The 204,128-nt window shown below is 40.1% G+C and overlaps 3 protein-coding genes across 4 annotated transcripts; 2 read left to right on the top strand and 1 right to left on the bottom strand.

Moving 5' to 3' along the window:
* Positions 1-12,305: 12,305 nt before the first annotated feature.
* On the top strand, positions 12,306-72,453 carry Tnks2 (tankyrase 2). 2 transcript variants are annotated; one of them, XM_038328292.2, is made up of 27 exons: positions 12,310-12,737; positions 24,017-24,241; positions 25,717-25,812; positions 26,386-26,422; positions 27,357-27,432; positions 27,966-28,060; positions 30,248-30,314; positions 33,912-34,098; positions 35,398-35,519; positions 38,220-38,311; positions 38,397-38,475; positions 41,769-41,940; positions 43,265-43,344; positions 44,935-45,080; positions 45,719-45,884; positions 46,939-47,158; positions 50,578-50,687; positions 51,458-51,646; positions 54,410-54,662; positions 55,537-55,619; positions 56,940-57,060; positions 59,776-59,873; positions 61,124-61,198; positions 62,796-62,901; positions 65,769-65,955; positions 69,033-69,189; positions 69,696-72,453. In XM_038328292.2, the coding sequence occupies exons 1-27, from the start codon at positions 12,539-12,541 to the stop codon at positions 69,756-69,758; spliced, it is 3,501 nt and encodes a 1,166-aa protein (XP_038184220.1). In that variant the 5' UTR covers positions 12,310-12,538; the 3' UTR covers positions 69,759-72,453. The 2 variants fall into 2 exon arrangements, with proteins under 2 accessions (XP_038184228.1, XP_038184220.1); XM_038328300.2 differs by lacking the exon at positions 51,458-51,646 and having other exon boundaries at positions 12,306-12,737.
* An 18,771-nt stretch (positions 72,454-91,224) lies between these two features.
* Fgfbp3 (fibroblast growth factor binding protein 3) lies at positions 91,225-91,983 on the bottom strand. The gene has a single exon (XM_038318459.1). It carries the CDS (start codon positions 91,981-91,983, stop codon positions 91,225-91,227), a length of 759 nt encoding a protein of 252 aa, XP_038174387.1.
* An 18,274-nt stretch (positions 91,984-110,257) lies between these two features.
* Positions 110,258-200,594, top strand: Btaf1 (B-TFIID TATA-box binding protein associated factor 1). Its single transcript, XM_038332091.2, has 38 exons — positions 110,258-110,530; positions 127,745-127,868; positions 130,929-131,043; positions 132,947-133,090; positions 137,544-137,707; positions 140,304-140,440; positions 144,099-144,228; positions 144,696-144,764; positions 146,995-147,084; positions 148,582-148,677; positions 148,766-148,942; positions 149,985-150,125; positions 150,852-150,976; positions 153,870-153,990; positions 156,008-156,112; positions 158,099-158,248; positions 158,877-159,019; positions 159,678-159,852; positions 161,265-161,468; positions 166,235-166,661; positions 167,497-167,687; positions 170,289-170,442; positions 170,812-170,921; positions 171,915-172,116; positions 174,759-174,907; positions 176,917-177,069; positions 177,247-177,368; positions 177,455-177,622; positions 179,090-179,167; positions 179,645-179,774; positions 182,769-182,910; positions 182,989-183,119; positions 184,831-184,956; positions 185,798-185,950; positions 186,862-187,073; positions 196,306-196,465; positions 196,765-196,935; positions 199,094-200,594. Exons 1-38 carry the CDS (start codon positions 110,517-110,519, stop codon positions 199,235-199,237), a joined length of 5,547 nt encoding a protein of 1,848 aa, XP_038188019.1. The 5' UTR covers positions 110,258-110,516; the 3' UTR covers positions 199,238-200,594.
* Positions 200,595-204,128: the final 3,534 nt, after the last annotated feature.

The following is a 204,128-nucleotide window of genomic DNA, read 5'->3' on the forward strand; positions in this document are numbered from 1 at the left end:
TCCAGGAGATCCAATGCCCTCTTCTGATCTCTGCAGGCACCTGCACATATATGGTGTACATGTGTACTCAAGTGCCACACATACACATAAGATAAAACTTTTAAAAGATAGATAAATAGATAGATAGATAGATATAGATAGATAGATAAATAGATTTGCTGTAATTTTTGAAAATTGTATATCTCATATATATATATATATAAACATTATTGAAATAAAATTATAAAAACACCTTAGAACTAGATTAAGGTAGTCACTCAGACAAACACTTCAATACAGTTAGAATAAAATCATAGAGTGTAACTTAGTTTTACACTTTCACTATTAATTATATTTTTATACACTTATCCACCCCAAAATAGAAAGAAAGAAAGGAAGAAAGAAAGAAAGAAAGAAAGAAAGAAAGAAAGAAAGAAAGACACATAGGCTCTGAGGCACTGGGCACTGGCTGCTCCTCCAGAGGTCCTGGGTTTGATTTCCAGCACTCACGATAGTCTGTAACGCCAATATCTGGTCTCCATGGGCACTGCATGCACATGGTGCACAAACATACATGCTATCAAAACACCCATACACATAAAGTGAAAATAACTTTAAAAGAAAGCAATGACAGTTGATTAGCTTACTCTTTCATTACTCATGTACCTTTTGCCAGCATCCCATCTTTCCTCATCACCCTCTACTTCCCTTTCTTGGTCTTCTTCCTCAATGTTATATGATGCCCACACTTACAGCTATCATATGTACATATTCATTATAAGCTAGGGTCTGCATAGGAGGAAGAGCATATGGGCTGTGGCTGCTTCTTCTTCCTCTTCCTCTTCCTCTTCCTCTTCTTCTTTCTTTTTTTCTTTCTAAGTCTGGGTGACCTCATTTAATATTATATCTTTTTTTTTGGTTTTTTGAGTCGGGGTTTCTCTGTGTAGCTGAGAACTCCCTGGCTGTCCTGGAACACATTCTGTAGACCAGGCTGGCCTCAAACTCAAAGAGATCCATCTACTCTGCCTCTTGAGTACTGAGACTAAAGGCATGTACCACCATATCCAGCTAATATTATACTTTCTAAAACCATCCATTTTCCTGCAAGTTTGGAGATTTAATTTTTCTTTAGAGCTAAATAATATTCCACTTTTTTTCTTTTTTGGTTTTTCAAGACAGGGTTTCTCCATATAACAGCAGTGTCCTGGAACTCCCTTTGTAAACCAGGCTGGCCTCGACCTCACAGAGATCCGTCTGCCTCTACCTCCCGAGTGCTGGGATTAAAGGTGTGTGCCGCCACCACCACCGCTTGGCTGTTGTCTTTTTTTTAATATTCTACTTTATATATGTACCAGATTTTCATTACTCATTCATCTGTTGCTGGGTATATATGTTAGTTCCATTTCCTCACGGTAGTAAATAGAACAGCAATAAACAGGGTGTGCAAAAAGAGCTCTTTTTCATTTATAAAAACTGTTTGAATACATAGAAGAGATTGGCTTCTGCCTCTTGTAGCTGGTATTTTGTCTATATCTTATCTCCAATGACGAAAGAATGTAAAGCTAATATCTAGTGAATAGAATTTACTAGACAATACCATTGCTTCTTCCCGGTGTTAAGTTTTATTACTTAATTAGAGTCTAATGTTTTGATCTTTGGCTAGAAAAAAAAAGCATCTCATTTAGTGATTACTTGCTTATTTTTCAGTAAACTTTTACATTTTTAATTTTTATCATTGTTACACGTCTACTAAGGATTAGTGATCAGGGACAGCTATTAAATATTAAGTCGATATGGTATTGACAGAGGGAAATACAGATCAATCGATGGAGTCAGTCTAGAGAAGAGTTATGCATTTAAGGAGACTTGAGGAGGCACTGTGTGGCTCTTCTTAAGATGGGAGCACCTAGGAAGTGGTGCTGGAGATTTCCTTATTATTGTGGGGGAAAAAAGAAAGAAAATGAAGACTTATTTCATATTATACTCCAAAATCAAGGCCATAAGGATTAGTAATTTAAGTATAAAGGAATTTTTTAACTTTTTATGGGAAAAATATAGTTTTTAACAATATTTTTAAAACCCTTTGAAACATTCGTTTGTTTGTTTGTTTGTTTGTTTGAGAGGCAAGGGTTGCATTCGTACCACAGTAGAAGTATAGAGGTCAAAGGACAATTTATGGGAGTTGGTTCTTTCCTACTTGGGGATTAAACTCAAGTTGTCAGGCTTGGCTCAAAGAGCATTTACCACTGAGCCATTTTGCCTGTCCATAGGGAAATGATACCTTTACAACTTTAGAGTGACAGTCCATAAGAAAATTTTATCTTTATGACCGTGGAGTAATGAGGAATCCTTAAGAGAGGCACAAACTCCACAAGCAAATATTGTAAATTCAACTACATTAGAACCAAAGCATCTTCTCACTGAGAAAGTGAAAAAAAAAAAAAAAAAGACAAATTGGGAAAAGATCTTTTCCATAAATGTAACTGATGAAGGGCTAGTTACCAAAATATGTAAAAAAATTCCTGCAAACAACAAAAGGCAAACAATGAAAAATGGACAAAAGACAAATAGGCATTTTACTAAAGAATAACTCTAAAGAGATTATAAGTATATGAAGAGATAGTTTTGTGAGCTGAGTGATAACGTCACCTCCAAAGTTGGAACTTAACCTTCAACGCAACATTAATAAAATGAGTGGTTGGGGAAAAGCAACTAAGTCCTGAGGGTTCTTTAGTTACTTTTCTCTCAATATCTGACAAGAAGCATTGTAAGGGGATGTCCCAGAGACCCCCTGTCTTAGTGAGGGTCTCTACTGCTGTGATAAAACACCATGACCAAAACGCAAGTTGGGGAGGAAAGTGTTTATTTGGCTTACACTTCAGCATTGCTGTTTATCACTGAAGGAAATCAGGACAGGAACTCAAACAGGGCAGGATCCAGAGTCAGGAGCTGATGCAGGGGTCATGGAGGGGAGCTGCTTACTGGCTTGCTTTCCTGGCTTCTTATAGAACACAGGACCAGCAGCCCAGGGATGACACCACCCACCATGGGCTGGGAGCCCTCCCCCATTGATCACTAAATGAGAAAATGCCTACAGCTGGATCTCAAGGAGGCATTTCCTCAGCTGAGGCTCCTTCCTCTGATGACCCTAGCTTGTGTCAATTTAACACACAAAAACATGGTCATTTCATGGTTCAAACTGCATTCATTGCTACCTAAAAAGTCCTTACAAGGGACTTTAATAGTCCTAACACTACTCAAAGTTCTAAATCCAGTCTCTTCTGAGACTCTACAACATCTTAACTCTCAGCCCCTATAACACCAATATATACATTGCAGAGCCGGGAGGTGGTGGCACACACTTTTAATCCCAGCACTCAGGAAGCAGAGACAGGCAGATTTCTGTGAGTTCAAGGCCTGCCTGGTCTACAGAGCGAGTTCCAGGACAGGCTCCAAAAGCTTCACATACAATGCCATAGAGTAAACATCCCTGTTCTAAAATGGAGAAATGTGACATAACAAGGAAAAGTTAGGGGGAAAAACAAGAACAAAACCCAGCAGGACAAACACCAACTTCTATAGCTCTACATCCGACATCTTGGGTTTGTGATAGAATTACCTGAGTTCTAAAGGGCTGGGTGGCTTCTGCCCTCCATCTCTGCCATCCCCCGCTCTTTCTCAGGAAAACTGCACTCTGTACCTACAGCTTTCCTTGACAGGAGACCCATGCTTCGCATCTGTATCATCCTGGCAACACTGTTGCAGCCTCAACTTGTGGCTCTCTCCCTCCCCACCGCCTATTTCTCTTCCTGTCTTCTCTCCTTCCCTTTCTTCCTCCCCCACACTGGAGTGTCTGTATCATAAATGGACTTACATATTCAACTTTATTGCCCCCCCATCTTCACCATTTTCAAGCATATACTGTAACAGTGTTGTTATATAATCTGTTGAGCTCCATAACTTCTCATTTTATAAAACTGAAACTCTACGACCATTAAATTCTCCCACCTCATCCCTTCCCTAGTGCCTAACAATTATTCTGTCATTTGACCTCTTTATATATCTCATATTATGAATTAAATCATGTTCCTTCCTCATCTCTAGTGTTGAAGCCCTAATTTCTAGTGCTTCAGACTATATTTAGAGAAAGGGCTTTAAAGAGATAAAGTTATTTCTTTGTTGTTTTTAGATGTCATATCATACATCCCAGGCTGGCACCCAACTTGTGGAGCTTCTGGAAAATCTTGAACTTCTGAACGTCTTGTCTCTACCTCCTGAGTGCTGAAATTTTGGGCAGGTACGATCACACTCTATTTATTTTAGTGCTGGACTTTGAACACAGGACTCCAGGCCTGCTAGGCAAACACTCTAAAAATGGAGCTATTGTGGTGTGACACCTTTCCTGGTGAGAAGTGAACACACAGACCAAAATAAGGGTACTACCAAAATCTAACTTAGCAAGCCAACAAGGGAGGGTGGTTTACAGGAGTTTGGGTGAGAGATAACTTACAGGAGCAACAACAACTCAAAGATGGTTACACCCCAGCATGGGTGACACCCCATAAAAACTGGAAATCTGACACTCATGATAAATGTGCCAGCAGGTCAACATGTTGGAAAGTATCTTTCAGACAACCTCAGAGGCCTGAGCCTCTCCTAGGCAACTTATTGATCTTAGTCAGGGTTCTCTTGCTGTGAAGAGACACCATGACTACAGCAACTTTTACAAAAGGAAGCATCTAATTGGGGCTGGCTTATAGTTTCAGAGGTTTAGTCCACATTCATCATGGTGGGGGAATAGGGTAGCTCCTAGGTAGACATGGTGCTAGAGAAGTAGCTGAGAGTTCTACATCCAAATGCACAGGCAGCAGGAAGAGAATGATAGTGGGACCGGTGTGGGATCTTGGAAGTTCAAAGTTTACCCCGAGTGACACACTTCCTCCATCTTCCTCATATCTACTCCCGCAAGGTCACACCTCCTCATTGTTCATGAGGCTGCTTGTTCATTCCCAGCTGCCCAGACTCGAAATAACCGCACAGAAACTGTATTATTTAATATTTAATATCATTGCTTGGCCAATCACTATAGCATATTCCTAGCAAGCACTTACATATTAAATTAACCCATTTCTATTATTTTATATTTTACCACAAGGCTCCTGGCCTACGGGCAAGGTACAGACTAACAGCTGGCGTCTTTCTCCTCTGGACGCTCCATGGCATCTCCTCACTCTGCCTTCTTTCTCCCAGCATTCAGTTTAGTTTTCCCCTGCCTAGACCTACTCTACCCTATCACAGGCCAAGGTACTTAGTTACTTTATTCATTAACCAATAAAAGCAACACATATACAGAAGGACTTCCAAAACCTTCCCTTTTATTTAAACAGAAAAGGGGAGGTAATGTGGGATTTCCCTCTGCATGCTGTGAATGCCATTAGTTAATAAAAACAACAACAACTGCCTGTTAATAGGACAGAGTAGAACTAGGCAGGAAAACAAAACTAAATGGTAGGAGAAAGGAGGCGGAGTCAGGAGAAGCCATGTAGCCGGAGACAGACACTGGAACTTTACCCGGTAAGCCACAGCCTCATGGCAATACACAGATTAATGGAGATGGGTTAATTTAAGATATAAATTAACGAGAAACATGCTTAAGCTATTGGCCAAACAGTATTGCAAATAACATGGTTTTGTGTGATTATTTTGGGGCTTAGCAGCGCCAAACAAGTGGGCTCCTAGAACACCCTGTGAAGACATGTTGCTCCTCATTGTTTATATATATATATATATATATATATACACACATACACACACACACATGCTGGAGAGAGAAAAGAGAAAGGGTAGAGACAGTCATAGATTACAAAATAGTTTAAAAACAATAAAGTCCTTTAAAAAGGAATAGAGGAAGAAAAGTAAATAAGCTTCATAAAGATGGGAAATACAGAATCTGGATTCTGCATATTATTCTGTTGTCTTTAGATTTTTTGATGGCTAATAAAAGAATGACAGCTGCTAAGATTATGGGTTATGAAAACTACTAGATTAAACCAACCTATATATTTTAAAAAGTGTCTTCACTTCAAAATGGAAGTCAAAAATAAATGTTACTTTGGGAAGAGGTTATGCTTTTATTCCTACAAGGGCTGAGAGGCTGTAGATTTGTTCCAGGTTGATACAGATCAGGTTTGATCAGGGAAGACTCTCTTAAAATCCTGACTATGAACATGAAGAAATAAACCTAGAAGAACTACAAGACGTGGCATGTATATTTTATTTGCTCAAACATAAAACAAAAAAATCATCTTTGTCTGTGAGTTTGAAGCCAGACTGGTCTAAAAGAGCTAATTCCAAGACAGGCTCCAAAGCTACAGAGAAACCCTGTCTAAAAAAAAAAAAAAAACTTTGGCTGACTGCTGTACAATACACAGTCTGTACTTGCAATAATGCAGATATGTATGCTACCTTTAAAGGTTTATGTATTTTCAGAACAAGGAGACCAGACACCAATGAAAATAGATGGCCCAGGTGATCCAGCATCTCAAAATTCCTGTTACAATCTTTTCAAAATTCTGCATCTAAAACAGCTTCAGGACTGCTGGCTGAGATGGTCCAGCCTCACAAACTACTCCAGCCAGGACCTAACAATTATCCTGATTTTCTCAACGTTCCCCCAAAGATACTAATGCCCAACAAACAACAGGAAGTAGTTTAAAGAATGACACCCACATTCCCAGGAGATGGGTATGGGTGGATTTGGATTATTTGATGGATTATAAATGTTTGTCATTGTTCAGGGGAGTTGGTTACAAGTTGTTATTGGTCATAGTCAGAAAAAAGCTAAACAAATGGTTAAATGCAAAAATCTCTTTCTAAAGGAAAAAAGGGGGATATGATATAGAAATTATGAGATAAAAGGATCAATTATTGCTTTAACCCAAAAGCAACTATTAATCTCAAAATATTTTATATTGGTATGGATTTTAGTTTACTGAAACACATTTTAAGTTAATTTTGTTATACCAGATGTGTGTTTTTACTCTTATTGGGGGTATTGTGTTTATACAGCTCATTTAAAATGTATAATTAAAAAATATAGGTTAGTAGTTTCCTCTAATAATCAAATTTGTCATATTAGGTAAGTTTTCAAGGTTAAACAGATATATTTAGATAGAAAGATGGTCTCCAAACACTTTAAAGAATATGGCTTTTAATATGCTTAATAATCTAAGACTGTTCATGACAGTGAGACATGTCTGCTCCTGACAGCACCAATACACTTCAAGAGAAGACGATGGGCACTGAAGAACCTCCATATGGAATTTGCTTTCTTTATGGCAAAAACTAGTCACTTGAGCAAAAAACTGTCCTTGCCTCAAACTGGGCCAGCATGATGCAAAAAAAGCAACTGCCCAAAACTCTGGGTTTTTATTATTAAGACTAATTAGGATTGTATATCAGCCAAACTTTGCCAAGACAAGGTAGGAAGTCCTTCAAAGATCCCTGCTTCTCAGAAACATCTGTCAGATATGCTAGGCCTTTGGATGATTGCCCAGACAGCCAGATATCCCAGTCACTAAGTAACATTACACCCTTCTGGGGTCTTTGATGGAGTTAAAGACTCAATAATTAGACTTAAAGTTTTCTTTAGTTATCATAAAAGGTAAATTAGGTATAAAACTTAAGACTCACAAAGATAAGATAAATAGTAGAATATTTTCCCTAAATTTGCCAAATATGAATGTTGTTAACTGTAATTCTTACATGATAACTGTTCTGCTGGAAATATCCAGCTCACTCCAGCTTGATCCAGAAGACCCCATTTCTTTCTCTCCAAACCCAGTCTTCTCAGAAAATCTCCAACAAATAAAAGGCACCAAAAGCCCAGTTAAACATTCTTGGCGGATGCAGAGGCCAAGATTTCACCTAAAGTGTACTGTAGTTAGGCACAAACCCTACTTATGGAGGACACATCGTTACCCCTCGCCTACAGGGTATATCCCTGCTTTAGTTTTGGCATGTGACTTCTCCTGCCTCAGTCCTGGGACTGGAGAACTCACTTGGGAATTGCTTTGCTCAAAACAAATCTGTTCTTTTACTTTTTCAACTCAGCTTGATCTGGCTTACTGTATCTGAGGAGAAACCTACTATCCAGGAACAGAAAACCTATTAATAACTATTTTTGTTGTATATAATTTTACTATGTTAAAGTTAAAAATTTCCTTTTTAATTAGACATAAAGGGGGAAACACTGTGGAATAATTCTTCTGTACACTGTGAAGATGTGTTATTCTCATTGTTAATGAAAAGCTGATTGGCCAATAGCTAGGCAGGATTTGGGGGGCAGAGAGAATGCTGGGAAGAAGGGCAGTGTCTGAGGAGTCTCCAGCCAGATGCAGAAGAAGCATCATGGGAAGTTCATAGATGAGGTAAAGGAACCTCAGGGCAGAACATAGATGAATAGCAATGTATTAATTTAAGTTGTAAGAGCTGGCGGGAGACAAGCCTAAGATATCAGTCAAGCATTAATAACATTTCTCCGTGTGGATATTTGGGGAGACTGCTGGGACACATGTGCATGTAGAGGAAAGATCACTTGAGGTTACAGTGAGGAGGTAGCCATCTATAAGCCAAGGAAAAAAGGATTTGAAGAAATCAAACCAAACCAATGAACATCTTGTCCTAACTAAAAAAAAATAAAAATAAAATAAAAAGTAAAAAACTGTGGTAATTTGCTAATGCTGTTTGTAGTGAGGAGGTGATGGGCTGCATTCCCACCCAGCTCCCAGCCGCCTGGCTAGCTTATGCCCCGAAATAACAACACACCAATTGTATTCTTTTAAACACTGCCTGGCCCATTAGTTTCTAGCCTCCTTACTGGCTAGCTTTCACATTTTGATTAACCCATTTCTAATAATCTGTGTAGAACCACAAGAGGTGGCTTACCGGGAAGATTCTAGCCTGCATCCATCTTGGAGAGGAGAGTCATGGCGATTGCCTGAAGCAGCTGACTAACTTCCCTTCTTCCCAGCATCCTGCTAGGTCTGAACCACCCATCTAAATCCTGCCCTATCAAAAAGCCAAGGCAGTTTCTTTATTAACCAATGAGAGTCCTCCACCAGCTGTTCTCTGAATGAATACAAGTAAAACTACTTTGTGTCTTTGCTAACTGGCTTACCTTACTTACCATTACATCCTCAGAAATCACCTATGTTGGGGCCCGTGATAGGATTCATTTTTTTCTGGAGGTTGAGAGTCAGACCATGATATGCATTTATCACATTTCATACTCATCCACTCATGGAACAACTGGATTGCTTGTATCGCTTTGCTGTTATGAGCAATCATATAATGAATGATTGTGGAAATATTTGAGATCCTACGTTCAAATTGTTTGACTATACCCAGAAGTAGATCGGATGGTAGCTTTATGTTAAATTCTTTAAATAAATTTGTTTGTTTGTTTTGCATCCCAACTGCAGTTTCCCCTTTCTCCTCTCCTCCAGTTCCTTTCAGTACCCCTCTATTCCCATTCACCAATCCACTCCTCCTCCATTTCTGTTTAGGAAAAGATGGGTCTCCCTTGAGACAAAACAAAACATGGTTTATCAAGCGGCAGTAATGGTAAGCACTTCCCCATGTATTAAGGCTGGGCAATATGAGGAGTAAGCAAAAGTCAGCAAAAGAGTCAGAGACAGCCACTGCTCTCATTGTTAGGAGCCCCACAAGAGGATCAAGCTACACAACTGTCGCATATATGCAGTGCCTGGGTCAGTCCCATGCAGGCTCCCTAGCTGTCGGTTCGTCTCTATAGCCCCTGTGAGCCCAGGTTAGTTGATTCTGTGAGTTTTCTTGTGGTGTCCTTGATCCCTTTGGCTCCTACAATCCTTTCTCCCCCTCTTCTGTGGGATTCCCTAAACTCCACCTGCATCTGTTTCTAGATGAAGACTCTGATGACATTTGGACTAGGCACTAATCTGGTCACAGGAGAAGGCGAGTTTAGGCTGCATATTCACTATTGCTAGGAGTCAATTAATTAGAGTCAATTCCTGGGAGATTCCCTTGTGCCAGGTTTTCATCTGACCCTCAAATGCCCCCTCTTTCAGTACTCTCTCCTTCCGTGTCTCCCTCCCCAACATGATGGCTCATGTTTCCATCCCCAGCCACCTTCAACCCACCCACAAAATCTCTTCTATTTTCCCTTCCAGGGAGATCTGGTGTACCCCTATGAACCCTCGTTACCCAGTCTCTCTGTGTCTAGATTTTAGTATAGTTATCTTTTTACAGCTAATACCCACTTATGAGTGAGTTCATAACATATTTATCTTTCTTAGTCTGGGTTACCTCACTCAGGATGACTTTTTTTCTAGTTCCATCCGTTTGCCTTAAAATTTCCTGGTGTCCTTGTTTTTAACAGCTGAGTAATACTTCATTGCATAAACGTACATTTTCTTCATCCATTTTTCGTTTGAGTGACATCTAGGTTGTTTCCACATTCTGGATATTAAAAGTAAAGCTGTTACAAACATAGTTGAGCAAGTGTCCTTGTGGTGTGATTGAGCATCCTTTGGGAATACGCTCAAGAGTAGCTGGGTTTTGTGGTTGATTCCTGGTTTTCTGAGAAACCACCACACTAACTTCTAAAATGGCTTAATCAATTAATTTTATGTTTTGGTATTTTGTCTGCACCACATGGGTGCCTGCTGTCTGGGGAGGCCAGAAGAGGGCAAGAGATCCAGAGATCCTGAGAGTGGAGCTATGGTTGTGCATCACCATATGGGTACCAGGAATCAAACCCAAGTCCTAGGAAAAGCCAATAGTGCTCATAACCACTGAGCCATCTCTCCAGACCCAATAAGTTAAGTTTTGTGAGGAGCTGCCAAATTGTTTTCTATAATGACTACACTACTTATTTGTGATGCCATCAAGAGTGAGAAATGATTCTAGTTTGTCCTAGCTCACCAGCATTGGCTATTTTCTGTTTGTTTGCTTTAGAGCAGCCAACCTGATGTGGTTTTCAACTGCACTTCTCCAGAAATCATGCTCTTTTTTTAAATGTTAGGGACGGGAGACAGATTGATCAGTAGGTAGTGTTTGCTGTCTCAGCCTGATGTTGTTTAAGATACACATATTAGAAGGAAATACACAAGCAAAAAATTCCTAAATTAAAAAATAATTGGGAATATATTTGGCAAGTGGATGAAATAAAGAAAAATAAGACATGAGTAGTGTTCTAATCCTTGGTGTGTTCGTGAGTTTAAATTTACACTAAATAGCCTAAAAGCATGATTGTAGAATAAATATATATAACAATGCTCTCATTTACTAAAATGTTCAAAAAAGTGTACCCTGCTTTTCTCCCACAGCAGTGAGTCATCACTCCCAAACAAAAACTGGATTTCCTGAAAAACAGGTTAAGTCAATTCACGGGGGAAATGCTTGTCAGCGTGACAAAGGCCAGCACTTTCATGAGAGCAAAATCTATATATACCTTTCTTTTGGGCTCCTGAAACAAGATCTTACACAAAAATGTTACTACTACCTTAAACACAAAAATGAACTGTGGCTTATATTTCTTGATCACAGGGAGAAAAAAAAAAAAAAACTTTAGAAAACTTTCTTAATGTGCATTCTCAGTTTACCGGCCCCTCGGCCACGTCCGGTAACAATACTGATTTATATAGAGATTCTCCAGTTAGCACTGAGCTAATAATTTACGATGGGAAGTGCAGCTAAGCAGAGTCAACTCCCACCCCCAATTGTTGCTTTAGAGTTGAGATTAACTTTCATCGCTTGCTTGATTTAGGGACGTTCATCCAAACTTCTTAAAAAGAGCAACGGGTCCATTTCTGGGAAAAGGCTTATATGAAAAACAAAAGCGGATTCAGAGGGTTTAGTGAAGAGACACGGCAAAGAAAACGGGCGAGGGAGGAGCAGGAATCTCCCAGGGGACGGTACGGAGGCAAAAATAAAGAACCACCCTAAAACTTCCAAGAGAAAATGCATGCCCGGAACAAAACTTGCAAAGGTTCATTTTCAGTATATGAGCAATGAAACCTCATTCTGGGAGGTCTATGCTTTAAGGAAAAGACAAGGCAGCCCTCCAGTTTTCAGCAGTGGCTCCCTAAAGATGGCGGTGGGCCGGAGCCCCTTCTCTCCCCGCAACCAAAGGCTCTCGCTGTACATTTCCCACAAACCACTCCGCGCGGCCAGGCCGGGGCGCAGCCAGTGCGCACGCGCGGGTTGACGTCACGCGCGCTCCCAGGACCCGAGCGAGCTGGCAGGAGTGGTCTCGGCTGCTTCCGCCGCCGCGTCGCTCCAGGGCTCGGCGGGTGGGTTCGCTCTGCGTCCGCCGCGGTGGGGCAGCCGGGGGTCACGGAGTCGTGGCGGGGGCGCGCGGCGACGCGGCCATGGGCCTGCGGCGGCTCTGGTGACAGCGGGGAGCCGAGCGACCCGGGCCCTGAGCGCGTCTCCTGCGGGGGGCCTCGCCCTCCTGCTCGCGGGGCCAGGGCTCCTGCTGCCTTTGCTGGCGCTGCTGCTGGCGGCGGCGGCCAGGATCATGTCTGGTCGCCGCTGCGCCGGCGGGGGCGCGGCCTGCGCGAGCGCCGTGGCCGAGGCCGTCGAGCCGTCCGCCCGCGAGCTGTTCGAGGCTTGCCGCAACGGGGACGTGGAGCGGGTGAAGAGGCTGGTGACGCCCGAGAAGGTGAACAGCCGCGACACGGCGGGCAGGAAGTCCACCCCGCTCCACTTCGCCGCAGGTAAACGCCGGCCCCGCGTCGCCTCCCGCACGCCCCACCTGCAAGCAGGCTCGGGCTTGCAGGCCGCGAGCCACACCGCCCTGCCCCGGCGCCGACCTTTCCTGGGGACTCTCGCCCGGACCGTCTCGCTCTTTTCTCTCGGGGCTCGTGATGAGGGGTGGGGTGAGCGGGCTCTCGGGAAGTTGTTTTGGTGGTAGGGTTTTTGCTTGTTTGTTTGCGTGGATTGATGGGGGGGGGGAGGTGCTTTGTTTTGTTTTACTGAATCAACAATACCTGCACCGACTTCCGGTCTTGCTACCCTGAAGGGCCTCTTGCACACAGAAAGGCTTCGTAGACCTTGTGATTTGAAAAAGTAATTATCTCGACAATTCACTCTTTGCAAGTTCCACGGTAACTCTTCCCAATCCCTTAAGTTCTAGCGGCCTTCGTAAACTGAAAATGTAATTTAGGAGTTGTTTTATTGGCTATTGACTCATTAGAGTTAATTGTTTTAGGTTTCTGGAGAGACTAAAACCGGAAACAGGCAGCTTTGGGAGACCTGAGATCTACTTCGGCTGAGTGGGTGGCCCCTGCCACACACACGCACAAGTTGGGGTGGAAAGAGAGCGAGAGACAAGATGGAACACGCACTGGAGCTTAGATCTAGGATTTTGAGACTCGTTTTGAGTCATCCTGAGATTTATTTTAAATAGTTTGAAATTAGTTTTAACCGCTGGGTTCTCTATGATACCAGAGTGCTAAGGTTTGTTGAGCTATTTAAAATAGCCAGGGATGGGGCCAGCTTTTTGACTGAACCTTTTATGCTTCTCCTATGAAGGACAGATTGTAACTTTTTAACCTTTTTTAATCGAAAAAGGTCATCATGGCTTGGTAACATTTGCTATAGTGTGCGTCAAGATTGTTTAGCAGTTCTTTTTAAAAAGAAACATTTTAAGTTACTCTTGTTCCTTTGGGGGCAGGGATGATGGACAGAAGAGCATGAGAAAGATTTCTTGCTCGCAGGCATTGCTTTTACAGTTAGACTGATTGTGGGTCTGGTTGCTTTGACCTGTCCCCATTTTAAAATGTACGTGCTGTCATGAATCATGCTTGCTTAATTGAGAGCCTCTCTAAGAGGGAAAAGCTTGGGAAAACCTCAGGGAGGTGAGCTGAAAACGCCTGTAGACACTGGGGAGAAAAGAGAGCACTGAGGCCAAATCTCTGTTATCAGTGTTGCCTTTCTTCGGCTCATTTGAATTGTCCTGCTTGACCATTTAGCCAACCTATTTGGCAAATGGTCACAACCAACTGCTACATAATCCAGAGGGGTAATGTTACTTAGATTATGTTCACTTGATAAAAATAGCCAAGGACGATCTTAGTTGCCACCTTTCAAGAATTTGGTGTATTAGTGAGTTCATGTCTGAAAATAGTAGTATTTAGAGATGTGGGTTTATGGTGTGACTTTATTGCTCCTACTCCATCCCATCCTCAGTTCTTCCCCAACATACTCCTCTCCCACCCCGTGGATGGAATCTAAGGCCTTGCACATGCTAGACAAGTGTTCTACAACTGAATGGAGTATACCCAGCCCCATGTATTTTATTTTGTTTGTCCAGATTGAAATGGAAATTTAAATAGCATAGGGACCAACTCACCACTCATAATTTACTTAGAGACAGTTTTAGGTTGTAAAATTAAGAAGTTAGGATATAAAAGGCAAATCATAAAATAATTACTAAGGAGGCTAGGGAGATGGCTCAGTGGATAAGGTGCTTACCTTGAAAACCTGAGGACTTGAGTTCAGATCCCCACCACATTAAAAAAAAAAAAAAAAAAACAGTTGTATTGATACATGGCTATAATTCCAGCTCTAGAAGGTGAAAACAGAAGGATCCTTGGGGCTTATTAGCCAGCCCATCAATGAGCCCCAGGGTCAATGCAAGACCCTGCTTAAAAAAAAATAGAGAACCATAGATAACAATACCTAACCTGGCACCTGTACACACTCACACATACAATTATAAAAAATAATTGCTGAAGAATTGATACTCAATCACACTTTTGAAAGTCCTACATTTCAACCCTAGAAAATAAGGAGGTTTTTTAAAGATGGCTTTGTAATTTGGGGGTTTGCTTATTTGGTTTTTCAAGACAGGATTTCTCTATGTAACAGCCCTGACTGTCCTGGAACTCACTTTGTAGACCAGGCTGGCCTCAAACTACAGAGAGCCACCTGCCTCTGCCTCCCTATTGCTGGGATTAAAGGTGTGCACTGCTGCTGCCATCACACACACGCACGCACGCACACACACACACACACACACAAAACACCTATACCTGACTGGCTTGTAAATTTTAAAATCCAAATTATTAGACTAATGGAACACTTACTAATTCTGTTTTCCTGTGCCGGGTATGGCACCCAGTAAGTACCTTGACCCTACTAAACGCATTTGCTATTGCTGAGCTACATTCTCAGCCCTATTTATTTTTAAGAAGTCTGCCCACCCACATTTTCTCTGTGGGTAGTGAGTTAGCATTTGTGCTTATGTAGGCGTACTGTTGGGTGCTCGGTCTGTGGTCTCTGGTGATACTTGGTAATTGCCTGACCACGCAGTTATTTGTGTTTGTATTTTGTGGGGTTGGAGATGCAAACACATTTTAAAAAATTTAAAATAGCCAATTAAAGTTTAAAGGTTTAATTGAGCAGGAAAGGTGTGCTTTGTCATTAAGAATGAGAGGTGTGAATGCTAGAGAAAATGAAAAATGGTTTTGTCTTTCCACACATACACACCTCTCAAAAACAAACAAAAAAAAAACCCTTAGTTCAATTAATCAGATGTCAGCCCCTTATAGGAATTAAGTTCTTTTTATGATTGAGATAATTACATAAACAGATATTTTTTCTTCTGTTAGCTGCTTTTTATTATTGAACTAGGTAATATACTTCTAGGTAATACAATTTTTAGAAAGTCATTCCTAAGGAAAAATACACAGAAAATGATTTTCTTTCCCTTCTATTCTTTCTCTGCCCTCAACTATATAGATATAGGATATGAATTGATTTTTTTCTTTTTTAAAATTTTGGGTGACAACACAGAATGTATACAAACAAGTGGGTTTGGGCTCTAATTTTACTAAGTATAAAATTTTTGGCACTATTAATAAAAAAATGAGAAAAAATTTTTGGCACTAAAATTCTTTATAATCAACATTTTATGTATGTGGTTGTTTGGCCTGCGAGTGTGTGCACTGTGTGCATGCAGTACCTTTGGAAGCCAGAAGACAGTATCAGATTCCCTTGGAACTGGAGTTACAGATTGTTCTGAGCTGCTATGTGTGTGGTGGGAACTGAACTCTGGACCTCTGGAAGAGGAGCCAGTGCTCTTACCCACTGAGCCATCTCTCCAGCTCCTTTTTTTTTTTTTAGAATGCTTTTTATGGTCTGAGCATTTTGTGCATGCAGACAGTATGTGTTTTTTGTGTGTATGCATGTCTGTGTGAGGGTGTCAGATCTTGGAGTTGCAGATAATTGTTAGCTGCCATGTGGGTGCTGGGAATTGAACCCCAGTTCTCTGGAAAGCAGTAAGTGCTTTTAACCACTGAGCCATTCCAGCCCCCCTGAAATACTTTTGGAGTTTTCAGAAAAGTGTCCGTCAGTACAGGAAAATGTACAAAGACTGTGGTTTAAGAAATCCAAGTATGGCCTGGAAAGATGGCTCAGCAATTAAGAGCACTGATTTCTCTTCCAGAGGTCCCTGGTTCAATCCCCAGCACTCATGGCAGCTAACAGCTGTCCATAACTCCAAGATCTCACACCCTCACACAGACATACATACATGCAGACAAAATACCAATGCAAATCAAATAAAAATTAATTTTAAAAAGAAATCCAGGTATATAGACAGTGGATAGAAAGACAATACATGTGCTATGCTGTGAAGAATGAAAAGTTGAAAATGAATGTGTATTATATAGTTGTAGCCAAGAGATGTAGCACTGTTTTGATTTATAGTATGTTATTGGTACCCATTTTGAGCTGATTAGATTCAATTAGAATCATCCACTATGTGAACTGCTTAGAAGAAGTTTCTTCCGTAGGAAGAAAGTGGTATAAGAGCATCTAGAATTCATTATACAGCCAGTAGATAAAAAACTGGATTTCTAAAGATGAAAGAAGACTGGATGGACCATGTTCACATATATGCAACTCTTGAAGAGTGAATGGATGTGGCTGGTATACTGTAGTGATGAGCTGTGGGCTAGCTTTCCGCCGCCCAGCTCCCAGCCACAGGCTAGCTTTATCCGAAATAATTACACGGAAACTGTATTCTTTTAAACACTGCCTGGCCCATTATTTTCAGGCTCTTACTCACATCTTGACTAACCCATATCTAATAATCTGTGTAGCACCACAAAGTGGTGCCTTACCAGGTAGATTCTAGCGTGCGTCCATCTTGGGCTGGAGCTTCATCGCATCTGGCTTCTCTCTGAGGAGAGGCACGGCAGTCTGTCTAACTTAGGAGAGGCGTAGCATCTGCCTGAGCCATCTACCTCACTTCCTTCTTCCTGTTCTGTCTACTCCGCCCACCTAAAGGCTGGCCAATCAAATGGGCCAGGCAGTTTCTTTATTAGCCAATGGGAGTCCTCCATCAGTATACAGTAGGAGAAAGGTTACAAGAAGCTGAATAGCCTTTTCTATTCAAGTATGGATCTAGTTGGAAGTATCAGAACATGGGGTTCCTTGGCATCTTTCAGAGGCATATAGGATTTCTGTAATTTGACAGGGCGTTCATTCTTTGGTATAGAAGAGTAGAATAGTAGTTGTCTCAATTCAAGTCTTTGACAGGTCATCTACAAACAATATGATGATTTCTGTCATTTTTATTGTTTACTAAAACAATCCTACTAAAAATCTCAAAAACCAGGTTGGAGAGATAGCTCAGCAGTTAAGAACACTGAGTATTCTTCCAGAGGACCTGGTTCAATTCCCAGTAGCCACAGGGCTGCTCATAACTGTTTGTAACTCCAGTTCCAGGGGACCTGACATCCTCACACAGATATACATGCAGGTAAAACACCAATGCACATAAAATAAAAATAAATTATTAAAAATCTCAAGAACCAGCCAGGCATGGTGGCAAATGCCTTTAATCCCAGCACTCAGGAGGCAGAAATAAAGTGGATCTCTGTTAGTTTCAAGGCCAGCCTGGTCTACAGAGTGAGTTCAAGGATAGCCAGGACTTAAACAGAGAAACCCTATCTTGAAAAAACAAAAATCTCAAAAACCTTTAATACCATTTCTCTTTTAAAAAAATATTTTTATTATTATTTATTTGTGTGCATGTACCTAAGAGGACCATCCCCTGGAGCTGGAGTTACAAACAATTGTGTGCTGCCTCATGTGGGTGTTGGGGATTGAATTTGGGTCCTCTGCAAGAACAGTACATGTTCTTAACCACTAAGCTATCTCTCCAGACTTTTTAATACCATTTCTAACATCGTATTTATGATGTAGCCGCACAAATCCACAAAATATATCCACATTTTTTGCCTGGGACTGCAATTGTACATTATTATTTTCAGGATGGGGTTTTGATTCAGGAATTAAATATTACAACAGAAACCCCAATACTGATTAGTTTGCTCAACAATTCAGGCTTTGATTCACTGTGTCTTGTAATGTAAGATCTTGGCTAAGCATTTGCCTTGGCTCTTCCTAAACTTAGAGAGCTGGCTTCAGTAACTTCTTCCTTGGAGTACTCTTCTGGGTGCTCCCTCATTCAGAATGTCAGGGTTTTATCATTGCTAGTCTGGCTGGATAGTAGACCTGCTCCAAGTCAAAGTGGACAAAACCCTCTTCCTTTTATTACTATTCTAAAGAAATTTAAGATGGAGGTTGGCATTGACTCTTAGGGTATATCTGCTCATGTTCTGCCTTGCCAGTGAGAACAGATTGAAATGGAGCTGTAAAGCATTCCCCTTCTTCCAAGAAATTGTTACTTTGTCAGAAGTGCTGTGTATCATTCTTGAGAATCTAAGAATGAGGATTTCATCAGAGATTATTCCCTGAGAATTTGGAAAACATCTTTTTATTGTTTATTTTTGGTTTTTGTTTGTTTTTTGAGGCTGCATTACATGTTATCTGGTTGATTTTTATTCATCTCTTGATTCCTTTGCCTCTGAAATGCTAGGGTTAGAGGTATGAGGTACCATGCCTGACTGTGATGCATGTCAGATGGATGTGTTTTCCCAGCAGTGGAAAGTTTATTGACAACACCTGAGGCTCTCTAAGTAAAATCCTCCAGTGCAGTGGTTCTCAACCTGTGGGTTGTGTTTGGGGTCAGACAACACTTTTACAGGGGTTGCGTATCCAATGTTTACAGTTCATAACAGTGGCAAAACTACACTTAAGATGCAGCAATGAAAATAATTTTATGGTTGGGATCACCACAGCATGGGGAACTAACTATATTAAAGGTCATAGCATTAGGAAGGATGAGAACCACTGCTTTAGTGTTAGGATGTGGCTTCAGTTGTTCAAAATTTCAGGCTCTTGATCTTGAACAGTATAGCAAATTCAACTACCTGTAGTCAGTGTCCCTTTAATTTTGGCTTCAAGCAACCCCCTTTTCATAATATTTTGTCAGGTAGTTACAACTTGACCTTCAGCTAGGTCCAGCACATTGGAACAGGAATCTTCCTACTGGACACTATTTCTTGAAACAGTAACAACTAAACACTTACTTTAGCTTTTTGCCATACTCACCAAGTTCTTCTTTTAGTGAAAGTTGGCCTTTATTTATGTCACCATTTTTATTAATAATTATTACCAGGGAAGAAGTAGGGATCCTTCTTCTAAAGGTGGATATATTATGTGACTTTGCAGCTGAGAGGGATACTTAACTAATTTCTGCTTATTCTCATTATTTTCTTTTACTTTCCAATTTAGGAAGCCGTTTCTAAAAGCCTTTCCTCCAGATGGATATTGAATGGAAGGGAGAGGGGCAATAGTAGAGTTAAGGTAGTGGTAACAGAGTAACATGAAAGCAGTAAATTTACAGTCTCCTTGAAATTTTCCTTCTTTGCTTCCCAGTACCATTAATACCCTGGTGTATTAAGCAAACATCAACAAACTACTAAACAACTCATCCTCTGAAGAACTCCAGGAAAATAAAGATGACTAAGACATTCACAGCTCTCGAGACTTATGGAATTAAGCATCCAGGAGCTGGGTTTGGTTATACATGCTCATAATCTCAGCCCTAGGAAGCTGAGGTAGGAGGATCTTGAATTTGAAACTAGCAGATACTGAGCCACAGTCTATACAGAGAAAGACAGATGATACAGACTAGATCAGTGAACAACAAAGATCCAATCCCTGCTCTTTGCGAACTTTCAGCCAGCCCGTGTTAGGTGATAACAGTTGGACAGAGTGGAGACTGGTCAGAGGTCGCCTTGTTTGGGTGGTGACTTTTAAATAGACAACAAAACTGAGGGTTGACGTTCAAAGGAAGAGCTTTCTGGGTGGAAATACAGCATTTACTGAATCCCAACAAACTTGACAAACTCAAAAGAAGCTGAATCACAATTAGGAGAGGGAGGAGGGCATGAAACAGTGCCAAAGGCCAGTTCATCCAAGATTCTTGGTAATTCACTGTGGTGATGTGGGATTCCCCTCTGTATGCTATGAATATGTTTTATTGCCATTGGTTAGCATAGAAGCTGTTTTAGCCAATGGCTTAGCAGAGCAAAGCCAAATGGGAAATCTGAACACAGAGACAGAGAGAGAAGGCAGAGTCAGAGAGATGCCATGTAGCTGCCAAAGAGGACACATTGGAACCTTACCGGTAGGCCACAGCCTCGTGGCAATACACAGATTGATAAAAAATGAGTTAATTCAAGATGTGAGAGCTAGCTAGAAATATGCCTGAGCTGTTGACCAAGCAGTGTTGTAATTAATATAGTTTCTGTGTGATTATTCGGGTCTGAGCTGCCGAGGAACAAAAGAGCAGTCTCTGCCTGCACTGTGGCGCATTGGAGTGTTTAGTCTGAGTGCCCCATGGAAAGCAAGTGAACTATTTTAAACAGTAACGTTATACGGTGGAGTTAAGTTTTGTTGGTTTGGTTTGTTTCTGTGGGTGCTTGTGTTTGTGCTGTGGGGTTGTGGTTTGCAGACTCACTGAGCACAGGCTACTTTTATATTTGTAAACTTTGTGTCTTAGCCTTCTGAGCAAAGAGACCACTGACATGTGACACAGAACTGAGGTCCTGGACTCTTAATTCTATGAAGTGAAAGAGTCATGAATATCTTTGTTGACCATTTCCCCAGTATTCTAGTTTGCTTCCTACTGTTGTGGTAAAACACCACGACCAAAAGCAACTTTGGGAGGAAAGAATTTATTTGACTTATACTTCTACATCACAGTTGCTCAAGAAGGACTTGAGGGCAGGAACTAAAACAGAAGCTGTGGAGGAATGGTGTACTCTCTTGCTCTACGCAGCTCCTTCAACTAGCTTTCTTATACAGTCCAGCATCGCCTGCCCAGGGGTGGCCCTATCCAATCAATCATTAATCAAGAAAGTGCCCTATAGACTCTACAGGCCAGTCTGATGGAAGCATTTTCTCAGTTGATTCCCTAATACTCTTATCTAGCTTGTGTCAAGTTGACAAAAACCTAACCTACATACTAAATGTCCTTCACAGTATGAAGTATCTAACAGTTTGTTGATATTTGCTGGATTGTTATATCATAGTATTAGAAAATAGACAAAGAAGAAAAGCTATAAAAGAACAGCTCTGTTCTGGTGTGTGCGGCCATAAAGGCTGTTGGAAATAGAAATGAAAGGGCCACTTCTGAAAAAGACTGTTGAAGGCCGGAAGTTCGGGTGGCTGAAATAAGGCAGTGTCAGTGGAAGTATAGAAAAGCTGAGACCATGTTGAGCTAGAGAGAGATGCTTTTGAAAGGATCAAGATGAAACATTCTAGAACTTAGATGACAAGTGTAGACTGGAGATATACCACCAGATTCAAGTTTGCAGTCTTCTCCCACATACATACTTTCAGCACTGCTCATCCTGCTCTTTTTTCATCACCTCTTAACATACTTATTTATGTTTATTGCCTTCCCCCATGCCAATAAAAAAAGAAGTTCCTCAAAAGTAGAAATTTGGTGAGCTAGAGAAATGGTTTTGAAGTTAAGAGCACTTGGTTCCCTTGCAGAGGACCCAGGTTCATTACCAGCACCAATGGATGGCTCTCGGCCATCTATAACTACAGTTTCAGGGGATCCAAAGCACTCTTCCATTTCCCAAAGTCCCCTCTATATACATAAACACATATTCGTGCGCACGCGCCACTCACACAAACAGACACAAATTTTTTTAAGGCAGAGATTTAGTTTACTAATTGGTTTGTCATATACACAGAAAAGTATCTGGCACATAGTAAATGTTTTCTTATGATTTGTTAAATGAATGAGTGATCAGAGGAAGACCTGAATCATGACATGACTCTTTGGAGAACATATTTCAAGCAGGAAAGAATAGTGAGCTGTTGAATATTGCTGGTGTATCTAGTCAAATGCAGACAAAAACCTTTGGATTTAGGAATATGGCTATTGGAAGTGACCCTGTTCAAAGCAACTGTGAGAAAGAAGCAGAAACTGGCTGAATTTGAGAAAAGAAAGGGAGATAAACCTTACTGATTGGGTTATACAGGAGCAGAGCTGAGAATGTGCGTTCAGGAAGAAGACTTTCCATGAGAGGAAGAAAGGAGTGTGTTGATGGGCTCTGGGGAATGACCTAGTAGAGTGTCGAGATTGAGGGAGCACAGGGAGAGCAAAGATCTTGAGAAAGTGAGGAAGGACTGTAGGTTTTTATAAGCTTCCCACTTTATAACAAAATATCAGTGTTCTCTAGTTAGCTTCATTAATAGTCATGCCCGGCTTTATGGCCAGAACTCCAAAATGACTGTCTCCAGCTTGGACAAGTTTCCTGAGTTTAGGATCCACAGAACCTATTACTCACTGGACATTTGTCCCATGAGCTTATCTAACTAAGCATTTCCAGAACCAAATCTTACCTACTGTTCCAGTTAGCGTTTTTATTACTGCAGTAAAACACCATGCATGACCTGTTACACAGAGAAACCCTGTCTCAGAAAACCACCATGACCAAAAGCAACTTGGAAGGGAAAGGGTTTATTATTTATTACACTTCCACATCACAGTTCATCACTACAGGTAGTCAGGGCAGAAATTCAAACAGGGCAGGAACTGATGCAGAGACCATGAAGAAGTACGCTTATTGGCTTGCTCAGCTTGCTTTGTTATAGCACTGGAGCTCAGGGGTGTGGCACTACATAAATGGACTGGACCCTCCCTTATCAACCACTAAGAAAATGCCCTACAGGTGCCTACACCCAGATCTTACAGGGGCAATTTCTCAATTGAAGTTTCCTCCTTTCAGATGATTCCTAGCTTATGTCAAGTTGACAAAAAGCTAACCAGCATACTCACAAATCCTGTTTTATTCTATATCTTGGTTAAGATTCTGTTTACCATATTAACCACTGGAGTTTATGTTTTCTTTTCTTTCTCTTTTTAGTTACTGATAGTGTCATGTGCAGTAGTAAAAAGATTGGGAAATCACCAATTATCTAGATCAGGATGGAACTAGTTAAATTCTCATATTTCAGTAAAATAGAAGTTAATTTCTAGCCTATTTTAAATTTTAAAAAATTGGATATGCAAATAGCATCTTTTAAAAATATTGGTGGGGCTATAAGTGGAATGGCGCTTCACATGGATTGGAACAGTAACCGCATCAAATTTTGACTTAGCTATCTCCTGTCTCTATATTCCTTTTATTTATCTACCCCACTGGATCAGAAAGATCCTGAGACTTTAAGTCTGCTACTTCTTTATTAGGTACTCATTTATATACTTAAGTTACATACATGGAGTGTATGAAAATGTGTGCACACTAAATATGCAGAACTTGGTATTTACAATTGGAAATGTCATTATATAGTTGGAGCCACTTGGGGTTTGAGCTTTTGGCCCCCTTGGAATCATCTCTGAATAGTAGCAATAGCAACTAGGGTGTTGTAGGCTACTTAGCAGAGGGAGAGACCTTGGGTTTAAACATTAAGGTTAGTTGTATGTATTTCAGGTCATCTTTTCAACAGTTCTTAAATCCTTGATCATGGTATTTTTTTTTATCCTAAAACGTTTTAGCATAGCTTGTCATTTTCCTTGGTTAACTTAAATGTGGACAATTTGTATTCTTTCTAGGTTTTGGACGGAAGGATGTAGTTGAATATCTGCTTCAGAATGGTGCAAACGTGCAAGCACGTGATGACGGGGGTCTTATTCCTCTTCATAATGCATGTTCTTTTGGTCATGCTGAAGTAGTCAATCTCCTTTTGCAACATGGTGCAGACCCAAATGCTCGAGATAATTGGAATTATACTCCTCTCCATGAAGCTGCAATTAAAGGAAAAATTGATGTTTGCATTGGTAAGCCAGTATTTCTTTTTCAGAATTTTCTAGAAATTGTTAACTATTCTGAATCTAATGTCTCTAGTGTTGTCTTTCTACCAGGCTGAACTTAAGATTTAAATCTGTTCATGATTTAATTATCCTTTTTTTCTCTCCAGCCCTCAAACCATTCGTTATTGCATGTCTTTTCTTAAAAATCTTAAAATTCTGTGGGGAAATAGGAAAAAAAATCATTCTCTAGAAAATTGTGTTCTCTTGAGAGATAAGATGCATAAAGAACCAAATAAAGGCAGCTGAACATGATAGCTTTTAGTCCCAGTGCTTGGGAGGCAGAGGCAAGTGATCTCTGAGTTCAGGGACAGCGGGGAGACTACACAGAGAAACCCTATCTCTAAAAATCAAACAAAACAAAAGAACAAATAAAGGCATGGTGGAAATGAACATTGCATATTAGAAGATAATGGCTAATGGTATAAATTAGTATGCTGGTTAAGTTTATCACCTAGACACAAGTAGAATCACCTGGCAAGACCGAACCCCAATTGAAGATTGCCTCTAGTAATTTTCTTAGTTCTTAGTTGATGTAAGCAGGCTCAGCCCACTGTGGGCAGTGCCCTCCAAGGCAGGTGAGCCAGAGTTGTGTTTCTTTATTTTCTTAAGTAGCTAAACAAGACAATGAGCAGTGTTCCTTCATTGTCTCTGCTTCAATTCCTGCCTCAGCTTCTCTTAATGATAAGATGTAAATCAAATAAACCCTTTTTCCCCTGGTTTCTTTTGGTCGTGGTTTTATCACAGTAACAAACCCATTAACTGGGACAGTTAGCCAGAGTCAGGTCTTAAGGCTCAACTTTCTGGCATCTTTGTACTGGAGAAATGTAAGGAAACAGAAAGGGACTTTGTAAAGAACTCTGGTTATGGTTTGAGGGTCTTGTTGTAATATAGGCACCATTCACTGAGTTGCCCAGATAAGCCTTGAACTTTCCATTCTTCAAAAAACTTTTATTTTTTGTTTCTGTGTGTGCAAGTGCACACAAATGCATGCTTGTATTCACATAGGTTTTAAATCCTACAGCTCTCTGCCTGGTCTGTGTACAACTTTGGGCATTTCATGATAGAAGAGTCTTTCTGTCATAGACAGTACTCCTTTGCAACAAGAAAAACTTTGACCAGTGTTCCATTTTCCCCTGCACACTTCTTACCACCCTTTATCACCTGTCACCAGGGGAAAAATAGCCAAAAAAAAAATCTTATATTGAACACAGAAAACTTTCCATGTCCTTAGTGTATTAAATAATTGAATATGTTATATTTTCTTAAATTTAAGGATTTACCATATTATCAGTATACCAAAAGTATTTAAATAATTTTGAGAATTCTGTACTGGGACTTTTATAATTTTGAGAATGGAAGAAAGGAGGGAAGGAAAGAAACTGATGATTAGCTCAGGCTGCCATGACGGCCATTTTGAAAAGTAGTGTTGCTGTTTTTTGCAGTGCTTTTACAGCACGGAGCTGAGCCAACCATCCGAAATACAGATGGGAGGACAGCATTGGATTTAGCAGACCCATCCGCCAAAGCTGTTCTGACTGGTAAGTCTGTGTGCACTTTGGTTGTTTTAGGAAGAATAAAAATACTTAATGGGCTAGGTATAGGCACTCCCTCATACAGGTAATGACCTCAAGTAGAGTTTGAACATAATGTAGTTTACTTACTATTTTGCTCTCTGTCAACAGTTGAATTTGATTCTTGTCTAAAAACAATAAAGCCTTTTTTTCTTTCAAATTTGTGTTTAAATTTGTCATTGTATTGGTAGAAGATATGATAAACATGTGTTGCTTCAGGTATTCAGTATATTTTTTAAAATCCCCAAGTTTTTCAGACAATTAATTATTTCTTTATATACTATTATGTTTTTGGTATAATGATTATTTTTAAGGAATTCTTTAAAAATAACTTTATTCTAGTTATTTCAAAAGTATGGCTGTTTGAACTAGAATTCATTTCCTTGGAATCTTTTGACATTAGTACAGCTCTAGTTTAAGTTAGCAGGGTTGGTTTGAGCTATATCTACTTAATGTATTTTTGCCTTTACCTAGTATGATGTCCATGTAAGTAACTGCCATTATTTCTGATAATCTCCCTCGCATCCCCCCAATTCACAGGTGACTATAAGAAAGATGAACTCTTGGAAAGTGCCAGGTATGTACTACTCTTAAGTATATGTGCCATAAAAACTTCACAGTGGCAGGGGTGGAGGTGGAGCGATGACTCAGTGATTAGGAGCACTTGATACTCTTGCAGAAGACTCAGGTTTGGTTCCCAGCACCCACAAGACAGCTCACAACCATCTGTAACTCTAGTTCCAGAGGTTCCTATACCCACTCCTCATCTCCTTGGGCTCCAGAGTTTTTCTGTATAGCCCTGGCTGTCATAGAATTTACTCTGTAGACCAGGCTGACCTCAAACTCATAGGGATCCACCTGCCTCTGCCTCTTGAGTGTTAGAATCAAAGGCATACACTACCACTGCCCAACTAAAAATAAATCTTTAAAAGGCAAATTCTTGCTAGACACCTTTAATTTCGGCATTCAGAGGCAAAGGCAGATAAATCTCTATGAGGGGATAGAGACATAACTCAGGGGTTAGGAGCATTTGATGCTCTTGCAAAGGACCCAAGTTCAGTTCCTGGTACCCTCATCAAAGGACATAAAACTGCCCTTAACTTCAGCCCCAGGAGTATCTGGTGCCTCTGACCTCTATAGGCAGCGCACAAAACATGTATGTGTTGTATTGTGTACACACACATATTTATGTAAAACACATTTACAAAGAACAAAAATAAGATATTTTAAAAGAAAACAGATTTCACTGTGAATCTCTGGTTCTTCACCCCCAACCTCCAAATGTGGTAATCTCCATCCATGGGAGACAGAGTCAGTAAGCCTACAATGAGTTCAGGATAGCTCGAGCGACAGAGAGAGTTTCAGGACAATCTGTGCTACAGAATATGACAGACCTCATCTTAAAAAAAATTGTCTAATGCCATAAGCATGCTTTAAGAGAAGACTTTGTTTTTAATGGTTACAATACATAGTATAAGCTACTAATGCATTTTTTTAATGTGTGTTTCTAGGAGTGGCAATGAGGAAAAAATGATGGCTCTGCTTACACCATTGAATGTCAACTGCCATGCAAGTGATGGCAGGAAGGTACTTGCTTTGATGGATTTTTTTTTTAAGATTTTTTTCATCGTCTGGTGATAGGAATGTATATTTATTTTAAAGTCCTAGTAATTTTGTTTTGATTTTAGATAGTAATTGAGATTCTTAATAAAACTCATTGATAATAAACATTTATTTCTATGCAATAATGAATTTTAAGCTTTTATGCTATGCTTTCTATATATGTTAATTTCCTATAACCAAATTGAGTTGGGCGATGGTGGCATATGATTTGAATCCCAGCACTCAGGAGGTAGAGGCAGATAGATCTCTGAAATTGAGGCCAGCCTGGTCTACAGAGCAAGTACCAGGACAGCTAGGACTGTTAAATAGAGAAACCCTGTCTCAAAACACCTCCCTCCCCCTTGAAAAAAACAAAAAAAAAGAAAAATAGGTGTATTGTTTATTAGCAATGATTAATCATAGTTAGATTTTCTTGTTTTATGTTTGGTTTTTGTATTTTCAAACATTTTATGCAGCCATTATGTGAATTTCATTAGTTTATTTGGTTGCTGTTTCAGTCAACTCCATTGCATTTGGCAGCAGGATACAACAGAGTAAAGATTGTACAACTGTTACTGCAACATGGAGCTGATGTCCATGCTAAAGATAAAGGGTAAGCTTTGAACAAAGGTGAGGCCTTCTTGTTAGCGTCCTTTAACACACTATCTCCTTAATGAAAACATTTTCATGTTGCTGTTTAAGGAAATTGTGATCTTTTGTAAGATGTAAGTTGTTCTGAGCACCATAGGGATTTTAAAGCATTAAACTACCACTCAGCTTGTGAAGATGCCCCATAAATTTGAGTGATAAGTAGAGACTGATGAATAGAGTTATTAGGAGATCCTTTAGAAGATGCATGCTCTGCCCAGATCTTCGAGGCAGGGTGTGATGCCACGTACCTATAACCCTTTAAGTTGGAAGAGTATAGTCAGAAGACTCAGGAGTTCAGGACATCTTTGGCTGTATAACAGTTCCAGGCTAGCCTGGGTTATTTGGAACTGAGACTCAAAAATAAATGAATAAACAAATAGAAAGCATACTTTAGGTAAAGAATATGATTCTATAAGAAAATACAGCCGGGCGGTGGTGGCGCACACCTTTAATCCCAGCACTCGGGAGGCAGAGGCAGGCGGATCTCTGAGTTCGAGGCCAGTCTGATCTACAAGAGCTAGTTCCAGGATAGGCTCTAGAAACTACAGGAAAACCCTGTCTCGGAAAAAAAAAAAAAAAATACAGATAGTACATTTAAGAAGTGGTAAGCAAGCCAACTTTGATGACACATGTTTATAATTCGAGCTCCTTGGGAGGATGAGGGAGGAAGATCATAAATTGAGGCAAGCCTGGGGCAATTTAGTAAGATATTTGTACCATCCCACGCCCAGTGAAAGGGAGGGGATGTAGCTCAGTGGTAGGACTCATGTTTTAGCAACAGCACACACCCCAAGCTAACTTGGGTAAAGCAGAGGGTCATGATTCACATTGGACAAATATCAGAATTGGAGAAGCTAGTTAAAAAACAAACAAGTTTTAGAAAAGTTTTATTTTTATTACTATAAGGAGCTCAACTTTTTTCTGCAGTCATAAGCATTTTATGATCTGAAATGAGGAGCTTGTTTTATTCTCAAAGGAGCTTAAGGAGAGATGTATTGTGGGATAATACTTGTTGGATACTTGAAAGGTGGAGATTAGAAGTGAGGACAGCAGTATCTAAGAGTGAGCACTGTGGAGTGAGCTTCTACACAGCTAGGATTTCTAACAGCGGTTGCCACTGCAGTGGAAAAGTCAAGATAGTGAAGATCTGGATGTAAAATGAGAGGAGCAGAGAAAACTTTAACATCCTGAAACTGAGAGTTAGACCCACAGCACACATATTGAAGTATAGGAGGAGAAATGGTTTGGCAGGAAACATTGTGCTAACTTTTAGAGCTCTTGGTTTTATGAGAATGTGGAAATTTAAGCAGAAATATTTAGTGAGTGGCAGTGAAATTGGTATTCAGGCAAGGAAAGAGCTGTGTATTACCAGAAACTGCTCTAGCAGTGCTTGTGCCAGTTAGTGATGCTGATCCCCAAGAAGAGGGAGAGAGGCTTAAAGGTAGAAGCCAGGATGTTAAGGTTATACAGTGTAAGTGCTCTTCCATACAAAGGAATTTGGCTTCAGTTTACTGAGGACTGTAGCATTTGCTACAGAATTTCAAAAGATGTTTCAAAGAATCTATTTATTCAGAATAAATCTGAAAAGGATATGTGAGCCAGAACAACAGAAGGAAGGAGATCTATACCTAGGAAAAGTGCATGTGCAGATACACAAAGAATTATAAAGCCAGAGAAAAGCTCAGAACCTTGTGTGTGTCGTGTTAGTTTAGAACAGAATCAGGCGCACGCCTTTATTTCCAGCACTTGGAAGGCAGAAGCAGGTGGATGTCTGTGAGTTCAAGACCAGCCTGGTCTACATAGTGAGTTCCAAGCAAGCCTAAGCTATATAGTGAGACCTCATATAAGGGAAAATTTAAAAGTTAGAACCATCTCTTCAAAGAAAGCAAGGAAGAACAATGATATTAAAACAAGAATGCCTATAAGAGATTTACCCTTATAAAAAAAATCTGGCCAGAGTTTAGAGAATATATTGGTTTAGAGGTTGTTTATTTAGTTTGTAACTCTGTAAGCCCAAACTAGTTACAAGTAGTAGTGGTGGGGAGAAAAGGAATATGGATTTGAAAGAGACTCGGGAATTACAATTTGAAGATTGCCCTAGACTTAGGGACTCAGAAATAAATGGCTTTTTCCCTCCCTTTCATTGCAGTGATTTGGTACCATTACACAATGCCTGTTCTTATGGTCATTATGAAGTAACTGAACTTCTGGTCAAGGTTAGTTCTTTTGGGCCTTATTATTTTCTATAATTACATAAAATGATCTGAAATGAATAGTGTTTCTGACTTATTCTTTGTTCTGGGTGCTTGGTAGAAAGTGGGAATAATTATAATCATAGCATGCAGATTATTGATTAAAATAGCATTTGACTGCCTTCAGATTTTTGAGATACCATGCAATGTTAAATATATAGTTGTCGTGGGTGGGGGTAAGTGGAGGGAATGGGAGGAAGGGAGTGGGAACTGGGATTGGTATGTAAAATGAAAAAGATAATTTGTTTTCTTTAAAAAATTAAAAATAAATAAAAAGTGGCACTAAAAAGGTCACACTAAAGTGTTAATTGAGATGAAGGATCAGGGACTTAACCAAAATAAGATTGAAAATACATACAGAGGTCCTGAGCAAATACCAGGTTGACAACCCTTGCTAAAGAGTCTGGTTAACAGAAGACATTAATTCAATGACTACATTACATGACCAGAACACTCATTATACCTAGGAACAGGGGGTACCAAGTCATATCCTTGAGTTAAATAATGAAATATTGCACCAGCAAATACAAAAATAGCAACAAGGGCTAGTAAGATGTCTTAGTGGGTAAAGCCTTTTACTGCCAAGCCTAATGACCTCAGTTCAGTCCCTGGGTTCCATGGTAGTAGAAAACCAAATTCTTCAAGTGGTCTTCTGACCTCTGTGTGTGTACTGTGGCACATGCGTGTGTGTGTGTGTGTGTGTGTGTGTGTGTGTGTGTGTGTGTGTGTGTGTGTGTGTGTGTGCGCGCACATAGTAATTCAATGTGACAATATACTTTTTTACCAGGTGTTGGGGATTGTTTGGTTGGCTGGTTGGTTTGGTGTGTGCCACTACCACCCGACTGATAGTAAATGTACTTTCTTTGTTTTTTGAGACAGGGTTTCTCTGTAGCCTTGGAGCCTGTCCTAGAACTAGCTCTTACAGACCAGGCTGGCCTCGAGCTCATAGAGATCTGCCTGTCTCTGCATCCCAAGTGCTGCCACTTGGGAGTATTTTTATTGTATATTATATCATTATATTATATTGTATTGTATTGTATTGTATGTATATTATACTACTGCCTGGCAATAAATATACTTTTTAAAAAATTTTTAAAGCATAACAGTGTTGGCGCTTGCCTTTAATCCCAACACTCTGGAGGCAGAAGCAGGGGCATCTTCTGTGAGTCTGAGGTCAGTCTGGTCTGCAGAGTGAGTTCTAACCCAGCCAGGTTTACATAGTGAGACCCTGTATCAAAGTATCACAAATAAGTAAATAAATGTTTTTTAAAGGATAGCAAGGCATTTTCTCAACTTTCATCTTCAAAGCCTCTAAGTGCAAAAAAGCAAGTAGTCTGATCTGAAGAGGGGAAATTCTGTCAGATTCAGAACTAAACAGCTCTGCCAAGAGTTGACTGTTATTCTTCACTCGAGAGGAATGTCAGAAGCTCTAATAGACTGCCTTAGGGTTCTGTCTAACTGGTTTTGTTTGTTTGTTTTTCAAGACAGGGTTTCTCAGTAGCTTTGGAGCTTGTCCCGAAACTAGCTCTTGTAGACCAGGCTGGCCTTGAATTCACAAAGTTCTGCCTGCCTCTGCCTCCTGAGTGCTGGGATTAAAGGTGTGTGCCACCACATGGTCATCTATCTGTAACTTTATTGTGATCCAGGTTTTAATGTTGGTTTGATACAAAATTAGAGAATATAAAGCTAATTGTTTCTGGCTTAAACTCTTGAATTTAGTTTACTTTATGTGTGGAGGAGGCAGTTAAGTGTGTAAAGATGTAATTGAAAATACAGTCCAGGGCAAAGCTCCCTAGCTTCAGGATGCGTGCTCGAGATGTACCCATTCACCGAGATTGTGTGGCTTTGGGTCTGGCTAATCTCACTGGGTAATATTTTATTTGTGACTTATTTACAATAAAGGTTTGACTATTAAAAAATTTAGGAAGACTTAATAGTGGTGATGCACAGCTTTAATCCCAGCACTCAGGAGGCAGAGGCAGATGGATCTCTAAGTTTGAGGCCAGTCTGGTCTACAGAGTGAGTTCCAGGACAGCCAGAGCTACACAGAGAGAAGCCCTGTCTCGAAAAACAAAACAAAACAAAAAAAAATAAATAAAAAAAATAAAACAAAAAAAAATTAGAAAGGATATATAAAAATTGGCAGGCTGTTGACATGAAGTATGTAAGAATAAATGAGAACAAGCTTCGGTTGAAGCCACTATAAATCATATTTAATAAGAGTCAGCAGAAAGACCTAAGTTCACAAAAATAGCACAAAAGATATGATGTCTACTTCATGTTTTAAACCTTCTAGAGTTTTGGGTCAGGAGAGGTGATTGGGGTTAAGAGCATACATGATTTTACAGAGGACTGGAGTTTGGATGTACCCATGTTATGTACCTTGGGCAGCCTGTTAACTCCAGCTCCAGGAGATCTGACTACCTCCTCTGGCCTCCAGAGACCTTGCAGTGATACATGTACCACCACACGCTGACACGTGCAGACACATGTAATTAAAATTTAAAAAGAAAAATCTTCACCTGGAAAAAAAAAAGCTAGAACTTTTAAGTTGCACAAGTATAATATGTGATGTTAGCTATTTAAAAGACTATCTTAACCCTGTGCTAATGGAAGCATAGTATCAGAGTCAAACCACATTTAGGAATCTTGTTATTTCAGGCTGCTCCTCCTGCTGCTGCCTTACTCTTCTTGTTTCCATCCAGTTGTCCAGTAACAGGCTAATAAGTAAACCACAATGTAATAAAAAAGCTCCTCAGCAATTCAAACTAGTGATGCAGCCCAAGTGTCAGGAACGTTACTGTGTGAAAGAACTAAACATGCACAGTCTATTGTGCTTCATTTTTTATGAAATCCAGGAATACGTAAATATGATACTAAAAAACCAGGGCAGGGCTGGAGAGGTGGCTCAGAGGTTAAGAGCACTGATTGTTTTTCCAGGGGTCCTGAGTTCAATTCCAAGCAACCACATGGTGGCTCACAACCACCTGTAATGAGATCTGGTGCCCTGCACAAGTTAATATGTGCAGGCATACATGCAGACAGAACACTGTAAACAAAATGAATGAATGAATGAATCAGTAAGTAAATAAATAAATAAATGTAAAAAATAAAATAAAAAACCAGGGCAAAAAATTGCCAATGAAAGAAGCATAGAAAACATCCTGTGGCAGTGGTGGTGCACACCTTTCATCCCAGCACATGGGAGGCAGAGGCAGGCGGATCTCTGAGTTCGCAGCCAGCCTGTTCTATTGAGTGAGTTCTAGGACAGCCAGGGCTGTTACACAGAAAATCTCCATCTCAAAAAACAAAAACAAAAAAAAATCAAAACAACGACAAAAAAAGAATCTTGTTTCTTGTGGTGGAATGGATCTGTATCTTTCAAAATTCACTAAACTATACGCATTAAGAGTTCTGCTTCCCTGCATGTAAATTATACCTGCAAAAGGAAAGGGAGATTCCTGCAGAAGACCTTTTACTAAACTTGAATGTTAAGTTACACAGGGTTAGTCTGAATTCTCTTAAGAATTGAACATTAACTCTACACCTTTTCTTCCCCAGCATGGTGCCTGTGTAAATGCAATGGACTTGTGGCAGTTTACTCCTCTCCATGAGGCAGCTTCTAAGAACAGGGTTGAAGTGTGTTCTCTTCTCCTGAGTTACGGGGCAGATCCAACACTGCTGAATTGTCACAATAAAAGTGCCATAGACTTGGCTCCCACTCCACAACTGAAGGAAAGATTATCATGTGAGTATATGTTCAACATGGGTGCAATGGCACATACCTTCAATCCCGGCACTTAGGAAGCAGGTGTAGACGGGTCTTTTTAGTTCAACCAGGGCTACATAGTGAGACCCTGTCTTGGGAAAACATGCACATGCATACACAAACAAAAAAGCCATATGATACTTAGCAAAATACATGACCTAAATAAATGACCTTTTTAACAATTCTTTTCTTTTGGGAATGTATAAATGGTAAAAATCTTTTCTTTATAGAAGGCAGTCCTGTTTCTTTTTAGCATAGCTAATTTAAATATTGTGTAAAAATATATTTGGGCTAGTTTTTCAATTTAAGAAATATAAATTATAGTTGGATTTTACCCATATCTTTGGGTCTTCCTAGTTCGTTTTACAAAAAGTTGTTTGTTGTCTTAAAAATACAGTCCCTGAGTTATGACATATAATGCTCTTTACTACCTGGGCCAAATTCTATGGTTTCCTGTGTAGCTAAAGAAAATATAGTAAGAAATAAGCCCTTGATTTAGATATAGTATTACTACATAGAAATGAACTATGTGAACTGAACTTACATTATTCTAACAGTAAATGATAGTGATTTCACAATTTTTCAGATCTAATAAGTAAAAGAAACTTTGAGGAAATGCTTTCTTTAATGTTGTTCATCCTGAGGAGCAACTGATGAGCCAATGTGTTTGATCCACAGTTACCTGAAAGGCATGAGCAAGACTATCTTCTACCACTGGAATGCTAGCGTAGGGGTCATGGTCACCCTTTGTAAATTCTCAGAACACTCTGTGCAATAGTGTAGATAATCTCTAATCCAGTTAGAGAATAGCAGCAGACCATGGATTTTCCTTGGCCTAAATTTATGTATAGACTTGGGAATGAACTGAGCCATGACTAAAGGGAACTAGTCTGCCATTGTTAATAATAATAATAATAATAATAATAACAACATCTGTGCTGTTTTCCTTTCATTACCTGAGACCACTATGATCTGATATTACACAGAAAAGCTCCAGAAATGCACATACCTTTAATCCCAGCACTTAGGAAGCAGGTGTAGACGGATCTTTTTAGTTCAGCCAGGGCTACATAGTGAGACCCTGTCTTGGGAAAACAAGCACATGCATACACAAACAAAAAGGTCATATGATACTAATCGCTATTAGTCTTATCTATGGAACCTTAATCTGGCTATTTTGGAGATTGTTTTTAAAATCCAAAAAAAATACTATTATTGTGTTAGGTAAGCCTCGTTACTATGATAATTTCATGTGGATGCAAATGCTTCCTCTTTTAGATGAATTCAAAGGCCACTCGTTGCTGCAGGCTGCACGGGAAGCTGATGTTACAAGAATCAAAAAACATCTTTCTCTGGAAATGGTGAATTTTAAACATCCTCAAACACATGAAACAGCATTGGTAACGTTTCAGACTTAAGCTTTTAAAATAACCAAAACTAATCATAATGTCTGATATTAGTGATGACATTGTTTTTAAAATACTTGTCTGTTTCTTTGTTGGCTGGTTGATGTTTTTGTTGTTGTTTTGGTTTTGTGAGTCTAATATCTTACTATGTAGCCCAGATTAGCCTTGTATGTGTGGTAGCCCTACCTCAGCCTTTCATGTTGAAATAGGTATTTGCTGCCCTGCTGAAGTAAATTCAGTTACCCATGTATACATAAAGGAAAAAAAATCTAAGTAGTGTAGAAAGATGGACAACCTCATCCTGCAAAACATAATACTAGTAGTTTAAGAACCTATCTTAAAAAAAATTCCCATGTTCTTGCATGTTGTATGTAATTTTTTATTATATATATACACCATACAATTGGTCATTTGTGGGTTTTCACAAATTGAATTAAGTATCTTAGAGTTACGTCCATTAACAAACTGGGCATGATACTATGTACCTGGAATCCAGGAGGCTAAGGTAGGAGGGCTGCAAGTTTAAGGCTAGTCTGAGCCACACTAGCATGATTATCTTAAATAATCAAGTGGAGGCAGGGCATGGAGTGAGAGAAGTGACCTTTATGGAACTATGATAAAGTAATTGTGGGTAGTGAACTCCAGGAGCTACCAGATGATTGGAGAAATACAGAAGCATGGTCTACCTTCAAAGTAGAAATTCCAAAAGAAAATAGGACCCTCCGTAATATAAGCTTCACGATGGTCCTTAGGTAGAAGGAAGTGAGTGCAGTAGGTTGCCTGGTAGATGATATGTTTTCTTCCTTATGCCTTAATATAAACTATGAAATTTACCACATAACGTTCTTTAAATTTACTTACTTTGTGTGCATTGGGGTTCTTGCCTGCATGTACGTGTGAGAGTGTCAGATCTTGGAGTTGCAGTTAGCTGATGTGGGTGCCAGGAATTTAACCTGGGTCATCTAGATGAGCAGCCAGTGCTCTTCACTGCTGAGCCATCTCTCCAGCCCCTGCCATATCGTAATTGCCAGCAAAACTACCCCCGCACTTTAGGGCCAGTAAATAAAAGACAGCTGTGAACATACTAATGCGCAGGCAGCATATGCAGCCTGTATACTCTGAACAAAGACAGTGGTTCCCATCCCAGTGCAAAGGACAGGATTTCATCACACTTCTCAGAAGCATGCATTTCTGGAGCTTTTCTGTGTAATATCAGATCATAGCAGTCTCAGGTAATGAAAGGAAAACAGCACAGATGAAAGAATGTACTGTGTGTGTGTGTGTGCGCGCGCGCGCGTGCCTCTAAGTATCCTGCTGTAAGCATCATGTTTTTAACTTTAAAACATGCTAGGACTTAAATGTTCATATGTAGTTGTAGTGCAGGGGCAGTTTCTTGTTTCCAGAGATTGCAGGCCTTTCCCTACCCTAAAAGGGTAGGCTCTAAATTGTGATGGGTATAATAAAAACTTCTTGGAAATAAACAGTCTCCATTTTTTTTTTTTTGTATTCAGAATAAATGTCCTAGAGTATTACCCTTAGTGTGTTAAAAGAACTGTGTACCTATTAAATTTCACTCTAATGAGGATGAAGGAATTATTTTGGTGACTGCAACAATACCAAAAAATGAATAAAGATCATAATTGTGAGGAACTGACAAAATTTATGACTAATAACAGAACAGGGACTGGAGAAATGGCTCAGCTGTTAAGAGTAGTGGCTGCTCTTCAAGAGATCCTGAGTTCATTTAACATAATCCTCATGGTGGCTCACAACCCTCTATAGTGAGATCTGATGCCCTCTTCTGGCAAAAAGGCGTACATGCAGATAGAGCACTCATACATAAAATAAATACATAAATCTTAAAAAAAACAGATTTCATAATCACTGTATGTAGATGTATAGAGCAACTTTGCTTTAAAATTTTAATCAGAATTTTTTGCCCACAATTTTCAGATTTGGATTTTGACAAATATTTACATTGATTTGGTCGATTATTAGTCAGATACTGAGTACTGGTAATACCCAAGTATTATCCGGATGTTGATATTGTAAAGATTTGTACCATAACCATAGATAATGTTTATAAAAGGCAAATCCCTCCCTCCTTTCTCTTTCTAAACTTAATACTCAGAAATGCTGCAGCCACAGATAATACAGGTTGTGCCAAACAGGTAATTCAGCTCCTTTTCCTGCTGCAGCAACCAGTTAAGGAAGAGACACAACTTAGCAGCTAGCTCATCAGTGCTGTTAAACCAGCAGAATTCAGAATAGAACAGATGGGGTAACAACCCAAACCCAGGACTGAGGACAGATAGTTCAGTGGTGGAGCTACCATTAATGAAGCTGTGGATTCAATCTTTAGCACTGCAAGAAGAAATACCAAGTCTTAAGTCTTTACTTAACCTTTAAATGTAGCATTATTCATCCTATTAGTAGTGGCATTTTAAAAAAATGAGGACAAAGTTTAACCAGAATATTTAATAACACATAGTATTTGATCTGCGGAATTTTCCAGCATATCAGAATTTGTAATTACTACACATTCTCTCCAGTAGAAAGTCTTTTAAGAGCAAAGTTGAGTAAAAATAAGAGAAATTATACTGTATTTATTATCCTTGATTGGAAACACAAGTGTTCTTAAGTGAAAATGGTTCTGTATGGTCCTTGATTAATGCTGCAATTTGAATTATTTAGCATTGTGCTGCTGCATCTCCATATCCCAAAAGAAAGCAAATATGTGAACTGCTGCTAAGAAAGGGAGCAAACACCAACGAAAAGACTAAAGAGTAAGTATACCTTTAACCAGTAGATGTTGTTGATATTCTTTTGTATGGAAAATATACTTATTGTGACTGGCTTTTTCTCTTTAAGATTCTTGACTCCTCTACACGTGGCATCTGAGAAAGCTCACAATGACGTTGTTGAAGTAGTGGTGAAGCATGAAGCAAAGGTATAATCCATCATTTCTGGTAATCTTAGTAATCCAGCCAGCTACTTTCTGTTTAGTGCCAAGCTAGCTCCTTCAGCTAGTCACTCTTAGTTTACAATTCAAAACAGCCCAGGCTGGGGAATAAAGTACTTGCCACGCAGTTGTGTGGACCTGAGTTCAGATCCCCAGAACCCATGAAGCAGGAGGTAGTAGTGCTCCTGTGGCTAAATGGGAGGCAAAGGTGAGAGTGCGTAAGTACTTGCAGGCCAGCTAGCCTGGCCTGTGCAGTTCCCAGTCTGTACAGCCAAGGCAGAGGGTGAGGAGCCACACCTAAGGCTGTATTCTTGACCATCGTGCATGCACACACATACACTCCTCAATACACAGATATTAGGAGGAGGTCCTATGGACAATTTCCTAAATCTTATTTTTTGTTGCTGTTCGGAAATGTATGTATCTATTTGTATGTACATATTCCTGTATGTCCTTTTTGTTCCATTCCCTTTTAATTCACTGATCAAAGTTACTCTTGAGCTTTTCTTAATAGTACACAGAACGCCTCTTATCATAGCAGGAGACCAGTCCTACCCTGGTTTTCTTTTCTGACTAGCAGCTGGAATTCCTTTGTTAATATGATAGCTCCTCTTCTTTCCTAGTGCAGAGTCTGTACTTTCAACCATTTCTGTAACTAAGACAAAGAACTTGAATACAAGTAAAGAAATAATTTGACTTAAAACAGTAGCCGGGCGGTGGTGGCGCACGCCTTTAATCCCAGCACTTGGGAGGCAGAGGCAGGCGGATCTCTAAGTTCAAGGCCAGCCTGGTCTACAAGAACTAGTTCCAGGACAGGCTCTAGAAACTACAGGGAAACCCTGTCTCGAAAGACCAAATATATATATATATAACCATATTGACAAATTAACATTCTTTAGTTGGCATTTATGCACAAAGCATTTTACCCCTTGAATAACCACTTCCATCAAAGCTGTAAATCATTTCCCAGTTACTTTAAAGTATAATCAGTAATGAGTCCAGAGACTCATTACTGTGTAAAGTAAGTGCTTGCGATTCAAGCCTAACTACCTGAATTGGATTTCCTGGTATCCATGTGAAAAGCCAGGTGTGGTGGGCACACATCTGTAATCTCAATGTTCTGATAAATAGGAGAGAGACAGGGAAATTGGCCTGTTCACCAGCCAGTGAGCAGAGTGGCAGAAACAATAAGACCCTGCCTCAACATGGTGGAAGGTGGGAACTGAGTCCCAGATGTCCTCTGACTTCCTCATGCTTATACACACACACACACACACGGACAATAAATATCAAAATTTTAATTTAAAAAATGCTTGGTAAAAGATGTACATAGCAGAAATGACAGTCGGTAGTTTCCAGTTTTTAATCCAAAGATTTTACCTTCTTCAAAGAAAAATTTTAGTGAAGATTTAGCATGTGGTACAGAGATGGAGCTGCTGTGAGTGGAGGGGAAACGGGCCCTGAGTGGCCTGAGACCCCGTCCTCACTGGGTTTGCAGGTCAGTTTTTCTTACTTTTCCTTCCTTGGATATTTTGGTTTCTTTTTCTGTTATCTTTAATGTCCTAATCTCTGGTTTTGGGAAGTTCTTGATAATGTATAAGCGTGATTTTTTCCTACTGTAAATTACTAAATAAAATAAAGTTTGTTTCTGCTTGACTGCTTGGCATCCTCATTTGTCTCTGCTCTGTGCCTTCCTGGATCGCTTTTTCCTTACATGTGGCACATTACTTGAAGAGTGCAGGTGCATGTTGAATTTGAGTTGTGAGACTTAGTGGGACTATTGTGACTGGAGACCACTCATTTGCTTCTGTCCAGGACTTGTAGTTTCTAAAAACCCGTATTATAGTGCGAAGACTAAAGAAGTCTCAGGCAAACCAGCGAAAGTTGGTCACTTTAATATATATCACTCAAAGCTTTCAGGGGATGGTTTCCAAAAAATATGATTTAGTATATGAGTAAACATTGCCCTGAACATTTTAAATAAGTTTTCAGTTCTGTAATCATTGGCACTCATATTCTAATTTTATGCTCATTGAGATCTTACTATGTCCATCTTGAAATATTCTCTGATGACATGAATTATTAATTGAACAATGTCTCAAGAGACACTGGTGGACATAGGATTAATTAGTTATACATTGAATTATTTCCATGGTAAGGAGGCAGAATGGAAATGAGGTGGTCTTAGAGGTAGTCTTTAAAAGACACAGCCAAATTGAAAGAATTCTACAAAAGAATAGTTCTGTACCCACTACTTTGATACTGTCACCAGCTATAGTATCTTACCTATTCATCAACCTGTCATATTTTTGACACATTTTCAGATTATTGTTCACATACTAAATATTCTGTGTATGCACATCAACTAAAGTTGGATGGTTAAATACAGTTTTTCTGTAGGTGCAAAATTTTTATGGGATTAAATGTGCAAATCTTCAACGTTTATTTGCTGAGTTTTAACAAATCTATACATATATATATATATATATATATATATATATATATATATATATATATATATCTGTACAACCAAAATCTATTAAAGAACACAGGCTAAGTGGGTAGTAGATAATGCAATGGTACATTGTCTCAATGTGTAAGACCCTGAATTCAATCCGTAGAAGTCCTTCATCTCAGGCAATCTTTACCAAGAGCAGTAACAGCTGTTCTGAGGCATATCTATTACAAATGCTTACTCTTAAGTCTAAGATTTTCCCATTTAGTATAATATTTTGGTGATAAAGCAGCATGTCAACAGTGCCTTTGTATTACTGGTGAGTGTTCTATTGTAGGTGTATCTTATGTTTATTCACATAATATTCTACATGATACATGGTATAAAAGATTAATTAAGTAGGAATGAGAATTTCAATACTAGCTCACCTCTGGACTTGTCCCTAACTGTAGTATATTTTGGAGTCAATCATAAAAATTATGTATCTCAAAGACCTGTAAAATTTCAATGAACACAGCTTTTTCAATCAATGTCTGGTTCTAAATAGGGTGAATTCATAAATGCTTTAAAACCAAACATAACTTTTTAAAATGTTTAATTTACTGTACTTGGCAACCCACATATTTAACCCAAACTTGGATCTTTATTCTGATACCAGTTTTCATGGATTGGGAAATTTGGATTCTAGTATTGAGGTGGGGGAAATGCCTAATTTGGAATTGGACAGTTGGTTTCTTTTAAAAAGAAAAGAAACGAAACTTTGAGTATTGGATGACTTTAGATGGTGCTCCACAGTGCTCATTTCAGTGTTTTCTGTGTTATTAAGGTTAATGCTTTGGACAGTCTTGGACAGACGTCATTACACAGAGCTGCACACTGTGGCCATCTACAGACCTGCCGCCTGCTCCTGAGCTATGGGTGTGATCCGAACATCATATCTCTCCAGGGTTTCACCGCCTTGCAGATGGGAAATGAAAATGTGCAGCAGCTGCTTCAAGGTATCGGGTGCCTCCCTGGCATTCTTTTTAAAGGGTAACCTTTAAGGGTTTCACATGTCAGGTGTTAGGTGTAGGAGTTGGTAATAAACAGAAAAATTTTGAGAAATGTTGGCCTTCCTAATTTAAAATTCTTAGCTCATTATATTTGATACTTAAATGTCATTAAATTATAATTAGCACTTATTCAGTAGCAAATTCCACCCAGTTTCTCTGAGTAAATACAGGATACTGTAGCACAAATTGTAATTGTTCTTAATAAATGAAACCTGGGGTCAGATGTTAGGCGGTGAAAGCTGAAGGATCAGAGAAGCAGTGCAGCCACTAGAGAGACCTTTTACCTCTATCAGTGCTCAGACCGTAGGAGTGATCTTGTCCTCAGACTGCCCTGAGCGCCCGTCTCCTTTCTGCCTTATAGTCCTCTCTCCGCCCAGCCATTTCGCTCCTGTCTCCACCTCCCTAGTGCTGGGATTAAAGGTGTGGGATCCCAAGTGCTGGGATCACCTTTGTGTGAGCTCTGACAGATTCAACCTTGTGTAGCCTAGGGTGGCCTTGAACTAACAGATCCCTGCCTCTGTCTCCCAAGTGCTGGAATTAAAGGTGTGTACTGCTCCCTGGCCTCTAATGTCTTAGCTATGCACTGTGGTCTTCAGGCAAGCTTTATTTGTTAAAACATAAATAAAATATCACTACAGGACACTCAAGTTACAAAGTTTATAAAGCTGATTTGTCAGGCATAATGGTGCACACCTTTAGTTCCAGTATTCAGGATGCAGAAGTAGGCACATCACTCTGAGTTCCAGGACAGACAGGGTTACATAGACCCTGTCTTTTTTCTTTTTCTTTTTCTTTTTCTTTTTCTTTTTCTTTTTCTTTTTCTTTTTCCTTCCGTTCCCCCCCCACACACACACTTTGTTTTTGTTTTCCGAGACAGGGTTTCTCTGGCTGCCCTGGAACTCACTATGTTGACCAGGTTGACCTCAAACTCACAGAGAATTATCTGGCTCTGCCTCCTGGAGTGCGGGATTAAAGGCGTGCACCATGCCTGGCCTATCTGCTGGAGTGCTCACACATGGCTTGGTTATAATGCAGGCGAGCTTTCACTTCGGTTATGTTCTTTACACCACTAAATAGCATTTTACAACTAGCGTGCTTAGACGTTTTGTTCATTGTTTATTTTCAAAAGATTTAATAGCCTTAGCTTTTTCTCCTGTGATGATTATATATAAGCCAGCAAACTCAGAAACTACTTTGTAAAATATAACTCCTTTGAATCTTGGTTTTATTTTCTGTGTGGAAATTAAACACTCTTCTCCCCTCTTTCTAGAGGGCATCTCACCAGGTCACTCAGAGGCAGACAGACAGCTGCTTGAAGCTGCAAAGGCTGGTGACGTAGAAACTGTAAAGGTAAGATACCATCTTAAATTTTTGTTAATCTTTGGTTTTTATTTTGGCATTGTTTAATCTATACGGTTACATCAATGAACCTTATTAAATAAGGACAAAAATACCAATTCTTCTTCAATAAGGAACACTGAGAAATGGGGTGGGGACCTTTAGTTACACATATATATTTTAGAAAATATCACATAGGCAAATTTTAGTATTCTTATAGTATAAAATGCAATTGTCTTAAAGAACACACTTGTCCCTGTAAAAGAAGAATTTTAAGGAGCTGAAGAACAGTTCAGAACTTAGAAACACTTGCAGCTCTTGCAGAGGCCCTGCATTCAGTTCCCAGCACCCAGATGGTGACTTACACTCGTGTGGAACTGACTCCAGGATGTGACACCCTTCTGACCTCCGTGTACACCAGGTGCACATGTGGAGCACAAGCTCACATCAGGCAAAACATTCAGGAGCATAATATATCTTTAAAAAAATTATTTTATGGATAAATAAGTATGAACCAGGCGTAATAGTTCACGATCAGTAGGGAGGCAGAGACAGGAAGATTAAGGCTTGAGTTGTTTAGGAAAATCCTGTCTAAAAGCAGTACCAAGAAAAAGGAGTTTTATGTTGTTATAAATGACACATAAAACATGCAGGTGTCTGCACAGATTCCTTCTTGTTCACTCATTTTCCCTTCTGCCTATGGATCCATTGTTCCTGTGTGAGCATAGTGTTGCCATTGCTCAGAGCCATTAGGTCTCTTTCTCAGCTGGACTGAACATTTCTCTTCTCCTACAGAGCACCAGATTGCTTGTCTATCCCATCCGGGCAGCAGTCTCCCCAGAGTCACCTTCCCTCAGACTCTGTTTTGACTTCTGCTCTACACACATCGTTGTCTTACTGCGTGTGTTGTGTGTCCTGTTAGGTACAGAAATGTGTATCTAGGTAAATAGCCCGAAAATCTGATGTTTTGAAGGAGCAAGACTTACAATTCAAGTAATATAAATCAGAATTTGACTTATCTATTTTGTGAAGTAATAATCTGTAGATACAGATTTAGGACTCTGACATTTTCCTCAGTGCTGCTATGATCTAGTATGCTATTGTGTTTACCACCAAATGGAAGTTACAGTGATATTCTTTGAATTTACATTATCAATATGTACATAGTAAATTGTACTGCCTTTCAAAAAAGTAGAAGAAAGTAGAAGATAAAAGCATATATGAAAGAACCAGAAGAATTTTCAATAAATGACAAGCTAAAATAAAAATAGTTTCTGAAATAATTTTTCTTTTTTTAAAAAAGATTTATTTATTTATTATGTATACAATATTCTCAGTACTCTGCCTGCAGGCCAGAAGAGGGCACAGATCTCATTACAGATAGTTGTAAGCCACCATGTGGTTGCTGGGAATTGAACTCAGGATTTTGGAAGAGCAGGCAGCGAGTGCTCTTAACCACTGAGCCATCTCTCCAGCCCCCATGAAATAATTTCTTTAATGAAATAAGAAAATAAGGCGGGCATTTGAAATTTCTATTAAATTGTGTTAGAAGAAGACATGAGAAGATGTAGCATCATGTTTGTGGTGTGTTCAACCCTACAGAAACTGTGTACTGTTCAGAGTGTCAACTGTAGAGACATAGAAGGACGTCAGTCAACGCCACTCCACTTTGCAGCTGGGTACAACAGGGTGTCTGTGGTGGAATACCTGCTGCAGCATGGCGCTGACGTGCATGCTAAAGACAAAGGGTAAGAGCAGCTGCCGGTCTCTCCACTTCACTGTTACATGTTAGATGTTTATGATAAGTGGTAAAAATACTTCTGTTTTTTAAATGCATAATTTGTTTTCTGACATTGGTACAATAACTAATTACCTTCAGTTAAAGTTTTGTGCCGAGCATGGTGGTGCGCACCTGGACTCCAGGCACAGGCAGATCACAAGCTTGAGGCTAATAAGGTCTACATTATGAAACATTTTCTTTAAATAAATAAATAAACAGCTCAAAATTATATTAACTTACATAATAGCTTGCTTGTCATTTTATAATTGCTAGAGATATCGTTTTGTGATGTTGATACTGATATTGTACTAAAGTTTTAGTGTTCGTTGAGGCAAATTTTTTTATTACTCTTGAAATTGTTTTTGTTAAAAATACACAATGCTAGATGTTGAGTCTGTATGTGAATATTTATCATATTCTCTTCATTTAAGATATACTGAAATTCTTCCCCCAAAAAAGTCTTTTTCTGCTTTTCATAGGTTTAAGTTGTACAAAGTATGAACAGTGTACTCCCTTAGGCAGTTCAAGAAATGTCTTTGATTATCTATGTATAATTACTGAGATTAAACCATGTTTTCCGCCATTATTGCTTATTTAACTTTTCAGAGGCCTTGTGCCTTTGCACAATGCATGTTCTTATGGACACTATGAAGTTGCAGAACTTCTTGTCAAGCATGGAGCAGTAGTTAACGTAGCTGACTTGTGGAAGTTCACACCTTTACATGAAGCTGCAGCCAAAGGGAAGTATGAAATATGCAAGCTTCTGCTCCAGGTATGCTTAAATACTTGCTGTGGACAGTGTGAATTACCTAAAATACTCAGATTATCTTTCAAGTAACACTAATATAAAACGGTACCTAATGCTGAAACTAGATTTCAGAGGAAAATGTCAAGAATCTATTATTTTTAAATCTACGTATATATTTGCCAGCATGTGGTAGTTCTGGTTGCCCTCAGACTTTCCTGTTTGGTGATCTAACCTCAAATTTCCTAACTCATTATGTGGTTTATAAGCCTAGTTTAACAGCTCTATATAATTCATGGTGCTGGTCTAATATAGATACAGATACTTTACTGTAAAATATCACATCATAGATTCATTCATAGCGGTGGTGCTCGCTTTTTAATCCCAGCACTCAGGAAATAGAGGCAGGCAGATCTCTGAGTTTAACGCCAGTCTGGTCAACAAAGCAAGTTCCAGGACAGCCAGGGCTGTTACACAGAGAAATTGTCCCAACAACAACAACCAAAAAAAAAAAGACAAGAAAGAAAGGAAAAGTGCAGCTAGGTGTGGTGTGTACTCCTTAGAAAAGCTAGCGCCTGGGAGTCAGGCAGTTTTAAAGAATGGGAAAATGCGATCATGTGGTAATTCAATCAGTGATGGGCTACATTTTTGACAGTGGTCTCATAAAATTATAATATAAGGACTACAGATGTATCTCAGTTGGTAGAGTACTTGTGATTTATTCCCAGCACCGCATGGACAGGCTCAGTGGTCCATATCTGTATTCTTAGTTTATAGGAGGTAGAGACAGGAATATCAGTGGGTCAGAGTCAGCTTCAACTACAGGATAGATTTCAGAAGACCAGTCTATGCTGCATAAGACTGTCTGAAATAATAATTTTTAAATTATATAGTTGAAAACTTTTACTGTGGTTCTTCTGTTTTAGATACATACTTACTAATGTGTTATAATTGCCTGTGATATTTAAGCATTAATAAGAATCGGGTTAGATTTAGTATGAAATGGTTTTCTTTGCTCTGACAATTTTCTCAGTGACAAGATAGACACTAATTCCCCCTCCCCCTTTCTCCTCACGCCTAGCATGGTGCGGACCCGACAAAGAAAAATCGAGATGGTAATACTCCTCTGGATCTTGTTAAAGATGGAGACACAGATATTCAAGATCTACTTAGAGGTGATGCAGCTTTGCTAGATGCTGCCAAGAAGGGTTGTTTAGCCAGAGTGAAGAAATTGTCTTCACCTGATAATGTAAACTGCCGTGATACCCAAGGTCGACATTCTACGCCTTTGCACTTGGCAGGTAAGTAAGTGAAAATAGATTTAGACGGGTGACAGTTAAGATTTTATTTGTTTGATTTTGGTGGTGAATGGTATGGGGTTTGAGATCAGAGAACAGCTTGCTAAGAGTCTGATCTTTGATCAAACTCAGGTTGTCGGGCTTGGCGATAGGGGCATTTGCTTGCTGGGCCATCTTACTAGCCCTAAGATTTATTTTTACTCTTAAGTAAAATATTTACTCTAAGTAAACTTGAAAGATACAAGTCAAATTATCTACCAAAGCTTTCATTCTATCCTAGTATATGTGTTTGTACAGAGCATTGTATTTATACATGAAGCTGTAGCTGAATTTCACTTTCCTTTGGCACTGATTACAGTCAGAACAATTGCTAGATGTAGTGATACTCATTTTTAATCCCAGCTGAGGCAGGCAGATCTGTGAGTTTGAAGCGAGCCTGGTGTATATAGTGAGTTCCAGGACAGCCTGTTTAGAGGAAAGGGGGGAGGGGGAAGGAGTAAGAAAAGCTGAAGTAGGCTCTGCCAATCACTCTGAACTTTGGATGAGGGTTATAAAAAAATTTGCCTACATAAACCAGCCTTCTTCATAGAAAACTGATGTTTTCATTTTCTAATGATAGCTTAAGTATTAGCTGCAAAAATGAATGTCTTCAAAGACTTCCCTTCAACCATGTAGGTTCTGGGAATCAAACTTAAATTATCAGTGCTGGAAGCAACTACCCTTACCCCACTGAGCAATCTCATCAGCCCCAACTTTTTTTTTAATTTATTTATTATGTATACAATATTCTGTCTGTGTGTATGACTGAAGGCCAGAAGAGGGTGCCAGACCTCTTTACAGATGGTTGTGAGCCAACATGTGGTTGCTGGGAATTGAACTCAGGACCTTTGGAAGAGCAGGCAGTGCTCTTAACCACTGAGCCATCTCTCCAGCCCCCAGTCCCAACTTTTATAAGATTTTTCGTGCTATATATATTTTATATTTATGTGTATGGGTGTATAGTCAGTGTTTCTTTGGACTGCGAGCTCTTAAATAATGACCCAGAGACTTATTAATTAATTATGAAGCTTGGCCTTAGCTTAGGCTTGTTCCTAACTAGCTCCTATATCTTAAATTAACCTCTTTATATTAATCTAGTCTGCCACATGACTCATTTCCTGTCCTCCATACTGTATGTCCAGTTCTCACCCCCACTCCACACCCACACCCCTGCTACCTCTCATTTGTGAATCTCTGCCTGAGTTCCTACCTCTGCCTGAAAGTTCCACCTATCCTCTCCTGCCTAGCTATTGGCCATTCAGCTCTTTATTAAACCAATCAGAAGGTGCCTTGACACATCTTTACAGTGTACCATGAGTTTTTTGCCAGGATGGATGTCTGTGTGTCGCATGTGTGCCTGGTACCTGTAGAGGTCATTAGATCCCCTAGAACTGGAGTTACAAATGATTGTAAGCTGCCCTGTTGATGCTGGGGACCAAATCTAGATCCTCTGCAAGAACAAGTGTTCTTAATCACTGAGCCATCTTTCCAGCCCTTGACATTACTATTTTAAGTCTACATTGTCTTTCTAAGTTGCAAATTACATTGTTTGGTTTGTTTTTTGAGACAGGGTTTCTCTGTGTAGGTGGCTGTCCTAGAACTAGCTCTATAGACCTTGAACTCAGAGAACCCACCTGCCTCTGCCAGAGAACCCACCTGCCTCTGCCTTGTGAGTGCTGGGATTAAAGGTGTGCACCACCACCACCTGGAGTTGCAGATACATTTTATATACAAAATGTGTCTACCCCCTTCTAATAGTGTTAATATTTGGGCCGTGAAGAAACTCAGCATAAACTGTATGAAAACTTGAGTTCACATGGCCAGCACTGAGGGGCAAAGATAGAACATTTTTGCAGCTTGCTGACTACCTGACTAGCTGAATGAGTGGGCTCCAAGTTAGGTGAAGAGACCTTGCCTCAAATAATCAGGTGGGGGATCTGTGAGATGCCTCAGTGGGTAAAGGTACTCCTCACAGGAGCCTGATAAATTGCATTCAATATCCAGAACCCACATAATGAAAGGAGAGAGTCAACTCAAACAAGTTTTCTGACTTGTATACATCACAAGCGTGTATAGACAGTAAATAATACACAATTTTTTTAAAAGTGTAAGGGTGCTAGGTCTCATGGTGCACACCTTTAATCCCAGCACTTGGGAGGCAGAAGGAAGTGCATCTGAGTTGGAGGCCAACCTGATCTAAAGAGTTCCTGTACAACCAGGACTACACCAAGAAGCCGTATTGCAGGGGGTGGGGGTGGAAGGGGAGAGCAGTAGGGAAAAGACTATGTTTACCCCTGGCTTCCCACATTCACCCACATAATACACACAAATACTACACCTTGTGACACTTTCAATGTTTTAAATCCTTAAAACAGATGACATGTGCTTTAAGATAGACATGATAAAACATTTAAAACCATTATCATTGTTTTTATATTGGGGAAAATGACAAATTCATCTGTGATTGTGTGTCTAGAGATACTTTGCTGTAAGAGAACTCTGAGACAGCTGACAAGATACAGGTTATGCCATGTTTCAGAGTTCTGAGCTTTCCTCTTGGTCTTCATAGTGCTAAGGTTGCTCTGCCAATTGTCTCCTAAGTGCTTTCCTTAGGCTGAAGTCTTTTTCCACAACCTTCCAAGAGAGATGTCTCCTGTTTTGCAGCTAGATGATTAGGTGCCTGTGGTTTTTAGCCCTTAGAATCATACACCTGAGCTTAAGACATTATATGTAACAACATGAAGTCAGGGCCTTTGGTAGGGAAGTTTTATTTTATTTTTTAATTTGTTTTTGATTCTTTGTGCTTTCACATCATGCATTCCAATACCACTTATCATCCTGCCCCTCATGCCCTCCTTCTGCAAACCTCCCAAACAAAGCCAAATTTAAAAGAACAAAACAAGGAAGAATCTGATCATGTAAACTATGGTTTGGCCCAGTGAGACAGACACACAGTTTACCTACCCTTTGTCCATTTATCTTTACTTGCAAGTGTTCCTTGCCACAGGTCATTCATATGGTTCAAGGCCTCTGGTTTCTGGTACACCACCAATAAAGGGCACTCACTGGGGCTCCTCTTGGATATCCTGTTGTTGTCCTGTGTCATGCAGATCCTCCTGATTTGGAGGTAGAGAACTTTTAAATAGAGGAAAGTCTTTCTATAATTTGATAGATCTCCAAGACCAATGACTAACAAATAATACCAAAAGCTTCTGATGTTTTAGGCCAGTGTGGTTTTTTTTTCCCACAAGATAAAGTACTTATAATTTGAGATTTACATAAAAATTTAGTAATACCTATTTAAAAATATGTTAGCTGTATGGGTAATGCATGGTTTTCTGCATTTGTAAGTGAAAGTGGTGCTACTTCTTTCCTGAATTCAGCTGGCTACAATAATTTGGAAGTTGCAGAGTATTTGTTGCAACATGGAGCTGATGTGAATGCCCAAGACAAAGGAGGACTCATTCCTTTACATAATGCAGCATCATATGGGGTAAGTTCTTCTGTGTTACCTTTAAAAATCTATGTGATTTTTCAAAGAGGATGTCAGTATCACAGTTTAAATGGAATTTGGTGTGACTTGTTTCACAAAGAACTGAATAAGTTAAATTACATAGAAGTTTTAGTTCTTAATCTGTTATATATTTGTCATTTGTTATAGTATCCTTGGCACCTGTCTCCTTATTTTTGATGAAATCCTGATTTGTGTCTGTGTGTCCAGAAAACCCATAGGTTTTATAGGAATCTTTAGAGATTCAGATACATTTTTACAGACTCCCTACAACCCTGAAGGTTCTGGTTAACACTGACCACTGTCAGTGGTCTAGTTTGACTAACTGGGGAAGGTTACTAGTTTGTACATTTATATTCACAAGAATTAGTTAGAAATCATGGAAGTTGTATTAGTTTATTTTCCTATATTAGATTTCGAACTGTAATTCTTAAGCAACTGTCCATAAGTCACAATGCTGAGAAGAAATAGCTTTACTTTTTATTTCCAAAATAAGTTTGAAAATAAGAAGGTAGGTAGATACAGAGCCAGGGTTTGTTTTGTTTTGAGACAGATCCTCTCTACATAGCTCTGGTTGTCCTGGAACTCACTGTGTAGACCAGGCTGGCCTCAAACTCACAGAGCTCTGCCTACTTCTGCCTCCCGAGTGCTGGGATCAAAGGTGTGGACTTCCATGCCCAGCTCAGAACCAGTTTCTTAAGTAAAGTGCCATAAAACATTTCCAACTGTAACAGGAATGTTTTCTTTTACAGCATGTAGACGTAGCAGCTTTACTGATAAAGTACAATGCGTGTGTCAATGCCACGGACAAATGGGCTTTCACACCGTTACATGAAGCAGCCCAAAAGGGACGGACACAGCTTTGTGCTTTATTGTTGGCCCATGGAGCTGATCCTACTCTTAAAAATCAAGAAGGACAAACACCTTTAGATTTAGTTTCAGTAAGTGATGGGCTCTTTGAAACTCAGAAAGTTCAAATGACATGCATAAAATGTCTGCATGGTTTTAGCCCAAATTTAAATTTAGGAGTCCTTTGGTGTTGTGATAAGTAGATAAATTATTAGTCAGTTATTGTATACTTTGGATATGGGAAAAAGAACAGCAGTTGGGAAACAAAACAGGCCCTGGTCCTCTGTAATTTTGTTGCAGTGCGTAATACTATAAATTGAATATTGTACCAACTTACCCAGTTAGGTTCACCTCAAGGTATAGATGCAAAGCCTGCTATTAGCAGAGATTCTCTGTCCTTCCTTGCTGCTTCTTCCTATTGTTACTGTTGACCCTATAAAAGCTATCTATGTGAGAGCCAGCTAGATGGCTCAGCTGGTACAGGTGCTTGCTGTCAGAGCTAACAGCCTGAGTTTAATCCCAGGACCCACCTGGTAGAAGAGAGAGCTGCCTCCCACAAGTTGTTGACCTCCACATGTGTACCTTGGCACACATGCATCCACACATACACATGCACACAAAATAAATAAAATTAATGTTTAAAAGTATATTTTAAGGTTTATAAAATAAAGTGAGGATTTTTTCCTTCTCTTTTCATGGCCACTCATATAGGAGCCTCCTTTGTAACTCCCAAATCTCTGTCAGTCACCAGTCCTTGCCTTTGCCACCAGAACAGTAAAGTAGAAGGAAGGAAAGTTTTGTCCTACCTGGATCTTTGAAACAGAATCTGTTATATATAGTCCTGGCTAACCTGGAACTTGCTGTTTATCAGGCTGGCCTGGAGTTAGTTGTTGGGGTTTTTTGTTTTTTTAAGATTTATTTTTATACATATATGTGCATCTATATGTGTTTATGTGCACCACTTGTATGCTGATGCCAGAAGAGGCCAGAGAATGTCAGATTCTCTGGAACTAGAGTTACAGGCTGTAAACCACTTGATGTGGGTGCCTGGAAACTGAATCTGAGTCCTCTGGAAGAAAAGGAAGGGTTCTTCACTGCTGAGCCATCTCCAGCCCTTTCACCCATCTCTTACCTGCCCCTCAGTGTGTTGGGGTTACAGGCATGTGCCACCACACCTTGTAAGAGACATTTTGAAATGAGAAATATAATGTCTTCTATGGAGAGAATATTCTAACCAGTTGGCCAACTAATTGTTTTAATTTGGCTGCATTTAAAGAGATGTTCCCCCAACAGGCTAATTACCAAACCATATTTGCACAAGGATTTCTTGGAAATGTCTCTTTGGTTCCAAACTGATTAAGAAGGAAGCATTTAGAGTTTATTCCTCCCAAACATTGATTCACCAAATATAATTAGTGGCAAGAAAAATAAATAGAGAATGCCTAGAGCCTATGGAGATGGCCAACTGAGTAAACTACTCATTACACATGTGAGAACCTGAGTTTGAATTCCCAGAACCCACATAAGATCTGGATGCATAGTATGAGCATATGTGAAAGATAGGAGTTCCCTAGAACTACCCAGCTTCACAGTAGTGATGAGACCATCTCAAACATGGTCAAAAGTGAGGACATCACCTAAGACTCCTAACCTCCACATGCACACATTTATACACTCATACACACATACAAATTATACACATACCCACAAAGTAAAATTGTGAAGATGGTTTTTAGGAGAGTGAAAGCATGCATGAGCTTTAGAGCTTTAGGCCTGGCCTGCTGCTCCAGCCCTACTACTTACAGTTGCAGTCTTGCTAGCTGCCTAGTCTGTAACGTTCAGACGCATCATCTATAAGAGATAAGATATATCTGGTTAATGAGATTAAGCATTGTAATAATATCTAAAGCCTTTAGATTCAGGTACAAAAATGTACCCAATAAATGGTCTTTTTTATAGATAAATACTATATACAAACTGTAAGGTCAAGAGATGCACAAATTGAAGAGGAAGAGAAAGGTAAGGGTGTGGACATTATAAATGACTAACCAAGAAAGCATCCCTGTTGATTATGACTTAGTATCTTTTTATGTTATTTTTTAATTGTTTATTGGAGAGAGGAGGCTTGAATATGCTTCGGTATACCTGTAGAAGTCAGAGAATAACTTGTGGGAGTCCATTCTCTCATTATATCATGTGGGAACCAGGGATCAAACTCAAGTCATGAGGCTTACTGGCAGTTACCTTCCCTCTGGGCCATCTCTCCAGCCTGTTCCTTAGTTTATTATTTCAACATGGTAAATAATTGTATATCATTAGTGACGCAGGTCTAGCACTGAATTTAGAGACTGTTCTTTCCTAGCAGTTTGAATAAAATTACCTTTTACAAAAAAAAAAAAAAAAAAAAAACAGGGTTTTCTCAGTTTTGAGTAACAAATCACCGTTTTCTGAAACCTACAAATGGTTCTGTTTTCTAAAGTTTTGTATAGATTGAATTGCTAATGTAAGAGTTATTGTAATAGGGTTAAAGCTCTTTTTCAGTTAGTAGTTCCGTAATTAATCTCATCGCCTTTCGACTGTGGTGTCAAAATTAGCATGTTGTTCATGGAACGTTGCATCATTTAGCAGTTTGCTTTGACCTGGAGAGGCGCTGAGTCACATTTATATTGGAAACAACTCAGCTGGCTGGGTAGCAGCCTGTCTGTTTCACTCTAAATTTCCCAGTGTCCTCAGTGTCACATAACAGACCCAGTGTGGATGTGCTAGGTTGTCCTGTTTTCACTGCATCTTATTAGGCACAGAAGAATCAGAAACCTTGTTTGTGACAGACTTCATCTCCTTGTAATGTGCCCCAGGCAGACGATGTCAGCGCTCTCTTGACAGCAGCCATGCCCCCCTCTGCTCTACCTTCATGCTATAAACCTCAAGTGCTCAGTGGTGTGAGGAGCCCCGGAGCTACCACAGATGCTCTGTCTTCAGGTCCATCCAGCCCTTCAAGCCTTTCTGCAGCTAGCAGTCTTGACAACTTATCGGGGAGTTTTTCTGAACTGTCCTCAGTAGTTGGTTCAAGTACAACAGAAGGTGCTGCCAGTTTGGAAAGAAAAGAAGGTGAGAAATTCTGTAAAAATAACTATAGCTCATATAGTAGCTCCATGTTTGCCATTTAGAATGGTAGGAAATTGTCCTTTAAATCTTAAATACAACTCTTTATATGAAATAAATAACCTAGCCTGAGCATAGTCACATTTTATTTTCTTCTATTAATGATGTAAATAGAATTCCTGTAGAAACTCAGTTCAAGTTGAAAGTTGGTGAACGTGGTACTGTGACCTATTATATGTGTGTGCGTGCATGTGTGCAAACTTGTGCCATGGTGTTTGGAGGTCAGAGGGTAGCTTTGAAAAGTGGGGTCTTTCCTACCCCCCTTTGAGTGGGTTCCAGGGATTGAACTTGGGTTGCCAGGTTTGCAAAGCAGGTCCCTTTTAATCCACTAAGCTGTCTCCCAGCCCTCCCCATTCTTTAGATGTCAATTTTTACCGGCCAGATTCATCTTACTCGGTGCAACATTTAAAACTTTTTCATTGGTTTTGTCATAAAGGAACCTGAAGGCTGATTTTTTTTCTTTTTAAAGATAAGGCTAAAAGGAAATTTTTAAATGAAAATAAAATAAATATTTAAACTTGAGAAAACCCACTGCTTAACTGCTTAAGCCGAGCATGATGACACACACCCAGATATGTGGATTTCTGAGTTTGAGGCCAGCCTGGTCTACAGAGGACTTTCCAGGCTAGCTAAGGCTGTGTAGTGAGAACAGGTTTATAGGATTCTTGTTAGTGTTTAGTATAGCATAAGTGGCTATTAGTATTTTTGTTTCCTTGATACATTCTTCACATATATAGTAACGCAGCAAAGCTTTTAATATTTACAGTGTTGTTGTACATTATTCTTATGTGAAAATTTGTTCTGGACTTTTTCCTCCCAGATCCAGGAGTAGATTTCAGTATAACTCAGTTCATAAGGAATCTTGGGCTTGAGCACTTAATGGATATATTTGAGCGAGAACAGGTGAGTAATAAGTTGTTTTGTTTGATTTAGTGTTTCATAGAAACTCAAAATCTGGAAAGTGTTTGAAATTACTTAAACCTTATAAGCTATTGGGGAATGTTTTAATAGCGTGTCTGCTGTGTTTAGTGCTAGGTACTGAACCCTGTGCCTCCTCCATGCTGAGTGTACTATGTACTAGTGTTCTGTCAGCTGCAGCTCTGAGAGTGTTAAGACACAGGAAATCAGTCACTTCCTGATTTGGCTTGACTTTGGGGTCTCACTTAGTTCAGTATGTCTGAAAATTGACAGATGTAGTAATGGAACATCCTCTTTGATAACATGGTTGCCTGATTCAGTCCTTGAATTAAGTTATCTTTGAGCCTTTCCTTCAGTTCTGTTATTTCAGTCACTGCCCACTCTAAGCCTGACATCTGCTATCTACAGTTGACAGGAATTTGAATGTGCCCGTTCTACATTCAAGCTTTCTGAGTAGCCAGTTTACGTATACCTATCCTACATGGTTACTAGGAACCAAACCCCAGTCCTCTGAGAGAGCAGTGAGCTGTGTGTTAACCAGTGAGCTGTCTCTCGTCCTCCATGTACTTGTTTGATGTCATTGCTTTTCTGACTGTTCAGAAATTATAATTACTGTAGACTTGAACCCGCAGTGAACTGCAGTCTAGTTAGGGAGGTGGAGCAGAAACATGAAAATTTACAGTCTGACAAAGATTTTAGTAAATTTAAAGAAGAAAAAGATTACTGTTAACTGGACTTACTAGGGGTGGCTTTATAGAAGTTGTAGAAATGAAACAAAATTAATGGCTTCAGTTTCATGAAGAAGGAATGATTTATTTTTGGTAGGCGTTTCAACAGTGATGCAGAGGCACTGCTAGCATAGTCCTCACCTGGAGGAGCCGTGCAGGTGCTGTGTAAAGGCTTAGATGGGGAGCAGTGGTGAGAGAGTACGGTGGAAGGGTGGAATCTGAAAGGACATTTATGACTGAATATATTTTGCTTCAACTTTTTGAGTTTAACAGATGATTTATTTTCCTATCAAAGCTATTCAAAATAGTCAGAATAATAAGAAATGGAGCTGTAGAGGTGGCCAAGGTTTGATTCCTAACAGTTGTTTGTAACTCTAGTTTTAGGGGATAGGGAGGTTGTGAGAGCCTTTTGTAGCTCCCAAGGGCAGTGCATGCATGAACATACAGACAATAAATACATTCATATACATAAAATATATTTTAATAAAAAATGTGAAATAAAGATGAGTATTATGAGAATATAAATCTATATGTCTACCAAATAAGCATTCTGAATAATTTTATTTTCTTTTCTAAGATCACCTTGGACGTGCTAGTTGAGATGGGGCACAAGGAGCTGAAAGAGATTGGAATCAATGCTTATGGACATCGACACAAGCTGATTAAAGGGGTTGAAAGGCTAATCTCTGGACAACAAGGTATTTCATTTTGATAACTGGTTGACAGTTTAAGTGTTCTATAAAGATAGCCTCAGTGTAACGCTTTATAAGTCTGTGACAGGCTCTTTTTAGTAGGGTTTTTGAGCAAAGATAAGGCCTCTATTGATATTTAAGACTTCCTAATGCTACTGTTAAATATATGACCCAAAGGAAAATTCCTTGGCTCATGCAGAAATTTTAAGATTATTTTAGCTCCTGGAAAATGGGAAGATATAATTAATGAAGTTACACTAGCTCTAAGGTGTTAAAATTTTAAAAGATCTGGAACATGATTGTCTTTCTTATATTAACATGCTAGTTAACAATTATATTAGACAATCGGTATATGTAGTGTTTTAGGGGCTGAAGAGATGGCTCAGCGGTTAAGAGCTCTGGCTGCTCTTCCAGAAGACCCAGGTTCAATTCCCAGCACCCATATGGCAGGTCACAACTGTCTATAACTCCGGTTTCAGGGGATCTGATACCTTCACACAGGTAGACATGCATGCAGACAAACACCAATGCACATAAAATAAAAGTCTTTTAAAAAAAAAGAATTTTCATAACTTGTTAGCTGAAGGAAAATGCAAATTACATTCACTCAACAGATGTTAGCACCCGTGTGTACCAGAGCTAAGTAAAAAAATGTGAATTAGCCGGGCAGTGGTGGCGCACGCCTTTAATCCCAGGACTCGGAAGGCAGAGGCAGGCGGATCTCTGTGAGTTCGAGGCCGGCCTGGTCTACAAGAGCTAGTTCTAGGACAGGCTCTAAAGCTTTAGAGAAACCCTGTTTCGGGGGGGGGGGGGGGTGAATTATTTTAAGGGCCAAAAATCACATTTTTTACTTTCCATTAAACTGAAATGGTGATTTACCCTGATGCTCTCATACCAGTGATAGGAACATAAACTAGTACAGCCACAATAGATAATAGTAAAACTAAATATATAATTATGGTTCCATATTACCACCTCTGGGTGTATACTTAAAAAACTCTAAACCAGCACATCCCAGAGATAGTTGCATATTTATGTCTAATAACTGCACAGTTCACAAGAACTAGGAAATGGAATCAGCTTAGATGTCCATCAGATGAATGTATATTTAAAAATGTGGTACATATACACAATTCTATTTAGCTGTAGTGGAAGAAATTACGACATTTGTAGCAAACTAGCGCTCCCTGAAGGTCATTATGTTAAACAAAAATAAGCCAGACTTGAGTCAATGCCATTTGTTTTCTCTGAGGTGGAGTCCAGATTTAAATCCGTGGGTGGCATAGAAGTAGAAAGATGATGAGAATGGGAGGATCAAGAGATAATAGGGGGATATGTGTTACAGAAAAACAAAAAGGGAGCTGAGAGGTGGTGGACACACCTTTAATCGCAGCACTTGGGGGACAGATGAGTCTGTCGGATCTCTTGAGTTTGAGGCTATCCTGGTTTAGGAAAGTCGGGACTACATAGAAAAACCCTATCTTGAAAAACAAAAAGAAAAAAGGGTGTAAGATAGGAAAATAGAGAGGGTGGGGGGACAGCAGAGCTTGGTGATTTTGTAGGTATTGAAAGACAAAAGCTATATTACAGATATGACAAATAAATTAGAAGGATTTTGTTTGAAACTCTATTAAAGAATTTGTTATCAGTAATCAGGCAGCAAACTTTATGGACTTATAGGATGGTTTTTAATTGCCTGGTGCTGTTCAAGTCTCCATCATAACTCTTCCTCATAGTTACAGAAAGTGAAAGGATTACTTTATTAAAATAAAAGACTGAACAGTTACTAAAAGAAGTAATTTGAAGAGTTTATAAACTCATTAGCAATAAGGGAAAGGGAATTTTCATAAATAGTCCCTAAAACCGCTATAACCTGTTAGGTTAAAAAATAATTACTTGAGGGACTGAAGAGATGGTCTAGCAGAAATGGTGTTCTGATTCAGCAGAAGACCCAGGTTCACATGGGCTACTTGCAGCTCTCTATTCCAGCTCCAGGTGTCCTCTTCTGGCCTCTGAAGGCATTGCAACATACATACATGCAAACAAATACATATAATGAGTCTTTAAAAGTTAGTGTGCAGAGGTAGAAGTTACAAGAAATGGCTTAGTGGTTAAGAGTACCTGATGCCCGATTATGAGAACCAGAGTTCAGATCTCAGAACTCACATAGCAATAACAAGCTGGGCAACTGCCTCTAACTCAGCTGAGGAATCTGATGCTGGCTTCTGAACTCTGTATACATAGGCACATGCGCGCGTGCACGCACACACACTCACACACTCTAGTAGTCTGAATATAATGTGCTATCATGGTTTTGATCCTGTAAGAGAAAGAGGATATGAATTTATAAACATTACTTTCTTCTTCAAATTACTTCCTTTAGTAACTGTTCAGTCTTTTATTTTAATAAAGTAATCCTTTCACATTCTGTAACTCTGAGAAAAAGTTATGATGGAGACTTGGTAGAAAGAATTTATGCAGTGCAAATGAAGCCTGTGTTAGTAAGTTTTGACAACTGTAATATGTTAACATAAGGTTCTATATAACCCTGGGGAAAGTTGGGTGAAGTGTGTACCTATATGCACTTTCTGCATTTTTATAAGTCTAAATTATTATGAAATTAAGATTTGGGGGAATTGGTAGTAGTGGGTAAATCATGTGATTGTTTTGGGTTGGTGCTGTTTTAATGTCAGTTTTTTACTTCTAAATTTTATTTCATAGGTCTTAATCCATATTTAACTCTAAACAACTCTGGTAGTGGAACAATTCTCATAGATCTGTCTCCTGATGATAAAGAATTTCAGTCTGTGGAGGAAGAGGTATGTTCATCATGCTTAAGAAAATGGTCATATTGTTGACTCAGTTGTGCTTCCTAGACATTTCCAGATCTATTTGGATGTGGGATTTTTGTTTGATTTTTGTTGTTGTTGTTGTTTTGTTTGTTCCTCTTTTCACCACCTAGAGAATCTGGAAGTGTTTACAGTGCATTTCTCCCCTACACACACACTCCTTTTAACTTCATTTATATTTTCTATTGGTGTTTTGCCTGCATGCGTGTCTGTGTGAGCGTGTTGGTTCCCCTAGAACTGAAGTTACAGTTATCAGCTGCCATGTGGATGCTGAGAATTGAACCTTGGTCCTCTGGAAAAGCAGTTAGTACTCCTAACCACCGAGTCATCTCTCCAGCCCCCTACAATGAATTTCTTAATTAGCCTTAATTTTAGGTACTTGGATTACTACTTCAGTTACTGTGGAACCAGAATTCTGTTGGAGAGGACTCTCATTTGAAAAAATAGTGCTGGTGTTCACTCCCTTTATAAAGTGAGGAAGCTCAGGCAGTTCTCAGCATGTATTTAGTTAGATAGTTAACACACATACACACCCCTTTGTGATTTTTTTTTTTTCTTTTTCTTTTTTTGAAACAAGGTCTCAATATGTAGCCCTGGGTGTTCTGGAGTTCACTCTCTGACTCCCCAGTGTGCTGAGATTAAAAGTGTGTGCCATCACATCCTGCTGGAGAGTCCTCTTTACACTCTGATGTACATATGCTTCATCTGTTTGAATTAAGCACAGATATAAAATTGAGTGAGATTTACTTCTAAAGCTCATACTCTAAAGAAAATATATATTATGCTTTATTTAGGCTAATATCAGCACAGATAAACCATTGTTTTGCTTTTATGTTTAACATTTTTTATTCTCTTTTATCTTAGTTTTCATTATGTAACTTTTCACCTATAAATATGTTTTTAGGATGCTCAGTAGTCATCTCTAGATGATAAGCTCATGATAATCCCAGTCCTTGAGGCAGAAGCAGGCAGATTTCTGAGTTCAAGGCCAGCCTGGCCTATAGAGCAAGTTCCACAACATGCAGAGCTACACAGAGGAAAAGCCCAGTCTTGAAAGAAGAAAAAAATAATACTCATGAGTTTATAGAATTTTTGTTCTTTCAAGAAAACTATTAAAACTTATCTTGGATTCTCAAAAATAGGAACAAATGAATCAAAACCATGTTCCCCAAGTCAGAATGGCAAAACTGATGTCTATGTTTTCGATTCTTTTCCGTCAGATGCAAAGTACTGTTCGAGAGCACAGAGATGGAGGTCATGCAGGTGGCATCTTCAACAGATACAATATTCTCAAGGTAACAGTAAAGTTTCCCGAGACCATTACTTTTCATAGCCCCAGCTTTAAGTGACTGTGATAAGAACATAATGACCTGTCCAGCAGAGTGCTCTCTGACATGGTTTCAAGGACTGCTGAGGGGGAAGACTGTGTCCTCCGAGACTTAAAATTCTCAAAAGCTCTCTTCATTTTTTCTTTTCAGACAGGGTTACACTATCTACTTAGGCAAGTCTAGAATTTGAGTCTCCTGCACTAACCTCCCTAGTGCTGGTGCTAAGATCAGATTTCTGGGCTACCATGCATAGCTTTTTTTTTCTAAGATTCATTTATTTTTGAACTGGAAAGATGGCTCAGAGATTAAGAGCACTGGCTGTTCTTCTAGATGTCCTGAGTTCAATTCCCATCAACCACATGGCTGTTCTCAACCATCTATAGTGAGATCTGATGCCCTCTTCTGGCATGGAGGCAGACATGCAAAAAGAACATTGTATACATAATAAATAAATCTTTTTTAAAAAAAAAGTCATTTATTTTAGGTTAGAAGGCGCATGCCTTCTAATGCTAGCACTTAGGAGGTAGAGACAGTCAGATCTCTGAGTTTAAGGCCAGCCTGGTCTACAGAGCAAGTTCCATTACAGCCAGGTTTACACAGAGAAATCCTGTCTTGAAAAAAACGAATAAAAAAACTTATTGAACAGTGTCAGTATGCCTTGAAGTGGATACATCCTTTAGGTTAGTCAGCATTAAAGCTTACTTAGTTGGCTTGATTGTATCTGCTATAGTCAGATCATTCAGGCAAAGGGGAGCACTTATCTAAGGAGGTGTGTGAACTGTGAAACCAGGAGAGGAACTATGTTCAGTTTGAAAAAGCTGTATTTCCTCCTCCTCAAAGGTATTTCAGTACAATATTTAATTGTGTGTGTGCGTGTGCTAAAATGGCTTTATTTTTGTTCTATTTTATACATAAATTAGGTCAGTTTGTGCCATGTATGGTCCTTGATTACATCTGTTACCAGTATTTTGGATTTTTTCTTTCCTTTTTTTATTTTTTATTTGTTTATTTTTTTGAGCCAATACTAAACTGTAGCTCTGGTATGTGCTCTTAGGGACCACAGGTCCTGTAGCACTTAGTGTTGGAATTGTCCATTTGACCATAGAGATAACTCCAGTAGGAACTGGAGGAAAAAGGGATTAATAGGAAGAAGGTGGGGTAACGTGTGGTGGGTAGCTAGTTTAAATCATGTTTATGGTATTTTGAGTCTGATCAAGTCAGAAAAGCAGAGTGCTTTGCTCTTTTTCTTCTCTACAAAGTTTAGCATATCTCAGGTATTTCAGTGATGATTTTTATTTGTAATACTTGCTATTTTGAGTAATTTTAAAATTGAAGTATTTTGTGCAACTTTCAAATATTCTTGGCCTCTTCATGGTCATGTGTAGTCTTTTTGTCCTTTGGAAAAAGCTGTTATCTGCATGTATACTCACGGATACACACTGTATATACACAACCACATACATGTGAAGGTCTGAGGACAGCTTATGGGAATTGATTCTTTTCTAGTTGTGTGGTATTTTTTGGTAAGATAAGAAGAATTATTTAATTTCTCTGGTTTTTAAAGATTCAAAAGGTTTGTAACAAGAAATTGTGGGAAAGGTATACACACCGGAGGAAAGAAGTTTCCGAAGAAAACCACAACCATGCGAATGAAAGGATGTTATTTCATGGTACGTTCTCACCCTGTCCTCCCTGTGATTGTATGTCGTTACTGCTATGGTTGTCATTGTTGCCCTCTTTTCTTTCCTTTTGAGACAGCATTTCTCTGTGTAGCCCTGGCTGTCCTAGAATTTATTCTGTAGACCAGACTGGCCTCAAATTCACAGAGCTCTACCTCCCAAGTACTAAGATTAAAGTCATGTGTCACCACTGCTCAGCAACTTGCATCTTTTTTTTTTCCTTTTTTTTAAAAAAAATATTTATTTACTATGTATACAATATTCTGTCTGTGTGTATGACTTCAGGCCAGAAGAGGGCACCAGACCTCATTACAGATGGTTGTGAGCCACCATGTGGTTGCTGGGAATTGAACTCAGGACCTTTGGAAGAGCAGGCAATGCTCTTAACCTCTGAGCCATCTCTCCAGCCCAACTTACATCTTCTTAATTAAGATATTGTTTCTATAACTTTTACATTTGTGTTTATATTGTGAAAATGTACCTTATAATGAACATTTTTATAAATTAAGATTATCCCGTTTGGAGCCAGCAAGATGGCTCATTAGGTAAAAACCTTGTCACAGAAGCCTAATGACCTGAGTTTAGTCCCCAAAATCTGAAAGAAGGAGAGAAGTTCTGAAGTGTGTGTTGGCAGGCAGGCAGACACACACAATGAAAGAGAGGGAGAGGAGTGTGCTGGCCTGTTGGTGGTGGTGCACGCCTTTGATCCCAGCACAGAGGCAGGCGGATCTATCTCAGTGAGTTCCAGGACTGTTGCACAGTGAAACCCTGTCTTGAAAAACACAAAAAAAAAAAAGAGTGCTGACCATTCCTTTCTTTTTTTTCTTTACAGAGGCTTGAAGTTTCAAGCACTCTGAAAAGTTGCATTTTACTTATAGCTAGTTAGTTAGATAAAGACCTGAAAATCATCTTTGTAGATTGAATACATCCTATTCTATTGTTGTTTTGTTTTGAGAAAAGTTCTCACTACCAGTGCACAGGCTAGCCTAAAATTGACAAAAATCCACCTGCCTTTGGCCCTCATATTTTGTTTAATGTGTCAAAACCACATTTAACTTCCTTCTAATCTTAAAAAAAAAATTGTCTTTGAACCCAGAAAGGTTACTGGAAATGCTTCTGGGACTGGAAGCACCATGATTTGTCATGCTTAAAAAGATGGTTTTATTTCCTGAGTTGGCAGGTGTTGTTCTTTTCAGGTTTATAGCAGAGCTAAATATAGGTTTTCACATTGTTTGTCAAAGCCTTTGGGTATCTCACCCGTGGGCCCTTCAGAAGCTATAAAGATAAAAGTGTTAAGCTTCACAGTCTCCTATTAGAATAGTTATAACGGGACAGGTTCTTATACTCATTCTAACGCTAGAAAAGGTCATAACAATATATGACACTTATTAACTTGGTCTTATTACTTATTAACTTGATGTTATAATGAATGGATTACCTTGTTTTGGATAGCATCTCTCAGTAGCCAAAGCCAGCGTCAAACTGTGTGTAGTAGAGGATGACCATAAACTTCTGATACTTCTGTCTCTATACCCAAGTGCTGGAGTTACAGGCATATTCCACCAAGTCTGCTGTTGAATGATTTTTGTTGTTTCTTGTTTGTGTGTGTATGTGTGTGTTTGAGTGTTTTAAACTAAATAAATGGTGAGTTTGCTTGTTTTATTTTTTGGATTAATTCAAAAATATAGCTCTATTTTCAATATTTCTGTAAAGTAAAATAGTATATTTTCTTTTCTCTTAGTGAATAGACTACTGGTTTTGTTTTTAAAGATTTATTTATTATGTATACAGTATTCTGCCTGCATGTATGCCTGCAGGCCAGAAGGCACCAGATCTCAATCATAGAATGGTTGTGAGCCACCTTGTGATTGCTGGGAATTGCAAGACCTGATTGTATTTGTTTAGCTTTGCTATATGAAGTGAACTGTGACACTCTCAGTCCTAGATTTGTTTATGTTTGACTCTGGAATTTGATAACTTGTACATCAGTTATTTTGAATAATACGTTGGGGTTTTGGTGTTGTTTTTTTCCTGATTGAATCTGTCCTTTAGCATCTTAACTACAACCCTATTAGAATTTCTGTCACTACTAGGAATCCTTCTCTAATAACAAGCCAGGGTCTAAAGAGATGGCTTAGCAGTAATGAGCCCATACTGTTGTGCAGAAGAATGGAGTTAGGTTCCCAGCACTCACTTTGAGTGGCTCAAATCAACTGTACCTCCAGCTTCAGAGACTACAGCCTCTCTGGCCTCTGCAGACACCTGCACTTATGTACACATACCCACACAGACATACACATAATTGAAAATAAAGTATTTTTTAAAAATTTAAAGATGGCACCAGGTGGTAGGGCAGACATTTTTAATCCCAGCACTCAGAAGGCAGAGACAGGTGGATTTCTGTGAGTTTGAGGCCAGCCTGGTCTACAGAGTGAGTCCCAGGACAGGCAGAGCTGTTACACAGAAAAACCCTGTCTCAACAAAAACAAAAAAAAATAAAAAATGGCAAGACAGCTGATAATGTTTTCAGTAGTGGTTCGTGTTCAAGAATTAATATTCAGGGGCCGGGTGTGGTGACAGACACCTTTAGCTCAGCACTAGGAGTTAGAAGCAGGTGAATATCTGAGTTCAAGGCCAGTCTGGTCAGCATAGTGAGTTCCAGGACAGCCAGGGCTGTGTAGAAACACACTGTCTCAAAAACAAACAAGAATTTAATGTTCAGGGCAGGGTGTGTGACTCGGTGCTTGACTGGCATACCCAAAGCCCTGAGTTTAATCCTAGTTTCTTAGAAAAGTTATCTTACCAAAAGCTTTGGTTTTGCTTTCTAAGTTGTTTTTTCCCACCTATTTGTATTTTAGGGTCTCCTTTTGTGAATGCAATTATCCATAAGGGCTTTGATGAAAGGCATGCATACATAGGTGGCATGTTTGGAGCTGGAATTTATTTTGCTGAAAACTCTTCTAAAAGCAATCAGTATGTATATGGAATTGGAGGTGGCACTGGATGTCCAGTTCACAAAGACAGATCTTGTTACATTTGCCACAGGTGAGTTTTTTATTACTTGTTTTGGTAATAGATGAAAACTGATTACATATTTGAGGAACTTGAAGGGCAAGGCATATCTGACAATGTGAAGGATCCAGATAAAACTTTGTGTCCTCACAAGTTATAAAATAATAGCTAATATTTACTGGAGGATCTGAATGGGCCAGCATGATTCTAAGCATGTGTTCAATTTCTCATTTGAATGCTTGGTACTTCATAAAGAATGCTGAGGTGAGGTGGGTGGTGGTGGTGCATACTTTTAATCCCAGCATGGGGGAGGCAGAGGTAAGCGGATCTCTGTGAATCCTAGGCCAACTTGGTCTACAGAGTGAGTTCCAGGACAGGTTCCAAAGCTACACAGAGAAACCCTGTCTCAAAAACAAACAAAAAATATAATTACATTTATTGGGACTAGAGATGGTTCAGCGGTTAAGAGCACTGACTATTCTTCCAGAGGACCTGGGTTCAATTCCCAGCACCTCACAACTGTAACTCCAGTTTCAAAGGACCTGATACCGTCACACAGACATACATGCAAGCAAAGCAGCAATGCACTGATGATGATGATGATGATGATGATGATGATGATGATGAATTATTTGAGCCAGGCGGTGGTGGCTCATGCCTTTAATCCCAGCACTTGGGAGGCAGAGGCAGGCGGAATAGGAAACTTTGGGGGGCTGGAGAGATGGCTCAGTGGTTAAGAGCACTGGGCTCCTCTTCCAGAGGTCCTGAGTTCAGTCCCCAGCAACCACATGGTGGCTCAAAACCATCTGTAATGAGATCTGGCGTCCTCTTCTGGCCAGCAAGCATACAGACAGACAGAACACTGTATACATAATAAATAAATTTAGGGGGGTGGTGCTGAGGTGAGCCAGCAAGGTAGTGCACACCTACTGTCCAGCTGTGTTGACAGATGGGATGGGATGTTAGGAGTTCAAGGCTACCTAGGCAAACAGAGCTAACCCAATCTCACACAGGAAAAAATAGCCAGACATGGTGGAACATGCTTTGCCAGAGGCAGGTGAATGTCTGTGTCAAAAGAGAGGCGGGGGGGGGGGGAAATCCACAAATGCTGAGTAGAAGGTAACATTGAGCACTAAAGAGACTTATTAAAGCCTTTGAATATTGCAGAAATCTTGTTATCGGTCTAGGGATAGGCGTGGGGTTTTGGGTTTAGTGCCCATCAAATACACTCACATAAACACACAATTGGTTGTCTAGTTACTGATCTTATGATAATTCCTGTAGGAGTTTCTTTTTCATTATAGTATCCTAATCCTAAATTTCTAACTTTACATCCATAAAATGCTTTAATTCTCTATAGAATGTAGTTGTTAAATGACTCTGCTTCCCCTCTTTTAGTTAGTTGCCTATTCTCAGTTCTTTAAATCAGTTAGGTAACTTAACCCTAATTTACAAAACCTTTGTAGGCACATAAAGTTTCTTTTGCCATTTGAGAGATCAAATAACATTAGTTACTAAGATTTGTTCCACAGTTAGGGCCCTGATTTTTCAGGCCTGGGCAATACTTTTCAAGCCTTAGGATATGTCAGAATTACCTTGAAAGTTTGTTAAAATGCAGACTGCTGAGTGTAGAGAAGAGGCACAACAGTGGAAAGAACTTGCTCCTACAGAAGACCAAGGCTTTAGTTCTTTTTGCCCATGTGGTTCACAACCACCTGTAATTCCCAATGCCAGGAGATCTGACACCTCTTCTGTCCTCCTTGAGCAGGCATACACATAATATATACATACATATATACAGATGTGGTGTGCGATGTTTTACTTTTTTGGCTTTTTGAGGGACCCACCACCCCGCTCCCAAATAAATCACATACAGAAGTTTATTCCTAGTTATGAATGCCCAGCCTTAGCTTGACTTATTTCTTGCCAGCTTCTCTTAAATTATCCCAACTACCTTTTGCCTCTGGGCTTTTATTTTTCTCTATTTCTCTATACCTTTCTTTACTTCTTTCTCCATGGTAGCTGGGTGACTGGCCCCTGGTTTCTTCCTCCTCCACTCTGATTTCTCCTTCTGTTTATACTCTCTGCCTGCTAGCCCTGCCTGTTCTTGCTCGGCCTCGTTATTGGCCATTCTGCTCTTTATTAGGACCATCAGGTGTTTTAGACAGGCACAGTAACACAGCTTCACAGAGTTAAACATGTACTGCATAAACAAAAGTCACACACCTCAAAATAATATTCCCAACACAAATAATTACCCATACACATAATATAAAAATCTTGAAAAACAACAAAACAAGCATGCAGACCTCTAGGCCCCACCTCTTGCATGGCTGGGATGAGACTATAGCACTGGATTTTCCACCAAGTTCCTAGGTGAAGCATTGGTAGAGCAATACTTCTGTCTAGGCACCATGTTTAATCCCTGGCCTGGGAGGCAGTGACAGGCAGATCTCTGTGAGTTCAAGGCTAGTTTGGTCTACAGAAGAAGTTTCAGGACAGCCAGGGCTACACAGAGAAACCTTGTCTACAAAAACAGAAACAAAAAATAAGAATTAATACTCCTCTCCCCACATACCCATACATAGAAAGTCTCACTTTACTGGTTTCCTGTCTGTCTGCCTCCCTCTTTCTCCCCCACCCCACTCTCTTGCTATCCCCCCCCCCCTCACACACACATTGTGTGTGTGATGAGGGTTGGGGAAGACAACACAAGTCTCACTCTATTCCAGGCTGTCCTCAAACCTCCTGCCTCGGCCTCCTGAGTGCTAGTATTCACTAGGCCCAGCTTTTTATTCTTACTGCCATTATTTCCCCTACGTTTAGGCTTAGGTTTTATATCAGGAAGTACCTTCTGGGTATGAATTACCACCATTTCTGTTTTGGGTCACAAATCTGTACTGTTTAGGGGCTACAGAATTTGAAATTCTGTAAGTTGAATGCTTGAGTTTGACTTGTCTTCTGTGCAGTGTTCTCTGGCTCCCCTAAGCTGTTGTTGGAACACAATACTTACTGGTTGTCTGGAAATAGTTATTGACATAAAACTTCACTGTTCTGGGTTTGTGTGTTCAATCTGTTTTCAGGGTGAATTTTTCCTTTTCATGTTTTAGGCAGCTGCTCTTTTGCCGAGTGACCTTAGGAAAGTCTTTCCTGCAGTTCAGTGCAATGAAAATGGCACATTCTCCTCCCGGCCATCACTCGGTCACTGGGCGGCCCAGTGTAAACGGCCTGGCGCTAGCCGAGTATGTCATCTACAGGGGAGAACAGGTACTTCATTTCTGTTTGTCTTCAGCAGTGTGTGGCTCTTACATGTTGCCTTAACTGGATTTGGGTGTGGGGAGGATAATTTCAGGCTTGGAAATTTACAAATAAAATATTTGGCATAGATTTTCAAAATCAGAAAAAAACCATTGATAAACCTATCTAACCTGTTCAGAGTTTGTCAGTCATTACTGGATCTTTTCCCCTTTTTTCTATAAAATATAGCAATGATGTTTAATTCTTGCTGTCAGTGACAAAACCCTATTGAAGTGCTGGTCTAGAGCAGCATCCTAAGTCAGGGTTGGTGGCAGAATTCCCTCAGATACTGACAGCAGCAAACATGTACTTCATACTCACCCTTGACCTGCCTACTGAGAGGACCTAAAGGAGCAGAGTCGGGGTGGGAATAGTTAAGAGAAATAGCCTCAGGTGGTTCTGGTCTACAGACTCTTCAAGTTTTGGGAGGCTTATGCAAGGACACCTTAACACTTGAACTAATCTTTCTCTTCCAGGCTTATCCTGAATATTTAATTACTTACCAGATTGTAAGGCCTGAAGGTATGGTAGACGGCTGAAACCAATTCCACCAAATGTCCCGAAGCAGCTGATGGCCTCTTAAGGTTCACTCCTTGGCTGGAAAAAAAATACATCCTGGCTACAAGCCTGTGGCAAAAACGATAAAAATGTGAAAGAAGCTTAACATTCTGACTTGATAAAGCTTTAATAATGTACAGTGTTTCTAAGTATTTCCTGTTTCTCAGCACTTTAACAGATGCCATTCCAGGTTCAACTGGGTTTATCTGTACTAAATTATAAACAGTTAACTTGAATCTTTTATACATTGTGTATTGATTCTAACAAAAATGGTAATGCCCTCAACAGAACTCATTTTACTAATCAGTCCTGTGTTCTTTAAAACACAGCATTTACACTGAATACAATTTCATTTGTAAAATGTAAATAAGAGCTTTTGTACTAGCCCGATATTTATTTACATTGCTTTGTACTATAAACTGTTCTAGAGCTGCAGCGGTTTACAGAGTATTTTCATATGTGTTGCTCATCTGTGTTTTCATCTGTCATCGCCTGAGTGATCGCTACATTTGATTCCAGAGGCTGCTCGGTTGCTGGTGGAGACTTAGTGGGAAAACATTGATTTATCAAATTTAATTTGCCTGATGGAAGCATTTCTCTCACAAGAAATACTTTCTCATTTAAGACTACTCTGGGAATTTCATTTGTGATGCCTTTGTATCTACAAGGCACACATTCCAGAGAGCTCTGGTGGGGACTGGTAGGGACTGATGGCTCAGGAAGCCTTTCCGATGGCCTCAGACTCAAATTCTTGCTTCAGAGCTTTCTGATGCTCTGAACATCAGGGCAAGCTCCCGCGAGGTTTCAGGAGCCTAAGCCTTGGCTCTGATCTTGGAATGTAAGTAGAAGTTCAGTTTTAGTTAAGGGGAAGGCAATCCTGAGCAATTTCCCAATCAGTTCTAATGACCTTCAGTCTAAAAGGGAGAAATAGCAAGTGGGAGTGGGTATTTTCTTTTCTCTCTTTCTTTCTTTCTTTCTTTCTTTCTTTCTTTCTTTTTCTTTTTTCTTTTGTTTTTCTTGATCTTTTGGTTGTATTTATAGCCAAGTCTACTTATGAGTAAACACAACCCAGAACCATGAATGTGAGTATATCATCTGTGGGTAGCCTCTGGAATGGGCAAACCCAGTGCTTCCTACTCCTGCCAAGGCATTCTGCCCAGTTGGAAATACGCCGTCACAGGCTTGTGTTCAGCATGGCAGCTGTGGGAGAAATTACTTTCCATGAAAGGCCACTCTAGACTGTTCTAATGTAAGCCCTATAATCATCATCTTGCACAGAGGCCTACCTTCCCGCAGTACACTCAAAAATCAAGGAGAGATTTTACCCACCTAAGTCTTTGTAAATGAGGATGTCCTCTTTCCTCTCTGCAACACTGTATCTTTGTTTCACGTTTACTTGTCTCTTAACTAACTGCTCCTTTATAGAAACTTGTACATATAGTTGCTCCGAAGTCAAATTTATTGTCTATGAGTTAAGAGAAATGTATTTCTGGACTTATTCCTCTTACGTAAATTGTGGTTAAGGATTAAGTGGTTAAAACCTCACCTGGAAGTGCTTTTATACAGCTCTCTATTAATTACAAATGTGATCCTAAAATCATTTCTTGGAACATAAAAAGAATATGCCAAATTTTATAAAATTTTCAGGTTCTGTAAACTTTCGGGTTTTATAGTTAAAAGATAGTGAAATTAATTAATGGGGTTTATATTTACATACTTCTCAAGTTTGGCCTATACTATACTCTGCGTGGATCTGGAATTGTTTCTCATGTAAAATCATGGTCTTGTTATGAGCTGTGTCACCTCCTCTGACCACTGCTTACCTGTGTTGTTTCCACTGCGGTTAATGCGCTAGCATGGCAATGTTTATTGGGAGCTGGGAGTTTGGGGGTGTGGTTTAGTGCTTTGCATGAAATATCTTACTTTATAATGATGGAATTGTTTTTTCTTTTGCCTTGTGATTTTTTGAAGTGAATTTAGTGTGTGTGTGGTGCTCTTCTGCCCATGTGTGTCACTTGTATCACATTCCATGCCCTCACTTAATTCTTAATAAACTGTTTACTTGTTTTCTGGGTAGCATGATAATTACTGGAGTAGTATAAATGTGTTGAATGGTCCTTGAGAAATTCATTGAGATTATAGTAAATCATAATTTCAAGAAAACAGTGTATTTTGAGTCTGATAGTGTCAGGGTGCAGCATAAATGTAACATGTTGACTGCTGTGGCTGTGCTCACTCAGATCTTATGATATACATGAGTTGGATGCGTTTGGACGTCTACACCATCCAGGATGACGTAATTCAGTCTGCTTAGCTGATAAAGAGAAATATATTTTTGTTTCCTATGTCAAAAACATTCTTGATAAGTTTCCGAATCTCAGTCATATTTTTTCTCTAGAAGGAAAAAAAGTGGTGTATTTTATATTTCCGTGTGCTAACGACCTGTATGTAATCAGTCCTCAGTGTTCCATAAGAAGAGAGTGCTGCTGGTGGTACAGGTATCCCCGAGTCTCACTTTGAAGTCTATTTAAGCTGCTTTATCTTCCTGCTTCATTTAAGATGATACTGAAGTGTTTGCTTGCTGTTTCCTGAGCGTGCATGCCCACGTATGATGTGATCCAGTTGTTTGCAGGTTGAGGAAAGAAAACTTGCAAATAAATTTCCCAAAGCTTTTAACAATTAGTCCTCGCCTGTGCCTTTACCTCCTGTCCTGTCCAGTTAGCAGACTCCAGGGACAGAAAGTGTGCCGTGGTCCCTGGAGAATGCTGCCTTTCACCGTCCCCTAAGTCCCCGGACACACCCTGTGTTTCCTGGCCTAAACGTGTCCTCTCCACTTAGGCACTCACTCACAGTTGCTAATCCCGTAACACGGATAGCCGGGAGCCCTAGAATGATGTGCCAGCATACATGGGGGAATCTACACAAGTGCGCTCTGCTAATGGGCTCTGTCTGCACACTCTGCTCCATCCAGTGGAAAGGGGGGAAAAGAAGTGAGGATGCCACTCAGTGGTAGAGCAGTTACCAAGAAATAAGCAAGCCTACCCAGCACTATCAAAAAATGATAATAATGCAGATTTTTAATTTTTCTTTATAAAATTATTGATCTGCAAAAGACTAGAAATTATAATTAAGGTCAGGTGTGGTGGCACATACCTCTATTACCAGCACTTGGGAGGCAGAGACAGGCTGATCTCTGAGTTCTAGGACAGCTAGGATTACACAGAAACCCTTTGTGGGAATTGGGGTAATTTGAAAAGTTTTAGAACCAGGTGGTGGTGCACACCTTTAACCCCAGCACTAGGGAAGCAGAGACAGGTGGACAGCCAGGCTTGAATTAATGAATGAATGCAGCCAGTGTCCAGATGAGCAGATAAAGGCTGATCCCTGGGATCCACGCGATGGAAAAGAAAAACTGACTCTGAGTTGCCTTCCTTCATGTATGCTTGTGCACATTACCCATCCCCACATCTCATGTTCACACAAAATAAAATTATTTTATTTGTTTAGGTTTTTTGAAACAAGCCTTCTTAGTCCAGGATGCTCTCAAACTCAGTTCTGTCTCAGCCTCCTTGGTACTAGGATTACAGACCTATGCCAAGCAGGTGGTGTATAAGCATACATGCAGGCAGTATACCCATACATATAAAAAAAAAGCACTGAGAAACTAAAAGGCAACTCAGAAAAAGTAGAGGTCTGCCACCTGAACCTTTCATTGCCCCCAGAACAGAGGGGAACACAGCCACAAATATACGTGTGCCACTCCAGTTGTAACAGTAGCCATTGACATCCTAACCTTAAGAGGAACCCCAAGGTTATTAACAGGCTTTAAACCCAGTGTGGAGGGATTGGTCTGAATGGTTAGCTTTTTGCAAGAAATCCGTTGATAGTGCTCGTCGTGTACTCTACCAGAGTTATATGGACAAGGCATGGCTGCTGCTGGGAACTGATGTAGTTTGGGAATAAGAAAAGCCAGGAGACAGTTCTGGTCACACAATAGGATGTTATTTTGTTGCACATTACTGCACACAACCAGCTTTGTAAATAGGTGCTGAGGATTTGAACTTAGTTCTCATGTTTGTGCAGCCAGCACCCACTGAGCCATCTCCCCTGCCCATCCTCCCTTCCAGTCTGCACACCATTGCATAGAGGGAGCAAGCTAGTAAAGAGACTGTAATAGAAGTAAGTCAAAGTTTTCTAAGAGGTTGACTGCCAAGAGGTGAAGAATAGAGACTGTGGAGTTCTCAACTCTAAAATGAGTATCTGTGTTACAGCCCCCCCGGTGCTCTGGGGTCATCACAGAAAAGGGGGCCAAGATCTAAAGAGCTACACATCTGCCTGCACCAGAACTGTTTACTGGATGTGACAGGGCTGTTGCACACAAAACTAAAATCGAGCCAACAGAAATCTAGGCGTAGATGGAAGAGGGGCTTATGAAGTCCTTTCACTGTGGCGCTATTTGGCAAATGATGGTTGCTGAAAAAGGAAGTACCTTTTTCCAGGAATACAGATGAAGCTCCAGTAGATGGCTCCACACCCATGCCCATCTGATCAAACACTAAGTGGACTCTGGGTGTTACTACATGCCATTGAGAAGGGGTTGGGGAGTCACTGGAGGAGGGAGGAATAATGGTGGGATTGGAACCAAGCGTGTGTATAAATACTAACTTTTTAAAAATAATACCAGTCAGTTATTCTCAAATCTACCACCAGTTATAGCAATAATACGTATCACCCAACTCCCTATACACTGAGCCAAATAATCCCGTATTAGAGATTCAGTCCATCTTCAGATGAGAGCAGGAGCACTCAGAAATGAAACTCAAAGCCCATGACTGGTAAGTGGAGTCCTTCCTGACACCCCTGTTTTCAGAAACTCGCCCTAAATGTGCTATGTTCCTGGCATCTGGGAAAAAGCCCCAGACATGCACACCATTGAGATGCAAGATAGGTAGCTAGAAGCCGGGCGGTGGTGGCGCGCGCCTTTAATCCCAGCACTCGGGAGGCAGAGGCAGGCGGATCTCTGAGTTCAAGGCCAGCCTGGTCTACAAGAGCTAGTTCCAGGACAGGCTCTAGAAACTACAGGGAAACCCTGTCTCAAAAAACCAAAAAAAAAAAAAAAAAAAAAAAAAAAATAGCTAGCTGTAGTTCTCAGTCTCAGCTCACTCTAGGACTCTAAAGGAACCCCATTTCCTCCTTATCCCAGCCAATTCACCACTTTACCGGAAGAGCTCTTATCTTGAGGCAAAAAACTACTTGAGCTTACCTTCCAAGGAGGCTAACCGAACATTGAACATTGAACCTAGGTCAGCTAGTGCTCTTAGCTGCCCAGCCATCTCTCTAGGCACCCCCTCCTCATCCAACTCCCCACAACACACACAAGCATCTATTTTAAACTGACCCAGGTAAGTCAGGATGAAGCTGTAATGGAAAGGCTTATTATAGCGGCTCCAAGTGACAGTTTCAACCCTACGTATTTGTTCCGCAGTGATCTCTCTGTTGAAGGAGAGAGTTTCTGTTCTGACCACTGAACAAAAGAATGAATCTGGGCAGAAGGGACCTGGCTGCAGGTTAATAGATTTTCATATAAAAGGCTAGCAGGTTCCAGTGGAAGTTTATATAGTCTATTTGTTATTTATAGACAAGGAGTATAAAAGCTAATCCGATGGGAGTTTGTGCTGTCCATTGGGAATACGATGTGTGAAGAATCGTTAATGAGCAAGGATCCATGGCTCAGTGGGCAGGAAGGGCACCGGGGAGACCACCCGTCTGGATAATCAGACATTCACATTGCCCACTGTTTTGCTCCATTGTATCCAAATGTGAGAAGCTGCTCTCCAGTTCTCCCGTACAAAGCTCTTTATTGGACTTTACTGAGGCATGATCCCAGCTGCTGCGCTCCAACTGCCAGCTACTGAAGGGGCTTGGCTTGATGGTGTCGGGCAGCTTTGCCCCCAAGGAGATTTATGATCTGTGAAAGATAGTCAAATTAACACCCTGAGCATTCCTGATAGGATTAGAGGCCCGCATTTGCATGCTTCTCTGACGTACCACACAATCTTTTCTCAGTCTTGCTGAGTGGGGTTTGTGGAGGTAATTAGAAGGAGCTGGCCACACACCCCTCTCCCATCTGGCCCAGCAAAGGGTCACTATGCATTTCCAGAGGTGGTGTTTGGGTTTCAGCACCTCATTGCTGCACCATTTCGGGAAGACTGAAGAGATCCTCTGTTTGGGTCTCACCTTCCATGTTAGAGATAGGATTTCTGTTGTTTCTGTGCTGCAGAAACCAGACTCACCAGCCCTTCAGTGCCTCACACTGTGCCTCCAGCTTTTATATTAGGTCTAGTATTTTGAACTCAGATCCTCAAATGTATGTGGGGGATGCTTTTATCCATTAAACCATCTCCCCAGCCTGTTAATATCTTTTTGCCTTGGGAGGCAGGACCACTAACAGAAGAATCCTATCAAGTAACACTCCTGTGAACAGCAAGTAATGTCTGCCATGGCAGAAGGATGTATGTGCATGTGCGCGTCGTGTGTGTGTGTGTGTGTGTGTGTGTGTGTGTGTGTGTGTGTGTGAAATCTCCAGAATTTCCAAGAACCTCTAGAACTAACGAAAGTGAAGCCAGAGCTCAGTGTGTTTGTTCTGATGTTACAATGCCTTCCAGCTTCTCCAGGGCTGTGTCGACAAGGCGGATCGTCCTTGGCCAGCACAAGCTCCAGTCACTTAGTTGCATATCTGCTGGATTTTTTTAAAGGACGTACTTGCTTTTTATTTTCAGGGTTAGACTGTTTCTGGTATGAAATCTATTTCAATATACTTGAGCTATGTGCCTAATCTGTATTCAGAAATGAATTTAATTTTTCTGATTTAATTGAAGACTATGACCCAGGAATCAGTGGTAGAACACTTGCTTGGCATGCACTGTGTTCTAATTCCAACATCCCCAAAACTTAATTCTCCTTTGACTAACATTAGACTGATGTAGAGTAGATATGTATGGAGATGTATTGTTGAGAAGAAAAATACAAGATGTCTTTCAGATTACTCTTTGTGTTTTGAAAGAAGAGGAAAAAAAGAAGCTCACATGCATCATAAATAGACCCTCCAAATTTGATCCCTAGCAAAACACACATGCCATACACATGTGTGTGCGAGCACACACACATTAATATTTAATATGGGGAAACTAGAAGAATGGGGAATAGGGGTAGGAGAGAAACCTTCTTGTATACCTTTTAGTTTAATATTTTTGAGCTGTATAAATGTAAAACATATTCAAAAATTAACTGCTATTTAAAAACAAACATGAAACTCATTCTTCTTTCTTCTCCAACCATTCTGTAGTATTCAAGTGCATGCCCATGCATGTGTATATAACGCAACATGAAGTGTAACGTGTGGTCTGAGAGTTAATATTTGCAATTAAGACTAGAGTAAAGGGGGCTGGCAGGAGGGCTCAATGGGTAAAAGTGCTTGCTATTTGCTATGGCATATGACACCTAGTAAATACATTAACAAGTAAAATATAATTAAAAAAAGTCGTGCAGTGGTGACACACACTTTTAATCCCAGCACTTGGGAGACAGAGACAGGCAGATCTCTGTGAGTTTGAGACCAGCCTGGTCTACAGAGTGAGTCCAGGACAAGCTCCAAAGCTACAAAGAAACCCTGTTTCCAAAAACCAAAACCAAAACCAACAACAACAAAGATCCGGTTGGGGTCATCTAGTTATACACGTTGCTGTCTCTGGGCAGTGGCACAGGAGGAAGAAAGAAGTTCAGGAAACTCAGAAATTGAATTGGAGCCTCATCTGTGCTGTGATGAAGGACCTGTCCTTTAGGCGCTTGCAAGTCTCCTGTATCAGTGTGTGTGTGTGTGTGTGTGCGTGTGTGTGTGTGTGTGCGTGCGTGTTCATTTGAGTCTGTTCGAATATGTATGCGTGTGTGTGGAAGCCAGAAATGTCCTCCTCTTACCTTATTTTTTTTTTAGACAAAGTCTCTTCAGTGAATCTGGAGCCCACAGATTGGCTAAATTGGCTGGCCAGGAAACCTGAGGAGTCCTCCTGTCTCCACCAGGCAGCACTGAAGTTGCAAACCCTCGCTGCCTTATCCAGTTCTCTGAGTACTTTGCCCTTTTTATGAGTTCTGGTGAGCTGAACTCAAGTCCTACTGCTTGTATAGCAAGCACTTTACCTTCTCCGGCATCTTCCTGTGATCTTTTTCTTTGCCTTAGTTACGCCCCCCCTCTCCTTTTGAGACAAAGTTCATTCCATAGCTCCGACTGACTTGAATCCTAACCACTGAGCCATCTCTCCAGCCCCAACTTGCATGCTTTTGTAAGGAACTTCGCAGGATTTAATTTCCCTTAACACCAGTTCCACACACCAAGACCTTGAGTCTTTGAGTTGTCTGTGCCCAGGGCACCCACCTACAGCACCTGCAGTTCATCCTTTATAACATTGGTTTCCTCGGGGGTTCTAGGAGGGCAGGACCATGTCCCTAGTCACCCTAAAACATCACCAACTCCCTAAGTGCTAATCGAAGTGATCGATTTATCTTGTGTTTGCGTGCACAACATTCTGTTAATGCCTTCATGCTAATTTATTTTCTCTAGTTAAATAAATGGAGTCAGTCTCACTTTCTCTGCTGTGATCGGATGCCAAAGGGTGGTTAGTCTATGGCCAACTCCACAGCACTAAAAAGGAAACAGATAGGGAAGCGTTTACACTATTTTATGAAATGTCTTGGGGGAACATTGCCAGCTCAGGCCTATCAAAAGATCCCAAAGTGGGTTTGTCAGAGAGTAGGCTCAGTGATTCGGCCTTGGTTCTGGATTGTTATTTTCATTTAAGTTGCCATAGCTTAAAAACTGATTTTCTCATATACGTTCATTATTTCCCAAAACATACTTTATAAAATTAAACAACGTCGAATCCTTCCCCCACCCCCCACGCCACTAACATGGACTCCGTGAAAGGACAGGCAACAATCTTTAGTAGCTGTGCCACGCTTTATTTCCAAAACGCAGACAAAGAAACATTCGTGAACACCAGCGAGTTACACTACAGAAGCGGTCAGAATGCAAGACGGGGCGACCCGGCCTAAAGTGCCACGGTAGCTGCCCCGATCCTGGCCCCACGTTTCTAATTGCAGCGACGCCCGCAGACTTCTTAATGTCCGGGCTTTGTAAACCCACAGGGTCGCCTGAACGGCTGCGAAGGTAACGTGACCGCGCGGCGCCGGGGCGGCCAGGGAGGGGCGCGGGCTCGGCCAGTGGGAGGGTAGGACGTGAAGAGGCGAAATCACCCCACCGGCATCAGACCACCCGTCCCTTTGAGCGACGGAATGTGGGCGGGCAGAGGCCCCTCGCCCCGGGTTAACCCAGTGTGCGCCGGGGAGGGCTGGGGGTGGGATGCTCCCCAGACCACCTGGTGCCCGCAGTGGAGCGTTCACCTTCCCTGGCTCGTGCTCAGGACTTTGTTGGTATAGCTGCTTCTAGAACCTCACTTTTTGTTGGCCTTATTTTTATTCCTAGAACCACGAATTCTCACCTCACTTCAAATAATTTAGGAAACCCTTTCAGGAGGCCTTGGAACTAGCTGAGTTTTATTTAACTCACTGGAAAATATGGCCCAACCAGGCACCTAAAACTGCCCTTTGGTGGCCCACGCTTGTGATCTCAACACCTGGAGAGGCGGAGGCAGGAGGATTGTGATGCTAGCGAGATAACTAGGAACCGTTCCCATTCAGAAGCCTTTGAGAGACCAAGTAAAGTCGCTCAGTGAAACAGATTGCCCCCAAGATAACCTACAGATGTATGCTAAAGGCTAGTCAGTCCATGGCCTCCTGGCGGGTTAGTTCTTCAGCGTTAAGAGGACTTTGGTTCAGCGTCAGCGCTCTTCTCTGGAGAAATCACTGAATGACTGAACCTGATTCCTCACCCATGAAATCCATCTCATACCAGGCCTTGTGTCACATGCCTGTAATCCCAACCCGAGGGAGATGGAGGTAGGAAGAATCGGAGTTTAAAACCGGCCTCAGCTATAGAGTGAATTTGATGCCATACTGGGCTGCATGACACGTTTTGTCCCTTGAGAATTTCCTTTCCAAGAATGTGGGGAGAACACAGTCCTCTTTATGTTAAATAGGGGTGGTTTCCAGTCTCTCTAATCCTCTACCACAAGGGTTAACTAACTCCTGCAAAGAGAGTGCAGTACAAAGGTTGGGCATCCCTGAATCCCAGATCCCAGGAGGGTTTGCTAAGCTCCTAAGAGGAGAGGCGCCTCAAGGGAAGACCAGATGGAAAGGCCTCTACCTGAACTTGCTCTGGAGAAAGCCCTGGGTGTCACAGGCACCGTCTCAAAAACAAAAAACAAAAAACCCTGCTGCTGTGTTTATGTTAGACAAGACAGCCTAGGTGCTCATAAAGAAAATACAAGATAAACACACTGTGGTTTTATTCAGCAATTAAAAAATAAAGGAATAGACAGATGGACAGAAGCAGAGGCAGTGTGGAAGTGGAAAAAGCCAGACACGGGGAAAACGCTACGTGTTTCCATTTACATGCCAAAACTAAAAGTTGGTACAATCGATATAAAAAGTACAGCCTGGTCCATATGACGAGCTCCAGGCCAACCAGAGCTACACAGTGAAACTCTGTCTTAAAAAAAAAAAAGTAGAGCATAGTCCAGTAGGAAAGCCTGGGACCAGGGTGTGGGGGATGGGCAGTGGCAGGCCCCTGGAAGTGGATGTAGAGGTGCAGCTGGGTAAAAGGACTAAGTGCCAACACTTCCCAGCACAGCAAGCTAACTATGGTTGGTAACGACATTACATATCTAAACCCAGCTCATGGACAGGGTTTTGAATATTCCCAACACCAAGAAGGAATAAATGCCCAAGAAAGTATATATACCAATAACAATTTCATCATTATACATTATACATGTATGAAAATGTGCCCCATAAACATGTACAATTACTGAGTATCAACTAAAACAATAAAAATACATTTTTAAAAAGATGTATTCATTTCGTTTTCCGTGTGTTTTGCCTGCATGCATGCATGTGACCACTTGTACCTTCTCAGTCATCTTCCTACCCGTGTGTTGTAGATCTTAACAGGGTTTTCCAAGAGCATTAAGACCTGTCTAAGCAAACCTTTATCCAACCTAACCAAAATAACAGAGAGAATATCTTAACAAAATCAGAAATGAAAAGGGGGATATAACAACAGACATGGAGGAAATCCAGAGAATCATCAGGTCATATTTCAAAAACCTGTATGCCACAAAATTGAAAAACTTAAAGGAAATGGACAAATTTTCTGGATAAATATTACTACCAAAATTAAATCAAGACCAGATAAGCAAATTAAACAGACCTATAACTGCTGAAGAAATAGAAACAGTCATCAACAGTCTTCCAACCAAAAAAAGTCCAGGACCAGATGGTTTCAGCACAGAATTGTACAAGATTTTCAAAGAACTAACACCAATATTCCTCAAATTGTTCCACACAATAGAAACAGAAGGAACACTACCAAACTCTTCTTATGAAGCTACAATTACCCTGATACTCAAACCACACAAAGATATTCCTAAGAAAGAGAATTACAGACCAATCTTACTCATGAACATTGATGCAAAAATACTCAATAAAATACTGGCAAACTGAATCCAAGAACACATCAGAAAAGTCATCCACCATGATCAAGTCGGCTTCATCCCAGAGATACAGGGATGGTTCAATCTACGAAAATCTGTCAATGTAATCCACCATATAAACAAACTGTAAAAAAACAACAAAAAAAAAAAACCACACACATGCATGATCATCTCATTAGAGCTGAAAAAGACTTTGACAAAATACAACATCCCTTTATGATAAAGGTCTTGGGGAGAGCAGGGATGCAAGGAACATACCTAAACATAATAAAGGCAATATACAGCAAGCCAACAGCTAACATCAAACTAAATGGAGAGAAACTCACAGTGATCCCACTGAAATCAGGAACAAAACAAAGCTGTCCACTCTCTCTGTATCTATTCAATATAGTTCTTGAAGTCCTAGCTAAAGGAATAAGACAACAAAAGGAGATCAAGGGGACACAAATCAGAAAAGAAGTCAAACTCTCACTATTTGCTGATATAATAGTTTACACAGCGACCCCAAAAATTCTACCAGCGAACTTCTACAACTCATAAACACTTTCAGTAATGTAGCAGGATCCAAGATTAACTCAAAAAAATCAGGAGCCCTCCTGTACACAGATGATAAAAGGGTTGGGGAAGAAATCAAAGAAGCATCATCCTTCACAATAGCCACAAATAGCATAAAATATCTCAGAGTAACTCTAACCAAACAAGTGAAAGACTTGTATGACAAGAACTTTAAATCATTGAAGAAAGAAATTGAAGAAGATGCCAGAAAATGGAAAGATCCCCCATGCTCTTGGGTAGGTATAATTAACATTGTAAAAATGGCAATCATAACAAAAGCAATCTACAGATTCAATGCAATGCCCATCACAATCCCAGCAAAATTCTTCACAGACCTCGAAAAAACAATACTCAACTTCATATGGAAAAGCAAAAACTCAGGAGATCCAAACCAATCCTGTACAATAAAGGAACTTCTGGAGGGATCAAAATCTCTGACTTCAAACTCTACTACAGAGCTACAGTACTGAAAACAGCCTGGTATTGGCATAAAAACAGACAGAAGGACCAATGGAACCAAAGCAAAGATCCAGATATCAATCCGCATACCTACGAACACCTGATTTTTGAAAGAAGCAAAAAATATAAAAGGGAAAAAGGAAAGCATATTCAACAAATGGTGCTGACATAATTGGATATCAACATGTAGAAGAATGAAAATAGATCCACATCTATCACCATGCACAAAACTCAAGTCCAAATGAATCAAAAACCTTAACATAAAACCAACCACACTGAACCTCATAGAAGATAAAGTGGGAAGAACACTTGAACACATTGGCACAGGAGACCACTTCCTAAATAAAACCCCAGCAGCACAGACACTGAGAGAAACAATAAATGAGACCTCCTGAAACTGAGAAACTTCTGTAAAGCAAAGGACATGGTCAATAAGACAAAACAACAGCCTACAGAATGGGAAAAGATATTCATCAACCCCACATCGGGCAGAGGGCTGATCTCCAAACTCAAGAAATTGCTCATCAAAAGGACAAAGAATCCAATTTTTAAAATGAGGTACAGTTGGGCGGTGGTGGCGCACATCTTTAATCCCAGCACTCAGGAGGCAGAGGCAGGTGGGTCTTTGTGAGTTTGAGGCCAGCCTGGTCTACAAGAGCTAATTCCAGGACAGGCTACAGAGAAACCCAGTCTCGAAAAACCAAAAACCAAAACAAAACAAAAATGGGGTACAGACCTAAACAGAGAACTCTCAACAGAGTAATCTAAAATAGCTGAAAGACACTTAAGGAAATACTCAACATCCTTAGCCATCAGAGAAATGCAAATCAGAACAACTTTAAGATTCCATCTTATTACCTGTAAGAATGGCCAAGATCAAAAAACACTGATAAGGACTTATACTGGAGAGGTTGTGGGGTAAAGGGAACACTCCTCCATTGCTGGTGGGAGTGCAAACTGGTACAGCCCTTTTGGATATCAGTATGGCAATTTCTCAGAAAATTAGGAAACAACCTTCCTCAAGACCCAGTAATACCACTTTTGGGTATATATCTAAAGGATGCTCAATCGTGCTACAAGGACATGACTATGTTCATAGCAGCATTGTTTGTCATAGTCAGAACCTGGAAACAACCTAAATGCCCCTCGACCGAAGAATGGATAAGGAAAATGAGGTACATCTTGAATTTTGCAGGCAAATTGATGGAACTAGAAAACATCATATTGAGTGAGGTAACCCAGACCCAGAAAGACAAATATAATATGTACTCACTCATAAGTGGCTTTTAGACATAAAGCAGTGAAAACCAGCTCACAAATCACAATCCCAGAGAACCTAGACAACAATGAGGACCCTAAGAGAGACTTACATGGATCTAATCTACATGGGAAGTAGAAAAAGACAAGATCTCCTGAGTAATTGGGAACACGGGGACCATGGGAAAGGGTAGAAGGGGGGGAGAAGAAGGGGAGCAGAGAAAAATGTAGAGTTCAATAAAAAACAATAATAAAAAAAAAGACTTGTCTAAGACAAGCATTTAATCCCAGCACTTGAGAGTCAAAGGTCGGTTGATCTCTGTGAGTTCCAGGTCAGCCTGGTTCTACAAAGCAAGTTCCAGTACAGCCCAGGAGTTGTTATACAGAGAAACTCTGTCTCAAAAAACAAAACAAAACAAACAAAAAAAGTCTAAGAGGCTGGTTGCACATCCACATACTGGCCTTGGTTTCAGGAGCCAAAACTGTGGTTCTAAACCTGTGGTCTAGACCCCTTTAAGGGGTCCTATATCAGATACCTTGTATATTAGACATTTACATTATGATTCATAACAGTAGCAAAATTATGGTTCTGAAGTAGCAACGAAACAATTCTATGGTTGGGGTCACTACAACACAAGGAACTGCAGTAAAGGGTCGGAGCATTAGGAAGGTTGAGGATTGTTGAGCTAGAGGATTAAAGAGAAGATGATTCCTGTCTCTGCCTCTGGAGTGCTGGGATTAAAGGCAACACCGAGGTGAATCTCTGTGAGATCGAGGCCAGCCTGGTCTACAGAGCGAGTTCCAGGACAGGTTTCAAAGCTACAGAGAAACGCTGTCTGGAAACACTAAAAACCCCACCAGAGAGAAGGCGATCCTAAGCATCCTCTTCCTCTAGATACTATTGCTGCCGGCCAATTTCAGGACGTTCCGGTCCCCCCATCTTGTTTTGTTCCCCCTCTCACCCATGTTTTTAATTGAGAGCATTCAGAGCGTTGAGTTTCATAGGAAGAGATATTTAGAGGAGAGGAGGGGAAATAGATGCCTCTGCGTTCCGTTTGCTTTTTCACCCTGCGCTCGGCCTAGGAACACTTCCGTGGCACAGGACCAAGCGCTAATTTTGACATCTCACCCTCCTGGGATTTCTGGGATCTCCCAGGACCAGTTTTCCCTTCACCTCGCTCCCCACATCTTTACAATCGATAAGCAGGCTATCCCTGTTTTGACTTAGAGAAGAATCATCCTCATTGTAACCATTGTCCCTGAGAACAAAAGAATATATGGATCAAAGCCTAAGGGTCTTCAGCCCCACCACCGTCACATGACCACCCAGCTCAAAGGCAGCTACTGTTCTGTCAACTGAAGCCCTGGTCCGATCTGGAGCTTCTGGTCTTTTTAAAGGAATCCCTGTGGTTACCTAGAAACAACACCCCCACCACAACGTCGCATTGTGTGAGGCTGTGTTGCCAGCATTCCCTCCGCGGCGAGACTGTATTTAGCCACTTCAAACTGCGTGCTCGGTAAAGGCATCTTTCTCCTCTTTGAGTCACAGAACTTTTCCTCTCCCCTCCCTGCTGCTCGCTTACTTCATTTTGGTTTGCCACAGGAATGGAAGACTCAGCTTATCTAACTAATCAGGCCCGAAAAATCCTACTGGTGTTTAAATGTAATCGCATTTAAATGCGTACATTAGTCTAGGGAGACCTTTTTTTTAATGTTAATTTATTTTATGTAATAATGATAAACCCATATGTTTTCATTTGAGTCTTTGTTTTCGATCCCCAAAGGAGTTCTGCGTTTTTCATAGAACTTTCCTTTATCTCCTGTTGAATTCAGTCTCCTTTTACCGTGCGTTCTACTGCTAACAGACATTTCTATTGTGTTTCTTAATTTCTTGCTGTCCCTATATGATGACCACCTCTCTCCACCTCTTCCCACCCCTCCCCCCGACGGTGATGAGGCTGAAACCCAGAGCATTATGCATGCAAATTTGCTTTACCTCTGAACTACATCCTAAGCACGGATGGTTTTAATATGATTGAAGTGGGCTTCTTGGTTTTTTTGTTCTGTTCGGTTTTGTTTTGTTTTGTTTTACAGGACAGGAGGAGTTTATAGATGCTTTTATATTTCGAAAAGGAGAGAATGTTGAATGTGATGAGCCAGAGGTCACAGGGGGGACAGAATTCAGCGTAAGTTCATCAAAGCCGAGCAGCTGTAAGCGCTGGTCAAGAACTAAAGAAGCTTTTCTTTGAAGTTATAGGAAAGCTGAGGAGCTGGGAGGTCAGCTGTGGTCCCCTAGGCTCTAAGGCCTCTCTCCTCCCCTTTCAAGTCCTCCACGTGAAGATTTCCCAAACCACCCCCATCCAACCCCGGTGCTTAGGCGGCCCGTATGTGAGTGCTAAGTGCCAGCCAGCTCACATCACTCCTCTCTTCTCCCCGCCCCTCTTTTTTCCCTCTCTTTTCTTTTTCAGTTTCTGGTGCTGGAAAAGTGAAACTCAGTATTCGCATGTCCAAGTATACACTGGCCCTGAACCACACCCCAATCTTCTTTTTGTTTGTTGTTTGTTTATTGCTGTTCCAAACTGAGATGGAGAGTTGCTGATGATTATCATGGAGACGGAGATCCCCCTTTTGATGTGCGCGTTGGTATACAAAAGAAAATAGGCTTTAACAATATACCAACTACACACTTGGACTAGTCAGGAGCTGAGTTCTACCGTGAGCAACACTTTTGAGCCTAACCACGCCTTTCTGGTTAAAGTACTATATGACCACCCCTATTTTCTTTTCTTTTTTTTCTTTTCTTTTTTTTTCTTTTTTTTTTTTTTTTTTTGGTTTTTCGAGACAAGGTTTCTTCTGCAGCTTTGGAGCCTGTCCTGGAACTAGCTCTTGTAGACCAGGCTGGTCTCGAACTCACAGAGATCCGCCTGCCTCTGCCTCCCAAGTGCTGGGATTAAAGGCGTGCGCCACCACCGCCCGGCCACCCCTATTTTCCAAATGGCAAAACTGAGGCTCAGAGAGGGGGAGTGAACTGCCCAAGGTTACAGGGCTGCAAGAAAGACCTCACGTTTGTTGCCTACTATCGCATACGTTGCTACTTAGAGTTTCCTATAATATTTTATGGCTATGGGAGGGGAAAATGCCAAAATTTTGTTTGTTTTGTAAAAGAGAGAGGCAGGTATGAAAATGAAATTCTGAAAAACATAAAGATAGAATCAGTGAATGAGATGTTGCCAGCTTCAAAGTTGGAAGAAGCCTGTGGGCCAGAGATGTGGGTGGCTTTTGACGGCTGGAAGCCTGTGGGCCAGGGAACGTGGGCGTCTTCTGTCAGTTGGAAAAGGTAACAAAACTGGTTCCCCAACCCCCAAAAGATTCCATTATTTATTTCCTTTGCAACTGGTTGAGTGCCCTTCTACGGTGACCTTTTCAAGGACTCTGTTTAGCCTTGAACTTTGTGCTGAATATCAAAATGGGAAGACTATCCCCAGGATGTAAAGATTAAAACACATCTTCTGGTGGCTGGAGAGATGGCTCTGAGGTTAAGGGCACTGGTTGTTCTTCCAGAGGTCCTGAGTTCAATTACAGCCATCTGTAATGAGATCAGGTGCCCTCTTCTGGTGTGCAGGCATACACGGAGGCAGAATGTTGTATGCATAATAAAGAAATCTTTTTAAAAAATGATAAAACACATCTTCCAGTTGATAATTATCCTTAGGCAATGAGATATGATAGAAAGTTAGCATTTTTATGAATCTAATAATATTCTTGTACAAATTTGCATTCTGGGCTAAAAATGTAGGGCAGATTGTCAGTGTACCAAGACACTGTGACTAGTCATTTTCCATTTCCTATGTCTGCCGAGCAAATTTATAAATTGGACCAGTATCTTAAGGCAGATATCTTTTTTCTTTTCTTTTCTTTTTTTGTGAGACAGAGTCTACCATGTAGACTGGCCCAGAAGTAACTGTGTAAACCATGGTAACCTTGAACTTAGAGAGCTCTGCCTGCCTTTGCCTCCTGAGTGCTAAATAATTTTTTCAAATATTTATTTATTTATTTATTTATTTATTTATTTATTATGTATACAATATTCTTTCTGTGTGTATGCCTGAAGGCCAGAAGAGGGCACCAGACCCCATTACAGATGGTTGTGAGCCACCATGTGGTGGCTGGGAATTGAACTCAGGACCTTTGGAAGAGCAGGCAATGCTCTTAACGGCTGAGCCATCTCTCCAGCCCCAGTGCCAAATAATTTTGAACACAGAACCAGAACTAGATGGCTTTATGTCTATGATAACTCTCTTTCTCCCATAGACAGAGGCCCGTGCCTTCCTCTTTGATACCTTCCGATCTCAGCACTGACTGTAAATGTCAATGTGTCCCGGCAACTCCCCCTCCACTCTGGTTGGTGCCCCGTAAGTCCTCTTCCAGCTGCTAGTGTGCTCTTCCAAACCTTTGCCCCAGACACAGAGGTTTTTCTCTCTTTCCCTGGTCATCTCAGGTGCCTTTCTCCAGCTCTTTGAAGTCCACCATCTTTCTTGGGTTACAGCATGTACTCTACATGTTATACATCTTGATATGCACGTTGTTATCTCTGTGGAGGCTACATGTATAATTCCTCAAGGCGATGGCTTTAAAGTCCCAGACTTAACCAAACCCAGTCTTCATACAGCCCTGGAGACCCTGGGACTTAGCCAGTGTCATTCAAAAGACAGATGGGCCGGGCGGTGGTGGCGCATGCCTTTAATCCCAGCACTCGGGAGGCAGAGGCAAGCGGATCTCTGTGAGTTCGAGACCAGCCTGGTCTACAAGAGCTAGTTCCAGGACAGGCTCCAAAGCCACAGAGAAACCCTGTCTCGAAAAACAAAACAAAACAAAACAAAACAAAAAAAAAAGACAGATGGGAGGATCTGATCCCTTCCCGCCCCACTGAAAGTAGCTGACTCCTGTCCCTCTACTGTGTTTCCGGGGCGGAGTCCTGGCACAGCTCTTCCCCAAGAGTAAGGGAGCGGGGATGCTGGCTGCCTGCTTGCTGGGCACACAGAGCGTGGTGCCCTTTTCCTCTTTCTTAGAAAGAAGTTTGTCAGTCCATCAGGGGGATTGGCAGTCCTCTTTCCCGGAGAGCTGGAAGCACGATCCTAGCCGTGTGTCTTTCCATCACTTCTTTCTCGGGAAGCATGCCTTTCGCTCGTTTTTTTCAGATACCTCGTACATTGGGTTATACTTCTGGAGAATGGTCTCCAGATACACTGAGTCTCCTTTCCTTGACCAGGACGAATTTTAATCTAAGGATCAGTGTTACTCAACATGAGACCACATAAGCCTACCCAAACACTTTGTTCAATGGGCATGCTTTGACAATTGTGTGAGTACAAAAAAAAAAAAAAAAAAAAAAAAAAACATACAAAAGGAGCACAAAATAGCTTCTATTTCCCAGAGGCAGATCAAAAAAGGGAAAGTCGGACAGGCTCTAGAAACTACAGGGAAACCCTGTCTCGAAAAACAAAACAAAACAAAAAAAGGGGGGGAAAGTCGGGAATTTGTTATCCTTACTGATATTTTTAAAGGGAGGGAGTAAAAATAGAAGGGGTCAACAGAAATGTATTATACCTGGGGAGTGGACCTCGCATTGGCATCGGACTCAGGCTGGTATGTAAGTTAATAAAAGATAACTGGGCATGGTGGGACATGCCTTTCATCTCAGCTATATGGGAGCTGAGTCAGGAAGATTTCAGGGTTCATGTGGTTGCAGAGCATGACCCTGTTTCAAACTAAAATTTAAAAACAAGTTTAGGGGCTCAGCAAGATGCCTCAGTTGGTGTAAGAGCTTCCTATCAAGGCTGGACACTCTGAGCTCAGTCCCCAGGACCCACACAGTGGAAGGTGAGAACTAACTCCAGCACGCAAGTTGTCCCTTGACTGTCATGTGTGCACACCCACAGACAAGCACACATACAAACACATATACACACCAAAAGCCCAGCTTGGATGTAGCTCAGTGATCAAGTGCTTGCCTAATATGCGCAAGGCCCTGGGCTCAATCCCCAATTACACACACACACACACACACACACACACACCACATTAATAAAATTGATTGATAAATTGGAATAAGCAAGAACTCTAGAAAACACACCTAATCCAAACAGAGGCAGCTGACAGTCAGTCAGTCAGTCAGTCAGTTACCATGTGGGAAGACAGGCCTGGTGTCAACAGATCTGCTTTTGCTTCAAGAAAACCCAAACTTTGGGGGTTTATGTAAAATTATTTCATCTTAAAATGCTGACAGTTAGTCCAAATTGGAGGAAAGAGGGAAGGAAGAGGAGAAGGAAACAGGGGGCAGGAGAGAAACTAGCAGGGAATGAGAAAGGGATGGGGGGAGAGAGAAAGAATGCCCTGTGAAGTTCAAGCAGAGCAATGCATACCTCAGAAGCTGCCTATTAACGGCCCTTGCTTTATACACATTTTTGTTTCTTTTCACAACAATTCACATTGTGTTTAAGAACTTAATTCAAGTTGGTCATGGTGGAGCACCTGGAAGTCTGAGGCATCAAGGTCTTGAGAAAATGACAGTCTCAAACACACACACACACAAACAGATGTGGGCTTTAATAAAGGTATATTTAGAAATAGATAAATGACAAAAGCAGCATTTCCATCATTTTATAACTCTTTGAGTATTTTTTTATGAAAGATGATCGTTACATCATATTTTAAAAGAAAAAAATTAATTTAATTATACAGGCGATAAGGGGCCCAAACAACTAAGATACATGTCTACATTTTATCTGAGTTTCAAAAGAGCGATCAAATGTAAAGACTTGAGGATTTTTGTTTATATTTGGAGATCTAGAGAGCACTGAACTCACTGAATTTAGGTACTTAATGACCTTTCAGGACAGTATGTTCAAAATTCAGTTTCACAGTAGCAATGCTAAAGAAACTGAAAAGCAATTGTCCTAATAATCCATTCCTGGATTTATTTTGTACCTATAAGGCTTCAATCCACATAGAAAATGTGATGTTGTCACACCCAGAGTTCATAACAATCCAGAAAAGGGGGTGGGGAGAAAAACTAATCAGTCAGCTGAATAGCCAAGAAGACTTTGAACAATTCAACCTGGCTCAGGTTCTTACTCACAATTACATTTTAATAATAATGTGTTAATATACATCATCTCCTGCTTCACAGGAGAGATTCGCACCTCTCTAGTGACTTCATTCCCCCTCTTCTCAGCTTCTCTCCCTAGTCTACAGTTTTTGCAAACAATATAAACCTATTCGTTTCCACTATTCTTCTGCTCTTAAATCAAAATTGAGATACTTCAAGAACGTTTCTTCCTCTGCTGTCTCAGATTCTCCCTACCCTGACCCCTGCACTATTTTGGAATCCGGACTCCCGCCTACTCTCCGTCCCGGTTCCCACTGTCTAAGACGCCCCGAGCCTCCCGTCCCGGCTGTACTGCCCTCTGCTCTGCAGCACCTGGCCCTGGTGCCCCCCTCTAAGACCGCAGTATCAGCCATTCCAGAAATTGACGAAGAAGTTGCAGAGGGAGTGCCACTTCTCGGTGCAGTAGGTCTCAGTGAGCTGGGCATTCTGATCCAGCCCGTCTGGCGGGAGCCCGGCCACTACGGGAGGCTCTGGGACCGGGTCCGAGCCCACCTTCCTCCTGCTCACTCTGGTCTTCGTCCTCGAGGGCTTCTTCTCCTTGGGAGGCGGCGAGCTCGGGGACAACACTGGTTGTCGCTGCCGGGCCCGGCTCCGCGCCCTGGCCCGGGTCTGCTCGACGGAACGCGCGGACAGGGTGGGGCGCGCGGGCGGGTGCAGCTCGGCGCCTACCTTCTTGCGGGCGCACAGGCGCGGTGGCAGCGGCTCGGGGTCCAGGCAGGGTCGCGGTTTCCTGCGCAGGGCGCCCAGCAGCCGCTTCCAGTAGTGCGAGCGCCGGGCGCCCGAGGTCGCGCAGCGCTCGGGATGCCCGCGGTAGGCGCAGTGAAGGCGAGCCCCGCCCGGGGCCTGGCAGCTCAGGGCCAGCTCGCCGCCCGTCGGTGTCCCCGGAGCCGGCACCAAGAGCTGCCAGCTGCACGCGTGCTGCTCTGAGCTCACGAAGCGACCCGAGGAACCGCCCGTGGGGCCCGAGACCGGGCCCGCCTCCCTACCAGCCGCCCCCTTGTCCTTCTGGGCGGCCGCGAGGACACAGCATTCCAGCAGCAGCAGCAGCCTCAGCGGAGAGAGCAACGCCCGCGGCCTCGGAGGACTCCTGCTCGCGGTGGCCATCCCACTCTTCTAGGGTCCCTGTGGCTTCAAAGCAGGCAGCACGCAGCGAGGAGCATCCTCGGATCTGTGGATGAAGGCTACGGATGAGTCCCATACAACCCTCACCCTGGGCACAGGAACCTGCCAACTCCCCTGACCGTACTTTGTGGAAACTAATGTTATCAGTTAGCTGCAGGGAGCCCCTCTAAAGAGTTGTCCTAGGAGAACAACTTACTGTTTAAGAAATCGTTTTTGAAACGCTTGTTGAGATAGGAAAATGACGTTTAATAACCGCATAACCGACCCCCCTCCCCACGCCAAAGTGTCTACAAAATCATTTCAGGTTAGTCTTAGGACACATGCACTTTTAGCTTACCGAATTCTAGAAGAGGTGGAGGGGCCCTATTAGAGTAGAGGGAATGACTGCATAAGGGATTAGTCTGTTTTAAAGGGTTCTCTGAATGAACCTGTTATCAATGGGACAGAAGGGGCCTCCCTCTCTATGCCCCTCCCAGATTTCTCTCACACTGGATTTCCCACACCACACGGACAGAAGAAACACCCTCGTGCAGACCCACACACCACAGAAGTATGGTAGAAGCAGTTGTGTGATGTGAAGCACAAATGCTGTATTTTGCTTCCATTGCTGAAAATAACACAAATGTTAACAAATCTTTCTTTTCTTTTGTAACTTTTACTTATTTATCTGAAGAATAAATGTTAGACATGAAGACCTAAGTTTTAAGATAAAAAAGATAAAATGAAACAAAATTGTTCAGAACCAGATATTATTTGACTGTTTGCACAGTTTCCTTTTTCTTTTTACATTACATGTATTGTGTGTATGTGTGCGTGTGTGTGTGTGTGTGTGTGTGTGTGTGCGCGCGCGCGCGCGCGCGCGCGTAGGTCAGAGAAAAGCCTGCGGGAACCAGTTCTCCTCTCTCTCTCTCTCTCTCTCTCTCTCTCTCTCTCTCTCTCTCTCTCTCTCTCTCTCTCTCTCTCTCTCTCTGTGTGTGTGTGTGTGTGTGTATGTGTCTGTCTCTCTACCTCGTGGATCCCAGGGATCCGACTCAGTTTGTGGGGTGTGGAGGCAAGCTCCTTTACCTCCTGAGTCATCTTGAAGGCCTCATTATTTTTGGTTTTTCATATCACTCAGTTCTATATTTTTGTCAGTGCATCTAGGGATAGGTATTTGGTTTTTAACTGTTTAGGGGCATGACAAATTAGTTCTAAATCTCTTTCAAAACTTACAGGTTCTAAAACAGAACTATTTGCTTCGTAGTCAGAAAGTAATAGAAACTAAAACAGTGTAATACTTAAGTATTAACCTGTAGTGGAGGGATAGACTTTGGGTCTGGTTAATTTGCTGTGTGATTTTTTTTTTAACTTACAAGTGTTTTTTTTTTTATGATAACATGTATAAGGTGAAAGAGAGTTTTACATTTATTATGTATTTGCTTGCTGTATATGTGCTCAAATGCTATAGCACACTTGTGGAGGTCAGAAGACAAGTTTCAGAAGTCTATCCTCTCCTCCCACTGTGTGGTTCTCAAGGATTGAAAACTCAGACTCCTATGATGAGGCTTGGCAGCTCAACCCTTGCTGAGCCATCTCTTTAGCCCCCTCCCTTTTGAAACAGGATCTCGCGTACCCAATCCTGGCTTGAGTTCACTCTGTATCTGAATGTGACCTTGTATTTTAAGCAAAGTTATTTAAGGTTTGGGATTTTGTATTTACCCCCTTTTGCCCCAAAATATATGTGACCTCTCTTCTCTCTCTGTCTCTCTCTCTTTAAGAGTTTAGTGCCAAGGGGCTGGTGAGACCCATGTAAAGGCAGAAAAAGAAAACTGACTCCACAAAATTGCCCTGCAATCTCCATTCAGGCACAGTGACACATGCCCCTCCCATCCACACACTAATAATAAAAGAAAGCATTTTTGACTTTGTTTTGTTAAAGCACTTATTCCTACAGGCCATGGGGGGATGTTGCTCACTAGAAGAGACTTGCTTAGTGTGTCCAAGGCACTGTGTTTACACCTCAGTACTGAAAAATATTTATTTCCTAATCTAATTTTGGTATTAACTATACTAGTTAAATTGTTAGTAAAAACAAATTGGTATCTACAGCTACAGCATTAAGAAACACTAATAACATTAAAACAGGAATATGCTAACAAAAGTTTTGTAATTACCAGTAGATAATTAATCAATTTTACAGATAGAAATCCTTTCTCAATTTCTCTCAGAAAAAAAATATTCTCACAGGAAAAACACCAAAATTGGTCGCAGACTTTTTTTTTCTGTAGCTCTCGTATCAAGAGCTGAATAACATTTGGAATAGATTTTTTTCAGCTAAAGAGTGACATCTTGTGGCTTTATTGTCTAATTACATTAAGATTATCTAACTAATGAGCTAGATCCACAGATTGAGCGTCCCTGTCAGAGGCACTGCTCCAAGAAGAAAAGGAAGGGCTCACAGATGTGCTATCAAGCCAGAAAAGGAAAGATAAGTTCAAAACTACGGTAAGTGAAGCCAAACACGAGTAGCCTGGTGGCTCCTGCCTGCAATTCCAACACCATAAATGCTGAGGCAGGTGAATCAGATACTCAGGGCTGGACTGGACCGCACAGTGAGGCTCAGGTCAGCCTGAGAGACAAGAGCCTGTCTCAAAAACAAAGAGAAAGAAAGAAGTCATAGCATAAGACTTCGCAGTTTAGGGGCTGGAGTGAGAAAGGTTTACTGCTCTTGCAGAGATCTGGAATTTGGTTCCCAGAGCCCGTGTCAGGTAGCTCATCGTCTCCTGCTACTTCAGCTCTAGGTGATCCATCGCCCCCTCTGTCCATCGTGGGAAACCTGCACTCCCATGAACACACTGCCACAGAGATACATACACATGATTAAAAATAAAAATAATCTTTCCAAGGGAGGTCCAATCTCAGCAGCCCTGGGCTCTCCTTCCTCCAGGACTTAGATGCTCCAGGTCCCTCTTGGCTGAGCCCGCTGCTGGGGGGGTGTATCAGGGTAAGGCCTATGTTAATTGTGAGTGGTTTGTAAATTTTCTCTTGTCATGCTTTTCTATCTGGAGCTCTCCCAGAGTATGTTCTTGAGCTTTTGGCTTTCACGTGTGAGCACAGGGGTTTTCAACACTCTCCTCGGTTAAGGTCATTCCGCCATCTCATCTCGCTGCTTCCTTCCTAGGCCTGATCTTCCTCCCTCTCCTCCCAACTGCATTCTAGCTGCCTTTTAGATGAAAGAGGTTACAGGATTGGAGAGGGTGGAATGGCGCCTTTGAGTCCTTTCTAGAAACCTGTCTCCAGTCCAGCAGTACCCAGCTTGCTGAAGTCCATCCTAACATCTGATGGCATGGGTTAGAGGTGTTGGATCAGGCCTGGCCCTGGTCCCTGTACCTTAGCTCCTGGTGGCCAAGTGGAGAGGCATCCATACCCCTCAATAAACATAAGCATCTTAGTTGTAAAGCCTCAGCTCCCCCCCCCCCATCACAGATCCCAAAGCACAGTCTCCTGGTAACTTGGCAAGCAGCTGAGCCTGGCCGAGGTGAGGGCTTTGTCAAGTAGCAGCTCCCAGGTACTCAGAGGTCTTGCAGCACAAAGCCCATTGGTTCCAAGAATCTCAAGAAGTGGCTCTGGCTCCTGGGACTGAAGGGAACCAGTGTCAAGTCAGGAGAGCAAACTACTCAGCAGGAGAGTCAAAGGCAGGGTTGTGTCTTATCCCAGGAGCCAGCCTGTGGTCTCCCTGTGCCCCTCCTTTGGTGGTCTGCTGCTTGTCCTGTCCTGACCTCATGAGCTGCACAGTTCCCCTCCCCTCCAGGCATCCAGGAGAGTATGGAAAAATAACCTAGCAGGGAAGACGACTAGGGAAAAAACTCAGTGGCTACCCTCACATCCAACATGACTTCCAAGGGCTCATGTAAAGATTCAATTCCACTTCTGTCCCCCCTCCCTCACCGGCCCAGAGCCAAGCTCACCTCCCTAGGGCCCACAAAGGAGACTGCACACTGACTACTGCATGAAGAGGGGCAGTGAAGAGAAATGGGAACCCTGGGAGTAAGAGATGCTGAAAAAAATACACCCTTTAATCCCAGCACTCGGGAGGCAGAGGCAGGCGGATCTCTGTGAGTTCGAGACCAGCCTGGTCTACAAGAGCTAGCTCCAGGACAGGCTCTAAAGCTGCAGAGAAACCCTGTCTCGAAAAAAAAAAAACAAAAAAAAAATACACAAGAAGCCTTTATAACAGGAAAATCAATAATTACCGTCTTAGCCATTTAAAAGTATATAGTTCAGCAGCAGTGAGAACATCCATGCTTGTGGAGACATCGTCACATCCATCTCCAGAATTTTCTTCACTTGTCCAAATAAAAGTTTGTCTCTCTGGGGTTGGAGGCATCGATGCCTCAGAGGCTAAGGGTTCTTACTGTTCCTCCAGCGTACATCTCCCGACACCCACATCAGGTGCTTTAACAACCACCTGTAACCCCATCTTTAGGGCATCCAGCACCCTCTTCTGGCCTCCCCTGCATCCACATACATAGCATACTCACACAGACAAACAGACACTAAATAAAAACAATAAAAATAAATAGTAAAAGTTTGTTTCTATTAAACAATAACTCCCTATTCTTCTCCTTCCCTGTCCCCTGACAACCATAATTCTATTTTCTGACTCTGAATATAGCCATCTACTATAAAGTAAAATCATATGGCATTTATCCATTTAGGACAGGCTTACTCCATCTAAAATGATATCCTCCGGATTCAGTCATATTGTAGCACGTCTCTAAATTCCTTTTATTTTCAAGGTTAAATAATACGCCATTGTATTTATATGCCACATTTTGCTTATTCATTCATCTGTTGGTAGATACATAAATGCTTATAGCTTTCAGCTATTATCAATAATGCTTCTATAACAGTGGCTTGCAAATATCTGACCAAGTTTCTGCTTTTAATTAAAAGGTTCTGTTGTATGATGTTTTACTATTTTGGCTTTTTTGGGGGCCTGCCATCCAGCTCCCAAATAAATCACACACAGAGGCTTATTCTTACTTACGAATGTCTGATCTTAGCTTAGCTTGCTTCTTGACAGTTTTTCTTAAATTATCCTGACTACCCTTTGCCTCTGGACTTTTATCTTTCTCTATTTCTGTATGCCATTCTTTGTTTCTTTCTCCATGGCTTGCTGTGTAGCTGAGTAGCTGGCCCCTGAGGTCATCTTCTTCTTGTTCTCTTGCTCCTCTTCTTCCTTGTTTCTCTTTCTGTTTATACTCTCTGCCTGCCAGCCCTGCATTTGGTTAATTTTGAAGCTGTGATTCTTTGCCTTTCTAAAATACCTGATTGGGGGGCGGGGGCTGGATAGATGGCTCAGCGGTTAAGAGCATTGCCTGCTGTTCTTCTAAAGGTCCTGAGTTCAATTCCCAGCAACCACATGGTGGCTCACAACCATCTGTAATGAGGTCTGGTGCCCTCTTCTGGCCTTCAGGCATATATTCAGACAGAATATTGTATACATATTAAATAAATATTTAAAAAAAATACCTGATGGTCTAATAAAGAGCTGAATGGCCAGTAGCATCAGGTATTTTAGAAAGGCAAAGAATCACAGCTTTAAAATTAACCAAATGCAGCATAAACAAAGTCACACACTTTAAAATAATATTCCCCCATGAAGTTTCATTTATATTTTCTCCAATTTATTTTTATTTTTTATGTGCATTGGTGTTTTTGCCATGGGTATTGGGTCCCCTGGAACTGGAATTACAGACATTTGTGAGCTGCCATGTGGGTCTGGGAACTGAACCCAGGTACTCTGGAAGAGCAGCCAGTATTCTTAACCCCTGCGCCATTTCTCCAGCCCTCATTTATAATTTTTTGAGGACATTCACACTACTTTCCACAGTGGATGCATCATGTTACATTCCCATTAGCAGGGTACACATGTCCTAATTAGAACTCAGGAACTTTGGAAGAGCAAGCAATGCTCTTAACTGCTGAGCCATCTCTCCAGCCCCTTATCATTGACTTTTTAAAAAATATTTTATGTGAATGACTATTTTGTCTCCATGTATTTATGTGCACTATTTGTGTCTGGTACCCTTGCAGGCCGGAAGAGGGTGTGAGATCTCCTGGAGCTTGAGTTACAATGGTGTTCTTAACAACTGGACCATCTCTCCAGTCCCTAAGGTCACTTAAAAAAAATTCATATGGGCTGAAGCGATGGCTCAGCAGTTAAGAGCACTGGCTGCTCTTCCAGAGGACCCAGGTTCAATTCCCAGCACCTGCATGGCAGCTCACAATTGTCTGTAACTCCAGTTCCAGGGAGTTACTGATACTTTTTGAAATGTTGACAACAATGTACATAAAATAAAATATTAAAAATAATTTATTCATTTCTATTTTATGTGTATATGCTGGCTAGTTTTATGTCGACTTACACAAGCTATAGTCATCTGAGAGCAAACCTTGATTGAGAAAATGCCCCCATAAGATCAGGCTGTAGGCAAGGTTATGGAACAGTTTCTTAATTACTGGTTTATGAGGGGAGGACCCAGACCACTGTAGGTGATGTCACCTCTAGGCTGATGGTCCTTAGTTCAATAAGAAAACAGAAAAAGAAAGTCACAAAGAGCAAGCCGGTAAGCCGTGCCCGCCATGGCTTTTGCATCAGGGTCCTATCCTAGTTGAGTTTCTGTCCTGGCTTTCTTCAATGATGGACTATGGTATGGAAGTGTGAGCCAAATAAACCCTGTCCTCCCAGCTTGTTTTGGTCATGGTGTTTTACCAAAGCAACAGAAACCCCAAGACAGTATATTCGTGTTTCACTTGCACGTATGTGTTGTTGGTTTTTACTCTTGGGCTCTTTGATGGGGAACTTCAGCCAATCACATTCCGTTTAGGGGCCACAGAGAAACAGATAAAACATCCAGGTGCGCTTGCCTCTGCCCTTTTGTTCCCTGTGCTCCTGGATAGCTGGAACCCTGATTTTATAAGTTTTCCTTTCTTCCGTTTATTAAAGCTGAATATTTTATATTAAGCTAGTCTGGTTAATTCTAAATACCGATCGACCACGCCCCTTCAGCTCTTTGAAGGGCCCATTACCCAGCTCCCAAATAAATACACAGAGGCCTTTTCTTACTTATGAATGCCTGGCCTTAGCTTGGCTTGTTTCTAGCCAGTTTTTTTGTTTTGGTTTGTTTGTTTCTCTGTAGCTTTGGAGCCTGTCCTGAAACTCACTTAGTAGATCAAACTGGCCTTGATCTCGTGCAGATCTATCTACCTGTCTCTGCCTCCTAAGTGATGGGATTAAAGGCACGCACAGTCACCACCTGGCCCTAGCTGGCTTTTCTTATTTTAAATTATCCTGTCTATCTTTTGCCTCTGGGACTTTATCTTTATTTTACTTCTGTGATTTTACTTTCTCTCTTATTCCGTGACTGGCTATGTAGTTGGGTGGCTGACCATGGAGTTTTCTTTTCCTTCTTTTCTCATTCCTTGACCTTCCTCTTCCCAGTTTTCTCCTTCTATTTATTCTCTGTCTCCAACCCCGTCTATTCTGTCTTGCTATTGGCCATTCAGCTATTTATTAGACCAATCAGGTGTTTTACACAGGCAAAGTATCATAACTTCACAGAGTTAAACAAATGCAACATATCTTTGCATCATTAAATGTTCTAAAGCATAAACAAATGTAACACATCTTAAATTAATATTACACAACATGTATGTATTTGCACCATGTGTGTGTCTGGTACCCAAGGAAGCCAGCAGAGAGGGTTTCATCCCCTGGCACTTGAGTTACAGATGGTTGTGAGTTGCCATGTGGGTGGGAACCAGACCCAGGTCTTCTACAAGATTGATAAGTGCTTTTAAGCACTATCTCTTTGGCACCCAAACATTACATCTTAATTAATTAAAAAAATAAATTTGTCTGGAGATGGAACTTGAGAGATGGGTCAGAGGTTAACTGTTTACTACCTTTGCAGAAGACCTAAGTTTGATTCCCAACACCCACATCAGACTGTTCAAAACCACTTGTACCTATAGATATAAAGGATTTCACACTCTCTTCTGACCTCTGCAGGTACCTACACTTACACATATACACTTACATGCACACATGTAGAAGACTGTACTTTCGTTTCCTGGCCACCCAGATCCAAATACTCACACAGAAACTATAATTATATAATTATAATTAATTATAAAACTGTTTGGCCTAGTAGCTCAGGCTTACTATTAACTAGCTCTTACAACTTAAATTAGCCCATAATTTTTTTTTTTTGACAGGGTTTCTCTGTAGCTTTGGAGCCTGTCCTGGAACTAGCTCTTGTAGACCAGACTGGCCTCAAACTCACAGAGATCCGCCTGCCTCTGCCTCCCGAGTGCTGGGATTAAGGGCGTGCGCCACCACCACCTGACTCAATACTATTTCACTCTTTTTTAAAAAAAAAAAAAGATTTATTTATTATGTATACAGTGTTCTGTCTGCATGTATGCCTGCAGGCCAGAAGAGGGTGCCAGATCTCATTACAGATGGTTGTGAGTCACCATGTGGGTACTTGGAATTGAACTCAGGACCTCTGGAAGAGCAGCCAGAGCTCTTAACCGCTGAGCCATCTCTCCAGCCCCTCAATACTATTTCTTATTCAACCCCACTTCCATGTGTATTCCTCCCTGGCTGGCTACAGACAGAGTCAGCTGTCGATGCTGGCAGTACCACTGCCAGGCTGAGCCCATAATTCTTGCATGTGTTTAGCCACCTGGCTTGGTATCTTTTCTCAGTGAGGCATTCTCATCTTGATTCCTCTGCATCTGGCTGATGACTGCATCTCTGCCTTTCTTCTTCCCAGAATTCTCCTAGTCTGGTGACTTCACCTTTACTTCCTGTCTGGCTACTGGCTAAGCAGCATTTTATTAAACCAATATGAGTGACAAATCTTTACAGTGTACAAGAAGAGTGTTACCCCACACCAATTTCCTTTTTTTCTTTTCAAAACAAAAAAATCCTGAATCTCCTTTGTTTAGCTTTTTTCCTGATTGTTATCTATAACAATTTGTAACCAACACTCTAAACAAAGACAAACATTCATAATCCATTTTTTTTGGAATGTGGGCATACTTTTCTAGGCTACTTCCTGCTGATTTGTGAGCACTAGTAATCTTATAGGAACCCAAAGAAAATTTAGGATTATGATCAAGTCCTGACTGGAGTATTCTGTGAGGCTTGATCATCTCAGACAGCAGTCTTGAAGCTATGCTGGATGCAAAACTCAGAGGAAACTGCAACAGAGGTGCTCTGAAATGTTGGATCATCTGGGCCATCCATTCCCATTGGAGATTTCTCAGGGGGTCTTCCTTGATCAAACCTTATTTTTCTTAATCAAGAATGAATCCACAGCCTCACATTTCCTGCGGAAACAAAAGCAAAACCTTTTCTACAAAGTAACATATCTTTTGACTTAAATTTTGAAGTCAAGGCATTTTCAAAATATATATGTTGGATTAGCCCAGCATCATTTATAATCAAATATCTTTAGCAGCTGTTGTTCCTTCCTCAGCAGTCAAACAATTCAATGACAATACAATAACATACAGTATCCAGATTCTCCGTGTATTTTCTTTACATGGCCTTTTTTTAACTCTATTTCTTTTATTCTTAATTTTGTTTTTGTTTTTTTGTTTTTTTCGAGACAGGGTTTCCCTGTAGTTTCTAGAGCCTGTCCTGGAACTAGCTCTTGTAGACCAGGCTGGCCTCGAACTCAGAGATCCATCTGCCTCTGCCTCCCGAGTGCTGGGATTAAAGGCGTGCACCACCACCCCCCAGCTAATTTTTGTTCTTTTGAGATGAGGTTTCTCTATGTGTTTTTAACTGTACTGGATCTCACTCGGTAGACCAGGCTGGTCTCAAAGTCACAGAGATCTGCCCACCTCTGCCTCCCAAGTGCTGGGATTAAAGGTTTGTGCCACCTCATCCGGCTACTCTATTTCTTTCTTTTTTTTTTAAGGGCTTTATCATTTTTCTTTTTTTCCCCAAGACTACATATATTTTAAAACACACTTTAAACCATTCAGAGTTTTATTTTTCCCATCTGAATCTGTCTTTATTTTATATATATATATATATATATATATATATATATATCACATGAGTCTTTAATCTGCTAAATGGCATGGCTAGGATGCTGTGGTTTTGGTGATTGGCTCAGTCCCATTCCTTAGCTTCCTGAGAGTCTAGCTTCATGGTAGAGGTACAGGCAGGAGTCATGTTTATTGCCACAACTCTGTGGAGTTTCTAGGTCCATGCCATCATCAAGAACCATGCCACCAGCTGCTCATAAAAACTATTTAAGTGTTTGGTGGCAGGGACTTTTAAAAGAGCTGCAAGGTTTTTGCCACTAACCTTGAATCAGGAAGCCTTTTTTTTTTTTTTTTTTTTGGTTTTTCGAGACAGGGTTTCCCTGTAGTTTCTAGAGCCTGTCCTGGAACTAGCTCTTGTAGACCAGGCTGGCCTCGAACTCAGAGATCCGCCTGCCTCTGCCTCCCGAGTGCTGGGATTAAAGGCGTGCGCCACCACCGCCCGGCCAGGAAGCCTTTTTTAAATATTTATTTACGCCGGGCGGTGGTGGCGCACGCCTTTAATCCCAGCACTCGGGAGGCAGAGGCAGGCGGATCTCTGTGAGTTCGAGGCCAGCCTGGTCTACAAGAGCTAGCTCCAGGACAGGCTCTAAAGCTGCAGAGAAACCCTGCCTCGAAAAACAAAACAAAAAAATAATAAATAAATATTTATTTATTATGCATACAACATTCTGTCTGTGTGTATGCCTGCAGGCCAGAAGAGGGCAGCAGACCTCATTTACAGATGGTTGTGAGCCACCATGTGGTTGCCAGGAATTGAACTCAGGACCTTTGGAAGAGCAGGCAATGCTCTTAACCACTGAGCCATCTCTCCAGCCCCCAGGAAGCCTTTCTTAAAGGAGTCACACCTTTGTTTTCAAATGGAGCCTACTGGAGAAAAGACAGTTACCAAGAAGCTGTGTTTGACTCTGTTCTTGTGTGTCTGGGATTTTTTTTTTAAGGTTTCTTAGGCTTTATGTGGAAGTTCTTGCCCCATGATGGGTGCTGCTTTTAGACTGAGACTGCACTTTTGTTTCCTGGCTGCCCAGACCCAAATAATCACACTGAAACTATATTAATTACAATACTGTTTGGCCTATTAACTCGGGATTATTATTAATTAGCTGCTACAACTTAAATTAGCTCCTAATTCTTATGTATGTTTAGCCAGGTGGCTTGGTGCCTTTTCTCAATGAGGCATTCTCATTTTGTTTCCTCTGCATCTGGCTGATGACTGCATCTCTGCCTTTCCTCTTCCCAGAATTCACCTAGTCTGGTGACCCCACCTATACTTTCTGCCTGGCTACTGACCTATCAGTGTTTTATTAAAACAATACAAGTGGCAAATCTTTACGAGATCATTATCTCACAGCATACAAACACATACATACCCAAAAATCAAAACAACCTGAAAAGTTTGGCTGGTGAGATGGCTCAACAAGCAGAGTGCTTGCTGTACACGCTAGTAATAAGTAAGATGAGTCCTCTTCTATTTTTATGTGGGTTCTGGGGATTAAACAGCTGAGTCATCTTGCTGGCCCAGTTACCGTTTTCCTCAGTGACTGAAAAGTCTTTTGTTGCTGCTGTTTTTTTTGAGACAGGGTTTCTCTGTGTAGCTCTGGCTGTCCTGAAATGCACTGTGTATGTAGACCAGGCTGGCTTTGAATTTACAGAGATCCACCTGCCTCTGCCTCCCGAGTGCTGGTATTAAAGGTGTGAACCACCACCACCCCGACCCAAAAGTCTTAACAGTCTAAAAGAAGGCAAAGTTTGTTGATGACGTCAGTGATTAAGCCAGGAGTGGTTGTGCATGCCTAGAAGTTGAGGAGGCTGGGGCAGGATAGCTACCAGTTTGAGGTAAGCCAGGAATATATTTTTGGTTGGTCTTTGTGTTTTTTTTTTTGGGGGGGGGGATTCGAGACAGGGTTTCTCTGTAGCTTTGGAGCCTGTCCTGGAACTAGCTCTTGTAGACCAGGCTGGTCTCGAACTCACAGAGGTCCGCCTGCCTCTGCCTCCCGAGTGCTGGGATTAAAGGCATGAGCCACCACTGCCCGTCATGAATTTTTTTTTTAAGATTTATGTATTTATTTTGTTTACAGTCTTCTGTCTCCATGTATGCCCACACGCCAGAAGAGGGCACCAGATTTCATTACAGATGGTTGTGAGCCACCATGTGGTTGCTGGGAATTGAACTCAGGACCTCTGGAAGAATAATCAGTGCTCTTAACCTTTGAGCCATCTCTCCAGCCCCTGGCTTGAATTCTTTTAATCCACTTGCAATAATTCTATACTTGCTTATTCCTATTTATGTAAAAACTCAGATCAAGTATAGGTACTGTATCTTTATGGATATTAATTCAAATTGGGAAAGCCTAAATATTAAGTGTTCTGAATTTTTATGTACTGGAAATATTAGTTAAGCAAATTTATGCAAAACACTGTGGATTGCAAGTTCAAAGACAGTCTGTGCTACATTGAGACTCAAAGATAAATGGGGGATGGAGAGACAGGTCAGTTGGGAAGGTGTTTGACAGGCAAGTATGAAGATTTGAGCTTAGATCCCTGAACCCATATAAAGCCTGACTTGGTACCACATCTGTAACCCCAGCTCTCCTATGGCAAGAGGAGAGGCTGAGAAGGAGAATTCCCAGAAGCTGGTAGACCAGCTAGCCTGGCATATACAGTAGCAAACAGGTTCAAACAAGATGATAGTCGAGGACTGATACCCAGGGCTGTTCTTTGACATATGTGTGTGTGGGGAAGACACACATTGGTTTAAAAAAAAAGGAATGACAGTGAAACCCTGTCTCAAAAAAAAAAAAAACCCAAAAAAGAATGAACAAACAATTTATACCATGGTGGTGGTGGCACACGCATTTAATCCCAGCACTCAGGAGGAAGAGGCAGGCAGATCTCTAAATGGAGGCTAGCCTGGTCTACAAAGTGAGTTCCAGGACAGCTAGGGCTACACAGAGAAACCCTCTTTCAAAGAAGAAAAAACTTGCAAAATTGTATTCTGGATACATTATATTCAATGTATATTTATACAAACTCAAACTTCATAGAGACAGTTATTTCTGGAATGGTACAGAGGAGGATAGATGGGATTAGAGAGGAGTAAACGATAAGTTTAACTATAATTTTGTAGAAATTTATCTAAAGCAACTACAGTAGAAATATTAAAATACTTTGAATTTTTCTTAATTTATAATTTGTCCACAAATCCTGTTTATTCACTTTACTCCCTTTGGGATTCTATTATAAAATTAGAGGTAGATATTTATTTAGATGGATATAAAACCATGGATTCAGGTCACATCCAGGTTTTCTATGTAGTAACAGTGTTCCAGTGAATTCTTTTTTTTTTTTTTTTTTTTTTTGAGATACGGCTTCGCTATGCAGCCTTTGCTGGCCTGGAACCTGCTATGTAGACCAGGCTAGTCTTGAACTCAGACTACCTTCTGCCTCAAGTGCTGGGATTAAAGCACTTTAAATGTTCTTTCTTTTTTTTTTTTTTTTTTTGGTTTTTCGAGACAGGGTTTCTCTGTGGCTTTGGAGCCTGTCCTGGAACTAGCTCTTGTAGACTAGGCTGGTCTCGAACTCACAGAGATCTGCCTGCCTCTGCCTCCCGAGTGCTGGGATTAAAGGCGTGCGCCACCACCGCCCGGCTAAATGTTCTTTCTTAAAAACACATTTATATGTTTGTGTGTAGGTGTGTGAGTACCATGGCACATGAGTGATGTTCAGAGGACAACCTGCAGGAGTTGGTGTTCTATTTCCACTGTATGGGTCCCAGGGGTTGAACTCAGGCTAAGCTTGGTGGCAAGTGCCCTTACTCACCAAGCCAGCTTTCCAGCCCTCAGTTAACATTCCTGTAGGGATCATCTCCAGTAAAAGAGTGTGTTTCTACAGCCATTATCTTTAAATTGGGGGTGCATGGATCCTCAAGAAATGAGGTCTATTAGTACCATGCTTTTAAAAGTCAGTGTACCACAAAACTATAAATATATTTGATTAAAGAGCATTGTCTTCGAAGCTGCTGGGGTGTGGCATCATAAAAAGTTATGTGTACTAGATTACTTTTCAATCAGCAAATCTATAACTGAGACAACCATACTGCCAAAATTGTTAAGATACAGAAATAAAGCCGGGCGGTGGTGGCGCACGCCTTTAATCCCAGCACTCGGGAGGCAGAGGCAGGCGGATCTCTGTGAGTTCGAGACCAGCCTGGTCTACAAGAGCTAGCTCCAGGACAGGCTCTAAAGCTGCAGAGAAACCCTGTCTCAAAAAACCAAAAAAAAAAAAAAAAGATCCAGAAATAAAGTAAGCAGCTCAGGGTCATGTTATTAACAAAAGGAATAATCAGGGATAGGGGTTTAGCTCAGTGCCACAGAATGTGCCCAGCCCTGAGTTCCACCATCACCACTGCACAAAGCACCAAAGGTCAACGTGTTAACAGTTCTGAGTGCTCAGTATGTAGTCATTTGGGTAAATGTTTGTGCATTCTCATTTGGTCTCCACCAAGTCTGAGCCACTGCTGTCTTCACTTCCCAGATGTAGAGCTGAAGCTCAGTGAGGCTGTAAGACTTCTCTGGACACGTAACGGTCAAGTGTGATGAGAGAAGACTTGGCCAGCCTCATCTACACAGCGATACAGGACAGCCAGGGCTACACAGGCCTGTCTTGAAAAAAATCAAAACCAAGGGCTGGAGGGATGGCTCAGAGGCTAAGAGCTCTGATTGCTTTTCCTGTGGTCCTGAATTCAATTCCCAGCAACCACATGGTGGCTTACAACCATCTGTAATGAGATCTGGTGGCCTCTTCTGTCATGCAGGTATACACATAGGCAGAAAACGGTGTACATAATAAATAAAAATAACTTTAAAAAATCTAAACCAAAGCCAAAAAATAAAGAAGTCAGTCCTGGGGGCTAGAGAGATGGCTCAGTGGTTAAGAGCATTGCCTGCTCTTCCAAAGGTCCTGAGTTCAATTCCCGGCAACTACATGGTGGCTCACAACCACCTGTAATGAGATCCGGTGCCCTCTTCTGGCCTGCAGGCATACACACAGAAAGAATACTGTATACATCATAAATAAATAAAAATAAAAAAGTCAGTCCTATGAAAATATTTGACCATTTGACGATTATATTATCCTTACATGTTGAAGGGGCTGGAAACATTACTCAGTAGTTAAGAGTACACACTACTCTTCCAGAGGACCTGAGTTCAATTCTCAGGAGGCTCCCAACCATCTGTAATTTCAGCTCCAGGAGAATCAGATACTATGGCCTCTGTAGGCATCTGCCACACAAACATAATTGACAAAAAAAACCCAATAGTCCTTTCCTCTCTTTGAAGCTTAATTTACACTGCAGAGCTGTGCATCTTTGATATTAAAGATTCTTAAAAATGTAAATCAGGAGTTGGGGATTTAGCTCAGTGGTAGAGCAATTGCCTAGCAAGCACAAGGCCCTGGGTTCAGTCCTCAGCTCTGGGGGCAAAAATAACCAGAGTAAATAAAGTTGTTACCTAGCTGTGACGCATATGAAAAAAGAATGTAAATCAGGGCAAGGCGGTGGTGGTGCACACCTTTAATCCCAGCACTTGGGAGGCAGAGGTAGATGGATCTCTGTGAGTTAGAGGCCAGTCTGGTCTACAGAGGGAGTTCCAGAACAGCCAGGGTTTTTGCTGTCACACAGAGAAACTCTGTATCAAAAAACCAGAAGAAAAAGAAAAAGAAAAAAAAAAAAAAAGAAACCAATCTTCTTTTACAGGCTGAGGGTTAAAGTTAGTGATAAAGCAGTGGCCAAGCTCTTGTGAGGTTTCTAATTTCTAGCCCCAGCACCATCAAACAACAAACTGGAAAAACATCACATTATATACAGCCTTGCCTTGTAATTCTAAGAGATGATGTGTGCCACCTGCACCTTCAGCGGGTGCTTTATTTCTTCCCATTCGTACCTACATACTGTGTAGTTCACCAAGTTCTTGTGAGTTTTTCTAGATACACGACCTCATTTTATTTTCACAGCCTTCTAGAGTGCTTCTCATCTCACAGAGGACAAGCAGACTCAGGGATTGAGACATAACTTCTAACAAGGTGATGAGAAGCCGATGGGCATGTTTTATAAGCGGAGGGCTGACACAACAGGTGCCTTTTGAAGATTAATCTGTCAGTGGCCCATAAACTGGGCTTGCCGAAACTAGAGAAATACTGGTTTGACTGCCAGCATAAAACGTACATTTTGTTGTTGTTATTTTAAAAAAGGAATTTAAACTGGCTCCGAAGAGCCCTCCTACAGGGTTTCTGAGATTATTTTTCTTTGTGTAACAATTCCTATTTTTCCCTTTTATACATAGCAATCGTATGACTGAGGTTTTCGAGGCAGGGGAATTATGAGTCGCAGGGAAGCCTGGGCTACATAATGAGTCCTAGGCCAGCTCGATTTGAAAAGGGGAAACTGCCTCAAGCAAGCAAATAAACCAAATCTATCTTTTATACAAACAGAAGCCTTTGCATATCCTAATAGTGCTCCAGAAGCAGAAGCAGGTGAATACAAAGTCAGTCTGGTTTAAACACTGAGTTCCAGGCCAGATGGAGCTATGTAGGGAGACCCTGTCTCAAAACAACAAACAAAAGCCTGGGGCAGTGGCCCAGGCCTTTAACCCTAGCATTGGGAGGCAGAGGCTGGTGGATCTCTGTGAATTCTAGGTCAGCCTGGTCTACAGAGCTAGTTACAGGATGGCCAGGACTACCCAGAGACCCTGTCTAGAAAAAAAAACAACCAATCAAACAACAAACAAAAACACGACAAAAATGTTAAGGTCTTAATAAATTTTAAGTGTAAAGAAATCCAAGATGCTGGGCATGGTGATCCACGCCCTTAATTCCAGCATTTGGGAGGCAGAGACAAAGGAATCTGAGTTCAAGGCCAACCTGGTCTTTCTAGAGTTCCAGGACAGTCAGGGCTATGTAGTGAAAGAAACCTTGTCTTAAAAAAAAGGAGGGAGGAAGGAAGGAAAGAAAAAAAAAAAACTCTTCCAAAGGGCATGAGTTCAATTCCCAGCAACCATATGGTGGCTCACAACCATCTGTAATGAGGTCTGGTGCCCTCTTCTGGCCTGCAGACATACACACAGAGAGAATATTGTAAGCATAATAAGTAAGTAAATAAATAAATAAATATTTTTTAAAAATCCAAGACTCCCATCCTCAAATTGAAACCCACTTAACTAGATTCCTGGATCTCTAGCCTTCAACACGTCAGGCGTCCTAAGGCCAGGCGTTTTGTAAGATACAGAGGTTACAGCGAAGAAGAGACTTCTCTCCCTACTCTGATAGTTTACATTTGGATGAGACGAAAACTGAAACAAGGTGATTTCTGAGAGCTCTGGGTTTAATAAAGGAAGAGGCAGGGCGGTGCTCGCTCTGTTACCCGCTCTCTCTGCAGTAAAGGCCGGCGGCCCCTATATAAACAGTACATTTTAAGGTGGCAAGAGGCCATAGGAGGCAACAGAGGAGGAAAGAAGGGAGAGCGGGAGGAAAAGAGGGGAAGCAGGGAGGTAGGTCTGGTAAAAAATCCTAGGCAGTCCCTTCGGCAGTTATGCGGAGCTTTGGCAAACAATGGTACACACTTGAGCCTCCTTCCTCGCAGAACCACTGCAGATTCTTGGCCTGGAAATCGCTAAGTAGCCCAGACTGACCTCCAGTTTCACAATCTGCTGCCTCAGCCTCCCCGGTACTAGGATTATAGGCGTGCACCACCCCACCCAGCCCTGTGCAGGTGCTCCTTGACTTCACCGCGCCCACAGCATCGCCACCCGGGCCGGAGTCGCAAATTCCTCCCGAGTTCGTTCCCGTTTGGAATCGGCCTAGAGGGGTAGGGTCAAGAGGGAAAGCACTCAGGAAGCGACGTTTTTAGCTTCCAGAGCGCTAGCTGGACAATCTTCTTCCTTCACTGGGAAACACAGGCCTCTTTCTACGTCTCTCCCTAACCTCAGGACAAAGAGTCCCGTCCGGATCCGCGCTGCGAACCAGCTCCAGCAACAACCGGCCCCAGAGCCGCTCCGAGGGCAGCCCACAGCGCGCCGCCCCACGTGTCGCTGACGTCACTTCCGGCGCCCTGACGCCGGGTCCGGCGTTCCGACGTTGGCGTCAGCAGAGAGCGGGGCTGGGGGCACCGGGTTTGAAGTGGTGCGGGTCAGAGCGGCGCCGCCTCCGCCCGTGTGTAGGACCCCGGTGGCGTTGGGAGACAAGCTCGGGTGGGCGGCCCATGCCCGAAGGCCCGTGCCGGTCGCTACACGCCGCGCCGCCTGCTGCCCTGCGCCCGACGGCCTGGGCCTGCGCCGCTCTGCCCGGGAAACGAGTGCCCCAGCGGCGCGGCGTGTAGCTTCCCCGGGAGTTCCGAACCGCCGGCGCCGGCCATGGCGGTCTCCAGGTGGGTGTCGCCGCCGGCCAGCTAACGGGGAGCGCGCGTGGGCAAGGCTGTCTGCTCCCGGTGCCTCAGCGCGGCCCGGGAGCGCGGCTTCTCCCTCGTCCGGACTTCCGAGTTCGTCCCACGGCCGGCCGGCCGGCGCTTGGGGCTCGGGTTACTCGGAGAAATCGGCTCAAGAAGGGCTTTTTCCTCGTTAAATGTGACTCCTTGGCGCGTTCCAACTGGCTTTTTCTTTCCTTTTTTCTCTTCACCATGTTTTTCTTCTCTGGTTTCTCTTCCCTCTTTGAATTGTAGGCGAGTCTCTTTTCTTTCTTGGTATCTAAGTCTGATCCCTAACCACCATTTCACGGCAAAACTTGGTGGTAAACTGTCGAAGGAGGCGGAGGTTGAAATACTGTTATCTAAGAGACCATCTGGTTATACTAAATTAAAAAAAAATTACAGCGTTAAGGGTATAGCCTTGCTCATTTTTTTCTTAAGATATGATTCCTTCTTTTGTTCGGCAATAAGCATTCCGTCATCAGCGTGTAGTCTTAAACAGATGACTGTTTTAGCATTTACCCCCCCAAGAGATATCATAGATCTTAAATTATTGTACAATTTTGCCTACTGTGGGAAAGTCTAAGAAAATGATAGAAAAACTTACAAGCATTTGACTTGTATAGCTTCTGATGATAGAACAGGTTGGAAAACTTGGAAATGATTTTGATGTCCCGATGACATCTCGGTGTTTAGTCAGAAAGAGTTGCCAAGTTCTTTAGTCGGGGTGATGAGGTAATACTGAGAATTGAGTTCTTTCGCCATATGGATTCAAGGAGAGAAATGATGAAAAGAAACAGCTTTCCCTCATTTTTCGCAGTTAGTTGAACACATTCCTCTGAGTACAGTATGTATGTGCTGAAGTTTTCTAACAAAAGACTAACCCATCCATCCCTCACATCTCCCTACGGAACTGATGAAATAGTGTGTGGGAGCTGAATGAAGCGGGTTGCTAGGTACCAGTAGTACGGGACATCTAATTTTTATTTCATAAGCAGACTCATCCACTCAAGTGTTAGGTTTTTATTTCAGCATCTATAAAACTGCTTTGAGAGAATTCAAGTGGCATTTCTTTTTTCCCCTGCAAGTACGGGATAATTTTTATCTTAAAATTTACCTCCAATGTAAATGCATTAATATGTGCGCAAGAAATATGTTGCTACATAAACAATCCTCTCTCTCTCTCTCTCTCTCTCTCTCTCTCTCTCTCTCTCTCTCTCTCTCTCTCTTTTTCTCTTTTTCTCTTTCCAGACAAGGGTCTCATGTAGCCTCGAACTCTGGTTCTGGGATTAGAGGTGTGGTGTCACCTTGCAGGCCTTTCTAGTTTAAAAGAATTGGTACTTTTTTTCTTAAAGTAGATGTCTATTTGTACAATGTTGGAAAGCTTTATAGAGACAAAATGACAGTGCTCGTGCTCAAAAAGACTCATCTTCTTTGATTAACACTAATCTATTAACCCAAGTTTAGTACACCCAGTTTTTGAAAGAAATTAAAGTCACATTTTATAAAAACTGTTTCTGTGCTTAGCTTAGTAATACAAGTTCAAGCGAATATTTTTGGAATACTTTGTTGTTTGTGGGAGATGGAGGGTACTGGACTTTTAAAAATATTTTTGGATTCAATTTTAAAATCAAACTTTGTGGTTTCAGCTGTGATAGGATCTCATGCACTCAGTATATGTCTGTGCTAAATAAGCTTCATTTTTTTCTTGCTGGTATTGTGGAGGCTCATTTCAGCACTTTTAGGTAAAATAGGCAGAAGAAAGTTTGAGAAATGGAAATCATATGCCAGAATCAAATTCAAAATATTTTTGTTCAGTTTGTATCAGTGTGCATAGCTGTAGAGAAACCTTATAATCTTAAGATTTTATCTAAACATTTCTAACAGGCAATAAATTTGTACTATTGTTCCTTCCTCTGTCTGGAGATCTGGAATAATCTTTGACTTTTGATTCTTTTCTGTTCCCTCTGTCCTGCCAGTCATTAAATCCAATTCTGCCGTACCTTTCTACACTTCCTGCAGCCAGTCCTTTCTTCTATAATTGTCACAGTCATCTATGCTCTGTCATCTAGTCCAAGACATCTGCAGTAGTAGCCCCCCTCTTTTTTTTAGAATGGGTTTTCTTTGGGCTCATTTTGAGGGTAAAGTTGATCATGATGGGGAAGGCAGGCATGTAGGATCATGAGACAGCTGGCCACACTGCATCCAGTTAGGAAGCAGAAAGGAATGCATCTCTCTGTTTTCTTTCTCTCTTTTCTTTTTTTGAAATGCATTTTTAAAAGATTTATTTATTTATTATATATACCATGGTCTGCCTGCCTGTGTCCTTGCAGACAGAAGTTGGCACCAGCTCTTGTTACCAGTGGTTGTGAGCCACCATATGGTTGCTGGGAATTGAACTCAGGACCTCTAGAAGAGCAGCCAATGCTCTTAACCACTGAGCCATATCTCCAGCCCCTGAAATGCATTTCTTTAAAAAATATTTTTGTGTGAGTGTACATGTGGCGGGCAGAGAACAACTTTTGTGAGTCAGTTTTCTCCTTTCTACCTTGACTTCCAGGGATAGAACTCAGCTTGTGAGGCCCACTTGTTCCATGCCCTCACCTGCAGCAACAGGTGAGGCCGCAGATTGAGCTGGTCAGCTCACAACAGCCTTTTTCCTTGTACTTGTTCCCCCCCCATCTCTAATTTATTCATCCCTTCAGGTGTGTTATTTGCTAATATGCAAATGTTAATGCTGTTATTTTTCTACTTAAAACTTGCTAGTTTTCTGTTGTTTTAGGATAATGTCCAAATCCCCCCAGATCTTGTAGATCTCTTGGTTCTTGCTTCATGTTGCATCAAGCTCTGTTCACTTACTTCCCTCCCTCATGTTTATCTTCTTCCTCAGAATGTTTTTACCTCCCATTCTTTATTTCTGGAACACTTATCTTCCCATCTCAGGTCTCTCTCCTTATAGTCTTAGCTTTGCCCTAATGCCTACAGATCACTGTGTTCAGGAAGTCTTCTTCCTGAGTTTTACTTTACTTAATGCTATTTAGGGTTTATTTTTTTATTATTTTTTTCTTTTTGGAGACAGGGTCTCAATATAGTTAGTGCCCAAGATATCCTTACTTCAGTTTTTCATAACAGACCACAGGAATGTGCCACTTTCCCAGTGAGTGTTTCCTAGTTCCGCTCAGCTACAGGTTTTTGTTTGGTCATACTGGGGAGCGAACTCAAGAGACTTGTGAATGCCAGGCAAACACTTTACCACTGAAATACAACTCTAACTTTGGTTTTGTGTTATAGACTCAGGATATGTACCGAGGGCTGACCAGCAACTAGCTATCAGTCTGTTTCTACCTCTGGAAAGCTAGGTTTATAGGTACACTAACAAGTCAGACACCCAACTGCTTTTCTGTTGTTGGTGGGAAGAAAAACATTTACTTTAGTTTTGCATATTGCGTGTTTATAAGTGTATTGTATTATATGTTTCTAAAAGGATACAGTTATAGTTAAAATATTTATTAGTTTTAATTATGTTTGTGCCTGTATGTGGGGTATGTGGATGTGAATGCAGGTGACCTTGGAGGCCAGAGAGATCAAATTCCTTGGACCTGCAGTTACAGTTTATTGTGAGTGTACTGATATGGGTGCTGTGAATATAACTCAGGTCCTCTGGAAGAACAGGAAAGTGCTTTAAAAAAAAGATTTATTTATTTTATGTATGAGTGCTTTATATGTACAGCTGCTTGTCAAAAGAGGGTATCAGATCCCATTATAGATGGCTGTGAGTCACCTTGTGATTGCTGGAAATTGAACTCGGGACCTTTGGAAGAGCAGCCAGTGATCTAAACTGCAGAGCCCAGTATCATGTTAAAAAATAAATCATCAAGCTGGGTGGTGGTGGTGCATGCCTTTATTCCCTGCACTTCCGAGGCAGAGGCAGGCCATCCTGGTCTACAGAATGAGTTTCAGGGCAGGACTACACAGGGAAACCTTGTCTCAAAAGTAACAAACAAGAAGCAGGTGGATCTCCGTGAGTTCGAGGCCAGCCTAGTCTACAAGAGCTAGTTCCAGGACAGACAGCAAAACTACAGAGAAACCCTGTCTCAAAAATCAAAAAAAAAAAACCCAAAAAACCAAAACAAAAACCAAACAAACAAGCAAAAAAAAATCCATCATAATAGTTTTTTAAATAAGTTCTGTTATAACATGGCTTTTTATGATGTAAAGTGTATATAAAGTGCATATAATCTGGTTTTTCGAGACAGGGTTCCTTTATAGCTTTGGAGTCTGTCCTGAAACTCACTCTGTAGACCAGGCTGGCCTCGAACTCACATAGATCCTCCACATTTAAGGATCTTTAATCCCACCGAGTACTGGGATTAAAGGTGTGTGCCACCACCACCTGGTTTAACCCTACATTTTGTATGGTCAAAAATTTTGATTCTGCTTACATTGTTATAAGGATTGACTTTATTGTACTTAGAATGTGGCAAGTTATAAGCTTTTGATCTGTGGATGAGGATATAAATAATTTTTTAAAAATACTTATTTTTTTATTTACATAACGTTTTGTCTGCATGTTTGCCTGCATGTCAGAAGAGGGTGCCAGATCTCATTTCAGATGGTTGTGAGCCACCATGTGGGTGCTGGGAATTGAACTCAGGACCTCTGGAAGAGCAGTCATTGCTCTTAACCTCTGAGCCATCTCTCCAGCCCCAAGGACATAAATCTTGCATAAATAACTGAGTCTTGAAGATTGCAAATGCAAGTAGAATTTGAAATTTTTTATAAAATTCAGCAAAATATCATTGGAAGAAAAATTCAGCAAAATATCATTGGAAGATAGTGTCTCCTTTAGGTGCTTGAAAGAGAATCTATATGTCAGAATTTTAAATAATTTAACTGTTTAACTGCTGTTATAATGTGGAGGCTAGAAAGTCAGCTAAACTTACTATGTGACTTGTGACTGTCCCATAAATTTTACCCTCCCCCCAGACCAACTCAGTACTTGTTAAGAGCTTGGGGTGTTGCTTGGAAACAGTCATACTTGCTAAATCTTTGAATTCCATCTTCTTGCTTTGTGGAAGTCTCTTCTGCTATCTATTTTACTTAGCAGGAATTGGAACAGAAAAGGCAACCTTAGTGGGTTTGTTAAGGCTTATTCACTGGTAGTGACTCTGTAACTGTTAGGTTCTAAGTTTAACATAGATTTGCTTTTCTTTGAGAGTGGGTCTTGCTTGTGTAGCCCAGGCTAAACTCCAGTTGGTTGCCCTCTTCTCTCATCCTCCTGACTGCTGGGTTTACAGGTATGTACCACCATGTTCCGCTTAATGTGGATTAGAAAATACTGGGTGTGATACACACTTGCTTAAAATGCAGTTTGAGGGAGTCGGTTTCTTTTACCATGTGAGTCTGGGGATTTGAACTCAGGTTATTAGGGTTAACAGTGTCTTTAGTAGATGAGATATATTGACAGTCCTGGTACAGGTTTTTTTTAAAAGATTGTTTTTGGTGTGGTTGCCTCTTTATTCCATAACTGACTGAGTTGACTGTTGTACATTAATATTTTCCTGTTAGCCAGGCAAGTTTTTTTCTTTATTATGTCATTTCAGAAATGTATTTTATATTATTTTTCTCAAATTTATGCATAAAAGGTAATGTCTAAAGTATTTCGACAACGTTGAGGATTTATTTTAGAAGCTCTCCTCCCTACCCCACAAATACATGAATTGTAGGTAATATAACCAGAAAAGATTCAGGGAGGAAAAAGGAAATATGTCTCTTAAATTGTTATATAGGAACTGAACTTTTGTTCTCACTACACTGCTGATACTTAAGAGAAACATTGTTTTTACAGGCCTGCTCTACAAGTAAGAGGAAGTGGTACTGCCCACCCCCACCCCCATGATTTTGTAGCCTTCTGAGTCTGCTTTCTCAGTACTGAGCTTATATGCTGACAAAAGGAAGTTCCTTGATGTGGGAAAGTGCTAAGGACAGGGGAAATAACTACTTATATGGGTCAATTCAAGTATGCTGTGCTTGGTATTCCGCCTCCCCTGCCATTAATTTTAGCCTTTATAAGATTGACAGGGAGCTGGGCGGTACTGGTACACTTATTTAATCCCAGCACTTGGGAGGCAGGCAGATCTCTTGAGTTTGAAGCCAGCCTGGTGTACAGAATGAGTTCCAGGACAGTTGGGGCTACAGGACTATACAGAGAAACCCTGTCTTGAAAAACCAATTAAAAAAAAAGAAAGAAAAAAGAGTGACAGGAAGTATTACTGTAAATTACATTTTTAAAAATATTTAATTCTTTAGAAAATTCAGAGACAATCAGGAAAAAGTAGAGGAGGCATTATAGAAGACTTTCCATTTCACTGTGGTAAATTTCAACCTGTTGATTTGGTTTCTCAAAGTACACTTACAAAGTTTGCTTTAATTTATTGTTGGATATTAAATTATGCACAGTAGGCAAGTCCCCTACCACTAACCTACACTCCCAGCTATGTTTTTGTTTTTAAATGTGGTACTACAGCAAAATGCACTTCAGCCATTTAAAAGGATGTAGTTTCATATAATTTGAAATCACATGTATTATGCCAAATAGCTTCAACTATTTTTGATCTTTAAGATAAAGTCATGAAAGACTTTAAGTTGTTGGATGGGGTGGAGTATAGGAAAATGGCTCACCCATTTAGCCCTATTTATGGACTGCTTCTGTGTCTTCTGTGTTCTAGGGACTAGAATTAGAACAGAATCAAAGCATTCTCCGCCTGTGCTTGCACCTGACTGTGGTTTCTCATCTTCCTGCTCATTATGAGTGTGCTACATGGCATCTTAAAGTTAATCTGCTTTCTTGTTTAGGAAGAAACATCAACATGGTTTTATGTTGCTCTCAGTAGGAATTAGAAGATAATCCATTTTAAAACAATAGAGAACTTGGAAAATAACTTAATACAAGGTACTTGGTGTAGCAGACCAGCCTTCCTCCACCCCACTCCCACCCCGGGTTTCTCTGTGTAACAGTACTAGCTGTCCAGGCTGGCCTTGAACTCCCAAAGATCTGCCTGCCTCTGCCTTCCAAGTGCTGAGATTAAAGGCAAACGACACCACTGCCTGGCTTACTCTCTTTATTTCTTAAATAGCACAGGCAATCACTACTTTAAATTTTACTGTATTTATTTAATTACATGTGAAAAAAATAGCATAATGGCCAGGAGGTGATGGCATATGCCCTTAATCCTAGCACTCAGGAGGCAGAAGCAGGTGGATCTCTGTGAGTTCAAGGCCAGGCTGGTCCACAGAGCTAGTTCCAGTACAGCCAGGGTTACACAGTGAAATCCTGTCTCCAAAAAAAAAAAAACCAAAACAACAACAGAAACCCAAAACCCACAAAAGCACTCAATTGGGCAAACTTGACTGACCATTGCTTCTTTTTAAAAAAGATTTATTTTGCTAATGTGTAGTCCTCTCTCTGTCTTTGTCTCTGTGCAGTGGCTGTAGAGACTAGATGAAGGGCATCAGATCCCTGGAATGGTGTTACAGGTGGTTGTGATCTGCCCACTGTGTGGGAGCTGTCAGATGGTTGCTGGAGCCAAACCCAGGTCCGCTGCGAAAGCAGCCAGTGCTCTTAATTGCTGAGCCAGCTTTCCAACACCGTTGCTGGAGCAATGTGTTTTATTTTATGGCTTTTTGTGTCCTGGGATAACCTATAGTTCTGCTAGTGCTAGTCACTCTTAACTGAGTTTACATCACCACTTTTGTGAGCTGTTTTGTCAGTTGTCATTCTCCAATTTTTCAGAGATTAAAGTCTTAAGAATTCCAGTGAGATTTTTTTTCTTTTCTTTTCAGGTAGGCATAGAGTAGAAAATGTAGCTTTTGTTATTGTTGTTAAAAGTTGTAATCTGGTGCATGTTATAGTTTAAAAATGTACAAGATTTCTTTGTATTTTTAATAGTTTAACTGTTGTAATTTATATTGCCAACATCTAGAGAGGAGAGAGGTTATATTGCAGTTACTTGCAGAACTTCCACAAATATACATATACCCTTTCCTCTTTTAAGGCAATTTTTAGGACATTTGTTTGAAATCAGTTTGGTGAAACAAACATGAATTATGTCTTTTGTATTACTTTTTCTGAATTGAAAGCAGGCTAGATTTCATAGCATCAGTAGATTTCACAACCAGTGAATATTGTCAAATATAATTACCTTATTTTAAAAAAGATTTGTTACTTTTTACATGTATATGTGTATGCCTGAGTATAGAAGTTAACTCTCATGTGTGCAGTGTCCATGGAGGCCAGAGAGTTTCAGTTAGTTGGCTACTTAATATGTGTGCTGAGAACTGAACTTAGAATCTCTGTCAGTGCGGGAAATGTTCTCAAGCACTGAGCCGTCTTAATAGCCTGAAATACCTTAAGTTTTATCTAAATTTCTCTGTAGTCTCTGTTACCTTCTATTCAGCTTGGCATTTGTTATCTGCTTCTTCCTGTTACCCTTTTGAGAATTAGGATAGATAAGATTTTACTACTAGCTCTTGCTGACCTAGAACTCACTGTGTAAATGAGGTAGGTCTTTAGCTCACAGAGATCTGCCTGCTTCTGCCTCCTTCTTGAGTGCTGGGATTAAAGGTGTGTGCCACCATACCTGGCCAAAGTTTTGTGGTAACCCAGCATGGCAAGTACCTGTGATCCTAGTACTCTGGAGGCCGAGACAGGATGATGTCAAGTTCTAAGCCAACTTGAACCATATATTGAGACCTTGCCTTAAAAACAAACAATGGAGCCGGGAGATGGTTGTGCATCCCTTTAATCCTAGCATTTGGGAGGTAGAGACAGGTGGATCTGCAAGTTCAAGGCCAGCCTGGTCTACAGAGCAAGGCCAGCCGGGACTCACAGAAAAACCCTGTCTTGAAACCCCCTTCTCCAAAAATGACAAGAAAGACAGTGGTGGAGATGCCCAGGAGTTAAAAGTTAGGTGCTCTTACTTGAGTTGGATTCCTAGTACTCCCATGGGGGCACTCAACCATCTGTAAACTCCAGTTCTAGGGGAACTAACATCCTTTTCTTGCTTCCACTGGCACCACACACACATGATGCATAGACTTATAAAAGCAAAACACCTATACATATAAATTAACAATATAACGAACATCACCTCTTATTTGGGGGAGGTATGCTTGGAGAGGAAGGAAGGGGGAAGGGAAGAAAAGTACTACATTTCAAACTCTCTTGTCCTTCTTTACTTTCTCTTTTCTCTTGATATCTAGCTTCCCTCATCAAGGGTTGTGCGTACCATCTAACATAATACTGATTTTATCTCTGGTGTTTCCCCTATCACCTCTACCAGTTTGCACTCATCACTGTGGTCTGACCCTGATGAGTACCCTACTTGTCTCATACCTGGCTACCCTAGATTAACAGGTCAGACTGCCCTGTTGTTAGATCCTTGTCTGTTCATTCCTTTGTTTTTCCTTTTTGTGCTCTCTAATTTACTGTCTGAAATGAGGGATAGTAGCATGAATAATAAAAATCCAGAGATAGATATTGGGGTTCAAGCTGAAGATTGGAGATGCAAAGCAGCCAACTACTAGAGAGACCTTTTACTTCTACCAAACCTTCAGGTCAAAAGATCCAGTCTACACGAATCCTCAGACTCCCCACTCCAGTGAGTTCCTGTCTCTTCCCCTTTATGTTTCTCTCTGCCCAGCTATATCATTCCTGTCTTTATCTCCCTAGTGCTGGGATTAAAGGTGTGAGCTGTCACCACCTGGATCTGTTTCTGGATCAGCTCTTGTGTAGCTCAGGGTAGCCTTGAATTCACAGAGACTCATTGTCTCTTGTCTCTATCTTCTGAGTGCTGGGATTAAACATGTGTGCCACTACTGCCTGCCTGGCCTGTATGGCTGACTAGTATGGCTGTTTTGCCCTCTGATCTTGAGGCAAGCTTTATTTATTAAAACACAAATAATATACCACTATAAGAAATTGAGAACTCAAAAATGCTTTGATCAAGAAGATTAGAGAAGCATTCTTGTGTGTTATTCCTCTAGTCAAGGACACAATTTTGGTTATTACTACAGTGGAAGAAATAAGAGTAAAGCTGGAATGGAAGGAGACAGTGATCCCAAAGCAGTTGTCTGATAGATGAGCAGAGATGTGACTTGGCATTGGGATAAAGGCTCCGCAGGAAGGAGGGGCAGGACCTTTGTGGGATAGATAGGGTCAGCATTGCATTAGAGAGGTATCAAAAGATGTTTTTGTAGGAGAATGGTGAACAGAGGACAATCCCTCAGGTTAGTACTTGCTTCTACCCTTTTTATTATTATTATTTTTGATTTTTCGAGACAAAGTTTCTCTATAGCAGCCCTGGCTATCTGGAATTCAGACCAGGCTGATCTCAGACTCACAGACATATGCCTGCTTCTGCCTCCTGAGTACTTGGATTAAAGGAGTGAGCCACCACTACCAGGCACCTCTACCTTTTTTGGAGGCAGGGTCTCTTGTCATCATCTCCACCCCTGTTTTGTAAACCAGGGTGACTGGCCTGTGAACTTCCCAGGATATGTACTGCTACATCTATCTGGTCGCGGTGTTTTATGACAACAATAAAAGCAAGCTAATATAGAAGTCTATTGGTGAACCAAGACACTATTGGTTATGTAACACAGGTTGGGTTTGAACTCAAGATTATAGTCTCCAAACCCAGTTTAGAAGACATGGTTAATACTGTGGGAATAGCTCAGTTGGTAGAGTGCTTGAATGCATAAAGTCTCACAAAGGCATGGTGGCACACACCTGTAATCTACCCAGCCCTTGGGAGGTGGAGGTAGAACAATCAGGATTTAATGGCCAGCCTTAGCTGCATCAAGAGTTCAAGGCAAATCTAGGCTACGTGAGGAACCTTGTAGCATGAATTCTAATTGGTCTTAAGAAGTAAAGCCTGGAGTCAGATATTACGTGGTGAAAGCTGAAGTATCAGGGAAGCAGAGCTGCCAGCCACTAAAGAGACCTTTTACCTCTACTATTGCTCAGACTGAAGGGGAGATCTGGTCCTCAGACTGCCCTGAACTCTTGTCTCCTTCTGCCTTATATTCCTCTCTCCAACCAGCCACATCACTCCTGTCTCCATCTCCGTAGTTTTGGGGTTAAAGGTGTGGGACCACATCTTTGTGTGAGCTGTGTTTCTCTCTTATACAGATTCAGTCTTGTGTAGTCCCGGGTGGCCTTCAACTCACAGAGATCCGTCTGTCTCTGTCTCCGAAGTCCTGGGATTAAAGGTGTGTGCCACTACCCCCTGGCCTCCATGGCTAACTAGTGGCTTAACTCTGCACTCTGATCTTCAGGCAAGCTTTTTTTGTTAGATTACAAACAAAATATCACTACTTTGTTTGTACTGGTTGTAAACAAACAATAGTGTGGAGTTTCCTGAAAGAGAAACTGGTGAAATGAGCAACCAAAGATTGTGTGGGTTCTGAAGGTTCGTAGAAAGAGTGGTATGAATATTAGATGAGGTAAAGAAGTACTTGGTGACTACAAGGTAATCCAAACTTGAGAAGGAAAGGATTCAAGAATGAATACTTGCTGGTATCAAAAGCCATAGAAGAGTCAAGAAAATTTGAATTTATAAGAATGCTATTATATTTGGAGCTTAAGGGTTCCTTGGTGACCTACACGTGTGATACTTCTGTCTTTTATAATTCAGGTTATCCAGAATTAAATTTCACATGTTCAGAAAAAAAAATGGTGTGTATACAGGTGTGTGCACATTTGTTTGGAGGCCTAATTACAGTCTTTGGTGACATCCCTAATAGCCATCTAGGTTTTGGAGACAAAACTGGCCTGAAACTCCCTGATTAGAATAGGGTTGGCTGGTCATCGAGCCTCAGGGACCCACCTGAGTCTCTCCCATCCCAGAACTAGGATTGCAAGTGTGCTCTACAATGCTTGCCTTTTTAAATGTGGTGTGCAGGGTGTACATTCAGGTCCTCAAGCTTGGGCAAGCACTTCCAGCCCCAGGAATAAATGTATTTGATATTTAAGCACTTGCTGAAGATGTTTGTTCCCAAAGGAACATATTATAGAAAATAGAGATCAAAAGATCTTTGCATAGTTAGTGGGAGGTAGAGAAAAAGGACTAATGAGACAAATATTGGGGAAATGGTGGTTGAGGTTAGAAAAGTAATGGTATTGAGACATGGTCTTATACATAGGCTTGTAGTAGGCATTCCTTAGAGTGTATTTTGCTGTATATGGACTTACAAATAGATTGGTAATGGCTCTTTAGAGTGTTTACTTTGCAGCTAGCCTTGCTTTTGGTCATATAAAAAAACTGCAGAAAATAACTTGTAGGGTAGTTGAAGTTTTTCCAGAGGCACAATTTAACAAACTGGCATCACATAAATGAAAGATATCACAAACATATCAGTGGTTAAAAAATATAAAAAACTTTTATAAGAATGTTAGACTGTCAAATATATACACAATCTAGTTCTATACTCCCAAATAAGAGGAGCCTAAGTAAAATTTTAGGTGAGTCTGGCAGTCTTCCAACAAATGGACAGAAGCTGGGTAGTGGTGGCACACCTTTAATCTCAGCACTCAGGAGGCAGAGGCAGGCAGATCTGTGAGTTTGAGGCCAGCCTGGTCTACAGAGTGAGTTCTAGGACAGCCAGGGCTATGCAGAGAAACCCTGCCTAGGGAGTAGAGTGAGGGAGTGAGGGGAGGGGGGCGTGGGGATCACCACCAACAACAAAACCAACAAATGACAGTAAGATTTTGAATTTTGAAAGGTCTTTTAACTTCAGTCTATTTCTTTTTGGGGGTGGGGGTATTTTTCAAAATGAGTCCTCAGTGGATGCGAATTACACACATTGTATGAGAGAGCATCTGTGATATTTTAAAGAATACAAATATAGCCAGGTGTTGGTGGCACACACTTAATCCCGATAGCAAACCTCAGCAACCCAGCCTGTCACTGACTCCCACAGCCCTGGAATTACAGGGGGCATGCATGGCCATGCCCAGCTTTTTACAAATGTGGGCACTAGAGATTTGAGTCAGCCTTCATGTTTGTCCAACAGCATGCTATCTCCCAGCCCTTTTAACTATTTCTTTATAATAAAAATTATTTTTAATAATTAACTTTTGGCTATTATGCCTTCTATAAAATTCAAGATTTAAAATGCATATCTGGCCCAAGTGAATTGCAGTTTGTTAAATACTTTAAGTAGAAGGTTAAATTTAGTTGAGGCAGGGCGGTGGTGGCACACGCCTTTAATCCCAGCACTTGGGGAGGCAGAGGCAAGTGAATCCCTATGAGATTGAGGCCAGCCTGGTCTACAAGAGCTAGTTCCAGGACAGCTAGGACTGTTACACAGGGAAACCCTGTCTCGAAAAGCCAAAATAATAAAATAAAAATAAAATAAAAAGAAAGAAAAGAAAAAGTTAAGTTTAGTTGAATTTAACAAGAGAACTTAAAAAATATACTTCTCATGATGTCTATTGCATGCTTAAAATTTCTTTTTAAAAACATTTATTTTGGGGGTGGCAGGGTGTACATGTGTCATGGTATGTATATAGAGATTTAATTCTTTTCTTCAACTAAGTGGGTTCTAGAGATTGAGCCCAGTTCACCAGGCTTGGTGGCAGACCCTTTTACCTGCTCAGTAAACCATCTGGTTGGTCTCCTCAAATTTTGTTAATTTTTTTTGTCATTGAGTTTGAGGCATTCTGGATAGCAATATGCAGATGCTTGTCCTCTTCAAGGATGTTTGTTGTGAAGATTCACAGAGGGTGCTCGTGAGCTCTGACATGGAGTCTCACGGAAACAAGTCAAAGGGCTCAAACCTGTGAACCACAAGTAAAATGGATTAAGGGAATCAGTTTATAGTGAAAGGATTTTAAGTTTAATCTCACCTTAGGCCGGGCGGTGGTGGCGCACGCCTTTAATCCCAGCACTCGGGAGGCAGAGGCAGGCGGATCTCTGAGTTCGAGGCCAGCCTGGTCTACAAGAGCTAGTTCCAGGACAGGCTCTAAAAATGCTGCAGAGAAACCCTGTCTCAAAAAAAAAAAAAAAAAAAAAACTCACCTTAGAACTTTTTAAAATACTAATGGTCCTAAACAGTTTTCCTTTTTTGGTCTCAGTCCAAACCTTTCCACCAATCCTTTAGCAAAAACCAGTGAATGAAAGGTGTGCCAGTCAATGTTTTGTCATTGTGCCGGGTATCCGAGGGTAGCCTTTGAGGCCAGCCTGGGCTACAGAGCTTACTGTTTCCGAAGTTACGGTCCCTGGTTGACCTTGAGTAAAGGGTATGGTTGTGCTGGACTGCCTTACTCCAGGCAGAGAAAGGGAGAAGGGAGAAAGAGGCAGATGCACCCTTTGAAAGACATCCCCAGTGATCTGCTTCCTATGCTGGGGATTCAAACTGCCAACACATTAGTCTGTGGAGATGTTTTATATTCCACAGAGGGGTAAAGGCAAGCGTTTAGGTAGCTATGAATGAGCAAAAAGAAATACAATCTACATGCACTGTATATTTGAAAATTAATTTTTGCATTTCTTTGGACTTTAACTGTGTTTTTGTCAGCTTTAATTGCCTAAACGAATTTTCTTGAACCATATCTTCCTTACAATACCCTTAAACTATAAAATATAAATCATGTCTCATTTCAGTTCTGAAATGCTGAACATTTTAATATTATTAATATTGACTGAAAAAGATACTTTAGTTATGTTTCTAACCATATATAACGATTTTGTGTTTAATATGACTTTTTTCTGGGCTTTTTTTTTTTTTTTGAGACAGGGTTTTGCTCTATAACAGCTCTGGCTGTCCTGGAACTCACTTTGTAGACCCCGCTGGCCTCAAACTAATAGATATCAGCCCGCCTCTGCCTCCTGAGTGCTGGGATTAAAGGCATGTGCTACCACCACCTGACTTTTCTTGGTTTTTCTAGGCAGGGTTTCTTTTTCTATGTAGCCCTGGCTGTCCTGGAACTAGCTCTTTAGGTCAGACTGGCCTGGAACTCAACAGAGATCCTTCTGCCTCTGCCTCATGAGTGCTGGGGTAAGAATGCACCAACGCTGCCGGCAATATGAATAATATTAAAATACCATGTTTCTGTCTTACTATGTAGCCCTGGCTGGCTTTGAACTCAAAGATCCACCAGCCTCTGTCTCCCTTCTGAGTGTTGGGATTAAAGGCGTGTAGTGTGAAAGAAATTCATCTATTTCATTTGTTCTCTAATAGCCTTTATTTCTTCAGCCTTTTCTCCTTCTCTTCCTTTTTTCTTAAATAAAAGGCTTCCAGAGCTTTGTGACATTTTGATTCTGTGAAACAGAGTCCTAGAAGTATTATAAACCTCTTAGTTTATTGATGCTTAAAGCTCATGTCTACCTTTGAGACTTTGTTCTCTCTTGCTCATAGACAAAATGTAAAGTTATATCCACTAGCTCTCGCCTCATGTCAGATGGGCAGTTATAACCTTGCTCATTGTTCCTGTCCATTTTGTTGAAAGTGTCCATTTATCTCAAATATGAAGCCACCTTTCATAAACATGGCATTAACTTTACTTCAGTGGGTTGGTGTAGTGGCAAGGGGACTGTGTGACGTAGGTCAGCTGTGTAGTTGACTTTGTCCACCTTCACTTCTTACTCTAGGCGCAATGTATTGTGGTTTTATTGCACACCTTGTTTATAAGTAGCAGAACTAGGGTTTGGATTTGCATCATATCCATACGAGTTACAAACTCAGGAATATATTAATTGCCATGTTTATCACCTCTGCGCAGGTGAGTCTTACCAACTCTCATCTGACATCAGCTCTCTATTCCAACTGTCGTTCTGAGTTCTCCTAGCTATTCTTTCCCTGCCCCCAGCGAGCTTGCCATCTTCTCTTGTGTTTCACCTGCCCTTTCTAATTTCTTTCAGTGATATCTTTTTTCTTTTTAGGGAGTAGGATGGGATGGGGAGTTGTGGCAAAGTCTTAATATGTAGCCCAACCTGGTCTTGAACTCAGTTGTAACCCAGGCTGGTCTCGCCCAAACTGGGATTATAAGCATGTGCTACAAAGCCTTACTTGATATCTTTATTTCTAAGATTCAAAATCTCATAGTTCTTCCCACACCCATGATGTTTTGCTTAATTACCACACTATGTTTTGTTACTATGTATGTTTTTCTTCTGTATCATGACTATTAGCTTCTTTGTGTTTTTGTTTGGATTACGGTTTAGTTGTCTACAAAGCGTCCCACAACTGCCAGATCATTCTTTCTAATGCATAACTCCAGTTACACTTGGTGCGCCCTATCTACTCTCTTCTGCTTGTCTCCTTTCCCCTTTCTTTTTATGTAGTCCAAGCTGGCTTTAAACCCACAGTCACCCTATTCCAGCCTCTGAGTACTGAGATAATTGTGTACCACTATGCCCTGCTGGGCCCAGCCCTCCCCTCCTTCCCCCTCCCTCCCCTCTCTCCTCCCTCCCCTCTCCCCCTCCCATCATTGCCTGCCTTCCCCTCTCTTCCTTCCTCTCTTTTCATTAGTTTATTATTTAGACAAGGTCTTCCTACGAAGTCCTGGCTGGTGGGAACACTTTATGTATACTAGGCTGGCCTCAAACTTATAACCTGCCTCTACCTTCCTCCTGAGCTAGGAGTTGTGCCTGATCATCCTGTTTTCTTTTTACCCTGAATTATAACCAAGCCATATTATTTGCTTTGCAAGTTGCATTCCTTTTTTTTCTGGCTCTTCTTAAATTTCATTTATTTATGTATTATTTGTGTATTTTTGAGACAGGGTCTTCTCTGTTGCCCAGACTGGACTAGAACTCACTATATAGCCTAGGTTGGCCTTGAATTTGTGACAGTCTTGCCTCAGCCTTCCTAAGGCTGGGATTATGTGAGCCACCACCCCCAGTTTATTGCTGGCTCCTGTTCCTTCTTCCTTATAGCTATGGCTATAAGATCTTTTATTTCTATTTTTATTTATCTTTTAATTTTTGAGACAAGGTTTTGCGTAGCCCAGGTTGGCCTTGAATTTGCTCTGTAGCTGTGGCTGTCCTTGAATTTTTAATATTTCTGCTTCTTCTCAGGTAATGGGATTATAGGTACATGCCACCATGCCTGGCTCCCAGCATAGCACTTTGTTCAGGGGTCAGATTAACTGTTATCTTTTTGATCTTGTTATAGACTCGATCGTCTTTTTATCCTACTGGATACTGGTACTACTCCAGTTACAAGAAAAGCTGCTGCACAGCAGCTTGGAGAAGTAGTGAAGCTTCACCCTCATGAACTAAATAATTTGTTATCTAAGGTAAGAACTTAACTGTTTTCTTAATGTAATGTAAGTATCAAGACTTGTCCATGGGTAGAGAAACAACAGAAAAGGTAAAATCACCCTAAGTAACCTGGTGTTCTCTGAATTCCACTAAATATCTTTAGTTCTTCAAATAGTTTTTCAAAGTTGTTATTTGTTTGAAAGATAAAAAGTATTTAAATCAATTTTAATTCTTTAAGAGATCTGTCAATATTGAACCTTTTGCTTGAGTAACAAATTTGAATCTGACCCAATTTGGTAATGAACTAAGTTGTTACTCTGGTTTGTTAGCAGTATAACTTGTTCTTAATGGTGAATAATTATATGATAGTTGGTAGTTTTCAAAAGCTTATGGCAATGCTTGAATATGTAAGACGCTAGTTGAGCTGTTTGGGATGGGACATTTTTGCTTTGATGGGTCAGTGTTTCTGTAATCCTAACGCATGTCTTTTCCTATGTATTTTTGCTTAACTGTGGATATGTTGACAAATGGCATTCAGAGTAAAGTAGTAATACTTTGGGATGGTGGAAGCAGGGAAGTGGCAGGAATTAGAATAGTGTTTTTTTTTTTGTTGTTGTTTTTGTTTTTTGTTTTGTTTTGTTTTTTTTTTTTTTTTTTTTTTTGCTTTTTGAGACAGGGTTTCTCTGTAGCTTTGGTGCCTGTCCTGGAACTAGCTCTTGTAGACCAGGCTGGCCTCGAACTCACAAAGATCCACCTGCCTCTGCCTCCCGAGTGCTGGGATTAAAGGCGTGCGCCGCCACCACCTGGCTAGAGTAGTGGTTTTTAACCTGTGGATCGTGACCCTGTCAGGGGTTCACATATCAGATTATCCTGCGTATCACATATTTGCAATTCATAAACAGTAGCAAAATTACAGTTAGAAAGTAGCAATGAAATAATTTTATGGCTGGGGGTGGTCACTACAACATGAGGAACTGTATTATAGGGCTACAGCGTTAGGAAGGTCAAGAACCACTGATATAGAGGACAGGGTGAGGGCATATTGATTACCTAGACATTGGAAGCCCTGAGATAGTCTAGTGACTAATAGACTCTAGTCTAACCCTCTCCTTTCATTCTGATGCATAGGAGTCAGTTATGTCTCCTTTCAACACACACACACACACACACACAGTATGTGTGATTGGTGCCATAATTGCTAATATCTGGAATTCTTAACCAAGGTGCAGATGGAGAGACAGATTTGATACCTATAGGTCCCACATTCTCAGAATGGAAAAGGTTACATATTAGGCATTATTATACTCATCTGTAAGTTGAGTGGAGAGGCATATGTATTTCTTATTATTATAAGAGAAGAAATGGAAAACTGTCTTCCAAGGTCTTTTTCTCCTTTTTGGTTTTTTTGAAACAGGGTTTCACTGGTGTAGCTCTGGTTGTTCTGGAACTTGCTCTGTAGATCAGGCTGGCCTTGAAGTTACAGGGGTCGGCCTGCCTCTGCCTCCAGAGTGCTGGGATTAAAGATGTTTGCCACCACTGCCCCAGCAACTTAATTTTAAAATGTTTTTATCATGACAGAAGGACATCATAGCCCTTTTAGCAGTTGCTGTAACACATACTCAATATTTAGTCACATGCTCAGCTGTAGCAGCCATTAAACTAACTTTGTAGATTTGTCTGTTTGAATATTTTTTTTTTTTTTTTTTTTTTGGTTTTTCGAGACAGGGTTTCTCTGCAGCTTTAGAGCCTGTCCTGGAGCTAGCTCTTGTAGACCAGGCTGGTCTCGAACTCACAGAGATCCGCCTGCCTCTGCCTCCCAAGTGCTGGGATTAAAGGCGTGCGCCACCACCGCCCGGCTCTGTTTGAATATTTTGTGCAAAACAAATTGTGCTGTGTGATGTAGAATAGGTGTTTATATTGTAGCGTGCTTTATTCATTCTTCTCTATTGCGAAGTGTTAGTTAATTCTGTGGCCATGAATGGACAATACACAGTGTGCTGCCTCCTGCTGCTCATCAGTCAGGGGCATTTGTGTTGTGAAAAATACTGCCGTGAAAACTTACTTACAATTTTTTTATTTTTTATTGTGTGGGAATGTGTTTCTTGGTGTGTTCTGTTTCTCCCCTCTCTCCCCCCTTAAACAGGATTTCTCTGTGTAATAGGCTGTTCTGGAACTTGCTATGTAGACCAGGCTGGCCTCGAACTCACAGAGATCCACATGTCTCTGCCTCCTCAGTGCTGGGATTAAAGGTGTGGACCACCATGCCAGGTTTGACACTTGCTTTTCCTGTGTGGGGTGTGTGTGTGTGTGTGTGTGTGTGTGTTTTGATTTGGAGCCATGTTGGGATGTTTTGAGACAGAACCGCAGAGGCTTGGAGATCATTGAATAGGGAGATCTAGGATTATAAATGCTAGCCACCATTCCTGGTTTATTTCTTGGGTTCTAGGGATTATTGGATTTATATCTTCATGCTTGCCTGGCTAGGAGCTTACTTATTAACTGAGCTATCTTGCTAGCCCAAATTTGTTTTTCAGTGTGTTAAATAGCTATGTTATTCCTAAAATGCCTTTAAATATTTTATCCCGCCCCCTCTTTGTTTCTTTGAGATGGGGTTTCTCTGTGTAATAGCTCTAACTGTCCTGGAACTTCCTTTGTAGATCAGGCTGACCTCAAACTCACAGAGATCCACCTGCCTCTGCCTCCCTAGTGCTGGGTTTAAAGGTGTGCACCACCACGCCTGGCTTCTCTTTCCACTTTTTAAGATGCTAGTGAAGGCAAGAGAAATGGCTCAGTGGGTAAAGGAGGATGCTGCCAAACCTGATAGCCTGAGTTCAGTTCCTGGAATGCTGATAGTGGAAGGAGAGTACTGACTTCTGCAAGTTGACCTTTGACCTCCACACATGCACACACAATAAATGTAAAAAAAAGGATAATATTTTCTTTGAATGATCAAACTTTATGAATTAGTTTAATAATTATAAATGTTTTATATGTATTTGAAGGATTCCAGATTATAAATTAATGGCAAATTAATATTTTTCTGGTTACCTGGGACAAATTATTGATATGTAATTATTTTATTTTATAATTTTAAGGTATTAATATATTTAAGGAGTGCAAATTGGGATACTCGGATTGCTGCAGGACAAGCTGTTGAAGCTATAGTGAAAAACGTGCCCGAGTGGAATCCAGTGCCAAGAACCAAACAAGGTGCCTTTAAAGTGCAAAAGTAGTTTGAAATCAGACATAACTGTAGAATTAACTACAGTGTGAAGTATTAATAATTTCAATTTTGATTTAAAGACTTAATTTACACATTTTCAGGTTCACTTTCCTGGGAAAGAATATTGAATAATGTTTTTTGCCACTAAACTTAAAAAAAGAAACTTCTGGGTAAACTATTTTCATATGTATTTCCAAATATATTTAATCCTATAGGGTACTAAATTTATTACCTCCCTCACAGGGATGAATACATTGTTTGGAAGTTCATATGATGTGATATTTTCTAAACTTCAGCATAATTATGTATGAATATTTGGTAAACTAACTCTTTAGTAATGTCCTTCTCAGTGTAGGGGTTTTGTCTTCTGGTTTGTTGTTTGATTTTGTGGTATTGAGGGTTGAACCCTTGTGGATGCTGGGCAGGAATTCTACTACTGAGTTATACTGCTCTCCCACATTAGTGTTTGTTGTTGTTCTCTTTGAATGTTGTATAGAGGTAAAAGGTTGTAGTACTTATTTTATGATTGCCTCTACTGATAATTTAAAGCAAATCATGTCTTTGAGTCAATATAAGGCATACAGTTATTTCTTGTTTTTTGTTTTTTCAAGATGGTATCTCATTGTAGCCTTGACTGTTCTGGAACTTACTCTGTAGACCAGGCTAGCCTCAAACTCACAGATTCATCTGCCTCTGCTTCCTGAGTGTTGGGATTAAAGGCATGAATTACTACTGCCCAAGGCAAACAATTTAATTAAGTGATTTTATTTTAATTAATTTATTTTTTGAGATAGGGTTTCTCTGTGTAACAGATATGGCTGTGCTGGAACTTGCTTTTGTAGACCAGGCTGTTCTAGAACACAGAGAGATTTGCCTGCCTCTGCCTCCTGAGTGCTGGTTGAGTTTGTTTTCTTATTCTAGCATTGTACAGTACTTCATAAGATATAATAAATATTCCCTAAGTGAGAATCCAGTAACAAGCAGCTAGATTCATTTTAGTCTTTTTGCATAATAAATCTTGTCTTTCTTAAAGTTTTTGTTTTTATTTTCTGATGTTATTTTGAATTTTTGTGTTAATTTGTCTTTTATCAAATGTAAAACCAAAACCTTTTCAATTACAGCTCCTTTTCCCTGGTTATCTTGTTAGATGGACACGGAGCAACTTATTTTATTGAATTAGTTACACTAGCATTAAAATTTATAGTGAGACTGCTTATCATTACTAGAAAACATTCAGAGTTTTATTTATTAAGTTAACATATTTATAGTTTAGTTTACAGTAAATGACTGAAAATGCCAGATTAACTGTTGTCTTAGTAAGCAGGTATAGTTTAGCGTTTACAGCTAACCTGTTTTTGGAAAGAATGGAGAACACTTTGAAGATATTCTTGGGTCTCAAATGGATGTAGAATTTTTCAATAGTTCGTCATGAGTTTACAATTAGAGTGTGGAAAATAAGTTCTGTTTCTATCTTAGCTATTCCTTCGACATAGGGAGGGATGATGTTAACTTATTTGTGAATACATTTTATACATGTTGTCTTCTGATTTAGCAGTATAATAAACTCATACTGTAACTGGAGATTTTAAACCCTTAAACAGTAAATTAAAGTATGATATTTAACACATATGTCAACACGGAAATGCTTTACTTTATATAACATGCTTTCACAGTTGGGAACTCACATCCACTTACCATCTGATGATTCGTAGAAGAGGAGTCACCAAGTTAATTGTTTCACAGATAACTAAGAGTAATTGTAGATAAATCATAGTGGTTTTTCTATTTCTTCACTTTTCTTATTAGCCGATACTGCAAGTAATGCTATGCCATGTTCTTTGATTCTGCACTTTTGACTTTATGGTCAAATTGATATTTTTAAACTTCTAGAACCTACAGAAAGTTCTATGGAAGATTCATCTACTACAGATCGATTAAATTTTGACAGATTTGATATATGCAGATTGTTACAGCATGGTGCATCCCTTTTGGGGTCTGCTGGTGCAGAATTTGAAGTCCAAGATGAAAAATCAGGTTAGTAATAGTCCTGAAAAAGTCTGAAATTTTGCTGTCAAGCTGATTTATAATTTGGTGTGCTGTTTAATATATAAGGAATCATGAAACATAAATTGTATGAAGCTTTTATGTGTAGGGGAGTTATGGGTAGACAAAGTAACCAACAGTGCTTGTTCTAAAGCTGGAATAATCAGAACCAATATAGAATGTGGCAATGCTTTTATAATTCTGGGAATTTGAAGGTTATTATATTGTTATCTTATATTTCAAGTAGTATTGTATCTTGTGCCTATGTGCAAAGTGAAAAATTCAAACCAGACCTTGGCAAGGTACATGGCTTATCTTTAAGCTAAGAGAACGTATCAGACAAAGGTGACTAGATGCCTGAAGTGCGGTGGCTACCATGCCAGCAGCTCCTTGCGAGGCTGAAACAGGATCATTTGAGTCTTGGAATTCGGGATTAGACTGCAACAAAGGGAGGCTCTGCCTCAAAAAACCAAAAAACAGTGGTCACAGGAAAATAAATGTTTTCTTACTCAAGATTGTGACTTTTGAGTAGAAAAACATCTAAAGTTTTTAATGGATTTCTGTAAAGAGGTTGTTTCTTCAAATGGGGTCAGGGTGTGGTATCACACACTTTATTCTTTTTTAAAAATATTTATTTATTTGTTTGTTTATTATGTATACAATATTCTGTCAGTGTGTATGCCTGAACGCCAGAAGAGGGCACCAGACCCCATTACAGATGGTTGTGAGCCACCATGTGGTTGCTGGGAATTGAACTCAGGATCTTTGGAAGAGCTGGCAATGCTCTTAACCTCTGAGCCATCTCTCCAGCCCCCCTCCCCCACTCTTTATTCTTAAGCCAGCCTGGTCTACATAGTGAGTTCTAGGCCAGACAAAGCAACACAATGAGATTTAAAAAAAAAAAAAAACAATAGATGTTATCAATATGATTTTGATTATGGTCTGTGTCTTGTGGCCATTTATTTATTTTATTTTGTTTTTGTTTTTTTTTCGAGAAAAGGTCTCTCTGTAGCTTTGGTGCCTGTCCTGACCAGGCTGGCCTGAACTCACAGAGATCCACCTGCCTCTGCCTCCCAAGTGCTGGGATTAAAGGCATGGGCCACTACCGCCTGGCATGGCCTTTTATTTATTTATTGTGTATGTATGTAGGGTGAAGGGCTTGTGTGTTATGGTGCTCATGTAGAGGTCAGAGGAAGTATTTGGTTCTTGCTGTCTGATATGAGTTCTAGGGATTGAACTCAAATTATCAGGTTTGATGGCAAGCACCTTTATTATGTATTTTATGTATGAGTGCTCTGCCTGCATGTATGTCTGCATGCCAGAAAAGGAATTGGATCTTACCCAGCAAGCACCTTTATTGACTTGCCTAGAGCAGCAACCTTCTGCTTTGTTTTCTGTATTACCATGAAGTGAATTGCTGATCAGGTGGTATTTCTAAGTTTTCTGTAGCTCCTGCACTATTTCATATTACCACTAACAGTGAACGGGGATTTCAGTTCTTTCGTGCTCTAGCCAGAACCTTCTTTTTTTGGCATGCTAGGGACTGAACTTAAAGGCATAATTCATTCTATAAGATTCAACAGTGAGTTACACTCCAGCCTTTTTTATTTTTCTTTTTCCCCTTTGGTTTGATTGTGTGTTTGTGGGGTATGTGCACACATGCATGCCTGAGGGCCAGAAGTTAGCTTCATGTTCTTAGTGGTTTTTGAGACAAGGTCTCAGTTTTTCCTCAAACTCACTGATGTGACTGGGCTGGGTGGCCAATGAGCTCCAGAGTCCCATCTCTACCTCTTTATCACTGGGGTTATAAGTGTGTGCTGTCAGACCAGGGTTCTGGAGGCTTGAAATCAGGTGCTACCTCTCTAGCCCCCATTTTCATTATTTTGATAGTAGTCTTTTTGTTTGTTTTTACTTTAGGTTTTTTTTTTTTTTGTTTTTTTTTTGTTTTTTTAAGACAGTTTCTCTGTAGCTTTGGAGCCTGTCCTGGAGCTAGCTCTTTTAGACCAGGCTGGCCTCAAACTCACAGAGATCTGCCTGTCTCTGCCTCCCAAGTGCTGGGATTAAAGGAGTGTGCCACCACCGCCTGGCTTGCTAGTAGTTATCTTAAGGATATGAGAGAGTCATATTTTATGGCTAAATGATATTTCATTTTGTGGACACCATATTTTATTTATTCTTTCCTCCTTTGGGTTGTTTCCACTTTCTGGCTATTAAGAATAAGCTTCTCTCAGGTCTGGGAATATGGTTTACTGGTTAAAGTTTTACTGCTCTTGTAGAGGATCCGTATTTGCTTCTGAGCCAGCATGTCAGGTGATCAGGCCACCTGTAACTCTAGCTCCAGATCCAGTGCCTCTGTCCTGTGCGCATATCCCCCCATACACATGATTAAAAATAAAAATAAATGTTGAAAAGAATAAGTTACTATAAATCATTCATTTACAAGTTTCAGTATGAGCAAATATTTTTATTTCTCCTAGGAGTAGAATGCTGGGTCATACTAGCCATGTTTTTCTGTTAGAGAAACTACCAATTTTTAAACAGTTAGCTCCTCCATTTTATCCCCACCAGCAGTGTATGAGAGCACGGCCTCTTCACAGCCTTACCAGCGCTTCACTCTCTCCACACCGTGGCTGTGAGCGCCAGCCTGTGGCTGCCATTGTGATCTCCAACTGACTAGTGACAGTGAATATCCTCCGTCTTATATTGTGGTTGTTGTCCATTTTAATCTACTCTTTGGAAAGTTTCTTTATAGAAATGCCTGTTTAGGGTCTTTTCTCATTTTAAAATTTGTTATTTATTATGAATTGGAAGCATTCTTTGTATGTTCTAGATACAATGCCTTATTAGATATATGACTTGCATATTTTCATTTATTCTGTGGGTTGCCTTTTTATTTTCTTGGCCATATTTTTTTTCTTTTTTAATGGTGAGCTGTGGATCAAATCCAAAGCCTGGCACATATTTTGCTAATGCTCTATCACTGAATTAAGTCCTTTTTTAAAATTTTTATTATTATTATTATTTTTTAAGAGGGATTTCTGTCCTGGAACTAGCTCTGTAGACTAGGCTGGCCAAAAACCCACAGAAATCCACTCGTCTTTGCCTCCTGAATGCTGGAATTAAAAGCATGGGACACCACCACCTGGCTGTTTTAATTTTCTTAATGGTGTTCTTTGAAGCATAAGATACAATTTTGTTAAGTCCAATTTATGTATTTTTCAATTTTGTGTGTGTGTCATATGTAAGAAACTTCCTCCAAAGAATTTTCCAATATGAATTGTTCTAGTTTTTCTTTTTCTTTTTTCTTTTTTTTAACTTTGGCTTTTGCCATATGTAAGATTGATTAATGTTCGATTTTAACAAGATTTTTGTTTTTGTTTTTTTAGACAGGGTTTCTGTGTGGAACCCTGGCTGTCCTAGAACATACTGTAGACCAGGCTGACCTAGAACTCAGAGATCCTCCTGCCTCTGCCTCCTCCCAAGTGCTGGGATTAAAGGTGTGCACCCTCACTGCCCAGCCCAGCTCTAGTGGTGTTTTAGAATAAAAGTATTTTTTTAATAGAACTTAATAAAATAGCTGTTTTAAGGCCAACTTTTAAAATTTTTTTGGTTTTTTCGAGACCAACTTTTAATTTTTAAAGATTTATTTATTTTTATGTATATGAGTGCTCTATTGATTTTATGCCAGAAGAGGGCATTGCATTCCGCTGTAGATGGTTGTGAGACACTGGTTGCTGGGGATTGAATTCAGGACCTTTGGAAGAGCAGCCAGTGCTCTTAACCACTTGCCATTTCTCCAGCCCCCAAGTTTCAATTTTTTAAACAGTCTATTTACTTAGAGTCTCACTATGTAGCCCCTCTAGCTGGCCTGGAAAGTAGAGGTTTGCTTCCCTCCTGGACTCTGAGATTAAAGATAGACGCTGCCACACCTGGCTCTTATTTATTTAATTAAAAAATATATCTTATTTTATATGTGTATGGGTGTACACCCACCTTTGTGACTGGTGCCTGAAAAGGCCCCAAGAGGACATCAGATCTCCTAGAACTGCTTTTATAACCTTTTTAAAACTGCTGTTTGGCTCTAAAAATCAAGTGTAAGTCCTCTGGATGAGCAGCCAGTGCTTTAGCCCTAAAACCATCTCTCCAGCCTGCTCAGTTTTTATTTTTGAAATGACACTTTTTTGGTATAATTTTGTTTTACTGTTTTTCATTGAAAGATATGATATTTTGCTTGTGACATTTCAAAACTTAAATCAACTTTGTATCCTAGACTTACCCCTACTGCTGCCTCAGCTTTCTGAGTGCTGGAATTACAAGCACGTGGTACCACTCGCAATTAACCAAGCAAATGTCAGTATGTGTTTTTTAATGTGGTGGGAGTCTGATCTGCACATAAGAAAGTTCTAACTAATTTAGAGAGAATGTATTTCTTTTCTGTTTACAGGTGAAGTGGATCCTAAAGAGAGAATAACACGTCAACGGAAATTATTACAGAAGAAACTTGGACTTAATATGGGAGAAGCAATTGGAATGAGTACTGAAGAACTCTTCAACGATGAAGATTTGGATTACACCCCAACTTCAGCAGCTCTTGTAAACAAACAATCTGTAGGTAAAACATTGGGTTGATTGCAAGTAACAGCACAAACGTTTACTACACAACTGAACCAAGAAATTTCTGTAGACCAAGTATTGTGTGTATGTCCATTTAGGCCATATTGACCATTCACTACTAAGTATAGCTTAGTATATCAGTATATGTAGATTAAACACATTTATGTGCGTAGTATATGTATGTGTTCATGTGGGTGTATGCATGAGTTTTTCCAGGTACATTTGTATGTGTGTGTTCTTATGTGTAGAAGTAAGGTCAAATTTAGTATCTTCTTTCTTGATAAGTTGCCTCAGTTTTAGAGACAGGGTCTCCTTTGAACCTGGAGCTCTCCATTCACTAGGTTGTCTGGACAGTGAGCTCTAGGGACTGGTCAGTCAGTCTCCACCTGGCATGCCTGACTTTGACATGAGCTCAAGTCCTCATGCTTACACAGTGGACACTTGATTGACACTCTTTTATGACAGTCTCATTCCAATTTGTGACTGAGTCATAGTTTTACTTTGTCCTATTTTTTTCCTTTATTCTTTCAATTCTCAGTGGACGCATATGAACTTTTAAAAATTAAATGTTTTTATTATTTTAGAATTTTATAGAATGTATTTTGATCATAGTCACCCTTAAGTCATCCCAGATCACTCACACCTCCTTCCCCATTTCCCCCAGTGCAAGCTAACTTTATTTTGGACACTGTCTTTTGAAGTGCGAAAGACTGTGACTCTGTTTCACATAGAAGTGCAGTGATAGAAGTGCAGTGTTATGTTTCAAGAGGTTCATTACTCATTCTCCTATCCTCTAAAACCTGTAAAGGGCCCTTTTGCTCCATTAATATTTCCTGCTTCTGGTCAGGTACAGTGGCACATGTCTATAATTCCATGACTCTGGAGGCAGAAACCAGCCTGGGGTACAGAAAGAATTCTAGGCTAGCTTGAGCTCAGGGCAAGACTTGTCTTATCAGAGAGGCTTTGGTCCTAACAGGTTGGTCTTGCATGTTGAGGTCCCTTAAGGGAAGTTTCTTAAAGGTTTGTGTTATTGGGCTGGAGAGATTGCTCAGAGGTTAAGAGCATTGCCTGCTCTTCAAAGGTCCTGAGTTCAATTCCTGGCAACCACATGGTGGCTCACAACCATCTGTAATGAGGTCTGGTGCTCTCTTCTGGTCTGCAGGCATACACACAGAATATTGCATACATAATAAATAAATAAATATTTTAAAAAAGTTTGTGTTATTATCTGCTGTTATAGCTGCACTGTCACATGCCAATGGTTCCTGGTTCCAAGACAACATCACCACATCCACATTAATATTCCTTACTAGTTGTGAATTATATAATTTCAGTTAATTCTTAGGATAGATACAGAAAGGAATTTCTTTTCTTTGTCCCCTCCTCCTCTTCCCCCGAGGCAGTGTTTCTCTGTGTAGCCCTGGCAGTTCTGTAGACAGGCTGGCTTCTAACTCACAGAGGTCCACCTGTCTCTACCTCCTGAGTGCTGGGATTAAAGGAGTGCACCACCACTGCCCAGCTTCAGAAAGGAATTTTTAAGATAATTTTTATTATATAAACACAGTATATCTTTCTATCTCTGTGTGTCTCTCCCTCTTCTGTCTATGATACTTCTGCCTCTGCCTACAGAGGGCTAGGATTCTTACTTACTATGTTGCTTAGGCCCAAATTCCTGGACTCAAGTTTTATCCTCTTGCATCAGCCTCCTGAGTAGACAAGCACCTTAATATTTGCTTTTTATGCAGTTTTTATAGTGTTTCCAATGTATAGAAAAAGATCAAAAGAAGCAGGAAGTAGTTAAGATGAAAGGATCATGTGACTAAGTTGATGACAGCATGCTGGACCAGCAAGTCACTTAAGGTTATACTTTTTTTTAAGACATGATAAGCATTGGTTTCTTTTATTGAAAATTTTATTTTCAAAACTTGATTGTATAATTGTTTTGAAGACTCAGCTCTTCAGAAACCCTCTTTTTGTTAGGATTATTTATGCCACACTTGTAGTATAAAAAAGTTATGAAACAAGACTTAGTCTATTGGGAATTAGATAATTAAGAAGGAATTTTTTTGAAAGTTTTAGTTATTTTTTGAGACAGGGTCTTTCTATGTGTTTCCGACTGTCCAGGAACTCAATAGACCAGACTTACCTCGAACTCACATATATCATCTGTTGGGATTAAAGATGTGCTTTTTGTTGTTGTTGTTACTATTTCAAACAATTTTTATTACTGGTTTTGCTTGTAAGTTTGCTTGTTTTGATTTCTGTTTTGGACTTCTTCCTTTTTTTATTTTTTATTTTATTATTTAAAAGCCATTTTTGGTTTTGAGACAAAGTCTTACTAGGTAGCCCTGGCTTTCTCATCCTCCTCCAGCCTTCTAAGTGTTGGAATTTTAAGTGTTCTAGTACACAGGGCTTGAGGGTAAAATCATAATACAGCCATACAACACAGTAGTGTAATATTATTAAAAAGAATGTTCACCTCTATATTAATTTCTACATTAGGTGTGCTGCTATACACCTATTTCTCTCATAAGATTGAAATTATAGATATTTTAATTTCTGACAGTTTAAACTTGTTTTATTTTTTTAGACTCTTCAGGCAGCTGAATTGATAGATTCAGAATTCCGAGCAGGAATGAGTAATAGACAGAAGAACAAAGCTAAAAGAATGGCCAAGTTATTTGCCAAACAGAGATCCAGGGATGCAGTAGAAACAAATGAGAAAAGGTAGTAATCTCTTTATTTACTTGAAACAGAAATTGTGCTTGATTTACAGATAAAGATTTTGATGATTTTTATTCTGCTGAATGGTACTGTGCTTGTATTGTTTTTCTCAAGACATAGAGTTTGCTGTTGCTGCGAAATGAGATTTCTACAAATCTATAGGAGTAGAATTTTTTTGTTTTGTTTTTATTAATTTTCCTCAGTGATTTTCAGCATCACATAAAGACTGAAGACCGACAAGGGAAGAGAATTCCAGCCACAGGGAGTATTAGCGCCTTCACTGTGGAGTATTTAGGATGGAGATCATTAGAGAAGGAATTCAGAATGCTGGTCTAAGGATGATCAGTCAAGATGATAGGCTTCTTAAGATAACGTACTGTCATGGTGTTTTCCCTTGTTCTTTAGTTTGGGGCTGTGCTAATAGCTGGTGATAATCCAGACTTGCTCGGTTAATCTTTTTGTGGAAAAGAATTCTGAAGTAGAGTAATTGTCTTATTGACTTGAATTAATAAAAGTGATATCTATCCTCAAAGGGTAGCTAGTTCAGAATTACATCTTTAAGATTGGTCTCTGAAAGTGCTTATTATAGATTCTTGGGCCCCTTGTATCTTTTATTTATTTATTTGTTTGTTTGTTTGTTTATTGTTTTTCGAGACAGGGTCTCTCTGTAGCCTTGGAGCCTGTCCTGGAACTAGCTCTCGTAGGCCAAGCTGGCCTCGAACTAAGAGATCCGCCTGCCTCTGCCTATTGAGTACTGGGATTAAAGGCATGTGCTGCCACCGCCTGCCTGCCCCTTATATCTATTAAACCTGAGTCTAATGGTGTTCAATAAATGTTTGAGCAAGTTGTGAATTAGTAAGTATTGCAAAGTATAAAAGTAGGTCTTTGTAGATGGTGATACTTCTCTTTTTTAAATTCAATTAAAGTTGAAAAATGTTTACAGTGTTTAAGAGCTAAGCAAAAACAGATGTGTAATAAACTTATTTGTTAGAAATCCATGCTTGAGCCAGACAGTAGTGGCTCATGCATTTAATCCCAGTGCTTGAGGCTAGCCTGGTCTCCAGAGGGAGTTCCAGGACAGCCAGAGATAAACAGAGAAGTCCCGTTTGGGGGGGGGGGGGAATAAATAAATAAACCACCCCCCCCAAAAAAAAGAAGAAATCTATGCTTGGGATTTGTTGATGTTTTTGTTTTGTTTTTTTAGATTTATTCATGTATTTTATATATGTTTTGAGCCACCATATAGTTGCTGGGAATTGAAATTCAAGACCTCTGGAAGAACAACCAGTGCTCTTAACCACTAAGCCATCTTTCTAGCCCCCAAGTTCTAATTTTTTAAAAAAATTATTCATTCAGAGAGAGTCTCATTATGTTGCCCTGTCTGAGTCATCCCTCCAGCTCCAGTTACTTGTTTTTTTAAAGTGTAAACTTTAGTGAATTTGTTAACTATGGGATTTTTAAAAGTGAACAACTGGTTAAGGTCATAGACATTGAATATCCCTAAGCCAAAATGTTCAAAAATCTAAAACTTTGAGCATAAGTTTCTGATTCCAGAGGATTTTAGATTTTTGGTATTAAAGAGACTCATCTAATAAAGCCTATGCAAATGTTTTCAAATTCAGTAAAGTTTAAGAGCAGAATGTTTCTGGTCCCAACTAGAAATATTTTGTATATACCTATATGTGTGATGCATCATATTAATGATAATAGTTAAAAGGGGGGGACGACATAATAAGGAAAGTGTCTTAGTCACTGTTCTATTGCTGTCAAGAGACACCAGGACTAAGGAAACTCTTATAAAAGAAAGCATTTCTCCAAAGGCTTGCTTCCAGTTTCAGCGATTTAATCAATTATGGTGGGTATCATGGCAGCATGCATGGCACTGGAGCAGGAGAGATACATTTTAATCCACAGGCTGAGGAGAGGGCGGTTGGCATGGGCGTTTAAAACCTCAAACCCCACCTACCAGTGATATACTTCTTCTAACAAGGCTACACCTCCAAACCCTTTTAAATAATACCATTCACTGGTGGCTAAGCGTTAAAATATCTGAGCCTATGTGGGTCATTCTTACTCAAACCACCACAGAAGAGGAAATAAGGGAAAAGAGTTTGAAAGATTTGATTGGATGGTCTAGAAGGCCTTCACAGAAGTTAGAATAAAGATCTAAAAGAAGGCTCTTAACTGTCTAGGAAGAGACACTCCAAATGCAATTTTAAAGTCAATATCTAGAAGTAGAATTATGCAGTCTTTAAAGATGTAAGATGATGTACCAGTATAACATGATAGGAGAGAATTAAGGAAAGAGCAGAGGGTGAGGTGACAGAGTCTTCAACCTCTTGATGATTTTATAGAACAAGTACCTGTCCAAAAGTTTACACAATTAAGATGCAGAGACCGAGCCCTGGGCATGGTGCTGCACACACACCTTTAATTCTAGCATTGGGATCTGAGTTTGAGGTCAGCATGATCTACAGAGCTAGTTCCAGGACAGCAGAGAAGTCTTGTCTCTAAAAACAAAACAAAAGATGTAGCAAGAGGGAGATATTCAGAGAAAGTAAGTCTGTCTATACTTTTGATTTTTCAAGACAGGATTTTTTTGTGTAACAGTCCTGACTGTCTTAGATCCCTCTTTTGTGGACCAGGTTGGCCTCAAACTCTGAAAGATCTGCCTGCTTTTGCCTCCTGAGTGTTGGGATTAAAGACCTGCACCACCAATTCTTTTAACGATGTATAGAGGTAGTTTGTGTTTTGTTGGTCTATTGGCTAAGATGACCTTGAGTTCATCATGTTTTTACCTCTCCTTGGTGCAGGGGTAAAAGGTGTGTGCTACCACAGATTAAATAAAAGTAATATTACTTACCTTTTCATTTTTAATATTTATTAGGCTAGCCTTTGTTTTTTTTTTCAAGTTACAAAGCAGTACTTTTCTCAAATGTTCTGCATACTTTTTATCAGTGGTCAGATTCTGAATATTTTTAAAATTATTGCTAATTTTTCCATACAGTATATTTTAATCATATTCTTTCAACAAATAAGCATAATTATATTACTTCGCATATTAGTTTTCTCTAGGTTGCAAAAGCTTAAAAATGTTAATGCCATGCGTGGCTAGACTTAAGTTGTTGAGTTAAAAGAATTTAAAATTAAAAGAAAGGGAACTAACTGGTTATAGAGATGAAAGAATGTTAGTCTTGAGATTCAATTTCAAAGAAAAGATTTACCAACTTAAAGACTAGTGGGTTTTTTTTTTTTATACTTTATTGTTTTTAATTGAGCTATACATTTTTTCCTGCTCCCCCTCCCAATTTACTCAGTAGGTCTTGTCTTTCTGTCCTTCCTAAGCAAATCCATATATTTCTCTGTTAGGGACGTCTTTGTTTAGGTAATAGGGTATATTTTGTTCAAAAATATTAATGAGTTCATTTTAGTTGATTTTTCTAAAAGTAAGCTACGTAAGCAAAATTGATACATCTGTGAAGATGATGGATTTTTCTTTTTCTTTTTTTTTTTTTTTTTGGTTTTTTCGAGACAGGGTTTCTCTGTGGCTTTGGAGCCTGTCCTGGAACTAGCTCTTGTAGACCAGGCTTGGATTTTTCTTATATGCATTGTGTATCGTATTTTCCTTCATTTACTTTAAATTTGGTAACTTCTTTTTTAGCAATGACAGCACTGATGGAGAGCCAGAAGAAAAGAGACGGAAAGTAGCAAATGTTGTTATTAATCAAACTACTACTGATTCCAAAGTCTTGGTTGATAATGTTCCAGAAAGTTCTTCCTTAATTGAAGAGGTATATTGAAATTGTTTATAACTTTTAACTATTATTATTACTATTATTATTTGTATGGATGTTTTGCTGCATGTAAGTTTGTTTACTACTTGTATGACTGGTGTCCTTGGAGGCCAGAAAAGGGTATCAGATGCCCTGAAACTGGAGTTATAGATGGCTGTCACATGGGTGCTGGAAATAGAACCTGGGTTCTCTGGAAAAGCAGCCAGTGTCTTTAACCACTGAGCCATCTCTCCAACTCCTCTTTATCTGTTTCTTAACTGTGTATATTAAGAATATTCTATAATTTGTCAACCAAGAGAAATTTTATTTGTGAATGTCTTAACACTTCATTAGTAAAATGTTTATTTTAAAAATTTAAAACTTTGTACTATTGCTAATGCTACAAATAAATGCACTTCATTAACTTTCTTAAATTATTAGTATAAAGCTTTGATGTAGTTGTTAATTATATTTTTCTTATTTAGACAAACGAATGGCCTTTGGAAAGTTTCTGTGAAGAACTTTGCAATGATCTTTTTAATCCCTCCTGGGAGGTAAAGTATCTTCTTAGCTCCATTTGGTGTAAAGTAAGGAAACGATGCCAAGGATAGAAAACGTGCTGAGATTCTTATTTTCCCCTTGGGTGTCTCTTAGGACTTAGGGCATATTATATTTATTGTCTCTCTCTCTCCTTTATGTGCGTATGTTGGAGTGGGGGTGGGGTTGAGGCGGCGTCTCATCATGTAACTAGCTTTCTTTGAACTCATAGAGATTCCTCTGTCTCTGCCTTCTGGGTGCTGGGATTAAAAGTATAGTCTACCATACCAGGCTTGACTTCTAAGTAGAAATTTTTAGATTTTTTTTTTTTAAAAATCATTTTATCCTTTATATTTTGAAACAAACTGTCATTTCTTTTTATTCTTTTGGCTACTATAAAAACTTGTATTTTCCTTATAGACAGTAAAATATGTTATTTTTCATTGAAAATAGACAGTTTTGGGGAATAGGATGGCAGTCTCATTGTAGTTAAGGATGGTTTTGAACATGTGATATCTTGACTCAACCTCCTGAGTTCTGGGTTTACAAGTATTCATTGTATCATGTCTACAGTGGGCAGTTTTGATTTGCTAAAATGAGTAATTTCAGTGCCTGGGTGTTTATTCTGTGTGTACAGAAGCATGTGTGTACCATACTCAAGGCTCTAGACTCACACCTCAAGATCACTCCACCACCAAAACAAAACAAAATAGTTTTGAGTTGAGATTAGGTACATCCAGGGTGGTAAGGCCATATACAGGGTGGAAGTTTTCCAACCAGTTTCAGAAGTAATTTAGACTCCAAAGTATTACTTTAATGAAAACTTCAAACTTTTCCCAATATGTAGAAAAAGTGAAAATGAAGCCTTAGGATGAATTGCTAATTGGTCATCTCAGACCTTTGGTTATCTCTTGAATTAACAAACAAGACTTTGGGGCCAAGGGATGTAGCTCATTGATATAGCACTTGTATGAGATCCTGCCTGGGTGTTATTGTCAACATGAAAAGAAAAAGGAAAAGAAAAGGAGGGAAATAAATCCTACTGTTGAGTACTTTTTGAAGTTAAGTAAGTCTTCGCTCAGATAACATTTTAAATGAACGAATATAGTGTCAGTGGCTCCCCCCCCCCCCCCCCCCCCCCCCGGCAGATAACACGTAAGAGTATCCTCATCTATGAGAATGGTGCTTTATCCATGGGCTTTAAGGAAGCACTATATTATTATATTAGACAACTTGGGAAAATTCTTTACTTTTGAACTTGACCTCACTTTCTTAAAAAAAAATTTTTTTTATTTATTTATTATGTGTACAATATTCTGTCTGTGTGTATGTCTGCAGGCCAGAAGAGGGCACCAGACCTCATTACAGATGGTTGTGAGCCACCATGTGGTTTCCGGGAATTGAACTCAGAACCTTTGGAAGAGCAGGCAATGCTCTTAACCACTGAGCCATCTCTCCAGCCCCCTTGACCTCACTTTTTAATGCGTGTACTTCTAAAATATTTAGTGTTTGGGCTATACAGAACAATATATGAAAATTTCTTTCTCGTGCTGTTTAATTCTAGAGTGCAGGTGGAGGCTGGGGATGGGTATAAGAGCCTGGCTAGAGTTAGAATAACCATTTTCTTGCTTAGCTTTTTTTATTTCTCTTTTCTTGAGACAGGGTTTCTCTGTGTAGTACTACTGGCTGTTCTGGAACTCACTATGTAGACCAGGCTGGCCACGAACTCACTGAGATCCACCTACCTCTGCCTCCCAGGTTCTGGGATTAAAAGTGTGCACCACCACTGCCTGGCTTTGCTCCACTTTTAAAACCTTCCACGTAACCAAAAACGTTGTGAAATAAATATATGTAATTTGTCTCAGTTGAAAAACTTAGTCCTATAAGGTAACGCTTATTTTACTTCCTTTGTATCCCAGTACACAATGCATGTTCGTAAAAGCATGATTGTAGGCCAGATGTGGTGTCACATGCCTTTAATCTCAACATTTGGGAAGTAGAGACTGGCCAATCTTTGTAGGTTCTTGGCCAGCCTTGTGTACTGAGCAGCTTTCAGATCCTCTAGGGTTAACAAAGTAAAACACTGTATTAAAATGAAAGAAGGAAGGAAGGAAGGAAGACATAATTAGTTTTAATAGATGTTTCTGTAACATCAGCACTGACTGAAAAACATTTTCATATTAAAGAAAAGTTGAACTTCTTTAAACATTTGACCTCTGATATTTCCTTCCTGGGTTTTTTTTTTAGATTCGACATGGGGCAGGTACTGGACTTAGAGAAATTCTTAAAGCTCATGGGAAAAGTGGTGGTAAAATGGGAGACAGCACTTTAGAAGAGGTAAGTATATCTCTATCAGTATATATCAGTATATCAAAATTATGATTTAGTTATTAGTAGTCAGTCTCTCTTTCCAATTTAGGGGAAGTAACAAATGTTACGTATCATTAGAGTGGACATGCAAGGGGAGAGGAAGCACTGTTAAAAGGTTAAAAAAACAAAACAAAACCAAGCTGGTAGTCATAGAATACATCTAGGGATCAGAGAAATTCAGAAGGACGAGTGCAAAAATTATAGAAAGAAGAGCATTTGAGCAGGATATAATGCAGTAGAGAATAGTTAGGTAGAGGAAATGGTGATGCCGCAGAGCAACAGTTAGGTAGTGAGAAACACTGGAAACAGCATAGCTGAAGTGACTTTCTTTTGTATTGTTGGAGGTTGGGGGTGCTTTGAGACAGTATCATTGTTTAGTCCTGGATGACCTGTAACACCTGTTTACCTTTCTAACCTGGAACTCACAGAGACCTGTTTGCCTCTGGGTCCTGAATGCCTATAACCAGTTTTTTTGAGACAGGGTTCTCTACAGAGAACCTTTTTTTTTTGTTTTGTTTTTTTTTTTTTTTTTTTTTGTTTTTTGTTTTTTGTTTTTCGAGACAGAGTTTCTCTGTAGCTTTGGAGCCTGTCCTGGAACTAGCTCTTGTAGACCAGGCTGGTCTCGAACTCACAGAGATCCGCCTGCCTCTGCCTCCCGAGTGCTGGGATTAAAGGCGTGCGCCACCGCCGCCCGGCTTACAGAGAACCTTTGGAGCCTGTCCTGGAACTCGCTCTGTAGACGGCTGGTCTCAAACTCACAGAGATCCTTCTGCCTCTGCTTCCCAAGTGCTGGGATTAAAGGCATGTGCCACCACCAGTTGGCATAATTAGTTTTCTTAAGAGTACAGGTAACTTAATAGAACCATGAATAGAAGAATTTTGATATAGTGTTTCTGAATATAATTATCAAAGAAGACATGTTTACATTTAAAGATGGTGTGAGGAACTCTTCTTCTCTTAAGATAAATCTGTTCCAGTATTGTATTTTTTCTTTTTTGGCCTAAAAGCTGTATTTTTATTTACTTTTAAATTAATTTATTTATTTAATCTATCTATCTATCTATCTATCTATCTATCTATCTATCTATCTATCTATCGTTTTTCTTTTTTTTTTTTTTGGTTTTTCGAGACAGGGTTTCTCTGTGGCTTTGGAGCCTGTCCTGGAACTAGCTCTTGTAGACCAGGCTGGTCTCGAACTCACAGAGATCCGCCTGCCTCTGCCTCCCGAGTGCTGGGATTAAAGGCGTGCGCCACCGCCGCCCGGCCTATCGTTTTTCAAGACAAGGTTTCTCTGTAGCTTTGGTGCTTTCCTAGAAGTAGCTCTTGTAGACCATGCTGGCCTCGAACTCAAAGAGGTCTGCCTGCCTCCACGTGTGCCACCACTGCCTGGCTCTACCACTTCTATTATCCGCCTAATACAGAGTTGATTTTTACCTGTTATTAAAAATGATTGTATCTTAATAGATGATTCAACAGCATCAAGAGTGGTTGGAGGACTTAGTCATTAGACTCCTTTGTGTTTTTGCCTTGGACAGATTTGGAGACTTTGTTTCTGATGAAGTAAGTATCACCTGAGTGAAGCTTTGCCCAGATTGTAAACTCTACATAAGTACATTTTCTGCATATGTAACTTCTTTCTGTTTTCTAGGTTGTAGCACCAGTTCGTGAAACTTGTGCTCAAACATTGGGTGTGGTTTTAAAGCACATGAACGAAACAGGAGTTCATAAGACAGTAGATGTGCTACTGAAATTACTGACCCAAGAACAATGGGAAGTTAGACATGGTGGTTTGCTGGGAATAAAATATGCTTTGGCAGTTCGTCAGGTAAATAACTCAGTTTGGAAAGTGCATGTGAGATTTTTTAGTCATGGGTGTTTTGTTTGTTGTGATGAGTATCCTTGATCGCTTGATTGTTCCTTTGTTTTATGATCTAGGTATATAGCTCCACCTGGCCTGGACCTTGCTATATAGACCCAGGCAGGCCTCATAGAGTTGCAGAGGTAGTTCTGCTTCTGCCTCTTGGGTTCAGAGATTATAGGTGTGTGTTGTCATGCCTTCTTGACAAAGTGTCGCAGAAAAAAAGATGTCTATCAGAGTCGGACTTAGTTTGCTCAATATAGTGGTTTCCAAGTCTCTTTCTGCAGTTCTCTCTTTTATCCTTTCTTTTCTTTTCCTCCTTCCCTCCTTCCTTCCTCCTTCCTTTTTCCTTCTTTCTTTTCTTCTTTGGCTGGGTTTCTCTGTGTAGCCCAGACTGGTCTCGAACTCACAGAGATCTGCTTCCTCTGCCTTCTGAGTGCTGGGATTAAAGGCATGCACCAGCATCATGTAGCTAATAATCTTTTTTTTAAATATGGTCTTATTATATAGTCCTGGCTGGTGTAGAACTCACAGATATTGGGATTATAGGTGTGTGCCATCATGACCAGCCTTTAGTGCTTTATAGCTTTTTTAAAAATTAATTTATTTTTTATTTTATGTGGATTGGTGTTTTGCCTACGTGTGTGCCTGTGTGAGGAGAGGATGTTGGATTCCTGGAACTGGAGTTCCAGACAGTTGTGAGCTGCCATGTATGTGCTGGGAATTGAAGCCGGGTCCTCTGGAAGAGCAGTCAGTGCTCTTACCCACTGAGCCATCTCTCCAGTCCCAGTACTTGATAGCTTTAATGAAGTATTTAATAAAGCTTTTAATAAAGTATTGGAATCTTCTCTAGTGGGATTATTTATGTAAGCTTCTGCTAACTTATCTTTTTTGTTTGTTTCTTTCCAAATACAAAAATATTGGAATATATGTTCAAAGTTAATAGAGATGTTTGAACACAGTAATTATTCCGTAGAAAATTAGCCTGTTTTGGTGTACTATTTTGCAGGATGTAATTAATACTTTATTGCCTAAAGTTTTAACTCGAATAATTGAAGGACTCCAGGACCTTGATGACGATGTCAGAGCTGTTGCAGCAGCATCCTTAGTGCCTGTAGTAGAAAACCTTGTCTACCTTCAGACACAAAAGGTAAAAAAAGATTTTTCAGCATTTTCCTCCTATAGTGCATGTTTACATTTGGGTATGGAATAGTAGGAAAAACATTAAGTTCTTATTATTTTATCTCCTACACCTTTTATAGAAATTCTCTTGTTTCTAACAAGATACATGCACGCTTGATTATGTGTTGTCTTTGGGAACAGTGAGTTGTGTACTATCTAATTTCCTTTATGTACACAATAAACAGAAGTTCCTTGAAAAAGAAACAGCTATTTCTTCTTAAATTTACCCTTTATGTTTAGAGATACCAAGTTTTAATTTTTATTTTGTTTTTTAACATTTTAACTTGATCTCATTTTTAAGAGACTGTTAAATTTTAGCTACAGTTCTATTTCATCAAATCCAGAATATGAAGTTAAAAGTGCAGCCAGCATTATTTATGAGCTCAAAAACTAAACATGTATTTTCATGATTGTTTATATCACTTAAAATTCCCTGAAGCTATCCTGCCCAGTAAACCTCTGGGTGGGGAGGAAGTGAGAAAAGTAGAGCCTAATGACATTAAAAAGAGGTAGAGAATTGTTAATGGCAAATAGTGTCTTCTCCTTGATACTACTTAAAACTGACATTGTCCAAAGTCATTGAAGTTATATATATATCCTATTGACTCATTAATTACCCTTTGGATATAATTTGGCATGATTTATGAATTTGTTGTGTGAAGTCAATAACTTTTCTTAAAAACTGATCTTACAGGTACCCTCCATTATAAATACCTTATGGGATTCTCTCCTGGAATTAGATGATCTAACAGCTTCAACAAATAGTATTATGACTCTTCTTTCATCAATGTTAACTTACCCTCAGGTCCAGCAATGCAGGTAATTATTTCTTAGTAGTGTGATAGAATAATAAGCCTTTCTGTCTTTCTAGATGATTAAACCTAGACTTCTAGCAGCTTTAAGAAAAGTGCTGTATATTGAGGACACCACTTGTTCTCAGGAAGTTCTTTTCCTTCTTTATTCTAACTACTAGAACATTTGGGACAAGGTTATTTTAGAGGCTAGGATCAGACCTTAGTGGGAGATTGCCTCATGTACAAAGCCCTGTGTTCTAGCACTGCATACACACAAATAAACTTTTTAAGTAGTTGTTTGCTTTACCTTGGGTATTAGTTTTATAGTTCATTATCTTGTGGATTTAAAATAGATACCTCAAAATAGTTTATTTTAAAAATGTCATTTTGCTGGGTGGTTGTGGCTCATGTCTTTCATTCCAACACTTGGGAGACAGAGGCAAGTGAATCTGTTCGAGGCCAGCCTGATCTACAAAGCGAGTTCCAGGACAGCCAGAGCTGTTACACAGAGGAAACCCTGTCTCGAAAACAAACAAACAAAAAAACAACAAAAATTCAAACAAATAATCAGTCATTTTAGAGCCTTTAATCCCAGCATGCAGAGGCAGGCAGATCTCTGTGAGTTCCAGACTAAACTGGTTATCTAAGTGAGTTCCAGAACAGATAGGGCTGTTACAGAGAAATCCTGTCTTGAAAAACCAAAAATTAATCATCTAAACAAAAAAACAGTCAGTTTATATTATCTCCAGTGGTGGTCCAAAATACAGATTTTTAAAAATTTAACATGCAGGAATACTGTTATTGTTTCTAATAATAGTATCCACAAAAATGCAGAAGAAATTTATACAGCTTTTTAAAAATTCACAAATGGGGAAATTGCTCTTCTTAGCCTAGTGAGTTTATTCGGTGAATGTTTATACGATAATGATTTTAAAGCAGCTGTGGCTGTATGAATATTTCTTGAAATTCAAACATATTTGAAAAACATGTTCTTCGTATATTATCAGCTAATAAGTAGTATTTAGTGCAGAATTTAGTAGGCTATCAAGTGAGTTCCCACAGATCTTATAGAAGATAGCAACTGAAGCGGTAGTGCATATGTGGGGCTTCCCACTTTTGATAGCTTCTGATACTAATGCAACACAAAGGGATTGAGTGTGTTCAAGTTACAGCTCTACCAAAGCTGAATAGTCACAGGGGTTTTAAATTTCTTTAAACTAGAGGTTAAGTAAATCTCTTTGAAGGCCTAAATTCTAAACATTTTTGATTGTGAATCAGTCTTAGCTGAAACTATTCCAGTATTTTACTATACAGAAAACTGCCAGTATACAGTACATAGGGGATATGTTCCAGTAAAACTTTCACTAAGAAAGAAAGAAAGAAAGAAAGAAAGAAAGAAAGAAAGAAAGAAAGAAAAAGTCTATATAGGTTTAGCCTGTGGACCTTAATAGGTGGTACTTTGAGAACTAAATTATATAGAACTGGAGAGATCTTAGCAGTTAGGAGCACTGGTTGTTCTTCCAGAGAACCCAGGTCCAATTTCTTGGAGCCACATGATGATGTGAGGGCTCCCAGCCATCTGTAACTCTAGCTCCAGGGCTTCCAGTGCTTCCTTCTGGTCTCTGTGGATACCGAATGCATGTTATGTACAGATATACATGCAGGCAGGGCACCCATACCTATAAAATAATGAAATAATTAAAAAACCATAGGTAATGTAAGAATGCTATGCAATGAAATAAAATTTCTGATAATCCAATGTGGAATAATGTAGTTTTATGCCCTTTTTTAATTTCAAAATTGGCCTTATTAGATAACTTGTATCCTATGTTGTGATAATTGGCAGATACTTTCCAGCTTATACAAGAAGAAATGTAGCATGTCATGTGGAGCTTGAACAATTACACTATTAGCAAGTCTTTGTTATGATGCTTGTATGTATTCTAAATTACTCATGTCTGCATGTGTGTGTGTTTAATTAAATTTACTGAGTGCAAAAGTAAAGTTTATGTATACTTGCAAGTAAAGAAAATATTACTGTGAAGGGATCCTCTGAGGGACAGAATGGTAGTGTTGATATTGGCGTGTCCTTCTGTTGTTTGTTTTTTCAAGACAGAGTTTCTCTGCATAACAGTCTTGGTTGTCCTCTTGTAGACCAGGCTGGCGTCATACTCAGTGAGATCCACCTGACTCTCCTCCCAAATGCTAGGATTGAAAACATGTGCCACCACCACCCAGCTGAGATATCCTTTTTTGTTCCTACCTTTTTCCTATTCAGGGATATAGTTCAAATGCTACTGAAGAAGAACTTCCTAATTTGAAGCACCTTTTAGAAATGACTCCTAAATGTGGCAGAAGAGCTATGATTCAAGTTAGCTTAGGTTTGACTTTTCGTTTCTCCATTTAAAATTTTATCTGAGAAGGAAGAAATGAGAGTCTTCCTAATTGAGAAAATGCTAAACCAGGATAAGAAATTTTAGAACTCTATTATCTCTTAATCTCTTGCTTAAGGCCTGAAAGATGAATAGAAATAATGATAGCTACCCATTGAGATTAGTCCTTGGGATGCAAAAGCGTTATGTGAGCCCACTTTTGTAGCTAGGATACCTTTTTCATTTTTTTTTTGGGAGGAACAAAGTTACAATTGCAGATATATTGGAAAGTTCTAACTTAATGAGGTTAATTAAGGCATTAGTGACATTGAGAAACCTATTATTAAAACTGTACTGTATTTCCTGTCTTTTAGTTTTACAATAACATTTTTGAGTGTTAAGTGAATGAATACTCATGAAAATTGGATCATCTTTTATTTATTAAAAAACCATATCATCATCACCAGGTTCATACACCATTGATACTAGATAACTTATTTATGGAATTTAACTGAGAATGAATGGGATTTGTGTTTTCCTTCGTAGTATTCAGCAGTCACTCACAGTTCTAGTTCCACGTGTCTGGCCATTTCTGCATCACACTATATCTTCAGTCCGAAGAGCAGCACTGGAAACTCTCTATACATTGTTATCAACACAGGACCAGGTAAGGACTGATAGCTGTAAATACAAAACTTTTGTAACTTAAAACTCAAAACTTTTGTAAATTAATTTTATAAAACAGAGCAGATCATTGCCTCCTCATTGCTAGCTATCAAAAAGTCAGAATGCTTGGGCATGGTAGGTTTATAGTAACCAGGTAAACCTGAGAACATCGCCAGTATGAGAGTAGAAGTGTTTTAGAACTTTGTTTCAGTTTTATATTCAGAACATGGAGAAATGCTTAATAAATAGGAGATAATGAATATTTGTTACGTGAGTTAGGGATTGAATAATTCCTTCCTATAGGAGGCATGTTGGTCTTTATTTATGGTTGGTAGGTGATTAGCAGAAACCATCCCAGGTTATAAAGGCTGCATTTGAAGCACTGAAGTAAAATTCCTTAAAGACTGACTGCGGAGTCCCAACTCGCCTTTACTTAAAAATTGCTGTCACAAGAGCGTGCATTTTCAAGGATTGTATAATTTATTAGTCATATACTGAGATTCCCACAGCATTCCTTCAGGTCCTGTTAGTGTGAGCTGACGAGTCCTGTTTCCATTCCTATTTTTGAAATAATTCTGGAGATATGTCAGGAAAAAAAATACCAATAAGATGTTATTGTTTGAGCCAGTCGTTTATTTATATATTTATATATAATTATATTTGTTTGTATGTGTATGTATGTATGCATGCACATACTTCTCCCACCCCCAGACAGGTTTTTACTGTATTGGCTTGGCTGCCCTGGAACTCATTATGTTAACTAGGCTGGGCACCAGCTGAAAGATATTTGTCTGCCTCTGCCTCCTGAGTACTAGAATTGAAATTTGGGTCAGTCGAATTTGGATCTCAGTAAGTTTGAGGCTAGCCTGGTTTACAAAGCGAGTTCCAGGACAGTCAGGGTTGTTACACAGATAAACCCTGTCTCAAAAACAAAAACTTAAAAAAAAAAAGTAACAATACTTTGAAATATTATTGGGATTCATTTTATGCTTGGAACTGACTAGCACTTTACAGGAGACAGCTACTACTTTTTATATTTTGCAAATACGAGAACTAATGATAAAAAATTAAGAAACTTTCCCAAATTTACATCTATTCCGTAGCTCTTTCAGCTTTAACCTAAATTTGACATAAAAAGAAAATGAATTGTGTACCTACTGAATTGCTTTCAACTTCTGGATGTGAAATGAGCTTAAGTACAGAGTGAGAAAAGGAACCTGGTGTCTGAGTTCTTGATCACTGTGTTCCTTTGTCAGTTTCGCACGTAGCTGTCACTGAGTGATTGCTCAGTAACTTGGTGGGTAAGGTAGCACAGTGTATCACCCTGTTAGATCTCTTCTGTTTACTCAAAAATTTTTTTTTATTATTGTTGTTTTGCCCATAAAATTGGGAGATTCTAGAAGATACATTATTGTCAACTGTCTAAAGACATGTGCCCACCATTCTCAGTATCGTAGACAGCTGTTTTCATTGCCCTCAAAGTCGCCTTTGTTCTTATTTCCCAGCCTCTCAGAATCACGTGTTTTTCACTGTCTCCAGAGTTTTGCATAAGTCATGTATTTGGAGTCATCAGTTTGGAACCTTATTATTATTGAGATGAGAGTAAGGGAAGAAAGTCAGACTGTTCTAGGTACCTTGTGTTATTGATGAATATGTAGAATTTATGTTCTGATCTTTTTGCCCAGCAGCAGTAACTGAGCATTTCCCAGTTTCCAAAAAAGCAGTGACGTGTGCTGCTGACCTGCGGCTTACACTTGGTTCATTTCATGTTAGGGTCAATCAGGGTCTTCCCACCATTTCTCTGTGATTGTAGGATTGTGGAATTTTTAAGCCATTGCAATAATGATGTGGTACTTGTTGCCTCTTAAGTCTTATAAAAATTTATCACCAGTTGACTCTTTCTGATAAAGCCATTTGGTTTTTTTTCATGATAACGTTTGTGTTATCTGACTTTTTGTTCATGTAAATTAATGTCCAGGAACTACATGTCATAAATTTTATTATGTTTTTGTTTTCAGAATTCTTCATCTTGGCTTATACCCATCCTGTCTGATATGCTGCGACACATTTTTCAGTTTTGTGTTTTAGAAAGCAGCCAGGAAATTCTGGATCTTATTCATAAGGTACGTGATGAATCTGTATTTCTTGTCCTAATAAATTTGCAAATATAAATAAAAAATAATTAATATGCTATTGGTGAGGGATTTTAATGAATTAAGCCAACTAAGATATTTGAAGAGTCCAGTAATCTACCAGATAGTCCAAAAACTAGGCTCCTTATAGAATGTAACGTAAATTCTGGTTAGTTATGCTTCTTTGATTCTTCTTTATTTATTTATTTATTTTGTTTTTTTTTTTAAATAATTTTTATGGTTTATTTAACTTTATTTAATGTGCATTGGTGTGGTGTCAGATCCCCTGCAACTGGATCTTCAGACAATTGTGAGCTGCCATGTGGGTGCTGGGAAGAGCAGTCAGTGCTCTTAACCACTGAGCCCCTTGTTTTTTGTTTTTTGAGACAGGGTTTTGCTGTAGTTTTGGAGCCTGTAGGCTGGCTTCGAACTCACAGAAATTGCCTGCCTCTGTCTAGAGTCCTGGTATTAAAGGCATGAGCCACTACCACCCTGCCCAATTCTTCTTTTTATATGTCCTATTAAGCTAATATTTTACTTTTTAAAAAGAGCTTATTTTCTTTTTAATAGTGGAGGAGGTGGGGGGAGAGGGAGAAGAGGAGAGAGTATTTCTGTGGAGGTCAGAGGTATCCAGTTTGTTTTGTGTGGGGAGTTTATTGGAATATCTGAGACAGGGTCTCACATAACTTAAGGCTGGGCTTAGTTTGATATGTAGCTAGGGTTGGCTTCAAACTCCTGGTCCTCTTGCTTTCGTCTCTCAATCCTGGGCTTGCAGATATTTTGAGTATCCATGGATTACCATATTTAATTTATAAAGTCTTTCATAAACTATCAAATATTCTCTCGGTTTTTGTTCGTTATTTGTTCAGTAGATCCATGTACCTCAGGCTAACCCTGAACCCGAATCCTTCTGCTTCAGTCCTCCTGCGGGCTTCATAGATGTGTACCACCATGCCCAACTCCTATATTCCTTTTTTGTTTTTGTTCTTTTAGGTTTTTTGAGACAAGAGTTTCTCTTTTTTCTTTTTTTTTTTTTTTTTTTTTGGTTTTTCGAGACAGGGTTTCTCTGCAGCTTTTTTAGAGCCTGTCCTGGAACTAGCTCTTGTAGACCAGGCTGGCCTGAAACTCACAGAGATCCGCCTGCCTCTGCCTCCCGAGTGCTGGGATTAAAGGCGTGCGCCACCACCGCCCGGCTTTTCAAGAGTTTCTCCTTGTAACAGCTCTGACAGTCTTTGAACCTCCTCTATAGACCAGGCTGGCCTTGAACTCTCAGAGACACACCTGCCTCTCCCTTCTGAGTGCTGGGATTAAAGGCCTGCACCACCTCTGCCTGGCTCTTACATTCCTTTTTTTAAAACCTTTTTTACTGGAATGGAGATTGGCTCAGTGGTTGAGAGCACTTGTTGCAGAAGATCAGATTTGATTCCCAGCAACAGCATGGCAGCTCATAATCATCTGTCACATCAGTTCTAGGAGATATGCTAACTTTCTTCTGACCTTCATGGCTCCTGGTCACACATGTGGTGCAAATGCATATATGCAGACAAACACACATAAAATACACACATAAAAATCAATTTAGTCTTAAAAAAACACAACTTATATTTTTGGGTGTGGTGTGTAGGACAGGGGACAGCTTTTTAGGAGCTGGTTCTCTCCTTTCATCATGTAGGTTCTGGAAACTGAACTCAGATTGTTAAGTGTGGTGGCATGTGACCTTACTCATTGAGTCATCTTTGTGGCCCCCATGATATTAAAAAACAACAAAGCCAAAAACTTTTCTTTGCATTATTTCATGTAGTGTAGAAACCTATCAACCAAATCAGTATTTCAAAGGTGAATCTCTTACGTTGACTTTTCAGATGAATCTCGTGCTATATTGTATTCCCTCTAGTTCATTTTCCCTAAAAGTGTGTTTTAGATTTTGTTAGCACTTAATAGAAAAATTTGTTTTCTATTCTCCTTTTCACTTCATAGGTTTGGATGGAACTGTTGAGCAAGGCTTCAGTTCAGTATGTGGTAGCAGCTGCTTGCCCATGGATGGGTGCTTGGCTTTGCTTAATGATGCAGCCTTCTCATTTACCTATTGATTTAAATATGTTGCTAGAAGTAAAAGCTAAAGCCAAGGTAAGTATAGCGAGACCTAAGGGATTTCTTTGTTCACCTCATTACTACCAATGTAGTAGCTGTTGGAGAAATTTGTATTTATTGCTTAATTCTAAGGGTGCCTTCATTAACATTAGGCAGGTTCAATTCTTTATTCAGACCAACAAACTGAATAGTAATTATTAGTCCTTAGATTTTTGTTGTTGTTGTTGTTGTTGTTTTTGTTTTTGTTTTTTGTTTTTCGAGACCGGGTTTCTCTTTAGTTTTGGAGCCTGTCCTGGAACTAGCTCTTGTAGACCAGGCTGGTCTCAAATTCAGAGATCCGCCTGCCTCTGCCTCCCGAGTGCTGGGATGAAAGGAGTGTACCGCCACCTCCTGGCACTCTTAGAGTTTGTTTTGTTTTGTTTTTCTGAGACAGGGTTTCTCTGTGTAGCTCTGAAACCTGTCCTGGAACTAACTCTTGTAGACCAGGCTGGCTTCGAACTCATGGAGATTCGCCTGCCTCTGCCTCCTGAGTGCTGGTATTAAAGGTGTGTGCTGGCCCTTAGAATTTTATGAAAAGAACTACATTTTACTGGCTTCGCTGTTTCCAATAAAATTTTATTGATTAATCTTTAATTATTGCTTTTCCTTCCTGCTTTTCCTCTAGGAGAAAACAGGTGGTAAGGTGCGGCAAGGCCAAGCCCAGAGTAAAGAAGTGCTTCAGGAGTATATTGCCGGTGCAGACACCGTCATGGAAGACCCGGCCACGAGGGATTTTGTAGTTATGAGGGCCAGGATGATGGCAGCTAAGTGAGTGTTCATCAAGTGTCAAGTATTATAGTTGGCTAATAGCTGTGACATTTAACCAGAAGATTGTTTTTCATGTTTGTCACTTGTTCTTCCTTTATACTAGTTATCTAAGAAAAATTAAAGCAAATAAACATTTTTAAGTTTTTGAAGTTTTAAAAATGGTTGGGTGGTGGTAGCCCATGCCTTTAATCCCAGCACTTGAGAGGCAAGTGGATTTCTGTGAGTACAAGGCCAGCCTGGTCTGCAAAGAGAGTTCCAGGACAGCCAGGGCTGTTACACAGAGAAACCTGTTTAAAAAAAGGCGGCGGGGGGGGGGGATTGGGGTGTAGTTTTGTTAGTAGAATGTTTGCTTAGCATGTCCCAGTCTCTGGATTTGACCCCAGATAGCACCCAAACAGTGTGGTAGTGCACACCCACATTGTCCCTTCAGAGGTGAAGGGAAGGGGAGCAGGGATTCGAAGTTATCCTCAGTGATGTAGAGAGTAGAGGACCAACCTGAATTATGTTAGACCTGTATCAAAAACAAAAACGAACTATCTCCTGTCTTCATGAAAATAAGCTAGAAGATAAGTTATAGTTTTATGGGGAAATTTATAACTTTAGTAAGAGAAATTTTTGTACAAGTAATTTTATAGTATGGCCTTTCCTTCTCTTTTAGGTTGTTAGGAGCACTTTGTTGCTGTATTTGTGATCCAGGTGTAAATATGGTAAACCAAGAAATTAAACCAGCAGAATCCCTTGGCCAGTTACTTCTATTCCATTTGAACTCCAAATCTGCTTTACAGAGAATTAGTGTTTCATTAGTAATATGTGAATGGGCTGCTTTACAAAAGGTAAGGTATATTCCTAAAGTAATAAAGGCAAATTTAGTAAAACCAATTTCCATTAGCATTTAGGACTATTTATAACTTACAATATAAAAGTAGAAGCAATTTCTTTATGAAAATCTAGCAGTTATGGGAAAGTATTCCATATCAAACTGAACATTAATTGTCATCTGTTTAAACTTTTTTTTAGCACCCCATTCATACCTGACTACTAAGCTGTGTTCATATAGTATCTGTCCATCCCTACAGTCTGTTACAAAGCTCCCTGTTAAGACTTCTGTGTGTATAAAAAGAAGCAAGCCAGCATCTGACTGTGTAATCCAGTTGGCCATTACTTTCAGGCACCACATTTTCAGTGTGTTGTGTTTTTGGAGCTTTATCTATATGGATAGTAACAGGCAGAAGTTTTGGTCACAAGAAAAAAAGATCTCTACATTTAAACTCAAATCTTCATTTCTAGATGAGCCAACTTCCCTTCTAGTCTCTTTAACTTTAAACTTCTATAAGATGTATGATTTTATGTAAGATTTATTTCTGGAAATTTAACTGTCTGCACTTGCTGTGAGAGTTGCTTGTTACTGCCTCTTAGCAGTTTGTCAAAGCTATGTCTAAAAGTAATTGAACCATGCTTTATTGCAACTGAGACCCTACTTTGCCTCTTGAAAGAAGCAAAGCTTATCTGTTTTGTTGTCAGGACTCCATGTGCTGGAGAGGCAGTGATGCTGTGTTTTTGTGCCTCTCAGACTCAGCAGCAAGTGTTGACAGTTCGGTTTCTGGACCCTCACAGAGCTTCTCTGGATTTACTCTGTGAAGCCCAGGCTGATCACCCAGATCTCACAGAACCCCTCATGGCTCACCACTGAGGCCATTCCCCCTCTTGTTGGGGCAGGCAACAACCAGAGAAAGTGGGAAGGGTTAGTTAAATTTGGGGGCAGGTAAGTAGCTTTTAAATTATATCCATTTTTACAATACAGCATGTGAAGCTGTGGTTGAACCTTTAAAGATATCTAATATCAAATTTTGAATAATATTTTTAGTGCATGCCAGATTGTTTTCTGACTCATGTTTATAGTAATATACTTCTAAATGTCTGCTCTATTTATTTGTTTGTTTGTTTATTTGCTCATTTATTTTATATGCATATTTTGAATAAATTCAGAGTACACTAAGAATAATTAGGTTGAAAATTAAATGCAATTATAGTGGCTACATGTGCATGTCCTCTAGTCATATTAAATTTTCAGAGCAGTTTTGATGTAATGTTTTTTCTTTGTGTAAATAACTGTTCTGAAAAGTAACAGACTATAGATTCAAAATCAGTGGCAATGTAGTCTTTGGTTGTCTAAAGTCAAGATTTAAATGTCTCTACCATTATATTCCTATATTTTCCCTGAATCTTGTTATCTGTTGTATTTTAGGAGTGTAAAGCTGTTACCCTAGCTGTGCAGCCACGTTTACTTGATATCCTTTCAGAACATTTGTATTATGATGAAATTGCTGTTCCGTTCACACGAATGCAGAATGAATGTAAACAGTTTATATCATCATTAGCTGATGCACATATTGAAGTTGGTAATAGAATAAACAACAATGTTTTAACAATAGATCAAGCTAATGACCTGGTGAGTAAAGAAGTACCTTTTTTAAAATTTTATTTATTGTTTTTTTTTTTTCCAGACAGGGTTTCTCTGTCACTTTGGAGCCTGTCCTGGAACTAGCTCTTGTAGACCAGGCTGGCCTCAAACTCACAGAGATCCGTCTGCCTCTGCCTTCTGGGTGCTGGGGTTAAAGGCTGGCTCGAAGTGATTTTCTTAAATTTTATGCCATGAAATAAAGATTAGAAATGTGCCGTGCTGTGTCACCACAGAAGCGTACTAATATATATGTTGGATCTGTTTGTGAAATGGTATCTTGTCATCCTGTTCTTTAGAAAGGTTATTTCATTGTACTCAATTTCTTGAAATTATAGGACAGAGAACTATTTAATCCATCTTACTGGAAAACCTGCCAAGTTTTGTCACTTGTTGGTGTATCCTGAGATTTTGGTGGTGGGAAAACTGCCTCTACAGTTTATTTAATCCATCTTACCAGGAAATTTGGGAAGTTTTGTCATTTTTGAGTACATCATAAAATTTTGGTACAAGGGGGAAACTACTTCTATGATTTCTTGCGTATTTTTCTTTTTGGTGTAAGATGAAAATATTCGAACATATAGAAGCAAAAGTGTTACATAAAACTGCTCGTGTACTTAGCATTTAGAATAACAACACCCATACCTAGTGGTTAGATTTTGCAGTTTAACATTTTACCAAATTCATTATATTATACATGTACTTAAAAATAGCTCCATTTTTCCAATCACCAGTTCATCTGATAATTTCCTAACATTTCTAAGTAAATACAGATATTTGTACATGTTAGATGAAGGCACAGATGTAAAGTGGACCAATATGGATTTCTCATAGATACATACCAGAGAAACACAAATGCAGTCAAGATAGAGAACAGCGCTGTGCCGCTGTTCCTGTTTCCAAGCCTATCCTTTCTTCTCCTTGCTCCCAATTACAATTATTCTGACCCGTCTGTTACTAATTTATTTGTGCATTCTATAATTCTGTATAAATGATACCATATATTATGCAGTTTGGTATAAGGATTTTGGGCCATGAAATTTTTGAGTTTATTGTGTTTTGCATATTATTTTTGTTGCTGAGTTTACCACAGATAGTGCCAGCCATTTGCCTCTTTATAAAACATGCCCTGTTCCTAGCTTTTGGTTATCGTGGATAAAGATGCTATAAATATTTTTTCAATCATTATTATATAAATCTTTAATATATAGTTAGATTTTTCTTAGATAAATATGGTAGAATTGCTGAGCTAAAAGAGATGTTTGGCTTTATTTATATATGTATTTAAATTAATTTCATTTTATATGCATTGGTGGTTTTGCCTTCATGTATACCTATGTGAGTGTCATCCCCTGGAACTGGAGTCACAGTGGGTATGAACCTTCATGAGGGTGCTAGAAATTGAACCTGGTTCTTCTGCAAGAGCAACAAATTCTCTTAACCACTGAGCCAACTTTTCAGTCTTTTATATTTAGGCATTTCTACTTTGATTTTTTTGCTGCCATTTTTATATTAGTTGACCTGAGGTTTTTAATAGAAAATGATTTTTATCCCTATTTGGAGAGTTGTCAGCATTTTCTTTTACAAAGACTCGTGTCTTTACCCTTTATCCCTTTTTTTCTTTTTTATTATTACAGCTCAATCAAAGACTTTCTTACATTATGCCTAGTTCCAGATTATTTTCTAAGTCTTTAGGCATTTCCTTGTTCATATAGCTAGCCTGTGTGATTGTGCTAGGTTTATATAGTCTTTTAGGGCCTCTCTGTCACACACCTCCTCTACTTAAACATTATTTCTAGCCAGAAGTGTTGGTATCAATCTAGTCCCAGCTTTGGGGGAGTAAAGCAGGAGAATCTCAAGTTCAAGGCCAGTCTGAGCTGTGTAATGAGACTATCTCAAAACAAACAAATGAACACGGACTTGTTCCTTCCTCTACAGTTTTTTTCTTACTTTCGTTACCTTGTGTATGTTTCTCATTTCTCTGAGTTCCTCTTCTTCCTTGGGTTAGCTTTTTGAATCCTTTTCAGTTCTTTGGAAAACAGCCTGCTTTCTACTTCCTCACATTTTCTTAAAGCAAAGACATACCAATAATGCATGAACCATTCTTTTAAAACTAGGCTCCAAACTACAGAGAAAACCTTATCTCAAAAAACAAACAAAAAACTAGGCAGGCTGTCAGGTGTCTGTGGTCCCAGCTACTTGAGAGACTTGGTAAACTGAGGTTGGGAGAACCCTTGGAGTTTGAGGTCATCTGGGACAGTTTGGTAAGACCCGTCTCCCAAAAAAGAACAATGCTGGGCACACAGTGTTAATCTCAGCACTTGGGAGGCAAAGGCAAGTGAATCTCTGTGTGTTAAAGTTCAGCCTGGTCTACATAGCAAGTTCCAGGTTCCCTAGGGCTCCATAACCAAACCCCCAGTGTCAAAACAGAAAGCAAAAGCTTAAACTGCCAATGCCGAGTCTTCACTGATGTCTTCCATTATAAAGAGTAAAGCAATTCTGTGGCCACAGGACTTGTCTTTCCTTAGATTTAGATTGAGTCAGTTCCTTCCTTGTGTCTCTCCCACATTTGTTTCCACTTTGAGGGGGTAAAGGGGTTTAGGACATTAGTTCAGTCTTAGGGGTTAAGACATTAGGGTTTACTCATCTGTTAGATTAGTTAAATGACAGCAGTAATTTGGGGTTGTTTGAAAATTTATCCTCAATTGTCAATAGTCAATGAAAATTGGTAGAATAGTACTTTAGACAGTGTTTCAAATTTTTAAGCCTAACAGTTTCTTATAAATCTTGAGCATAACAATACCAAATGGACAAGACAAAGTGGAAAGTATAAGTTAAACATAGTGATTTCTGTTCCTTTGTAATGAGCAAATAGGCACGATCATGTAGCTATAATTTAAAACCTCTTTTTTAAACCTTTTATATTTTTTATTGATAAAGAATAAGATCTCATGTAACTTTAGTTTTTTTTTTTATAATAAATATAGAATTAGCCGTTTTGTCTATTATGGAATCATTTATTTATAGGTCTTAAAAGATAGGTTCTTGGGGAATGGCTCAGTGGTTAAGAGCACTGACTGCTCTTCCAGAGGATCCGGGGTCAATTCCCAGCACCCACATGGCAGCTCACAACTGTCTGAAGATCCAGTTCCAGGGGATCTGACACTTCACACCAATGCATATAAAATATAAACCATAAAAAATATTTAAAGAAAAAAAATAGGTTCTTGGCCCAGTAGTGGTGGTGCATGCCTTTAATCCCAGCAGAGATTTGGTGGAGGCAGAGACAGGCGGATCTCTGAGTTCAAGGCTAGCCTAGTCTATAAGAACAAGTTCTAGGACAGGCTCCAAAGATATAGAGAAACCCTATCATGAAAAACAAACAAACAAGCAAACAAAAGATAGATTCTTTGTAGGAATGGTGGCAATACCTACAGTCCCAGCATGCAGGAGGGTGACGTGCTACTTGGTGAAACTGTTCCTGTAACCAAAATAGAAGCAAAACCTCAATACCCATGAAAAGTTTTGCTTTTCAATGTTTACTTGTTTTGTGATCAGTAATTATCAGGCTATTACTTATTTATGAAAGCTCTCAAATGTACTTACCCAGCAAAGATGACCAACCCACTTACTTGTTTATTTGTTTATGGGTTTGTTTTGTTTTGTTTTGTTTGAGACAGCATTTCTCTCCGTAATCTTGGCTTTGTGCGACCATACTGGTCTTGAACTCCACCTGTTTTTGCCTCTTGAGTGCTGGGGTTAAAGGTGTGAGCTCCCACTGCCTGGACTATTTTTGTTATAAAAGCCTTTACACAATCTTTATGTACATAAAATTTCAGAGCAACATTACTTATAATATTCAGAAGATAGGAAGAACCCAAATATTAATCAACTGAATGGATAAATGAAATGTAGAATAGAAAAGTCATATATGAAAGTTAAATATCATTACATAGATGGACCTGAAGAACATTATTTATATTGAGATCTCATACATATGGAATAGCCAAAATAAAACTATTTTTATAAGAGGGAAATAGGTTCCAGAACACTGGGGAAATGAGGAGTAATTGCTAATAGGTAAGAGTTTTCTTTTGGGATTGATAAAAATGTTTTCATTGTAGTGAGCCATAGTTCTTAAAAACCACTGGATTATTTACTTCACATGAGTTAACTTATGGTACAGGAATTATATCCTTTTTTTTTTTGTTGTTTTTTGTTTTTTGTTTTTTCGAGACAGGGTTTCCCTGTAGTTTCTAGAGCCTGTCCTGGAACTAGCTCTTGTAGACCAGGCTGGCCTCGAACTCAGAGATCCGCCTGCCTCTGCCTCCCGAGTGCTGGGATTAAAGGCGTGCGCCACCACCGCCCGGCTTCAGGAATTATATCTTAATAAAGTTAAAATGATGAAGAACAGTCTTTTAATGTACTCTGTCACAATGGTATTGGGCCTTCTGCAGTGGTCACTGCATCTGTTCTCTGTTGTTTCTGGAGTAGAGAAGTAGTTTGTCAATTTTGATATTCCTCAAACTAACAGCTTGTATTTGCCTGTAGCTTTCATATTTTACCAGTTAGGGGAAATTTGATATAGTAATTTTATTTCTCTTGAGACTGCTCCTTTTCTTAAGCTTACTGAGTATTACAGCAAATCTTGATACTGTGTGAGACGAGTGAAAGAGGAACCGCCGCTTAGGGTTCCGAGTCTGCCTGGAGTTGTTGTAATTAATGATTTTTCGTTTTTTCTTCTTTTTTTTTATTAGGTAACTACTGTCTTTAATGAAGTCACATCAACTTTTGATCTAAATCCTCAAGTGTTACAGCAGTTAGATAGTAAACGACATCAGGTCCAAATGACAGTTGCAGAGACGAACCAAGAGTGGCAAGTGTTGCAGTTGAGAGTGCATACTTTTGCTGCATGTGCAGTTGTGAGCCTGCAGCAGCTTCCGGAGAAGTTAAATCCGATCATAAAACCACTAATGGAAACAATTAAAAAAGAAGAGAATACGCTAGTACAGAACTATGCTGCTCAGTGCATAGCTAAGCTTCTTCAGCAGTGTACAACAAGGACACCATGTCCTAATTCAAAAATTATTAAAAACCTCTGTAGCTCTCTTTGTGTGGACCCATATCTCACTCCCTGTGTAACATGTCCAGTACCAACACAGAGTGGCCAGGAAAATTCTAAAGGTATATATCTAAACCTTTATTTGCGCAGAGAAGGAATTGACCATTTAAGTTTGTTTTTACCATTAAATTATAGGTATTTAAGCATAAATCAAGTTTCTTTTAGAGCCTTCTCCCCATTTTCTATTCTCCATGAACAAAGTTGTCTTATCAGTTTGTGTATTTGCCAATCAGCCTTCTTACATGCAAATTAGCTGTACATATAAGAAGCGATGTAAGTCAGCTGAAGCCTGTGTTCACCCTTCCTTAATCTTTAAAGTCATTGTATGGCTTCTTATAAGTAGGCTAGAAAACTAGTTAAATGTTAATAATTTGATTCCTTAATTTAGTGCCATGGTTTGATGTAAGTGAAGTCTATTTAAGCAAGTTTTCTCATGTAGAAAATTTATATTAGCTGTTTCATTAAAATGATTTCAGAAATAAGACTAACACTGGTCTAGTCATATGACTGAGTTTTATATGATTTTTTAATAAGATTTTAGAAAACCTGAATTATACAAAATGTAATAGACTTACAACTTTAAAAAACAAATTAGAAGGGAGAAAGTTCTGTACTTGTCCTGGAACTCGCTCTGTAGACCAGGATGACCTCAAACTCACAGAGATCCGCCTGCCTCTTGTATCCTGATTGCTGGGATTAAAGGCATGCGCCACCACCGCCCAGCTTCGATATAAATTTTAATTCAAGTAGACAATTTTGTTACCATTTCATTGTCTAATGACAACATCCTCTATAAAAATTGAGGTCTTGCTCAGTTTAAAATTTCATTATGTCTCTTTAGGAGCAGGAAGCATTTTCTCATCTATATTTTGATTAAATCGCTATTTTCTTTATTAGGATCCAACTCCGAAAAAGATGGGATGCACCATACTGTCACCAAACACAGAGGCATCATTACACTCTACCGGCACCAGAAAGCAGCTTTTGCTATCACAAGCAGGCGAGGTCCTATCCCCAAAGCAATCAAAGCTCAGATCGCAGAGCTGCCTGCCGGGAGTAGTGGGAATGTCCTGGTCGAACTTGATGAGGTAAATAGTTTTTTCTCCCTTTCTGAATGCTTATACTCTTAAAATATTTTGTTTCTAGATGAAGAACCAAGTTGTCTTAATTAGCTTTCAGAATTGTATTTTTTTGCTTACAAGTGAATTAATAGCTTTTGAAGCACGATTAAAAAAAACTCAGAGTTAGAAACTGGGGTTCAACTTGAAGATGTGAAAAGCAAAGCAGTTAGCCACTGGCTCTCACCACAACCTCAGTCCAAAATGGCTCTCCTGCCTTCAGGAATCTCAGAATGAGACTGAGACTGAGAGCTGTCTTCTCCCGGTTTATAATCCTCTCTAGGGCTGGGATTAAAGGCGTGCACCACCCGGTTTCTATGGCAATTAGTGTGGCTACTAGGATTAAAGGTGCATGTTGTGGGTACTGGGATTAAAAGGTGTGTGTCATTGCTGGCTGGTCTGTAAATCTGGCTAGTATGGCTGTTTTACTTTCCTGATCTCCAGGAAAGCTTTGCTTATTAAAATACAAGTGAAATACCACTACATCTTTTTAAAGTATTTTAGCAATATTACCAGAAAATTTTAATTTAATTTTAAAATTTCTTATTTCTCTTCTAATTTATATTAACTTAGCTTGCTTGGTAGCTATCCTTTTTTTATTGTAGGTACATAAGCTATTCATAAATGTAAACCAACTCACACTCAGAGCATTGGCTGCAAAGATCATATTAAATGGCAGTGGCGACTAATCTTTCTTTATCTTATCAGTGCCAAGAATGTCTAGTGATATTCTGAGAAAATTTTTATATTAACACCTACCGTTAGTCAACCAGGTATTATATTAGATGTGTTTTCCCAGGGTAAGGAACTAAATCTAATTTTCCTATGAACAGCTAGTCGCTTCACTATGAAATACTTTACTCTCTGATTATAATGGCATGTCAGTATAATGACATCTACTCTAAAGATGCTTCCTATTTGTAATGATTTATATGAATTTTCCATCCTATTCTGTTATAAACTACTGAAAATTATCCTCTATGTGTGTTTATGCATCTATCTCATGTATTTCAGGCTGACTGAAAACATAATGATATAGCCAGGGATGACCTTGAACATCTGATCCTCCTGCATTTATTTCCCAAGTGCAACCACACTTGATCTATTTGTCTAGTCAGTACTGGAGATGAAGCTCAGGGCCTTAGCATGCTGGGCAAGCACTATGCTGACCGAACAACATCCCTGGCCTATAACCAGTGTTTCAGAAAGGTCTTTAGGCTGGGTGTGGTGGTGAATACCTGTCATGAAAGAACAAGAGTGCAGGTAGTAGTGCAGGGCAGGGAGTCATAGCCATGGCCCTTACAGTAGCGTATTAGCAGTGGGGTGACTGTCCCTGGTCTTTTGATTGTAAGACATGGACACCACAGTAAACTGTTAGTGCTGAAAAGGTTGTTTTCATAAAGTAGGGGCCGTGGATAAGTTTCTGATTGAAATCAGTAGCCTACTGTTTCTTCTGAAATATTTTATAAATCTGTTTCACTGATTATCTCTCTCCATTATTTTCATGATTTGATACGTAATTACAGCTCTTTATTTTTCTTTTTGGTTTTTCTGAGATAGAATTTCTCTTTATAATAGCTCTGGTTGTCCTTGAAGTCCCTTTGTAAATCATCCAGACTTAGAGCTCTCAGAGATCCACCTGCCTCTGCCTTCTGAATGCTGGCATTAAAGGTGTGCGGCACCACCACCTGGCTTCTTTTTGTCCTTTTTGGTGTGGTCCAGGCCAGCCTCCAGCTCCTAGTTTACCTCAGCCTCCTGAGTGTGCTACCGCATATCTTTTCCACTTTAATTTAAAACTCTGTATTCTTTGAGAGAAGCCAATTTTATGACTCTACTAATAAATAAAAAAGTATAACCCTTGGGATTAGCAAAAACATGTCCATCTCCCTAGATGATTTTAAATAAGAAGCTGGGCAGTGGTGGCGCACGCTTCGGGAGGCAGAGGCAGGTGGATCTCTGTGAGTTTGAGGCCATCCTGGTCTACAGAGTGAGTTCCAGAACAGGCACCAAAGCTACACAGAAAAACCCTGTCTCAGAAAATTTAAAAAAAAAAAAAAAAAAAAAAATAGATGGTTTCAGCTTGGGTGGGCACATACCTGTAATCCCAACACTCAGGAGGCAGAGATGGGTGGATCTCTTGAGTTTGAGGTCATCCTGGTCTACACATGAGTTCCAGGACAGCCAGGGGCCACACAAACCCTGTTTGGGGTGGGGTGGGAGGAGGAAAATAAATGGTTTCATCTCTGAGACTGCTGTTTCTTTGGGGCAAGGAATATTAAAAAAAATGCCACTGGTGACAATCTCTCGAAGTCATGTGTGCTTTTATTTCTTATTTTATTCCTATTTTAAACAATAACAGCATCAAAAAAAAATCGAGTTATGAGTTTTAGGCCTGTGTGGAACCAATTGGAAGATGCTTGCAATGGTCCTAAGTGACATCGAGTAACTGCTCCGTTGACTAGCAGCAGCTCTCTCAGTGTTTAGATGGTGACTGTGAAATCCTTTAGATTAAAATTTTAACGCATAATGTCTTTTTCTAAAATTCTTCTTTGAACTAACATTGGGTTGTAGGGTCAGAGGCCTTTCCTTGTGCAGCGGAGAGGAGCTGAGTTTGCGTTAACAACCATAGTGAAGCATTTTGGTGCTGAAATGGCGGGGAAGTTGCCACATCTTTGGGATGCTATGGTTGGTCCATTGAAGGCTATGATTGACCTAAATAATTTCGGTATGTGTCCATTTTAATCAGTTCTGGTTTTTCAGTATGTTTTATATATCCTTTTAAAAGAAATCTGTTTATCTCTATTTATCTTAGACCAGTAGGTAAGTTTTAAGATGGAAGACTTGCAACTTTCATGTTATTCTGTATGCTTTCCCCCTTTTTATATATTTAACAATAGATTTGGAAGTGGATTATTATCTTAAATCTGTTTGGTTGCTATAAGTGCAGTATTTGAGCACTTAAAGTCACTTCATTTTTCATACAAAAAGCTTTGTTGACACTTGTATACATACTAGCTCACAGGGTACTAATTTTTTTTGTGGTCTCTAGATTTTGAAAATTATTTTAAAAGTGATATAACTTTTATTTGAACAGATGGAAAGTCCCTCCTGGAAAGAGGTGATGGTCCTGCTCAAGAATTGGTAAATTCCCTGCAAGTTTTTGAAATAGCAGCAGCTTCGATGGATTCTGCACTTCATTCTTTGGTAATTAATGTGTATGATGCTTCTTCAGTTAAAACAAATGGTCTTGTTAAATAACTTAATACTTGAAAAATACAGTTTCCTCCTTTGAAAAATACCCATTAGTCCTTTTGCATTAATGGAATTTAAAAAAAAAAAATACGGTGTAACTAGAGTCTTCCTTATTGGTACAGGAGTATAGAAAACCCAATTTGGAAACTCAAGCATTGTGGAAAGGGTTCTAAAGGAAAGGTGAAGGAGCAAAGAGAAAGAAAATTGTAGGCTTTTGAGACCAATAAGGTAGAGCGCAGAGGGATGCCTTTTCAGGATAAGCAGGTGCTGATGTTCTAAGATATGGTCAGTGGTCAGAGGACACTGGTGTGAGGTTTTGGCTTTGGCTTGGTTTTTACTATTATACTTCTACCAGAAGAGTTTGCTGAGGGAAGAGGAAAGTAGAAAATTACTTGGTTTAAAAAAAAAATCTTTCCATATATCTACATTGGGGAGGCTCTTTGCAATTTATTGTATTGTAACAGGTTTAGCTTTACTTCTCTATAACTGTAACATTAACATAAGTTTTATAAAAGTGAATCTGGGCGATAGCAGTTAAGAATAAAAGTATGTCCTTTTACTTATTACAAATTTCTGATAAGTCCTACTGGCCATGTCTATTTCCCAGTTTATTGGGACATTCGGTAGAAGAATTGCCTGTATACAGACATTTGAGGCCAGCCTGGACAACAGCAAGTCCCCATCTCGAAGAAAGCTCTCCCCATCTTCTTATATTAATAAAAAAGAACTCCATCTTTATCCACCCTGTACTCGACTGAAATGTGAGGCTGACCTCACTGTTGAACAGTTGCTTGGCTGTCATAATGTTCTCTGCAGTGGACATTTAATATGAGATGTTGTTGCGATCATAATGCTGGCACCTAGAACAAAATCAGGAACGCCGGACTCTGTGATTATTCCCTACTAAGTATTGTAACTGCTGTTTTGTTTCTGTTTCTGTTTCAGCTGGTCCAGCACTTGCCCCATCTGTATATGTGCCTTCAGTACCCCAGCACTGCAGTCAGGCACATGGCAGCTCGCTGCATAGGTGTCATGAGCAAAATAGCTACCATGGAAACAATGAATATTTTTTTAGAGAAGGTACTTCCGTGGCTGGGAGCAATTGATGACAATGTCAAACAAGAAGGTGCAATTGAAGCACTTGCCTGTATCCTTTATTTTGCTGAACTTGAAAAATTTCATTCATATTGAAGATTAACTCAAAGGTTCACTCATTTTAAAATACACATAAATCTCATTTATTACAAAAATGACAACTTTCTACATTTTATTTTGAAGTATTTTGCATTTTATTATGATTTATTATGTTATGTTTTATTATTAAAATGTAATATAAAACACTTAAAAATTGCTTCAGATGGGTAGCTTTTTAATAAGCATAGTGACTTTGTGTAATTTTAAACTAGTAACTGATCTATTTATCTTATGTTTCAATAGTAATTAAATACTAGGTTGGTTATATTTACCTTAAATGTATGTTTCCAAACTGTGTTCATTTTTTTTAGGGGAATATAATTAAAATAGTAAGATAATTCAGCTGGTTCCTCTTGAGATCATGTAAACTTTTGCTTTATACTGAAATATACTAAATCAAGCTCTTTTTAAGGACATGGCAGCCATTGTTTGATTCAGAATCTGTCAGCCCCATGTGTCAAAGCAAGAAAGGTGGATAAGGCCAGATCAGTAGAAACAAGAAAGGTGGATAAGGCCAGATCAGTAGAAACCTGGTTCAGAATTTTCATCACCACAGGATTAGGTGCAGTCTATGCAGGCCATGATTCTTATGCTACTGGCGGAATCAGAATTAATCTTAGTGTGGCACTGAATTGTACTCCCTACTTTTAGTGTGATTCTGTTATTCTGATGGATATCCTAGGGACATATTTAGTAAGTTCTTACTAAAATTTTCTCCATTTACCTTCAGACAAAACCATAATTTTATTCATACATACATACACACACACACATATGCTGGAGAGATTGCTCAGTGGTTAAGAGTACCTGTTGTTTGCACTGTAAACTAGGCTGGACTAAAACTCATAGAGATCCGCCTGCCTCTGCCTCCTGAGTGCTAGGATTAAAGATGTGCACCACCACTGCCTGGCTGACCCAGAAGTAAGTTTTTAAGAAGGTAATGTTTGTTGATGATGCCAGTGATTAAGCCAGGAGTGGTTGTGCATGCCTAAAAATTGAGGAGGTTGGGATAGGATAGCTACCAGTTTGAGGTCAGCCAGGGATTTTGTGAATTCATGAGTGCAGTAGACATCATCCAGCAAGCAGAATTTTGGATTACCAACAGTCTTGCCAAGATGCTTGTGCAATAATGGCATGATGTTGGTTATGGGTGTGACCAAATACTTCCTTTTTTTTGTTTGTTTTAAACATACCAATCCCAGTTCTCCTCTTCTTCCTGCTCCCCCTTCTTCCCATCTGCTCATCAGAGAGATTAAGATACCCCTCCCCCCGAAGTGAGCCAGGACTGTTCCATCCCCTCATTGAGGCAGGGCCAAGGAAATTGTGTATTGTGTCTGCACCTCCCCACTTCCCCCTTCCGTGCCCCACCCCTGGTACCTAGGCTGAGCATGGTATCTCTCCATAGAGAATGGGCTCTACAAAGTCAGTTGATGCCTTAGAGTAGTATCCTGGCCCCACTGCCAGTGGCACAAGCCACACCAATTGTCACATGGTGATGTGGGACTCCCCTCTGTATGCTGTGAATACCATTGGTTAATAAAAAAAAAAAAAAAAACCTTGTCTTGGGCCTGTACCGAGCAGACTAGACTAGAGGTACGCAGGGAAAACTAAACTGAATGCTGGGAGAAAAAGAGAGCCTAGTCGGGCACTGAACCTTGCCAGTAGCCACAGCCACAGCTACGCGGCGATCCGCAGATTAATAGAAGTGGGTTAAATTAAGATGTAAGAGTTAGCCAATAGGCTGGGCAGTGGTGGCACGTGCCTTTAATCCCAGCACTCAGGAGGCAGAGGCAGGAGGATCTCTGTGAGTTCGAGGCCAGCCTGGTCTACAAGAGCTAGCTCCAGGACAGGCTCCAAAGCTACAGAGAAACTCTGTCTCGAAAAACAAAAACCAAAACAACAACAACAACAAAAGGTTGGCCAGCAAGAAACTAGAGCTAATGGGCCAAGCAATGATTTAATTAATAATACAGTTTCTGTGTGGTTATTTCAGGGCTGGGCAGCCTACAACAAACAAGAGGTCTCCTACTACAGCCTGTATTCAGGAGCCTAGTTCGGTCCCATGCAGGTTCCCCCGTTGTCAGTCAGAGTCAGTTGTCAATCAGGTCAGCTGATTCTGTGGGTTTCCCATCATGGTCTTGACCCGTTTGTTCATATTACTGCTCATCCATCTCTATGCTTGGAGCTCAGCCCAGTGATTAGTTTTGGATCTCTGTATCTGCTTGCATCTGTTTCTGGAGCAATTTTATATTTTTACTTACAGTAGTTAAATAATATTTTTAAAAGAGCACCAGCCTGCAAATATGGTTATAATTGCTAACAGAAGTCATAATCTTGAGCCTGGCAGGATGGTGTACATCTGTAATCCCAGCACTCAAGAGGTAGAGGCAAGAGGATTAAGAGTTCAAAGCCATTTTAGGCTTATAGGATACCCTGTTTCAGAAAGCCGTAAGAAACAAAACGGTCAGGATATATTATGTACATGTATGAAAATGACTTTTTTTTTAAATGCTGAAGTTACAATCTTGGTATACTAATATGTGAAGAAGACATTACCTGGGAACTATCTTGATATTTCCTTAACAGCTTACTCAGGTGTTATGGAACAATTGGATGTTGGTATTGTTCCGTATATTGTCCTTTTAGTTGTTCCTGTATTGGGAAGAATGAGTGATCAGACAGACAGTGTGAGATTCATGGCTACTCAGTGCTTTGCAACACTAATTAGACTGATGCCACTTGAGGTAAGTTGAAGGGATTTTGGTTCTCAAGTATAGTGTGTTCTATAACATAATAACAACAACAACAACTATTTTTAAACATTTATTTTGGCTGGGGGTGCATGTGCCTGTGAAGGTCAGAGGATTGAATTCAGGTCCATCCTATTATAATAATACTTCATTCAGTTTAAAGGACCATAATGTATCCCTTTCCCCAAACAAACATGTAAACACAGTACAACCCTGCTATGTTAATGTGTATCTTATATCTCCATGAGTAAAATTTGTTTTAAAAGAATAACAATTATGTGATGATCCAGAGTTGTTAATTATAAATATTTTATATTAAAAATGTTTATGGTGCTAGAAATTGAATGTAGAGTCTTGTACATGGTAGGCAAGTGTTCCAACAGTTAGCTATACCACCAGCTCATAAATATTTATATCAAGAGTATGATGGGCTGAGGAGATTACTCAGTGGGTAAGAGTGCTTCCTGAACAAGTCTGAGGACCTGAGATGATGTGGCCACACATGCCTGTCACTCCTGACACTGCTGGCTCCCAGCCTGGCTCTAGGTTCAGTAAGAGAGAGACGGTTTGAAGGGATGGTGCTAGAGAGTGATAGAGCCGGACATCTGTTTTCTTACTTTGGTCTTCATGCATGAGCGCATACAGGAGCATGTGCATTGCATGTGTGTACACAATCTGTCAAATCAATATTGAAATATAAGTTTGGATACAGTCAGCATATGTCTATGAACATCACAGTATGTGAAAGAATACTGATGTGTTTAGATTTTTAAGGGGAAAAATAGGGCTAGCTTAGCACACAGTTAATAGTCTCTAAGTGTTTCTCTTCCCCTTCCCACCCCCGCCCATATTTTTTATTTTGAAAAGGAAGAGTTTTGTATATAGTTGTATTTTGTTTATTGCTCAAGGGTGAGATTTAATAGCTCTTCCATTTTCACCAGCCTAGCAAAGGCCTTCCTCAGTGGAGCTTGCTGTGGAGTTACAAATGACACTAGACCATTTGGTGCCGCTGCTTAAACCCTTTCCCAGCCTCAAGCAGTTTTGCCGCTAAACTGTACAAATGTTAACAAAATGAAAAAGAGCACAATTCCTTCTTTGTTATGAAATGGTAGGAAGGTTTTAGGTATTCGTTGGGACTTTTATATGCTTTATTTTGAGATTCAATACCTGAGGACATCAGAACAGTATGAAACTGATAGTTTTCAAAAGCATGGAATGTAAATTAGATTATATATCTTTGTTTCTTTATTAATACTTGTTGCAAAATAAACTCCTAATTGTGTTCTTTAAAATACCAGAGTATATTGTCTTTGTCTAATTCAAGCACTTTTAACATCTTTCAAAATCTTTAGATTTATTCACCCTCAAATCTTTTTTTTAAAAAAAATATTTATTTATTATGTATACAATATTCTGTCTGTGTGTATGTCTGCAGGCCAGAAGAGGGCACCAGACCCCTTTACAGATGGTTGTGAGCCACCATGTGGTTGCTGGGAATTGAACTCAGGACCTTTGGAAGAGCAGGCAATGCTCTTAACCTCTGAGCCATCTCTCCAGCCCCCTCACCCTCAAATCTTTATATTATTTTTAATTGCTTTTTTCTGTGTGTATGTTTGTCTTGGTAAAACAAATTATTTTGATAACATTTTAGAATAAGAAATTAAGTAAACGGCATGGAATATCTAGTAAGATCAAGGCCTTTGGAAAACATAGTAAGACCTTATTCGATTGTTGTGTCCCCCTCAGACCTACCCGCAGAACAAGTATTAGTCAATATTTCTGTTTGAGACAGATCTCATGTAGCTCAGGCTGCCCTCAGACTCTGCATAGCTGAGCATGAACTTGAATTCTGCCTCCAACCTTTAATGTTATGATTATACAGTATAGTTTCACACAATGCCATGGTTGAACTCAGGGCTTTTTCACGCTAGTAAAGCTCTCAAGAAATGAGCTACTTGGCACAGTGCCAGCCTAATTTTAATACATTTTAAAAATCATTTCAGGCAGGCATTCCAGACCCTCCAAACATGTCAGAAGAATTAATCCAGTTGAAAGCAAAAGAGCGACACTTTTTAGAGCAATTATTAGATGGGAAGAAGTTAGAAAATTACAAGATTCCAGTACCAATCAATGCTGAACTGAGAAAGTATCAGCAGGTAAGTTTACTCTTCGTCTTGTAAGTGTGAAACACTTTTCCTATCTGATTTATTAAAGTCTTAATGTTGAAGGTTCTATATTGATTTCTTTTTTGCTCATAGAAAGATCCACATTTTACAAGAAAAAATTCTAACGGTCTTTTTACATTTATAATTTTTCTCTACCTAACCTTCTAGGATGGTGTGAACTGGTTAGCCTTTCTTAATAAATATAAGCTTCATGGAATTCTATGTGATGACATGGGCTTAGGAAAAACGTTACAGTCCATCTGTATTCTAGCTGGAGATCATTGTCAGAGGTAATTTAAAATATTATTTCAAAATAAAGGTTCTAAATTCTAATGAATGTTAACAAATTGCTTAATTACTGTTTTCTTTTGTAAAGGGCCCAGGAATATGCAAGATCGAAATTGGCAGAATGTATGCCACTTCCTTCCTTGGTGGTTTGCCCACCCACATTAACAGGTCATTGGGTGGATGAAGTAGGTAAATTTTGCTCCAGAGAATATCTCAATCCATTGCATTATACTGGCCCTCCTACTGAAAGGATAAGGTAAGAGCTGTATGAAAAAAGTTGTATATTTGTCAGAAGTGAACTGTAGTTATCTCTGATCATAACCATAGAAACCCAGCTTAATGACGGTGGTACTTTACAAAGATATCAGTGAAGCCCACCGGAATGAAGGACTTGTGCCACTGTCCCACCTAGTGTGGTTCTAAGTATTCCCGGGAGAAACTAGTAGCTGTCATGTCCATTCTGCTCTTGCTCTTTTTTCCATTCTCTACATACTTCTCTGTTTCCTTTTCTCCTAGTTAATATTTTTTTACTTTTGGTCCACAGTGGCTGATGTAGATATACCATTGTTGTTTCAACAACAATGTATTCAATGTACTCACAGTCACCCTCTAAGGCACTGGTTCTCAACCTGAGGGTTGCAGCTCCTTAAGGGGTCACATATCTGACACTTATATTATGATTCATAACAGTAGCAAAATTACAGTTAAGAAGTAGCAACAAAATAATTTTATGGTTGGAGGTTACCACAGCATGGGGAGCTGTATTAAAGGGTTGCAGCATTAGGAGGGTTGAGAACCACTGCTCTAAGGTGTACTTGTTTGAGATAATGAATTGTAAAGTATAGGTTCTGGGTCCAAGATCACTTAAGTTTGTTAAGTGGACAGAGTGAGGATTTGAACATAAGCAGTTCAAATGTTTGTACTAGAGCAATCTCTGTAGTGTCTCCTCATATTCATGAATTTGTAAATGATAGGAATTCAATTGCTTTAGTAAATGGAATATCAGTTCACTCTCTGGAATTTCAAGCCTGGATTATTGCTTTAGAAACAACTAGAGTACTCTGTCTTGTTCTTCCTTCCCAAACATAATTTTCTTGATGATATTTTCTTAACTTTATTGTACAGTTGGTGGGTAAATGGCAGCCTCCAGCCCACATTCTCCTAGCTCGGTGTTGAACATGATAGTCTGGGTACAAATCATGTTCAGAGGATAAGATCTTGTAAATAGTTCAGCCTGGTTCTGTTGCTTCATCTCTTTGTTCATTATGGGGACATACGATTGATAAGTTTGATTTAGCCTGAGTGGTAAAGGAATGTGTCCCAAAAGAAGATACTGACAAAGTGTTGGCCACGTTTTGAGTTAGGTGCCCATCGTTTTTCTGAGTCAGGTGGCAGGTCTGCATTACAAAGAATAACTAGAGTAAACACAAATGCTCATTAGGCAGATTGAAGCACTTGATAATAGTAGCTGTAGTTACACTATTAAAATTAGATTAAGATGGTGCTGGTGGTGCACACTTTTAGCCTTTAACCTTTAATTCCAGCACCCTGGGCAGAGGCAGGCAGACATGTGAGTTAGAGGCCAGCCTAGTCTACAGAGTAAGTTCCAGGACAGCCAAAGCTACATAGAAAGACCCTGTCTTAAAAAACAAAACAAAACCAAGCAAATGAAATAAAATTGTATTAAGAAATTAATAATTCTGTTTTCTAATTTTTCTTAAAGGTTGCAGCATCAAGTAAAAAGGCATAATCTGATAGTAGCTTCATATGATGTTGTGAGAAATGACATAGACTTTTTTAGGTAAGAATTCAAATATTCTTTAGAACAGTTTAGTGTTGATAGGTAAGAGGGAGGGAGGATAAGATAGGATCATGTGGGTGCTGAATATGAACGACATACTTGGTATGCATATATGAAAATGTCAGCTAAACCATTACTTTGTACGGTAAATGCATGCTAATTTAAATTTAAAAACTTAGTTGGGAGAAAGCACAAAAGAGATTCCCAGGTTGCTGGAATATACTGTTTTGCTTTGTATTGTTGCAATGTGTGTAAGTACACCTTATAAAATTCATGCATCTAGCCAACATCAGAATTTTTGTATGTATCCTCTATTTCTGTGAAACATTTCTATTTCAAAAATAAGAAAAAATTCATAAATATTTCAAAAATAAAAATTTGATATTGAAATTGTGAGCTTAATATTCTGCTTCTAAATTGCTCCTATAATGCCTGATATACAAGAAAAGATAACAGTTTTTATTTATTTTTTCTTAGAAATATTAAATTTAACTACTGTATTCTTGATGAAGGCCATGTCATAAAAAATGGAAAAACCAAATTGTCAAAAGCAGTAAAACAGCTGACTGCTAACTATAGGATTATTCTTTCCGGAACACCAATCCAGGTAACTATTTAAAACAAAAACAAACAGGGCAGTGCACATGCCTTTAATCCCTGCATTCAGGAGGCAGAGGCAGGTGGATCTCTGTGAGTTTCAGGCCAGCCTGGTCTACAAGAGCTAGTTCCAGGACAGGCTCCAAAGCTACAGAGAAACCCTGTCTCAAAAAACAACAACAACAAAAAATAAATTTTCCAGGTGCCCTGGCATTTAGCAGTAAATCAAGAAGTCTTTTAATTTATAAAAATAATAAAAAAATTTCCAGGAGTTAAATTGTGTTTATAAAGGTTCTTTTGGCATATATGGTAGTAGCTAAACTGGGCAAGTATGGTTTAGTTTGAGTTGGTTTTGGTTTTGTCTTGTTTTTAAGGCAGGATCTCACTATGTAATCCTTGACTGGTCTGCAGCCCACGAGAAAGACCAAGCTGGTCTCAAATTCATTATAATCCTCCTGCCTCTGCTTTTTAAATATTGGGATTCCAAGTGTGCATGACCACACTTGGCCTTTCATAATGAATCTTTTAAAGATATTTTACATTTGTAATTTTAAATCTTGAATGTGAGTGTTTTGGCTGTGTGCTCACTGCATAAGGAGCCCACAGAGACCAGAAGAGGATGTCACATTCTGTGATATTGTTGTTAAAGCAAACATGTAGGTGTTGGGAACTGAGTCCGGGTCCTCTTTAAGAGCAGCAGGTTTGCTTTACCACTGAGTTACCTCACAATGTGTCTTATTTCCCCCTGCCATTATAGAGCCGTGACTAGCCCAGAACTCACTATTTGTAGATCAAGGTGGGCTTGAAATCGAAGATCTGCTTACCTCTTAAACTGGCCAAGTTTTAAAGATTATGCTTAAACTCTAATTTTAGGCTACGTAAATAACATTTGATGTATGTAACAGATTTGATTCTCATTCAGTAGTATTACTCAGCAATCTGGTTTAGCACTGAAAATCTAGAACCAACTGAGAAATGAATCACCCCACAGTAGAGGTGTGAAAATTCAGCAGTTGTTCATATCTTACCTGGATGACCATCTCTGGTAGGAAGATAACCTTGCACCTTGCTCATTCTCCAGTTGGTAGAAGGATATTCTCTAGCTCTAAAAATTGATGTTGTGGTCTCTTGTCTTTTTGCATCGGGGTTTCTCTATATAGCCCTGGCTGTCCTGGAATTACCTATGCAGACCAGGCTGACTTCAAACTCAAGAGATCTCTCTGCTCTGCCTCAGGAGTGCTGGGATCAAAGGGTTGTTCCACCACACTTGGCTTACAATTCTTATTTTGAATTTATTTTTAGCAGTGACTGCTTATTCTAAGGTAATGGTTTTCAATCTATAGGTCTAGGTCTCAACCCCTTTGAGGGTTGCATATGAGATATCCTACATATCAGATATTTACATTATAATTTATAACAGAAGCAAAATTATAGTTATGAAGTAGCAATGAAATAATTTTATCATTGGGGGTCACCACAACATGAACTGTATTAAAGGGCTGCAGCATTCGGAAGGTTGAGAGCCACTGTGCAGAGGGTTAAACTGGCTAGTTTGTAAGTGCTGCATACTTTCATCATCAGAGACAAGCTGTTCATTTACAATTTTTCCTAAGCTTACTAGGGGTTTTGGGTTTTGGTGGCATTATTTTGTTGTGTTGGGGATCAAACCCGGGGCCTCAAAGATTTCAGGCAAGTGTAACCTTTGGGTTAAATCCGTAGCCTAAAGTTGGTTTTGTATGTGTTGTAAAGCACATTAAAAGGGAGGAGAGGCAGTTGCTCTACTAGCACAGCTTCTGGTGGCAGCGGGACAGGGAGGCCTTGTTGTGAGGTTCAGTTGCCGCTGGGGGACAGATGGACTGATACTAATGCACTGTGAGCTTTCAGAACTTCGTTCTGATTGTCAAGGTACTGTAAATTGGGTTCATACATTTGGGGTGGCAGAGAATCAAAAGCAGCCCTGTCTTCCAAATTCCTAAGGATGATGCCACTGAACCATATATATAATCTAGCACTTAGAAGTCAGCCAAAGAGCCAAACCTAGGAGAAGTAGCAGGCTTGCAGTTTTCAGAAAGAAGCAACTTTGGATCTTAACTTGATAATAAAAGAAGAAATTGAAAACCTCAGTTGGATTAGAAAGAACTGGCTTCTTGTGGCTGGGATGACTTTCAGATAGGTGTCCATCTTGAAACATACTTTATACAGAGAGCTACAAAGGAGCTTGTGAGGTCACAGTCCAGAAACAAAAGAATATTGAAGAATGAAGCAAAAATACCTGGGATTATTAATGTCATTAAATTAACTATACTGGTTAAATTAAATATGCTGGTTATGTCTGAAACCACTTGATTTTGTAGCTGGTAATGCTGAATGTGAAGATTTTCATTCCTGAATAGTTGTGTTAAAACACACAGCAGTGCAGTAGAGAGAACATGTGAATGAAATAAAGCTGCATTTACAAGTTATAAAAAAGAGAAAAGGGGGAACACTTTTATTATTTTATTATAATATTTATTATTATAATATTAACTGGTTTTTTAAGACAGGGTATCTCTGTGTAGCCTGGCTGTCCTGGAACTCACTCTTTAAGCCAGGCTAAGCTTGAACTCACAGAGATCCATCTGGGATTAAAGTTGTACACCACTATGCCCACTGACTTTTAGGGGTTTTGTTTTGTTTTTTGTTTTCAGAATGCTACTTGTACTTGACTGAGACATCAGAAGGTTTGGGTTTTGTCCAGTTGAAAGGCTAACACTTTTTCCCTTTTTCCTACTCTAATAGTTTAGGCTTTGAAGCTGTCAGATAGGTTTCTGCTTTTCAGAGCTTTATGGTCAGAAGGTTGTCCATGTTAGAGAGCAGCTGTCCATGCTGAACCAGAGCCTGGGCTGGATGAGGAGGCTTCTGGAGAGGAAAAAAAGTGGGGAGGCACTTTAGGATCCAGATGTAATGGGAAATGGTATTTTCAAAACTGAAGAAAAGATAATTGTTATTTCTTTTTTATATTCAGAACAACGTTTTGGAGTTGTGGTCACTCTTTGATTTCCTTATGCCTGGATTTTTGGGTACTGAACGCCAGTTTGCTGCTCGATATGGTAAACCTATATTAGCGAGTAGGGATGCACGGAGCTCCAGTCGAGAACAAGAAGCAGGTAAGAAGAGTTAGAGTAAGTCCTCGTGGTTGTATGATTTACTCTGAACACTTAAAACTGTGTTCTCACCATTGACAGGTGTTCTTGCAATGGATGCACTGCACCGCCAAGTCCTGCCATTCCTTTTGAGAAGAATGAAAGAAGATGTCTTGCAGGATCTTCCACCTAAAATTATTCAAGACTATTACTGTACTCTTAGCCCTCTCCAGGTTAGGAATCTGCTCATTGTTGTGGTTGATGGAATATTATTTGTAGAATAGCCTTAAGTTTTATCAGATGTCTTATAGAAAATTAAACTCTTCCCGGTTTATTTAATGACTTTTTTAGCTAGATTCCTTAAATCTTGCTGTTAATAGTAGAGTGTTGTTGGTTGTTTTATGACTCTTCACTCTTTGGCTCTTTTTGACTCTTATGGGGGCCCACCACCCAGCACCCAAAAAAAATCACATGTGCAGAGGCTTATTTTTACTTATGAATGCTTCCCTCTAGCCAGCTTTTCTATCTTAAATTATCCTGTCTACCTTTTGCCTGTGAGCTTTTACCTTTCCTTACTTGTATATCTTTCACTCTTACTCCATGGCTGGCTGGGTGGATGGCCCCTGTGTCTTTTCCTTGCTCCTTCCTCTTCTCCCAGATTTCTCCTCCTATTTAATCTCTCTGCCTGCCAGCCCCACCTGTCCTTTTATCCTGCCTTGCTATTGGCCATTTATCTGTTTATTAGACCATCAGCTGTTTTAGACAGGCAAAGAATCATAGCTTCATAAAGTTAAACACATCTTTACATTGTTAAACAATTGTTGCAGAGCATAAACAAATATAACACACTTTAAAATTCTACAACAGTAGAGTTTACTTTGAATCCTCTAGTGGAGGAGACTAGAGGATTTCCCTCCAAAGGAAAAGTGTATTTTCTCTAAGGATAGTAATCTGAATTCTGTAGATTAAAATAGAGACCAGTGCTCTTCTCCCCTCCAAGTGTGAGGAAATAATCCTCTGGAATCTGGCCCCAAATCACCACGTAAACCCACCACCTCTTTCTCATTAAAATATTTCACTTAAAGCTAAAGACTTTTCTTTGGCATAGCCAAACATCTACCTTCACTGCTCTTGTACTTTGGGGCTGTTGTTGAGTGAAGAAGGCTCCCTTGAGCACAGGTATTACAGAGTATATGTCAGTTGATCCTATTGGAATTGGGACTGCATGACTGATGAGTAGGTGCCATATGGAACATGGATGTGCTTGCAAAAGGCTGATTTATATCCCTGACAGAATGGGATGGCATAGGGTTTTACTACACAGAGTGGCACATGATTTCATGATATAAATTGTTTATTTTTATAGTTTAATTAGTATTAATTAGTATTTTTAGACCACTGGTAATTAAAACTTTGAGAAGCAAAAAGGGACAGAGAGGTGCCATATAAGCCAATCTTTATTATGACCAGAACCTGTCTATGAATGGTGCTGTGTCATCCTTACAGCAATAGTATAAATATGGGCCTTGTTTTTGCAAATACAGCAAAACTCAGAAAAAGGAAGTAACTTGCTTAACCCCACTATTAGAGTTAAGTGTGGTTAAGACAAGGCTGACCTCGAACTCACAGAGATCCGCCTGCCTCTGCCTCCTGAGTGCTGGGATTAAAGGTGTGCACCAACACCACCCGGCCTGATTTCCTTTTATTGCTAATATATTTTCCTAAATGTTGGAAAAATTTAGAGAGTGTGTGTATTTAATACTTTACAGCTAAACTTAACACATTAATCTTTTACAAAAATGTTCTGTAAATTTAATTTTAAAGAAACAGGGAGTGGATGATCTCTAATACTAATAATGAGATATAGGTGTCATAATTTGCTTTCATTTATATATCTGAATACTTTTTAAAATGTGTACTGTTTCCCCGGGCATAATTTCACAGGTTCAGCTTTATGAAGATTTTGCTAAGTCTCGTGCCAAGTGTGATGTGGATGAGACCGTGTCTTCAGCTGCACTTTCAGAAGAAACTGAGAAACCAAAGCTTAAAGCTACAGGTCATGTATTCCAGGTAGAGGTTATAAACTACTTTTAAAAATTAAAGAATGGAGGCTGGAGAGATGGCTCAGCGGTTAAGAGCATTGCCTGCAATTCCAAAGGTCCTGAGTTCAGTTTCCAGCAACCACATGGTGGCTCACAACCATCTGTAATGAGGTCGGGTGCCCTCTTCTGGCCTGAAGGCATATATTGTATGCTAAATAAATAAATAGTAAAAAAAAAAATTAAAGAATGGGAACTGAAGAGATGGCTCAGAGGTTAAGATGATGGCTCTTAACTGAGTTTAATCTCCAGCAACCACATGGTGGCTCACAACCATCTGTAATGAGATCTGGTGCCCTCTTCTGGTGTATGGACACACATGCAGACAGAACACTGTATCCATAAAACTCAGATTCACCTGCCTCTGCCTCCCAAGTGTTGGGATTCAGGGCGGGTGCCGCTACCACCACCCAGCTGGGTATCTTTCTAGATTGTTCCCTCCTTTCTGACAATCTGTTCCTGAGTCTCAAAGTTTGCTGTAGGCTTATCTGACTAGGAGATCCCTGTATCCTTCTCCTCTCCACTGAATTATTATGCTCACTGGACTTAAAAAAATGGTTTAAAATTATTTGTTTACTTATTTGTTTGTGTTTTAATGTGGGTTCTGGGGATCTGAAGTCTGGTCCACATGCATGTGGTGTGGCAAAAATGGTTTGTGGGCTGAACCGACTTGCCCAGCTCTGAACTGGTTCTTGAACACCGACTGGGCATTTTCTAGACAAATGGAATAGCAAAGAGAGGATACAAAAATAGAAACAATTGTGGTATGAAAAAGATGGAGTTATGTAAGGTTTTTTTTTCATCTTTTAAAGGCATTACAATATTTACGTAAACTGTGCAACCATCCAGCATTGGTCTTAACCCCTCAGCATCCAGAATTCAAGAGCACTACTGAAAAACTGGCAGTTCAGAATTCTTCACTTCATGATATTCAGCATGCCCCTAAACTCTCCGCTTTGAAACAGGTTTGTCTATTAATAGTAAAATAATGTGCTCCTAAGTTATGATAGTAGAAAAATTTGCTGTTCCCAAAGATTATTGATATATTTACCATTTACTGTATTTTAAAATTTGGCTTACTATTTCTTTTTCCTTTTTTTTTTAAACCCCCCCCCCCCCAGAACTCACAAGAGATCTGCCTGCCTCTGCCTCCAGAGTGTTGGGATTAAAGGCATGTGCCACCACTGCCTGGCATTCTATAATATTTTTTTTCACATATAGTTAAATAGAGTACAGTAAAATTCAAGCGTAGCTAGTTTTTTTATACAGCTTATAAAACACATGTCACTTTAACTGTGCAGTTCTGACATTACAGTGTTATAGAGCAGTCACTACCATCCAGCACCCAAGTTCTCTGTAACCCAACCACTGCCTGCCCAGCAGTCCCATCTTCCCTTTGCAGTCCTTAACCTTTCCCTTTAACTATTTCATGTACATGGAATCCTACAGTGTGTGTTTTTAACTGGCTTTATGTAGTCCTTGGCTGGTCTGAAACTTACTATTGTCGACCAAGCTGACCTCAAACTCACAGATCTGCCTACCTCTGAGTACTGAGATTAAAGGCATATGTTACCATACAGGATCCCTTTTTATATTATTTGTCTTTTCATTTAAAGAAGTTACTTTATAGCTTTTGTTTGAGACATCTTTGTCACTGCCTTGAATTAACATTTACTAAAGGTCTAGTAGTTATCAGAGTCCAGAAGGGGAAAAAGGCTGAGTGCTTAGCTATTTTAGCCCAACTTCTAATGGGCAAATAGGTGACAAATAAGTTTAACCTTTTCTTTCCATAGAAATAGTTGCAGGAGAAAGTAGTTGTGGTAGCAAATATTTGTTGTCTACTTCCAAATAGCTGTGAAATGTTTTCTTCCCCCAGTTGCTGTTGGATTGTGGTTTGGGAAACGGCAGCACTTCAGACAGTGGCACAGAGTCTGTGGTGGCCCAACACAGAATACTGATCTTCTGTCAGCTAAAAAGCATGCTTGATATAGTCGAGCATGACCTGCTGAAGCCTCACCTGCCCTCTGTCACTTATTTGAGACTAGATGGCAGCATACCTCCCGGACAGAGGCATTCCATTGTTTCCCGGTAAGTAGCTCCCCAGCTGTTAATATAAGACAAGATTAGTGTATTTGTTATTACTTATGTAGGTGTTGCTTCAAGAAATGTTTTCATTGGGTAATACCTGCGTGTGTGTTACTGGGTAACCCAGTTCAAATAAATCTTCTGTGGATACAGAACCACGGAAGGACTGTGACGACGCAAGTGATCACACCAGGAAGCACTTGGAAGAGCAGAGTGGAGATCTAAGATAACGAGCTTTTTCCATCTGGTTTTTAGGGTTTAGGGTGGAAGCTTTGCTGAGATCCCTGTGCTAGCTATTGTTTCTCTGCTCAAAACAAAATGTGTGTTCTACAAACTGCCTAAAATACATCCTTGGAGTCATGATTCTGACAAACCAGATTCCTATTTGGGATTTAATCCCAAACCTCAAATGCTCTTCTGTTGTATTTTAGACAGGGTCTTGTCAAATCCAGAGCTCATCAGTAAGACTAGTCTTGGTAGCCAAATTACTCCAGGGACTCCCATCTCAACCTTCCAAGGCTGGAATTAAAGGCATTCTGCGTGTCCATGTGGCATTTATGTAGGGATCTGAACTCTGTGGTCTTGTGTGTGTACTTTACCCACTGAGCCATCACCCCAGCCTCTTGTTATTTGTCTTAATGACTGTTCTGAGAATCCATGTAGTTTTAATTTTGATTTCCTTGACAGCTAGTGATAATTACATGTCTGTCTTGTTTTGTTCCATATATTTAATAACCCATTCTGTTGCATCTTCAAGAATTGTGTGTTCATTTCATTAGCCCATTTATTGATTGAGTTGTTTGATTTCTTGATTTTTAGTTTGTGTTCATTGTATATTGTACATATTAATCTTCTATAAAGCTGAATGAGGGCTGGAGAGATGGCTCAGTGGTTAAGAGCCTTGCCTGCTCTTCCAAAGGTCCTGAGTTCAATTCCCGGCAACCACATGGTGGCTCACAACCATCTGTAAAGAGGTCTGTGCCCTCTTCTGGCCTGCAGACATGCACACAGACAGAATATTGTATACATAATAAATAAATATTTATTTTAAAAAAAAAAGCTGAATGAAATGAAATGTATGTAATTTATGTCCTGGCAATGCTGAAGCATGTATGGGCAGCCCGTATTTGGTGGTTCTGTTGAACTTGTCCATATTGGACTGACCAAAGACTTTTTCCCCATTCTGTAATCTGTCTTCATTTGATTGTGTTCCTTTGCTGTAGATTTTTAATTACGTGTGATCCTATTTGTCAGTTCTTGGTTTTACTTTATGATTGGAATCCATATTTAGGAATTCCTTGACTGTGACTTTATCGTAAGTAGTTTGCCTATTTTTGCTCCTTACAGTTGGAAAATTTCAGTTCTTATGTTACAGTTTCTGATCTCTTAGAATTGATTCTTGTACAGGGTGACAGGGATCTAGATGTGGAGATTGTTTTCACAGTTCTGTCAGTTGAAAAAGGACTGTCTTTACTCAAGTGTATTTTGGCATTTTGTTGACATTGTGGTTGCTGTGGCTACATGAGTTTGCATCTAGATCCTTTGTTTTATTGCATTATTTGTGTGTCTATGCCCTTGAAATACACTTGTACTGTGGAGATGTAATTGAAATCAGCTATGGTGACACCTCTCATTGTACTTGTTTTGCTCAGGATGGCACTGGCTTATCCAAGGTCTTCTGTATTTAATATAAATAGGATTTTCTTTTCTTTTTTTTTTTCCTATTTTTTGTGAAGAGTTGTTGAAATCAATTTGTTTTGATGTTTGAGACAGGGTTTACTGTGTAGCCCTGGCTCTCCTAGAACTCATCCTGTAAACCAGACTGGCTTCAAACTCAGAGATCACCTGTCTCTGCCTTCTGAGTGCTGGGATTATAGAAATGTGCCACCATGCCCAGCTTGTTGAAATATTTTAATTAATTCTTTGAGAATTTCATAATTTTATTTTTATCATATTCACCCTTTCCCCACGTCCTCCCAGGTCTACTCTCCTGTTCCATTCCCTCCCCACTTTGTATCCTTATTTATTAATTTTAACCCCACTGAATCCTACTAGTGCCATCTATATGCTCTAGCACAGCTGTCAAAGGTTAGATGAGGTTTGCCTTGAATCTGTAGATTGCTTTTGGTAGTACAGCCCTTTTCACAGTATTCTAAACTGGGCATAGAGGTCTTTCATCTTCAAGTGTCTTTCAATTTCTTTTTCTCAGTTTTTAAAATTTTTCATTGTTGAAAAAAATTTTTTTAAGATTTATTTATTCCTTCCATGTATGCTTGCATGCTAGAAGAGGGCCCCAGATCTCATTATAGATGGCTGTGAGCCACCATGTGGTTGCTGGGAATTGAACTCAGGACCTCTGGAAGAGCAGTCAGTGCTATTAACCTCTGAGCCATCTCTCCAGCCCTGCTGAAAAATTTTTAATCTTTAATCCCAGTACCTGGGAGAAAGAAGCAAATATATCTCTGAGTTCAAGGACAACCTGGTCTATGTATCAAGTTCTAGGACAGACAGACAACTACATAGAGAGACACTGTCTTCATAAACAATTTTTTTTTGTAGAAATCTTTCATTTCTTAGGTTAGGTTTCTTCCAAGACCTTTTCTATTTATTTCTCAGCATGTTTGTTACTAGTACATAGGAAAGATACTGATTTGAATGGTAGATTTTGAATTGGTACTTTGCTAAAAGTTTACTTGATCTGGGTTTTCTGATGGAATCTTTAGAGCTCTCTCTCTCTCTCTGTCCCTGCCCCTCTCTTCCCCTCCCACTCTGTGTGTGTGTGTGTGTGTGTGTGTGTGTGTGCGCGCGCGTGTGCTTGTTGCTGTAGGAACATTATGGAAGCTAGAAGTTGTTATTGGAATTGTCTTCTGTAGTGTGAAGCGGCGGGGCTGTGTCCCACCACCCGGCCGCCGGCTAGCTTTACACCCGAAATAATTACACGGAAACTGTATTATTTTAAACACTGCCTGGCCCATAGTTTTTCAGCCTCTTATTGATTAATTCTCACATCTTCCTTTAACCCATATTTAGTAATCTGGGTAGCACCACGAGGTGTGGCTTACCAGGAGAGATCTTAACCTGCGTCCATCTCGGAGAGCAGCAGCATGGAGACTCACTTTGGCGACTGCCTGAAGCTTCTCCCCAACTCTCCCAGAATTCTGTTCTGTCTATTCCGCCTACCTAATTTTCTGTTCTCTTAAAGGGCCAAGGCAGTTTTCTTTATTAATTAACCAATGAAAGTAACATAGACAGATAACTCTCCTCCATCAGTCTTCCTTCTTTTCTACTTTACTTTGAGAGACAGTCTCACTGAACCTGCAACTCACTGTTGAGGCTAGACTAGCTGGCCAACTGCCAGGACTAATTTATCTTTGACATGCCTATCTTTTATGTGGGTGCTGAAGGTTTGAATTCAGGTCCACAACAAGCACTTTAACTACTAAGCCATCTTCCAGTTCAAAATATAATTACAGCATCTTCGAAAAACCAAAACCCTGCCTGACTTCTTTCCTGTTTGCACCCCCCTCTCCCCCCCCGTTTGCCTCTTTTCTTGTCTCGCTGCTTTTTCAGTGTTCATGAGAGAGAAGAATTTGGACCCTTTTCTCATTCTAGGTTTTAGAAGAAATGCTCTCTGTTTTCTCCCATTTAGTATAATGCCTGTCATGCAGCCTTTGTTACGTTGAGATATGTTCCTTTTATTCCTAGTTTCTTCTGAGTTTTGTCATGAAGGAATTGAGGATTTTTTTTTTGAGCCTCTCTGCATCTATTAGTATAATTATGTGATTTCTATCCTTGAGTCTGTTTATGTGATAAATAAACTACATCCATTGTTTTACATATGTTAAGCCAAGCCCTGGAATGAAGCCAACGTGGCTTCCATCTTTTTTATGTGTTTTGAATTTGAATTGCAAGTATTTAGTTGTGAATTTTTGCATCTTATGTTCATCATGGAGAGTATAATTTTCTGTTTTTGATTATTAACTTTTGATATCAGAAGAATACTGGCTTTATAAAAGGCTGGTAGTACTGGGCTGTGGTACACACCTTTAATCCCAGTACTTCTTGGGAGGCAGAGGCAGGTGGATCTCTGTGAGTTCAAGGACACATAGGGCTGTTCAGAGAAACCCTGTCTCAAAAAACAAACAAACAGAACAAAACATATTGGGTAGCAATTATTTGCTTTCTGTTTTAAATTAGCTTAATGAATATTGGCAATTGGTTCTTATTTGACTGTCTAGTAGAGTACAGCATTTTTAGCTGGAATATTTTTATTACTTATATATTTATGTTGTTTATAGCCATTTAGTTGATTTCAGTGGGTTTGTCTAGAAACATATCATTTCTTTTAATTTCTCAGATTATTAGAATATAGATTTTAAGGTGTATCCTAATCTAAATTTTGTTGTTATCCATGTCTTTTTAAGCTCTGATTTGGTTAATTTCAGTGTTTGATAGCGTGACTGTTGACCTTGCACCTCTTCAGAGGACCATCTGTTTTCATTGATTTTTGTTGTTTTAGTTTTCTTTTTTAACCTTGGAGGTCAGAGGACAACTTCTGGAGTCAGTCTGTCCTTCTGCCATGCCTATGCTTGCTGAGCTGTCTCGCTTGCTCTGGAGTTTACTCCACGCTCTTCCCTCTCAGCACTGCTCTCATTGTGCCTCAGAGGTTCCTATTGTCATTGGACTCCAGACATTGACAGTTTCCTCTCTTATTTCTTGTTCACGTGTGTCTGGTTTTCCTCCTGGCTAGGCTGGCTGTTGGCATTAACGTCGCTCACTGTTGCTGTGTGGAGGCCGACCTGTCTTCCTCCAGTAGTGCTTGTTTATGGAATTAGGTGCCTGTGTACCATGGTGTTTCTTCCTTGCAGTTTTGATGCTTTCCTTCTTGTTTGGCATTCTGACTGCCTCCTGGATCTGGGTGTTTGTTCATTTCTTTTCCTAGATTTGGGGAGCTTTCCACCATGATTTTCCTGAGAGTATTAACTTGATACTGTAGTAAATCTGGTCTGCAGTGGTGCTCGTAGACCTCATGTTCCATTCACACCCTGATTATCTCTCCTGGGGTCTTGATTTTTCTTCTCTCCTGTCCTTGATATTATGACTTTAGCTTCCTCTGTTTTATGAGGCCTTTTACTGAGTTTTTCATTTGACTTGTCTTTTCATTTCTGAATATTCAATTTGGGGCTGATGAGTTAGCTCAGCTGGTAAAAGCACTCGCTCCACAAACCTGGTGACCTAATTTCAATCCTTGGGACCCACTTTTTTAGTGTTTCTATTTTCTTAATGAATTCCTGCTTCATATCCTATATTGGCTTCCTCATTTCAATGGTTTCCTTTTTTAATATATTTAGAAATTCATTTGTATCCTTTTAAATCTCTTTAAATGTAGTTGGAGGCCACTCATTCGTTTCCCGGCCACCCAGACCCAAAAAAATCACACAGAAACTGTATTAATTAAACCACTGCTTGGCCAATCACTTAGGCGTATTGCTAGCTAGCTCTTATATCTTAAATTAACCCATTTCTATTATTTTTATTTACCACGAGGCTCTTGGTTTACCAGTACTGGCATGCGGTTCTTTCTCTGGTGGCTACAGGGCCTCTCTCTTGACTCTGCCTTCTTTTCTCCCAGCATTCAACTTAGTTTTCCCACTTAGCTCTATTCTGCACTGCTATAGGACTGAAGCAGCTTTATTCGTTAACAAAACACATTCACAACATACAGGGGAAATCCCACATCAATTAAACATTATTAAAATTTTTTTCCCTTGAGTCTTTGGATTTCTTTTTATTTTAGAAGGGAAACTTTACGGGCTGGAGAGATGGCTCAGAAGTTAAGAGCACTGGCTGCTGTTCCAGAGGACCTGGGTTCGATTCCCAGCACCCACATGGCTATTCACTACTGTCTGTAATCCTCACACCGATGAACATAAAATATAGTTAAATAAACTATTTATAAAAAAGGGGGGGAACTTTCCTAGTACAGATCATGGGCTATGCCACTGAGTAAAACATCCAAGAGAAGAAATAACTAGCATTCTAAAACAGGAATTGTATTTTTTGCCTGATTCACTTTTTATTTTTTATTTATTTATTTTTTATTTTTCAAGACAGGGTTTCTCTATATAGCTTTGGTTCCTGTCCTAGAATTTGCTCTGTAGACCAGGTTGGAAATGAAATCACAGAGATTCTCCTGCCTCTGCCTCTGCCTCTGCCTCTGCCTCCTAAGTGCTGGGACTAAAGGTGTGAGCCACCACCACCCAGCTAAGTCTTGGATTTCATCTGATTCGTTCTCGTTGGTATCTTGAATTTTTTCGTGATTCTTGATTTTCTTTTGTTAGGGCTTGCACATCTAGGGTTTTTCATCAGTGCCCCCCACCCCCATGTTCTTTCTGCTCAAGTATTGCAATGTTCTGCTTGGACTGGCTTACATGGGGCTGAGAGTATTAACTGCAGAAGCAACAATGGCTACTTGCTAGTCATTTAAAAACAATCATCGTTTTTAACTTCAGAAACTGCCGAGGCATAACAAACAGCAGTAGTACAGTGATGTTTAGTTGCTAACATTTGAAAGGGAAGTAGGCTACCTTGTCATAGGGGTTAGTATTGATCAGCTGGGGAAAATCAGGGAAAGGTAGATAGAAGGGGGTTTGGAATATTAGGATCTACGGAGCATAATAGATTAGTAAAGAAGTAAGTAGAAGGAGGAGGGAATAGTCAAGTGGTTAAGAGCCCTTCTGCTCTTTTAGAAGACTCAGGTTCTATTCTAGGCACCCACATGGTGGCTCACAATTCCAGTTCCAGGGGGAATCCAGTACTGTCTTCTGGCTTCCTGGTATACTAAGGCAAGCATGCAGGCCAAACACTCATACATGAAAACAGACAGTTTAGAGGGAACAAGAGGGGTATAAGGAAGGAATGAAAGGGAGTAGGCTGTAAGGAAAATAGAATGCATAAGAGAGGGTGTGAAGAGACATGCAGTATGAATATAAGACCTAACTGAGCAATCAAAACAAAAATAAGAACATTTAGAGATATTTACATAAAGTTTTGGTTTGTTGAGCCAGGTAAACTAGATTTTAAAATATGTAGCAAAATCAAATCAGGCATTCCTAAAATTCCTGTACTTGGAACGTGAGTCAGGAGTTCAAGGCAGTCTTTGAGACCAGCCTGGGATACAGGAGAGACCTGGATGGAAGGAGGGATGGGAGTGAGAGAATTTATCAGTCAACATTCTTTCTTCATTGGTAGAAGGGTTTTGAATTCCTCTTCTCCCTGTTCTTTGTAGCAGATGATGATGGGGGGAGGTGCCGTTGGTGGCTCCATTTTAAGCCAGGATTGTGTGTCTTGGGTGTTTGAGAATTCAGAACAAGTGAGTTTTTGGGTTGCGTTCTGCTTAATGGCCAGGTGCTATTAGCCGCTTCTTCCTTGGTCTGTCCTCAGCCCCCAGCATGGAGTGTGGAAATTTCCCCATTATGTTCCATATGTTCTGGAGATAAGTCCAAGGTACAGAAAGTGCCCGTGACTTTTTGCTATTTTTTTATCCTTTTGGCAAGGGTCCTGGCTGCCTCCGTCAGCATCTGCTTCTACAGTCTCCACCCAGTTTCAGGTCTGGCCAGTTCTTTTCTCATCAGGTGATGTGAGTGTCCTCATTTCATGCAGAGGCTCAGAGACTCAGCTTCAGCTTCCCGCTGGCTGTTGTTGAAGCTGCCCCAGCAAAGGTCCTGCTCACCTCAGCCCAAGCACAGGGCATGAGGCTGCCCCACCCAGCGTGCTCCTATGCAGAGAGCTCACCTGGCTTATTTAGTCCTTGTTTTCAGTTACTGCATTTGTGGAGAGGATGAGTGTCTCTGTTGGTTTACTTATTTATTGGTTTTTTGACTCAGGGTTTCTCTGTAGTTTGGGAGTCTGTCCTGGAACTTGCTTTGTAGACCAGAACTGGCCTTAAACTCAGATCCCCCTATCTCTGCCTCTGCTTTAATCCCTGTGCTGGGATTAAAGGCACGTGCTGCCACCACCCAACAAGGTTATTATTATTATTTGTTTCTTCACAGTGAGTCACACTGAAGGAGCTTCTAATTTGCCATCTTACCCAGAAGTGTGGCTGCTACTTTTATTGTTAGTAATAATTGTCCTTTTTCCTAGAGACTATTAGATGTCCCTATGAATATCTTCTAAAGTACAGCTGTCCTGAATGGTGGCCTCTACCTCCCTGGACGATGCAGAGTGCTCCCACTCATCTGTCTCCACACTTTAAAGTCCATAGTCAAACATCTACATATTTATAACCTGCTCTGTATCTGATATAAAGTACAACCTTTTTAGCCTTATTTCTGTTTATGAAATTTCTGATAAGCTTTAGAATGAATTCTTTCTACTACAGATTGGCATTCATGCATTCGTGTGTGTGTGTGTGTGTGTGTGTGTGTGTGTATATATATATATATATACATATATATATGTATGTATATGTATATGTATATATAAATTGTTATATTAAAATATGTAATAGTTCAAGAACAGTTGATGTTGGAGAAGTCAGGGAGGGGCAGGAGCTTGAGGTAGTTGGTCACATTGCATCTGTAATCAAGAAGCAGAGAACGATGAGTGCAGGACCATCTGCCTGATTTTCCCGTTTCCTTCAGTCCAGTGAGCCTCCCTGTGGGACGGACCACCTCTATTAACCTAACCTAGAAACTCACAGACAAAGCTATAGACTACAAATCTCATCATACTGACAGTGAGTTTAACCATTATAGTATATTCAAAGGCTGTTGTTGTCTTGGTGGAAAACTAATATCTATACCATGGCTGTGCTGGCTGGTTTATATCAACTAGAGACACAAGCTAGGTCATTTGGAAAAAGAAACCTCCTCTGAGAAAATGCCCCTACCAGATTGGCCCTGGGCTAGCCTGTAGTTCATTTTCTTCATTGATATGCGAGTGACCAGCTTGCTGTGGGCTGTTAATCCTGGCTGCTGTAAGAAAAGAAAGCTGAGAAAGCCTGGTAGTGGTAAGCAGAACTCTTCCAGGGCCTTGTTCCTGCCCTGATGCACTGTTATCTGAGAGGTACAAGAAGGAGTAAAACCTTTCTCCCCAAGTTGCTTTTGATCATGTGTTTTATCACAATAGTAGAAGCTGTAACTAAGACAGAGGGTGTCTGAAACAGTAGTTTTATTAAAGGATCCCGAGTAAGAACTGTACTAACTCTACTTTTTGTTACTTACGTTTGTAGGTTTAACAATGACCCATCCATTGATGTTCTTTTACTTACAACTCATGTTGGTGGCCTAGGGCTTAACCTGACTGGTGCTGACACTGTGGTGTTTGTGGAACACGACTGGAACCCTATGCGAGATCTACAGGCTATGGACCGAGCCCATCGCATTGGGCAGGTAAGTCACCCAACACTCCACTAAAAGCTAGGCAGATACTAGGAAGACTGGATTCAAATTCTTTCTAGGATGTTAGGAAGTGCTATGACTTTGGGCATGTCGTTCTCATCTTCTGTGGTATCATTTCCACTACCACTTTCTGAGCTTGGCTGAGAAAGCCTGGGTCACTGTCATCCTGAAAACAGTTTTAGGTCGTGGGACCAGACAAGACCCCAGTCGCAGTTAGTCTAATAAAAAGGGCTGGCCTGACAAACTGGGTTTATCAGTTTTCATTACATTTAATTGTTTTTCTTATTCAGAAACGCGTGGTTAATGTCTATCGGCTGATAACCAGAGGAACACTAGAAGAGAAGATAATGGGCTTGCAGAAATTCAAGATGAATATAGCAAATACCGTTATTAGCCAAGAGAATTCTAGTTTACAGAGCATGGGGACGGATCAGCTTCTTGACTTGTTTACTCTGGATAAGGTAAGGAACTCACTTAGCTTTACTCAGTCCTGGTGGTTGTCTGCGAGGTGCAAGCGCTCAGAAGCTTGCCAGGTGCTGTGCTGCAGCCTTCTGAGGTTAGGGAGTATAAAGCACTGAGAACAGTAAATGTGTTCGCTTCACTTTTTAAAAAAGATAGTGTTTGTGTGTATGTGCACAGGGCCTTTGGAGGCCTGAAGAGGGTATTGATCCTCTGGAACTGGAATTACAGTGTTCACTGTAGACACCTGAGCCCTCCACAAGAGCATTATGCCTTTTGTTGTTGTTGTTGTGTTTTGAGACAGGGTTTCTCTGTGTAGCAGTCCTAGCTGTCCTGGAACTAACTAACTCTATAGACCAAGCGGGCCTCAAACTCAGAGATCCCCCTATCTCCCAAGTGCTGGGATTAAAGGCGTGCGTTACCACTGTCCGGCTGCTTTATACCTCTTAACTAGTGAGCCAAGTCTCCAGGCTCTAACACCTTTTTTTTTTTTTTTTTTTTTTTTAAGTACATTTACTTCTGTGTAAGTGGGGCAGTTGTTGCACATACCCAGCACACTTGGTCAGAGCAGCTTCCTGGAGTTGGCTCTCCTTCCACCGCCTGGCTTCTGGGGACATGGCTCAGGCTGTCAGGCTTGGTGGCACTACCTCTGGCTACTGAACCATTTTGTGAGCCAGTAGATAACTTTGGGCCACATAAATTTCTCCACACTAGATGTTTGAAGTCTCAGTCTTTGTATTGTCACCAATATCTTGTCTCAAGGTTTCTTTCCTTTGTGTTTTCCTTCTCGGGGCTCTTGTAATCTCTGGAGTCTGTGGAACTCAGGGGTGTGTGTTTCTGGGCCAGATCCTACTAATTGGCAACTTTAGGCAAATTAACTTCGTAGCAGCTACACCTATTACATGGTGTTAAGATAAAGTGAAATTATACCACACACAAAAAACAATACAGGCATTAAGAGCAGACTGTCAATAGATAGTAACGTTGCTATTGTGGGGATTAAACTATTAATATATTAGATAACAACATAACATAAAAATGTGCCCCAGCAGAGCATGGTGGCTGAGGCCTGTAATCCCAGCACTCGCTCTGGAAGCTGAGACAGCCTGGGCCAAATAGCCCTCCCTCCCTCCCTCCCTCCCTCCCTCCCTCCCTCCCTCCCTCCCTCCCTCCCTCCCTCCCTCCCTCCCTCTCTCCCTCCCTCTTTCCTTCTGTCCCTCCCTTTCCTAGTTCCTCCTCCCTCACCTTTGTCCCTTCTCATTTTATTGATTGGTTCATCGAGACAAGGTCTTAGGCATCTCAGGCTAGCCATGAATTTAGAGTGTAGTGGAGGATGACCTTGATCTCCTGATTTTCCTGAGTGCTGGGATTACAGGTGTGTCCCACTGTGCCTGGTTTTGTGCTGTGCTGGATGGTGTTCGACACAAACAGAGCTTGGAGTGTGGAGCCCCTGAGCCTCTCTGGTTTCTTTTTCTGTTGCTGGAGATTGAAGTCAGGGTCTGGTGCACAGTAGGCACCTATTCTACCTCTGAGCTGCAGCCTTTGACATCTTCTGTCTCTTCTTAAATTTTATTTTGAGACAGGATATCTCTGCATAACCCTGACTTTCCTGAAACTCACTCTGTAGATCAGGTTAGCTTTGAACTCAGTGATCCACCTGCCTCTAAAGTGCTGGGATTAAAGGCACATGCTGCCACCACCACCCAGTTTATTTTCTTTTCTTTTCTGTCTGTCTGTCTATCTGGTTGAGGGGTTTTTTTTTTGTTGTTGTTGTTTGTTTGTTTGTTTTTGAGACAGGGTTTCTCTATAGCTTTGATTCCTGTCCTGGAACTAGCTCTTGTAGATTGGGCTGGCCTCGAACTCAGAGATCCGCCTGCCTCTGCCTCCTGAGTGCTGAGATTAAAGGTGTGCACCACCACCGCTCGGCTCTCTCTTTTTTTAAAAAAAGATATTTCTGAAGTTAATAACCTCATTTTAAGCCAGGCATTAGTGGCACATACTTTTAATCTAGCACTTAGGAGGTAAAGGCAGGGGGAGCTCTGAGTTCAAGGCCAGCCTGGTCTACATAGTAAATTCCAGGACAGCCAGGACTGTATAATGAGACCCAGTCTCAAATAAACAAAAACTCATTTTTATTTTTATCTGCAAATGTTTCATTAGGATGGCAAAGCAGAAAAGGCTGACAGCTCTACTTCTGGGAAAACGAGCATGAGATCAGTTCTTGAAAATCTGAGTGACCTCTGGGATGCCGAGCAGTACGATTCCGAGTACAACCTGGAGACTTTCATGCGTTCTCTCGAGTAACCGCTGCACGCTGGATGCAACTGCTGCTGGTTCAGTTCCATTCTGCTGATATTCAGCAATTCCTAAGTCTATGGTGAACTTTAACTGAATGTATAAATAGATCGGAAGAATATTCAGCATAGTGCTGGCTCTTGTTTCACCGGGGAACAAGTTATTCTCAAATATTTGCACTGTATTAAATTTAAATGTTAATGTGAAAAGGTTTAAATTTTACATGCTGAATAGCTGCAGAGGGAGGAAGCGGCCAGGTCTCCATGTGCTACCAGGAGGTGCTCCTGCCGGGGACGGCTTCCTCCACAGTCACCTTGTCCACAGGAGAATCACCAGTGCCGCGGTGTCTTTAAAATAGTGCTTGTTTTTATAATTGATTACAAATAGGGCTTCTTTTGTATAAAAGCCTTAATGAGCCATACTTTTCAGAATTTCAGAATGACTTTAATATTAGTCACCCCAGAACATGAAAATGTTAAACAATGAATTGAACCAGGCCCTGTGGCAACCTTTGTATATTTAATGCAGATGCATATAGTGTTTTTCAAATCTTTATTAACATCATTTTGTTCACTTTTAAAGTGTAACTATTCTAAATGCAGGTACTGGTGTATTTAAGGCTATAATAACATCCTATTAGAGGGTGGGTTTTGTTTAATTTATCTAATGGCTAGGATATAGCCAAATTCAAAGAATATATGTACTCAGTAGGTTTCAATCATATATATATATAAAATATATATATATATTTTGTAACTATGAACACAATTTTCCAGACATAAATTTTACACTGCTTAAAATTCCAAGCCCTGTGGTGAAGGCTGTTTACTATAGTAGAGCATGACTGGCAGACAGGGAGGAACTGCTCTTCATACACAAGCATACAAGGATACACGTATCTATATGCACAGTGTCCCTACTACACCCAGTGTGTCTGGTTTGGGCACTAAAATCATGTAGTTATACCAGACAGCAATAATAATTGAGCACGGAGCTATGAACTAGTGTAAGAACAGCTCAGTGGTGAGGGTGGGTGACTGTATACAGATATGCATGTATGTGTATGTATATAATTTTATAAATTTCCCATATAAGTTAATACATGCCTATGTATACACACGTGTGGATTATATTTGTATATATATATGTACAGGTAATAACATCTTTAAGGTTTGTGTCTGGTCCTATACCTAGGCATCAACTTCAAACCATCAGACCTCAATTGTACAATAACAAGGGTTTTGTTTAAAATAATTAAAATTCTACAGCACTTGGATATAAAGTTTGTCACACTTGAGTAGCCTTGACAACCATGCTGTAATACTGAACCTAGCATTCCACAAGAGAATAAATAGCAAATTGTAAAGCCTGTGCAATTGTGTATTGTTTACAGCGGAGACTAAACAGCCAGCCCAGATACGCAGGGTTTTGAAAGGCTACTCTTTTTCCATATCTATGGTTTATATTCAAATGTAGTAGATCAAAAGGAAAACTCAGGATTTCCTGTAGATTATCCAGTGTACTTGAGTGGTTTTGTATTTGCTGTTTGCATATCTTCTAAAAGCAAGGATCAGTTTTATCCTTGAAGAAATACTAAAAAAACAGAAGAATTCACACCAACATATTAATTTTTTATCATAACCTAGGAGCGGGTATTTAGGCAACTGAAAGTTTGTTTAATCAGGAATTATATTTGTATACTGGCAAACTGTTTCTCAAAGGGTGGGTGGAAAAGTCATTCTGTTCTTCTCGTGAGAACAGTATCACTTTTAAAACCCTTTATTGTAAGATGTGAAATCACACATCCTAGTTTCCCAAACACAGAAAAACACGCGGCCCAGAACTTAGTGTCCTGCTCCCGAGGCGGTGGGGCTGTCACAGCGCCACTGGCAGCTGTGGGTGTGATGGTGTCAGCGGCTTTCAGATGTGCAGGAATGAGAGACAGACACGTTGTGGTGTTACTGCTGAACTGGGCTTTGAACACAATGGAATCCACTGTACTGTTAGTTGTTAAAATTAATTACATTTGAGGTCAGTCATACACTTTCTTGTAGGAAAGTTTTTAAAATTCTAGGTTCTGGGTGTCCACCATTTACTCACACTCGGCAGATCCTAGTCTTTGAGCAGAGCTGGTTACTTGATGCTCACTAGGAGAGAAGTCTCCGGTGCCAGGTTTCTAGAGACTTGGTCAAATGTACATCTTCCAGGGGAGCGTTGAAGGTGTGACAATGTGACCAAACCCTTTGAATGTATATGGTGTGGGAACCAAGCTGGTTCAGTACTTGGGAGAATCGAAACTGTAGGAACAGAATAAGAGTTGGGTGTGGTGGTGCACACAGGACACAGGCTGGTGGATCTCTGAGTTCAAGGTCAGCCAGGGCTACACAGAGAAACTCTGTCTCAAAAACTCTAGGGAGGAGAGACTTGAAACAATCACACAGAAACCATATTATTTAAATCACTGCTTGGCCCATTGGCTAACTCCTACATCTTAATTTAACCCATCTCTTTTCATCTGTGTATCCCCAAAAGGTTGTGGCTTACCAGCAGAGTTTCAGCATGTCTCTCTCAGGTGGTGGATCCATTGGCGTCTCCTGACTCCGCCCTTCTTCCTCCCAGCATTCAGTCCAGTCCTCCCTGCCTACCTAAGTTCTACCCTATCAACAGGCCACGGCAGTTTCTTTATTCATTAATGGTAATCACAGCACACAGAGGGGACTCCCACATCAAAAAACAAAACAAAAAACCCCAAAAGCAATCCAATAACATTGGCGGGAAAGAACAAACACTGTTATGTGCCTGTGTTGAGTATTGACCATCAACCCAGCTTTGTACCTTCTTCAGACCTCAGCTTCTAGGACACACCGGCACGGGGGAGTAAATGACATTATTTGCAGGGACGTCTGTTACCAAGTGTGGATTAATACAATAAAAACTTGAGTTTTGATAGCAGTCATTTGAGAATGTTTGCTTGTCATCCTAAAACAATAGGATGCAGCCGGCCTTGTAGGGCTCAGTCTAGCACTTGCCACAAGCCTCACAACCCAAGCTCCGTCTCTGCAGTTCAGCAAGTGCCATCTGCTACAAACCCTTCCCGTGTCTTCAGCTCAGTCTCCCAGGGCAGCCAATGCTGCGTCTCACCATCTTGCCTCTTGTACTTCCAGCTGACCTAGCCACTGGCCATAGCCTCCCGTGCCTTCTGTCACATTCCTACCTCATCTGAACTCTCCTTGTAAGGGGTCTACAGGTCACGGCTCTTGCCCATCTCTGTCCGTGCTTCTCTGTTTATCTCTCACACAACCGGGTGCCGCAGTCGGTGCTGATGTACACCTTTAATCCAAGGAAAAAAACCACAGCAAATGGCTGTTTTATGTTCTTATGCTGTGGGGTGAGGGGTGAAGGTGGGGAAACGGCTGCTTTTATTCATACCAATTTTCAGACACCTGATCAGACATCTCTCAAAGGAGAGCTGTTGAGAAGGAGGAGTCAAGCCCGAAACCCGGTGTGGAAGACAGTGTATTTAAGGTAAGGGATGCACGGCCCCCTGCAGAGATGCTGTGATGGATGAGGAGAAAGCCAGTGATCAGTGAGTCATTTACAGATCTGTCTCACCAGGGATTGTAAAAGACCCGAAGGGAGGGCCTTGGTCCTGCCTCACAGTGAAGTGCCTGACTTTGTTGACTCCCCATGGGAGGCCTTAACCTCTCAGAGGTGGGGGGGGGGGCTGAGAAGGAAAGGTGGAGGGAGTGGGAACTGGATTTGGTATGTAAAATGTGTTGGGACCAATTAAGTCCTGGCCTTCAGCTGCTATTCCCTGTCTAGAGCCTTCTAATTGAAGTTACTAGAAGCTGTGCTTTACCTAGAGGACCAGAGGATGGGATTTTCACCCGTTGGCCATTGACTGCAGGGTATTTAAGCCTCCATGGTGCTATTAAAGAAGGGCTTTTGGTACCAGTGATTGAGGTCCGTGTGTCGGTCTGTCTCTGCGTGTGTTTCCTCAACCTCCAGCTCCTTGCCCGAAGCTCGCAAACTGGGCTCTAGCGCTTAGAGCGCGGGGGGGGGGGGGGGGGGACACAGCAATATGAGAAAAGATTGTTTCTTTAAAAAATAAACAGAAGTAGTTAAGAGCACTGGCTGCTCTTCCAGAGGTCCTGAGTTCAATCCCCAGTAACCACATGGTGACTCACAACATCTGTAATGAGATCTGTAGCCCTCTGGTGGCCTGCCAGCATACATGCAGGCAGAACATTGTATACATAATAAATAAATAAATCTTTAAAAAATATTTTTAAAAAATAATAAACATAAAAAAATAAGATGTGGCCCTCTCAGCTCCAGCGTCATGTCTGCCTGCATGCTGCCACGGTCCTTGTTATGACAGTAGACCGAACCTCTGAAACTAAGCAAGCCACCCCAATTAAATGTTATCTTTCTAAGAGTTGCCATAATCGTGGTATCGCCACGGCAATGAAACCGTGAGAAGTCACGGGTGGTTGATAAACACTTCACACCAAACCTGAACAAAAGCACAAAAAGTCAAGGTGGCAATGGGTTTCGCATCTTAGAAGCAACAGACCACAAGGACAACTGTAGAAGCATGCAGATCATCTGAACATATAATGTGTTATATTTGGCATAGCTATCTGGGTATGATCAACAACTTCCAGAATACGTCCTTTGGATGCTTGTATGGGAAATTGACCCAAACTGACCATATGCTGAAGCAGAATGCAATCCCTGGCAAATTTCAAGTAACTGAAATTATCCATGGCCACTTCTTTACTAATTCAATATACTTGAGATTTTAGCCATCATAGTAGAGCTGTCTAAAAGACAAGAATGGGGCCTGGAGATAGGACTCAGTGGTGAAGAACATTGGCTGCTCTGTCAGAGGACTCGG

This window comes from Arvicola amphibius, chromosome 1, assembly GCF_903992535.2.
Source record: "Arvicola amphibius chromosome 1, mArvAmp1.2, whole genome shotgun sequence".
Lineage (NCBI taxonomy): Eukaryota > Metazoa > Chordata > Mammalia > Rodentia > Cricetidae > Arvicola > Arvicola amphibius.

What these genes read in the sequence shown, in the direction of transcription:
- Tnks2 (XM_038328292.2), top strand. Translation starts at nt 12,539, where the DNA reads ATGTCTGGTCGCCGCTGCGCCGGCGGGGGCGCGGCCTGCGCGAGCGCC. An exon ending in GTGACGTAGAAACTGTAAAG is followed by an intron (nt 43,345 to 44,934) that starts GTAAGATACCAT and finishes TCAACCCTACAG; the next exon opens with AAACTGTGTACTGTTCAGAG. An exon ending in TATGCAAGCTTCTGCTCCAG is followed by an intron (nt 45,885 to 46,938) that starts GTATGCTTAAAT and finishes CCTCACGCCTAG; the next exon opens with CATGGTGCGGACCCGACAAA.
- Fgfbp3 (XM_038318459.1), bottom strand. Translation starts at nt 91,983, where the DNA reads ATGGCCACCGCGAGCAGGAGTCCTCCGAGGCCGCGGGCGTTGCTCTCT.
- Btaf1 (XM_038332091.2), top strand. An exon ending in GTTCTTCCTTAATTGAAGAG is followed by an intron (nt 144,229 to 144,695) that starts GTATATTGAAAT and finishes TTTCTTATTTAG; the next exon opens with ACAAACGAATGGCCTTTGGA. An exon ending in ACTTGTTTACTCTGGATAAG is followed by an intron (nt 196,936 to 199,093) that starts GTAAGGAACTCA and finishes ATGTTTCATTAG; the next exon opens with GATGGCAAAGCAGAAAAGGC.